We start from the raw sequence: 288,358 nt of genomic DNA, 5'->3' as shown, positions 1-288,358 counted from the left end.
GCCTTGTCTTGGGCTCAGTAGCACGTCTCCAGTTACTCACTGATTACATTGAAACTATGTTACTTTATGAAAACTTTACTTAAGAGTAAAAATCGCATTGCATTACTTTATTTACTAACAAATTACTTACAATGAAGCTGCAAACCGCTAAAACTGGCGTTAAATGCCATTTCAAAGCATGTTAATGACTTCCGTTAAATGTCATTCTTTCCTGACGTATATTGGTATAAGGAAAAAAGATATAGAAGAGATCAACTATTTCCAATTCGAGAAACTTAAATTATAGGACTCTGATGGAGCCAAATTCACATTTTAATTAATTTCAGTTTAATATGGACTTCAAACATGTAGAACAGTGCTCCACAGTTGGAAATCACACGTCCGACTCAGCAATCCTACACTTAGTAAAGAAACACAGAATCCAACTCTGTGGAACACAAGTTCCAATTATCTGATTTAGCGAAGACTGCTTACAGCGGTTCTTCTCGCCGAAAAACACACAACTGTCTTACTAGGTTCCATAACTTCACTGTAGTGGTAATTTCGTGAAGAAGCAAGGTTTGTGTATTGCAAAATATAGTAGTGGTGTTAGCTTCCAGTTCCGCAGGTTCCTAACGTAAACTGGCCATGCAGCAGTTCAGGTTCCTCGTAGTCCAACACCAAGCTGATACCAACAGCTCATTCACTTGATTTTGGAATCACTGAAATAAAATCAAATGTCCTCCCAACGTGAGAGGTTTCACTTCGTTCCTATGTTAGACCGCTTGTTTCCTATATGCCAGCACAATATGGCAAAATGCGGCAAGCAACCGATTCAAAGATAGCTGTTTAGCTCTGTTAAGAGGGTTTCTCTAAATGAGGACTTCAGTTTCTTCTAAAAAGACTCAAAAAATTACAATCATTAGTGTCATGTACAAGAAAAACTCATGGTCCAGATAGCAAGAGGTTTAAAAGCGAAGTCCTCACGGTGTGACCTAGATCAGACTTTTCATCTGATAGCACTGCCTAAGACATAGCACACGTAGTCTTTTTGTTGCTTGGATCCTTTCGCCTTGGGAGAATTTTTGGGAATAATTAGGGGCAAAGTCAGAAGAGGGATGGTTAATTTTTTATAAAAGGGTGAAAATGGCGGTGCCTACAAACTTAGACGAGTTGTCAAAACGACCTGCGTCCTGCTTTCGAACCTCGCCGTTGCTTCAATTTTGAATAAAAATCATCAGCAATGGCGGACGGAGACTTCCAGCATAAGAAGTCCCCCTCGTTTTCCCAACGGCCTTCTCAAGGAGTGTGGAGGAGCGGACAGAGGTTCATGGCACTCCCTTGCCCTTGGGATCGGAAACCGCCCTTAAAAGGTGGAGGAATCATCAATGATGAACGTATGATACTGCAGAAGACAGTGGAGACAACTGCATGAAAGTCTCATAATATGTCCCCACCCCATTTGGCATGCAATTTAAAGAATGTGTAATGATGATCTTTCCAATGGCAAAAGATTCCGGACTAATTTCCGTGTCGGATCTCCTGGAGCGGACTGCCATGAAGAAAGAACTGAATAAGCAAAGAAATGGTAACGTTATGCTAATCGAGGGGTGGAATGTGAGAACATTGAATAAGGTAGGAAAAAGCTAGAAAATCCTAAATGAAAAGTGCTAAGGATTAATCTAGGTACAGTGGGGGTCAGACAAGGATTACTGGTCAGACGAGTATAGGCTAATAGCAACAGCAGCAGAAAATGTTATATCTGGAGTAGAACTCGTTATGAATTGAAAAGTGGGGCAGAGAGTGACTTACTGTGATCAGTGCTGGCAGAGGTTGAAGAGATAGATGATGTACATGAGCCTCTTAAACCAGTTCCTCAGTACGCAAAGAGAGATGAAAATCTATTATTCAGGGGGGACTGGAATGAGGTTGTACGGAAGGGAGAAGAAGAAAGATGGTTCAAATGGTTCAAACGACTCTCAGCTCTATGGGACTTAACATCTAGAACTTAGAATTACTTAAACCTAAGTAACCTAGGGACATCACACACACCAATGCCCGAGGCAGCATCATACCCTGCAACCGCAGCGGTCGCGCGGTTCCGGATTGAAGCGTCTAGAACCGCTCGGCCACGCTAGCCAGCGTAGAAGAAAGAGTTACAGGTGAATATGTACTTGGTAGTTGGAACAAGACGAGGAAAACTATTTAAGATCGGCAATAAATATCATTTAGTAATAACAAATACCCTATTCAAGAATCACAATAGGAGGTATCCTTAGAAAAGTCTGGGAGATACCGGAAGATTCCTGTTAGATTACGTCATAGTCAGGCAGTGATTCCGAAATTAGATATTGGATAGTAAAGCGTGGTCAGGAACAGATACAGACTCAGATTACAATTCAGTAATGATGAACAGTAAGATAAAATTTAAGAGAGTAGCCAGGAAAAGTAATTGCCCAAAATAATTGGATACGAAGTACTAAGGAATGAAAACCTACACATGCAGCTCTATACTGCGATAATACATACTCAGTAGGCAATGAAATTGAAGATAAATGGACATTCATAAAAAGGTCATCCAAGAAAATTGGAAAGAAAAACGCAGATACAAGTAAGATAACTGCGAAGAAGTCATGAGTAACAGAATAGATACTTCAGTTGAACGACGATAAAAGGGAGTACAAAAATGTGCAGAAAAATTGAGGAATACAAATCACTTAAAGGTAAACAGGAAGTGCATGAAAGCAAAGACGAAATGGCTTCATAAAAAGCAGGTGGAAAGAGTACAATGAAGGCCACTATGAGGGGAAGAACTTGCCTAATGTCTTGATAGAAGAAGAAACAGCTATCGACAGGGAAGAGACAGAGGCTCCAATATTGGAACCAGAATTTAAAAGAGCTTTGGATGACTTCAAATAGGGCAGAAGTGATAGATATAATCGCATCGGAATTTCAAAAATCGCTGAAGGAAGTGGTAACAAAACGACTATAACAATGGTGCATAGATTCTACATGGCTGGTAATACACTATCAGCCACACAATGCCGGAAATACTAAGAGCCGACAAGTGCTAGAATTATCACATAGTCACCTGAAGAGCTCCAAGTTGCTGGCAAGTGTTATGTACAGAAGAATGGAAAATAAAATTAAGGATCCGGTAGATAACGATTATTTTGGCTTTAGGAAAGGAAAAGGCGCCAGGGAGGCAGTTCTGACGTTGTGGCTGATAATGGACCAGGACTGAAGAAAAATCGACAGGAATAAAACCTTCGACGATGTCAAATGGTGTAGTATGTTCGACAGTCTGTCAGAAACAGGGGTAAGCTGTAAGTTATGGTGGGTAATATACAGCACCACTGATTCTCTAGCCGGAACTGCACAAATATTTGTTGTTTTTTTGTTTTTATTTAATCGGATTTTTTGTGAACTGTAGGAGTAGGCTTCCGTGGCCGTTGTCACTGTCAATAAATTTCTTCTGGGCTGTTGACCGCATTGCCAATACACAGTATAAAACTGTCCAATGTTTCGGCCACTATTGCAAGTGGCCATCCTCAGAGCTTTTTGAGGAGCTGACGTTGGACAGTTTTATATACTGACAATGCGGTCAACAGCCGATAAGAACTTTATTGACGAATTTTTATGTTGTTCACAAATTGTAATACCTTCTCAACTTTTCACGCTAAATAAGCCCATATAACCATGGCCTTTTCCGAATGTACTTTTGACCAAAATGCGATTCTGGAAGCTGGGTTGCAATGTTTGTATAAATATGCCTTTTACGTTTTGTGTAGATATTTCTACAGGATCTTTCATCCACAAACAAATATTTCTTTATATCTAACCGAGAGCTGAAATACCAGTTTTCACAAATTTAGCTTTAAATCTTTTTTAGTATCAAGAAATATTTTCTTAAAAATTTTGATCCTTATTGTTCTCCTTGCCTGCCCGGTTAGCCGTGCGGTCTAACGCACTGCATTCCGGGCGGGAAGGCGTGCCGGTCCACCGCAACAATCCGCCCGTCCGATTAATGTCGAGGTCCGGTGTGCCGACCAGTCTGAGGATGGTTTTGAAGGGAGTTTTCCATCTGCCTCGGCGAATGCGGGCTGGTTCCCCTTACTCTGCCTCAGTTACACTATGTCGGCGATTGCTGCGCAAACACTTTCTCCACGTAAGCTTTCACCATAATTACTCTATGGCGCAAACATTGAGGTTACATTCGTCTGGTGTGAGATGTTCCAGGGCGGTCCACTGGGTGCCGAACCGCACAATAACTCTGGGTTCAGTGTGGCGCGGCAGTGGGGTGAGTGGATAGCTGTAGCCTGTTGTGGCGTTGTGTACCACTGTGGGCTTCGGCGGGGACGAAGCATTTCCGTCGTTTCTAGGTCCCCAGTTCTATACAATACAATACAATTGCTCTCCTTTAGGCGTCGAATCTCCAGTAGTTCTGTAGTAATTATTTATTTCCAAAAAACCTTTCACCCACTATTTAACCCCCTTAGCGGCTTAATTTCCATAATGCTCAAGAATGTATTTTTTATGTTCTGACTAAAAAATCTAATACCAGTTTTCGTAGTTCTAGCTTCAGAATGTTCTTAATAGCGACATACTTTCAAAATCCTTTCACCCACAGTTTCATCCCCATAGGAACGGAATTTCGGAAAACCCCTTCTTGAACGATGCCTATAGTATAAGATCTGCACACTCTCCTTAGCGGATTAGCCTGAGAGGTCATGAGTAAGTGAATCAGTCTGACCCTATTTCACAGCATTAGGGGTCTAATTTCAAAAAACAGTGAAACACGTATTTTTTCATCTCATACCGAGAAGCCAAACAGCAGTTTTTAAAGATTTAGCTGTAAAAATGCTTTCAAAACGAAACTATTTCATGAAACCTTTCACCCTCGATTTCATCCCCTTCGGAGTAGAATTCCCAGAAACAGTAACATGCGTATGTTTTGTTTCTAACAGGGATGCCAAATACAAAATTTTAATAGGATTCAAAAATGCTTACTCAAAGAAATATTTTTACAACAAATTTCAGCCCCCTTTCAACCATAGCGATTAAATTTCCAAAAACAGTCCAACACCTATTTTTATAATTTCTGAGAAGCCAAATTCAATTTCTCTTAGATTTGGCTTTAAAAATGCTATCATAACAAAACATTTACATAAAAAATCTCAGCCAAAATTCATCCCTAAGGGTCCAGCTTCCAATAGCACTGAAGCATGTACTTTTTTATTTGTAACCGAGAAACCAAATACCAATGTTCATAGATGTAGCTTTAAATATACTTTAGCAGTTCTTTAGTAATCAAATGTTTTATAAAAGCTTTCACTTACTTTTTCACCTCACAGGGTTACATTTCCAAAAATACTGAAACACGGATTTCTTCATTTCCGACCGAGAAACGATATACTAGCTTCGAAACTGCCTAATATCGATATTAAAAAAAAGGAAAACTTCATCCCCTGCTTCTCCCCTTAAGTTTGGAATTTCGAAAGTCCCTTCTTAAGCAAAGCCTACAGGTTGAGACCCACACCTTCTCCAAATTTAAAGTTTCCATGCTTAGCGGTTTGGGCTGTGTGATGATGAGTCGTTCGGTCATTCAAGACAATGTCTTTTATATATATAGAAGAAGAAGGAGACGTAGAGGAACCAAGAGGGAATATAAAGAGTGGAGGATGAAGAACGAAGTGGTTGGTTTAAAAAGGTTATAAGACAGGGATGAAATCTTTCGTTCCTACGGTTCAGTCTATACATCGAAGTAGCAATGACTGATACAATAAAGAGGTTAAAGAGTTGGACAAAAATACAGGGTGAAAGGGCATCAATGAAAAAACTCGTACATGACATCGCTACCCGGAGCGAAAGTGAAGGAATAATTACATGATCCGACTAATGAAATGAATAGTCTAATGAGTGTGGAATATGGTTTGAGAGTGAATCAAAGAACGGAGCAAGTAGAGAGAACAGCGAGGAACTTAGCATTAGAAAGGAGATTCGGAAGAAGATGAAGCTAATGAATTGTGCTATCTAGGCAGCAGAATAACCCATGATGGACAGTGCAAGGGTGGTATAAAAAGCAGACTAGCACTGTCGTAAAGGGCATTCCTGGTAAAAAGAAGTTTGAAAATATCATACATAGGTCATAATTCGTGGAAGAAATTTCTGAGAATGTACGTTTGGAGCACAGCAGCATATGGCATTGAGACATGGGCTGTAAGAAAACCGTAGCAGAAGAAAATCGAAGCATTTGAGATGTGGTGCTACAGAAGAATATTGAAAGTTAGGACTGATAAGGAAAGGAATGATTAGGTTCAGCACATAATGGGAAATGAGGGGAAGGGATTACATGGAAAACACTGACAAGAAGAAAGGATAATAGGACATTTGTTAAGACATCAGGAAGTAGCTTACTTTCTACTAAAAAGAGCCGTAGACGAAGAAGCTGTAGAGGAAGACAGAGGTTGGAATACATCCAGCAAATAATTGAGGACGTAATTTTCAGTTGCTACCCTGAGATGAAAAGGTTGACACAGTAGAGAAACTCAAGGCGGGCAGCATAAAACCAATCAGAAGACTGTTGACATATCTGTATCACGTAAATTTAGGTAAACAGGTGGAGACTGTTTTTCCTGTTTTACTTCCACCTAGCATTAGAATCTATATCCACAAAAATGTATACAATACAATGAATGCTTTAAATGCTACAGTTGTCGTTGCCCTCCTGAAGTAGTAACTCTTACAATGAATCAATATTTGTAGAAACAGCAGGATTCAAATGCGGTATTTGCAGATTAGAAATTTACCGACTAAACTACTACAACATTCCAGCAACAATCTGCGGTTGTTACTGAATTGTATGATGTTGACTGTGAAGTTAAACCTTTGCTTAAACGCATACAACAGCTGGAGATACGTATCACGTATAACGACGTGAATCTAATTTTGACTTATAAGTACGATACATCGATAGCATTCGAAGCAGAACAGTATTTGACAAAAACATTACGCCGCCGGTCAACCTTTGTTGCGGCTAGAATCTAACCGATGAACTATGTTGCAAAGATGACCATAATCAGATCTCTGTGACTGTCAATATGGAGAACGCGACCACACCGTAGCGTGCGGAAGTTGGTAGAGGAAACGTTATCATTTGCTAGATCCATCTAAAGCCATGACTGCTAATGGTTTTTCAGTAAATGACGCAAAGACGGACCCTAAAGTCTACTCACTATACTGCATTTCGCATGTGTACAAAAATAGGTGTACAAAAATTATTCCTTCCGGTGTTACAACCTCGTGACAGAACTCCCCCAATATTGCGATCGCGATATGTGGCTACGCTCCTCCCGTTTTAATTGATATAATTCTTTTCAATGTTGTTCTCCGAGTTTGCATGGTGAGAGACAATGGTGTTGTGAGTGAAAGGACCGTAGTGTGCCTTCGATGGAAATGCAGACGGGTGATCAGACTCCGTATTTTATGAAAGGATCTGTGAACAACTAAAGCTGATTGAAAGTGATGAGTGGATCTTAATATTTCCTATCCCCAGTCTCATAAAATTAGGCCACAGGGATGGTAAAGTTAATAATACCTAACTGCCTATGGAGCATGGAGCATGTGGCGTGATGCATATCATTTACCACCATGGTTAAAATACGTGTGCCCTTACGAAGGGAAAGAAACAGATAACGCAAACTTCTCCAAAGACAGGAAGCGATAATGTACTGCGCGATTTTGAATGTGCCGTTAGAGGCCATATACAGGTAGCATTCCAGGACTTAATCACCACGAAGTGAAAACATGGTGGAAGTAGAGGTATAAGGAAACTTGATAAACAGATGAAGCGATATCACACAGTAATCAAATTTGTTTTCATAAAAAAATGTATCCTGTCTGATGCAGATATAAAAATAAAAGTATGAATAAGCGTGTAAATCTGCTATTCAGTACGTTATGCACCTCCAGATTTATTACTGGTCAGTGCTTTTATTGCTTCCATAACTCTTTTATTGATAAAGGTTCTTTAAACAGAAATCACTGTCATTACTACTCTCTTTATGGCTTTTCATGGCTTTTCTAGTGTAGTAACTGAGTATTTCCAAAGGAGACATTTATGCAGGCTACTATGGTACTGAATCAAGGATATGAGATCGCGTAAAATGCATGTCATCGCGTATCATACCTTGTTAAGATTTCTCTACTGAATTTCCTTCTGGTAGTTTGCAGAACGAATAAAGAATACAGAAAACTGCAGCATATCCCAAAGAGACAAAACCGTCATCTGAAGATTCCAGCACGTCAGAAGCTGAGGGTGTTACCGCTCAGCCAATAAGAAACTGCTGCAGCAAACTTTCTCTCATTACTACTTTGGTGCCTAAGATAGATTTCTCGGAACGTGAAAAAAGAATACTGTAATACTTAAGTGCGATTCAAACAATGAATTTTAGTTACTCAGTGCCATGTCTTAAATGAGAACTGACCGGAATATTTTATGAATATGACAAGAGAGTATCGAGTGAACGCAGACTGATAGTTTAGCACGCACCTGGAAGTAAGCGGAAGGTCAGACCGTTGCAAAACATTTCCTGCAATGTTGTCAGTTTCAATAAACAGTTATTTTCATGTCTAAACTACTGGAGTTGCTCTGAGAGTCCCACGTACTGTAAAGTTGGAGCAGGCCAGTGAGTTTGTAATTCTGGCTGAGATAGGAAAGGAGGTGAAACAGTTGTTGAACAGAATAAATACTGGAAAAGATACTATACTCGTATGACGATTATTTTCGAAAGTATGTTAAGGGTTGTGAAATGTAGTTGAATTAATTTAGTTGATACTGCGGGAATTACAGTCCGAAATACTACACTAAAAATAGCGAATGGGTTTTGTTATTTGGTGGCAAAACAACTGACGATAATCAAATGTAGAGATTATATAAAAGGCAGACCGGCAATTGCAAAAAATTCATTCTTGTAAAAGAAAAGTTTGTTAACAGATACATACATTTAAGTGATAGAAATTATTTCCTGGATGAGTTTGTCAGGCGTGTGACCTTGAATGGCAGTGAAACGTGGGTGATAAGTAGGTCAGACAAGAAAACTGGAGAATTTCAAATGTGGTGCTACAGAAGGTTATTTAAAATTAGGTGGTGGTGGTTGTTGGGATGTTTAAGGGGGACTAAACAGCTAAGGTCATCAGTCCCCCTAAAATTAGGTGAGTATATAACTAATGGCGATCTGAGGAAAAAGTAATTTTTAGTAGAACTAGCCTAAAAGAAACGACCAATTGATATGACATCCTGAGGAATCAAGGAATAATCAGTTTCGTCATGGAAGTAAGTAAGTGGGGGGGGGGGGGGCGGTGGAGATAAAAGTGGTAGACAGTGAACAAATGCTTGAACATAGTAAGCAGGTTCAAACGGATGCACGCTGCGGTACTTAGCAGTGATGAAGAGGCTTGCAAATGATAGACTAGCGTGCAGTGCTACGTCAAGCAAGTCTTCGGACTGAAGGCCTTGACGGTAATAACGACAACACATCAATGTGAAACAATTACATGAATAATAGGGCAGCGGGCCAATGGTACTGTAAAATCGTTCCTCCCAGAAGGTACAGTCTTTAGGAACTGAGTAAATGAATATTTTAAACACTGAATTTAACAGTTTAAGGGCTTTTATTATATACCTGCAGAGAAAATGTTATTCTGCAGAGTAAAGACACCCATGTATATAGATAAGCAACTTGACTGTTGATGTCATTTATTCTCTGGGTCTCGCGCACATTGACCGAATGGAAACTTGGAAATTTGTGGTAAGGTCTTAAGGTACCAAACCGCTGAGGTCATCGGTCACTACACACTATTTAATGTAACTAATTTACGCTAAGGACGACACACACACCCATGCCCGCGGGAGGACTCGAAACTCGAACAGGGGTAGCCACGCGGACGGTGACAAGACGCCCCAGACCGCGCGTCTACCCCGCGCAAACCGAACGTCTTCCCTCTACATCTACATGACGACTCTGCAATTCCCATTTATGTGTCTGGCAGAGGGTTCATAAAATCACATTCAGTCCATATCTCTGCCGTTCAAGTATAGAACAGCATGCTAGGAGAAAGAATATTTGAATCTTTAGGTTCAAGCTGTGGTTTCTCTTAATTTATATCTACGAACATTTCCCCTATGGTAGGTCGTCATCAGCAACATATTTTGCACATTAGGAGGAGAAAGCTGGTTATTGAAATTTCGCAAAAAGATCTCGTGGGTAAGAAAAACACTTTTGTTTTAATGATTTTCATCTGAACTCGCGCTTCATACCAGGGACACTCTCTCCCTAGTTCGCGATAGTACAAAACGAGCTCCCTTCTATAAGAGTCTTCGATGTACTCCATCTTTCTAATTTGTTAAAGACCCACTATCGAGCAGAAATTCTCCAGAAGAAGATGGACAAGCGCAACGTCGTCAGTCTCTTTAGTAGACTTATTGCATCTTCTGAGTGGTTTGCCAATCAGATGCAGTCTTTTCTTGGCTTTCCACACAACATAACCTATATGACAGTTCCAATTTACGTTGCTCGTAATTGTGGAGATAACATATTTAGTAGAAGAAGGTTGTATACATGGAAGAAGCCTGGAGATACTGACAGGTTTCAAGTACATTATATAATGGTCAGGCAGAGATTTAAGAACCAGGTTTAAAATTGTAAGACATTTCCAAGGGCAGATGTGGACTCTGACCACAATCTATTGGTTATGAACTGTAGATTAAAACTAAAAAAACTACAAAAAGGTGGGAATTTGAGAAGATAGGACCTGGATAAACTGACAGAGCCAGAGGTTGTAGAGAGTTTCAGGGAGAGCATTAGGGAACGATTGACAAGAATGGGAGAAAGAAATACAATAGAATAACAATGGGTAGCTTTTGAGATGAAATGGTGAAGGCAGCAGAGAATCAAATAAGTAAAAATATGAGGGCAAATAGAAATGCTTGGCTAACTGAAGAGATAGTGAATGAAATTGATGAAAGGAGATAATACAAAAATCAGTAAATGAAGCAGGCAAAATGGAATACAAACGTCTCAAAAATGAGATCGACAGGAAGTGCAAAATAGCTAGGCATGGATGGCTAGAGGACAAATGTAAGGATGTGGAGGCGTATATCATTAGGGGTAAGATAGTTACTACCTACAGGAAAATTAAAGAGACCTTTGGAGAAAAGAGAACCACTTGCATGGATATCAAGAGCTCAGATGGAAACCCAGCTCTAAGCAAAGAAGGGAAAGCAGAAAGGGGGAAGGAGTCTATACAAGGGCGATGTACTTCAGGGTGATATTATGGAAATGAAAGAGGACGTAGATGAAGATTAAATGGGAGATATGGTACTGCGTGAGGTGTTTGACAGAGCACTGAAAGACCTAAGACGGAACAAGGCCCCGAGAGTAGACAGTATTCCATTAGAACTACTGATAGCCTTGGGATAAACAGCCCTGACAAAACTCAACCATCTGGTGAGCAAGATGCATGCGTCAGACGAAATACCATCAGACTTCAGAAACAATATAATAATTCGAATCCCGAAGAAAGCACGGGTTGCCAGATGTGAAAATTACCGAACTATCAGTATAATAAGCTACGGCTGCAAAATACTAACACGAATTGTTTAGAGACGAATGGAAAAACTGGTAGAAGCCGACCTCGGGGAAGATCAGTTTGGAAAACGAACCTACTTTTCTAGCATTTGTACACTTAGATAAACATTTTTGACAATGTTGACTGGAATACTCTGTTTCAAATTCTAAAGGCGGCAGGGGTAAAATACGGGGAGCGAAACGCTATTTACAATTTGTGCAGAAACCAGATGGCAGCTATAAGAGTCGAGGGGCATGAAGGAAAGCAGTGGTTGGGAAGGGAGTGAGACGGGGTTTTAGCCTATCCCCGATGTAATTCAATCTGTATATTGAGCAAGCAGTAAAGGAAAGAAAAGAAAAATTCGGAGTAGGTATTAAAATCCATGGAGGAGAAATAAAAACTTTGAGGTTCGCCTATGACATTGTAGTTCTGTCAGAGACAGCAAAGGACCTGGAAGAGCAGCTCAACGCAAGGCAAAGTGTCTTGAAAGGAGGGTATAAGATGAACGTCAAGAACAGCAAAACGAGGATAATGGAATGTAGTCGAATTAAATCGGGCGATGCTCAGGGGATTAGATTAGGAAATGAGACTCTTAAAGTATTAAAGGAGTTTTGCTATTTGGGGAGCAAAATAACTCATGAAGGTCGAAGTAGAGAGGATATAAAATGTAGAATGGCAATGGCAAGGAAATTGTTTCCGAAGAAGAGAAATTTTTTGACATCTAGATTTAACTGTCAGGAAGTCGTTTCTGAAAGTATTAGTATGGAATGTAGCCGTGTATGGAAGTGAAACATGGACGAAAGTAGTTTAGACAAAAAGAGGATAGAAGTTTCCGAAATGCGGTGTTACAGAAGAATGCTGAAGGTTAGATAGGTAGATCACATAACTAATGAGGAGGTATTGAACAGAATTGGAGAGAAGAGAAATTTGTGGCACAACCAGACTAGAAGATGGGATCGGTTGGTAGGACATATTCTGAGGCATCAAGGGATCACCAACATAGTAATGGAGGGCAGCGTGGAGGGTAAAAATCGCAGAGGGAGACCAAGAGATGAATACACTAAGCAGATTGAGAAGGATGTAGGTTGCAGTAGGTACTGGGAGATGAAGAAGCTAGCACAGCATAGAGTAGCATGGAGAGCTGCGTCAAACCAGCCTCAGGACTTAAGACTACAACAACAACAACAACAACAACACGTATTTAGTCGAACAGACAGCCTTTATATTTGAGTGATTTATTGTATAGACGAAATTTATTGGTTCCTTTTAGTACTCATGTGGATGACCGCATACACGCCATTATCTAAGAATAACTTATCACTTTTTGTTTTGCACCATGACACGCCACGATTCCTTTCTTGTGCTACCTTTTCATCTCAGAGTAACATTTGCAACCTGTGTCCTCAATTACTTGCTGGACGTATTCCAGTCTGCATTCCTCTACAGTTTTTACCCTCTATAGTCATACTATACAGATATCATATCAAAATCATTTTGCAACTAGTTTGATTTTTCGATGTCTTCACTAGACGGAAAATGATAGCACCGTGTGCAAACAATGTAAGGATGCTGATCACATTGGGAAAAACTGTTTTCAGAGGACCAGTAACACTTCCTTGGGGAATGCGGGATATCAATTTCGTTTTCCTCCCTGACTTATCTTCAGCTGCTACAAACTCTGACGTTTTTGGTAGAAAATCACGACTCCAGTTGCATAACTGAGACCGTAGTCCGTGGCACTTAATCATATTAGAAACCGTTTGTGAGAAGTGGTATCAAAAGCCTTATGAAAATATAGATATGTGGAATCAATTTGTGATTTTCTTTGGATAGCACTTATTACTTCATCTAAATAAAGAGATAGTCGTATTTCACAACAAAGATACTTTCTGAATCTGTGTTGACTGTGAGTCAATACATCGTTTCTTTGATATAATTCATGATATTCGATCAAACGAAGACTGAAAGCCTGGCAGGATAGACCTACCACAAAATACACTATTATAAAATAAGTGCAGTCGCTCTTCCGATAACCAGTCGTATGAACGCTGCATAAAGCAGTTCTCCGAAGGTTAAATTAATGTCTTTCGCTATACTTCCCACCTTTCTTGTATTGTCAGGAATTTATTACTAAACACAGTAGATGAAGAAGATACTGCTTCATAGCTTGTACATGAAATTTTTGTCATCGCTTCCAATGGACATATGGCATCGAACATGCAGCGAATAAGCTCTTCATTCCATAACCAGCTATTACTGTAACGTTTTAACATGCATCTGAAAAGAGTTGAGCTTCACGGCTATTAGAGTGAATACCTCTGCATATATGTGAATAACATGCCTGCTCTCATGCGACAGAATACTGGGTGAATTTAATTGCTGTAATACGATAAACAAATTAAAATTAGTGATACCAACGATGTACTACTCTACGTACCAGCCCACTAATTACACTTAGACTGTTGCCATATGTTCTGTTAGTTTTAAACGGCGAATTTAGGTATTATAACTGAGTATAATTAAATTGTTAATAGATGGCATATGACAGAACAGGTCAATTTGTATTACGATTAAGCTACTGCTGCATAAGACGCCTACCTAAAAAAACTCTTCTCCAATTAATTTTTGTTGTAAGTTGCTGTAGAGGACGAGATCGATGTTCCTGCCTACAGTTTAGACTGTTAGCCCAGTCTCTGAAATGGGAATAAAGTCAGTGGGAAATTTGTGTAGCTACATTGCACACTTCTGACGCTCGAGCATGATATTTTGCCTTGGTTTCTCTTAGTGCTTACTCAAACTATAGATTGTATAACATCGAGGGGAGGCAACAATCTTTCTCACTGTCTTCTCAAGTACTGCATCTCTTTCATGCCTTCCGATTCTTATCACCACAGTCTGGTTTGTGTACAATTTGTAGTCAACTGTTAGTTTCCTCTGATTTGCCCTTCTATCTTCAGAATCTCAAAGAGTGGAAACTAGTCAACATGGTCAAAAATATTTACTAAATCTGCAAAGCCTTCCATGCGAGAGCCAAGTTTCACACTCCCCAGACGCCAGTGGAGAATCATCATCCGAACATGACAAGGGAACTGCGGATATCTAAGCACAAATGGGGATGGGGAACATCTCTAGATTGTGACTGTGGAGCTGCTCTGCCAACAAAACATCACATTGTTGGTGAATGCCCGAAACGAGCCTTCGGGGGATCAATAAATGATATCCACCATGCATCACCTGAAGGCCTTAACTGGATCAACAGATTGGGTTATAAATCTAAGAACTTGTGTAATGTGCACATAATTTATTATAATACTTTGGTCATTTGCTTCTGTACCTGTATTTGTCTTGTCATATCTTACACTGTGTACTCCCAAAATTACGTATTTCATCCAAGTTCTGTATCATCATATGATATATAAATAAATAAATAATCCTGTATACATAGGTTTGCCTTTCTTTAATCTGTCTTCTAAGATAAATCGCCGGGTTAAGATAGCTTCAGGTGTTCGTACATTTCTCCCGAAACGAAACTCATCTCCGAGACCGACTTCTACACATACCCCATTTCTTCAGTAAATTAGCCCGCATCTCGTGGTCGTGCCGTAGCGTTCTCGCTTCCCACGCCCGGGTTCCCGGGTCAGGGATTTTCTCTGCCTCGTGATGGCTGGGTGTTGTGTGATGTCCTTAGGTTAGTTAGGTTCAAGTACTAAGTTCTAGGGGACTAATGACCTAAGATGTTAAGTCCAATAGCTCTGAGAGCCATTTCAGTAAATTACAGTTATCTGCATTTTGTAATCATTATTTATTGAATGGGTTGTAACTACACGTAAATTATTCCCATATCAATATTCCGATAGACCCAAATGACGGCTATGAGGAGTAACAACTGAAGATAATTAGTCGAAAAGTCGAAAAATGGCTGTTAAATGAATATGTCAATTACGAGTACACTTAATCAGGAAGAAAACGATTGTATTAAGCAGGTCTACGTGAAAAATATCTCATTCTCTTAATTCGTATTATAGTTGGCTGTAGTGAACGAGAACGGTATTCCTGCCTAGAGTTTAGACTGTTAGCCTGGCTACTGAAATGGGAATAAAACTCAGTGGGAAACTAGTGTAGCTACTTCGCACTCTGCCGGCCGAAGTGGCCGAGCGGTTCTAGGCGCTACCGTGTGTAATCGCGCGACCGCTACGTCCGCAGGTTTGAATCCTGCCTCGGGCATGGATGTGTGTGATGTACTTAGGTTAGTCAGGTTTAAGTAGTTCTAAGTTCTAGGGGACTGATGACCTCAGAAGTTAAGTCCCACAGTGCCCCGAGCCATTTGAACCTGCTTCGCACTCTCCTGGCCCTCGACGACTATCAGATTAAATTAGGGCTGGCCTGCTCCCTACTCTCCAGTACGTGGGATGCTCAGAGCCACACCAGCAGTTTGGATACGGAAACTACTGTCGGATGGAACTGACAAAATTACAGGAAAAGTTAGGCAGTCTGTGAGCCTCCGTTTACTAGCGGGTGCGCGATAAACCAACCGTCTACATTTACCCGATACTTTCTTGTCACATTGATGAAATATTCCGGTTGCTTCCCATTTAAGACCCGACAGCGGGTTGTTACAACTAATTGTTGAAATCCAGGACGGATGTTCGATGTCTACGTGCGACAGCATTCTTTTTCACGTCCCGAGCAATCCATCTCAGGCACTATAGAAGTAACGAAAGAAGGTTTGCTGTAAGAGTATTTTGTTGGCTGTGCTATTGACGTGGTCGGCAGGGTGTGCTGCGCCCTCATGTTACGACAACGACATAGCGTGGTCGAAAGGAAATGTCCTACAATTTATTGCAATGCGGTCTGGTGTCATATACCACCCCCTCCCCCCCATCCAACTTACCAAGCGGCGGAGTTGACGTAATGATTTTCTTATGTGGATTGTAAGTAGCCGCCGCATTCACATCTGCATAACACCCATCTCACGACAAAGCTGTTGTGCAAGACCTGCTACATGCGTCATACGGACATCCACCGACCAGTCTGTGAGGCGGCAAAGGAAGTGTGCCAACTCCTCTGCTGTCTATTGGCCTTCATGCAACGCACCTCACCTCATGCGATTTCAATGACGTCCTTGCTTTTCCCGGAGAACATTAGGTACCTGAACAAGAAGAGAAATACAGTACGCTGGCTGAAGGGCCTTGCCGTGCACTACATATTAAGCACTTTGGGACATTATGTTAGTGATTATAGAACATTCCTGGAGAGCCACGATTCGATACTGATGCGAACTGGCAACCTACCACAAAAATATGCACATTATTAGATGCAGGTTTTTAACAGCTTTCTGGTGATCCGTTGACGACCGGCATGAACGGTATACAAGGTGTTACAAAAAGGTACTGCCAAAGTTTCAGGAAACATTCCTCACACACAAATAAAGCAAAGATGTTATGTGGACAAGTGTCCGTAAACGCTTAACTTCCATGTTAGAGCTCATTTTAGTTTCGTCAGTATGTACTGCACTTCATCGAATCACCGCCAGTTGGCCCAATTGAAGGAAGGTAATGTTGACTTCGGTGCTTGTGTTGACATGCAACTCATTGCTCTACAGTACTAGCATCAAGCACATCAGTACGTGGATTCAACAGGTTAGTGTTCATCACGAACGTGGTTTTGCAGTCAGTGCAATGTTTACAAATGCGGAGTTGGCAGATGCCCATTTGATACGCGGTACGTTTGTATAGAGACAGATTTCCAGAACGAAGGTGTCCCGACAGGAAGACGTTCGAAGCAATTGATCGGCGTCAGGCATTGTTGGTGATGTCTTGATTGGGCCCCATGTTCTTCCACCTACGCTCAATGGAGCACGTTATCATGATTTCATACGGGACACTCTACCTGTGCTGCTACAACATGTGCCTTGACAAGTGAGACACAACATGTGGTTCATGCACGATGGAGCTCCTGCACATTTCACTCGAAGTGTTCGTACGCTTCTCAACAACAGATTTGGTGACCGATGGATTGGTAGAGGTGGGCCAATTCCTTGGCCTCCAAGCTCCCCTGACCTCAACCGTCTTGACTTTCATTTATGCGGGTATTTGAAAGCTCTTGCCTACGCAACCCCGATACCAAATGTAGAGACTCTGCGTACCCGTATTGTGGACGTCTGTGACACAATACGCCATTCTCCAGGGCTGCATCAGCGCATCAGGGATTCCATGCGACGGAGGGTGGATGCATGTATCCTCGCTAAAGGAGGAAATTTTGAACATTTCCTTTAACAAAGTGTATGAAGTCACTCTGGTACGTTCTGTTGCTGTGTGTTTCCATTCCATGATTAATGTAATTTGAAGAGAAGCAATAAAATGAGCTCTGACATGGGAAGCAAGCGTTTCCGGACACATGTCCACATAACGTATTTTCTTTCTTTGTGTGTGAGGAATGTTTCCTGAAAGTTTGGCCGTACCTTTTTGTAACACCCTGTACAGATCTGACGTCAAATCGATAGAATTGTGAAAAGTCATGAGGGAATAGGTACATATTTCCCATTGACGCTGCATTGACTTGCGATCGGTAATCAGACGACTCCCATCTCATGTGTGAAGAAACTTGAAACACTCCTGTAAAGTAGCTTTCATTTATGCTATCGCCCATGTCTCATTTTGGGTGTAAAATCGAGACTTCAGGGTCCTAACTGAATTAGCGGTAAGAGCTTGTGATGCGCTGCAGCTCCTGTGTACACATTTGATCGACTGATGTGCTGTTTACAGAGTTAGTTACAGAATGACTTGTAATTTTCACATGTCGGACGCTGCTGCTATGTGTTTATCTGTTTCCTTGTAGGATGTATCCCGAGCCACTATCATTTTATGTAGGCTTTATGCTGACGCTGTATAATTTCTGAATCATGATCAGATGTGAACAGTGGACATTATATGGCTCCGCAAAACTATATTGCATTCGTATCATGCAAAAAAAAAAAAAAATTGATAAGATAGTTCAGCGTAGGGAATGTATGAAGAAGGATGTATGTGTGTTAGGCTGGAAAGATATTCAATCTAACATTACAGCCCGTTTTTAAGTGCAGAACATTGTAGTCTCAGGAGTGTGTGTTTATGTTCTCTATCTTACCAATACCTTCCAGGTACAGATCGTAGACTATAGAACAATAAATTAGAGTTAATAGTTTCGTTGATTTAGCTTAAGATGTGTCCGACTCAATTCGTCTCGAACACCATCGCATATAAAAATATGTCTTTTCTTGTTCTTCTTAACTGTATTTTATTACATTATGGCACTTCTAAATCAGTTACTATACATCGATAAAGAGTGCTAAGCTCCTCCACATTGTCACATCTCGAGAAATCTCGTGCACTTGGGTCGGTTGGGACTTGGAAAGCTATATTAATTTACGAGACGTGGAGTGTAACGCTCTTATTCTGATCGCTTGGAGATTAATTCTCTAATGGTGTTGCAGGGTAGGTTGGTCAATGACTGTGTGAGGTTGGTCTTTTACCCTAAGACGGGGAGAATGCTCTGTGACCCTCATACGCTGAGAGATAGATCGTATATTAAACACTATGCTCGAGGTGATAGAAATATGTAGAGTGCTGTCTCGTATACTTGGATGATTTATGTGTTCGAGAATTAACTGTGAATGAGCGTACTGAGTAGTCATCTATCCATGATCGCAATGATACTCACAAAGTAGAAAAGGGATGGCTCAGCTATGATACTGAAACTGTGGAAACATGCTGTCACATAAAACTTCGTGGCAGATTAAAACTGTGTGCCGGACCGAGACTCGAACTTGGGACCTTTGCCTTTCGCGGGCAAGTGCTCCTCGAACACAGTTCTAATCTGCCAGGAAGTTTCATATCAGCGCACACCCCGCTGTAGAGTGAAAATTTCATTCTAGAAACATCCCCCAGGCTGTGGCTAAGCTATGTCTCCGCAATATCCTTTCCTTCAGGAGTGCTAGTTCTGCAAGGTTCGCATGAGAGCTTCTGTAAAGTTTGAAAGGTAGGAGACGAGGTACTGGCAGAATTAAAGCTGTGAGGAAGGGGCGTGAGTCGTGCTTGGGCAGCTCAGTTTGTAGAGCACTTGCCCGCGATCGGCAAAAGTCTACAGTTCGAGTGTCGGTCGGGCACACAGTTTTAATCTGCCAGGAAGTTTCATACCAGAGCACACTCCGCCGTAGAGGGAAAATTTCATTCAAGAATGCTGTCATTTCATTGGCTGTTGCTGAACTTAGTGTAAAATTGTTCACACTATCAAGTCTGTGGCTTAATATTACATTACATCGACGGTGTCTTTTCCATCACATCTGCGCATTGGTTACCACATAATTATTCAGTTACATAACTTGTTTAAGTTGGGGGAGCATTTTGTGGGTGGGAGACAACTTCTAGGGGTTGCTAGCAGCTAAACAGTGATCGCTTACATCCGCGCAAAACCACGAATAATTCGAAATGGAACGCCGAGTCATTATCTATTGGCACGGTGACATATGGACTTAAATGTAGAGGTCATGAATGACTTCAGATTGTTGTTTGAAAACTCTCGACAACGCTGCAAAACTCTTCTAGTTTCCTTATGTTGTGTGTTTTATTTAAAAATGATTCAGTGTTATGCTCTCAGCGGCAAGAATATGATTTACATTGTTTGATGTCTAGTTTTCTGTGAGAGGTCGTGGATCAGAGCGTCGTAATGTCGGGTTTAGAATCTGACACAGACCTCGAAGTCGTGTAAGGTGTCAGGCAAATCCAACACCTTCCATGAAAACCCTGACATGATAAGCAAATCCACTAGTATGTCACTTAGCTCCGAATAAATCGTGACATTAAATTAACCAAAGTAATACAAGTAACGAGTAAGCAAATGGAATGCCACAGACTAACACAAGAATGCCTAAATGCCTGTCGTACCTTCCCACCGTGTGGCAGACGCAGTTCCGAGGGGAGAAACGAGGACAGAAGCCGAGAGCAGAACCGTGTTAAGCTAGAAGGCCCTACGATAAGGGACGGACTGGAGACCCACGTAGCCAGCCTTCCTCTAAGTCTACCACCTGCACGTTTTAGCGTGAGACTTTTTCTCGTCCCTGTTACGTCAAGGACCACCCCCCAGCCCACGTTAAAAGCTAGAGCCCTCCAGAAAAACAGTATAGATCTTACGATAACACAAAAAGGGCCACTACCACCCTCAAGTTTTAGCGTGAGACTTTTTCGCGTCTCAGGTACGTCAAGGACCACCCCCCAGCCCATGCTAAAAGATAGAGCCCTCCAGAAGAACCAAATAGATCTTACGATAACGCTAAAAGGACCACACCAGCTGCAGGTTTTAGCGTGAGACTTTTTAGCGTCTCTGTTGCATTGCAAACTTTAAAAACATTGCCCCACCACGAAAAGTATAACGTTTCTCATCGGATAGACAGAATTTTTGTAGGCAGAGCTTAAGGTTATCATTGAGACCCTGATTGGTCAGATCAAAACACAGCCAGATAGTTTTTTAAACCAACTTCGGTAAATTGTAGTAACGAGAAGTTAGGAGAGAGTTAGTTCCGAGACGGCGAGCTGGATGGCTGGTGGGCCGGCCGCTGTCGCCCTGACGCTGCCTAAACACCGACAAGGTAATGAACGCACGCGATGCCGCATTTTTGAGCGCATAAGGCTTTTTGCGTAATACTTGTGTCGATCGTTAATTAAAACTCATGGTGTTCACATTTGCCACTTGAAGTAAAAATCTGAAACGCGATAATTTTTCTGTTATATAGTTATTGAGAAGCCACATCAGCCACTGTAATTTAGGACAAGTTAGATAACTAATTCAAGATAATTGAGGGTCTCTGTAGACCATTTTGATAGTTTTCTCTTTTGTGAAACTTAAATTAAACCTAGGTTATAGATGTGATATTGCATAGGTCATCCTTCGATCGATTGTAGAACTTGGAAACCCATTCAGGGAATATTCGTTCACATTTTTGTTGAACGCAGTTGGTTTTTACCATCATGTATTAAAACATTTCCTTTTATCAATAGTGCAATTTATAAACGATGTTTTGTGAGTAGAATAAAATTTCCAATGGTAAACTTAACTGCTTTTTCGACGTTATTTTACCAGCTAACTAAAAATAGGAAAGCCTTGAACCCTTTCCACTAAATTTAGTTAGCATTAAGATTCTTTTACCGGGAGTGCAGTGGAGCTGACGCTGAGATCATTTAGTATTTGGCTATATCATCGCTAGTCTCACTGAACTCTTCTGAATTCTACATGTCATGTGTGGTCTGGCGTCTCCTTAGCAGCAACAGATCCCATGTTCAAACTAGTCAATTCCCTAAAAAACACGCTCAGAGCGTCGTTGCGCGAAAGTGGTAGGGAGACACGATATAGAACAAACAGACACCATCATGAATGTTTAGAGTCGTGGCAGAAAACGAAATATTTGGTAATGTACAAAAGCGTGTTAGAAAAGAGTGTTTGAAACAGGATCATACGATAATTCATTTAGAGTATAGGTGATCAAAGTTTAAAGTGGTCTATGCGGTGTTTTTATGTTTAATACGATCGTCTGCACATAGGCAGCAGCGGTTAGATATGTCGGACTTGGTGAACCATTAAGAATGCCAAGGTGGCTGCAGGCTACGCTATTCTGCAGAAGTATTGCAAAATGTCTTTCTTCGAGCTGGAGGTCCACCGTAACTATACGTCACTGCGCCCGCGTTGACGCCTAGGTGACATGTAAATAGGATGAGCTTTTATAGTTCGTAATTTTTCTATGTTGGGGTGGGTATAGAATAACGAAGATAGCATCTTGGGAATCTCTGGTACTTGTATCTAGTTTGGGTACGCACCACATTGCGCCCATTTCCACCAAATGCTCAAAACACGGTCCTGTTGCAGTAACTCAGCTAGATCTGTTTCTAAAAGTGTTGCAGAATGTGTTGGAGATGGCAACTAACAGTTGTAGAAAGCTGTAGAAATGGGTGAGTTTGGAGGATGTACAGGGTATGATTAAACGGAGGTTGTAATTTTACTGTAGCAGACGGATTCGAGGAAGCTGGCTAGTTTAGAGATATGCGAGTGCGTGAAAATGATTTACTTGTGGGGTGTGAGCCCATGCAAGTATGTGTTTGAATGGTAATTTCTAATATATAGCGTAAGGCTAGAGGTCTGACAAGTTCCTGTAATTTTTCTTCTTAGGACCTCAGTGAGCACATCATCTACTACTAGTGTCTGTCATCGCATGTAACTCAGCAGATATATCGCGGAGTGTCTGATATGGTCTCGAGACAGAATGCGTTGCAAAAAGTAATGAATTAAGCAGTTGCGTGTGGTGTGATGGAGTCGCAAATAGCGTTTGCATACGACTATCCTTAGCCAAACGAGTTTCAAAGTTCATTGAGTTTATCGCGAGGTTGCATCGTTGGCTCTTAATATACACATTTCTACGATCACTGTCACGGTATTTGTCAGGAAAACACCACCTCATTCAGAGGTAATGTCGTACCTCGGTTCGCAAAGTGGTTATACTTGAGTATACCTGTAGAACGATGAGCGCTTGTGAGAATAACACGCAGTAGTTGTTGGAATCAGGAATTTTCTCTTTAACATGTGCTCGATTACGTCTATGACACGGTGGTATGACTCGCAGGAAGAACGTAAGAGACGTGCTCACCCATCGTTGATTGTCGATTAGTATTATTTGGTGTCATACGCATACAGTTATTGAGTAGGTAAATTATTTTAGGTACTAGTGCTGGGTGTGTGATATGTTCTCATTTGAGCATGAGCTTTATAAAGTTTATCTGTTTGTGTGAAGGAAATGTCTATGTGCTGTTGTAGGAAGGGTATGTATTTCACTTGCGGTACTCTGATAGAGGAGGGAAGAGTATGTCTAGCTGTAATGAAAGTAAAGCCTTTTCCAGAGCCACTGCCGACAAGAGGATGTATTACCGATACTTCGCTCATTCACGAATTGAGAGCGCGATCGTAACATTTAATTTAAGTATGTGTCCAAGTATAAAAGGTCTGTGGTGGTATTGATTCGCCTTCCCATGTTAATGGTAGCAGTCTTCCGAATACAGAGGCCTGGTGGGGTGTAGAAATGTGTCATATTTAACTTTACTATCTTCTAGACGACCGAATAGCGAACTAATACTTAATATGTGCTGGGTGGCTTTCGTGATCAGGTGTTACTTTGAGATGACGGTACGTTTGCAGTGGAGCGTTATTCCCTCCCATGTAAATTGTTCGGTCGACTGCTTCTGTACATTTGGTGCCTTTATTTATTGGAGGGAATATCGGTTGTGGTGTGTGTTGGACTCACGTTTGCCTGTTCCCTAGGCCTGAGAAAGACCTTAGTTGGCTTGTAAATTATAGGGGGGACTTAGAATATGGTACATCACCGACAATGGTATCCAAGAGTGCTAATATCATTTTATGTATGTTTGTTTGTAGTTTTGAGCTGTCTAGAGCAGGTTCCACTTAGGTAAAGTTTAGGGTTTGTAAAGAAATAATTCCCAGGCTATATCTACTGCATTATGTTGCGTAAGTGATCGGTAGGATGCTGCTTGGTGCTTGATATCGAGAAGTACAGCTAAAATGGTATAATATTATGGTGAAAATATGGTTGTTCTTTTAATAGAGAGGTATGAAGAAGTCTGTAGAAATTCGAGCAAGAAAGCGTTTGTGCCGGGGGAAAAAAGCCTATATTTCACATCAGTTCTGAGAGAGTGACTTCGGTTCGCTGATGTAAAGGGAAGGATTTGGTATGGTATGGGATATGAATTGCATGTTTACTAGATCGAGACAGTACTCAGTGATATATTGCATGGCTGGAGATCGGTTTGGCGCTCCAATATTCATATGAGTATGGTATGTATTTGATGACCTGTAGACAACTTTGCGATGTTTAGTTGTCGGTGCAAAATGGATATTAGTGAAAAATGGTTTATTACCACTGAGTGTAGCGTTTGTAGAAAGAAAGAACCGGTTGGAGGTGTATAGACTGAGGGAACTGTCGGTGCAATTTAGTAATCTTTGCAAAATAACGACAGAAAGCTCCAGAAAGAAAATGCTCGATTGACTGTGGTGGGATATAGGAGCAGTGAGAACACTTGCGTATGTTGAGGGCAGGAAGGCTATCACGCTATGTCCAGGAGGAAGACTGGATTCAACAATATTTAGAAAACAGCTTCTGTTAGGGCAGGAATTTGGTGCATACAAGCTGAGACAATAAGAAATCTAGCGTTAGCTATTTATGGGGGTGGGGGACTATGTAATTTAGTACATTTGGTTATTATTTTAGATAGCAATATCACTTGAGTATAAGATTCCTAACGTTGCTAGAAGCGTTTGCGATGGTATGTAGCTAACCGTGGTGAAGCTTGAGTCAAACGTGACGTATGGTCCATTAGAATCGCTAAGGAGAAAGCGGGTTCTGCTATTGTGGAAGGGAATTCTGCAGCGTCTTCGGCGGACCGCTGTTAGAGGGAGCGTAGTGTTGAATCCCCCATGTGCGCGGCTCTGCTCGGATTGCACGCTATGTAAATAAGTCTCTGGTCATTAAAGGCGCCTACTTATAACTTTGGCCTGCGATTGGGTGCAGTTCGCGGTTGCGTTCCTGCCCGATCACGTCAGCACGTGTGTGTAGGTCAACACGTACTTAGATAGGAATTTCTTAGGTGTTACGTATGAACAGGGGTGCCGCTACCTCATGTATGCGGAAGCCGAACAGGGGCTATGTGCGGTTTGACATCTGAGGGATACGTCACTTACCGCTACTTCTGTGTACTCTAATGGACAGGGGGCGCTGTACAGTGCTTGTGCGCGTTTTCTGCTTTATTCCGGGGGCGGGTCTGTAAGCCATGATATGCGCTATTTGGACAGTTTACTATTACTTGGCCTGTCTACACATCACTGTGCTGTATTTAGGAGCAGTTTGCTATTGTGTACTGAACTTACAAATTGGTTGCGTGTCTGTGTACTGTGCAACATGATCTCAGGCGCATCAGGGTGGATGTTTTGTATGAGTGTGATAGATATAGTCTATCCTTATATAAGTTGTTTCAAAATAAATAGAGTGCTGTCAATCCTTACTCTCCCCAGCAGCCCAGGGCAGGCAGAGTCGTTTTGCCACCATTTTCTCTAACCATCTTGGTTTACATCACAGAAAGGACGACGGCTTCCTCTGCTGGTGGTACTATTAGACCTCGTGGAGAACACACTGTTTGCCGCCATCGTGGATAACTGTACTTGTGTCATCAGTTGGTGTCACTGTGGCATCCTCTGATGGTGAGGAAATATACTACGCAAGTTGGGGTCTGGAGCTCGTGGTGAACCCACTAGGTGGTGCCATCTTAGATTACTGTACTTGCGTCAGTGCAGCATCCTCTAGTGGCATCGATATGAAGTGTCATTTGGGCTATGGGCTCAGTGGCGAATACATTGGGTGGTGGTGCTGCCTCGAATTGTTTAAATAAAGGCTGGTGTATGATTTTGACAGTTGAAAATTAGCAAGCACAGTTCTTTACATGGATTATTATTATTATTATTATTATTATTATTATTATTATTATTTAAGAGTTTTTTGGCTATCTGGATGTAAAAGCTCTGCATTGTTTATGATTGGTTCGCATGTCTATAGGTAGTGCAATGTGTTATTTTTGGCAGTTTACAATTAGCAAGTGTGTGTGTAGAGCTTTATATATGAGTTATGCACGAGTAGTTTGCAGGTTTGTATGCTGTGGGGAATGTCAGAGTGCGTGATGTGTGATACGTATACTCCATCCCTAAATAAATTGCTCCCAAATAAATAAAGTACACTCCTTCCTCTCTCCATCAGCCTAGTGCAGGCTGAGTACATGTGCCACCCACTCCTCGGAACAGGTGGCGGTCTGGAAACTTAGGTTAGTGGTGGTGGTGTTCTTCCTTTGCAGCAATTTTCTTACCTTGGTAGCAAAAACGCAAGTGAGCTTTGTTTAGTAGCAGATTTCATACTTGTCGCCAGAGCCTAGGAGAAAGTGGCGGTCGGGTGAATGACATTAGTACAAGTGTCCTTTCTTCCCTCCCCCCCCCCCCCCCCCCCCAATTTTCTTAGGTTGGTAGCAAAAGCGCAAGTGACCTTTCTTTACTGCCAGATTTCAAACTTGGCGATGGTTCCTTGGAAGCGGTGGCGGTCTGTTCTTTGAAACGTAGTTGAAACTAAGTAGTAGAAAGTGTAGTGAACATCTTTTCATACGTATATGAAATTGTTAATTGAATTATTTAATATGAGTAAAATTTAAATGCAATTAAGTACTTAGGTTAGATGCGCAATATGGGTGTTAGCATATTTACAGAAGACGGTGATGGCGGCCGAGGGTGTGTGACGTAAGCCGTCTGACGCCCAAGGGCCGTTGGCGCGGCGTGCGTCCAGTTACAACGTGCACACGAGAGAGAGAGCAGACGATATTGTGTCATCACACGATGTTACGGTAGCGTCCTCTGGTGGTCACGATATGAACTAAGCCACTTGAGCTCAGGAGCTCGTGGTGGAGACATGGAGTGCAGCCATCTTGAATAACGGTACTTGCGTCATGATTTGACATCAGGAGAGCGCCCTCTGGTAGCACCAATATGAACAAAGCCAGTTGGAGTCCAGACCCAGTGGAGAACACATCTGCTTGAAATTGGTTAAATGATAAAGACAAGTCCGTTTTTCCCGCCATTATCGAAGGTGTGAGGCATTATCATGTAGGAATTTGAACTTCCGGCCATTTCCTGTGGGGTGAGGGGTTAAGTTAGTGAAGGTAGCACAATTGACCTTCTTCCCGCGAAAATTCAAATTTACCTCCAAAATCTGCCATCTTGGATGACGTCACAGTAGCGCTCTCTGATGGCGACGAAATCAAGTAAGCCAGTTGAGCTCTATAGCTCGTGGCAAACACCCCTGCTTGCAACTGATTACATAATAAAGCAAGTTCTTTTTCCCTGCCATTTTTCTTGGTGTGACACATTATCCTTTTGAAATTTGAACTTCCCGCCATTTTTCTCGATGAGGGGAGCGGGGCTCTTTCCTGCCAAAATTCATACTTCAAAATCCGCCCTATTGAATGACGTAACGGCCGCCATATTGGATGACCACACCACCTCCATCTTGGCTGACATCATCGCCGCCAACTTGGATAAAGGTACTTTGGGGTAGAAGCGGTGTAGCCCCAATACTATCAACTTCTCCTTCTCTAGAATGCATCATCAGTCAACCATTAAATCGTACCTCATTATAGCTCCATCTCAATCGATCACCCTTACACTCTCCGTTATCCTTTAATGCAGATGTAAGTAAGTTTAGAGGCGGATGGTTGTCTGTCTTCCTGAAAAGCATCAAATACTGTAGTCAACTGACGTGCATCACTGGTACCTCAGTAGACATACAGTATAATGCTGCAACGACGGAGGAAAATTGACTGCCTCCCTAAATCCCTTCATTTCAATGTCAGTGTTTTCTAGGATTCCTCTTGCTGCCACATACTTGTTCCAATTTACAAATTGTTGGGCGCGACCCAGAAGATACACAAGTACTTCCTCAATTTAACTGCATTTCGTTGTATATTCGGTTAATTTATACCTATTTTCTCCTCAATTTCGGCAATTCTATCGATTTTATGTAAGATCTACCCATGCGATCATGACACAGCCTCTCGTTCGGTATTCTAAAATTGCTTGTAAATGTTGTGCAGCTGCCAGCACCTAGCCCAAATGCACTGATCGGGAGATGTAATACAGCACTGTACTCCTCTGTATCCAGTCACGTCCACATTTGGAAAGCGTTTGCTTTGTTTTGTGTATGTCTGTGTATACACATACCTCATGGAAGGCTCCCAGGACCCACAGTAGACCCTATTTAGCGTTCGAATGTGGATCAACCATGCATTATATTCACAGCTATTTTGAGATGCACGTTAAGTATTTCTGGGACAGTATGCATTTTTGGTGGCGAGAACGTTTACATATGTTGAAAGCAGGAAGGGTAACACACAATGGACGGGCTACCACGTTATTCTGCTCTATTTTCGTAAACAGGTTCTGTTCGGGCAAGAATTTCCGTGTATACAAGCTAAGACATTATGAAAACTCCTACAAAAGTGCATGATAAGTATTTATGGGACACTATGCAATTTGCAAGAGGTTACCTGTACATCGATTGGTGTCAGACTGAAGCAGCAATCGTAATATTTAATTGTAGTTACACTGGTAAATGTGTTAGTCTATTTTAATATTTTTGTGACTCTTGTATTATTTGATGATCTGTAGATAACTTTTGCAGTGTTTAATTGTCAGTGGAATTTAGCGATCTGTGCAAAATAATTTTACCTCCGAAAGTCTTGTCTGCTGAAAACAATGGCGAAAGGATCGCTTGGAAGAATGCACCCTGTGCTATTCTGGGAAGAATTGGAACATCTCTCTTGGTGATGGACTATACCACAGCTATGCATCATCGCCTATGGGACCAGCCTTGGATTTTTGTGATGTCAGTATAACACTCCAAGAATTCTAACTGTATACACAAAAATAGACCTAACTTTCACCTGCAGCGGTGCGTGAGAGCGACAGCTCTCGCTGGTTTGCCTCTGGCAGTGGCTCGTGGAGGCAGCTGCGGCGGCGGCGTCGGGTGTCGGGTGTCGAGTGGGGGGATGTGTTTCTTATTAGCAATCTTTTGTTTAAACTATATTCCATCAATTTAACCAACCAATACGATGCTGCGAATTAAAAAAAAACTACCCCAAATGTGTGAAGAATATCGATTTAATTAATTTGCAGAATTTTTTTATATCAACGTAGTGTTAGCGGTACGGTACTTAATTGGGGGAGGGGAGCATGAGTGGGGGACATGGAGCAGAAGAGCAGTTTATGTTCAAAACATTAAATTGATTTGAATAATTTTTATGTAAAATGCAGTACAATAGTTTAAGTGCGTGGGTGACAAAGAAGAACGCACCAGAAATGGCGTTGAAAAGCATGTAAAATTCGAAATGTGTACCAGAAAATAGTGAGAGGACATAACTAATTACTTAATATCGTATCAATGGCGGTACAATAGTTTAAGTGCAGTGACGTGGAAAACCACTTAACAGAAGAATAGGGTAGGTGCCAACAAAGGGCCAAGACACCCAGGTTATGAAACATGTTTGCTCCATGTAATTGCTTCTTGCAAGATCTAGAGGCTTCCAAACAGGAGAGAATGATGAGCAAGAGAAATCCAGTCCCCACAAACTGAATTTCTTATAAATAAACAATATACCCTTCCCATATATTCCACACAAAGTATAAACTCTTTAAACAATATTCCATACACTACAATCGAAAACCCTCCAAATGATCGATCAACTGAGTCTTTTTGCTTTCAGTTCCTAGAAAGAGGTGGCAGTCATATGGCTTAGATTAGTGGAGGTGCTCTTTTTTCCCACCATTTGCTTAGGTTTGTAGAGGTTGCATTATCCTGATTCAGTTTGAACTTCCTGCCAGGGGGGCATGGCTTAGGAGCATGGCACTTTGCCACCAGAGAGGATAATTAAATGATGAATTTAATTAAGTATTCAATGTGACCCATCTTCCTACCATTTTCTTTTGTAAGTAGAGGTTACATTGTCCTGATGAAATATGAACTTTCCCATCAAAGGGCGTGGCTGGGAGGGGGGGGGGGAGCTTGGCCTTTTCCCACCAGAGGTGAATTAATTGATAAATTTAATTAAGTAGTCAAACAAATTGGTAAGAGTGTGAGGGGGCCTATTGCAAAAACTCAGACCTGAAAGTGTACCTGTAGCAGCGAGGGGGAGGGGGTTTGGGTGGGGGAGGGGGTTTGGGTGGGGGAGGAGGTGGGGGGAGCAATACGTTAAGTACTTATCCATCAAAAGGAAATGGGGGTGACATGAAAAAGCACTTAACAGAACAAAAGGTTAACTCAGACCTGGAGGTATAACTGTACCAGTGAGGGGGGGGGGGGGGGGGTTGGGGATGGGGGAGGTGGCACAGGAACAATAGGTTAAGTGCAGTGACATGGAATGCCACTAAAGACCAACAGGTTAAGTATCTGTCAATCAAAGGGAAACAATAGGTCTGCCCTGAGTACACACCTGCCACTGATGTTGGTAACACGCACTAACAAAATGATGTGACACCGGCCTAGCTCCTCTACTTTCCTTCGTTACAAAACGTTCACTGAAAACATTTTTGCAAATCCATTATTCGACCATCCAAATTTTTGCAGATAAGCATTATTATTAATGTGATTCCTCTGTTGCCCCCGGAGTATTTGTTGCTCGAACAGTCCACGGGTATACTGCCGGTTCATAGTGTCCCACGGGCACAATATTTCGGAGATCAGACATCTCGCCATCGTCAGGTGCCCTGACGAACTGAGCTCCCGAGGGCGGGCGGCCGATTTAAATCCTCTCCCCCAGCAGGCCGCTCTCTTCGCCGTCCGCGCCTTCACGCTGGCGGTAGAGAAGACATGGGCGTCGGATTCTGTCGTAGTGTCGATGTGCTTGCTACATCCATCCTGGTCGTCAGTTCGTACTTCTGTCTGAGAGTCTTCTTAATTACTTTCAATGTCGGGTCCCAAGCCTTGCTGAGATTGTAGCCGCAATCTCGTTTGGTAAGATGTTCCCTGGTGCGCATTTCGATAGCCTCCCTTACAACGCTGTTCCAATATTTAGAGATCTGAGCCAGGATCTAAGTACGCTATCAATCCATCTCGTGTATCTCAGACAAACAGTGCTCTGGTACCGCCGACTTATTTGGATATTTCAGTCTCGGCAACGATCTTCGGTGGTGCGTGCTATTTGTCAGATATAACTCTTCCCACACTCACAGGGAATTTGGTATATGCCAGCCTTCCTCAAACCGAGGTCGTCTTTCACACTTCCCAGTAATGCCCGTGTTTTATTGGGAGAGCAGAAGACCGTTTGAACTCGGTGTTTCTTTAATATAAGGCCGATTTTTCTCGATAGTACGCCATTGTACGGAATAAAAGCAGTGGCTCCCTCTTCATCCGTGACTTCATCCGTCTCCACAGGTTGGGCTGTGGTGTTGGAACGGAGAGTGCGTCTAGTCTACCAGTCCGAGTACCCGTTTTTCGGAACACAGTTTTGAGGTGTTCCAATTCCTGGGGCAGATTCTCTGCGTCTGAGATGATGCGCGCCCTGTGTACTAGTGTTTTTAGTACTCCATTCCTCTGAGAAGGGTGGCAGCAGCTGTCTGCATGCCGGAACAGGTCCTGTACACACCATGGCTCAGGATACTATCAGCTCTTCTCTCGACGATGACGTCCATGAATGGCAACTTCCTTCTGCTTCGGTCTCCATAGTGAATTTGATGTTTGGATGTATGTAGTTTAGGTGTGTAAGGATATCCAGGAGCTTGTCCCTACCATGGGGCCTGATGACGAACGTGTCATCGACATAACGGAAGAAACAAGTAGGTTTCCATATTGGAGGACGTCAAGGCTTCCTCCTCCAAGTACTCCATATACAAATTCGCGACCACCGGCGAGATTGGGCTGCCCATTGCGGCTCCATCCGTTTGTTCATAGTATTCCCCATTAAACAGGAAATAGGTTGAGGTCAAGACATTGCCTAAAGGTTCGGTGGTCTTCTCGTCAAATTTCTGCCCAATAAGGGGAAAGAAATACAGTAGAAGAAGAATGGAATAGTGAAGGAAGCAGAGGATCAAGTAGGTAAAAAGGCGAGGGCTAATAGAAATCCTAGGGTGAGAGAAGAAATATTGAATTTAATTGACGAAAGGAGAAAATATAAAAATGCAGTAAATGAAGCAGGCAAAAAGGCATACAAACGTCTCAAAAATGAGATCGACAGGAAGTGCAAAATGGCTAAGCAGGCATGGCTACAGGACAAATGTAAGGATGTAGAGGCTTATCTCACTAGGGGTAAAATAGATGCTGCCTACAGGAAAATTAAAGAGCCCGTTGGAGAAAAGAGAACGACTTGCATGAATATCAAGAGCTCAGATGGAAACCCAGTTCTAAGCAAAGAAGGGAAAGCAGAAAGGTGGAAGGAGTACATAGAGGGTCTATACAAGGACGATGTACTTGAGGACAATATTATGGAAATGGAAGAGGATGTAGATCAAGATGAAATGGGAGATATGATACTGCGTAAAGAGTTTGACAGAGTACTGAAAGACCTGAGTCGAAACAAGGGCCCGGGAGTAGTCAACATTCCCTTAGAACTACTGACAGCCTTTGGAGAGTCAGTCATGACAAAACTGTATGAGACAGGAAAATACCCTCAGAATTCAAGAAGAATATAATAATTCCAATCCCAAAGAAAGCAGGCGTTGACAGACATTAAAATTACCGAACTATCAGTTTAATGAGTCACGGCTGCAAAAGACTAACGCGAATTTTTTGCAGACGAATGGAAAAACTGGTAGGAGCCGACCTTGGGGAGGATCAGTATGGATTCCGTAGAAATATGAGAACATGTGAGGCAATACTGACCCTACGACTTATTTTAGAAGCTAGATTAAGAAAAGCCAAACCTACGTTCACGATAAAGGATGACAGCCAAAAACCGTTGCAGTATAAAAATTTATTAAAATTCTTTACCAAGGTTTCGGTACATATGAATATACCGTCATCAGAAGTAAAAAATTAAAATTACATCATGCAATCGAGATTAATAAATTTATATGTACCGAAACCTTGGTAAAGAATTTTAATAAATTTTTATCCTGCAACTGTTTTTGGCTGTCATCCTTTATCGTGAAGAATTTCGACAGTTGCTGTTGCAACCATGTTTAAAATCTTCAAACCTACGTTTCTAGCACTTGTAGACTTAGAGAAAGCTTTTGAAATGTTGACTGGAATACTCTTTTAAATTCTGAAGGTGGCAAGAGTAAAATACAGGGAGCAAAAGGCTATTTACAATTTGTACAGAAACCAGATGGCAGTTATAAGAGTCGAGGGACATGAAAGGGAAGCAGTGGTTGGGAAAGGAGTGAGGCGGGGTTGTAGCCTCTCCCCTATGTTGTTCAATCTGTATATTGAGCAAGCAGTAAAGGAAACAAAAGAAAAATTCGGAGTAGGTATTAAAATCCATGGAGAAGAAATAAAAACTTTAAGGTTCACCGATGATAATGTAATTCTGTCAGAGACAGCAAAGGACTTGGAAGAGCAGTTGAACGGGATGGACAGTGTCTTGAAAGAAGGGTATAAGATGAACATCAACAAAATCAAAACGAGGGTAATGGAATGTAGTCGAATTAAGTCGGGTGATGCTGAGGGAATTAGATTAGGAAATGAGACAGTTAAACTAGTAAAGGCCTTTCGCTATTTGGCGACCAAATAACTGATGATGATCGAAGTAGAGAGGATATAAAATGTAGACTGGCAATGGGAAGGAAAGCGTTTCTGAAGAAGAGAAATTTGTTAACATCGAGTATAGATTTAAGTGTCAGGAAGTCGTTTCTGAAAGTATATGTATGGAGTGTAGCCATGTACGGGAGTGAAACATGGATGATAAATAGTTTGGACAAGAAGAGAATAGAAACTTTCGAAATGTGTTACTAGAGAGTATGCTGAAGATTAGATGGGTTGATCACATAACTAATGAGCAGGTCCTGAGAAGGGGAGTTTGTGGCACAACTTGGATAGAAGAAGGGATCGGTTGGTGGTACATGTTCTGAGGCATCAAGGGATCACAAATTTAGTACTGGAGGGCATCGTGGAGGGTAAAAATCATAGAGGGAGACCAAGAGATGAATACACTAAGCAGATTCAGAAGGATGTAAGTTGCAGTAGGTACTGGGAGATGAAGAAGCTCGCACAGGATAGAGTAGCGTGGAGAGCTGCATGAAACCAGTATCACGACTAAAGACCACAACAACAACATGTATTATCATCAGTTGTTTAAAAATGCTATACAATTTTTTGTTTATAATCTCTATCAGTATTGATGTCATTAGTTTAAAACTGCTGAGAGTTACTTTTTCCGCCATAAAAGTAGCAGTACGACTACTGGCTATCGACAGTCTGGGCCCCATGTTTTGTGCTTACATGAGGTGCATGAATGGATAAACAGTCCGTTATGTATTCTGCTTAGTTTCTTATATATTTCATGGAAAATTCAGCAACTGTGTTTCAGCTCTGCAACTGCTTCCAATAGTTTGTGTTCTATATCACATCCGAGCCTGTCATGGTGACCAACAGGGCCGAATCGAAAACATTTTTCCACGCAAACGACGTATCATTATGTGTCCTTTTCAATTTTCCACATAAGCAACATATCATTTGCCCCCTCTTTCTTCCTTCCCACAGACTTTAATCGCTTTTCCTTGGGTTCTTGGTAAGACCATGAAAAGTAAATGAGAATCTAGTGATGGCGCAGATACTTTTTGGTCTTTTAAAGCAACTGCTACAGAGACATTATTCTGTAGCAGAAACGAATGCTAAATGTAAAATGAAGCAAAAGTTAATTCCAGTCCAAGGTAATTCATGAGATGTTTAAAAACTTCCACTCAAAACACCAAAGAACTAGACCTATTATATTCTTACAGCCTCAATAACAATGTGCTATATATTAAACCAATGGCGAAGAATTAAAATAGAAATCTTTTGTGCCGTTTAATGGAAATGTTTATTCTATGATTTAAAAAGTTCTTCACGTTTCATGGGGAAAATGGGACATAAATACAAATGACATCGTGTAACTTTAAATTTACTTGATTGATAAACGTAAAATACTGTTCATTCATGAATGTTATATGTCACATTTAAAAAATCTCATCAGTAAACTGTAACATGTTACGTGCTGCACTGGTATTGCATTTCTTGTTCAGGCAGGGTTCGGGTAAAATTTGAGTTCAATTAAATGGGCAATTAATTGGAAGCTTTACATTACAAATATATTTATATTCAGTAGTACAATATCTTACACTCAGGTCAGTAGTGAATAGTAATCACATTCGTCATTGACGCCGTTCCTCACAAACGACTTCAAATCAGATTGATTATCTATAGAGTATCGTCTCATTTGTGTGACTGGATTCGTTATTTACTGTCAGGAAAGTGACAGTTCTATAAATTGATGGAAAGCGATCGAGTATAAGAGAAGTGGTATGTGGCGTTCCCCATAGAGGTGTTACACGGTTTTTACCGTTCCCAATCTATGTTATCGATTAGAGACAACCTGACCAGCCCTCTTTGACCGTTTGCAGATGAAGCTGTCTTTTTACCGGCTAGTAAGGTCATCTTCAGATCCAAAGTAAGAGTTAAATGATTTAGAAAAGGTTTGTGCATGGTGCGAAAAGTGACAATTGACCCTCAATAATGAAACGTTTGGTGTCACCCACATCAGTACTGAAAGGAATCGGTTAAATTTCGATTATGCGATAAATCATACAAATATAAAGGCTGTCAATTGATCTATGTTCCTAGATATTACAATTACGGACAACTTAAATTGGAACGATCTCATAGATAATGTTGAGAAGAAGGTAAAAGGGAGACTTCATTTTACTGGCAGAACCCTCAGAAGATGCAATAGGCCTATAGAAAGGCTGCCTATATTACGGTTGTCCGCCCTCTGCTTGAGTATTGCTGTGCAACATAGGACCCTTGCCAGATTGGATTAACGCAGGTTATCGAAAAAGTTCAGACAAGATCAGTTCGTTTTGTATTGTCTTCAAATAGGGAAGAGAGTGTAACGGATATGATACGCGATTTGTGGTAGGAGTAAGTGCCATGAGATCTTTTTGATAAATTTTAGTCTACAACTTTCTCCTCGGAATGCAAAAACGTTTTGTTGACACCTACCTTCATTGGGAGAAATGCTCGTTTCCTAAAATAATAGAAATCAGAGCTCACCTGCTGGAAGTGTTCATTTGTCCCCGTGGTGTTAGAGGTTGGAGCGGTGGAAACGTAGTGTTAATGTTGTTCGGTGGACCCTGTGCCATGCACCTAAGTGTGACTTGCGTAGTAGCCATGTAGACATAGATGTAGATCACATTAATGGATAGGTTTAGGTTTACTTTTATTGGCCTTACCAAGAGCCCTAGGAATGATTATGACCCATGTTTACTAGAACGTCTTTTCTTGTACCAGTGAGTTTCATCTACTAATTATGATAAACATTGTACACAGATATTTTATGTGTTCGCCTCTGAAGCCCCTCTCAGCTTGGCGCTCCAAGCTGCTGCTTGTGTCTCTTTCCCCTTAAACCGGTCCTGCACGGAGGTCTCCACCAGGAAATCTCCTCAAATAGTTCGGTGTCACTTGCAGACCGCTTCAAGGAATTGGCCAGGCTGTGAGCTACTGCACAGCAATGAACATATTAGCTTAATGGGTGTATTGGTTTTCCTGATCGAAGTAATATGACTAACAAATTCTCATTAATTCTAACCACTTCAGTGAGCGCGGCTAATTTTTTTTTTAAGTTACAGGGCGACCCATACTGCACTGAAAATGAGCCCTCACTATCAGTCTGGGTGTCACAGAGTCGCCCGTGGAACCGTAGGTCGGCAGTGTACAGAAGCTGAGGAGGCTGGAGCAGCCGTGACCTCGCCACGTGCCGAAGGGCCGAGGATAGCCGAGGCGGCTGGAGGCTGCTCCCCCTCCCCCCCCCCCCTCCCCAAAACTGGCCGCGCCTTGGAACAGGCAGGACAAAAACATGCAAAATGAATCCGCTCTGCTGAAAGTGAAGTTATGAAATATTAAACAGATAGTTCGGCAAGAGTGCTGCTGTTAACGTGAACGATAGAAACAGTACAAGCCAAATGGCCATCTACATAGCCTGTACTGGAGAATGCACAAAACGATTATGGGATGTACCTTCTTCATGAGATAATTACTTATTTTAGGCAAAGTTATCATCTTAATAGCGTCTGCTGAGAAGAGTGAATGCTACCTTGTACTGCTATTTTCCAGTTACATGTGCTCAACCATCTAGCAGGTATTATTAACATTGGGTGTATCCAATTGTTTCGAAAATGCTTTGAGACGTACGAAACTGTATGTTACACACACACACACACACACACACACACACACACCAAACCGCCCACGCGTGCTCGCACACAAGAATACACAGCGGTGCGCGAACGCAACCGCTTACAGACAGAAGTAGATATCCACAAGGATTTGACCACGTTACAGGCACGTTATTCAGGCACTAGAATGACTTTGCATTTGCTACACGAAAGGAGCTTACACTACCTTCTTCATCGCTGCTGTTCAGACGCAAGGCTCACGAGAAGAGACGGTATCGAGTAGCGTGATGCATAGTCTAAGCTTGCAAGGTTTTCTCTTATGAGCCATGTCACTGTGTACGTTGTTTCGGTACATTCAATATTTCAGTGATGTTGATCAGTTGATTCTTCCGATCTCTACATCTTAAGCGACTGTCCTACGAAATGATGCAACATTTTAAACTTCGATTGTAGTGGTTACATTTTGTATTTAGCTTCTCTTTTCTTTCCTTAAGAATCCTCTAACATATTCTCGCATTTCTTATTTCCTCTAGATACTATGCAATTGGTAATATTTTCAAAATAATTTGTGTTACTTCATTTACAGCCTGATTCAGCCTTCGATGCAATAATGTCTACACCAGTTTGTCAATAGAACACTGGAATTAGTTTTAAATAATAGTTCAATAGAATACCACTGTTCGAGAAGTAATTTGTGGGTCATACGTTTGTGATGTATGCATTTGTGCTATACGCAGGGCCTGATAACAAGGGTGTGTTGTGTAGGGTTTTGTTTTTATGAATTACAGCACCGTACTGTTGCTGCAGTCTAAAAGCTTAATTTGATCGCGTAAAATACGTGCAAACTTAGTAGACGGGCAGCAAGTTGAGAAAAGGCGCAGTTCTATTTGTCATTGGTTAATGAACCAGTTAACCTTCTTTAGCGAACTTGCAGAAGACCTTACACATTCTCGCTGCTAAAACCATCCGAAGAGTTACTGGAGTTTAAGTAGTAGTTTTAATAACGTAAGATACCCTACTCCGACCAAGTGTTTAGAAACGATTTGTAGCATTTTTTTTTTAATTTGATGGATTACACTTAACATGTGTATAATTTGTACCACATGGGATCACACCATACAATCCAAGACAGTAGTATCTGTACCCCTCCCTGTAGCTTTAGATCCATGAGTAGCTAACTTAATAACACGAGAACGATGATTTTTACGACGGCACTGTTGTATAACACTTTCTCGGAGCTTACGACGACTTCAGCCAGTGTCTTCGTCAAGTGAAAGTGACTGTCGAAGGTGTTGCTGTGGTGGCCTTACTATATCAGAACGGTTCCTTATTGGTCGATAGTTACGTCATGCTGTCTCAGATGGTGTCAATGTCTGCGATGTTGGCTCCACTGCTCCCACTGTAACGTACACATTGCGACGAATAGCTATGGCTCTTCTCTGCATTGGCAACTTGTTTCCATGGACCGCTAAGATTATATCCGCCGTCACTGTTGAATGTTTTCTCACACAGTCTTATTTCTATAGCCTTTTAATTATGGATTTCCAGAATGTGATAGCCTGGGACAAATCATTTGTTTCATCAAACAGTATTTTGTGTTTATGAGGCTGCCCTCAACAACTGCAGTTTTCTCCAGTTCTCGATTTTTAATATGCCGTTGATGCTCTACACATCGGTCGGAACTGGTGTGGATGGACTGATCGATGTAATTGCTTACGCACTCATCCAGAATGCTGTAAATCCCACGAATCCTGAGGTGGAGGTTGCCCTTAACAGGGCTTAGTGCCTGATCTCTCTTCTTAGGAGGTCGGAAAATACAAATGATAACTCTTCCTACCAGGACCTCCCTATTTTGCTGCATGTAACTCCGCAAAGGGGAAGGAATGCAGTCAGTGGCTAATTAGACGAAAGTGTACCTCTTTCCTGTTTCCTTTTCTTACAGAAATCTGACTTGATATCATGTGACTCACAGCCGTTCTTTCGGAGCACTTATTTCGGATGGTTAATTTTGGAATGGAATTGATCCTCTTCAGATTTATATTTGTGTCCCAGAGTTTTCACCATCCACTTGAAATCGAGAAGCTTTAAATACTCTGTTACATAGAGAAAGAAGCGTTTCTCATGAGAACCACTTGCATTTCGAAAATCAGTCATCTGTATAGCATTACACCGTACGAAATATTTTGTGCAATGTCATACTTATGGTCCTGCTCAGTATACATTTAGTATTAGTATGTGTCGTATATTGATATTCATGACATGCTCCACACATAATTTAAGTAACGACAAATGTACTGTGGTCGTGGTCGCTCAAACAATTTTAATCGTTACCTTTGGGGATGGTTCATGACTGAAACCGGCTGATATTTGGGTTATGATGGTAAAACATGCATTTTATACGTTACTTGAGGGCTGTTGATAGTCAGGTCCCAAAACGTCTTTAAATTGTGAAAAGCGCTGAACCGCTTTTTCGGATCCTGCCTCGGGCATGGATGTGTGTGATGTCCTTAGGTGAATTACGTTTAAGTAGTTCTACGTTCTAGGGGACTGATGACCTTAGAAGTTAAGTCCCATAGTGCTCAGAGCCATTTGAACTATTTTGAGAAGCGTTAGTAGGAAAAACAATGTCAACACCAGTAACCGCTAAATGCAAATAGGAAGGCTTTAACCATCGGAAAGCATTTCTTGTAGAAAGTAACGCTGGAAAAATGGATTCGCGGACGTTATGCTGCTTGTCGGACTGTTTAAGAAGCAAGGAACATAAATTTCTGGTGGACACAAGTGCGTACTTGTCAGTCATCGGTTTTAATCTCGTAGGCAGGACGAGACTGGGACCTCCGCGTTGTGAATAGCGTAGAGTCAGTGATGATAATGTAGAGTCGTTGGGCACGACAATTCTTAGTTTCAATGTCGGAAGCAGAGATTTTTCTGAGGATGTGGAAGTGTTACCATACGTGGGTTAAGTGTATTCAGCAGTCATGGGTTGGATTTGTCGATAAACGCCATTCCAAAATCTATCTTTCCCAGTATACAGTAGGACTCAGTGGGGCTTTGTTTCGATTGGTGGCGGGGGTGGGGGTGGGGGTGGGGTAGAAATTACAGTTGGGGGGCATGAGGTATAGCTGCAAGCGAGGCAATGAAGGTGTTTCCGATTTTTACTGCGAACACGTACGAGAATGCTTAACATTGCTTCTCATGATAATATATCACCAGGCACTGAGAAGTCCGTGTGGGTTTCCGTTGATACCGATCTACCACGTGAAGTATTATATTTGGTAGCTCGACTTAGGGAAAATGAATATTAGAGAAAATCCTTTGTTTCGTGTACAGAAGTGCATCATACGTAAGTAATATTAAAGGTGTATTTATTGTTCCTGTTACCTTGAATAACTTCGGCATTCACATGGTTAGTCTGTCGAAGGGCTTAATAAGTGTCACGTTATGGGATTAGATGAAGAACTTATTGATAGGTTGCCCGGTAACCAGAGCCGCAAACAAATCGTCGCTGCAGCAGTGGTACATAAGCAAATGGGTCACTTGCAATCAGTGGTCAGCATGCAATGGAAGCTGTGGTACAACGACTTGAGGGTTTATACTAAGATGAAGGGTCCATTACCAGGAACACCAGTTACGCAGCGCAGTATACCTGCAGGTAAAAAAGCGATGATTTAGAGAAGTTCGTACCTTATACCGAAACACCTTCAAATTATTATAGATCAGCTGTTAGTGTAAGGCATAAATGAATGCAGTGACAGTCCATGAGCGCAAATGTTGTCATCGTCCCAAAAAAGTCATGAGGTGGTACTAAAAAGTATAGATTTTGTTACGATTATCACTTCCTGAACGCAGTATTACGGAAACGTTAGACAATGTAAGGCAGTGACCGCACTTTACAACAATGGATCTATGAAGTGGGTATCACAGGCTGAAGTTAGTCCCAGAAGATTTCATAAATATCGCTTTCACGGTCCCGTGTTTCTGGGTCATCGTTCTACTAACTGGTTTGATGCGGCCCACCACGAAATCCTACACCAAACTTGTCATCTCGGATAAGCAATTACAACTTACATCCTCAGCTATTTCCTGACTGTATTCCAGTCTCTGTCTTCATGTATGATTTTACATTCTGCTTCTCCCTCTAGTATCGTGGAAATTATTCCCTGAATCAAAAGGTATTCCATCATTCTGTCCCTTTTCCTGTCTTCCACACACCCCAATCTTCGCCGGTTCTGCGGAGAACCTTTCCATTCCTCACGTCACCATTATACGTAATTTTCAACATTATCTCTAACACCACATCTCAAACACTTCGATTCTCTTATGTTCCGTTTTTCCCACTTACCATATTTCTTTAATATACAGGATACATTCGTGGTCCAGGGGCATCGTATTTGATTAGTAAGCAAACGTTCTCGATCTCGGCTATGAACCCCACCACCGCATAAATTTTGAATAATAAGTATCATTGCTCGCTTAAGACTTCCGATATAAGAAATCTTCATTCGCCAAAACGCCTTGTCAAAGAGGCGGAAGAGAGGACAGAGGGTCAAGGCACTCTCTTTCTCTTTGGGTGGGAAACTGTCTATAAAAGCGATGATCAACGGCATGAAGATGAAAAAAGCAATGGAAACCACTGCATTAAGGACGCGTATGGTATATCTACAGGACATGTGGCCTGTAGTAGAAAGACTGTCATGATGATCTATCGATTGGCAAAAGATTCTGAAATAGCCTCCATACGGATCTCTGGGAGAGGACTGCCAAGGAGGAGGTGAGCGTGAGGAAAAGTTTGGTAACGAGCGACAGGGTAACGTCCTACGAGTCGAGGTGTGGAATATCCGAAAAAAGTGAAAAACAAAGGTTCAATCGAGATATAGCGAGGGTCTGAAATGGAAAGTAGACAAGGATTTGTATCTAATGAGTATGGCGTATTGTGAGAAGCAGCAGAAAATGGTGCAAAGGGATGAGGATTCGCTACGAAGAGAAACGTAGGGACGAGAGTGTGTTACTGTGAATAGATCATAATCAGAATCCACAGCAAACACCGACAACGATAGTCCAGGTATATATACAGACGTCGTAAGGTGAAGATGAAGAGATAGAGAAAGTATATGGAGGCATTGAACGGTTAATACAGTACGTAAAAGGAGATGAAAATCTAATTCTAAGTAGCTAACTACGAATAACCATGCGTAAGAAATACTTTGATGTATGAAAGTAGGAAGTACAAAAATGTTCATCGAAATTCAGAAACACGGAAGTATAAGTCACTTACGATTAAAAGAAACAGGAAGCACAGGGGAGCTAAGACGCAGTGTGGCGATCAGAGGGAAGTTTGTGGGTATGGCGAATGCCCGGTGAAAGACATCTGCCAACAGTAAAATTCGGAGCGGTGGTGTTATGGTGTGGTCTATATTTCATGGACGGGACTTTCACTCGTAGTTGTTTCGCGTGGCACTATCACAGCACAGGCCTACATTGATGTTTTAAGCAGCCTCTTGTTTCCGACTGTTGAAGAGCAATTCGGGGATGGTGACTGCATCTTTCAACACGATCAAGCACCTGTTCATAATGCACGGCCTGTGGCGGATTGGTTTCACGACAATATCATCCCTGTAATGGACTGACCTGCACAGAGTCCTGACCTGAATTCTATGGAACACCTTTCGGATGCTTTGGAACGCCGACTTCGTGCGAGGCCTCACCAGCCGACATCGATACCTTTCCACTCCATGAAGAATGGATTGCAATATCCCAAGAAACCTTCCAGCAACTAAATTAACATATGCCTGCGAGAGTGAAAGCTGTCATCAAGGTTAAGGGTGGGCCAACACCATGCTGAATTGCAGCATTACCGATGCAGAGCGCCACGAACTTGTAAGTCATATGCAACCAGGTATTCTGATTGGAGAGGACGCGCCCCTCTCACCCTCTTGCCCCAGGGCATAAGCGCCCTTGTTATCAACATAACAAATGTTGTGACGTAAAAGGAAAAATCGTTAGCCTACATTGACGAATGATTAATATGCAAGCTTTCATACAGATTTCACTTACTTGGAGGAAGCTTACGATTTATAACGAACAACATGCTACAAGCTGATACAAACCATCTGGAGCAGAATCTGATCAAAAGTCGCTTTAACTCATACTTGTCTAGTTACTAGTGGAAAGACAAACATGTTTGATGCAGAACACAACTGAAGTACACGTAGAGACGTGAAACAGTCTAGTGATATTACTACTGAGATTTTTTTTACAAGAAGCGGGAGCGAAAGTAACAAATTAACGCAGTATTGTGAACTCTGAACTTCAGAGTTGTCTGGGAACTGGATGTAACATTCATTTAAACGTTTGTAGGAGGTAACTGCTAGAAGATAAACAACTAACAGCTAGTTCTATGGCAGGAACTAGGTGCTCCACCGGCTTTCAGGTGACACTCTCAGGAAGATATACGGAGGTTCACCGAAGGTGTAACTAGAACAAAAATCTGAGCTATGTAGGTGAAACAAACATTGCAGTATGAGTAACTGTTAGTACTGCTACGAGACATATTACGGAAAATTTTCATCAACAGTTCTAACTGCTCTCGAAGAGGGGAACATTTTGAGCACGTAGAAAGTAGATAATTTATTTGAATTTCTCACTAACAACAGAATGAAGGAACTAGATTTGTATTCGTGTAGCTCGCGGAGTTACTAGTAAAACTTCAATATTTTATGAAGCTTCCAGTCACCTCATAGCACAATCTTCCCATAAGATCTCGAATTCGAGCTGGCGACAGGTGTTATGTTTCTCAATACTGTATTTTCATGTATCCGAATGTTGCTGCCCTGACTGTTCGTGTTTCGATTACTAGATCCTGGGCTACATACGCTCACGAGAATGAAAGGAAATACTTCAGGGCTCATAACCAATGAAATTTTCGTGCTGAGACCCGTGTTAGAATGGAGTTATTTCATAATGTGTTAGTTGTAGAGGCAGTCATTGTTAATGGACTACTAATGGACAAGTACTGGAAGTATTTAATGTACTAAAGAGGTATGTCACGTGTTTGAAATATAAAGCGGTAGTGTTGCTAGAAACGATGAGCGAAGACAGTACATGTGGGACCACGAACACTTCCTGTTATGATAAAATAATAACATATTTGGACAACGAGAACGTTTTTAATAGAGGAAATACATACGTTAAGGTACTGAATCTCAGTTTTGTACTTACGAGAGCTTGCTGTAAATTAACGTCTCCAAATTTTTATATGAAAACTCTTCAATCTTTTTAAATAAAATGAAGGCAAATGTTCGGAGTTCGAGTCTCGATCACGCACACAGTTTTAATCTGCTAGGAAGTTTCACATCAGCGCACACTCCACTGAGGAGAGAAAATCTCATTCTGAAAACATATCCCAGGCTGTGGCTAAGCCATGTTTCCGCAGTATCCTTTCTTCAAGGTGTGCTAGTTCTGCAAGATTCGCAGGAGAGCTTTTGTGAAGTCTCGGAGGTTGGAGACGAGATACTGGCAGAATTAAAGCTGTGAGACAGGGTGTGGGGCTTGCTTGGGTAGCTCTGATGGTAGAGCACTTGCCCGAAAAAGGCAAAGGTCCCAAGTTCGAGTCCCGGTCCAGCACACAGTTTTAAGCTGCCTGGAAGATTCATATCCTCCCACACTTCGCTCATTTTGAAAACAAACGTTATTAATATTCTACACCTTCATTCATATTTGAAACTATCTGCCATCTACAAACTGTAGCACGTTACTTTGTGTAACATAAATATGAGTGTGTATGAGAAACAGCGTGCTGTAGTCGAGTTCCGGGTTCGAAGCATTCGTCCACACATGATCACCGTGTCCTTCAGCATGACAATGCCAGACCACACACGACCGCTGCGACATCTTCAACAATCCGGGCCTTGGGTTCACTGTCATCAATCGTCTTCCGTACAGTTTCGACTTGATCCCATCCGATTTTTATCTGTTTTCAGAACTTAAAGTACACCTACGACAACTTAACTTTGATAATGGTGGAGCTGTGCGAGCACAGGTGAGGCTGTGTGAAACATTCTAAAGTGACGATCTCAATAAATTGGTGTCTTTTTGGGAGAAACACGCTGCTTGGATGACTTCGTTGAGAAGTAAATATGTGTATTTGAGGGCTAAAGTTATAGAACTTCGACAGCGATTATTTTATTTAAAAATCTTAAGTAGTTTCCACATAAAAATTGGGAGTCATTACTCTTCAGCACGCTCTCGTACATTCCAAAAGAAGAGCTGAAACTAGTGCCTTGTAAGATTTGCAGCAAGTACAGCCTACGCTAAGTCACGTAGGTCCAAAACAAATGTTATATGCCAGATACATAATACGATAAATGCACAATGGTGGTGCAATGTTTCGTGGCAATTTAAAAAAAAATGCAAGAGAAACAGAAGGGTAGAGAAAGAGAGAAATAGACGATACACTATGTGGTATTGTAAAAAGAGGGACGTCCTTGAAAACAGTGTTCTCACATCTGGCTTTTGCACAGACGCTCCGATAACCGGTTGGAGTTGGAAACAGTTGCAGATTGCACATACTGTTTTTTGATGGTGCACTGTACGTTTACGTTATACAATCTCGTTTCTGTTATTCGATGTTCAGCAATTTTCGGGGCCATCATTTAGGTGAGTCCAACGGAATAAATATCCCATGTATTCCTAAATAAAGTTTTCAGTTTTTCCAGTGGTATGAGACCGTCGAAATGGCTCTACGGAACGTCATGCTATTTGGACGACCTGATCCAGCTGGAAATCCGACATTTTTGTGTTAGTTCAATTCTATAGGAAAGAATACGAGATCATATGCTGCGTATTACTTTATTCTTACTATGTAGATCAGTCACATGTTATAACTGTGGCAGTGTAGAGACTTCAATATGCGTGTTGCATATCACTTGCGTTACGTGGCTGTATTGTTATTACGTATACTGAGGTTAATAGAAATAACCTCGTCAACAAGTCCTTGGAATATTAACAGATATCTCTACGCAGCACAATAAAGCATGTGCCAGAATTTCAGATAATGCTATGAAGCACAATAAAGCATTAACCGGAATATTTTACACAATAAGTAATAAGTGTTTCGGACACACGACGTTATTGTGTTTGTGTATCTTAAGGCATATTTGTGGATACCTGTAAAAATATGAACTCCTAGAAATAACGGATTGAATGAATTCAATTTTAGAGGATAGGTGGAGCCAGTGATGGAGGTCATCGAGTTATGTCGTGCGCATGCTCCCAACAAGACTACTTGCTTGACCAAACAGGCAATTGTTACTCCAAGTTCAGTCAGTAAATATGTGTCCTAAGATGTGATCCTTTGATAGCAAGTGCCTGTATTTATCTACGTTATATTTAAAAAAATATATTTAATTCTGAATACAGCACTAAAATAGTGATGCAATAATAACGAGTGAATTGAAATCTGGGAACGATGACAACTACTTAATAATATGGAACATTTAAACATTCGAAAACTCAATGTATTGCCAAATCTGTTGCGATGCTTTGTTCGTAAGGGTAACTCAGTTTTGACTTCCATAAGAGGTTAGGTGAACTGGTCTAAAATTTTTCATCTTCGTCCGTTCTACATCTTCATCAAAACTCTGCGAACCACTGTGCAGTGGATGGCACAATATACGTGTCTTTTTCTGAAGATCTCGGAAAATAGACCGAAGTTGTAAGTTAACCACAGCAATGGATTGGAAACATTGGCGATTCGTCCTCACGTTTAAATGAAGTTCAGATGGGAAGTAGAGAAGTATGTATACAAAAACGGCTAGCTGTATTGTCTAGGATAAGAGAAGTACAGTCAGATAACACAAAAATTGGGTCACATGAAAGCAAAGAAGAGCATATAATGAAGACAGAGAATAGCAGTAGATATATGTTGAAGGAAAAGCGTAAATTTTCCGTGAATTCCATAACGTACCATTGGGTGGTTATCAATGCATCGTGAGAACATATAATCAAAATAGAGGATACCGAACATTGTCCAGTACGAAGGAGTATAAAGTACGATAACTCAAAAACAAGAATGCCCATGGTTATAACAGCAACACCAGAAGGGGTGCTTGATGGTATGATAGTAATGTCGTCGGTCCTATGGCGGTAAAATATAGAAATAGTAAAGACATACCAACATTCCAAAATGCTCTAACAATCTAACAAAGTTCGTTGTGTCAGAACCGATAGCCAAGAAGCATGCAGACGTCATCCTCGAAAATTGACACTCAGCACGGTGAACTTCACTGTCGCCTAGTTTGGACGTATAGTATAGTGGCTCGTGTCCTGAGATTTCGTACACCCTCAGTAATACTCAGTGACAATGGTAGAAACTTTTTTAATAATACGACAAAGAGAGAGTGCAGATTATTAATGATTTGTAGACTCTATTCCTCCAGTTACCATCCCCAGTAACTGTGCATTGGAAACATTACACCGAACTATAGCCGATTTATTTAAACACTATATCAATAGGGTCAGTCATACAGGGATGAGTGGCATTGATTCTCTTTATATGTGAATAATGCCACACCCCACAGTGCCATAAATTATACACGACAGTACTTGTCTTTCGATAGAGCATGTAACATACCGAACGTATTGCAAACAAATCCCACAGATGTTACTTATAATTACCATGATTATGCGCCCGCATCAAAAGAGAAAATGCGATAATTTTGTTACTCCCAAGAATTAATCCATGTATCGAAGAGTCGTTAAACATTTATACATTAGAATATGGCATTATGAGGGAATAACAGGGCACAACATACAGTAAGTACCAACGAGAATGAAAAGGTAAGTCAAAGCTAAGACACTCTGATGCCTAACGATTAAAGTATGGATGCATTTTAAGAGCTGATCACTCAAATGACAATGTAAATAGAAAACGAGCAAAGTAGAGGAAATTACGAGAGGAAGAAGAGTGGTTGTTGTTGTTGTCTTCAGTCCTGAGACTGGTTTGATGCAGCTCTCAATACTACTCTATCCTGTGCAAGCTTCTTCATCTTCCAGTACCTACTTCTTCTAGTCAAGTTGTGCCACAAGCACCTCTTCTCCCCAATTCTATTCAATACCTCCTCATTAGTTATGTGATCTACCCATCTAATCTTCAGCATTCATCTGTAGCACCTCATTTTGACAGCTTCTACTCTCTTCTTGTCTAAATTATTTATCGTCCACGTTTCACTTCCATACATGGCTACACTCCATTCAAATACTTTCAGAAACGGCTTCCTGACATTTAAATCTGTACACGATGTTAACAAATTTTTCTTCTTCAGAAACGCTTTCCTTACCATTGCCAGTCTACATTTTATATCCTCTCTACTTCGACCATCAGTTATTCTGCTTCCAAAATAGCAAAACACCTTTACTACTTTAAGTGTCTCATTTCCTAATCTAATTTCCTCATTATCACCCGACTTAATCTGACTACATTCCATAATCCTCGTTTTACTTTTGTTCATGTTCATCTTATATCCTCCTATCAAGACACTGTCAATTCCGTTGAACTGCTCTTTCAAGTCCTTTCCTGTCTCTGACAGAATTACAATGTCATCGGCGAACCTCAAAGTTGTTATTTGTTCTCCGTGGATTTTAATACCTACTCCGAACTTTTCTTTTGTTTCCTTTACTGCTTGCTCTATATACAGATTGAATAACATTGGGACAGGATACAACCATGTCTCACTCCTTCCCTTCCACACCCCCCGACTTTTATAACTGCCATCTGCCTTTTGTACAAATTGTAAATAGCCTTTCTCTCCCTGTATTTTACCCCTGCCACCTTCAGAATTTGAGAGATAGTATTCCAGTCAACATTGTCAAAAGCTTTCTCTAAGTCTACAAATGCTAGAAACGTAGGTTTGCCTTTCCTTAATCTTTCTTCTAAGATATGCCGTAGCGTCAGAGTTGCCTCACGTCTTCCAACACTTCTACGGAATCCAAACTGATCTTCCCCGATGTCTGCTTCTGTCAGTTATCCATTCGTCTGTATAGAATTCGCGTTAGTATTTTGCAGCTGTGACTTATTAAACTGATAGTTCGGTAATTTTAACACCTGTGAACACCTGCTTTCTTTGGGATTGGAACTATTATATTTTTCTTGAAGTCAGATATAATTTCGCCTGTCTCATACATCTTGCTTACCAGATGGTAGAGTTTCGTCAGGACTGGCTCTTCCAAGGCTGTCAGTAGTTCTAATGGAATGTTGTCTACTCCGTGGACCTTGTTTCGCCTCAGGTCTTTCAGTGCTCTGTCAAACTCTTCACGCACTATCATATCTCCCATTTCATCTTCATCTACTTCCTCTTCCATTTCCATAATTTTGCCTTCAAGTACATCGCCCTTGTATAGACCCTCTATATACTCCTTCCACCTTTCTGGTTCCCTTCTTTGCTTAGAACTGGTTTCCATTAAAGCTCTTGATATTCATGCAAGTGGTTCGCCTTTCTCCAAAGGTCTCTTTAATTTTCCTGTAGGCAGTACCCCTAGTGAGATAAGCCTCTACATCCTTACATTTGTCCTCTAGCCATTCCTGCTTAGCCATTTTACACTTCCAGTCGATCTCAATTTTGAGATGTTTGTATTCCTTTTTGTCTTCTTCATTTACTGCATTCTTATATTTCCCCTTTCATCAATTAAATTCAATATTTCTTCTGTTACACAAGGGTTCCTACTAGCCCTCGCCTTTTTGCCTGTTTGATCCTCTGCTGCCATCACTATTTCATCCCTCAAAGGTACCCAATCTTATTCTACTGTATTTCTTTCCCCCAATCCTTTTAATTGTTCCCTTTTGCTCTCCCGGAAACTCTGTACAACCTCTGGTTTAGTCAGTTTATCCAGGTCCCATCTTCTTAAATTCCCACCTTTTTGCAGTTTCTTCAGTATTAATCTACAGTTCATAACCAATAGGTTGTGGGCAGATTCCACACCTGCCCCTGGAAATGTTTTACTACTGAAAACCTGGTTCCTAAATGTCTATCCTACCATTATAAAATCTATCTGATACCTTCTAGTATCTCCAGGGTTCTTCCATGTATACAACCTTCTTTCATGATTTTTGAACCAAGTGTTAGCTATGATTAAGTTATGCTCTGCGCAGAATTCTACCAGGTGGCTTCCTCTTTCATTTCTTAGCCACTATCCATATTCTCCTACTACGTTTCCTTCTCTCCTTTTTCCTACTACCGAATTGCAGTCACCCATGATTATTAAATTTTCGTCACCCTTCACTATCTGAATAATTTCTTTTATTTCATCATACATTTCTTCAGTTTCTTCGTCATCGGCAAAGCTAGTTGGCATATAAACTTGTAATACTGTAGTAGGCGTGGTCTTCGTGTCTATCTTGGCCACAATAATAATAAGGAGGAGTACACAATATTATTAGAAAAAGGCAATGAGTGTAATTTGTATCTTTTTAAAATAAATCTATAGACAGTACTCAGATTTGAAGTACTGAGTGAGGCTCTGGAAAACGAACACAAAAGTAATATTTCAGAATGAACCCTCAGACATTTGGCAACCCTTCAAAATATGTACCTGACAAATGCAAGGTCCCGAGTTCCTGTTGACATGCCTTCTATAACTTTTACGTATCACCAGTTATTCTGTATTTACAAAGCCAGTCTTTAAAGCGTAAAGCTGATCTTTCTCCAACTATCTCAGCAGGTGAAGGATGAGACACATGAAGAATTAGTTTAATAAATTATTGCATAATGATTAAGTAACTGAATGGTTCTTATTGAATTATTCATACAGCGATAACTGTACCGTTATTGTTATTGTATGAAACGGTTTTGAAAATTGCAGTAATAAATCTTTTCTCCTTTATGTTTGTTAAACGCCACGGCTGATTTTTCTCAGGGCGCTATCACCAACAATAGCATACATTTTCTAATGTGATGACATCAGTTCTATTCACGGTGGGTTAAAAATCCTTTTTGAATATTACACGATAATACATCTAAACAATTTTTAATTAATTTCCTCTGTGGGGCTTGATGTTCCAGAATAGCTGCCTATGTACAATGGCAGCGTAAGAATTCATTGATATTTTTGTTATTAAAAATTGTACCTCTGGCCTACTATGAATTGAAAAATATTGCAGGACGCCGTTTTCAAATTATTAAAATTATTCCTTCTACACTTTTAGCATTAAATGACTGTTGGAAGAACTCATATAATTTTAGTCATTAATGACGTCGCTACAATAATGAGCCTACACAGAACTGGGTAACATTTAATTATTACCTAGTGACTCATATACAGGATAGGTACTCGCTACTCACAAATACACGCACTACAATTATCTATATTTCTACTACAAATAATTGTATCTGTTACAGACTGTGAACAATTAACGTCCGTCAGCGATAACAGCAGAATCGATAATACAATGAAACTAAAAACACTCATTTTTCCTCTGCAAAAGAACCAGATAATGATGTTTGTAGCTTTGATAGCGCAGAAAACGCTACGCCATTGTTAAGACTTTGTAATGTATTTTTCCTATTTTTTATCTTAGACAGTGCTATAAAATGACCTAAACCAAGAGAAAATGCATAATTTAATACGTACATGGGAATGTACAAAAATAGCGTTAGATGGGTGGATGGGATGTACAACAAAAACGTATTACATGTCTTACCATATTATCAACGAGACAGCAGCTGAGTACTTATTACTATCTTCTGCAGACATAAGATGCGCCAAAGTTGTGCGCTGACACAAGCATAAGATTATATAATTCAAGAGAACGACTGAAGGTAATCGAATAACATTGTAAATGAAAAGTCATTCTATAAATGTGTTAATATGTTCAGAAAGGTAAGTTCTGATGGAAACTAACTGGAGCAGACGGTTCAGATTATTAGCCTACAGGAGGTGGAAGGATGTAGGCCACTTTCAATGGACCACATTCCATTAAAAAGTCCATGAATAGAACAGTATAGATCACTCATTAAAATTTCTTTCATTATTACTATGTTTAGACTACTGATATATCATCTCAAAAAAAGTTTCTTTTATACGTTCTAAACCTTTTGATATCAGCTGGTATTAATAACCGAAACGTTTTAATAAAGAAAGAAATTTATTTTGCTATCTAGATGGTTTATTCAAAAAATAAAAAGAATATATTGTATTGGGTAGGAGCCCAGCAAGGCATCCCCGTTATAACAGTTACTTGGTTCAAATGGCTCTGAGCACTATGGGACAACTTCTGAGGTCATCAGTCCCCTAGAACCTAGAAGTACTTAAGCCTAACTAATCTAAGGACATCACACACATCCATGCCCGAGGCAGGATTGGAACCTGCGACCGTAGCAGTCGCGCGGTACCTGGGCTGAAGCGCCTAGAACCGCTAGGCCACTGCTTCCGCCTATAACAGTTACTGAGTAAAGGAAGTAATTCCGACTCAAATGATGTGAAGAAGTATAGTACTTAAGAAGACATAAGTCGGTAAGTACTGACATAGGAGCATACTAAAGGAAAATCTTATCAGAATTGATTAAAGTAATAATAATTGTATAAAGACGTAAAGATATGTATTATAAAGGAAAAGTAAGTACATTGACGAAACTATTCAACACAAAGCAAAAATGTAAGGGACGATCAAAAAGTGTCAGTTTCAGGCCCTAGCTACAGTGCATGTGACACTTAGTTCCTCGCCAGTGAGAATATGTAAGTACGGACATGGAAGCATGCGTTTAGGGTGGCATCCATGTCTTCTCAGCTTGTGTGCAGTAAATGTGAAACATAAACTGTGGGGAACTTATTATCAAATGCATCCGAACCAGACCAACGTACTGTTTTTCTTTTTTTGCCTGCCGAAAAACTTGCACTGTTAGACTTCCATCACAGAATGGAGAATGTGTATGGGGAAGCATGACTATCGGAAATCACAACCGTGAAACAATGCGCCAAATCCCGTGGTGGTCGCTATTCGACTCAAGTTGTAAATGTCGTAATTCAGAAATTACGCTATCTTGATTGGGATAGGCTTGAACAGCTGCCCTATAGTCCTGGTCCCTCCCCATATGATGCCTTCGGTCCCTTAAAAATGGATTTCAAACGTTGTCGATTCCTGTCATACGAGAACGTGCAGCAGGCAGTTGCGGACTTCTTCATGCAACAGAAGACGATGTTTTACTGAATGCGTAGCTTCAACATGATGCTTTCGCTAGATGATAGCTACAAGGCTTACCGATTCTGGACTGTACGGACCACGAACGGAAATTTTTTGATCGCCCCTTGTGCTTTGATGACTTTCCTGTTGAGATACGAGTTTGTGAAACAGGCTCTCTATGTATGTAGTGAATTATGTATTAGTCGAATAGGAAGCAGTTTAATCGAACGTAATTAGGCAGGGTGGGAACTAAACACCAAATGAACGATGCTGGCAACGCAAACTAATCTTTCAGACGCAATTTAGGATGCTCACATTCAACAGAACGTGCACCCTAATGAGTTAAAGACTAAAGAAACATGTGCATTGCGTAGCAACGATTAAAATAAGAGATATCATAACACCATGTTTTAACCCGTTGATGGAAACTGGTAGTGCGTATGAACCAAACTATGTGTTTTGAGAAAGGAGAGCATAAAAATATGCTAATGGGGTAAGGTATTTACAGGATCAGCAGTAGGGAAAATTGTGAAAATGGTTCAGCAGCAAGGGATTCAAAGATCACCTGGGCAAACTCATCAGGTAAGTCTCATGTAAATACACTCCTGGAAATTGAAATAAGAACACCGTGAATTCATTGTCCCAGGAAGGGGAAACTTTATTGACACATTCCTGGGGTCAGATACATCACATGATCACACTGACAGAACCACAGGCACATAGACACAGGCAACAGAGCATGCACAATGCCGGCACTAGTACAGTGTATATCCACCTTTCGCAGCAATGCATGCTGCTATTCTCCCATGGAGACGATCGTAGAGATGCTGGATATAGTCCTGTGGAACGGCTTGTCATGCCATTTCCACCTGGCGCCTCAGTTGGACCAGCGTTCGTGCTGGACGTGCAGACCGCGTGAGACGACGCTTCATCCAGTCCCAAACATGCTCAATGGGGGACAGATCCGGAGATCTTGCTGGCCAGGGTAGTTGACTTACACCTTCTAGAGCACGTTGGGTGGCAGGGGATACATGCGGACGTGCATTGTCCTGTTGGAACAGCAAGTTTCCTTGCCGGTCTAGTAATGGTAGAACGATGGGTTCGATGATGGTTTGGATTTACCGTGCACTATTCAGTGTCCCCTCGACGATCAGCAGAGGTGTACGGCCAGTGCAGGAGATCGCTCCCCACACCATGATGCCGGGTGTTGGCCCTCTGTGCCTCGGTCGTATGCAGTCCTGATTGTGGCGCTCACCTGCACGGCGCCAAACACGCATACGACCATCATTGGCACCAAGGCAGAAGCGACTCTCATCGCTGAAGACGACACGTCTCCATTCGTCACCCCATTCACGCCTGTCGGGACACCACTGGAGGCGGGCTGCACGATGTTGGGGCGTGAGCGGAAGACGGCCTAACGGTGTGCGGGACCGTAGCCCAGCTTCATGGAGACGGTTGCGAATGGTCCTCGCCGATACCCCAGGAGCAACAGTGTCCCTAATTTGCTGGGAAGTGGCGGTGCGGTCCCCTACGGCACTGCGTAGGATCCTACGGTCTTGGCGTGCATCCGTGCGTCGCTGCGGTCCGGTCCCAGGTCGACGGGCACGTGCCCCTCCCGCCGACCACTGGCGAAAACATCGATGTACTGTGGAGACCTCACGCCCCACGTGTTGAGCAATTCGGCGGTACGTCCACCCGGCCTCCCGCATGCCCACTATACGCCCTCGCTCAAAGTCCGTCAACTGCACATACGGTTCACGTGCACGCTGTCGCGGCATGCTACCAGTGTTAAAGACTGCGATGGAGCTCCGTATGCCACGGCAAACTGGCTGACACTGACGGCGGCGGTGCACAAATGCTGCGCAGCTAGCGCCATTCGACGGCCAACACCGCAGTTCCTGGTGTGTCCGCTGTGCCATGCGTGTGATCATTGCTTGTACAGCCCTCTCGCAGTGTCCGGAGCAAGTATGGTGGGTCTGACACACCGGTGTCAATGTGTTCTTTTTTCCATTTCCCGGAGTGTATATTGGTCAGTAACACACATGAATTTCCATATAGGGTAACGGTACAATACTTTCTATTAAGGATAATTATTTATCATTAACTAATACATTTCTGTTACACGTAATAACATTGAATTATTTACCTTACAAGAGATAGATGACAGAGAGCTGAATCCATAATAGAAAAGAAAATCGTCGAGGGAAGAATCTCATGATTCTAACGGCAATGCACCATCACCTGAAATGCACAACAGCTGCCTCCTGTCAGAAATAGTGCTTCTGTGAGGAGTGGGAAGCTGGAAATTGCCGGAAGGTGGAAGCCAGTTTCTGTGCGTTATTATTAATATAACCAGTAAATATATATGTCAGAAGGACAACAGCGTGACAGACAGAATGAAGGAAGTAATTATAGACCAAATTAACAGGGGTGGCAGTGTGCCAAGCAAACCATGGAATGCAATCGGTGTATACAGTACCACATAGAAAGCAGTTTGTATGTATATATGTGTCCAGGGTCTTCTCAAAAAGTGCTTGGTCGATTTCAACCAAATTGGCACAGAAATAGCAAACGTGATGAGTATCAGCGCTGTTGGATTTGAAACCTCTTAGATCCAGTATGAGCAGATACGTGGACCAAAAGTGCTCTTCCCTGACATGCCACATAGGCTGCAATGCATGTTAGTAGTTTTATGTGGAAATAGTACTGTCCTACCTTATCGATGAGCTTTGCTTTAAAGCCTATGCATCAGGGGGGAGGAGCAGTTTTCAAGCATCTGATGTGCAGGTTGCCCTACACAGAGGGTGTGTCATGTGGGAATAGTATCAGCCTGCTGGTGGAGGGGATGGAAAGGGAGATAAGATGGATAGAAAAGTATGGGAAAGGAGGGGTGGGAGAGAGTGTGTGGGAGGAGACAAATAGGGTGAGCGGGCAGGTGGGCGGGGACAGTGAGAAGAGTCTGTAGGAGACTGATAGAGACTGAGATCCAGAAGGGGTGGAACAAAGAGACAGGGAGGAAGACATCAGGGAGAGAGAGGGAAGGTTCAGAGTGACAGGGAAAGAGAGGAAGGAGAATATGGAAAGTGTGTGTATGTGAGTGTGTGTGTGTGTGAGTGTGTGTGTGTGTGTGTGAGAGAGAGAGAGATAGAGAGGAAGATATGATCAGAGAGAGTGGTGGAGGAGATGGGTAAAGATTGGTGGGACATGGAGATGGACAAATAGAGGATGGAGTTTGAGGTGGACAGTGACACAGAGGTATGGGATGAAAGGAGGACATGGACAGAGACAGGAGGAGGACGAGATGTGTGCAAGAGACATGTCCAATACTAGCTAGTAAAGCTGCAATGAACTTTCATCAAGATACTTTAGAATTAATAAGAAGGGAATTTAAAACTTCGTAGTGAATTTAACGACTGATATGTCAAGTACAAGGAGAAAAATCAATAAAACACACTCCTTTTTGGACAAAGTAACTCCCGAATATTAATCTAATGTGTACAAATAAAACCAAGGTAATATGAAACAGTTATTAGCAAAAATTAACATTCAATAATAAAAGCAATTCGGAAAGAGAATTTGGTCTTCATAGAGGGACTTCTTGAGAACTGTTATTGTCTTTGAAAATTAACTGTTTTGCAGAATAAATTAAGAGGGGGGGGGGGTATGTGCATTACTTATAGTGAATTTATAACGAATATATCGTAACACGGTGTAAAGTGGTGCATGATCTACAACGTGGGTCGAGGATAAAAGTGGCATCTATGTGACATGTTACAGCGTTTTAGCCGGCTTAGGTAACCGAGCGGTTCTAGGCGCTACAGACTGGAACCGCGGGACCGCTACGGTCGCAGGTTCGAATCCTGCCTCGGGCATGCAAGTGTGTGATGTCCTTAGGTTAGTTAGGTTTAAATAGTTCAAAGTTCTAGGGGACTGATGACCACAGCAGTTGAGTCCCGTAGTGCTCAGAGTCATTTGAACAGCGTCTCAGCCCACCTGAATTCAGCGTTCTCAGTTGTTACTGGCTGAAACAAGTTGGAACAAAAATTATTTTTGCTGTGACACGTTGTGGTAAGGTTTTGCTGTGGAGGCAACAATGTGTACTAAAATATTGAGGGTCAGTGATTATATAGTGAACTATTTTTATCAGAGCATTATACAGAGGTCTCGCCTATGTATGGCCAGGCGCATTTCCTCGGGTGATTCGAAACATATTTGGAATTTATTTATCGCGTTGTGTCACCCCAAACAAAAGTACTCATCAGGTTCTCCATGTGACGCCAGTATTGACGGAATGTGTTTTTCCCGTTGCAAACAAAATCATTTTAAAGTGGAATTTTAGGTTCCATTCGATGGAGCGGTCCCAGGTTAATGTAGTTACATATTTCCTTTATCAATAAGTACTAATAGGACAGCAAAAGTCGAAGTATAACCAGTACTCTGGCAGCAGCAGCACCTCGCTGGCCCGCCTGACTGCTACCCCTAAGCATACAGCGCTGCTAACAAAGGGAACATTCCCAAGAGTCAGTAAGCAATCTTGATGTAAATTGACGGATCCTTAGATGGGGCAATATAAAGCAATACGTATTACTTTGTTTGAGCGTAATTTTATTTTTAAGGTGTAAAACTCACTACGAAAGGTAATTTGGCATATTAGGGTCGTAGGGAATATCTGCTTAACGACGATATACAAAAATTTTTCTCATATAAATGTTGATATCTAATTAAAGTACTTGAAAACTGTACAATCGAATTTTGTAATGATTTTAGATTTTGCAAAATACCTCATCATCATTAACTAATTTTGTAAAATGCAAACTTATGTTATAGAAAAAGAAAGTAAACTTTCAAGCTACATACATCCATGTGTAATAAATCTGGTTTCTGAAATGCCGTTCTTTTAAAATAAACTGTACACAGTGTGTTGTCAAAGCGTTTTCAACATACCTAATTGAAACACATAAACATTCAATGTTTTTCTAGTTAATTATTTTACTTACATTAGTTTTTCATTTTAAAGTATTATTTTGCGTTTCACTGACAAATTTTTTGTTTTCTTCTTTACTTTATTGTTTCACATACGTGTGTTCTGTTAATTGAAATAAAAAGTAAACCAACATTGGGATAGAAAATTTTTATAGTAATTATAATTGGTAAATAAATACTTAAAAAATAACGTTTTACTGCACCACACATATACAATGAACGACATTTCTTAACATAATATGCACGACAAAGAACACAATATAGAACAAAATGCTGTAGAATTTCAATTATCGCGGGTGACCCTCTAAATATTCAGATTTGTATCAGGCGCTTTTGAGTACATTGATAAGCCTTATCGAAAATAATTGACAATGTACTGTAACTGCAACATAATTATATTGTTTCTCAAGTAGAGTTTGACATCATTATCATTCAACAAACTACATTTCAAAATCATCTTAAAAAGTTCTTCCAACATCGAAGGCCTATATATCTCAAAACCGTACCTGCGCCGTCGAGCTGTTTGAATCAGAATGGGAACAAGTTCCTTGACCCCGGGTTGTTGTTGTTGTTGTCTTCAGTCCTGAGACTGGTTTGATGCAGCTCTCCATGCTACTCTATCCTGTGCAAGCTGCTTCATCTCCCAGTACCTACTGCAACCTACATCCTTCTGAATCTGCTTAGTGTACTCATCTCTCGGTCTCCCTCTACGATTTTTACCCTCCACGCTGCCCTCCAATGCTAAATTTGTGATCCCTTGATGCCTCAAAACATGTCCTACCAACCGGGTATGATGACCAAAACGGTTTTTTCACACTGATCTGCCGCCCCTTTACGGTTTTGAAAGGATTTAATGATGAATTTAGACCGACAGTTCGAGTATTCCTTTCTGAAGTCCTTGTGGTTGCATCGAAATCAAGTAAACAAGCGTCTGACAAGATCAAAAGATATTTGAAGGATGTTTTCTTTGACAGTGAGGGAGAAAAATCTGTATTATTGTTAGATTCTTCGGGTTGTCAATTCAGTATAGCATTGTAGTGCCTCTCTTATACTACGTTCACTGAATTCAACATTTCATCAGTAAACCGATCCATACTGTTGTGTATCGTTGTTAAAGTCAACTAATTTTGAAGGAAAGAAGCATAGCCGAGCAATACTGAATGTAACCACGAGGGGAACAGTAGTGTGTACGTTACTGTCGTCAGCAACAAATACCGTGAGTGAAGGGAACATGTATGTTTACAAACACGACACGCCACGAATAACGTTAGCATTTGCACTGTTATGTAGGTGCAATGTAGATAATTAGCGTTATAACGAGTCATGGGTTCTTTGTATCAACAGGCTCGGAAAAATTTTTTCAAAATTCTCCAAATTTTTAGGAAGAATTCAAGTTCTCGTATACAGGGTGTTACAAAAAAGTACGGCCAAACTTTCGGGAAACATTCCTCACACACACAAAAAAAAAAATTGTTATGTGGAAATGTGTCCGGAAACGCTTACTTTCCATGTTAGAGTTCATTATATTACTTCTCTTCAAATCACATTAATCATGGAATGGTAACACACAGCAACAGAACGTACCAGCGTGACTTCAAAACACTTTGTTACAGGAAATGTTCAAAATGTCCTCCGTTAGCGAGGATACATGCATCCACCCTTGTTGCGTGGAATCCCTGATGCGTTGATGCAGCCCTGGAGAATGGCGTATTGTGTCACAGCCGTCCGCAATACGAGCACGAAGAGTCTCTACATTTGGTACCGGGGTGGCGTAGACAAGAGGTTTCAAATGCCCCCATAAATGAATGTCAAGAGGGTTGAGGACAGGAGAGCGTGGAGGCCATGGAATTGGTCCTGCTCTATCTATCCATCAGTCACCAAATCTGTTCTTGAGAAGCGTACGAACACTTCGACTGAAATGTGCAGGAGCTCCATCGTGCATGAACGACTTATTGTGTCGTACTTGTAAAGGCACATGTTCTAGCATCACAGGTAGAGTATCCCGTATGAAATCATGATAATGTGTTCCATTGAGCGTAGGTGGAAGAACATGGGGCCGAATCACGACATCACCAACAATGCCTGCCCAAACTTTCACAGAAAATCTGTGTTGATGACGTGATTGCACAATTACTTTCGGATTCTCGTCAGCCCGCACATGTTAAATGTGAAAATTTACAATTTGATCACGTTGAAATGAAGCCTCATCCGTAAAGAGAACATTTGCACTGAAATGAGGATTGACAAATTGTTGGATATTGTTGGATGAACCATTCGCAGAAGTGTACCCGTGGAGGCCAATCAGCTGCTGATAGTGCCTGCACACGCTGTACATGGTACGGAAACAACTGGTTCTCCCGTAGCACTCACTCTCTATACAGTGGCGTGGTCAACGTTACCTTGTACAGCAGCAACTTCTCTTACGTTGAAATTAGGGTTATCGTCAACTGCACGAAGAATTGCCTCGTCCATTGCAGGTGTACTCGTCGTTCGATGTCTTCCCCAGTCGCGAGTCATAGGCTGGAATGTTCCGTGCTTCCTAAGACGCCGATCAATTGCTTCGAACGTCTTCCCGTCAGGACACCATCGTTCTGGAAATCTGTCTCGACACAAACGTACCGCACCACGGCTATTGCACCACGCTAATCCATACATAAAATGGACATCTGCCAACTCCGCATTTGTAAACGTTGCACTGACTGCGAAACCACGTTCGTGATGAACACTAACCTGTTGATGCCACGTAGTGATGTGCTTGATGCTAGTACTGTAGAGCAATGAGTCGCATGTCAACACAAGCACCTTCCTTGAAATGGGTCAACTGGCGGTGAATCGAGGAAGTACAGTACATACTGAAGAAACTAAAATGAGCTCTAACATGGAAGTTAAGCGTTTCCGGATACTTGTCCACATAACATCTTTTCTTTATTTGTGTGTGAGGAATGTTTCCTGAAAGTTTGGCCGTACCTTTTTGTAACACCCTGTATACTTCGTGTGCCGCCGGCGCTTTTCCCCTTTCAGTTTCAGTAGTGAATGGTGGCCGGAAGAACGTCTCTTCATAATACCCGTAGCTCGAATCCCTTTAGTTTTAGTTTTACGATGTTTGTACGAGACGTATACGTTGATGCACAACACATCACTTGTAGTGTCTACTTCGGAGTTGGATCATGCCTCCGAGATGCTTTCGCGCTTAGTAAACGAACCCGTGACTGTAACTCTGCTCTTCTTTGGATCTGCTCAATTTCCTCTATTACTGCTCTCTGGTAAGGGTCCGAAACTGGGTGGCAACACTTCACTTACTCGGGATTTTTCGAATGATTCTCAGTCTAGTATCTGCTCCCATACAGTTACTTTTGTCTACTTGATTCAAATTTATTGTCCCTTGACATATTATTCAGGTATTTTGTTGATGTGAATATTTTCATTTATAGTTCGGAAATCAAATAGGTATTTCCGCCTATTTTTGCACAATATGTTACATTTGTTAATGTTGTGAGTAAACTACTAATCCCTGCAAGACTTATAGAATTTTCGACATTCTCCACTATGTTATTGGTTATTCATCTTGTGAACAGTTATGTTCCTACAGTAGTAGCTCGCAGTTGCCTGGCTCTCTATACAACATGACATATTTCTGTGACGATTGATGTGATATGTTCTTTCTGGCAGAAACTCTCACGTCCAATGACAAATCTTGACTGCTATTCCATGCGTGTTTTATTCATTAAGGGACAATGCGGAAATGTATAGAACGTCTTCTGGCTGGAAAGCACGGAGCAGGACAATAAATTGGGTCACGTGCACCAACAAAGTGATCTTGGTTTCACACGATATGAGGTTTTCATATTGATTACCACAGTATAAAATGTTGGTCTCCAAATTCCAAATTTTTAAAACTGATGCATGCATTTGTCCGACGACTTTTCGTGAAAGGGGAACAACATCTCACTTTTTCAATCATCTGGAACTCTTCAGAGTTCTAGTAAGCACTGAACAGGGGAGGGAAGCTGCCCCTAGATTTTTTTCTTTTGAGCCATCAGTCCTCTAAATGGTTTGATGCGAACCTTCCACTAATTCCTCTCCTGCGCCCACTGACAACGACCACAACTTGTTGGATGTATTCCATTCTCCGTCCTCCTCTATAGTTTTTACCCTCTGCAGCTCCCTCTAGTATCATGAAAGTTATAACCTGTAGTCTCAACAGGTGTCCTGTAATCTTGTACCTTCTATATTTATTTATTTATTTACACTTCAAGTTCCGTAGGAACAAATTGAGGAGCAAATCTCCTAGGGCACGGAACTTATCAGCACATGAAATTACAACTTAAAACTAATAACAGATAAAAATAAATTTTCATGAACCCGAAAAAAGTCAAGAAGTTAAATTAAACGAAATCCACAGTACAACAAGAAAGAGCCTAATATTTCCTCATGGGTCACTCCTTCTATTCTGTGAAGGAAGTCCTCGACGGAATAGAAGGAATGCCGCATGAGGAAACTCTTCAGTTTCTACTAGAAAGCGCTGCGAGTACTGCTGAGATTTTTTATTTCTAGTGGTAGCTTAGTGAAATTGGATGCAGCAGTATACTGCACACATTTTTGCACTAGAGTTAAGGAACTCCGATCCAAATGCAGTTTTGTTTTCTGCCGAGTATTAACTGAGTGAAGGCTGCTTTTCTTACCAATAAGCTATTATTTTAACAGGAAATGATAGTAAAGAATATGTATATTGAGTGGCGAACGTCAAAATACCCAGACTCGTGAACAGGGGTGGACATGAGGTTCGTGAACTTACACCACTTATTGCCAGAACCATCCGTTCCTGAGCCAAAAGTATTCTTTTAGAATGGGTCGAGTTACCCCAAAATATAATACCATACAACATATGCGAATGAAAATAAGCAAAGTAGACTAATTTTCTTTACGAACGATCACTCACTTCATATACCGTTCGAATAATAAAAATGACAGTATGAAGTCTTTGAACAAGATCTTTAACGTCGGCTTTCCACGACAGTATACTATCTATCTGAACACGTAGAAATTTGAACTGTTCAGTTTCACTAACCATATGCCCATTATTAAAACGACAGCTTTTGTTAAACAGGGCGTTAGAAACTTTAAAAACTGAGTTTTACTGTGATTTTTCGTTAGTTTATTTTCTACAAGCCATGAACTTTTGTTGGCTACTCAAACCTAGCTAATGTAGCGCACGACATCCCTTACTGCCAAGCTAGAGTCATCAGCAAACAGAAATATTTTAGAGTTACTCGTGATACTAGAGGGCATTTCGGCCCTAACACTAATATCTGGGGCACCCCCACTTGACCGTACCCCACTCAGACCCCACATCACAGCCATTCTGAACACTGTGAATAATGGTCTTTTGCTGTCTGTTGTTAAAGTAAGAGGTAAATCATTTGTGAGCTACTCTCCGTAATCCGTAATGGTCCAACATCAAGAGTAATATTTTGTGATCAACACAATCAGACGCCTTAGTAAAATCAAAAGATATGCCTAGCGTTCGAAAGCTTTGGTTGAAACTATCTAGTACCTCACAGATAAAAGAGAATATAGCATTTTCAGTTATTAAACGACTACTATAGACAAACTGTACATTTGATGGCAAATCATGTGATTTTACATTCCTTGCATATACAGCCTTTTCAATAACTTTAGCAAACACTGATGGCATAGGAATAGGTCTAAACTTGTCTGTTTTATCCCTTTCTCCTTTTTTATAATGCGGCCTTATTACTGAGTAATTTAATCTTTCAGGAAACTAACCATTCCTAAGGGAAAAATTACAAAAATTTCTAAATATAGGGCTACCAGTACTTTAATATTCTGCTACACACTCCATCATAACCGTGAGAGTCTATAGGCTTTAGTGATTTAATTATTTACTCAATCTCCCCTCTTCCTCTTGTCTGTATCACAGAGGATGATGTGAGATATCAATCTCGTATATGCATTTGCTAAGAGTGTTATATGAGTCCCTGCAGGAACAAAATTTTTATTTAATTCATCAGCGATGATCAGAAAATCATTGTTAAAATACCGCAGATATATCTGAAATAAATAACAGAAATTTTTTACTATGAACTGACTTCATATCGTCGACCTTGTGCTGTTGACCAGACACTTCCTTCACAACTCACTGTATGGTTTTAATTTTATCCTGTGAATTAGCTATTCTATTAGCGTACCACATACTCTTTGCTTTCCTATGACAGATTTAAGCACTTTACAGTATTGCTTGTTATGCGCTACTGTAACTTGATTGTCACTACTTCTAACATTTTGATATAATTCCCACTTTGTTCTACATGATATCCTTATGCCATTTGTCAGTCACCCGGGCTACCTTTTACTGTTAGTACCCCGTTTTGAACGTTCTAATGGAAAGCAATTCTCAAAGAGCATGAGAAATGTATTAAGGAAAGCATTAATTTGGCATGAATGTTCTCAGCACTATAAACATCCTGTCACTCTTGTCCTTGACGAGATTTAAAAAACTGTTTGTAGCTGTTGGATTATGTTCCCTACACAGTTTCTAATTATACGTGAGATTTGTTTGAGTACAAAAGCCTTACAGTGTTAAAATTTGTGCATCATGGTCTGAAAAGCCATTTACCCTTTTACTAACAGAATGCCTATCTAGTAATCAAGAATGAATAAAAATATTGTCTATGGCAGTGGTACTGTTCCCCTGAACGCTAGCTGGAAAAACACAGTTTGCATCAGATCATATGAATTTACGAGATCTGTGAACACCATTTTTCTAGCAACTTCATACATAAAATGTATACTGAAGTCACCACATATAACAAATTTCTGGTCCTACCTATGAAGTGAATCAAGAATCCTCTCTAGATTGAGCAGAAATGCTCTGAAGTCAGAGTTAGGAGATCTATAAACAACAACAATTAGAAATTTAGTTTCACTAAATTCAACTGTCTCTGCAACATTCAAGTATCTGTTCAGTGCAATACTGTGATACGTTTATGGTCTCAAATTAAATACTGTTTTTCACGTACATGGCCACTTCACCACCCTACAAGAACCCCTTGGAAAACAGCCAGCTGATCTGTATCCCGGTAGAGGAAGTCCCTGAATTATCAAATCATTTAAGAGGTGCTTTGATATGCCAAAAATTTCAGGGTCAAAATCAATAAGCAGTTCACTAACATTATCTCTAGTACCTCTGCCGGCCGGGGTGGCCCAGCGGTTCTAGGCGCTACAGTCTGGAACCGCGCGACCGCTACGGTCGCAGGTTCGAATTCTGCCTCGGGCATGGATGTGTATGATATTCTTAGGTTAGATAGGTTTAAGTAGTTCTAAGTTATAGGGGACTGACGACCTCAGAAGCAAAGTCCCATAGTGCTCAGAGCCATTTGAACCACTTCAAATACCTCTTACGTTTTGATGAAATATTCTAATTCCTTCTCTACTTGGAAACCAGATCGGGTTGACGGAGGAGATAGAAAGGAACGAAAGAAGAGCGGCGTGTTTCGTCACAGTGTTATTTGGTAACCGTAATAGCGTTACGGAGATGTTTAGCACACTCAAGTGGCAGACTCTGCAAGAGAGGCGCTCTGCATCGCGGTGTAGCCCGCTCGCCAGGTCTCGAGAGGGTGCGTTTCTGGATGAGGTACCGAATATATTGCTTCCCCCTACTTATACCTCCTGTGGAGATCACGAATGTAAAATCAGAGATGTGAGAGCGCACACGGAGGCTTTCAGACAGTCGTTCTTCCCGCGAACCATACGCGACTGGAACAGGAAAGGGAGGTAATGATAGTGGCACGTAAAGTGCCCTCCGCCACACACCGTTGTGTGGCTTGCGGAGTATAAATGTAGATGTAGATGTAGATGTAGGTGTAGAAACATCATGTTCTCTGTAGGTGATTCCTGAGTTAATGGGACTTTCTTCAACCAGGTATACCTATCAGTTGACTTCAAGCTAAAAAAGGTGCAGCTCTAACACCAACTACTACAGGAATTTTTCCATCAGTGATCCCACCACCAACCACTACACTGTCAGCTATAAGCTTCGCCAGCCTCCCCTTCCCATTCCTGTTGAGGTGCGGGCCATGACTAGTAAAACCCGAACTACTAGTGAACTCAGCTGGCACTTCTGAACTGTGACCCATGCCTTCTGCCATCAGTGCCTTGTCCAGCCCCATGTTAATGCGCCTAACAGCCGCATTAAGGTGCTCCCGATCATGACGCTGAAACAGCTTCACGAAATGAACATTAATGCCACCATTTTGAGTAGCTTCTTTACTAGGTCACCACTTATTCCCCGTCCCTATCAAGATTGTTCCCTGCTCCACCCACTATCACTAACTGACCCTCCATTGTAAAATTCCTACATAACTCCTCAGTGCTGTCACTCACCTGAGCCAACCATGCACTAGGCTTCACAATTGTGGTTACCTGGTACTCATTCTCCAACACTTCCTACAACTGCTTGCCCATATCTCTACCGTGCCAACTACCTAGCAACAGAAAACTCTTCGTTCTGTTAGAGTTTACATCTGACCTAGGCCTCGTAACGGTTGAGGACTGCTGCATGTTCCCTACCTCTACAGCTACAAGAGGCTCCTTTCCACTGAAAACTCTTCAGTAGGTCGAACCTATTGCATATATGCAAAGTATAACTGCCTGAATACCTCCTCTTCCTAGCTACCATTTTGCAAACTGCCAGTTTCCATTCCCCAGCACCCATCACCCTCCTCAACCTATCTAATTCCTCCTTTGCGAGTTGTACCTGCACAGATTTTACACTCATGCCCCTCTATAAACTTATTTCTTGTACAGATTGCATTCCCAGCAGAGCATCGCGCTAGAATGCCCACTGGCTTCCCCACTCCACCCCCCCCCCCCCCCCCCCGAATGAAAATACTTTCAACAAATCCCATACCGTAAACCACTAACCACAAACCTAAGACAGAGTCCACACTTCTAACTCATGGTAAAATTTTACAGTTACTGAAAAAAACTATACGTCTACGTTACTTAAGTTCAGTTACACCAATAGAACTGTTTGTAGAACTAACAGTAGTGGTCTCGAGATTCTCTCTCTACTAAGAAAGAAACTGCTAATAAACCATAACCAATACCAGTACCGACAAAACTTCACAAAATTATTAGCTAAACCCCAAAATTTAAGCGGTCGCTGGAGCACTCAACGAACTTAAAACACTGAATGAATATTTTACTGAAATAAGTCACTAGAAAGAAAAAGAAACGTCTGCTGAAAACTAAAGCACAAAATTTACTAAAGTACTTCAACCCACAGAAAACACAGCTAGCGAACGTCTCCAAAAGTTTATTAAATCGTTATTTCGCCACAAACAGGACGAAACACCGCTGAAAACTATTAAATTTAGTAACTGTTTAACAGTGCACAAATAACATCGTGAGTACTCAATTATAAACTGTGCAGCCGCAACTGAATGCCGCAAAAAATAAATACACTACTGATGCGTGAGGCTTGAACGAACGACGTAAGCACACTCACGAATCACTGCTTGTCAGTGGTTTCCGTACGTCCCTTGCTTCGCCGATTCTGTAGACAGTCTACTCATTCCTTACCTTATTTTCAACGTGCTTCTTTAGTGCCACTTCTCAAATACTTCGAATCTCTTCTGTTCCCTTATTTCCACAGTCAATGTTTCACTACTATACGATACTGTGCTCCAAATGCACAGTCTCAAAAATTTCTTCCGCAATTTAAGGTCTATGTTTGACACTAGTAGATTTCTATTATCCAGGAATGCCCTTTTTGACTATGCAAGTCCGCTTTTTACCTCCTCCTTGCTCCTTCTACCGTGGATTCTTTTTTGCATAGGTAAATGAGTTTCTTAACTTCGTGATCCTCAATTTAGGTATTAAGTTTCTTGCTATTCTTATTTCTGCTAAATATTACTACCTTAGTCTTTATCCGGTTAGCGCTCAATCCATTTTCTGAACGCATTAGACTGTCCATTCAACTGAACAGATCCTGTAATTCTTTTTCATCGTCACGGAGGATAGTAATGTCGTCTGTGAATCTTATCATTGACATCCTTTTACAACGAATTTCAATCCTACCGTTCAAACTTTCTTTTATTTCCGTCATTTGATCTTAGATGTACGGATTGAACAGTAAGGTCGAAAGACTGCATCACTGACTCGTAGCACTTCATTCTTCGTCTCCCTATCTTATTGTGACGTCTTGGTTTGTGTGCATAATGCATGTTTCCCATCTTTTTCAATAGCTTGTCCGCATTTTTATCGAGATTTCGAACATCATGCGCCATTTTACATTTTCAAGCAGACAAATACTATACCATATCTTGATTTTTTTTCTGTATTCCGTTAATAGCCACGTCAGAACTGCTTTTTTGATGCCTTTACCAATCCTGAAACCAAACTGATTCTCATGTAGCAGATCCTCAATTTTCTTTTCCATTCTTTCCACTGCCCTCGAAAATAAAATATCACAATGTTAACTTCATAAACGTAACAGTCTTCCTGTCCAGCGGTAGGCAGAACTCTCACCTCAGTGTCAGTCTCATGAGAGTCAGAGAAGAAGTAGATATCGACTATTAATGTGCGTACCCGAGAACGATTTGTCTTTGATTCGCTACTTCCCGCTACTCTGCTTGCGACGTAAAATGAAAAACAGCGGCCTAGAATTGAGTAAGAAGTTTTGAGTCAACACTTTGGAAAACAGGTCTTACGAGTAATTGTTACGGAATAAAACTATAGTTCTCCCATTCTTACGTAAAACGTGCATCATAACTAATGGTGAAATCTCACTTGGCCAGATATGCACACTAATAGACTGGAAAACGTAGTAAACGCGGACCCACAAATGAGCCGTTCTCTTGATAGTAGCGAATGTGTCGTTGCGAACGACCACTGACTTTAATATGAAACATTGTCGTACGTAGTACAAATGTATTTCAAATGAAAGCTTTTGAATGATGTCCCCATCTGACTGCGCTCACAACTCATTCGTGTCCTACATTAAACACAAAGGCAATACTCTCTCGGTATGTTCCACGTTGCAATTTACTGTACTATCGTACCTGTTGAAGTAGGTGTTTCACATATAGTCGTCACATACGGCAGCAATATTGCAATCGTTTCTGCGTGAGTTACGTATTTTCTCATACATCATCCGATCATATCGTTATACACATCAATTCGGAGATGACCTATTAAAGAAAAATACCCATGATTCAGGGCAGTTGATTTTTGAGGTCCCGTTTGACCAATCGGTCTCGGGCCTTATTGTTAATATTATATGTCGCCTTACACACAGCATGCATGAGAAACGGTACACACGTGTATTTATCTTAAATTAGATGGTAAATAAGCACAATATTTCCATCTGAACTACGTTTTTATTTTACATTGAAGTCAATAGCGGTACGTAACCACACATTGGGAAGTTAATCACGAACGGCTCTTTTCCGGACCGATGTTTACCGGAACGCTATTGTTTCTATTACTGTGTATCACTCTTCAGTGTTATATACGATATAACTAGCAATTCACTGAAGTTCCAAGATCTTACGTCAGGGATTTTACATTTGTGGCTTAAAAATGGTATCATTTATACTACAGTATTTTCCTTTACCTATTCTATCATAGTGTAATTTGTTTAAAAAATGTAACTTAGCTTCACTGATTTTCATTACTGACATCCACTTATTGCACATGTACTTAGTGCTAGAATAACACTGTTAAATTATACAGTAACTGCTACAAATAGTGCACAGAACATTAATGCTTTAGAGTCAGTTATGAGAAACCTCTTGCTCTTCTCATGATAATTAATTAACCAAATAATTCCCCTATACAATACCAGCTTCGTAGGATAATTTCAAAGAAAATCCCATCGTAATATTTGCATATTCTGCAAACTAGATATTCAGTTACAAACTATCAAGTGAGATGAAGCATTGTAAAATTCACTGGGTCACATTCGTTTAAGGAATGGTTGGAGTTAACGCCAATTTTCCAATTTTCTTAGTAAACGCAAATGCCGGAGGGTTTCCTTTGAAGAGACCAGCGCTGGATCGTTACGAAATCTTTCAGGAGCCACTGTGAGTAATGACTTCATCGGCGAAGTGCCATAAAACCCTAAGCCTTTGAATTTCGGAACAAGCCCTCCAGCAGATGGTCAGTGCGTGCCAGAAAAAGAGGCACGTTCCAAGACTCAAGGCGTTCCGGTGTCTCGTCCCTGCCACGTGCTGCCCCCCGAAGCGCATAAACATGCTGTCCCGGTCGGACGCTGCAGAAATTCGAGGTCACTTGCCGTCGAGGCGGCTGTGGAAAGTTGTGTGGGTAGCGTGAAACACAGAAAGACTGTGGCAAATGTGCCAAGAGGCTCCACGTGCGTGGTCGTTTGCCTTGGCGCAGCTACACATAAGGTGTTCGGGCGCAAAGTGTAGCGGAGCTGGCTGCGCTTACACGCAATGTTAGGGTGTTTCCGGTTTCGTGGAACTGACTCTGCAGCAAAACATGGGCACGGCCCTGAAGGACCTATGCCTGCCTCAGGGCATTAGAGTTTATCAAGACACTAAACTCTTTTATCACTGCAGAAGAGCGCGCCATGTCGCCATATTTCAGTGTAACCTGTTTAATGTCTCCCGTTTACCACACTGCTCAAGCGACGTTTAAGTTGCATTTTTCAAACATGGAGCTACAATTTTTGTAGGTACATCTTCATCTACGTCTACATTTACATGATTACTCAGCATTTAAGTGCGTTGCAGAGGGTTCATAGAAACACCTTTAGACTACTTCTCTACCGTTCCACTCTCGAACAGGGCACAGGAAAATCGAACACTTAAATCTTTCCATGCGAGCTTTGATTTGTCTTATGTTATTGTGATGATCATTTATCCCTATATTGGTGGACTCCAACAACATTGGCGATTGAAATTTCAATGGAATGTCCTGGAGCAACGAAACCTGTTAGTGTGTTACTGGCTCTTATGTCAATTCGTGTACCACAAATGTGGCACTCACTCCGTTATTTCGCGACAATACAAAACGTGCTGCCCTTCTTTGAACTTTTTCCATGTCCTCCGTCAATCCTGTCTGATACGGATCTCAAAGCAATACTCCAGAAGGAGGTGGGCAAGGGTAACGTAAGAAATCTTTTTAATAAATCTGTTACATTTCCTAGCATTTCTGGTAATAAATCACAGTAACTGATTTTCTTTCCCCACAACATTATCTATGTGATCGTTCTAATTCAAGTTATTCACAACTGTAGCCTTTAAGTATTTAGTTAAGTATACAGCCTTTAGATTTGTGTGATCTGTTGTTTAACTGACATTTAGCATATTCTGTTTAGAGCCCATGTGGATGACTTCACACTTTTCATGATTTGGAGCCAACTGTCACTTTTTGTACCGTACGGATTTCTTGGCTAAATCATTGTACAGTTAGATTTCATCATTCAGTAACATTATATGACGGTAGACGGCAGCATCCTCTGCAGAAATCTAATGTGACTAGATTCTCTCCTAAATCGTTTATGTAGGACTTATAACACTTCCTTGGGGAACGCCAGATATTACTTTTGTTCACCCGACGACTTTCCATCAGTTATCATCAACTGTGGCCTATACTCCAGGAAATCACGGATTCAGCCCCACGACTGGGACGACAAACCACAGGTACGCAATTTGATTAGAGGTCTCTTGTGAGAAACGGTGTCAGAGGCCTTCTATAAATTTAAGAATAGGAATCATGGAATCGACTTGATGTCCCCTGTCAACTGCACTTCTTACTTTGTGAGAACGAAGAGCTGTCCGTGATTCACAAGAAAGAGATTTCCTCAATCCGTTTCGGCTGTTTGTCAATAAATCGCTTTCTTTGAGGTGATTCACAATGTTCGAGCACAGTATATAATCCAAACTCCTACAGCAAATATTACTCCTTTTTAATTTCTCGGGTATTAGTGTGTTCTGCGCAACTTTCCAGTATCTGGGTAGGGAACTTTCTATGAGCGAGCTGTTGTATATGATTGCTAAGGAATGAAGCTGTATTATCAGAACACTTTGAAACGAAACTGTCTGGTATACAATATGGTCTGAATATCTTCCATTTGTTAACTGTGTTCAGCGGCTTCGCTACACCAAGGATATCTCTTTCTAACTTACTCATGTTAACAGTTGTTCTTGACTCGAATTCCGGGTTCTTTTGTGAAGGAATTTCGGAAAACCGTGTTTAGCTTGATGCTGTCATCAAGAACATTTACTATTCTTCTCGCACATTGAAGGCATTAACTGCGCCTTGTCACTGGTGCACTTTACATACGAGCAGAATCTCTTTTGTTTTTCGGCCAAATTTTGAGACATAGTTTCGTTGTGGAAATCATTAAAAGCATCTCACATTGAAGATCGTGCTAACTTTCGAGCTTTTGTAGAACTTCGAAATAGGTAGCATAGGTAAATTGCCAGTCCTCGTATGGCATCTGAATGCACTTAGCTTCACTCCTTCCTCCAATGAAGAATAGCTGGCTGTTTGAGAAAGAGCCAGAGCCTGTGAAGAGCCGCCATAGTCGCTGAACGCTTAGGCACGAGGGCTGCGAGCCAGTTAATGGTTCACTCATCACACGGACATTGAGCCCAACATCCCTGAGCAGTGTCTTCTTAGACTACTTCCTAAAGTATTTTGATACGCTAGTCTACTTAATTGTAGATAAACTGTTTACGCTATGTACTAAAAATCTGTGTTTTTATAGCAACATGTGTAATGTGTCAACGCTTACAGTAAAAATTTTGGAAATCTGTGGTAAGGTCTTTTGGGATAAGGTCTTGTGGGATCAAACTGCTGAGGTCATCGGAACCTAAGCTTACTCACTACTTAATCTTACTTAAACCAAATTACACTATGGACAACACACACATCCATGCCCGAGGGAGGACTCGAACCTCCTACGGGGGGAGCTGCTGGGACGGTGACAAATTGCCCTAGACCGCGCGGCTACACCGGACGCGTACAATAACTGGCCACTATCATTAGATGACATATGTGTCTGTGCTGTGATCTATGTTTAATATTTCTATACATTGGTATCTACATGTTCTGCATTGTGTATTATGTTCTCTGTGTCGGTGCTAGAGGGGTATATAGTACTGGAGTCGTCAGCTGAACTAACCCTGTCACTCTTTGACCTATACTATTGAGGCAATAAATTTTTTTTATGTAGATTATGTGTTTTGTCTTGGAGATGTTGTCTGTAAATTCATTTGAATTTCCCCATTTCTGTGAGTCCTTGAGTGTGTTGTAGTGTTCCTGTAACCTCCACAGCTCAGCACCATTTGTTCCAGGGATCCACGTTCATCGCATTGGCAGTTGCTGTCCGCAGGAAGTGAGAAGCGTCGTAGGTGCACTGGATATGAGCTAAGACCCTCCGTAAATGAGTCATGTACCGGCCAGGATTTGCATAATTCGTCTGTTACCGTTCTCTGATGTTCTGGAAAAAGGTGTACACCCTACTGCCTTCAGCAATTTGGTCCCATTCCCTTTGCTAGACATTCAACCAGCAAGCGTTTAGTTGAGATTGGTGTTCAATGTCTTCAAGTGGTTTTATCTTGGACTTAACCCAGTGGTGTATAACCCAACATCTGATCGTTAGGTCGGTCAGGAAGATGCCCAACACCACACACAGTGCCTCTGCTAAGACAGGGCGGAATGACGTGACAACCTCACTATTGTCCTGTTGGCCATTACTGAAGCCTTTGTGCACATACACTTGCTGCACACCACCGATTCACAGAGAGCACAGTGGCATGCTCTGATGTAAGTCATTAGTAGTCGGTACTACGTGTGTTTATGTTGTGGAGTATATCCTCTGCTTTACCGGCAGTTCTGCACGTGATGCGGGAAACTTTGTTTTTCGTCAATGTATACCCCCATGTTTCGTCTGACTCTTTCCGTTTTAATGTTTATGTTCAGTATTTTAAGCGATGGGTGTCGGTGTAATGTGCCTTTCAGTAATATATATGCTACCTTGTGTGCTGCGATAGTCAGTTTACTTGTTTTGCACCAATTTTTCGTTGGTTTTGCTGTATAATCAGGACTGGTTGTCTGCAGATACCACTACTAACAGGTCATTTTTCTTGTGCCAGGGTCTCCGTCTACGAGATGCAGGAGGGGTTTGACTGCAGTGTCCCAAAAGATGGTTCCGCGAATCGAGTCCTTGGGGGCATCCCTTTGTAATCTTTTTGATTACTTTCCGTTTTCCGGCCTCTCAATCTGCGACTCTTGTTACTCGTTTTTGTGCAATAATTGAGGTAAATATTGTGGAGGGATGTGGGTACCTGAAACTGATGGAATCGAGCAAAGATGCAGGCTGTCAAAGAACCTCAAACGCACCTGAATGTCGATGAAGACAACTATAGCATACTTGAGTGAACTCTACAACCTTAAAGACTGTATTTATTGCATCGTCAATTGATTTTGCTGATCCAAAAACATACTGTTGGGGTCTAAGGCCGTAGCGTTGTTCCTGTTGGCAGATACATAGCAGCCGTTCCTGCACCTTAGCTATGGTGTTCATGAAGCATATAGCAGTGTATAAATTAAGTTCTGATGGGTCTTTGTTTGACGATACCAGTATTGGCTATTTTCCATGATTCGTGCACCCTACCCAGCCGCAAGTGTCATGTAATGGTTCTGTCAGGTAAGGAGTTATGAGGGGTGCTATCTGTTGTAATGTTTCTACATGGATGTTGTCTGGGCTGAGAACTTTCTTTTTCTTAAGCATTGCAGTTGACAAAGCAGCCTTCTCCCGTGCAAATGAACATGTAGTGTTTTTCCTTAAATATTCTCTATATCGTACCTCTCTTAGTTTTAATTGAAGTATTGTGTCCGACGTGGAGATCATCATCGGCGAGAGGTTTATTTAGTATAAATTGTGCTGTTTTTCTCCACACATTTGTTGTGGTACTATCGTCCTCCGTTAACGTGTATAAAACTAAGGGAGATTTTACCTTTTTTTTATTATTTGAATGTATCGGCTTTCGGTTCGCGCTTATGAAGCTGTGGTGAACCGCCTGACACCACACTTTCTAGGTGGTAGCCTTTAAATCGGCCGCGGTCCGGTAGTATACGTCCGACCCGCGTGTCGCCACTATCAATGATTGCAGACCGTGGCCGCCACACGGCCGGTCTGGAGAGACTTCCTAGCACTCGCCCCAGTTGTACAGCCGTCTTTGCTAGCGATGGTTCACTGACTTCTACGCCCTCATTTGCCGAGACGATAGTTAGCATAGCCTTCAGCTACGTTAATTGCTACGACCTAGCAAGGCACCATTATCTGTTGCTATTGATGCTGTGAATCATGTACCATAAACAGCGACGTTCTCCATTAATTGATTAAAGTTAAGTATTCCACCAGCTACGTCCGTTTTTCTCAATTCTAATTCCCTTGTCATGTTCCAGACCTCACGCCAGCCTGCGTGAGCTAAAACGCGTGCATTTCGGCCTCCTTTAAGGAACACGGTTGGCTCTCCTGCCAACCACAACAGAAGCCATCTGGAAAGAGGATAGGACATTACGCTTGAGTCGACTATCATGACAGTAATGACGATTCAGATGTAAGGACAATACAACACCGAATCTCAAAGAGGAGAAAACTTCTTTTCCGGCCGTGAATCAAACTCGTACCCCTTCGGTTAACGATCTAAAGAACTGACACCGTAGCTACACAGGCGGACGTTTTATCTTTTCCGCCATTATTTGTAAGGTTGTGAATAGGTATCAGTTTGTAATTGCATTGTTTTGTGTTCCTCCAGTACTTTCTTGTATCCTGCAGTTTGTTACTGAATAAGTCTTTCGCGTCTTTTTAGTGCTGTAGTTTGATTTGTCTGTCTTTGGCTGAAAGTGCCCTCTCGTACAGTATCCTGTGTTTTTCTTGTGTCATGTCTCGGTCTCGTTAGTTCAATGCCCAGGAGGCTGTAGGCCTATGTCTGTTTGTTACACATGGTACAGCAACATGCTCGCTGTCTGTTGTATCTCGTCAGCCGCGGTGGTCTAGCAGTTCTAGGCGCGCAGTCCGGAACTACGCGACTGCTACGGTCGCAGGTCCGAATCCTGCCTCGGGCATGGATGTGTGTGATGTCCTTAGGTTAGTTAGGTTTCAGTAGTTATAAGTTCTAGGGGACTGATAACCACAGTAGTTAAGTCCCATAGTGCTAAGAGCCATTTTTTTTGTTGTATCTCGATTAGTTTATGTGCCCTGCAGTCACTGATGCCAGCACTGTCTATGTTTAGCTTCTATTGTACGTGGGTCACTAATTTATTCCAATTAACTTTACTGACAACAAGGCGATCGTGTGTGAAGTGGTCAGTTCTGTTCTGTAGGGTATCTATGATTTTATTTATTCGTATGGCTTACATGGTCATTTTACAGTCGTATTGGAGGACTTCATACATAAAAGGTTAAATACACACAAAAATACAGGTAATATAAACAAGCAAGCAACCAATCCACGGAAAATGTTATAACTGTATGTTTAGGTCTCTTAACTACTCTACAGCTCTTTACGTCACGAAACGCAGGAAATTTTCGTAGGGTACACTCTCATAGTTTGCACACTAATGCCACAGATACGTGCCAGGACATCTCTAGACCATATTCATTCAAACAGGCACCACATCTTCCATTACCTGTACCAAATCGATGAGTGAAACGCTTTTGGAACTATCTTGTTGTTGCTGCTTCTCCCATCTTACTGATGTTCGTAGCTGCAATAATATACAATACAGGCAGCCATCGAAGTGATTATGGATTTAGTGGTGCCAATCATCATTCTCTTTGCTTGCTGCATTTAGACGTCAAGTACGGGGGCACATATGTACTATTGTTCGCAACTGGGGCATAGTATTGTGCCATGACGTAAACTAATGCCAATGAAGCAGTACGAAGAGTATCTGCATTTCCATCCCATCCTGACCCTGCCAGTTGTCAGACCATATAAATTCTGGAGTTCAGCTTTTTTGCTATGTTTTCTGAGTATCTCTTAAAGGTAAGAGCCCGTTCTAAAATGAGGTCAAAGTATTTTTGGTATGGGTTATATTCCACGCGGACGACTTTGAAGACTAGATTTAATTTGCGATTTTCTTCGTTGTTATTAATATGGTATGCATTTATCTCCGCTTTAGATGGATTTAGCTTCAATCCCCAGTTCTTGAAACAGTCACTCATTATGTATAAATCTGTGGTCAAAGATCCTTCACGCACTTCCATGTTTCTTGGTTGATAAGACAATACTAGGTCAATAGTAAAATGTATCTTCTCAGCGCTAGTGTTGAGTGTATCGGTGGTATAAAGATTAAAAAGGCTTGGTGATAAAACGGAGCTTTGCAGTATCATTGGCCATTCGCCATCTATTGCCTTTTTCTCCCAGGAATCGGCCGGCCGTAGTGGCCGAGCGGTTCAAGGCGCTACAGCTTGGAACTGCGCGAATGCAACAGTCGTAGGTTCGAATCCCGCCTCGGGCATGGATGTGTGTGGTGTCCTTAAGTTAGTTAGGTTTAAGTAGTTCTAGGTTCTAGGGGACTGATGACCTTAGAACTTAAATCCCATAGTGCTCAGAGCCATTTCAACCATTTTTTTCCGAGGAATGCTTGAGATTGTCTGTTGCTGAACATGCTATCCTTTAAATTAACCAACTGTTTACATGGTAGGGTTTCTGCAAATTTAAGTAGCAGGCCATGGCACGATATGGTGTCAAATGTGGTCGTAAGATCAACAAATGCTACTGCAGTCTCTAACTTGCTTTAGTGCCCAGCTTCGATGAAAGAAGTTAGTGCCCATACCTGATCGCAGTAAATGCGTTTTTTTTCGAAAACTGACTGATGTCGTCAGTTACTCTGTCAGTTAATGGTTGAATTCGGTTTAGCAACATTCCTCCTAGTAGTTTATAAATTACACTAAGTAGCGATGTGGTTCTGTAATGTGATGCTTCGCTGCCATTTTTACCTGGTTTTTGTCAGATATTATCTTTGCACCCCTAAACTTTCTTGGCAATTTTCTAGTGATCAATATCATATTATATAGCTGTAGCAGCCACTGCTTAGTTTTCGGACCGGTGTTTTTCAGGAACTCGGGATGCATTTCGTCGAAACCAGCCATCGTCTGTGATAATGATATTGTCGCTGGTTGGGGTACGTGGTATGACAGTCCAGGTGATGCTCGTGCCAATGTTTGTGGCATTGGCTAACGTGATGTCGATTTTGCTCATTCCGCCAGCATATCCTATATATGAGTGTGCTTGCGTTTGTGTGCGTGTGTGTTTGTTTGTGTGTATGGTGGATGTCAATTAGTTAACACTATGAAATTTTTTCCAGTACGGCCTTATTAACTATTTATCCTCTGTCATCGCCGGCCGTGGTGGCCGAACGGTTCTGGGCGCTTCAGTCCGGAACCGCGCTGCTGCTACGGTCGCAGGCTCGAATCCTGCCTCGGGATGGTTGTATGTGATGTTCTTAGGTTAGTTAGGCTTAAGTAGTTGAAAGTGTAGGCGACTGATAATCTCAGATAAGTCCCATAGTGCTCAGAGCCATTCCTCTGTCATCAGGTCTGCAGTCGAGAGCGTTGATCTGTTGTTGATGTATGCTATTGTTAATCATTTCTTATTTCTGGCTCACATAACTACAATTCTGTCACTTCTGTGAATGGTTTAGCGATCTTCATCTGCATGCCTGCAGAAACAGTCCACGGAGTTCGAGCAAACCTGTTGGCAAATTTTGAACATGATCATTCGGTCCGTCTACTCCGTCGTACCCTTGCGGTGGGATTGACGGATCAATAGTCGGAGCTAAATTTGAAACACGTCTCTACTCTCCAGCCTGATTAATTTCAACTTGTTTTTCAGAGTTTCATATTCCCTTATGATTGTTGTTCTTTTTGTTGCGGCGTTGTGACTGTGCTGGTTTCTCACCATGCCTTCGCCTCCAGAGTCGATTAGTTCATCAGTGCAATAGTCAACAATATGTCAGTGACGAACGGAATTACATTTTTCTCCGCAACTGAATTTTCATCTCACGTTTGCTTTTTGCGCGGTTGTTTTTCATCATACGTCTTGTTGCCCCTGAAATTCAGCATACAGTTCCTTACTTTTTCTTGTATGTCACACGCTTGTTCGACACATGTATCACTAAACCTTCTGGTGAGTTTAATGTCTACATGCGCTTTGACGCTTTTTTTCTTATACGCTGTTGTTAGGTCACTGGAGAAAATTTTAGTCACTTGATGTTCAGAAACTGAACTTTATTTATGAGCATCTTCAGAATATCAAAGGAGGTTGTTGACAGAATTTCGCTCTAAATATATTGATGCACGATGCTTACAACAACCACCATTGTCCTACCTTAACAAGAGATCTTGTCGAGAACCTGAAAAAATTCTGGTTCCGCGTAAAGTCGCTAAGTGGGTCTAAGGATTATATCCAACTCTCGTTGACCAGTCTGGTGCGTCAGTAGAAATTAAAGCCGAAGCTTTAAATTTCGCTTTTAAGAAACATACCGTCATTAGAATATCGCACATATTACACTATGGGAAACATAATAATAAGCATTGGTGGTGTAGAGGTGAAAGCAAAAATTCGCCAGGTCCTATTGGCACCCCAATTCGATTTTGCAAAGAGCGTTCGAATATAGCATTAGTGGGTGCTGTTTGGCAATTACGTCGATCAGATATCTAGGCATAACGTTGCAAAGGAATTTGAAACGGAATGAGAATGTAAGGAGTATAGTAGGAAAGGCGATTTGTCAGATTCGCTTCATTGGGAGAAGAAAAATAGGTGAAGTTTGACAAGAGTAGGGTATTTACAGGTCCTAAAATCTGGCAGTTTTAAGGAACGAATTAAATATTACTATTCCCGACAGAATTATAATTGAGAGATTAACCTGCGGCATGTAACACAGTTAAAACTACCACCTATCAAGGTACTCTGCAGGCTTTTCCCTAACAAATAAACTATCTCTTTCTTATAAAACCGGGAACGATCCAAAGTGCGTCTGGTACCGGACGATGCGTAAAGGAGAATTAAGGGCAGGAGAAGAAAAATACATCTTATTTATGTACCGTCATCAACAACTTCAATCCCTTCGACGGGGATGTCCTCCATAAAAAAAATAGTCCTCGTGGAACATTTGAGATCCACGTTCACCACATTCAGAGAAGTATGACCTCTCTTCTGCCAAGATCGATCAAATGCTGCTATAATGTCTGTATTATCAGACAAGGCTACTGCTTTTTCTGCTGCTCTTTTCATTGAATGTTCACTTACAACACGTAGAGTATTATGTATTAACTTAGCGTGTCTGTCAAACTTCGGGACCAGCCAGTGTGGCCGAGCGGTTCTAGGCGCTTGTCTGGAACCGTGCGACGGCTACGGTCGCAGGTTCGAATCCTGCCTGGGGCATGGATGTGTGTGATGCCCTTAGGTTAGTTAGGTTTAAGTAGTTCTAAGTTCTAGAAGACTGATGACCTCACACGTTAAGACCCATAGTGCTCAGAGCCATTTTCAAACCTCAGTGGAGATGGAGGTAAATCCATCACTGTACAAAAAGTGTGGGAAGCTCTCCTTCCCATTCCAATAAGCCGCATTGCATAACGAAGCTGATGATTTACATTGTAATGTCGACTATCGGTTACTGGCGATGTCATAGTATCACTGTGCATCTTACACGAGTTACAGGCACGCACTAACCGACTTGAAAGACCCTTGCTTACTGAAATGACATCAGAAAAGTCAATACCATCTTCACAAGTGCAGTACTTCCATTTGACAGCGCTCTTCAAAAGTCTTGACAGCATATTTAGGTTCAAAATAACATTTCCGCCATTATTGCTTCTCACAATACTACTAGACTTGTTCTTATTGCATTCAGAAAGCGAAAGTTAGCGTCTAGAAGCACTGCCTGTAGACACAGTTTTTCCGGACGAATTCTGAAGCAACTGATGTGTATTTTTCGGTTGTGTTTGGAACTGGTTGCAGAGAAACTTTCGTTTGGGGCTGAATTTCTTTGCTCTCTGCATTTATAGCACAGTAAAAGCACAGACACAGGAAGAAAAAGACACCCAATAACTACAAAACCACTCGTGTGAAATTCCGAACTCATATACTCTCAGACCTTTGTTTTCATTCGAACCATAGCCTTCTAGACATGCCTTTGGTTCCTGGAGTCATTGCCTTCTATAATGCACCTGTGTTAACGATCTGTCGCCCCTGTGCAACAACACGTTCAACCTGAATTTTAGAAGAACGGAAAATGATAATGCCCCTAAAATATCTATCTATTTATATCCGAATCCCGCTCGAGCTACTGCCGGGTCTGGGTGTTGACGAGTCCTCTCCATTTGGCTCGATCCTCCCAGCACTTTTCTTCCTCCACTTGCTGCCATGTCGCACCTCTCCTTTCTACAGATATTCTCACTCCCATTTTCCACCGTGTTCTTGGGCGCCCTCTAGGTCTTTTCCCATCCATCTGTAGTTCTTCCATAATTTTCGGGAGTCTCTGCCCATGCATCCTCTTAACATGCCCATACCACCTTAATCTCTTTCTTTCAATTTCTTCTCTCATACTTTCTTGTTTAAGGTCCTTTCTAATATCTACCTTCCTTACTCTGTCCATTCTTGTTTTTCCCTTAACTGCTCTGAGAAATTTCATTTCCCCTGCTTGCAGCCGGCAGCGGTGGCCGTGCGGCTCTGGCGCTGCAGTCCGGAACCGCGGGGCTGCGACGGTCGCAGGTTAGAATCCTGCCTCAGGCATGGGTGTGTGTGATGTCCTTAGGATAGTTAGATTTAAGTAGTTCTAAGTTCTAGGGGACTTATGACCTAAGATGTTGAGTCCCATAGTGCTCAGAGCCATTTGAACCATTTGAAACCCTGCTTGCAGTCTGCTCCAGTCCCTTTCTGTAATTGTCCCTGTTTCTAATTGTCCATGTTTCTCCACCATAGGTGACAGTAGGAATGTAATAATTCTCATACATAAAGAGTTTTGGTCTTTCTGAAACTTCATTATTCCAAATCAGGTGTTTTACTGTTTGGTAGAAATTGCCTCCCTTCTGTAACCTTCTATTAATTTCGTTAGTTATTCTTCCATCCCTAGATATTTCACTCCCTTAATAAGTGAAACTGTTTACCACTTTGAGAGGTTCTCCGTTCAAGGTAATATTTTTTGATCCCTTTCTCTCTTCCAAATACCATTAATTCACTCTTATCTTTATTTATTTTTAATCCATACCATTTCATTATCTCCTTCCACTCATCAAGCTGTAACTGTACATCTATCTCTTTATCACTCAATATTACCATATTTTCTGCAAAAATCATATTTTTGTCATTTTCTTTTACTATCTCTTTAAATGCCGTATTCATTCTCTCCATCACAACATTAAAAAGTGCAGGAGATAGAATACTTCCTTACTTAAGTCCTTGTCTTATTTCGAAGTATTCAGAGTTCCCCAATGGTGTCATGTTCTACAATTGTGTCCTCTGTACATTGTCTTTATAACATTTATGTATCCATCTTCTATGTCTATCTTCTTCATTTCTTCCCAGAGTCTCTCCCTGTCAACTGACTCATATGCCTTCTCTATGTTTATAAAAACCATTATCACCCTTTTGTTACACTCCTAACTTTTTTCCATCAGTTGGCGGATAGAAAATATCAGGTCGATCGTGCTTCTTCCTTTCCTAAACCCATCCTGTTCTTCACTCAGCTCCTTTTCTACCTTTTCGCTTATTCGATTTAGTAAAATTCTTTCAAAAATTTTGGCTGTAGGACTCATAAGGATTATTGCTCTGTAGTGTTTTATTGCCTTTCTTGAAGATGGGATCAATGTCCCCTGTTCTCCAGTCGTCAGGTATTGTTCTATTTCTCCATACGCTTGATAGTACTCTATACAGCCACCGCATTCCCACTGGACCTGCTGCTCTTATCATGTCCACTGATACTTCATCAGGTCCTGGGGCTTTCACCCCATTCATCTTCTTCACAGATTTTTCTATTTCTTCCCGTGTAATTTGTCCTAATTCTGCTGTTTCCTCGTGTAACTGACCCTCAGCGTTTAACAGCTTCTTAAAATGTTCTTTCCAGAGGTCTTTTATATTAAATGGATCTTCAATAATGGTACCGTCCGCTGTTTCCAGCTTCATTGGTACTGCAGAAGCCCTCCTTTTATTTTATAGAACATTTTCTTATTGCTCTTCACATCTTCTTCAAGTTCTTTTGTAAACTCTTCCCAAGCCTTTTTCTTTGCTGTTTCCACTATTTCTTTGCACTTATTCTTTTCCTCTATATATCTTTTATGGTATTCGTCATTTTAAGTTTTCCAACACTTTCTGCATGCTCCATTTTTCGTCTAATTGTGGTATCATCCCACCAACTTGTCTTGTCGATGCTGTGATGTTCTGTTACTCCATTTATGTGGTCTGTCCAAGAACGTAGTGGTCTTCCGAGCTTAGGCCTATACGGGTGGTTTGCATTCACAAACCTTCTTTGGCCACCGATGATGTGGCATTCTCATTATATGCCCGTGCGATTTTAATTATTTTATTTCAATTCTATCTATCACTGTATCATTGGCCTTCATTCTAGCTCTTACTTCATCATTAGTTTTCCTTTCAATTCTTGATAATCTGGCACTCCTACGCAAATAATCCATTCCCACAGTCTTCTTCTGAGATCCGCATTTCAGATCCATAGTCCTAATCCATAGCATAGCACTGATTCAACCATTATCTTACCTACTCTTTTCTTATTGTTGTTGGAAATATTCTTAGCCAGCCAAAGAGAATTCATACACCCTAATACTCTTCTGCTTTCCTGTATTCTAAATTTTATGGCCCAACCCATTTTATGAATATGTGCCCCAAGATATTTAAATTTCTCTACTGCTTTGTCCTATACGTGTACGTCATATTTAGCATCACTATTCACCACCAGATACTCTGTTTTCGTTAAAATCATCTGCAGTTCTCATCTGTGGTATTCCTGATATAATCGTCGTATCATGCACTGAAGGGTCATAATCCTCTTGTGCTATAAAAGCTTGATCGTCAGCAAAAACTAATGAAAATATCTGTACATCGATGGCAGTGATTCTCATTCGTCTGCAGCTGTTCTTCCAATTTCGGAGAGCCACTTCTACATACAAGTTGAACAAGATGGCTGACATACTGCAAATTTGTCGCATACCCTTAGTGACATTAATAGCTTCTGATAAATTTTAACCTCGTTTAATCTGTACCACAATTTTCTCTGTACATTTAAATAATAATTTCTAAAAAGCGATCATCAAAACCTATATTTTTCACAGCTTCCCACAGATTAGATCTAGGGAGTGTATCGTAAGATTTTGGTAAATCTACAAAGGCAATTTGTAGCTCCTTCCCTATTGTTATAAATTTCCCCATTATTTGTTGTAAAATAAATAGGTTATCTGTACATGATCTATTCTGCCTAAACCCACTCTGCTTTTCTCCAATACGGTGGCCACCATTTTGTCTAATTTTTCCAAACATTATCTTGCCAAATAAGCGACTCATTGTACAGTCGACACTAATGCCTCTACAGCAGTTTGTGTCTTTTTTATTCCCTTTCTTGGAAATACAAACCTTGTATGACTCTTTCCATTCTGAGGAAATTTCAGTCCTTTTACAAAAGTTGTTATCAGGCAGGTAATTCAAGAATTAAGCTGTAAAATTACTTCAACAAAAGCAATCTAGCAATGCAGCGCTGTAACTCTTTATGTGACACGCAGAAATGACTTCTAACAAAAAATCGTACAAATATCTTTTTCTATAGGGACAAAAATCTGTCTCATTTACAATCTGGTTTCAGAAAGGTTTAACAAAAATTAAGATTGTTTACGCGAGATAGCTCACACACGAAAGTAAAATTTATATTTTCTGACTTGGTTGAAGCTCCTCCGACGAAGTTTTCGACACTGACTATCCTCTTCTTATTTATACTTCTATATAAAGGCAAATCGTTGTTTAACGTGCTTATCAGAACTCCCGGAAGATACTTGACCGATACACTTGAGATTTTTCACTATGCTCTAAAAACATACCAACGATCGAGGAAACGTTGATAACAAAAACCTCCAAAACTTCGTGACCGATTTACTTCAGTTTATTACATGCTGTCCTAACAAACGCCAGGACAGACATAGGCTATACAGTTTAATATTTAAATAGTTTTAACCACGACAGCAGGGTATTCAAACCATTAGACAAATAGTTTCTCCCATATACACTCCTGGAAATGGAAAAAAGAACACATTGACACCGGTGTGTCAGACCCACCATACTTGCTCTGGACACTGCGAGAGGGCTATACAAGCAATGATCACACGCACGGCACAGCGGACACACCAGGAACCGCGGTGTTGGCCGTCGAATGGCGCTAGCTGCGCAGCATTTGTGCACCGCCGCCGTCAGTGTCAGCCAGTTTGCCGTGGCATACGGAGCTCCATCGCAGTCTTTAACACTGGTAGCGTGCCGCGACAGCGCGGACGTGAACCGTATGTGCAGTTGACGGACTTTGAGCGAGGGCGTATAGTGGACATCCGGGAGGCCGGGTGGACGTACCGCCGAATTGCTCAACACGTCGGGCGTGAAGTCTCCACAGTACATCGATGTTGTCGCCAGTGGTCGGCGGAAGGTGCACGTGCCCGTCGACCTGGGACCGGACCGCAGTGACGCACAGATGCACGCCAAGACCGTAGGATCCTTCGCAGTGCCGTAGGGGATCGCACCGCCACTTCCCAGCAAATTAGGGACACTGTTGCTCCTGGGGTATCGGCGAGGACCATTCGCAACCGTCTCCATGAAGCTGGGCTACGGTCCCGCACACCGTTAGGCCATCTTCCGCTCACGTCCCAACATCGTGCAGCCCGCCTCCAGTGGTGTCGCGACAGGCATGAATGGAGGGACGAATGGAGACGTGTCGTCTTAAGCGATGAGAGTCGCTTCTGCCTTGGTGCCAATGATGGTCGTATGCGTGTTTGGCGCCGTGCAGGTGAGCGCCACAATCAGGACTGCATACGACCGAGGCACACAGGGCCAACACCTGGCATCATGGTGTGGGGAGCGATCTCCTACACTGGCCGTATACCTCTGGTGATCGTCGAGGGGACACTGAATAGTGCACGGTACATCCAAACTGTCATCGAACCCACCGTTCTACCATTCCTAGACCGGCAAGGGAACTTGCTGTTCCAACAGGACAATGCACTCCCGCATGTATCCCGTGCCACCCAACGTGCTCTAGAAGGTGTAAGTCAACTACCCTGGCCAGCAAGATCTCCGGATCTGTCCCCCATTTAGCATGTTTGGGACTGGATGAAGCGTTGTCTCACGCGGTCTGCACGTCCAGCACGAACGCTGGTCCAACTGAGACGCCAGGTGGAAATGGCATGGCAAGCCATTCCACAGGACTACATCCAGCATCTCTACGATCGTCTCCATGGGAGAATAGCAGCCTGCATTGTTGCGAAAGGTGGATATACACTGTACTAGTGCCGACATTGTGCATGCTCTGTTGCCTGTGTCTATGTGCCTGTGATTCTGTCAGTGTCATCATGTGATGTATCTGACCCCAGGAATGTCTCAATAAAGTTTCCCCTTCCTGGGACAATGAATTCACGGTGTTCTTATTTCAATTTCCAGGAGTGTATATCTACCCCCTAGGTACAATTTTAAACAAAATTTGTGTATAATACAATGTGCTGTTCTGTTTTCTACCTTACCGATTTTATAGAAGACAGGATGGTTGTATTTAAGGATTATGAGATTATTAATAAAATACTATTTGCGGAAGCTGAACCGTGCGAAACTTTCTAATACTGCCAATTTATAGATTAAAACTAACCGAAATTCTGTCGCTGAAGCTACTCTCTCCGGCAACTGCAGAGGTTTACCCCATACCCTATAAAATAATTGTCCCATCCATACAACCATTCATTTCAAACAGCTTCATTTCCCAATCGAGGTTTCGTTTGCAATAACAATATACAAGGCCCATGGTCAGAGAGATTGGAGAAAAGGAGATGGACACAGAGTGGAGGAGGAAATGATCCTAGAGAAGGGGAAGTACGAGAAGTACATAGAAAGGAGATGAGAAGAGACAGAGAGAAGAGGAGACAGAGAGAGGGCAGAAGATGGAGATCGCCAAACATAAACGGGGAGGAGGTGGGGAGGGGGAGGGAAGGAATTTAGGATGCTTCTCCAATCCCCATACATATCTAGCAATTGCGAAGCATTGCAGCGTTTGTTAGTTCTTTTATACGTAGTATTTCCAGTGCGCTTGACAAAGAAAATACATGCTTTGTAAGTACTTGTACACAGCATACAATAATACGAAAAATGTTTTTAAAATGGTCCTAGTCTAAGGGAAACATCTCAAAGTAATGCACACGAACTGTCTGAAGTGAATCGCTATGTGGCTAACAACACCTAGCTAAGAAAAGGGCGAGGGGAAGATTTCAAAAAGTACTGTGGCTTATAAAGTGCAAATTAGTGAGCTGTATTCATCCAGTATTTGAGAATTAGAATTCTTAGTGACTTGCTTTGCGACCTGTAACAAAGATTACTCATAATTTCAAATCTTTACCAAAAAATTTTCTCTGTGGAAACTTCGGCAAAATTGTGAAAGAAAAAAAGTTTATCACTTATAACATTTTCGCTGTTCGTGCAGTAAAGCTGCCGCAACAGGTATGACGTTTCAGTTTATTACCTATTTTCTCATAACTGCTTTAAGACAGTATTCCCATATAGAGTTGAATGTACCTATAAAATTATATCACAGAATGACACATAGTTCAGGATACACGCTCTCATAAACACTGAAACGTGTAAAAAACTACCGCATCAGCTTAACATTTCAGTTTATTACTTCCCTGCTAGCAATAAAATGATTGTATTCTGAAAAGATAATGGATCAATTTTCTAGATTTTCTATTTAAGGCTAGGATGGTTTAAGCTGATTTTATGATGATACCAATAACGATGATTGTGGTGATGATGAGAAAGTTCTCTACCACGCTTACACAAAGCATATATGAAAAAACGTATACGACCTACAATTGTCAGAATGCTGCGTAAAGTAGCTGTGGTTTTCGAATAATAAGAATGTTTGGTAACGTCGTTATGTGATTGATTGTTCAGCATATTTAGACGAATCAGATTAAAACTGATGTCAATCTAGCACCTTGAAGACATGGAGAGAGCCTGTAAATCATAGTGGAAAGGAATGACCGTATTAAATTTATAAAGAAAGGTGGTTATCGAAAGGGACTTCTTAATAGTTACAAGGAACTAGCATAGTTCCACAGAATAAGACTGTCTAAACTGTGTACTTAAGAATGGTGAAATGAACTGTTACGTATGTGACAATGTCTAGGGGTCGGGTTAAAATTGGAGCAGTGTGAGTTGGATAATAACGTACGTTTAACACGTCACTCGATAATATTTTGAAAGAGTCACATTTTTAATCCTCATTGGTATAGAATTCTTTTAAAACGTAAAGATGGTAATGAAATTAAATTCATGTGCGTCTTGAATATCCACTGATTTCAATGAGCTGAAACTGTTTTATACAATGATTTCTGAGGAGGTAATATTCTGGTTTCGTGTCAACGTCTGTAACGCTGTTGATGCTGGACGTTCAAACGGTGCTATCTCTACCAGTGGCATTTTTGGCAACTGATAACCTGTATCGTAGGCAAATTCGTACAGAGACTTGACAAAATATATGGAAATATCAAAAAACAACACATTACCATGCATGTTACGCAGGAGGAAGAGCATTGGAGTTCAAACCCGCTATTAGTCGTCTCAGATTAGATAGATATAGGTGCTGCTGGGTTTTTTAGGGGATCTTATACCATTATACCTGAGAAACAGAGACGGAGGTGGATACCGATCACACGCGCTACTCTCCAAATGCGTTCCCAAAGTCTCAGATGACCAAGGGAGATGCAACAATTTATCCTCGTCCTCCCGGATAATGCGAGCTATATGGACATGGCCGTTGTCGTCTTGTAACACAGAGTAGCCTTTGGGGACAAACAGTGTAGCTTGCGATGGACCTGATCTGGCAAAATGGTCACATAGTCTTTGGCAGTTAAGCGACCATGCAGATCACCCACGTGATCCAAGGAAGACTACCATGATGTGGCTGCTCTGATCAACACCGAACTGTGCCCAAAATTTTGAAAAAGTCCCTAACAAGACTCATATGACAATATAACATCCTTCTATTGCTCCAAAACCCAGTTTTCATGGTTTCGCCACCACATTTTTCTGTTACTGGAGTTTGCATTACTGATAAGCCGTTTCGGGATTCCAGTTCGCCCTGCAATTCCCTGCTTGTGGAGGTCCATTCGTGTTGTTTTAGCACTGACGGGATTCACAACTGTGACATTAACTTTTGCAGTGATATTTTCAACTGTCGCCTTCCCACTTTTCTTCACAGTCCTCATTAATGGCAGTCTGTCACGATCACACAATACACACTTTCGTCCGAAATGTGATTTAGCGGATGCTTTTCCCGTTTTACCTGTGTGCGGTGCAAATTTTCAATATGGTGCCTTTTGAAACACAAAACTGCTGCTACTTTGGTTACCGTAGCACTCACAGTACTAGCACCAGTGTTATACCATATTCGTATTCACTTAGGTACACATAAAACCCTTCACAGCTGCTCAGAACACCGTTCCGACCAAGACTGACTCTTGTAAAGAACTGAAGAAATTGCATATCTGTCGTTTGTGGTCGAAAACAGCAGCGTAACTGAACTTCTGAGGTCATCAGTGCCCTAGAACTCGGAACTTATTAAACCTAACTAACCTAAGGACATCACACACATCCATGCCTGAGGCAGGATTCGAACCTGCGACCGTAGCGGTCGCGCGATTCCAGACTGTAGCGCCTAGAAGCGCTCGGCCACCTCGACCGGCAGCAGCGTAACCTGCAGGAGTCGCTAGCATCTGGATTTATTTTCTAGTGTGGATTTCTGTTGGTGTTCCCATACTTTTGTCCAACCTCTGTACAACTGTATGACTTGACGGCGACTGTCGTTAAGATGATTGGAGGAAGAAGCTTTGTAAAGTTTCCTATTGGAGTGAGGAGGATAATGTGGGAGACGGGCGTAGGATCATTGTAGGAAAGACACGAGTTTAATTGGAAGAGGATATTTACAGCTCCAGAACCATTTCTGATTTGTTAATGTATATGTTGTTTGACGCAGTTCGCAAGAAAGGTGGCGCAAGTGTTCAATATGAAGTACGTCGGAATATATAAATTATTGACCCTATACGTTATTGAGAATGTGGAGCCGTGTGGGAAGTATCAGTTTGGAAGAGGGTATGAGGGCTCCTCTAAAGGAAATTCGTTTTCCAGAACAGTGGAAATGAAGTTATCTTTTTTTCTATTATACCAACAGCACATAAATTGTTGGTGCAGACACACTGGTCTATGCTGTACGCTTCGATGAGTATTTGTAAAGGGATTTATTACAAATAATGTAGATGGACAGGAATAGAAGTTTTGGCACTGTTCAAGGACACCAAAGCGGAGCGTACTTTTGCTCGGAACACACTTTGAACCCATGTTTGATACACTGGTGAGCCAAAGAAGCTGGTATACCTGCCTAACATCGTATGGGGCCCCAGTGAGCACACAGAAGTGCGGAAACACGACGTTGTATGGACTCGACTAATGTCTGAAGTAGTGCTGGAGGGAACTGAACGCTGCAGGGCTGGCGATACATCCGTAAGAGTATGAGGGGTGAGCACTTCTTCTGAACAGCACATTGCAAGGCATCCCAGATATGCTCAATAATATTAATGTCTGGAGAGTTTGGAGCCCCACGGAACTTTAAAGAGTGTTCCTTGAGCCACTCTGTAGCGATTCCCGGAGTGTGGATTGTCGCAGTGTCCTATTGAAGTTCCTCAAGTCCATCAGAATTCACAAAGGACATGAATGGATGCAGGTGGTTAGACAGGATGCTTACGTACGTGTTTACCTGTCAGAGTCGCATTTAGACGTAACAGGATCCTATATCACTCCAGCTGCATACTGCACTACAGAAGCTCCACGAGCATGAACAGTCCCCTTCTGACATGCAGGGTCCGTTGGTCCATGAGGTTGTCTCCATACCCGTACACGTCCATCCGCTCATCCGCTCGATATAATTTGAGGAGAGACTCGTCCGACCAGGCAACATGGTTGCAGTCATCAACAGTCCAATGTAGGTGTTGACGGGACCAGGCGAGGCATAAAGCTTTGTGTCGTACAGTCCTCACGAGCGTGCGGATGGGCCTTCGGCTCCGAAAATCTGTATTGATGATGTTTCGTTGAATGGTTCGCACGCTGGCTCTCATTGGTGGCTCAGCATTAAAATCTGCAGCAATTTGCGGAATGGTTGCTGTCCTGCCACGTTGAACTATTCTCTGCAGTCGTCGCTATTCTCGTTCTTGCAGGATCTTTCTCCGGCCGCAGCGATGTCGGAAATTTGTTGTTTTACCGGATTCCTGATATTCACTTTACTTTCGTGAAATGGCGTATGGAAAACTCCCCACGTCATCGCTGCCTCGGAGATGTTGTGTCCTTTCGCTCTTGCGACGACTGTAACACCACGTTAAAACTCACTTCGATCTTGATAACCTGTCGTTGCAGCAGCAGTAACCTATCTAACAACTGCGCCAGACACTTGTTGTCCTATACAGGCGTTGTCGACCGCAGCTCAGTACTCAACCTGTGTACATATCTCTGTAAAGTATGCCTTTACAAGTTTCTTTGGCACCTCTATAATGAGTGGACTACGCCGCTACCAACGGACACACAGAACAGCAAATTCTATGGACCAAACGACTATGCGACACACTCGAACAGACAAACAATATCGAGGAAAAGCCGTCCAGGCACATGTGACTCTGTGATGAGGTGGTAAACTACCAACCATCGCACTAGTTGCTAGAGGTGAAACTTCACTTAGCCACAGCGTCATTATGTCAGCGGCTTCTAAAAGTCTCTTGCACTCTTTACTTACACAATACGTTAGACCCACTTTCAAATAAAAGTGTTGATCTAATCTGCGGGTAATGTAGCGTCATAGTGCCAGGAACCGCATCAGGGGATACACAGTAGACTACAGACAGCTGAAGCTCTTCGCTGAGATGATTATAGTGTGGCTGACCATTTCAGCACTCGACATTGACTTATAGTTTTTGTGAAGAGAGTTCACCAAAACATGTTTTTATCCACATTATTTGCACACTAGCAAACATTCAAAGAGAAATGGTGTAATCGTAGAGCAATTTACAGTTCATATTCGAAGAGAAATAGCATAAATTTAATGCAATACTTACAGTGTGAGGTAGCACATTTGCACATGAAAGCTGGCTGTCATTGGTCCTTTTTCCTAAAATTCAATTCTTTGAAATTACAAACTATTTACCTAAAGTGAACATCACACCATTCTATTCCCTTTAGAGATTAATTATTTAGCCCACACATCCTGATTCCATTCCATTTTGTTGTACAAGCTTTTCTCTATAACATCTAACTTCCTTGAATATCCAACACGCCCAAAATCCAAATCCTACCACATTCCACCAAATATTGTCACTGTGGTAATGGAAAAAGAAGACTTCCCCATTAGGTAGGAGCAGAGTGAACGGTATAGTGTTTAAAAGTAAATATTCATGTCCATCATCGTCTGTGATCCATGATTACTCTGACTCAGATTTTTGATCTGTGTAACTGTCCACTCAGTGTACACATATCATATCAATATAGGCCACTAGCGTACCACAACACTCAATTCTCCCATTTCAGTTGAAAGCGCACCACTGTTTGAAGTAACAAGTTTACAATAAATATTTGGCGTAAGATGGCAGATAACAACTGTTCAGACTTCGTTGAATATCCAACAGTCTCCTTCAGCAAAGTCAAAACTTCAATGCAGTCTGGATCTTTGGAAATTCATGACTAGCTCGTTGATAGAATTCACATAACACCTCTCAAGTCCATACTGCCCAATTTGTATTCTCATGTCATTTTCGTTAAATTTCGGATCATCAAGTACGTAGATAGGCTGCTTTTGCGTCGTAGTTCTAAAGTTCCTTTTAAGCACCATGATGTTTCCGTAAGTATGAAGCTTTTTGCTACTGCGGAACTCGATCACATTAATTTCCTTGACGGCAGTTTACCTAAGAAGGTTTTGCTCCTTTATGGTGATGTGAGGGGTATACCACGAGAGCGCTGGTCCACTCAATGCAATGCAATGTAATAGCGGAATGCATTCGGTGGAGATCGTAGTCCAACATATAATTCCTTCCCATCATGTCTAAACATGTCAATGGTTACCACATACTTCTAAATACTAGTGGGCAAGTGAGAACAAGCTTTCTATGGAATGAAAAAGGCCACCTTTGATCTAACTGACAATGACGGGTATTTGTATATGCACTATGTGACCAAAAGTACCCGGACACCTGACAGAAAGCGACTTACAAATTTGTGGCGCCACCCATCGGTAATGCTGGAATTCAGTATGGCGTTGGCCCACCCTTAGCCATAATGACAGCCTCCACTCTCGCAAGCATACGTTCAATCAGGTACTGAAAGGTTTCTTGGAGAATGGCAGCGCATTCTTCACGGAGTGCTGCACTGACGAGGGGTATCTATGTCGGTTGGTGAGACCTAGCACGAAGTCAACATTCCAAAACATTTCAAAGATGTTCCGTAGGATTCAGGCCAGGACTCTGTGCAAGCCAGTCCATCACAGGGATGTTACTGTTGGGTAACCGCTGCACCACAAGCCATGCATTATGAACAGGTGATCGATCGTGTTGAAAGATGAAATCCCCATCCACAAATTGCTCTTCAACAGTGGGAAGCTAGAAGGTGCTTAAGGGGACATGCTCGTGAAAATGACCAAAAATTTTAAAAACGTTTACTTGGTCTATAGAAATGTGCCTTTCATGCTGATTTCAAAAATGAAGATATTATGGGGCCTTTGATTGTGGCACCATACACAGTCATTAACCCAGCTCCAGAGAGATAGGGTGCCCTTCCCAATTCCTCCACTGGGGTAATTCCTGTCTGGCGCGTCGACGTCACGGGGGTGGGCATCCTACACTTCGGTAGGCCAGAGTGCTAGGATGGCTGAGTTCAAACAGGGACCCAATCGCGTGGGGTATAACACAGAACCCATGCCCAGGGTTATGGGTGAAGACCCTAATGGCAGCAACGGCGGAGAAAGAAGACTTCGGAACGGCGTAGCTGACAGATGAGGCAACCCTCCTTTTTGGGGATTAAATGAGAAGCGATCCACTATCTTGTGGTGGAGGAGAATCTCCAAAGGCTAAGGGAGACAACCACAACCGAAAATCCTTTCTAGCGTTAGGCCTAGCAAGCCAGTAAGAAAGTCTTCGTATATTGCTTTCAAAACACAGACGAGCCTCGGTACGAACCACTCAGGAGTGACCCTACTGCTTCTTCAAGTACTGGTGCAAATGATGGGAGACCTGATGATATTCATCAGTACAAGAAGATGAATTCAACTGGACTAAAAATTAACCTAAATATTGGCACCCTTAATATATTAACCCTCAATGGAAAAGTGGAAGAAATGACAGATGTACTATCAGAGAGGAAGTTGGGTATATTGGGATTAAGCGAAACAAAGTGGAAGGGAAAAGGTGAGACAAATTTGAGAGGAGGAGGAAAACTGTACTGGAGTGGGAATAACAGGTCTGGAAGAAATGGTGTGGCTGTGATGGTGAATTAGAATGTACAAAGCTGTAATGAAAATGTGAGATATATATCAGACAGTATCATAACTTTAAACCTGAGATTCCAAAAAGATACACTAAAAGTGTATCCTGAAGTGGGATGTAGCGAAGAAGAGAAGATGAACATTGAAAATGTGTTAGAAAACCATATAGATAGAGCTAATATAGTGATGGGAGATTTTAATAAACAGGTAGGCAAAGACAGAAAGGGATTTCAGCAAATATTGGGATGTTTTGGATATGGAGGCAGAAATGAAGAAGGGGAAAGACTCCTGGATTTGTGCCTGAGGAATAGAATGAAAATAGCCAAAAGCTGGTTTATGAAGAGAGAAAGTCATGTTATCACCAGATAGAGTTGGGATGGAAGAACCAAGGTGTAATTTATTATATTCTAGTAGAAAGGGAATGGGGAGAGAAAGTAACAAATGTGAAGGTAATTCTAAGAGTGAGTGCAGATGGACACCATAGATTACTGGTGGGACAATGGAAAATGAATCAATGTGTGAAAAATAGAAAACAGGAGAAAGTGCTGAGGATATGGGATTGGAAACTGAAGGAGAGTGAATGTGCTGAGAAGTGCAGAAAATTAATCACACAAAAATTTCCAAAAGAACTTTTCTGTGATGTAGAAAATGATTCGAGTTTATTCAAAGACACTTTAGTCGAAGCAGCACAAAACGTATGTGGCAGAACATCTAGAAAGGAAAAAATGCCACATCATCGGTGGCCAAAGAAGGTTTGTGAATGGAAACCACCCGCATAGGCCTAAGCGCGGAAGACCACTACGTTCTTGGACAGACCACATAAATGGAGTAACAGAACAACACAGCATCGACAAGGATGACGTGCTGGGTAAAGAGGATTGGAGGAGGATAACAGGAATAGAAGATGTTGTTATTAATTAATCTTCGTATTGATTAATCCTGTAATAACAATAATAAATTCTTGAATTAGCAATCAGATGCACCTACATTATTAGTATATTAATTAGTTATTGTTGAATTAGCTGAATAGTGATTTTATGGACTTTTGCGGGGTCTCATTCAGTTCTTGGAAAGGTAGCAAAAACAGACGATTATGGGCGTAACTTATGAGAGCAACGTTCAGTATATTACTGGAACTTTTGAGTCAACTAATACAAGCGGTTGACAAAAAGATGCAGTAACAGAATTAGTCTGGAACACAGAATCGCAATTATGAACATTGTCCGAGTACTTCATCAGACAGATACTTTTCCGACAAAACGGGAAGTTTCCGAAAACGTGACTCAGTAAAATACCACAAACCAAGTAGCTTAGAAAAAGATTTTTGAAACTCTGCCGAAGGCTTCCGAGTCGCCTGAGCAGATAACTAAAGACATAACCGATCATAACCCATCTAACAGCCCGCCACTGAATCGTTGCTACAACCACAGTATGCGGTGTGTGCTGCATTAAACCACACATCAGTGCTTGTGGTAGGGAATCTGACTAAGCACAAACAGTTCCAAACCCTCTCGCCAGGCATGAAAAGTATTTATTCCTTGATATTTGTTTGGGCATTCCGAGGTGATATACAGTATCATGTTTGAGGAATGATAACAGAAAACATGTTTCGTTAGTAGGTGTGCCCACGGTGAGCTGCACTTTGCGTCATGGAGTCAGTGAAGTATTGCCGCACTTACGAATAATCTAAATGAGCTTTTCTTAGGAAATACCATTCCACAGATATACAATAATGCCCTAGATTGAAGTATTTAATCGAGCAATCCTGTTGGAAGGACATCCGCAACTGAGCATTATAGCAGAGGTAGAAAATACCGCTTCTGTTGTAAATTTTTATTTTCACACGACCGGTTTCGGACTGTTATAAGCCCATCCACAGGTTGGGCTTATTAACAGTCCGAAACCGGTAGTGTGAAAATAAAGTAATTTACAACTGAAGCTGTATTTCTCATAGGCAGCACACAGTGCCTGGTACACGCGGCGCTCGGGGACCACAGCATAGCTACAGCACCTCAGGATCCACTTATAACAGGTCGAAATCGGTAGTTTGAAAATAAAGTAATTTACAACTAAAGGGGTATTTTCAACTTCTGTTTAATCGAGAATAATTCAACTCCCGACAGGGCAGCCTAACACGTTACTTCCAGAAGGAGAGTAGTGAGACATGTTACTGAGAAGAGCCAATGTCACGTTATGTTATTCTGCAAACCTTTAAGACAAAATTACCTAGCGACGTTAGGGAAATGATGATCCATGTATCTGAAACAAAGTTACAGCAGTTTATATTGGTCCTCGATGGTATGGGCCTGAGAATATTTTAGTGTTTTTTGTGAATATATGGGTGTGTAGATTCGTTGTAGCGTTATGTCAGTAACTAGAAGCAGTTAATTCCATAAATTATCTGGGGGTAGGCATTAGGAGTGATTTGAAATGGAATGACCACATAAAATTAATCGTCGGTAAAGCAGATGCTTGACTAAAATTCATTGAATCCTAAGGAAATGGAGTCCGAAAACAAAGGAAGTAGGTTACAGTACACTCGCTGGTCCAATGCTTGATTACTGCTCAACGGTGTGGGATACGTACCAGATAGGGTAGATAGAAGAGATAGAGAAGATCCAACGGAGAGCAGAGCACTTTGTTACAGTATCATTTAGTAATCGCGAAAGCGATACGAAGATGATAGATAAACTCCAGTGGAAGACTCTGCAGGAGAGACGCTCAGTAGCTCGGCACGGGCTTTTGTTGAAATTTCGAGGACGTACAGTCGTGCTCAAAATTATACGAACGACCTGAATTGCATTTCGCCTGATTGGTATGCAACCCACATAATGCAGGTGACAAGCAGGTCCTCTACTCACTCCTTGGTACAGTCGTTTAACTATTGAAAATGGCTCCAACAAGTCACCCCTAGAAAACTCGGCTCTGTAACGCAATAACTAAAAATGTAAAGTAATACCACGGTACTATAAATATCAGGGAACACCTTATCACAGATATGACTGTCCTTAAGGCTTGTAAGCTCACATTTGTTGCAATAAATGACAAACCTGAAATGTTACCACTCTCATTATTACGTCAGATAGGTAATGAACCTAGTACGTTCGTTGTATTCATGATTTCTTCTTGAAAGTAACATACCGTACTTATTCTTTAACACGAATTTACATTAAAAATTTAAGTTATTCACGAGCAGCTATTTGAAAATATGTATGAACTTCAAATGACAGGACGAACCGTCTCGTTCTGCATATGGAATCAAACCCAGGTCATGCAGACTAATATTTCGTGACTGACGGAATCTAACAGTCATTCCTGACTAGGCATACAGATAGTGATATACCTCGGTTTTATACAGTATCAGTTAGCAAACATCAACTTTAAATTACATAACGTAAACATTCTGACGGACGTGAATTCCTATCCAGCATCTATTGTACCTGTTAAAGAACTGCGAGAGATGTTAAATATTGCTTCTTCACGGGTAACTAACTTACTTGAAATGCCGTGAGGTAATGCTTTTTGTTAGCAGCGCATCGAAGCCAGAACCTAATCGGATTGTTATCGAAGCACAATCAACTGTGACATATCGGATTTTCTCGGCAGTAGCTAGATGTTTTAACTGAAATGACGGGACGAAACATTAATTTTTTGCTTCCCAGGACTCCAACCCAGAACCTATTCTTGTTATATTCTAGAGAAAACGAACGTTAAATGTGGGTTTGTTACATCAGCAGCAACATGTGAGCATTTCTGAACTAGAAATAAAATGAAGAGTTCAGTGCTGACAGGGAATCGAACCGCACACATGCCGTTGTTAACTACACACAAAGAGACGTCAGATACCGAATTTTTCTCCACCAGCAGAACGGAAAAAAGTCCTTGAACTTACAGTGATCTCTCAAATAGTCCTGTGTGTCACTGGGAGTCACTGGGAGTCAGTACTGAAAACGAATGGAAATGCATTAACAGATAAAATTATTAGCCAACAGCAGACAGGTGTTCTCATGCTAGAGCTTGATAACTTCAGTGCCAGGCCAGCATTCGAACCCATTCACGCGCAATAGGTGGAGATGATGAAGAATCTGCAGTTTTGAACAAACAACAAATTGTAGTCGAGCTGTATTGTCATGAATGGATCAAATTCCACGTTAAGGGCGGTCGGAGTTGCATTCAATGTTCAGAACCAATTTAATCGGCATACCGAAGCTCAAATAAAAGATGGAATAACGCTCCTGCGACACAACATAGCGTTTGTTTCGTCACTAGAAATAAATAACTACTGTAAAAAAGGTTACTAGTGAAGGAGTACCCACATTTCGCCACTCCTGACTTTATTGTGGTTCAACCTTACGTCTACTTGGTAGAGAAGGAATATCGTGTTTAATGTAAATTTGCAACCACAATGCCATTATACTTTCTTCACTTGGCGTAGCCACAAGAGATTAGAATCTGTCTCTCCCTATTAAAAATCATCGGCAGAAGTTGGAATCGAGCCCAGACCATCATCATACGATCCTATCACAAATCCAACAGACCACCAACGCCTCTGCTGTTTTTCTATCATAACACTGTTGCGTCACACTCGATAAGAATTGTGACACACAGGACCCTGTAGTGGTTTGCAACATGCTCAGTACATTCTATTACTAGGTTGACCGAATCGCCTTGAACTAGCTGCCTCGGCTACCCAGTGCATACATTCAACTCTATTTTGTAATCACTGAAATAAAATCACTTAACTGCCACCTACACAGAACTTCCAACAGTGTAGGATGCAGAAATGTAAATAGGAAGTGTTCCTTTCCAGTTGAGCAACTCTATTGCGCTATCTGTTTGTTGAAAACGTCCTGTAGTGCAAAAGAAAAGCTCAAAATGTCTGTTTCTCAGAAGTCTAGATCCGGCCATATGGATTATATCACAGCACTGCGGAATGCGGAGGTTCTGGAAGAACTGTTGTCGACGTCTGGTGGCGCTTTAGCTAGATGACAGCTAGTAGCGTCACGTTAAGTGTCGCGCCTCGTTGATAAGACGTCGTCGCGAGTTCTATTGCATTCGCTGCTACATTTTTTACAACGCAATTCCGCTGTCTGCTGAAGTTACCAATTTAGTGGAACTTTGAACATAATTACCTTCACTTGTCAATGCAAAATAGCCGCATGTGGAAAAAGGGCTAACTTCTGCGACATTTTGTTCTTATCAGGTTTAATAGACGGCCAGGCAGCAGATGCATCTCGAAGCTTTTGTATTATGTACGAGGACAGCGAATCATCCCAAAATAGTCAGGAACATATTTTCTACATTAGCTGTCGTCTGGTAGTGGCATTTTATTCTTCTTCAAACCTTGTATGACAGCGTCAGACTGTCATAGATAACATCAGGGAATTCGCATATACTGTACCATTGGTGATCAATCTCTCTCTCCTGTTTAGTATTGTTTTAACAACACTAAAAGAAACCTTACGAAAATTGTGCACTGCATTATAAGAAATGAAACAAAACTATCCACGACAATCTTACATAACCTTACGGCGAAAGTGTCTTTGATAAAACTAAGTATCTGTACACAATCTTGTATCTATGGCACGAATTAGCAAAATACTACTCACTCAGATTTCGACTGGGTCTCTGTTTAATTGGTGTGCTGTGTCATACTCAACAGGTATGCAAATGTAGCATTTCATAAATAAATTCCTAGAGACACAAAATTTTCTTGTCGACAGCGGAATGAGGCGTTATCTGTTGTGCAGCATTGTAAGTTTTTCACCATTGCACTATGAGCTGAAAGTATTTTCTTGCGGTTTCCTTATCGATGTTTGATCTGACTGCTTGTAGCTCTGTCAGAGAAGGGATAAAAACGTTACATTTAACGAGAATAGAACCGCGAACAATAACAGACTTTTTCTCAGAGGTCAGCACGTCACCACAGAGCTAGCAAAGAGGTATGTAGTGTGCATTCCTCTTACGAGGCCAGTAGTGGCTAGAACTCGTGAACCGCTATTTAAAGGACGCGTTTAGTTGCGATTTGCACATGCAACTACTTTACTGGGCTGAAATCTGTAAATTTACAATCTTCTGTTACATCTCACGCGATAATAACTCAGATTATTAAATGGAAATGACAGGAAAAATCAAGTGAACTTTGAGGCTTAATTCCTTGCGCATCAGGAAGTAACTCGTCGATCACAGAGTTGCCAAATATAACGTACCCTGTTGCAAAATCTCAGTTACAGTACGAACCGACGTGATCCTATAGCGAGCTGGGAAGTGACCATAACTGGCCTCTCAAAGACAAGATTGCTACGGCCTGCAATACGTAATGCTTCTGCTTCGCATTTCTGTAACCAGGTTTATGGACTGGAGCGTAGTTACTAAAAATACTCAGAACTGACTGCAAACTAAGCATCATAAATCAGTAACTCTCATAGATGTTTTTATATATCTTTTTTTAAATGTACTCAAAACTAAGAAACTCATTCACGGGCTTTTTCGTGCCTCGCCGATGGTCAAGCACACTAAAGAAATTAAAAAAGTGTATGTGGCTGTGTGTGTGTGTATGAGAGAGAGAGACAGAAAGAAATAAAGATAAAAAAGAATGAGGGAGACAGTAAAAAAAGATTGTAAGGAAATTGAATACCAGTATGTATAGAAATCTTTCATTAAAATAACTCTTTCCGCATCATTACTATATGTCGTATTTATGATCTATGGAACAATTATTAAGCTCATCTAATCTAATCATATCATGTTGGTGACTATCCGTGAAGAGTCATGAATTATCGAAATTTTCGGCAATATCAGTAACCAAATCTAAAGTTGAAAATAAAAGACGACTGTTTTTGTAATAACCCCGGACTCCTATCAAGACCCTTTCATCCCTGTTAATTAACCACGAAAGATGTCTGATATACCTCCATTCAGAAGTAACAAAGTGTGTATACATGTAAAGATGAAGTGCATGATTGGAAGTTCTGTGACAGAGGTACGAACCCAACCCGTAATCGGATTGTTAACTAAGAAAATCAAATGTTAAGCATGACCTTCGCCTATGTCATTTCCTAAAGCAAACCGGATCTGTCCAGTTGGGAATGAAGGAACGTGATGTTTAATGCGGATTCTGGATTATAACTTCTTTCTCGGGGTTACCAGAGGTATAGTAAATCTGTTTGTGCCTCTTAAAAGTAAATGCCTGAACCCACGCATTGCACTTGTTATAGTTCGTTCCACCAGACTATTGTGGCCACATTTCCCAGCCCCAGGAGTATGCTGTAACTGATGATGTTCTTAGCATTCAAAATTAATCATGGCGGAAAAAATGCGAGTCCATTAAATGGTTAAGTAGAAGCAAGCTTCTGACTCGGAGATTATGCTATTCTCACGATAACAGGATATAAAGACTCTTCTAGGCATCATAGCCTCGATGTGAAGCCATTTTGAAATTTTCACTAATTCAGGAAATTTCTTAGTTCGAGAAAATCCACTGTGAAGTGTGAAGTTGCCGGATAAATCGATTGTTACCGTCATTATTACTATCATTTTCTTCATACCGCTGCTGGAACACATGTGCTTGAAGATCATTTAAGGCGTTTTGGTCATTATAGAGGTAGTTGCGCATGAACAGATTCTTTACCTGTCTACTGAATCCTTTTCATGTTAATATCAAACATAAGCAATTACTTGTAATTACATTAAAACTAAAGTAATTGATGAAGAAGTTACTTGATAACAAAAACGGGCTGCCTTACTTCATTTACGCGCGCCAAACCAAAAGCCAAGGGATCTTATTGCTTTCCGATATACGTCGCTGTCAGTTCTTCCATATGACTTGGTCGACGTGCCCTGTTTCAAATTGTGTATGACTGAGAATGTTTTAGAAAATCAATTGTTTTCCTTTGTAGTAAACAAAAAGATTTTCATTCTAAGCTATCCAAGTTCAAAATTTTGATATTTTAGTTCAAATTTAATATTCGCTTCTATAATATAGGGAAGTATTTCACAGTTGCAAAAGCCGCAACCGACTCATTGTCCTTATACTTAGTCGCTGGCCATAAATTCTAGCCCATAGTGACACCAGTTTAAGTATCCTAATGTAGCAAGGACTGTTTCCTAGTGCTATTTCTCACTGGAAAATATGCAGTTCGCTCATTGGGCTGCATTAGTATACTGTAACACTAATTTCTGTGTGTATGAAATCCATACTAATTGTGTAATTTAGTGGCGCTCTCCCTGCCACTTCTGTTTACAACATGCTTGACCTAAACGGGCCCTTTATCATTACAGGCCCTGGGCGGTGGAACATCACACTGACAACAGTAATGTGCTTATACCGACAACCTCACTGTTCATTTTACCTTATTTTGTAATTATTTAAATAAAACAATATGACCTTCCAGTGTGAGACATTTCGTCTCCCTTCTCCTCGTGTGAAATTTGTCAGTAAGCTTTTTGCCTTCCAACCAGCGAAATGCAGCAGAGTACGGCCGGTTTAACGCCATTAAGACGATTTCTTTAAACATTGGCGTAGCTGAAGGAATTTAGTTTCACACACACTTATAAGAGGGTAATCCCAAAAGTAAGGTCTCCTGAGGGACACGCATATGCCAACGCAAGCACATATGAGAGATCCTCAATTTTAATGCTAAGCACAGACCACAGTAGTAGCTGCATTGTGGCAAAGTGACAAAGAGGAAGAGAACGAATACGAAGGTCTCAGGTTCAATCCCTCATTAGGCCCACGATTTATATGTGGCATTTTACACTCATTTCCCGTCAGGCAGTGTTTGTTAATGTGAAAAATGACGATTAGCACTGTGGTCCGAAAGCCACGTTAAACTGTAAGTTCCCCTATTAACTGGCTAGGTAAGTCAACTCAAAGATCGGAGGAAAGCAACGGCATACCACCTCCAACAAGAGCGTGCCTATTAAAGCACCGTGGTGTTCAAACCACTCTTCCGACTGATTACTGCTTTAATTTCTATCGGTTCCAAAGTTAACATTTTTGTGCTTTCATGCTGTAGCTTTGATACCAGTAAACGTAAGTAACCGGCTGAACACTGTCACCGTTAGAGTTGTCAAGGTGCTAGACGACGATGCTGTCGACCCCAGTTACACTCATGGTCATGGCTATGTTTCTGTCGTATACCTCCATGTGATATATCTTTATATACTTGGTACGCATCCAAATTGATATCTGATAGAGCTATATTTAGCAACATGAGTCAGACATGTTATCCGTGCAATATGTCGGAAAACATGTCAGTGCAGCGATATTTCGTTTGTGTGATGCGCATGGTGCAGGAAATATTTGTGTTTTGCTTGCTTCTGTGATAGGTTTCACCCCACTGAATGCAAGCAAGCTCACGAATAGACTGTCAATAACTGGAATTACGCAAAAATACACTTAAAAGTGGTATTTTTGCATTATGTGTCCTAATGAAAATAGTAGTAAACAGGTAATATGCCTACTTGCATATTATTCGCGCTTCTCGATTCTTTCCTCAAAAAATAAAAATAAAAAGAGGGAGACAGAGAGAGAAAATAGAAATTTATTTCAAATATCAGCTCGGTGACGCCATGTTCGTCTCTTGAAGTAAAGCAAGGATAATTGATAGGTAATATCTCGTGGTACTAGCGATATGTATGGCTAAAGGGTTCTTTATTTTCTCTCTGCAAACAACCAGAACAGAATTCAGTAACAAAGTGGTAAGAACAGCTGTGCAGTGGCCCAATTAAACACTCAGCTTTTCTTAGTTATTTTGTTAATCGTCTGTAATGCAGTAACATCCTTGATTACTGATTTGTTATTTCTGCCATTTTTATTGTTATTCGTCACCTCACAACAGCTTGCCTAGCACTCATTGCTGCCAATGCATGTAACGAATGGATCAGGATGAAGGGAATATGGGATGTTTTGTCACGGAGAATACACACATTTATTTCGGCGTCTTGTGTTCAGGGTAATATGAAAATCTAGATAAAAGAAGACGACAACGGGATGCCGGTGATGCAGGCAATAACACCTAACTATTTCTGTCGACTTAATACCATGACGACAGACAAATTGACGTCTCACTGTATTTTGATTGTAATTCGTTAGCCTTCTTCCGACTTCGTGGGAGCAGGCATAACATTTTGCTTTTTGAACATCGAACAATAACACACAAAGATAGTAGATGGAAGGATACAAAGAAACAATCAGACTCATGGGTGTGGATCCAGTTCATCACTAGAAGACTTAAAAAGAGGAAAACATTAAGAAAGCAATGAATTCCCTGGTTAGTATACATTATTTGTATAGATCCGGAGATGAAAAAGCGCAGATCTGCACAATGCCCGAATCTGAATTTTAGTTTCTGTCTTAACGGGCATAATTTTCAGTTCATACTCTTCCGAGTTTTCGAATGAATTGATTATTACGTGGTACCGAATAATTAGTTAACTGTTTCTTATAGCTTCCATTTACACAAACATTTTTCTACATTCTCGTGCAATTCATGAAATTCTACTTGTATGATCACAAGACTGCACATAGATGCAATAGATTTCGAGGTGCAAAGTGTTTGTTATCTCACTATTTGTGACAGGTGGGCAAAGTTGATTTCCAAAGACTTTTTATTGTACTGAAATATTTTTTGTCACAAAGTAACAAGGTAAGTGTTTTATTCCTATATATTTTTTGGTCGACTGTAATCGTGATGGAAGTTTGCACATCTGAATGTTTGATACAACTGGTAGGAGAAAATACTGCATATTAACCAAACCCCGCGCCTCCTCTCTGTACCCTCCTATGACACGAGTACGGGATTCTTCTGTCATAACGCTACAGAGCTGTTCCTAGCACAGCTGAGAATTGGCAACATTGTCACAAACATTTGGCAGCACTGTGACATTGCAATCACTTCCGTATATGGTACTGAATTGACTCGCTCAAGTTCGCATCTCGTGGTCGTGCGGTAGTGTTCTTGCTTCCCACGCCCTGGTTCCCGGGTTCGATTCCCGGCGAGGTCAGGGATTTTCTCTGCCTCGTGATGACTGGTTGTTGAGTGTTGTACTTATGTTAGTTAGGTTTAAGTAGTTCGAAGTTCTAGGGGACTGATGACCACAGATGTTAAGTCCCATAGTGCTCAAAGCCATTTGAACCATTTTTGACTCGCTAAATTTACTTCATATTCGCTTTCCATTTGAATGACTCGTCCTATATAATCCTCGTGTAATCTAAGAGTCTGAGACAGAAAAGTAATTTGCTATTTTTCATATAAGTGACAACTTTTATCATCTTACATGTTGCATTACGAGGCTGAGTGAACAACACCATGATAAGAGTGGCGTGCTGGCAGCAAGGTGTCTGTCGCCCCTTGGTACCGCCCCTGTCTCGTGTCGCAGCGGCTCAAGGAGTCGCCAGTTCTAACCGTGGTCGGGGCGAGCGAGTGTGAGGTTTTTTTTTCTGATTTATTTTATGGGGCTGCGAATTTGCAGAAAAATTCTGTAACAAAATCAGGAGAAAACCTTTACGCATCAAATCCTCTTGGCAGATCGACACAGTATTTTGTATTACAGCATATTGATAATTTTTACTTATGGACCGTCTGACAGCAACTGAATAAAACATAATTTTAGTGCCATACGCATTTCGCCTTCATTTCTGGCAAGGCATCATAAATAACCTGGGATGTGTACATATGTTTCCTATTTAATTTACATTTTTGTCACTCTATCTATAGGTTGTAAACAGTTCTGGTGGTTGGTATTTCCTATTAAGTAGTAATGTTTTGAACTGTACTTACAGGTTGACTGGACAGTTTCTTACATATTACGCTCCTGTTGCATTTTCGGTGTTGTTCATCTTCTTATGATTGCCAATTTGCGTTTTTTCCCACATTCCACAGCACTATGAACTGGAAGCTTGTTTAAATGCAATGTTTTGGTTTCTGTCAAATTTTTTTTACCGAAGATCGAATGTTATTGCCAAACATTCGAGTGTAATTATTGAAGTATCTGTGATCTGTTGTGTATGCATTTGAATGTGTGTGTGTGTGTGTGTGTGTGTGTGTGTGTGTGTGTGTGTGGGTGGGTGGGTGGGTGTCCAGAAGGTGATGGGGGCAGAGTTTTTCTGTATTATCTTATCATTTCCTTTTTTAAGTGTAGTAGGGAGCCTGTGCTGATGTGTGTTTGTTCATTTATCACGTGTTTGTCTTCTGCTATGGCTTTCTGGATGTGTAATTTTTCTTGTATTTGTATAAGATGTTTGTCATGGTTGCTTATTCTCATTATTTTCATTTCTTGTTCCAAGTTGTAGGATGATGGTTATGGTGTTTAAAACGTTTTGCAAATACGGAATGGTTTGTTTCATACTTCCAACATCTGATATTTTCTTTGTTTCAGACGGTCCATAAGTAAAAATTATCAGTATACCGTACTATTACACGGAACTGAGGAAAACAGGACTAAAAAAGTTGAAGATGACAGTAAGTTGTGTTAATGGCCATAGATCTCGCCTTTCTGACTGCCAAGCTTCTTCAAACATCTCTGAAGAAATTCAAATCGACTGTCAACGATAAGAAATTCAATATTGTTCTTCACTTCCGACTCACATGCCAGGGTGATAAGTACAATGGAAAGGAACCTCTTGGTTACCACAGGGGATCTATGATAAATTTCCACAGGAGAAATTAGGAACTCCCTGCAGACATTTGCTAACAGGCGGCTCTAGAAACTTACTTTATCTCTGGGTAGCTTCAAATATGGGCAATTTTGTCGTCTTAAATCCAATTGAATATTTTAAATATCACATCTGAACAGCGTTCAGTTCTCCATTATTTAATGTATGGAGCTCAAAACAAGCAAATTGCCTTAGTAGCTACAGAGCAGGTTCTGAAAGGTATTGACATAATGTTTCGCATCCATTTACCATTTGGAATCAAACAAAGAAACCAAACACATTAGGTTTCACTTACTCTCTGTGCCTTGACTAACACATATGAATCAATGGCAAAAATAAATTATTTGAAGAATCTCCTGTGAAAGGTAAAAGAACAGGATGTGAAGCTTTAATTATAGTGCACTGGATCAGACACAATGAAATTAATTCCATGCCACATTGATGTATAGCATACTAGACTATCAGTCTCTCTCTCTCTCTCTCTCTCTTTCTCCTCTCTCTCTCTCTCTCTCTCTCTCTCTCTCTCTCTCTCTCTCTCTATATATATATATATATATATATATATATATATATATATATATATATACTACTGGAAATTGAAATAAGAACACCGTGAATTCATTGTCCCAGGAAGGGGAAACTTTATTGACACATTCCTGGGGTCAGATACATCACATGATCACACTGACAGAACCACAGGCACATAGACACAGGCAACAGAGCATGCACAATGTCGGCACTAGTACAGTGTATATCCACCTTTCGCAGCAATGCAGGCTGCTATTCTCCCATGGAAACGATCGTAGAGATGCTGGATGTAGTCCTGTGGAACGGCTTGCCATGCCATTTCCACCTGGCGCCTCAGTTGTACCAGCGTTCGTGCTGGACGTGCAGACCGCGTGAGACAACGCTTCATCCAGTCCCAAACATGCTCAATGGGGGACAGATCCGGAGATCTTGCTGGCCAGGGTAGTTGACTTACACCTTCTAGAGCACGTTGGGTGGCACGGGATACATGCGGACGTGCATTGTCCTGTTGGAACAGCAAGTTCCCTTGCCGGTCTAGGAATGGTAGAACGATGGGTTCGATGACGGTTTGGATGTACCGTGCACTATTCAGTGTCCCCTCGACGATCAGCAGAGGTGTACGGCCAGTGCAGGCGGGCTGCACGATGTTGGGGCGTTAGCGGAAGACGGCCTAACGGTGTGCGGGACCGTAGCCCAGTTTCATGGAGACGGTTGCGAATGGTCAACGCCGATATCCCAGGAGCAACAGTGTCCCTAATTTGCTGGGAAATGGCGGTGCGGTCCACTACGGCACTGCGTAGGATCCTACGGTCTTGGCGTGCATTCGTGCGTCGCTGCGGTCCGGTCCCAGGTCGACGGGCACGTGCACCTTCCGTCGACCACTGGCGACAACATCGATGTACTGTGGAGACCTCATGCCCCACGTGTTGAGCAATTCGGCGGTTCGTCCACCCGGCCTCTCGCATGCCCACTATACGCCCTCGCTCAAAGTCCGTCAAGTGCACATACGGTTCACGTCCACGCTGTCGTGGCATGCTACCAGTGTTAAAGACTGCGATGGAGCTCCGTATGCCACGGAAAACTGGCTGACACTGACGGCGGCGATGCACAAATGCTGCGCAGCTAGCGCCATTCGACGGCCAACACCGCGGTTCCTGGTGTGTCCGCTGTGCCGTGCGTGATATATATATATATATATATATATATATATATATATATATATATATATATATATATATACGCCCTCTCGCAGTGTCCGGAGCAAGTATGGTGGGTCTGACACACCGGTGTCAATGTGTTCTTTTTTCCATTTCCAGGAGTGTATATATATATATATATATATATATATATATATATATATATATATATATATATATATCACACGCGCACACACTTTTTATTTGTTTGGTGTGCTCGACCATCGTCGAGGCACGAAAACGTCCGTGAATGAGTTTCTTAGTTTTGAGTACATTTACGAAAGAAATATAAAAACATCTATGGGTTTTACTGATTTATGATGCCTAGTTTGCAGTCAGTTCTGGATATTATTAGTAACTACGCTTCAGTCCATAAACCTGGTTACAGAAATGCGAAGCAGACGCATTACGTATTCCAGGCCGTAGCAGTCTTGTCTTTGAGAGGCCAGCTATGGTTGCTTCCCAGTTCGCTATAGGATCACATCGGTTTGGTACTGTAACCGAGATTAGGCAACAAGGCAAGGTACATTTGGCAACTCTGTGATCGACGAGTTTCTTCCTGGTGTGCACGGAATTAAGCCTCAAAGTTCACTTGACTTTTTCCTGTCCTTTCTATTTAATAATCTGAGTTATTATCCCTTGAGGTGTAACAAAAGATTGTAAATTTACAGATTTCAGCCCAGTAAAGTCGTAGCATATGGAAACTGCAACGAAACTCGTCCTTTAAATAGCGGTTCACGAGTTCTAGCCACTACTGGCCTCGTAAGAGGAATGCACACCACATACCTCTTTGCTAGCTCTGTGGTGACGTGCTGACCTCTTAGAAAGCGTCTGTTATTGTTCGCGGTTCTATTCTCGTTGAATGTAACGTTTTTATCCCTTCTCTGACAGAGCTACAAGCAGTCAGATCAAACATAGATAAGGATACCGCAAGAAAATACTTTCAGCTCATAGTGCAATGGTGAAAAACTTACAATGCTGCACAACAGGTAACGCCTCATTCCGCTGTTGACAAGCAAATTTGGTGTCTCTAGGAATACATAACTTGATTTATCAAATGCTACATTTGCATACCTGTTGAGTATGACACAGCACACCAGTTAAACAGAGACCCACTCGAATTCTAAGTGAGTAGAATTTTACTAATTCGTGCCGATAGATACACGCTTGTGTACAGATACTCAGTTTTATCAAAAAGACTTTCGCCGTATGGTTATGTAAGGTTATCGTGGGTAGTTTTGTTTCATTTCTTATAATGCAGTGCACAATTTTCGTAAGATTTCCCTTGTTGTTGTAGTTGTCTTCAGTCCTGAGACTGGTTTGATGCAGCCCTCCATGCTACTCTGTCTTGTGCAAGCCTCTCCATCTCCCAGTACTTACTGCAACCAACATCCTTCTGAATCTGCTTAATGTATTCATCTCTTGGCCTCCCTCTACGATTTTTACCCTCCACGCTGCCCTCCAATGCTAAATTTATGATCCCTTGATGCCTCAGAACATGTCCTACGAACCGGTCACTTCTTCTTGAGAAGTTGTGCCACAAATTTCTCTTCTCGCCAATTGTATTCAGAACTTCCTCATTAGTAATGTGATCTACCCATCTAATCTTCAGCGTTCATCTGTAGCACCACATTTCGAAAGCATCTATTCTCTTCTTGTCCAGACTATTTATCGTCCATGTTTCACTTCCATTCATGGCTACACTCCATACAAATACTTTCAGAAACGACTTCCTGACACATAAATCTATATTCGATGTTAACAAATTTCTCTTCTTCAGAAGCGCTTTCCTTGCCATTGCTAGTCTACATTTTATATCCTCTCTACTTCGACCATCATCAGTGACTTTGCTCCCCAAATAGCATTCGGCATTTTGCTTTTGTTGATGTTCATCTTATATCCTCCTTTCAAGACACTGTCTATTCCTTTTAGCTGCTCTTCCAAGTACTTTGCTGTCTCTGACAGAATTACAATGTCATTGACGACGGTTTCTCTTAGTGTTGTTAAAACAATACTAAACAGGAGAGAAAAAATGACCATCAACGATATATGCGAATTCCCTGATGTTATCTTTGACAGTCTGAGAATGCACATGCAGTTTATTGATTACATGCATGTAGGAAAAACTTATTCCGAGTTAAAGCTGTCATACAAGGTTTGAAGAAGAATAAAATGGCCACTACCAGATGACAGCTAATGTAGAAAATATGTTTCTGACTATTTTAGGATGATGCGCTCTCATACATAATCTGCTGCCTGGCCGTCTATTAAACCTGAAAAGAACAAAATGTCGCAGAAGTTAGACCTTTTTCCACATGCGGCTATTTTGCGTTGAGATGTGAAGGGAATTATGTTCAAAGTTCCATTAAATTTGTAACTTCAGCAGACAACGAATGCAACAGAGCTCGCGACGACGTCTTATCAACGGTGCGCGACACTTAACATGATGCTACTAGCTGTCATCTAGCTAAAGTGCCTCCCGAAGTCGATAACAGTTCTTCCAGAACTTCCGCATTCCGCAGTGCTGTGATATATTCCATATGGCCGGATCTAGACTTCTGAGAAACAGACATTTTGAGCTTTTCTTTTGTACTACAGAACGTTTTCAACAAACAGATAGCGCAATAGAGTTGCTCAACTGGAAAGGAACACTTCCTATTTACATTTCTGCTTCCTACACTGTTGGAAGTTCTGTGTAGGTGGCATTTACGTGATTTTTTTTTAGTGATTACAAAATAGAGTTGAATGTATGCACTGGGTAGCCGAGGTAGCTAGTTCAAAGCGATTCGGTCAGCCTAGTAAAATAATGTACTGAACATGTTGCAAACCACTACAGGGTCCTGTGTGTCAGAATTCTTATCGAGTGTGACGCAACAGTGTTAAGAGAGAAAAACAGCAGAGGCGTTGGTGGTCTGTTGGATTGGTGATAGGATCGTATGATGATGGTCTGGGCTCGATTCCAACTTCTGCCGATGATTTTTAATAGGGAGAGACAGATTCTAATCTCTTCTGGCTACGCCAAGTGAAGAAAGTATAATGTCATTGTGGTCTGAAATTTACATTAACCACGATATTCCTTCTCTACCTAGTAGACGTAAGGTTGAACCACAATAAAGTCAGGAGTGGCGAAATGTGGGTACTCCTTCACTAGTAACCTTTTTTACAGTAGTTATTTATTTCTAGTGACGAAACAAACGCTATGTTGTGTCGCAGGAGCGTTATTCCATCTTTTATTTGAGCTTCGGTATGCCGATTAAATTGGTTCTGAACATTGAATGCAACTCCGACCGCCCTTAACGTGGAATTTGATCCATTCATGACAATACAGCTCGACTACAATTTGTTGTTTGTTCAAAACTGCAGATTCTTCATCATCTCCACCTATTGCGCGTGAATGGGTTCGAATGCTGGCCTGGCACTGAAGTTATCAAGCTCTAGCATGAGAACACCTGTCTGCTGTTGGCTAATAATTTTATCTGTTAATGCATTTCCATTCGTTTTCAGTACTAACGATATATGACGGTTTTGACTCCCAGTGACACACAGGACTATTTGAGAGATCACTGTAAGTTCAAGGACTTTTTTCCGTTCTGCTGGTGGAGAAAAATTCGGTATCTGACGTCTCTTTGTGTGTAGTCAACAACGGTGTGTGGGGGGTTCGATTCCCTGTCAGCACTGAACTCTTCTTCATATTATTTCTAGTTCAAAAATGCTCACATGTCGCTGCTGACGTAACAGACCCTTATTTAACGTTCGTTTTCTCTAGTATATAAGAACAATAGGTTCCGGGTTGGAGTCCTGGGAAGCAAAAAATTAATGTTTCGTCTCGTCATTTCAGTTAAAACATCTAGCTACTGCCGAGAAAATCCGATATGTCACAGTTGATTGTGCTTCGATAACAATCCGATTAGGTTCCGGCTTCGAAGCCCTGTCCAACAACCTCATGGCATTTCAAGTAAGTTAGTTATCCGTGAAGAAGCAATATTTAACATCTCTCGTAGTTCGTTAACAGGTACAATAGACGCTGGGTAGGAATTCACGTCCGTTAAAAATGTTTACGTTATGTAATTTGAAGTGGGTAGTAGCTAACTGATACTGTATAAAACCGAGGTATACCGCTACCTGCATACCTAGTCAGGAATGACTGTTAGATTCCGTCAGTCACGAAATATTAGTCTGCATGACCTGGGTTTGAATCCATATGCAGAACGAGACGGTTCGTCCTGTCATTTGAAGTTCATACATATTCTCTACTAGCTGCTCGTGAATAGCTTAAATTTATAATGTCATTTCGTGTTAAATAACAAGTATGGTATATTAATTTGAAGAAGAAATAATGAATACGACGAACTTACTATGTGCATTACTTATCTGACGTAATTATGAGAGTGGTAACATTGCAGGTTTGTCATTTATTGCAATAAATGTGAGCTTACAAGCCTTAAGGACAGTCATATCTGTGATAAGGTGTTCCGTGATATTTGTAGTATCGTGGTATTACTTTACAATTTGGGTTATTGCGTTACAGAGCCCAAGTATCTAGGGGACTTGTTGGAGCCATTTTCAATAGTCAAACGACTGTACCATGAGGGAGCAGAAGTCCTGCTAGAAAGCTCGTTATGAGGGTTGTATGCGAATCAGGCGAAATGCAATTCGGGTCGTTCGGATACTTTTGAGCACGACTGTACCTTCACCGAGTAGTCATGCAGATATTGCTCCCTGCTTCGTACATCTCGCGAAGATACGATGAGGATAAAGTCAGTGAGATTAGAGCCCACACAGAGGCATACTGAAAACCTTGCTTTCCTGAACAATTCGAGAATGGAAAAGAAGGGAGAGCCGATTGAAGTACTCAAGGTACCCTTCGCCACACACCGTCAGATTGCTTGCGGCGTATGGATGTAGATGTTGATGTAGTGTGGTTTCCTTTACATGTGTGTATCGTGTCTGTTTACGAGTCGCTGAATAATAGGTGTGAGTACACTTGGGTTGTTAATAACGCATCGTAAAATCACATTTGGCTATCCACAACATATTCAGTACATTTTCATTCCACGGGCATGAAATTCTGTCCTTGATATTGTTTAGCATCTCTGTATTCAATTGAAAGGTAAATAAATCCCTTTGGAATGTCCGTATACACTTAAAATAAACTAGGAACAGGTCGATGGAAAGAATCTTAATCGTTTCTTTTTAAAAGTATCTCAGGGTTGTAATGGAATGTTTTTTAACATAAATAACGATTTGTAATTTCTTGTGTTCACGTGGAGAAATACCGTTTGCGTGGTACGCTTACTATTAATTCAATCTCGTCATTTGAACAAAAGATAGCCTTAAAACGGGAACCACAAGAATCCGTTCTGATATTGATACTATTCTTTGCATAACGTATTAAATTAACTTGATTTTAGTCTCCTTATTCAAGACGGTAATTGTAATCCATCTGCTTTTCGCTTTATGCCATGCAATATTAGAGTAATTTGAAAAAGAATCTGCCACCTGCAAATTACAGCTCGCACTGGACTGCACGTTATCAATCTCTGAAAAACTTACAATTAATTTTTCATAAATGTAAGGAAGCTAATGCTACTGAAATAACTAGCGTGGTCAGCAAAAATAGCATATATTTACCATAAATAGATTACAAGACTCTTACGTTTTAAACCCGTTTTTATCTATGAAGATTCGAACCAGGGTAAAAAGATTATTAAAATCGATTTCTGTGGTTTCCAGTATTCTCAGCATCTTTGCTATAAAACATGGATAATGAAGAATTATCGATACTTTTCTTCGTACACATCATATTGAGATAATATTTTACGTACTCCTTTCAATAAAGAACAACAGTTCGTTTTATTACATAAACATTTCATATCAACCATAAACAAATGCTTCACTTTGTCAGAGGACCAGCTGGGAGTGGTGGCAGAGAGGTTTTAGGAGCTACAGTCTGGAACCGCGTGAGCGCTACGGTCGTAGGTTTGAATCCTGCCTCGGGAATGGATGTGTGTGATGTCCTTAGGTTAGTTATTTTTAATTAGTTCTAAGTTCTAGGGTCTGATGACCTCCGACCTTATGTCCCATAGTGCTCAGAGCCATTTTTAACCAGAGGACCAGTGCAATGTCGATGCAAACGCTACAACAGGTCAGTCAGTAAATCTGCTGGCTGCTGCTAGTATATTTAAATGACATTGTTTCAACTGACCAGGAGATTATCGTGTGGGCTGTCATGAACGTCAGCAAAATTTTTTTGGTGAGCAAAGCAACAGCCGTTATTATTACAACAATAATGATCAGATTAAGTGAAACTAGCAAAGAGATAGGATCACAGGTAAAATTCTCTTAACATAGCGGCAAATAAATCCAAACACTGACACAACGCCCAGCAGGAAGGGCTGATTAATCAGAACTGGTGGTTTTAGCCTTCTGTGATTAAGAAAATTTTCACAGGTACTAATCAACTGACGGAAGTTAGACAAGAAAGCAAAGCACGACCACAACCAGCTCCAGCGCTGACATGTCAGTCATGGAGTCCAGTTGGGACTGTGGCAGAGTGGTAAATCTTCTTATGTACTGTGATGGTGTGGACACTATATAGGAGCTATGCTCCTGTATCAATAAGTGCAGTAATCACTGTTAGATTGTTCCACAGTGCATCATCAATGCATGGACAACGAAGCTCCCTGTCCCACGCACAGGCTTAGCTGTAAATGTAGTGCCCACAATTTTATTTAAAGAAATTTGTGAACGGTAGTGAGTTCCGACTTTACTCATCAATAACTGTAGAATCCTGAGAGCAGTTGGTACCAGGTAACAAAACGTAAACATGCAGACCAATCTAGATGTGAAGATAGGTAATGAAGTGATAGCATGAATGTTTCCAGTTGTAGATAGCGTAGTGAAGGACTGAATTACTGGCATTTAATCCCTTAGGGAAAAGGATGCAAACCTCGACTCATCTTTAAGAAAGTCCTATTTTGTAATAGATACTACTCAGGTTTTACTATAGTTACTGGTGAAGTCCATGGAAAATACTGTCAGGAAGTTACAGTAAAGTCGGTAACTAGCGAGACGCATTAGATAAACAGATAGCACACTGAAGTTTCTGCGGTTCCTTGAATAACACAATGGAGCTTCAGCCCTTATTTGCATAAGGGAATGCATTCAATCAAAGTTCCAGAATTATTGTCTTTCAAAGGAAAAAAACGCCCTGAATCGTTAAGTATGTTACACAGAGAGACTGGTGTGTTTGAGAAGAAACCTGGAGCTATACATACACTCCTGGAAATGGAAAAAAGAACACATTGACACCGGTGTGTCAGACCCACCATACTTGCTCCGGACACTGCGAGAGGGCTGTACAAGCAATGACCACACGCACGGCACAGCGAACACACCAGGAACCGCGGTGTTGGCCGTCGAATGGCGCTAGCTGCGCAGCATTTGTCAGTGTCAGCCAGTTTGCCGTGGCATACGGAGATCCATCGCAGTCTTTAACACTGGTAGCATGCCGCGACAGCGTGGACGTGAACCGTATGTGCACTTGACGGACTTTGAGCGAGGGCGTATAGTGGGCATGCGGGAGGCCGGATGGACGTACCGCCGAATCGCTCAACACATGGGGCGTGAGGTCTCCACAGTACATCGATGTGGTCGCCAGTGGTCGGCGGATGGTGCACGTGCCCGTCGACCTGGGACCGGACCGCAGCGACGCACGGATGCTCGCCAAGACCGTAGGATCCTACGCAGTGCCGTAGTGGACCGCACCGCCACTTCCCAGCAAATTAGGGACACTGTTGCTCCTGGGGTATCGGCGAGGACCATTCGCAACCGTCTCCATGTAGCTGGGCTACGGTCCCGCACACCGTTAGGCCGTCTTCCGCTCACGCCTCAATATCGTGCAGCCCGCCTCCAGTGGTGTCGCGACATGCGTGAATGGAGGGACGAATGGAGACGTGTCGTCTTCAGCGATGAGAGTCGCTTCTGCCTTGGTGCCAATGATGGTCGTATGCGTGTTTGGCGCCGTGCAGGTGAGCGCCACAATCAGGACTGCATACGACCGAGGCACACAGGGCCAACACCCGGCATCATGGTGTGGGGAGCGATCTGCTACACTGGCCGTACACCTCTGATGATCGTCGAGGGGACACTGAATAGTGCACGGTACATCCAAACCGTCATCGAACCCATCGTTCTACCATTCCTAGACCGGCAAGGGAACTTGCTGTTCCAACAGGACAATGCACGTCCGCATGTATCCCGTGCCACCCAACGTGCTCTAGAAGGTGTAAGTCAACTACCCTGGCCAGCAAGATCTCCGGATCTGTCCCCCATTGAGCATGTTTGGGACTGGATGAAGCGTTGTCTCACGCGGTCTGCACGTCCAGCACGAACGCTGGTACAACTGAGGCGCCAGGTGGAAATGGCATGGCAAGCCGTTCCACAGGACTACATCCAGCATCTCTACGATCGTTTCCATGGGAGAATAGCAGCCTGCATTGCTGCGAAAGGTGGATATACACTGTACTAGTGCCGACATTGTGCATGCTCTGTTGCCTGTGTCTATGTGCCTGTGGTTCTGTCAGTGTGATCATGTGATGTATCTGACCCCAGGAATGTGTCAATAACGTTTCCCCTTCCTATGACAATGAATTCACGATGTTCTTATTTCAATTTCCAGGAGTGTAGATACGTAAAAGGTCTAGCTGTCGAACACAAAAAAGATTCTGCCACAGCTCGTATTACGTTGTATGGTGGAAATGACCTGTGGAGAGAGAGAGAGAGAGAGAGAGATAGAGAGAGAGAGAGAGAGAGAGAGACGGAGTGATTACGAAAATGTTTCAGTTTGACATTCTGTAGTCCGCATTTTATGGAGGTTAAAACAGGTCTAAATATACTACTACTTTTGTATGCAGGAACAGTCAATTAAATTATTCTGCCTATCATAACTAGACCTGAAATGCTGATGAATTATCCCCAGAGTTCCATGGGGAAAACATCTAACATGTATTAATCTCCAGGCTAGGTGGCAAGGTATTGGCAGGCTTCCTGGGAATTGAATAACGTAGATATACTGTGTTTATACGTGGCAGGAGAAGCTACTAACTGCAGAAGTTGCGTTTTGGTCTTATTGTGAGCTTTGGTACATTTATAGGAGCATAAATGTGCAATAGACCTGATATACTACATCAGTTGACATTGTCTGTAGTGATTTGCTGATAGCAACACAATGTGATCACATCATATTGATCTGATAGAGGAGATATTTGAAAAATTCTTGCAGTCTGAAATGACAGCCAATCTGCACAAATCATAGTTCAGATACGAGCATATTACGTCCCTGGGACATCTCTTTACATCTGATTGTATACTGCTCAACAAAACGAATACAAAGTAAGATAGCAAACTTCCTCGTTTATCATAAGGGAAGGAGTGGAAAGGTGTCATCAGTCTTGAAGCTCGTTCCAGGCTTGTTGTTAAACATAGGAAACACTTTTAAATCTTCTGAAAACAAATGTGCTGTCGCACTGGTCACAGGATTGTGAACTGACGTTTGCAAATATCGTGTACACACTTGTAAATTTTGAGATGAAACTGATATTCACTTTTCGGTGTATTGATTGATGCATCCTGTGTTGGCTTGGCTTTGTGAGTCGGATCCTGTCTGACTGCGAGAGGGATTCTTCATTCCCTGATTCAGAAGCACTCACCTTCACGTGGAATACATAAAAAGTATACTGTGATCGCCAGGACCCAAGCTCCTTCTGTTGGAAACTACTATATGCAGACAAAGTAGATATTACTATAATTATAGATGAAAAAGAATACATAGAGAAACACAAGATTTTCTGAAAGTCAACAACATCACAAAACTGACCAATGACTCAACAGCAAAGTTCTAGAAAAACATTCAACAGATAATGAAAAACATCAAAAATACGTTCTCAAAAGGCCAGTTAAATAGGATGAGACAAAAAAATCCAAAATTGTGTATCAAAGGTTCACAAGGATAATATCACAATAAGGCCTGTCATTAACTTCCGAAATGCTTCATCTTACCACCTAGCCCAACAGGCACATACACTGTACACTTTTGATAACAACAGGCACCTTGAAATATCAAAGGAATTAATCGACAGAATCAGGAATATACACATACCAGACACAGCAACCCTCATATCATTTGACATCATATCAATGTACACTTGTATTCCAATAAATGAAACCATCAACATCATCACACAAAGATTAAAACAACAAGGAAGCACACCAGACACACACATCAATTAAATAACAACCGTACTGAAGACCATAACATCACAAAATTATGTTGTGTTCAACAAAGAATTTTGCTCTCAACATGAAGGACTGCCAATGGGATCACTAATTAGTGGCCTCCTAGCTAAAATGAGCAATCTGGAGAACATGGTCTTCAGAGACATAATAAAACAAAAAAGCTAGAAAGTTATATACTGATACCATTATATTGTTGACATAATATGCGTGATTGGTAAACCACATACACACATAGAACAGCTACATAATGAAATAAACACACCCAAAAATTAGCTCCACATTAGAAACAGAAACTAACTACACACTACATTTTCTAGATCTCACCATACATATAACAAACAACACACACAACTTCACAATATTAAGCAAACTGTCAACGACAAGCACCTCCATTCACAACCTATCAAAACACCCATTTGACACATAAGGAAGCAGCATGTTCCATATATTAAACACAACACACATGAACGAACAGAACTAAAAACAAGAACTAAACACAATAAAACAGATAGCAGTAGAAAATGGTTATGATACCCATATGGTAGACAAGTTAAATAAAAAAATATGTAAACAGTACAAAAATGAATATACCATACACACACATACACACACACAAATCCGCATCCAACACTGAACAACAGAAAACACAAACGATGACTACACACAAGACACAACAGAACAACAACACACGCAAAACGAAATCGCACAAACTCACCTACAATAACAAGATTGTTCACAGAATAGGCAACATATTAAAGGAAGAGGGACTCCAAATACGATGCAGGACAGAGAATACAACATAGAAAATGATCAGAACACAAGAAACGCCCACGGACAATTTTAACAGATCAGGAACTCACTTGCAACACTTGCCAGTCAGTGTTCACAGGACAAACATGCTGAAACTTCAAAACCAGATATTCAGAACATCTCAGAGCTTTGAAAACCAACAGCTCTCATAGCACATTTGCTGACCCCCTTATAGTCCACAATTACCACTCGATTACAATAGAAACAGGCTTATGAAAGCTAAACTTCAGCCACAGCCTATACAGCAAACTGACTCCTGAGGAAAACACCCACATAAAGAAGACAATAACAGAAGGAAAACAGGTTATAAATGAATACACTACACTCTGCAAGGGGACACCATTCAACACATTAAAGGAAATTTACAAATGAGAGAACACAAACACATAAAGTCTACACCCCCCCCCCCCCCGCCCACACACACACACACACACACACACACACACACACACACACACAAACTTAATACGTTACACTCTACAAAGTCTCACCATTTCACACACAAAAGGGACACTATGTAAAAAGCTACACAAACAGCTGAGAAGCGTACAGAAAATACACACACACACAAAGATAAAATGTAAATAAAATTCAAATTTAGCGCGAAACTATCTGGCTACCAAACGAATTCTGACTGGGCTGGGTTACACAGCAACTACCATTACCACCATTACACTGTGTTTTAGTGAAGTGCAAAGTGGTTTTATGACTTTATTTGTGAAATGATGCTGAGAATAAAAAGGGCTTGCTGCACGAAAACATTAGTAAAAACGAATATAGACGCAAATATCGCTACAAACTAAATTGTGTTTAGAGCATAGGTTAGTCCCAGCAAAATCTGTCGTCAACATCGATTAGTTGCAGGCAAGCTACCTGCAATAAATAATACACAGGTGGTCCTGAAAAATCATGCACACCAAGTGTAAAAGTATTAACAAAAAGAAACGGAACTATTTTTGAGCTAAACAACCACATAATTTTGTAATCATTTGGTAAAAAATGTTCCACATTACAGACTGATGATGGCACAGTGGTGCTGATACGTGTTTGGGTACTTGAAAAACCAGTGTTTTGCATAACAGGCAGACCTCACATCTTACAATTCTGTAGTTTTTTACGTAAGCTGCCTGTCATTCTGCATGACTAGTGTGTCCCACTTCAGACGTTCTCCCCACAGAAAAACAAACTGAGCAAATCCCCAGGAAAGTAAACCAGAGCTTCAGCTTCAGGCAGTCAGGTGAACAAATTGCAGCTAATAATTACGACTCTACAAGTTATCATCTAATTAGCTAACGGTAAATGATAATGGTACAAAATGGAGGTCAGTAATTCAGTATCCTGTAATTAATCAGCGCATCTCTACCTATGAAAATTGTTAGCCAAACTGGTATTTCAGAAAGTACTTGCTACGATACTCTTATATAAACTACGCCATCGTAAATAAAATTTTCCTGTCCTGTCGAAGAAATCTACTTCTTTCCAGGTGGCTATGTAAGACTGTACTCAGTTTCCGAAGTATTTGGCAGATACAGCTCGCCGCAGCTGTATTTCCTAGCAAACGACGTTTCAATATTAATTGTTCAGCTTTTTAGTTTCACCAATACTCTTCTTACTGAGGTCAAATGTATTCAAGCATACTATAAACAGCAAATCTACTAGTACACTACTATCGCCCGCCGCTGTGGCCGAGCCGTTCTAGGCCCCTCAGTCTGGAACCGAGCTGCTGCTACGGTCGCAGGTTCGAATCCTGCTGCGGGCATCGATGTGTGTGATGTCCTTAGGTTACTTAGGTTTAAGTAGTTCTAAGTCTAGGTGACTGATGACCTCAGAAGTTAGGTGCCATAGTGCTTAGACCTATCTGAAAAATTTGATCACTACGATCGAGCACGCTCCGGAATGCTGTTCCTTTCATATTGATATCGATTCGCACAGTAGGAAGTGTGGCAGCGCACGTAATGCTAAAGTGCACTTGAACAACAGACAATAGCAAAGACAATAGCTGGTGAATTTGGTAGTGTTTCACAGATTCACTGCAAGGTTCTTCTGAGATATTTCAATAAGTCTTGTAAATTAAATTTAACAGGATGAATGATGCAGGAGGTATCTCAATACCAATGGTCCGCGACACGTGGATTAAAACCTAAACAGACAATGTTAATAATTCACAAGTCATAAACCCACCACTTTGTTTTACTTCCGACCTATCCATTCTGTATGCACATTCTATATCTATTTGAAATTTGATTGCAGTACTGCTCCAGACGGGTGAAATCACTACTAGAGTAAAGTAGCCAAGTAGTTGTTCAACTGGTGATAATTTACTTGTGACTAGCCGCCCCAGCTTCGTAGCGTTAGCACTAAGTGTTTCGGTGAAACGATTTGTTTATAATGTATAGTGACACACACAGGCATTCAGCGTGATTCAGTCTGTCTATTAGAAAAAACCAGAATTATAATCCCTACAGTATTTAAGAAGATTAATCTTCGTCTAAAGACAGAAAAAAAGCGGAGGGAGACTTTACAATATGGTGGAATATGGTCAAGCTTCACTGCTCTCAACAGTTTCGGCTTTGTTATTCTACTGAATCACCTATCAGATACCGTCTCCTCTGTATCTCTTATTATTGCCATGAAATGTCACTCGAAATGCCAACTAAATACCTAATAGAGAGCAACGCTTATGTTACGTATGCCAGGAATAAGATATATGCAGGGAAGTCAAGGCGAAAAAGCTGCAGGAAATATGTGGAGAGATCGAGGGAGACATGAACGTCGAACCTTATAACTTTTGGGATAAATATCCACACAATTCCGAGAACAGCAGGAGCAGCTAAGAGAGAGAATTGTACCACAGTCAGTTTAAAAGCTCATACACCCACGCTCCTGACAAGAATATTATCCAGAAGAGTTGTGGAGTAGACTGACGATCTCTTAAAGAACATTTAATTTGTTTTAGGAAATATGAAGGCCCAAGAGAAGCACTTCTGTTATGCTAGTGGCTTATAATGGAAGAAAAATCAAGAAACGTTCAGAGGAATTGACGAACTAGATCAAGAATTCGACGATGTAAATTCTAAATTGGTGTAGGATCTTCGAATGTCTAAGGAGTTGCGGTACGTTATAGTGAACAACGTCTAATGTACAATATATACGAGCAGCAAGAGAGACTAATAAGACTAGGCAACCAAGAACTATATCCTCGGAGTGGAAAGAGCGTAAGACGGATTGCTAAACCTACACATCGAAAAAGCAAGGCCGGAAGTAACGTAAGTTTCAAGAGCGGGTTTAGAATCCAGGGTGGCAAGATATCTATGACAAGATTTGGTGATGACAGTGCTATGTACAGTGTAAGAGAAGAAAAACTGAAGATACTGTGGCGTGGAATGAACAGTCTAATGGGTATCTAATATAGACTGAAAAGTAATCTGAAAGGAAATGAGCATAATGAGATGAGGCAGAAATGATAACGAAATGAACTCAGTCACGAAGTAAACGATGTTATGGAATTCATGTGCCTTGGAAGCCAAGTATTAAATGGTAAACGAAAGAAGAAGGGCTTAAAAGCTGATCGCCTGGCAGACAAGGCATTCATGTCCAAAAGAGTGTAACAGGATTAAACATAGAACTTAATTTGAGGAAGTAATTGTTCATAATGTTCATTTGGAGTATGCTATTATATGGTAGTGCTTCGTGAGTTGTGAAAAAGCCGGAACTGAATAAAACCGAAGCGTTTGAAATTTGGTGTCATGAAAGAATGTTGAAAATAAGGTAGACTGATAAGATAAGGAATGAGGAGATTCTCTACAGAATAAACGAAGAGAGGAACACGTGTAAATCACTGTGAAGAACGGATTAGGTAACAGAACACATGTTAAGACACGAGGGCATAACTTCTATGTTAATAGAGCGATTTGCAAAGCCCAATAGAATGTAAAGGATAGGCAAAATACGTTCACTCAAATTTCGGGCTTGCAGCCGGTCGTCGTTCAATACCTCGCACGATATTCACTTCAGGCTAAACACTGTTGGCAGTGGCGGGTTTGTTGCTGTTGGAAGTAGTTTAACTTGTCGCGAAATTGAAGTAGATACTTCCTGTGAGTTATTATAGGGAGAGGTTATTGTTGGTAACCGGAATAAAATAACAATAGGATCCTTTTACCGACCACCCAGTTCAGATGACACAATTGCTGAAAGGTTCAAAGATCACTTGAGCTTCATTTCAAACACGCACCCGACTCATACAATAATAGTTGGTGGTGACTTTAATTTATCCTCGATATGTTGGCGAAAATACATGTTTAATTCCGGAGGTACGCATAAAATGTCATCCGATATTGTGCTAAACGTATTCTCTGAAAATTATTTCGAGCAGTTAGTTCGTGAGCCCATGCGAATAGTAAACGGTCGTGAAAACACACTTGACCTCTTAGCAACAAATAATCCTGATTTAATAACGAGTATACAGGGATGAGTCAACACAGGGTTGTCGTAGCGAGACTGAATATTGTAAACCCCAAATCCTTCAGAAATAAGCAAAAAAATTACCTATTCAAAAAAATCGATAAAATTTACTTGACGCCTTCCTGAGACACTATCTCCACTCATTTCAAATTAATAATATAAGTGTAGAGCAGATGTGGCTTAAATTGAAAAAATAGTGTCGGCAGCAATTGAGAGACTTATACCAAATAAATTAACAAACGACGGAGCTGATCCTCCTCGGTACACAAAACGGGTTAGAACACTGTTGCAGAAACAACGGAACAAACATCCAAAATTTTACCAGACGCAAAATTCCCAACATTGGCGTTCTTTTACAGAAGCTCGAAATCTAACGCTGACTTCAATGACGGATGCTTATAACAGTTTCCACAACGAAACTTTGTATCGAATCCTGGCAGAAAATCCAAAGAGATTCAGGTCGTATGTGAAGTATGTTAGCGGAAAAAAACAATCATTGCCTTCTCTGTGCGATTGCAAGGGAGATACTATCGAAGAGCCATCGCAGAGTTACAAAACACAGCCTTCCGAAATGCCTTCAAAAGAGGAGATGAAGTAAATATTCCAGAAATGGAATCGAGAACAGCTGCCAATATCAGTAACGCAGTGGTAAATATCATCGGAGTAGTGAATGAACTTAAATCCCTTAATAAAAGCAAGTTCAGGTCCAGACTGTATACCAATTAGGTTCCTTTCGGAGTATGCTGATGCTTTAGCTCCATACTTAATAATCATATACAACAGTTCGCTCGACGAAAGATCTGTACCCAAACCTGGAAAGTTGCACAGGTCACACCACTATTCAAGAAAGGTATTAAGAGTAATCCACTAAATTACAGGCCCATATCGTTAACGTCGATATGCAGCAGGATTTTGGAGCATATATTGTGTTCAAACATTATAAATTACGTCGAAGGAAACTGTCCATTGACACACAGTCAACATAGGTTTAGAAAACATCGTTCCTCTGAAACACAGCTAGCTCTTTATTCACATGAAGTGTTGAGTGCTATTGGCCAGGAATTTCAGATCGATTCCGTATTTCTGGATCTCCGGAAGGCTTTTGACACTGTACCATATAAGCGGCATGTAGTGAAATTTCGTGCTTGTGGAATATAGTCTCAGTTATGTGACTGGATTCCCGATTTCCTGTCAGAGAGGTCACAGTTCGTAGTAATTGACCGAATGTCATCGAGTAAAACAGAAGTGATTTCCGACGTTCCTTATCTATATAAACGATTTGGGAGAAAAACTGAGCATCCGTCTTAGGCTGTTTGCAGATGACGCTGTCGTTTGTCGACTAATAGTCATCAGAAGATCACAACAAAATGCAAAACGATTTAGAAAAGATATCAGAATGGTGCGCAAATTGGCAGTTGACCCTAAATAATGAAAAGTGTGAGGTCAACCACATGAATGTTAAAAGGAATTCGTTAGTCATCGGTTACATTAAAATTCAGGCTAATCTAAAAGCTAATCTATTGCGAAATAGGGGTGAGAGTGTCTCAGAAATGACATAGAATTTGGGCTGGACATCATTAAAAGAAGGGCGTTTTTCGTTGCGACGGAATCTTCATACGAAATTCCAGTCACAAACTTTCTCCTCCGAATGCGAAAATATTTTGTTGACACCGACCTACATAGGGAGAAACGATAACCACGGTAAAATAAGGGAAATCAGAGCTCGCACGAAAAGATACAGGTGTTCGTTCCTTCCACGAGCTATAAGGGATTGGAATAATAGAGAACTGAGAAGGTGGTTCGATAACTTTCTGCCAAGCACTTAAATGTGATTTGCAGAGTATCCCTGTAGATGTAGATGTAGATGGAATACATCCAGCAAATAGTTGAGGAGATAGGGCGCACGGGCTATAATTAGATGAAGAGGTTTGAACACGAGAGGAATTCGTAGTGGTTAGCACCAAACCAGTAAGACGATTAAAGGCCATATATAAATAATGTGTTAATAAAGTGTCGAATAGGTTCAAACGTAGTAGTACTCACTGAAAAAAGAGTTGTATCAACACGCGTTTATCCAGCAACGCAAAAGAATGGGCTCCGCCAGGCTTGGATGCGGATGTTAGCACAGTGAAATGTTTTGGCAGTGTATTATGACGTGTTACTCACAGTACTCTACTTACCATTAAGTGATGTGCAGTCAATTGTGCGGTTCGAGCCATGATGTAGGCTACTTCAGTTTTCTTCCTGTTGGTGTCCGTTATTATACAGCATTGTCAAACCTGCGAATCTATCATTGTGTTTTACCATCTTTAAACGCGGATTCACTTAGGGTTTACAGTTATTTGGCCTGCTCGTTCACTAGACCTCAATCACCTAGACGTCTGTCGAAGGTGACGCATAAAAGAACTGTCTACGCCACGCTCATCAACGATATGCGCCACTACAGCGTCGCGTCTTCATTACGTGCCAGCAGATACGGCTGCAACTGAGTATATTTCAAAGGGTGCGTCATTTCTTACACCAGAGAGCAGAAGATTACATTGTATGTATGGACGACACCTTCAGATCTCCTGTAAACAAAACAAATACACGTTTTGCACTCACTGTCTAGGGAAACTTCAGGCCAAACAACAATGAACACATAAGTGAACCCGCGTTTAAAAATGGTAAAATACCACTATACATTCCCAGGGTTGACAGTACTATAATGCTTCACACAATGTATATGAATACTATTCAAATTATTCAGGAAAATCACTTAAAACCTAAGCTAGGGTGACCAGTTTGGTTTTTTGAAAGCTACCGCTCTAGTCCCTGCTATTTCAACTACGATGACGACAAATGGTGTAACGGGTTATCTTACTGCACCACTTACACCACTGCATATCACAATTAATGTTATTACTTTTGTGGTTACTACTGGAATTGACATGAGGTTTTTCTAGTGATAATGATTTTTATGGCTCAGACCATGGTCATTACAGTTAGAGAAAAATGTTTCCTGGTGTTTATTTTCAACTATAATAAAGTGAAAAGCAAGAAGAAGCTGCCTCCATTTGTATCTTAGTTGGTGAGCAGCTGTCAGTACAGTTATTCGCTCCAGGAAACCCGTTAGCTACATGCTAGATGTTACGTACTTTTTCAGGGCATTTCTGCTGCCTACATCCTTTACCTATGGGAGGCATCAAACGAACAACATTAGGACACATATTATGGTGCATAGACAGTCATTTTTCAATCACCTTCCTCGAACTGCGTAATTAATACTGGTAAAAATTTCTAAGGACTTGAGTTATTTGATAGATTTTTAATTCGGAGAAAAGATGTGAATCAATGTAGCTGCGTACGCATTAGTTATAATCTTATCGCAGATTTGTTACTCCATCTCCCACTTTCTCTTCTCCCTACCTCATCTTCCCAGCACCGCCACCACCCTCCTACGAGGCCAACATCTCTGCCCTACTCATACTGTCCCGCTCTCCGTCCATTTGCCAATCCTCCGCTCTCTGTGTCTGTTTGCTCCACCTCCCTCTGCCATTCTGTTCTGCCATTCTGTTCCTTCTGTCTCTGTCCATCAAATGGTGAAAATCTCTCTGTCCATTTTCTGCACCCCCTCGCTCTGCCAGTCCTCCCTCCTTTTCCACCACCTCATCCAACTATCTCCTCCCCTCCTCTCTGTTTATTACCTCCTCTTTCCTTTCCATGTTCATCTCCAACTCCACCTGTCTCTCACTCTCCTGCCCATTTCTGCCCCTTCCCCCTCTCTATTACTTTTTCCCTTCCCCTCCCTATGACCATCACCTCCTCCCCTATATCTGTGTTCATCTCCTTCTTGACCCTCTCTTTCTGATTCCGTCTCTCCACATTATCGCCATCATCCTACATGTTACCCACACAGTATTTCTTTCCAGGTAATACCTTCATAATATGTATACTGACTTCGTGCTAAATCGAGCCAAGGGTTAGAAGGAGCTATATATCTGCGACTTAGCTCACACACACACACACACGTGTCACATGTGTTCCACATGTCTGCTATACTAAACGGCCATCTCGGAACCGCGGGAAAAGTACCCAGACACTTTTTCAGGTAGCTTATCTAGCAGCTTCCCGAGTAAAACTAATTTTTATTTTGAATTCTTCGCGCAGTGACAAACGGATTTAAAAAATTTCAAATTCAGTCATAATCTACTCATTAAGACGTATAATGTTACATTCAAAGTTTAACGCAATAAAACAAGTAATAAAATTATGAAATAAAACCCGAGGGATCGTAACTGACAGTGAGCAATTCTGTTCGTCCCGTAACTGAAAACGTGTGCACTCAACTACTTCCGCGCTAAGTTTACATATATTTTCAAACCGTTTCGAAACTTCTTTTTATCGCAGATACCCCTCCGCAAAATAATGAAATGAAGGAAGTTTAATATATATATATATATATATATATATATATATATATATATATATATATATAGAGAGAGAGAGAGAGAGAGAGAGAGAGAGAGAGAGCGAGAGCGAGAGAGAGATTGGAAAACTCTTTCAAGTTCTAAAGGTGGAAGGGGTAAAATACAGGGAGCGAAAGGCTATTTACAATTTGTACAGAAACCAGATGGCAGTTATAAGAGTCGAGGGACATGAAAGGGAAGCAGTGGTTGGGAAGGGAGTGAGACAGGGGTGTAGCCTCTCACCGATGTTATTCAATCTGTATATTGAGCAAGCAGTAAAGGAAACAAAAGAAAAATTCGGAGTAGGTATTAAAATTCATGGAGAAGAAATAAAAACTTTGAGGTTCGCCAATTACATTGTAATTCTGTCAGAGACAGTAAAGGACTTGGAAGAGCAGTTGAATGGAATAGACAGTGTCTTGAGAGGAGTATATAAGATGAACATCAACAAATGCAAAACGAGGATAATGGAATATAGTCGAATTAAGTCGGGTGATGCTGAGGGAATTAGATTAGGAAATGAGACACTTAATGTAGTAAAGGAGTTTTGCTATTTGGGGAGCAAAATAACTGATGATGGTCGAAGTAGAGAGGATATGAAATGTAGACCGGCAATGGCAAGGAAAGCGTTTCTGAAGAAGAAAAAATTGTTAACATCGAGTATAGATTTAGGTGTCAGGAAGTCTTTTCTGAAAGTATATGTATGGAGTGTAGTCATGTATGGAAGTGAAACATGGACGATAAATAGTTTGGACAAGAAGAGAATAGAAGCTTTCGAAATGTGGTGCTACAGAAGAGTGCTGAAGATTAGATGGGTAGATCGCATAACTAATGAGGAAGTATTGAATAGGATTGTGGAGAAGAGAAGTTTGTGGCACAACGTGACCAGAGGAAGGGATCGGTTGGTAGGACATGTTCTGAGGCATCAAGGGATCACCAACTTAGTATTGGAGGGCCACGTGGAGTGTAAAAATCGTAGAGGGAAACCAAGAGATGAATACTCCAAACAGTTTTAGAAGGATGTAGGTTGCAGTGGGTTGTGGTAGATAAAGAGGCTTGCACAGGATAGAGTAGCATAGAGAGCTGCATCAAACTAGTCTCAGAACTGAAGACCACAACGGCTAGAGCTGAATATTAATGGTGCCTGTGATATTAATGGAGAAACCCCCTTCGATTGACTCAGATGTATTTGATGAAATTCGTACAGCAGGAACTGTGTCTTTGTGCCGAAGTCACTTGTGCTCCCGCATGCCTTGTATGCAGATATGGCCACCATTGAGGATAAGTTAGACATGCTACTTTTATACAGCAAACGGTGATACGAGTTCTATTGACAATGAACCTGGCTTCAACCAGAGGAGTGTCATTCGCATCTTGCATAGAGATGAGCTCCACCCCCATCATTTGTCACCAAACGACGCACTCGGATTTGGTGAATTAGTAAGTCGTATAAAATTCGTTTTGGATTCGACATTACGATAATAGATGATGTGCTCTTTATCGACGAAGCAGCGTTTACGAACCAGAGTAATGTAAATTTACCTAAGATGCAGTATAGTGTACATGGAAATCCACGCTCGTTTGTCAGGTACAACAACAAAAAACTGTAAAATTATGGTGTGGTATCGTAGGAAATTCCTTTTCGTGACCTTACTCATCCCAGTTACGTTATATGAAAATACGTATGCACACTTCCTCGCGAGCATTGTATCTGCTTGGCTAGAAGAGATACCACTGAATAAGAGACGGTGTATGTGGTTCCTACACGACAGTTGCCCTGCTCACTCATTCCATGTTGCAACGCAAGTACTGACTGAAAACTTTCCTGGCCATTGGACAGAACGTATTTCTGCAGCACAATGGCTGTCTCTTTATTTGAGTCCACTTATTTTCTTTCTATGGGGAACAGTGAAAGATGTACTCTGTCGTGAAGCCCTACAGCATGCAACGACATATCATCAATTGTACTTTCATCTATTCATCTATCTCCCGGACAGCCAATGGAAATGAGCATTGCAGCTGATGGTAAGCAATATGATCACGTACTTAAATGAAGTGTAAGACTACGTTTAATTAATAAATGTTTTTATTTTGTGTTTGACATGTCGTCAGTTGCTTAGAAGAAGCTGTTAATTGATTGAAAGTGTGATCCTCCTAGTTAAGTACAAGTAAAGTACTATATTTTGCAAAATCTAAAACAGTTAATACAATAGTTCACTTATTCCTTTGTAATGGAGTGTTGTAGTTGTTGGCATAAACATCTGTGAGCCTACACACATTTGAAACTGTCTGTCTAGGCCTCATCTGACGTGCTAGGAGCTAGCAGATGTCATAGTTCCAAATACAAATTACATAGCTGACCCTCTATCCATATCGTATAGGAAAATAATGAGGCTTTACCTTAGTACCGTATGCCTTCCTCGCTGCGTATAACGAGGTAGCCTCGCATGAGAAACCTTCTTCTTGTTGTTTATATTGTAATTGCTCTGACTCCACCCACATTGCTTTCGGATTCATTGGCGAACAGTTTAATCTTCATCATCAAAACGCATTACATCATTGTACTCGTCTTTCCAAGTGTTTCCGGATGACAGTAAAACCTGTATATAAATTGTGTGTATAAAATCATACTCCCTTCAATACCGCGGCCAATACGAATGTTAAGACACTTTATCACACAACAAAGTACATGCCTCTTACGGTACCATTACTTGCCGAAAACATTATTCCCAGACCTGGAACCAGTCACAAAATAAAAGGGGGGATACGTCTTACACGATCGCAACCAAGAACAGAGAGGAGGGGCAAGCAGATGTCTGAATCAGGTAGCGAAGTGGTCATTACAGTGGATGTGGCCACAGCTAAACCCCTGAGCATTTTATTTGAAGTATCAGCAACGTTATTGAAACTTCAGGTAGATTAAAGCTGTATGCCGGACTGGTCCGGCACACAGTTTTAATATGCCAGGTATTTTCATATCAGCGCACACTCCGCTGCAGAGTGACAATTTCATTCTAGCAACATTATTGTCTGGGGCGGCTCTGAGATCTGATTGTGTCCTAAAATACCTGACACCTGTCCCGGTTGCAGTTACGATTTTGTGGAGCCTTTAACAGGCAGATACCTGAACACGTTAAAGTTTAGGATTTTGATCATGTCGCAATTAGCGAAATGATGATGAGCAAAGTGAATTTTCCTGGAACTCGACGCCGCAGTTTTGTCCATAGGTAAGATCGTATTGGGCTATAGATCGATTTCTGGTATTAGACCGCTGCTGTTGTTTAATCTCTGCCTTCTTGCACCCAATGCTTCAGGTACAACATAGCAGGGGAAGTAATGATTGGGCAACATCCTTAAAATTAGCCCTAGTGTGGAGCTAGAATTTGTTTTGGAGTGACAGTAAGTTTAGTGAATTCAGGTTGGTTAGAGCTGACACTGTTTCCCAGAGTGAGAGTCTCGCAGCAGATGCTGTAAAATTGCTTCAACAACTAATTTTAGCTGATAGGCTCGTGTAACAGCAAACGTTTCAGAAGAGAAAGGGGAGTTTCTTAGTACGTGGCCTCCCTTTGGTGACAATCAATAATTTTAGGCCATCTTTTTCTCAGAGAGCTCGGAGGAGCGTAGTTTTCAATTTTCTCTGGGATGGGACATGAAGCTCCAGAGAGGAGAGTTCGGGAAGCGAGGCAGCAACGACTCATCGTTGTCACGCGAATCTGTGCGAATTCTCGTTCGGTAACTGTGGCGCCGAATTCAACCTCTGCATCGACCGCGGCACCATTTGTGGCCCGAGTGAGGTGACGCAGTGGCTAGGACACTGGACTCGCATTCGGGAGGACGACGGTTCAATCCCGTATCTGGCCATCGTGATTAAGGTTTTCGGTGATTTCCTTAAATCGTTCCAGGCAAATGGCGGGATGGTTCCTTTGAAATGGAGCAGCCGACTTCCTTCCCCGTCCTTCGCTAATCCGATGAGACAGACGACCTCGCTGTCTGGTCTCTTCCCCAAAACAATTCAACCCAACCTTTTGTGGCGCAGAATACGTCTGCGGCAGCTGAGGCTGGAGTTCGGTTTGCTAAATTCCGGTATAAAAGCAAGGAGAGATGCTGGTGATGCTGCTGGAATAAGCACAACTTCAATTAGACTCGGGGGGGATCTCGTTTTAAAAGTCACTCTTTCAGATTGTGGCCTAGCGAAGGTTCTGTTACTAGTGTTCCTGCATGTATATTCCTAATACTACCTGTACGATGCAGTTACCGTATTCGAAGTAACGGTGACTTCTTGTGCTACAGTGACCTTGACAATTAGTTACCAGACTGTGTACTCTCCCTTCCTCCGGACTTTGCTGCTCAGTTGCCAGCAAGTGTGTACCATTAGTGAGGTCATGTTAGGATTTAGTCATCTCCAGTGTATGAGTGAGTTAATTATTACAGCGTTGTATTGCACGGTTCTTCATGTGGAACACTTTGTAATAAATTACTGCCATCGTAACCTTTCATTCACTCCAGATGAACTCCTCGATTTCACTTAGCATTATGTACTTCAATTAGAACCGCACTTTCAACTCACTTGTTAGGACCATCCCCTCTCCTCCATTTTCCTTGTACACAGTTCAACAAATAGATCTGAGTCGTAGGTGGCTACCTTCCTAACGAAAGGATTTACTCGTCTGATATCAATGGCACCATATATGTTTAGATCTAGCAAGTGTCTTCTGTCTACTTCCCCCCCCCACCCCTCCCCCCCACACACACACACTCTCACTCGAGCACGCAGAAGTTCCGCAAAACGACGTGGCAAGGATTCGACTAATATCTGAAGTATATGAAGATGGTGTCTGTTCCTTCGGACAAATCCGGAAGAACGGATACCATAGGTGACCATGCACTTCTCTTAGAATGAAATGATAATTAAATCAAGACCCTAAGCTGTCAACAGGCGTTGATATACATCAGCGGGGACAGTTGAAAATGTGTGCTCCCACCGGGACTCCAGCCAGGGATCTCCAACTTACATGGCAGACGCTCTATCCATCTGAGCTACATAGGGCACAGAGGATAATGCAGCTGCAGGGATTTATCCCTTGCACGCTCCCAGTGAGACCCACATTCCCAACTTAATGTCCACACACTACATTCGTAGTGCCCCTGCTCTTTATTCTCACTACTCGCGGTAGACAATCTTACCGAGTCCCGTAAGAGTTCAGGCAATGCGTGTGCATCCAGCACAGAAAAAGGTCAATGACCAGTTAGCCTTAACTATATGAAGATGGTATCTGTTCTTTCGGACATGTCCGGAAGAACAGACACCATCTTCATATGCTTCAGATATTAGTCGAGTCCTTGCCACGTCATTTTCCGGAACTTCTGCGCGCACGAGAGAGGAAGTGAAAGAGTGGGAGAGGGGGCGACGGAGAAGAGAGAAGACATTTGCTAGGGCCAAACATATATGGTTCAGCCTATTAACATGTGTTTATATTCGAAATTATGGGTTCTCGGATCGATGTTCAAGGAAATGATTTTTCTTGTTTCGAACACGTTACCACATTCCTTCTTCACAATGAATTCCATGTGTTCCTCAAATGGTTCAAATGGCTCTGAGCGCTATGGGACTTAACATCTATGGTCATCAGTTCCCTAGAACTTAGAAATACTTAAACCTAACTAACCTAAGTACATCACACAGCACCCAGTCATCACGAGGCAGAGCAAGTGTTCCTCTCTTTGTTGATTCTGCGGAGAACCTACTCATTCTTCATGTTATCAGTCGGCCTAATTTTCAACATTCGTCTGTGGCACCACATTCTAAAGGCTTCGTTCCGATTCAATTGCTGTTTTCCACATTACATGATTTACTACCGCACAATAGTGTACACCAAATGCGCAGTCGGAAAAATTACTTCCTCACATTAAGGTCTATGTTTAATCCTGTTACACTGTTTGGGCCATGAATGCCTTGTCTGCCACGCGAGTCAGTTATTAAGCCGTTATTCTTTAGTCTACCGCCTATTACTTTGCTTCCAAGACACAAGAATTCCATAACTTAGTTTACTTCGAGAATCATTTCATTTCGTTATCATTTCTGCCACATTACGCTCATGTTCTTTCGGTTTACTTTTAGTCTGTATTATATACCCATTAGACTGTTCATTCCAGGCCACAGTTTTTCTTCTCTTAAACTGTACGTAGTACTGTAATCACCATATCTTGTTATAGATATCTTGCCACCCTGAATTCTAATCCCGCTCTTCAAACTTCTTTTAATTTCCTACCTTGCCTCTGCAACATATAGGTTTAGCAGTCCGTCTTACGCCCTTTTTACCGGAGTATTTAGCTCTTGGTCGTCTAGTCTTATTAGGCCCCCTTTGTTCTCGTATGTACTGCGCATTAGACGTCGTTCCAGGAATTATAGTAAGCTAATTCCTCTAAGAATTTAGAACATCCTGCACCATTTTAGACTTCACAACGTCGACCGCTTTATCTAGCTCCGCAATTCATCTGAACGTTTCTTGATTTTGTTTCCATTATCAACCACTAGGTCAGAAGTGTTTCTCTTGGGCCTTCACTTTTCCTTAAGCTAGACTAATCGTCATCTAAGAGATCATCAGTGTATACCAAGACTCTTCTGCATAATATTCTTGTCAGCAGCCTGGGTGTATGAGCTTTTAAACTGACTGTGCTTCACTTCTCTCTCTTATCTGCTCTTGCTGTTTACGGAATTGTGCGAATATTTTTCCCGAAAGTTTTATGGTTCGACATTCAGATCTTCCTCCATTTCTCCATATATTTCCCGTACTTTTCCGCCTTATCTTCTCTGCATTTCCTACCTATCTGATTCCTGGCATATGTAACATGTGCATTGTTCTCTGTTCAGTATTTAGTTGGCGTATCGAGTGTCATCTCGTGGCAATAATGACACCTAGAAAGGAGACGGTATCTGATGGAAGAATCAGTAGAATAATAGAGCCGAAACTCTTGACAACAATGAAGCTTGACCATAGTCCATCATATTGTAAAGTCTCCCTCCGCGTATTTTCTGTCTGTACCTGAAGGTTAATCTTCGTAAATACTGTAGGGATTATAGTACTGTTTTTTTTTTTAATAGAGAGACTGAATCACACAGAATGCCTGTGTGTGACACTATACATTATAAACAAGTCGTCCGACCGAAATACCTAGTGCTAACGCTACAAAGCTGGAGCGGCTCGTCACAAGTAAATTATCACCAGTTGAACCACTAGTTGGCTACTTTACTCTAGTAGTGATTTCACCCGTCTGGAACAGTGCTGCTATCAAATTTCAAATATATACAAAATGTGCTAACATAATAGATAGGTCGGAACTAAAACAAAGTGGCGGGTTTGTGAATTGTAAATTATTACCATTGTCTGTTTAAGTTTTAATCCTCCTTTCGCGGACCATTGGGGTTGATATACCTCCTGCAGCATTCACACTGTCAAAGCTAATCTGCGAGACTTGGTGAAAATTTTCAGAAGAACCTTGTATTAAAGCTGTGAAACACTACCCAGTTTAGCAACTATTGTGTTTGCTGCCATGAATCCTGTTGTTCAGAATTGCCGTCAACTAGATCGACATAAATGAGGGTGAGAGTAATTTCACCCATGTTAATTTTCTTATATCCAAATTAAAATTCTGTGGAAAATTTCGGAACAATTTCGAGTCAAACTGATTCCTTCCCCACAATGCCCATCACCTCCGTTATGGGACAGCTAAAAAGAGAATGGAATCTGACTTCAAGAAGAAATCGGCTTGGAATGTAAAATCTGATGACAAACTCAACAGTCTTGCTTTTGTAAACCATACAGCAATTTTTTTCAGAGAACATCTCTACAGCAATTGATCAAATAAACCCGTTAATAGAGACTACAGAGAAGGCTGGATTGCAAATTTCCTTCTAGAGGCCAGAATTCGTAAAGAACATCACAAATATTCCAAAATTCCTACGCATAAGAATTATTAGACCCAAAAGGATCATTAAATTTAAGTGTTTAAAAAAAATAATGCAGGAAAACGTTGCAGATAAAGATGAAAATAAAAAAATAATTGTCAGATAAATTGATATTGCCTACCTCCATAACTGAGTGGTCATTGTAAACGGCTTTCACGCGGACGACCCTACTTCGATTCCCGATGTTGCCAAGGACTTTCCCTCGGTGAGAGGACTGGTACGGGGTGCACTCAGTCTCGTGTTACCGACTGAGGAGGTACTTGACCGACCTGCAGGGGTTCCACGGTCCGGGAAGTTTGCAAAACATCCGAGGGAGCGGTGGTGCGACCTAATGCTTCTCCATGCCGCATTCAGCCTCATCCGCACGATGGTCAGCAGATATCCCCTGGGCCTTCAGGGCCTGGTGAGACGCTCAGTGCTAATCAGTTGTCGAAATACATTACAACAGATAATCACTTCTATTAAATACAGAAATCCAACACCACAACAGTGTACAAAACTTAAGTAGGCCTACCTTTGTGTTTGGTCCTGAGCAAAATGTCGAGAGATTGGGAAATCGTAGGAAAGGAGAGTTCTGAATGAAATTTCGATTATGAGTAAGTAATATCTTACTCCATGGTTATTAGCTTTAATGTAGACTCAAATGTAATATGTTTTCAATGTTTTTATAGCAATGATTCGATTTTTCTTATTTTCGTTCTCCTATGTTTCGCAGTGTCTCAGTGTCGGCTTTGTTATTAACGTAGTTAAGGAATGGCCGGATGCCCTTCCTGCCACCAACTCGTAACCCATGGGACCGAATAGGTGTACCCAACAGTCTGTACGTAGTGCTAGTTATGTGAAAGACAGTGAACTTCTCTAAATGTCTGCCAATCATGTAACAAAGGAAGAATTTGTAACTAGTGCGGTATTTACGTAGCAGTATGTGGAGAACCACCTATAAACCACATTCAGGTTGGCACATACCGACCTTTGTCGTTAATACGCTGGAAGGTCATGATCCGTGCGTGACGCAACTCCCCTCCCGGAAGTGGTGCCTCACCTCGAACGGCTGCCTGTCGGCAGGAGGAGGGGTGGGGGGGGGGGGGAGGCGGCAGATGGTCCACAAAAGAATCTCTTCAAATATGCGATGAGTTTTTTTTTATTTTTATGTAAATTTATGTTTTGTCGAGGTTCATGCAAATTTTGTTTAATCTAAATCCACTAAAGAGCATTTTCGTCTGATAGGTAATAATTTATCTCTCTAACATTTGAGTCTGTAGTGGAAGGATATCCAGGACGAACACAGCGGGTTATTAATGGAGACATAGGTGGCATTTTATGGAGTAGAACATACAGAAGATACTGGCGAGGGCCAAAAATATATGGTGTCTTTCAAATTAATCGAGTAATCCCATTCGATGTGCAGATCGCCGCCTGCGATTGGGATATATTTAATGAACTATGTACAGGAAAAAGTATAATCACAGGGGATTGAATCAATAAGTGAGTCGAGGGTGTACTTCTAACTGAAGTAAATAGTGCTAAGTGAAATCAAGGGGTGCATCTTGAGCGAAAGAGATGTTACTATGAATATATTTTTTACAATGTATTCTACATGAGGAGCATCGCATTACAATGACGTAATAATCAGCTGCTCACACACTGGAGACGACTAAACTTTAACATGAACTCCGCACAAATACACACTTGCTAGGAATTGAGTGCCAAAGTGCGTCGGAAGGCAATAACATATTGTGGTCACACATAAAGTCACTCAAGGAAAAGAAGTCATCGGTACTTCGAAAACTGTAACTGCATCTTACAGGTAGTATTAGGAACATACATGCAGGAACACTAATAACAAAGCCTTGGCTAGGCCATCATCTGCCAGAGTGAGTTTTAAAGCGAGATGCTCTAGAGTCTAATTGAAACTGCGCCTATTCCAACATGATCACTAGAATCTCTCCCACTTTGCTGCCGGAATTTAGCAAACCGAGCTGCAAATTCCGCCACTTCAGACGGAATCCGCTCCACAGAAGGTGCCAAGGCCATGCAGATGATGGTTCTGCGCCACCGATCCCGACAGGGAGTTCGTACAGATTCACGTCCCGACGAGGAGTCGTTACTGCCTCGCGTCCCGAACTCTCCCCTCCAAGAGAAGATTTAAAACGACGCTACTCTCAACTTTATGCGAGAAAAGATGGCAAAAGTTACTGAATGCCACGAATGGAAGGCCACGCAGCAAAATATTCCCATTTCTCTTCTGAAAAGTTTGTTCTTATACGATTCAATCACCTAAAATTTGGATTTGTACAATTTTACAGCTTCTACTGCGAGACTCCCAACCTGGGAAACAGTGTCAGCTGTAGCCAACAGGAAATCACTAAAGCTACTCTCCCTCCAAACAAAAACGCTTGAAAAGTCGAGAACAGTGCTGTAATGCTTGTTGAAGATGAGGATGAAACTCTTCGCCAATAGATCCGAAAGCAATATGGCCGGAGTCAGAGCTATTGCAATGTAAATATCACGAAGCAGAGTTTTCATGCTAGGATCCCTCGTTATATGCAGCGAGAAAGGCATATCTTACCAAGACATAACTTCATTATTTTCCTATACGACATAGATACAGGGTCAACTATGAATTCTGTATATGGTATTAAGGCACCTGCTTTCTCCTAGCGCATCAGATTAGATCTAGACAAACAGTTTCAAATGTGTGTAAACTTACAGGTGTTTATGGCAACTACAGTTTTGCTCAAATGGTTCAAATGGCTCTGAGCACTATGGGACTTAACATCTGTGGTCATTAGTCCCCTATAACTTAGAACTACTTAGACCTAACTAACCTAAGGACATCACACACATCCATGCCCGCGGCATGATTTGAACCTGCGACCGTAGCGGCCACGCGGTTGCAGACTGAAGCGCCTAGAAACGCTCGGCCACACCGGCCGGCAACTACAGTTTCTCAGGCAATTTTCCTTTCCAGTCCTACACGTTGCTGCTTACTCGTCAAAGACGAAACCAAAACGTCGGTCATCCACAATTCATAGCGACAAACAAACCGTTACGAACGAGTAAGTGAACTACTGTACTGCTGTATTAACTCTTTTAGACTTAAAGAAAAAAAGGCTGCTTGAGCTGTCTTTAGCGGGAGAGATATATTTTCGTCTTACTCTAAACCACCTGCTGTCGGAGAACTGCGTCTGTACTACTATTCGAAACCGTAACTAGGCGGAATACACTTTAATAGATTAACAGCTTACTCATAGTGACTGACGACGTGTCACTCATAAAGAAAATCATTTATTAATGGAATGTAGTGCTACACATCACTTAAGCATGTGAGTATATCGTTATCCAAGACGAAGCTTAAGAGATGAAAATGTAATTGATGATATACCGTGGCATGCTGTGGGGCTTCATAACAGACTGCGTCTTTCAGTGTCGTCATAGAAAGAAAGTAAGAGGAGTCAGATCAAGGGACAGCCATTGTACTGCGGCATTCCGTTTTATCTGTTGCCCAGGAAGGTTTTCATTCAGTTTTTGCGTTGCAACACGGAACGAGTGAGCCGGGGAGCTCTTGTGTTCGAATCACATACGCAGCCGCATATCCAGTGATATCCCTTCTAGACGAACAGACAGAATGTTCGTGAGAAAGTGTGTACATGTATTTCCATTTGACATACCTGTGGGAAGTAAGGTTCCCAGAAGTAATTTCCTAAGATGCCACAACGTACGTCTACAGTTAGAGGTTTTTGTTGTTGTACCTGTCGGAGCCAGTGTGGATTTCCAGTTACCAGTTATGTTATGTAAATTTACATTACCGTTGTTCTTAAATGTTGCTTCTTCGATAGAGAGCACATCTTGGATAATTGTAGTGTCGCCTCCAAAACACTGTAGAGCAAAATATCAAAACTTCTATACGACTTTCACAATCGGCTTCTCCGAGTGTGTGGTATAGTGACAGATGATGATGGTGGAATTCATGTCGATTCAAGATGCGAATGACACTCCTCTGATTGAGTTCTGGCTTATTCTCAATACGTTTCGTGTTACCATTTGCCGTATAAAAGTAGCATGCGGAACTTTTCGTCATTGGTGGTCTTGTTTGCATACAAGGTATGCTGAAGCAGAAACGACCTGCCCATAGAAGACACATTTCCTGCTACTTCTGCAGTGCAGACAACGAAACAGTCGTCGATACATCGACATAGCCTGAAATGAGCGTGTTTACAACGCGATGGTTGATTCCTGCGGACTTCTTTTTCAAGTTTAGAATATTTGCCGGATCATTTTCAAAAGTGTTTCTATCTCAAAATGAAAAAGAATTTTATCACAGCACTCGTCATCTAAAGCGCTTTCGGATGCCGTTAGAAAATGTCATGGTATTATTTTAAAGATATATGCTTCACTATCTCTGGCGATACAATATCCAAAACTACTTATTACATATCAAAACGTATACTTCTTTCAGTACTATCGTATACCACAGAGCTCGTTTCGATATCTGGAACCAGTCACGAAATAAAACGGATGTTTGCATTTTAGGTGACTATAGATGGTGTATCAGCTATACCTTGCATCTCAAATATGATGGAAATATAATTATTGAAGTGCTGTTATCACAGTTTAGATTGATAGTCAAGGTCTTGCATTGCTAGCCGACCATCAGATTATAATAATACATAGAATGTATATTTTTTGTGGAAACATACACACTTTTTTATGTTTAACAATGCCTAAGAACTATAAAAAACTAAAAGTATGGTAAACAGAATGTCTGTGGTGTTTGTTGCAGCAGTCAAGTGCATGTCGTTTACGAGCTACCTGGTTAAATAGCTGTGGCAGCACACTCTAAAGAACAGCACGAGAGCATACACTGTGCAGATTCTCACCAGAACAATTGACTATCACTGGTTGTATTCAAAATGACCACCAGCAGCGAAAATATACACCTCCAGTATGATTTGGAACGTCTGCTACACACGTGCCAGCATTTCAGTGGAGATGTCGGAGCAGACTACAGTAATACGTCGTTGCATATCATTGGGTGTAGTTGTTACGTCCTTGTAGGCAGCGCCCTTCACCTTTCCCCACAGAAAAAAGGCTACAGGCGTCAAATTCGAGGAAAGGGTAGACCAATGTACAGGTCTTCTCGAATCCAACGATATGGCAACAGTTCGTTAAGACATACTTTAATATATCGTGTACCATTGGCTGGACAACCATAATGGTGGTACCAAATGTTCCCCCTAGTGTCCACAGGAACGTCTTCTAGGATCTGTGGAAGATATCTGTTAGGAGGCTGGGATACATGTGCGTCTACGAAATACTGGCCTATGAGCTGATGATTCACTATTCCCTAAAAGAAACTACAGGGACTCTGACGTTAAACATGACGAAGCTAACGGGAATTGTAAAGAGATTAATAGTGCATGTTTCGGCGGTTTACCTGGCCACGATTGTAAATGTTGCTTCATCACTAAACAAGATACTTGATACATTTGGAACAACCCGTCTTAATGCCCATGTACAGAAGTTAATTGTACTTCTTGGTCGAGAGATGTGTGATAAGGATGGAACCTGTCGATGGAGAATGCGCAGGACACTTGCCTGACTCATACCACTTCCTCGTGCTATTGCGCGGGAGCTAAATTGCGGATCAACTGCAATAGCAGCAGAAAGAACATTGATTTTCCCCTCATCTATGGTCACTTGTTTCCTTCTGTTACGTCGTCTAGGCATTACACTACCACTTTCACGTAAATGGTTGAAGAGGATGTTATATAAGTGCCGAGATGGTTGGCGTATATGCAAGTTGAATAGCGCTAACGAATGTCGGTATGGACACTTTTAAAAATACGGTGTCTCTTAAACAACTCGCACTAGAATCCTGCAACGAACACTATTGACATTCTAATTTAGACAATTCTTAAAATTACATTTGTGACTTTGATGAAAGGCGTATGTAACGTAAGTCTCTGTAATTCTTCACTGTACAGAATCTTACTTCACCTAAAACGTATGTAAGGAAAGAAGAGGAATCGAGCTTAAATGAGCTGTTCAACGTGATTTGACATCCAAGAAAGTATTTATCAGGAACTCACGTTCGACACCCATTTTCAACGGTCCCCAAATCATACAAATGCGACGTAGATCCCATTAAATTATTCATAATCAGAGCTTACACTGTTGTCAACTACAAGAAGCTAAGCTATTCTTCTTTGACAGGTGCTGTGGTTCAATCACTCATCTCTGTCTAATATAATCAGAGCATTATCTCTTCATAACGTAGTTCTTATGGTGTTCTACATTTATGAAATCCCTTTAATTGCAGTAATAGTGTCACAATTTTATTTTAAGTCATATGTCTTAACTCGTATCCCATAGTAAGGTGCATTTTTTTAAGTGCTATCACGACATGAAGAACTGTAACTGGAAATAATATTAACTCATAAACGTAAGGAAGCAGTTAAATAATAGGGGTTCACTTAATTTTGGTTATTTATGTATGGGTCAACAGCCACAGTACATTCCTTAAAAGGAGTCAATTTCCTGCATCGACATTTCTTTTATTTTTAAATAAACACGTTGCTCCATCATAGAGGAATTAGCTAATTTCACCGCTTATGCATTATCAGACTACCACACCACTTGTATTGTTACTCTTATAGCTTGTTATAATACACACGAGTGTGATGCGATGTGCTACCTACGAAATAAAGGGTTTCTTTCGAAATAAGATTAAAGAAAAACCCTAGGAGGAAACGACTTGTTTTAGGGTAGTCCTTTCTCTTCAGCCTTGTGGAAGAAGAAACTTCAGTGACAACAATATACCAGATGAAGCCAAGTAGTAAGAAGCAATTCAAGAAATAATTAATGGGAATATTAATATAGCTCTAATAGTTGGAAGAAAGAGCGAGTCACATCTGTTTACAACAAGTGTAACAAAAGTGATCCACAAAACTACCGTCCAATATTTTTGACATCGATTTGTTGTAGAATCTTAATCAAACTTTCTGAAGGGTTACTAGGTGTCTAGAACTGAACCAACCAGGATGTATTTCGAAGACATCGATTACACGAAACCCAATTCGCACTTTTCTCATATGACATACTGAAGCTGTACGCTTAACACAAGTACGATCGTATGGAGTATCAAGTAAAATTTGTGACTGGAGAAAGGATTTTTTTGTTATGGAGGACGCAGCCTGTTGCATTGAATGCAGAGTCATGGAGAGAAGTAGAAATAATTTCGGAATTGCTTCAGTTATATGTATTGATACCCATGATTTTCATGCTGTACGAGGGGCGTTTGAAAAGTTCGTTCAAAGTCTGAGAGATGGCATCACCGGCGCTTATCGAGGTCATTTTTAGTTAGTAGCAGCTTTGCAAAGAAATTACACAAGGTTCAACCATATTGGTCTATTTATTTGTGTTAGGCACTCGTGTGAATCAAAGAAGTCGACTGATTGAAAAAAATGGGCAACAATGAATTTCGTGTGGTGATTAAACATTACTTTATGAAAGGCAAAACGCCTCATGAGAGTAAAGAGGAGGTTGATAAACATTACGGTGACTCTGAACCTTCGATTAGAACAGTTTATAAGTGGTTTCAAAATTTTCGGAGTGGCCATTTGGGGACAAGATGGTGAATGTTCTGGACGCCCTGTGGAGGTTACGACTCCAGAAATCATTGATAAAATCCATGATATGATCATGGATGAAAGAAGAGTTAATTTGCGTGAGATTTCTAGTGCTGTGGGCATCTCGGATGAACGGGTAAATAATATTTTGCATAAACATTTGGACATGAGAAAGCTATTCGCATGATGGTTTCCGCGGTTGCTCACACTTGACTAAAAACGGAATCGTATGAAATGTTGCAAGGATTGTTTGCAGCTGTTCAGGAAGAATTCGCAGCTCGTTTCGTCACTTTGTATGAAACATGGATACATTACTATACTCCTGAGGCCAAACAACAATCTAAACGATGGGTTACCAAGGGAGAACCTGCAACAAAAAAGGCGAAAGCCATTCCTTTGGCCGGAAAGGTTAAGGCGACTGTCTTTTGGAATTCGTAAAGGATAATCCTCATCTACTATCTGGAAAAGGGTGAAACTATTGCAGGTGCATATTATTTATCGTTATTGGACCGTTTGAAAACCGAGCTGAAAGAAAAACGCAGGCGATTGGACCGCACAAAAGTCCTTCTCCGTCACAACAATTCACCAGTACACATCTCAGCAGTTGTGGTCGCAAAATGAATGGAAACAGGATTCCAACTAATTTCACATCCCCCATATTGTCCAGACGTGGCTCCATCGGACTACTATTTGTTCCCCAACTTGAAGAAATGGCTGGCGGGACAAATATTTTATTCAAACGAAGAGGTGATTGCAGCAACTAATAGCTATTTTGCAGACTTGGACAATTCCTATTATTCCGAAGGGATCAACAAATTAGAACAGCGTTGGAAGGTATTAGTCTAAAAGGAGACTATTTCGAAAAATAAAAAAAAGGTTTACCTCAAACACGTAAGTAGTTTTTTTTGCACGGACTTTTAAAACGCTCCTCGTATGCTAATGACATTGCGGATCATATTAACTGATATGAAACGGATCATATTAACAGTAACCTTATGATTTTCGCAGATAGTTTAGTTCTTTGTAATCAATTAATCTAAGGAAAAATACACCACCAATAGTCATTCAGTTCTAGATACCATATCAAAGTGGTGCAAAGATTTTCAGTTTGCTTTAAAAGTTAAGAAATAAGTACGCTGTTCACAAAGCGTAGTACCTCTTGACCACAATAGCAATGGGTCACAGTTAGAATGGGCTAACTCATACAAATACCTAGGTTTAACGCTTCCTAGGGACTGAAACTGAACGATGACATGGGCTGAATTGTAGGTAAAGCAGGTGACAGACATCGATTTATTGGTAGAATACTAGGGAAACGAAATCAGTCTGCAAAAGATATTGGTTACATATCACTCGTGCCATATAAGCAATATGCAACGGGATAAACCCCAAGTAACTTGTCCAATTGGACATAACCTCTAACGTGCACTTCACAGTGGTCTGTGAAGTGTAAATATAGATGCAGAAAAAGGTAATATTGGAAGAAGTCAAGAGAGCCCATACCGGGGCAAACGGGGGCCGCGCTCCATCCGCTTCTCTGCCTCCCATGGAAAGAAAAAATATAGCGCAACCAGATGACTCAAAAGACTGTATTACACAGGTTTCTAAGAGGGTTGTAACTGGAACATTTTTGTCGCTACTTACAAGTCCTAGTCGCCAACCGTCTTCCAAAACATTAAAATTAATTCGTATCCCCCATAGTGCCCATCCCCCCTCCCCTCCTACAAATTATTATATGGGATCTCTTGGAAGGAATGTTGATGTGTTTCACTTTAGAAGAGGAGAAGTAAATCAACCGACTCAAACCCAATCTGTCTAATAGTTCTGTCTACACTCCGGATCTAAATGCTACAAAATCATATCTATAATGGTTTCAAAGAGCTGTTTCATGATCGTAAGGAATTGCTGATTTTGTATTGATCATAGTGTAGATAAAATAGCAATTGCTAGCTTAATCCGCATATGACCGTCCGTTATGCACTTTAGTAATTTTATGAAGCTTTTCAGATGCACAGTGCGTGTAGGTACGCACTGTGGGTAGGTACTGCATTTAGTCTAATGTGTAGCAAAGTACACGAAGTTGCTAAATATGGTACAATTTTAAGACAGTTTGAATTAGATCTTGAAGAAGTCCTGGTTTACTGTTGTCTTGCGATGGAAGCTTCTTTCTTTACACTTAATTGTTTAATCTTAAAGATTTTTACACTGGTCATACAAGTTGGGGAGGGGGGGGGGGGGTGAACAGGGGGGCGACGAAGGTGATGTCAAGCAAATGGGAAAAATTGGGTTAGATTTTTTCTTATAAAGCACAGAAATTAGGTATCAGAAAGAAAGCCGACAATAACGCGCAATAACAAGGCTCTTGGGTTCAGTAGCGAAAACATGGAAAAATCTCCTGACCTTTTGGAAGATGTATTACACTTGTAGTTTAAAAGTAGAATACGTTTTTTCGGGTCTAATGCGTTCTTCTAATTTTGTTAAGTGATACTTCCACTACTTTAGGAGGTCCGATTGTGGCAACTGTCTTTCAGTTTGGCAATTTGCAACGATTTTGAAAAAAAAACATAATAACTTTTTTAACAGTAAAATGCAAATGACGCAAACATTACAAAATACATGTTCCAGCCCTATAATCTAAATTTTTTGCTATTTCCTATTTTTTAATTAAAACATAATGTGGGCCGGTTACGGTAACCTTTCGCTATTATAACTTTTTAAATAGCCTCGTATTGGATTGAATGCGTTGTAGTTGCGTTCTGTAGATATTTATTACAAATAATTTTAAAGTAAAAGTGTATCAAAAACAGCCAATGCGTAGAACATTAATTGTATGTTCCTCATCTTTATTTATTATTCTTGTTGCTCTATAGTTAATTTCTATTATATAGCATGAGAACCAGAGTAAGTATAGGTGTACCCACTGCGTTAACCACGGAGTCACCTGTCGGCAGGTGCTGAAACGAAGTGAACCATTTGCCCCGGAGTTAGGTCCACCATCGTCCGCCTGATGTCGCCACGCGTATAGACGGGCGTGACTTTCTTACGTAACCAGCAGGGAAACGCGTGCTTTCAGACGGTGAGCATGAGGATAACGAGCTGGCGGCTACCGGCGCCTACCGGCTTGGCTGCCTCTACGGCGCCGGAGAGGACAGTGCGCGACGAGTGAGTAATTAGCGACTGCTGCATTTCAGGCAGGGCTCTGCATTCGCATTTGAGATGCTCACTAACTGAAAATTCTCCAGTTGTAACGCTAAGGCCTTTTATATCATGTTGCTTCTTCAGACGACATACTAGGGAATATGGTTTACGGTTATGCTCAATTAACTTCTTCACCAGCTTTCTACGTCAGTATGGGGAGAGACGGTGAATACGGAGTAGTAATTCGGAATACGGAGAAAACTGATGATACAACGTAGAATAAAAGGTCGATATCAGAATTTTCGAAATTTTGATTTTGACTTCACGTCGGTTTGATGTTCGCTCAAAGTCCAGGCTGTTCCTTTCAAAGAGACTGCGTCTTATTCTGTCAGCCAATGTCTCCGCATGCAGGGAGTCCGTAGACGGAGTGTACCAAAACACCGCCCACAAATCTTCAGAGGTGATTGTATGGATCAAAACAAGAAAAAAAACCTGGTAAATGTGGGCTCTAAAGTGCATACCTTAACAGCTATGAGCGTTGTTTCATCTTCACTGCTGTGAAGCACATCTGCCGAACGAGTGCTCTTGGCTATTGAGGTCTGCCTTTTAGAGAATGTTTACTCGATATATTTTTCTTTTGTTGCTTCCTACCACCCCCTCACAAAATAAAGAAAACGAAGTGCTTGCGTAGGTACGCATTTGGCGCACATGTTGACTAGCATGTTTTCTTGGCTTGTTTCGCGCTACTACCTAAAAAAGTTTGTCAGTGTTTTTCTAGTTCTACCTTTATAACAATTTCAATATAAATGGGTCTCTTAACTGCAGTCTTTCTATCTTTTATGGTCATCACTCTGGTTTGATGCGGCCCGCCACAAACTCCTCCCTGTGCTAACCTGTTCATCTCAGAGTAGCACTTGCAACCTAAGTCCTAAATTAATTGTTGGATATATCCCAGTCTCTGTGTTCCTCTACAGTTTTTGCCCTCTACAGCTCCCTTTATCACACTGGCAGTCATTGCCTCATGTCGTAGCACATGTTCTATCATCCTGTCCCTTTTCCTTTTCGATGTCTTCACATTTTTTCCTGCAGCCATTTCGTCTTAGCTTCCCTACAGTTCCTATTTATTTCATTCCTCAGCGACTTGTATTTCTGTATTTCTGAGTTTTCGAGGAACTTTTTGTACTTCCAACTTTCATCAATCAACTGAAGTATTTCGTCTGTTACCGAAGGTTTCTTCGCAACTGTACTGCCTACTTATTGCTGTTTCTATAGCCTTAAAGAACGTCAAGCGTATCGCGTCATTCCTTAGTACTTCTGTATAGCTTATTGATTCTTCATGACTAATATCTTAAATTTCAGACCACTCTTAATCACTGCTATAGTGTGGTCTGAGTCTGTACGCCTGGTTACGCCTTAGTATCAACTCGAAAATTCATACAGCTGCATTCTTGTCTTATTTATTCGTTTTTCAAGCAGGATTTAAATTAAATATAGTTAATGACTACAAGTGAGAGCAAAAAGTGCCTGCTGTTCATGTTAGTAGTGGTAGAAGACGTCTGTTGAGAAAATGAAATAAAACAATTTATTGTCTTATGTGAATCTTGGTCTAAATTCTGTTAGAAATGTAAGACAAACATTTTTCACTCTATTAGGATAAATAACTCTCTGTTTTAATATAACGTACACTTTCGACTGTCAAATAGGAAAGTGAGTGAAAAGTTCTCCAAATGCTGTTCAGAAAACATTTTATTGGTATTATTACATCTAAAAGCTTCAAAGACAGGTCATCTTTATTGAATGGTATACTCTGGCAGCACACAGTCGTCAGAATGTTTTAACGTTGCCTCCTGAAGTTTCAAGAAAATGTATTTCAGCCCCAGGGGCTGCAGCGTCAATCATATGAAGAGGCCTTTCAGACCTCTCAATGTTAAGTATCTTAGTTGCTTTCTAACCAGCCAGAGAATTATGAGACAGTGAAATTACTGTTCAGTTCTATGAAAAAATCATCCCTTTCGTGTCTCCAAGACTCTTATCTGAAACGGCCTTTGGTGTTATTTTTTCTGCGTCTTACTATGTATCGTGGAAATTAATGAATATATTGTTAAATACATTTCGTTTGCATACTAATTCTAATAAACTGTACTGTCACTTCTTACTTCTTACTTTTTCTATCTTTTGTAACACACACATTAGCTCTTCGATGTTTATACATCTCTTGCACGACCTCATTAATTTTCGTCACTTACAATCACACCTTCTTCACTTCACGTCTGTACATCTAGTCCTTCAGTCGTTCAAACCTTCATTTTCATATATTCGAAGTCCAGAAAATCTCCCGGCATCCCTATTTTTCATACTGCCCCTCTACATTTCATTCAGTTGTCTGTTTCTCCGATTTTTCATAGATATTTATGTATCTGGGCATAACATACACTCAACAGGAAATGTACACGTACAGTATTTTACATATTACTTTACATAATACATACATATAAACATTCTAGGAATAACAAAATTTTAAAAATTAAAATATAAAAATTGATAGAAATAATGATACACCACGAAGGAATTGTCCGAATGGGACAGAAATCGGTAGGTGTGATGTACATGTTACATGTGCAGACAGACAAATGATTACAATTTCAGAAAAATTGTATGATTTGTTCAAGAGAAGAGCTTCACAAATTTAATAATTCAGTACGGTTTGGTCAACTCCTGGCTCTTATGCAATCAGTTATTTGAACTGACATTGATTGATACACTTGTTAGATGTCATTGTGAGGGATTTCGTGCCAAATCCTGTCGAACTGGAGCTTTAGCCCGTCGAAATCCCGAGCAGGTGGGGTATCCCTACCCACAATTCTCCAAATATTCTTATTTGGGGAGAGATCCGGCCATCTCCCTGGCCAAAGTAAGATATGGCAAGCACAAAGGAAAATGAATCTCTCGCTACGTGCAGCTGGGCATTATCTTGCTGAAATGGAAGCCCAGTATGGCTTGCCAAAAGATAACAAAACGGGGCGTAGAATGTCGTGGACGTACCGCTGTGTTGTAAGGGGATCGGAGAGACAACCAAAGGGATCCTGCTATGGAAAGGGCTCATTTCGAAAGGGTGGCGGGGCACACCACTGAAGACAACTTTACTGCAGTCAGTGAGGTTACAGGGCAAAGACGTCTCTGGAGATGGGCCGAACAGCAGTAGGATACCAACTTGACCGTCGCCACCATGCTGCCCCACAATCACGAGTGACGGTCTGAGGTGACATTTGCTTTCATACAAGGACCCCTTGGGTTTTTATCCTCGGCGCCTACCAGCACAACCGTACGTCGACGATATTCTACGCGTCGTTCTATTGCCCTTAATGGTAAGCCATTCTGGACTTACACTTCAGCAAGGTAATGCCCACTCACACACGGTGTCTGAGTTTCTGTTGCTTTTCTTAGTGTTTGTCAAACCCTGCCTTGGCCAGAAAGGTCACTAGGTTTCTTCCCCATTGGGAACGTTTCTAAGATAATAGGCAGGGCCGGCAACAAGCTCGGGATTATCAGACCTAACGTGTCAATTGGACAGTATGTGGCACGATATCCCTCAGGCACCAACACCTCTACCAGTCAGTGTCATTCCACATTACTGCTCCCATGTGAGCACGAGGTGGACCGACGCTTTACTGATTTGTTCATTTTGTGAAGCTCTTTCTCTTGAGTAAATCATCAGATTTTTATGAAATTATGGTCATGTTTCTTCCTGGACATGTACATGATATCTAACGATCACTGTCCCGCTCCTGCGTCTTTTTTCACTTAGAATGTATTTCATAGATGGCAACAATGAACTAGAAAAAAGCTATAAGTAATTAAAGGGCATTTCTTCATAATGATACGATCGAAAGGGAAATGTTTATAATTCTCTAGTAACCCCAGAAACTGCTAGTTACCTTGATGATCATTAATAAATATTTCTCTCTGGTGAGAAACCTTCTGAGCATTTACGTTGTAACCGCAATGGTGTTTTCAGAATGTCACATTGACAAGGGTATGGCATGCTTCATACTGAAAATAAGAGTGGCTGAAGATTTACTTCAATAAAAATTTAAGGAAGTGTGAAAATAAGAACGCAGTCACTGTTTAATAAACACAACAATAATTTATTATGTACCGATATCAAAAATTACGGAGCCTTTTATTAAAATCCGCAGTCTAATAGACGATGTAAATGCATTAAAACTGTCTACTGGGTGGCTCTTTAATTTATGCTACAACTAGAACAGCATGAAACACAGTTCAGTGCAGTAAATATCGTTTCAGTGATTAACATCATACTACAGCTACACGAGTAGATCAAGGAAAGGATACAAATAGAACAGACGACTGCAACTCCATAGAGTAGCAGAACATGTGACTTGGGGGGAAGGGGAGGGATGGGAAGGATATGATGGACATTATCCTTTTCAATGAAACCATCCTGACATTTTACCTTCAGAAATTTATGGAAAGCACAAAAAATGAAATCTGGTTGGACAAAAGGCCATTTATACAAATGTCTGCTAGTGCTGACCACTGGGCAACCTCGCTGCGTCGTGACTGCAGAAGTGCCGCCGATGTGAATGATTAAGGCATTGGGAATTAATGTTTCACGATGAAATGCTGACCACTTGATATGATAGTTCAATAGATAAATTGTGTACTTTGTGCCAGATAAGTAATCTTTTTTCTAAATGTGTTTTACCAAATGAGATGCCAATATTCGACTGAATTTATAATATCACTCTTCATACTTTATGATAATCGTTTGTAGAACTTGGGGAATAATTGTGATAGAATTGTCATTGGTAGTACTGTATCGACCAAGAAAAGTATGCCTATCATTTGGTTAGTCACATTTCGTACACTCGTCATAATACCTGAAAGACTTCATCAGCAAAAGAAGTCTCCTAGTATGAAATGTCGACTTCGTAACTTTATGTTTTAGTAGCATCAGATGTGTATACACTTGGGAAGTGGATAACTGGAAGACTGTAAAAGTAAAACTATCAGTGTTACATGCTGAGGTACTGGTAGTTCAATATCAAATGGATAGTAAAGTAGAAGGAGCAGAGTCAAGTGTATGTAGTACAGGTCCCTCGGCAAGAATTTGGATATTAGGCAACGAAAGAACGGAAATAACTGGAAGACACCATCTACGCTGTCAAAAGTCTAACGATTAATTGCAAGAAAAAATGAACTACTCTGCTTAAAAAATTCGCTCCTTTGCATTCGTGCACATTTTAGTCGCAACTTTCTAAATTTTAGTTAACACGTTTTTAACTTATAATAAGGTCAACAAGTGTTGCACCTCTCCAGTCTCATTTACACTTTATTTTTTAACAGTAGAAGTACCTCTCCAAAGTGTGGCAAGTAACGACGATGTTCATCAACGATTGTTCTACTGTGGTACGAAGCTATTTTGACACCGGCGAAATAAGGTAAGTGAATTTCGCAGGTTTTCCTTCGAAAACAATTCGATGAAAGAAAACATAATAGCATTTTCTAATTTATCAAAAGAAAACACTGCTCAGAAGAAGCAGGGGAACATACAAATCAACGTCAAGAATCTGTTTTGGTACACGCGGTACCTCTGATCTTATTGCATGACTTGAGATATTTGCTGGCATTATATGCAACAATTAAAATCATCTGTTAGCCGTGTCAAGCATTACGGTGTAAGGTGACCCCCGAGAAGGAAGTGAGTACAGATGTACCAGAATTTTCTAGTGTGGCACACAGATGGTGGTTGCAATTTGTAGTCGTTGTATTCAACCAAGTACATGCAATGCGACATCTTAACACAATGCAAATTCAAGGGTCGTTCCCATTTGATTAAAGGATGGCCTTTCCTTACGTTGCTGCAGATGCCAATGTCCCTCCATCGGTCATCCGTAGGTTTTTACATGCTACAGGAACACAGGTCAGTACACAAGGTGAGTTGGACAAGGTCGGCGACAAATATAACCCCTCTTTGCGTTGGGGAGTTTCATGGATATCGCCAGAGCAGTACTAGACGATCTCAGAAGGGCTACTGGAATCGCTGTGTCCGATCAGACTGTAATGGACAGCTTCCGAGAAAGGAAAGTATGACCCAGACGTCCTGTTCGAGTACCTCGCTTGCCACATCTTGCAGCTCACTGTCAGCTCTGCTGTGGCAACTGGCAAATTCTTCACTGGCGAAAAGTATTATTCACAGACGAGTCCACATACCCTCTGGGAAAGATAATGGTTGTGCTCGTGTGTGGCGACCCGGTGAGCAGTACCTCAGAACTCCGAAATGTTGTCCAGAAATCGGCAGATCTCGCAGGTTCTGTGACGATGTGGAGAGGCTTCAGTGTTGACAGCCATACAGATCTTGTCGTTCTCCGTGGTAAGCTTGCCGCAAGGCAGTTTATCTAAGAGGTCCTGTTAGGCCATGTGGTCGGTTCTGCATTCGATAGACGCTCCGAACTCCTTCTTATGCAGGGGACCACCTGGAGCGTGTCAGCAGGGATGTCTTGCGAAGTTTGGACATTAAAGCAATGGAAAGGCCGGGGACGATTCCAAACCTAAACCTCATCGTGGAAATGTGGAACAGGCTTGACACATGGTAGTAATCCTGCTCCACCACAAATTCGCCAAGAACTCTCATGAGCTTTCATTGAAGAATGGAAACGGATGTCACAGAGTGACGTCCGTAGACTTAGCTGGGGTCACAGCAGCACCGATACGGGTGAATTCCGCCGCCTGCCGGTATCTGACGAAGATGGCCGATCTTTTCAAATCAGTAAGCGACTACTTGTGTGGACACACTGTAGCCGAAAGTGCAGATTTCGGACGACAGTCGGTGAAATTCTAATTAGTTTGTTTTCTGCAGTAGAGTCGACCGATGTCCCGACTCACAAAATATTGACTGCGAGAAACGGATAAGTAAAGCTGTGAGTACTGCGCATGAGTCGTGCTTTGGTAGCTCAGATGGTAGAGCACTTGCCCGCGAAAGGCAAAGGTCCCGAGTTCGAGTCTCGGTCGGGCACACAGTTTTAATCTGCCAGGAAGTTTCATATCAGCGCACACTCCGCTGCAGAGTGAAAATCTCATTCTGGAAACGTCCCCCAGGCTGTGGCTAAGCCATGTCTCCGCAGTATCCTTTCTTTCAGGAGTGCTAGTTCTGCAAGTTTCGCAGAAGAGCTTCTGTAAAGTTTGGAAGGTAGGAGACGGATACTGGCAGAAGTAAGGCTGTGAGTACCGGACGTGAGTCGTGCTTCGGTAGCTCAGTTGGTAGAGCACTTGCCTGCGAAAGGCAAAGGTCCCGAGTTCGAGTCTCGGTCGGGCACACAGTTTTAATCTGCCAGGAAGTTTCATATCAGCGCACACTCCGCTGCAGAGTGAAAATCTCATTCTGGAAACGTCCCCCAGGCTGTGGCTAAGCCATGTCTCCGCAGTATCCTTTCTTTCAGGAGTGCTAGTTCTGCAAGTTTCGCAGAAGAGCTTCTGTAAAGTTTGGAAGGTAGGAGACGGATACTGGCAGAAGTAAGGCTGTGAGTACCGGACGTGAGTCGTGCTTCGGTAGCTCAGTTGGTAGAGCACTTGCCCGCGAAAGGCAAAGGTCCCGAGTTCGAGTCTCGGTCGGGCACACAGTTTTAATCTGCCAGGAAGTTTCATATCAGCGCACACTCCGCTGCAGAGTGAAAATCTCATTCTGGAAACGTCCCCCAGGCTGTGGCTAAGCCATGTCTCCGCAGTATCCTTTCTTTCAGGAGTGCTAGTTCTGCAAGTTTCGCAGAAGAGCTTCTGTAAAGTTTGGAAGGTAGGAGACGGATACTGGCAAAAGTAAGGCTGTGAGTACCGGACGTGAGTCGTGCTTCGGTAGCTCAGTTGGTAGAGCACTTGCCCGCGAAAGGCAAAGGTCCCGAGTTCGAGTCTCGGTCGGGCACACAGTTTTAATCTGCCAGGAAGTTTCATATCAGCGCACACTCCGCTGCAGAGTGAAAATCTCATTCTGGAAACGTCCCCCAGGCTGTGGCTAAGCCATGTCTCCGCAGTATCCTTTCTTTCAGGAGTGCTAGTTCTGCAAGTTTCGCAGAAGAGCTTCTGTAAAGTTTGGAAGGTAGGGGACGGATACTGGCAGAAGTAAGGCTGTGAGTACCGGACGTGAGTCGTGCTTCGGTAGCTCAGTTGGTAGAGCACTTGCCCGCGAAAGGCAAAGGTCCCGAGTTCGAGTCTCGGTCGGGCACACAGTTTTAATCTGCCAGGAAGTTTCATATCAGCGCACACTCCGCTGCAGAGTGAAAATCTCATTCTGGAAACGTCCCCCAGGCTGTGGCTAAGCCATGTCTCCGCAGTATCCTTTCTTTCAGGAGTGCTAGTTCTGCAAGTTTCGCAGAAGAGCTTCTGTAAAGTTTGGAAGGTAGGAGACGGATACTGGCAGAAGTAAGGCTGTGAGTACCGGACGTGAGTCGTGCTTCGGTAGCTCAGTTGGTAGAGCACTTGCCCGCGAAAGGCAAAGGTCCCGAGTTCGAGTCTCGGTCGGGCACACAGTTTTAATCTGCCAGGAAGTTTCAGTATCGTACGTTGTCTTAACATTAGGGTGTACAGATATGCCAAGTATCAATTAAAAAACCATCTGGCTGCGAAATCCCTGGTCTACCAGGACAGAGAGGATGGAGTTATATTTGTAGAAAGGGGGCCAAAATAAGTTACTGTCGGTTGCAATCAACATATAAACTTTATTTCTTAAAACAATCATACAAGCAAGAATCAAAACCTCTCAACGTTTTAACGAAAGACCTCCTTTCATTAATCGAAAATCCAAAGCACAAGGCTCAAACAAGGAATAGAGGTACATGAGTTCTCCCTGATGTTTCACCCCTTTACAAAAGTTTTTTTTTATCTTCAATATAAATAGTCTGAAAACCTTGGCTTAAACTATTCCCATAGAACTCGGCTGAAGGCCTCACATTAATCAAGAACAGTGTTATGGCTTAAGGCCGAGACAAATATTTTCAATGTTTAATGTAAGTAGGCTGAAAACTTGGCTGAAGGCTGCATAGCCTCAAAACAATTTAATGGCTTAAGGCCTACGATAAAGAGCTTCCTATTTGAAAAGGCTGAAGGCCTTATCTCAAAAAATTTCATGTAAAACTCATATTAAAGATTAACAATCTTATGAGTTAATGGCAAGACAAGGTTTTTGATTTTTTTAATTTAAGAGAGATTAAAAGTTTGCTGAAGATCACACAACATGCAGAAACCAATTTTTCGGCTTAAGGCCTGAAGAGAAGAGCTTCTAAATTTCAACTGAAATAGGCTAAAGACTCTAGCCTAAAATGCTACACATAAAACTCTGCTGAAGGCCACATACGAAACCCAAACAATGTCACTGGTTAAAGCCCAGACAAAAAAAAATAAATTTTTAATTTAAGCTGGAAAATTCGGCTAAAGGCCGCATACAAACTGAAAAATATTTCTTAGAGCTTAAGGCCTAGACAAAATTTTTAAACTTTTGATTTGAAAGGCTGAAAACTCGGCTGTAGGTCATATACCAACTTCTAAAGTATTTATGGCTTAAGGCTTAGGAACAAGCAATATTCAATTATAATTTTGAAAGGCTGAAACTGGGCTGAAGGCCACATACCAAACAAGAAACAACCTTTTTTTCCGACTTAAGCCTAAGAAGGAAAGCCTTGCAATTTTAAGAAGCTAAAACTAGGCTGAAGGCCACACAGAGTACTTAAGACTAAAAAGGAAATCACTATGTAAAACACAAGGAGCGGCGCTCAGAAGGTTCCAAGAATCGGCCTGGAAAGGTAACACTAACGCACATTTAGGTGAGACAGGCTGCCAGACCAACCTCTTAATCGGAAGGCAACCCAACCGAAAGGCAGCCGACGAACTAACCAACAAGATCAGCTCTGCTCCACCCGACCAGCAAAACGACAAGATGCGAATAGCACAACATTCTGGATACTGGTGTCAAATGCAGCCAAGTCAGAATAAACGCCCAAAACTAACAATAATACCTCAGCCATCGAACCACATGCCCTGATGGACAGCATCAACACAACGAGGAAAATACACTACCGAAAACTATGTCAACGACCACGGAAGGTCACCGAAACGTCAACAGCCACAAGCAGAAGATACCGCTGGCACACTTCATTAATGAAGTAATGAATGAAATTAAGTTACACGACACAGGAAGATGGCTGAAATTCTAGCCGACTTCAGTGCACACACATTGTCGCTCGCGAGAATCTCCCAGAAAACAGCAACCAAGATCAAAAGAAGAGATGTGATAGCAATTGCGGCTTGATAGTTGGTTAAGTGAGCATTCAACCCTACTGTCCCGGATCGGGGGGCGACAAACTACGTAACCCCCACAAGGAGCACCCCACAACTCAAATAACGCGTGCACGCCGTCAGCGGCTCCAGCCTGATCAAGCGCCACGGAGACTTCTTTGCTGCTCTGCCCCAACTGACCAACTGTCACACACACCACAGCCAGAAAATATATCCGCCACACCAAAGATAGTACAGCAGTACTAGTATCGATACACGCTGCTGCTGTCACTCACGGAGAGAAGACAACAATGTTTTGACGGTAACCAAAGCAGAAATACGACACCACTGGATTGCAACCAATGATAAAAAAAAAACACAAGGCATGATGGGAGCCAGCCACGGCTCAGGGTCCTATAAACACAAACTAGTAAAAAACCATACAGCTTTTTGTTATGAACTTTTTTATTTCAGTGGTGTAACGAAGAGTGCACAAATGGTATGCGCCAAGTTTCGATTTACTATCTGCTCTGTTAACAATCGGGATATCACAATAGCCTAGTAACCTTTAATTATAGAGCAAACTTTCCTTTTGATTACTCCTCTAGTACCAAAAAGGAACAGAATACTGGGGACGAAATTGGAAACGTCATTTTGGAATATGAACTGAACCCGAAGACTTGTCTGAACACTCAAGTGCTGTACTACACACGATCCTAATAAAGGCGCTATGCCGATGCCGTCTTCCCACTTTTGAACTAGCTTAGCCAGCGTGGAAAAGTGGACATGAAATTTATCATAAGCTCTGGAAAACAGCGTGACTATGTATTAATCACAACAGTAAATCATTTACGGTCCTTAAAGGAGCATTAATTACCAGAAAAAATTTCTAGCATTGTTTCGGGATCGAAACCTGGAACTTACAAATATGATAATGGTACATGGTTATTGATTTCCAGTGTACGAATGTTCTGTTGTTTCAGAATCAGACATTACATGAGTTTTCCCTGGTTTCAGTTCACTTTTAGAACTATATGCTGTAATTGGACGCCATGGGCATCAGTACGGCAGCATGACGCTGTGGGTATTCCTTAACTGTATACTGCCAGAAAGACAACGTTGTCTTAGTAGGTAGTAGACAACCAGGAAGACCAACAATTTTGATATTTGTTTGTCCCAGACGTCATGTGTGTTTTCAGCGCAACTATAATCCGTTGTCAATGTGAAACGTATTGTGAACATTATTTTATATACAGATATATATTCGTGATGATGTCGATGTACTGTCTTCTAAAATATTTTCGTCAACATTTACAAAAGGAAAGCCAAAACGGGAGCGGTTTTCTCTCATGGCATTTGTACTTTATTACTTCATTATTACTAAAATTTCTCGTAACTCTCTATTGCTACCACTGCTACTTTTATTGTCGTTACGTTGTTGTTCTGAAATAAATGAACATGTTTGTGTAATCTGTGCCTTTGATGCCACTTAAAACTTAATTACGAATATGAGAATATTAGGTAGGTCTAACTGTATAAGAGAAATTAATAGTATTTCTAATAACATAATTTTGGAGACAGATCTGCCAAATGGAAAACTGAGTCAAACAATCTTTACCATAAAGCAGGTCCAAATCTCAAAATTAAGGAAAATGAACACTCATGCATAACTAATACAATCTGCCATTTTGTTTTTAACCAACCTTCTGTTATCAATAAATCACATGTTTTAATTTATTTAGTTGCTTGCTTAAAAAAGACGGTTTATAATAGAAATGATTCAGCGTTTAAATAAGGTATCGACTTTCGATTACTGAAGCAATTTTTCTTTTGTTGACGTTTCAATCTTAATCTGTTGTGCAGTTGTGTGCCACTTTCATTTTGCTTCTAATGTTTTCTATTAGGCAATAATAAACAGAGAGTAGTAATTTCATATAGAAAACACTATTGTAAATTGAAGCTGTTCACATATAATACGACAAAAAGGAACAAATTAAATAGCCTTCCAGAAGAAGTGACAGTTTTAGGCTCAGAAAACTAAAATTATGCAGTGCGTGATAAATTTGAAAGTGAGAATCGTTTATTAATTTATACAGATGTAACAATCGAAGACGAGGATGCACATTTCATATTCACTTCACTCTACGGTATTGTTTTCATTTCGCCTAATAGCAATAACCGTAAAAATAGAGAAGCCAGTAGTATTAACAATTTTCATCAAAGTAATTAAAATTATAATCATTTTGCAGGAACGAAATTATTTCTGAAGCACCAGCGAATCCAGACTAAACGAACTTAGCATGCTACAGCAACATGGAATTTCTGAAGGATAATGTGCAAAATCCTAGACATTTTTTGTCATCATATTAATTGTTAAGAAGCATTTATGTAAGTATTATTAATGTTTAAGAATGCCTGTTTCTTGTGATATCAATTATAAATTTTCAATAACTGTACACTAGATATCAAAGTGCATTAAGGTGATAGTAAGATGTGAGCGCTGAAGGGTTTTTGAAAGCTGTTCCATATACTAATATACTTATGTACATGAATTCATATAACAGACTAACTAAGATGCAAAATCTGTCATTGTTTTGATTCTACGATGAGTTGCAGATGAGATAATGTGTTGAGCGAATTAAATCATAAATAAAATTATGATCTATTTGCTTCATTGGTGTGGGTTGATTCACTATAATTTACAAATACCGCTGTTCCAACACAGCGAGGAATGAGAACAGCGTAATTTAAATGTATTACGTTTCAGTACAGATTATCAGATGAGTAATGACTTATTAACGAATTTGAATTTGTAATTATAGAAATGCATCAGCACTGTCATGGCAAAAGATGAAATATTTTTATAGAGCGTAATTATGCAGTAATATACATTTAATAACAGACAGAAATTGACATTGCCTTAACTGAATTACTTAGTTCAAGAGTATTATCATATCCTGTTTTTGCATGTGTTCTTTTTAACAGAAATAGAATGTCTATAGAAGAGAATATAACTAGAGATTCTGTGACATCACATGTACGAAATTTCTCATCTGAAAGTATAAATGGAGAATGAAGCACATGAACTGCCAGTCTTTGGGTAAATACAGTGTTGCATTAGATTATTCATTATATAAACTGCTGTTTCGAATGGTGTGTGTGTTAGTGTGTGTGTGTGTGTGTGTGTGTGTATTTTTAGCACATTGATGGAGTTACTATAAAATATGGGTTTTTCTGTACAGCTCTATGTTTTGAAACCAAAAAATTTCGAAAATATATATTAGGATTATCCATATATAATTGTGGACATCAATCCAAGCATCTGTTCTTCCTCACTTCATGGAAGTGGACACAGCATGCAGTAAACAAAATTCTAATTCTTTCATAGTGTTCTTCAATATAGTGACAGAAAGTGCAGGAAGAATAATCCTCAATCCTCAGCCATGGGAAATCCATCCACTAAAACTGTGGTAGCATTATGTATAACCAACATTATGGCGAGGATGTAATTATTCAGAGTAGTTTCTCGAAAGTAATGACATGTGCACATTACAACATGGATAAACCTATCAGTACGAAATGATTAATGTTGCTTTCCATATGTGGTACAAGTGATTCAACTGAGAGGCATCTGATATATCTAGTGACCTGTTAAAAGTTCACTCCCTGTGCATGCTGACTAGTTCCGTAATTCTAGATAAGATACTGTATGTACAACTGCTGTTTGGAAGGGGAAGCATCCCTTGTCAGGCTGTGGCTGTAAGTGATATAGTAAAATATTAAGACTTTTCTAAATGTACGTAGATTCACATAGACGTAATTATTCTTTTGTTTCTGTTTATTGTTTCCACTGCAAGATGACTGTAAACATATATGTGCATTAATTACAGTTATCTTTTGTGGCGCTAAATAAATTTTCTTACAACCAGATCATCAACTATTAAGGCCGCAAAAACCACATTATTCCAGTTTTACCACTTCAATGTACACAAACGGTTTCATGGCGCACCCACCGTCAAGGAGGCGGCTCCCTTGTGACTCAAAGCAGGCTGCCCTGTTGCGTTGTCGAACAGTGGACCCCATATTGCGTTATGGGTTGTCATATCAGGTGTCACAACCTCTTGGTCCTACTGAGATAAAAATCATTTAATTAATAAATGGATGAGTACTTAGAAAATCAAGACGATGTTTATTAACATTCTCACCCACCTTCACATGTTCTGTTGCAACTGACTTCCACTCTGGCATATTTTCTGATCAAATACAGTCGATGTGCTACAGGTCCATGCACAAGTAAGGTGACTGCTCACAGTAGTGCTCTAGTGGATCGATGCTATTACTGAACTATGTGTAGCACTAAGTTTATAGTCCATGGTGTTGGCAAACTACAGTCTTTATGATAGGAAGGATACTGTGATTTACAAAGTATCATAGTATATAATTCACATGTATTGCCAGGTAATGCAAATCGAAACATCAAGAAACTGCAGAGAAACATTACTGAACTAAACCTTTTCTGTTTACAGGGTTTCTCCGAATATAGTTTTGGAAATTACTATTGCAGTTTCCTTTATCCTACATTTTTGAGATATGTTCCTTGCATGTTCTGTTCACCATGATTGATAATTTACCACAAACACATTACTGGTTGCTATTTTCTGCGAAATTGTCTTGAAATTTTTCAATGTAAAACCTGACTTGTTTCTTTAATTACATTATGATGATAATTTTAACATAATAAGAAATTTCTTCATTGCAGGAACTTGAAATTTCTTCCAATTTCGGTTATCGCTCCTTCATTCAATTTGATTTTGACATTATATTTCAACACACTGCAAGTTTCCTGTTGATATTGTGTTGTATAATATTCTACTGATAAAATCCAATGACTTACACTATATACTGCAAACATGTGAGTAACAGATTATTTTAACAAATATTTGAAGAACAATAGCAGAGAATCTGCCTATTACCTACAAAAATTAGAATCTTAGTTTAATAAATGCAGTAAACTGGTTATAAGGACAAAACTGAATTTTCGAATCCATCAGTTTTGAGAGCTTGGTACAGTTTTTCAAACAGCAAAAGCACTAGATGGATTTTAAGCTAATCCTGGAGAATCTTAATCTGTTACCTTCCTCTTCTTAGATCAACATGTCTTCAGCTACAAGCTCTTTAGATGTTAAGTATTACCAGAGTCGCACCTCAGTGAGACAAGGCGATTCTGCTCCCTTGTTGCCAGGAGGATCTTAATGTTTGATGCATAATAATCGGAAATTTAATTTAATCTGACTTTATTTGCATCTGGATTCAACGTCTTGTTCTTAGGTTACCAATGCATGTGGTAAGTTATATGTGCACATAAAGTTTTCACTTTATTACTTTTGGAGATTCTACGTCATACGTTATGACATATTTTGTCTGCTGCACTATTTGCATATTTCAGCTTTACTACTGGATGTAATCTGTACATATAATCAGTTATCCTTTCATGTAACTGAACCTCACGGATACTAATCAAACTGAAATGTGATATGGGAAGGGCTTTATTCGGATGCTTACATGTTACCGATGTTTTACGTTTGATATTTTGTTTTGTCTTGACATCTTTTGGCACAGCCGGATGAGACGAGGCCGAATATCGGTAAACTGCAGGCTTAAAATGTCAATCAGGTTTCGGCAAATGAACGTATAATGGCGACCTGCAAAACAAAACAAAACATGGGAGTTTGCTTTCTCCTGTGAGACTTATTACAAACACGCATCTCGTGTAATGCTTGAAACTTGAGCGTCTTGTGACTACACTACCTACTGATCCATTAACAGGGACTTTCAGAGTATCATCTTGTTTGTGGGATGGCTTTGGTTGGTTTGACTCTTCGCAAATTGGTGAGAAACGGCTCTTTGCAATAAGAGTAGGCGGTCATTCCTTTCTTCGAACCGTCGCTGTAGTGTGGTCTTGACAGAGACAAAGAAAACAGCGAATTCTCCAGCTTAGGATCTGCAGGTGCTCCGGAACTTCTTCAATTCTTACAGTCTTGTGTCCAACAACGCTATGTTGGCTAAAACTGCAGAAAGGCTTCACGATACGTGTGGTCTTGTGTTTTGAATGACCTTGATTGGAGTTAACGCTGAGAGTGGCTGCGGCAGGGGTTGATATGCCTTAATTTCCAGATGTGTTAGTGAATGGCGTGTCCGTAGATATTTATTATGAGCAGTGAGTGCACAGTTGGCTTCTTCCCTTAAAAATTTCTTTAAGCATAGTACATCTCCTTCCGACAGTTTCTTCCTGTTCACGCGGATTATCCAACGCTGGTAAATATCTGCGAAAAAAGTGCGTAAGGCTTCTGGGTGGAAACTTTGACATAGGCATTTATATAGTCACCCCAGGATTTCAGAGTTTGGCTGTATTTATTGCATTCTATGAATGTCACATTATGAATTTCAGAAGATTCAACTGGAAAGGGTCGCAGTTATCTGGAGTTCTAAGTAGTATATTTCGGCCTGACTTTGCGGTTGCGGTCTCCGTACCTTGCCTGAAGAATTCGCTTTGTGTCTCCGTAAGCAGAATCAGTCACTGGTATGCCATTGGCCACCTGTTTGGGCTAACTCACGAGATTTTCTCTTAGGAATATATGTTTATTACCAGTAGCCACGGAAGTATTCTATCGACACAGCTTTCAAATTGTTCGCCAAATATGGGCCATGTCTTAATTTCTCAAGATAGTGGTTCGAGTTTAGGAGACGGCAGATTAACGGACGCAGCTATATGAACCACAGACGATTCAGGATTTTTTAAAATTGAATGTGTTTCGTCTTGATGAGATATTCGTCGGAAACAACGAAGTCGGTGTTGCACTCCTCGTCCGAGAGGTGATTGTGAACAGCTTCGTCAAGCTCTGAGAGAAGTGATAGCTTTTCTTCCTAGCGTTCCCTGCGGTATTTAATGTAATGTACTAGTTTGTCATCTGACAACTCCTCAACCAAGGATACTAGACGCGTGACGCGACTTCTGGGACGAGATAGTAATCTTCTAAAACCTTGAATTCCTTAAAGATGTATACTTGTTCTTAGCTTCCAAACAATACGCTACGCGAGCTGTCAAAGCGTTTCAACTGTTTGACCTTAGTAAAGATTGACTACGTGAAACAAATTGCTATGTCGAGAGATGCCAGAGGCTACCGTGTGCGAAAATTGACGACAAATTTTACATTAAACACGTACAACGATATGATCTTTCTCGGCTGGATAATGCACTTTCTAAAGCTTAAGTAATGGCAACAGCAGGTTCAGTGGATCGTGATTATTTCCCCCTCAACCGTAAGTGCAGTTGCATCATACATTTTCAATGTTGTAGCAGCTCCGTCAGCAACAAGAAGGGGGGGGGGGGGAGTGTATCGTCCAATAACAGCCCGCGAGTTTCAAGTTCCCGTTTTTCGGCACCAAAAAATGTCACCGCCGAGTTCAGAAAATAAAGAAGTACAAATCATCAGTAAACTGAATATTTATTTACATAATAACTATAACAACAAGACAGCCAATTATATTATATAAACATAGCTACAAAGATGATGTGCTGAAGACAAAGGTGTACAGCGTTTCTGATCTTTCATACATTTATCTCAATGTCACTGATGTTGTTCGACGGACATGTAAGTCGATGGAATTGAGAAACTGTTGCAGTAAATATGTTTTCATACGTTTCTTAGGTTATAGACCTCATGGCATTCCATTTTTCGAAATTTCTTCTGTTTACATTCATGTAACTGTTATCAGTATACCATGATAATCAATTTACCAAAGTGCCAGTTTAGAGAACAGAGCTTCTCCCATCGCTGTCACTGGAATTACCTTTGTCAATACTTAATCGACTCAAAACTTTGGTTGTAACTTAACCCAAAGAATGAACAGGCATCATGGTATCACAGTGGCACATGGTGATTGAATTGTCTTTCTGGTTAACAGCATCAGAAGAAATTTTATTGCATCATTACAGTTACAAACCTGCGCGGGAAAAGAATCCAACAAACTGTAATTTACAGCCCAACAGAAACATTTTATTTCATCCCCGTAGTGTCGCAGCTTGGCTAGAGGCAAAGAACAGGCAGGAACTGGCAGAATCCTGCGCTACAGTTGGGCTGGAGATTTCATTGGCCCTCTCCTTGGGTACGTCTAGCTCTCTTTGGGACTGACCCTGCCCTAGGTTCGCTACGGCGCGTACTACACTCTCTCGGGAGGACCTTGGGCAATGGTATCTCCAGATCACTGCTGCCACCAATTTTAACTCCGAACGCTAAAGAATAGTCTGTAGTAAAACAAATGAATCTTGTAGGTGACAGTTATCCCGAATTAGATTAAAGTAAAACATAGAAACAAATGTGTAAGCCATTTTTGTCCACAGTTGTTAGGATAATCTATCATGACAGGACAGAATGTGTCTTACCTGCAAGGTAAGATAATTTGAGAGTGACATTTATTCTCTGAATAATATAACGCTAGTAATGAAAATAAATATAACAAAACAATAATTAAAAATTAAAAAATTCAATTTTATATATCGCGTTAACCGTTTTTTGCAAATGATGGAAAGTTAATCATACTAAATTTGGCTGTTACACTATGCAACATGATATTTAATATTTGCATAATTTTCGCTGTTCCTGAAATTCGATTTATGCTGATTTCAAATCCGTCACTATTTTCTTTCTATCAGATAAAGTTCTCTTCTGAAATCAAATAAACCCGCTTTACATTTAAACCTAAGTTCCATATAGAAAAATTTGACTATAGGTAAGGACTTTCATTGTAGTTAGATTCAATTGGAGGTCACACTTCTCATCCCAAACTTGTTGTTATGCAGTAAGTTTTGGTTCATTTTTGACATGACGTAGTTGTGTGAGGTTAAATTTTTGCTGTTGAATTTCGTTTTGCAGTATGTTAGAACTGAGTTCCCTTAAGTATTTGAATAGCTTAACTGTATTTTGTCATACGTATAGTAGCTTCGAAATTGCTAAGAAAAGACAAGCCACTACCAGATTGGTGTAAGATGTGTACTAATAATACTTTGATGTAAGACTTAGAGACCAAATCAAAAGCTTGACACTGCGCAGGTTAAGATGTACAGCGTCTGTCGAAGGACTCTGACTGTGAAGAAATGAGAAGAGGAAACCAACGACTTTTTCGGTTACCCTGGTTCGAAGAAATCTTGTATATAATTATTATTTAGATATGGTTAACATTAAAGGTAAAAAGGAAACAAAATAAAAACAGTATAAAATATTCGAACGTTTCTTCGGCCTTACGACCTGCTACGCATAATGAAGAAAGAAAGAAATATTTACCTGTTCTAATTCCACATATCACTTTTCAAGATTTATAACAGAGAACAGCTTAGATGACGATTATAAGATGAAACAAAATTTTGCATCAGAATTATAGCAGCAAAACTATTGAAAGTGTTCAATCTTGAATTTAATCTGACAAAAGAAGCCACCAAATTGCCTCGGTTAGGGATGAAAGCAAACCATCTTCTACTATGCGGAGTATCATTTTCATTTTCTTGGTACCGGAACAGAAAGAAGGAACTTACGTAATCCTTTAAGAAAAGAATGCCGTATGGTTTTTTCTGCGATACTGCGGGTTTACTGAATCTCTTTGACGTCACTTACAACCCAAGTCAGAGGAGGTTGGCTATAGACTCTTCTAAACGTAGCCTAAAAAATGTTCTGTTCCATAGAATGTCATTGAAATTAACACTGCTTCAAAGTCGACAAGATTTTATGCAATCATACCGCCACGATAGACTCTGAGGACACATGTGCTTATCCATAACAGAAATTTGTTTGTCTTAGTACCTGTTGACTATTTGATACACCGTAAGGAGACGTATGAAAACTTCAAACATCTGCTAAATAACAGTTTTAGACAGTATGTAGGGATTTGAAAGTCTTTTGACAAGCTACATGGTCACAAATACGGCTGCTCGGTAATAGCCATGTTTCATTAAGTGTGAGTGGAATAGCAGAGCTAAATACAAGCATTGGAAGGTAACCAACTGGCCCAAAAAGAAAACTCTCCAACAGGTCTTTCGAAATGTGATATTGTTAACTCCTCTTCACATCAAGCTGGGATTAATTAAACAGCTTACTAAAGTACTTCCAAGTATGGTAATTGTTTCCTGCGCTTTGTAACACTATTTCCAAAAGTATATTTTGATAATGTGAAAGGATGGATCGTTGAAAGGGGGGGGGGGGGGGGGGGAGTGGTGGCACGCAGAGCAGATTCGAAAGTTATTGAAGGATAAGTTGTGTGAAAGGACAATGAATCCCGTGATAAGCAAGCTTGGGTTTCTGTTAAGCAGTAATGGTCGATTACGTGGGCAACTACAAACATCCTAATTATAAAAACATGGTTAGAACAACGCCAGTCAGTATAATGAAATTAGACTGTTACATAACTGTGACGCTTCTTTTTCTACACCGACATACTGATTGTTTCCCTGCAAACTTTGATGTTAGGAAAGAACTAGTAGAAACTAGTTCACTGATAATGACACGTGGCACTAGTAGAGGGACACAATCAAGGAAGAGATGTTTCGCCTCATTTCTAGATGAACTTGGTACAGCGAAACCAGCAAAGGAAAATTAAATTTTTCTTATGTAACAATTAACAGTGTTTTTAAGTGAATATATACCACTGTCTAAAGCAGTGTCTAACGTGATTCTGTACAAGATTAAAAAATAAATAATTTATTTTCAGTTAAAGTTAAAGAAATGCCTATTAGAGAAATAATATGATTTCACCTAAAACGTCAGATGTGATTAGAATAAATATCTGTCTTGGTACCGAAAATCCAAAACCAGATTTTAAATCAGAATGAATAATACTTTAAATAGTACCTGGCAGTCATGAAACATCGTTCCTAACGTTTTAACATGCATCATAGCGCTACTTAATTTCATTGCACTTAAAATGAGAGCGAAATATGTGACTTATGAATCGTTTTTCATTTTATAATTATTGTGTCTTATTTCTGAGGCAGAAATGAAGAGTCAACGCTTTGCATGGACGAGAACAGAAAACTGGCTAAAAAGAGTGCATCTGACTGGTGTACGAAACAGTCTCCTAGTAATGTGTCCTGATTCAGCTCCATCTTCCCTCTCTTAGCCACCATGGCACGTTTTACTCAATATTAGGAGGTAGGTATACATAATTCTTTCTACAACTTTAAGTTTTAACAGTGTCATATAGTGAATTAATCGATCACTAGATCATAAATAGAAAAAAATATGTAAGTCCCAAACTTAGGGTAAATGTACTCATGTGCGCATTCCCAAAAAGAGTGCAGTCTATGTTCCTGACAGTTGGCGATAGGGATTAGTTTTGCATTTCTGTAGTTGTGTTCAGAGTGGTAGCACAAACACATCCTAGATTTTGTGTGAACAAATTCCGTATTCATGAATTAAAAATAATTAAGAATCACTGTCGAGAATTTTTTATATAATTCTAGTAATCTATTGTAAAACTTGTTTGCAGATTACACAAGCAACAGTCTTTAATTTTTAAATGCATTCAGAAAGGTTGCCTTTCAGTCTACCATACTGCATCCCAACATATGGAAAATTGATGTGTACTGCAGTCTGTTGACTTTGCTTTCGTATAATTCTGCTACTCTATTGTAAAACTTATTCACAGAATACACGAGCAACAGTTTTAAATTCTTGAATGCATTTTGAAAGGTTGGCTTTTGTCTACCATGCTGCATTCCCATATTTTACAAATGTGATGTGTGCTACTGTCTGTTGACTTAGCTTGGAATAATTGTTAACGCAGAAAAAAGGCGCTCAAACAAAGAACGCAAACAGAGAAAGAAAACGAAATTTTGGAGCTGCTCTTGGGATGAAGGTGTATACTTGAAGGACGTTTTCTTGGCGCTGTCCTGCTAAACGTCCAATATAAAAATAAATATGCTTGACCATTCCTAATATGGGCTGCGTTTTCTGTTAGGGCGGTGTACAAAAGTCACTCGGACATTAATTGGACTATTTCCATATATTTTCACCAGAACAGGACATTTAGCATTAACACTTGCAGTTACCTTTGGAAAACGAACTAGGAATACATGGATCCTAGAGTCTACAATACATATAATAATTTTTATTCCAAGAAAGATCGCGAAGTTCGTAAGCTCAAATGGTAATGTTTTGTTTGTGAAGGTTGTGTCACCAAAAAGAGGAGAAAGAGTCTCAGTTGTCTGTGTAATAAAACCATTCCATTTTTTCAGAGAACCAACCACAATCTTTCCATGAATGAGGATGAAGCCTGAGCTCTTCAAAGATACTCACAGAACTTGTCTCCCGATGGCCTCAGACAATGGTTTCACAAGCTATGACCCGTTAGTCAAAAGTGCTCCTGCGAAAATAGGAAACCAACTATGAATGACCCAGTCCACTTGATACCCTACAATCACATACCACATTGCAGTTTTCAAACTGATCAGCATGGAACTTTGACATCCGTAGCACAACCCGCCAGTCCTGAACTTCAGCCCGTGGATCATGGTTTCTTTGAACCACTGAATACTGCATACGCAGGTGAAGGTGAGAGGCCCAGTGGCCGACTGTAAGAGGACCTTCAGTGGTGATCCAGGTAAAAAATCTCCATGTGTGGGAAGTGAGAACACAGAACAACAGTGGTGAGTGCAGAAACCCTGAGTTTATCGAAGGCTAAATAAACAATAAAGAGGAGGCGACAAGCCTTCCGATTAGAGCTCCTGACATCCTTTTCAAGTACTTAATGTATTTTGGAGATAAATACCAACAGATAATAAGAAATACCCGCTGGAACAAAGATAAAATCAACCCGCAGAGGCATCCTTTTCGAGATCGAATACTACTACTTCTCCTGAAGAGACAGCAGATAGGTTGCCTATTTTGTGTCCATGATATGAAGAGGAGCGTCAATTTTCGAGGACTGGATCCAGTTCGTTAAGTATGGGACGAAGAATGGTCTTTATGTAAGGATAGTATTTAGTTCGCTTGTAACGTTTCCTAAATGCGTACTTCTTGTATTTGTTTTGCGTACCCTTAAGCGCAGGTGAAAAAAGAATTCGCATTACCCATCTTTTTGAATTTTCAGATGTTAAATGAAAGTGTTCCCTCTCTACAGCTGTTGCTTCTTAAACATGTAGGTATTGTGTTATTCAAAATGGACAGAAAATGATTTTATTTTCGTATGTATAATAACACGGTTATCTGAGGTTATTCATTTAAATGTGTAAGTGTAGGTATATTTCCTCTGTGTATTTACTTTAGTGTAGATATTTATTGATTTGTTTCTTCTCGGTTGTGAGTCTCGTATTTTGGTTCTATCATTTTATGCAAAACTTTATATACATTTTAGTTCAAGAATCAATATGAGGACCGATGACCGAGGCTGTCTGGTCCTTTTAATCCCACAAACCAAGCATCAAGAATCAATATGGTCCACCTTCCCGTAGAAAGACTATGGTGATTGTTTTAAAGTCTTCAGGGCGATGTGTAACGGTTTGGTGTTGCTAAAACTTAACTCTTGTTATTAAAACACACAAAAAACATGAAATTATAATTGTGCCACAATTGCATCCATTACCTAAACATCTGTTTTATGCACCTTTAGCGTGTACAAGTGGGTTACTTGAATAAGAGTTGTGTAAATTGAATAGTCAAGTTTAGGTAATACAATGCAAAATTATCTAAGAGTGTCACTCCCTCGGAAACATTATATCATTGTTCGTGCAAGGCTGTGAACCTAGCCCCAGATGCCGAGAATGGCGCAGTAGTAAAGCAATCTAACCTCAGGGCAAAGATTTCTGAGATAAAGACGTTAAAACCTAGGCAAAATGTAACGAATTGCTTGGATGCTTGGAAGTAACAGAGTTGACTTTTGAATTAGAATATTGACTCCCAATCTTACACTTTTTTGTACAAAAGTTCGTTAAAATTAGGCCTTATATGCTGAATTTGTGCAGTAATAAGGTGTTTGTCGTCTGTTGCCTGATAAACTGAATGCATAGAGGTTATGTGCAGAAAGCAATAACTTACCATGGCGAAGTCGTCTTTGCCAGCGTTAAACTGAAAACTGAATCATAGATGCATTATGTATATTGCAGCATGTGTAGTGTAGCCCTTGTACAAACTGCGGTATAAGTGACTGGAGCACCTTTTATATGAACCACAGAGTTAAGAGAGAGACAGTGGAATATTTGGACAAAGGAAATGTACAGTAAACGTTTATTAAACACAATTTAGTGAGGTATAAAAGGTATAAGATAAATTTCCAAAGCAACAACATATGCTGTAACTAGTATCATGTATGAATGAATCTGATATAGTAAGTCAACTGTTATGGATCACGACAAACATGAGATTAGAAGAATCTGTACAGTCATATAGGCAACAATAATCCGATATCACCACAGTTTGAGGAATCTTAAAATCGTACTCCATAGAAATCTCCATTGGAAGCGACACTATGATACAATGATTTATAAACCAATTATTGATTCCTTCACACAACTGCAAAAACTCCAATAACATTCATGAACTAATCATTTACATTTCTCATTGAATTTCCACATTTTAACAGAAGACCAGAACCGTTTCAGAACTCTCAACTTGAAGACGCACTAATAGATACACATTGAGATGGACACAGAAGAGGAGTAGTACATAAAACGAAATATGAAGTGATACTGTCACATCAACGATATATAAGTCTCGTAGGTCCTCTTGAAGCTTAATATGGTGTCCTAACTTCATATGACATGCAGAAATTCATTGTTACAAGTTAATCATACTAAACCTTTGATAGTAGAATAAGCGACAATACCCATCACATTACATAGTCTGGACCCACACAACAATGAAAAAATGTGGCAAACTGTAACTAACTGACAAAATGCTAAAAACAGGACAATAATCTCATCCTGCAGCTAAGTAAATCATTAATCATACTATCAAATCGAAGAAAAACTTCAAACACGAATTTCATTCAAAGCACTATTTTATCTACAGATGTGTTATCCTTATGATCTCGATAAATTTCGTTTTCAAATTTATTATCATCGGCCTTTAGAAATAGGAAGCCCAAAAATGAATGTTCCTTTGTCATACTACTTTATTACTAATCTGTTACCAAAACTAATATTAAGTATATGTTCCTAGCTTTGCTTCATTTATTTTCATTATTTCGTTGTACTGAAATATTTGAATATTAGATGTGTAGTCTGTATTTTTGATGTCTGTATACTTGATGCTAGTTGAAGTACAAAATTAGTGAGTGTAATTTCTAGTACTTCCGGTCACACAGCTTTGAAGACAGATCTATCTGTTCCAAGACACTGTCAAACAATGTTTATCATAAGGCAGACCCAATCCCAATGATAAGAAAATAAATCTACCATATATACTTAATGCTTGGTACCTTTTTATTTATAACCAACTTTCTGTTACCTTGAAAGTAATTGTTTTAATTAATTTAGTTACTTCTTTATAGAAAACCGTTTCCTTAACAGAAGTGACTATGCATGTAAATGAGTGACGTAGCTACTAGTGCTGAATATAATTCTGTTATGTCTATAGTTTGATCTAACATTAATTTTCAACTATGTGCCAGTTCTCTAGTTCTATGCAAATTTGTTACTTCCCTCCCCCCCCCCCATAAAAAATCCATTTTACTTTTATTTGTTCAAGTCTTTTAAGGTTGTTTGTATTTGTTGCGCACTGTATTTTAATTTTTCTCCTAATGATTTCAATTGGGCAACAAGGAGATGAAAGTGGTTATTTGATGTAGTAGTTACTAGCATACACTGTAGGTGTTTACTTACAGTATGACAAAAAGTGTCAGTTAAACAGCTTTAGGGAAGATACGATTAATTTTAAAAACCTGAAACTAAACAGTGGGTCATAAATACGAAATACAGAATCGTAGCCTTTAGTTTATGTGGCTGAACTTTCAAAGATGACAGTGTACACTTGATAGTGAACTTTATTTTCCTGTACTGTACTGCCTGTTCTGTATTTACCTAGTAACAGTAATTCCAGCGATAGACTAGCCACTGCTCTAAAACCAGTTGCGGCAAAATCATCAAAATGTTATATTCATCTGGCAATAATGAAATAGTTACTAAAGCACCAATGTATCCAGGCTAAATGCAGGGAGTATGCTACAACATTATGGAATTTCTGAAGGGAAAGGAGCAAAATACTATATTATATTTGAACAACACATTAATCCGCAGAAGCTTTTATGTAAGTAGGTCTACTCATCATCATCATCTCAGCCTTTCCCCACGTCATGTGGGGTCAGCGTTGCTTTACTGAATCCTTCTCTTCCATAAATGCCTATCCAGTGCTTCTTCTCGGAGCCATCCTTTCTCCTGTAGGTCCCCTTCTACCTTGTCTTTCCACCTCAGTTCCTCTTTTCCTTGAGCCTTCGATTTCTAGGCCTTCAAATCTTCTCCCCTAGTAGTACTCCCCTTTTCTCTGCACTTGTACATACCATCTTAGCCTGTTTTTCTTGTATTTTCTTCCTATGGGCCTTAGTTTCACTGTTCCCCTGACGTACTCATTCCTTACTCTATTCTTTCGTATAACCTCACTCATCCACTTTAACATTCTCGTTTCTGTCACTTCCATCTTTTTCTCTTGGGCTTTTGTAATTGGCCACGTTCCTGCGCTATACAGCATCGCACGCCTCACCACAGACATTCAAAGCTCTCCTTTCATTCTGGAGCTAACATTCCTATAACGCAGTACTCCGCTATGTTTCCTCCAGTTCATCCATCTACTACTTATCTTTTGTTGTATTTCGGCCTCCAGTCCTCCATCACTTTGCATGTAAGAGCGTAGATATTTAAATTTCTTGACCTGCATCAGTTGTTCTCCTTGCAGTTTAATATATAGACCTTTGGCATCCTTTGTACACGTACACTCTATTTTTACCCTGCAAATTCTCATTCCTCTTTCCTCTAGAGCTTTTCTCCACTGTTCAAGCTTTTCTTGAAGTGTCTCCAGAGTGGGTACACAGATTACAACATAATTGGTAAGCACTGTGGTCCAAGGTGCCTCTTTTCTCACATCTATGACTAGTACATCCATGACAAGGTCAAAGAGGTATGTGTTGAGAGCAGATCTCTGATGTAGTCCTACTCTCACTGGAAATGTCTTTTTTGCGACTGCACTGTTCCTGACTTGTATCATTGCACTTTCATACATGTCTTCTACTACCCTGATATATTTCTCTGAAAGGAATTTACTTCTCACACATTTCCATATCTCTTGCCTCAGCACTCTGCCATATGCCTTCTCAAGATCGATAAAGGCTGTATGGTGTTTGGCTTGTACTTCTCTATGGCTCTTTATCAGTTGCTTTAGTGCAAATATTGCGCCTGTTTTTCCTCTTGCCGACATAAATCCATTCTGTTCTTCACATACTTCAGTTTCTAGATCCAACCTTTTCTCAATTATTCTTTCCCAGAACTTCATTGTGTAGGACATCAGTTTTACCCCTTTGTAATTGCCTTTTCCCCTCATATATGGGGGCAGCATGCTGCTTCTCCGCATATGCGTCATTTTTTCTCCTTTCGAGATCTTCTGCATAAGATACCACAGAATATCAGGTCCCTGCTCTCCCCGACTTTTCCATGCTTCTATTGGGATTCGGTCTGTCCTTACGGCCTTCCCATTTTTCATTTTCTTCTTAGCGTATTCGACCTCTTCCCTACTTATACTTTGGGTCATTCATTTATATCTCCATCCTCGTACTTCTCTCATACATTTTCCTCATTCAATAGCCTTTCAAAGCACTCCCACCACCTATTCAGGATTTTCTCAAGGCCGTGTAATACTATACCTGCTTCATCCTTTGTCTGCCTCATTGATGTTGCGTCCTTCGTCACCTTATCTCTTGCTTTAGCAATCCGTAGGAGTTTCCTACCGTCCTTTCTTATTTCCAGCTCTTCATGCCCCTCTTCTATTGCTCAGCGTTTGCTTTTGCCACTGTTCTTTTTGCCATATCTTTTTGTCATCTCTTTTTGCCGTCTTGTAGGCCTCCCTATTCTTCTGTCTTCCTATAAATTGCTGTTAACATTTAATAGCACCTGTTGCTTGCAACAAAGGTTGTAACTTGTCAAAAATTGTCAGTAAAGTGTGAAAGGACAGTTATATGTGGGCAGTAAAAGGCTTTTGAAATCCAGTCTGATACAGTAATACACTTATACAGATGAATTGACTTGGTAGTCTAAGTAGTGCTTGCAACTCTATATTAACTAATCTTATATCCTTTTGGTTTCACAATGAGTAACAGATACTGAGTTGATGTTTTGGCTTTAATATTTGGTAAATAAAATTGCGTTATAATTGCTTTATGAGTGTAGAATGGTTTACTGGGTATACCAAATGCTGCTATTAAAACACAATGAAGAATGTCAACAGCAGTACCATTTGAGGAGAAATTCTCAAATGAGTTGTAATTTACTAATGAATTAGGATTAGTTTTTCTAGAAAAAACATCAGCACAATCGTGGAGTGTAAGTCATGAAGTAGGAATGAGAAATTAACTGAGAATTGATCGCTGGAAGTACCAAATCATTTTTCATAACCTGACTTACAAAGAGGAAAAAAATTGAAAAATGAGAAAAACCATTAATATTCTTGAATTGTGTTAGCATATTAACAACATACTTTTTAAAGAGGGACTGACGTAAAAGTAAGATCCAGAACCTGAAAATTCCTTTTAGCACACACTTAGCAATATTAATGCACTTGCAGTAACATGTATTACCGACTTCATGACCACCAGAAAGAAAAAGCGTTAAAAAAAACGCAGATTCAGTTCATTGGTGACTTGTACTATCAACATATATTTTAAAGAGTTTTTGGTGTGTAAATACGGCCCTGAACCTCTAAATGTTGAATACAACTTTCATTGGGGAAAGAGAAAGCTGCTCATGCGTCTTACATTTGTTAAGTTTAATTGAAAAATGTACAAAAAACATGTAATCTGACAGAAGAATTCATTTCAAAAATTAAATCCTTTTTTTCTGCATTATAAAATATAAAGTAACTGACTAGTTTACAAATTTTTCGAGAGGTGGATATCAAGTTCCTCGCCCCCCCCCCCTCTTTCCCACCCCACCACAACCTTTCATATTGCGAGGGTTAATTTATGATATTTATATCGAGACTGTGTTGGAAGATAGATATAGATACAAGAAGTGTTGTGACTGGAAGCAGTACAATAAATTTAACAGCAGGGGGAAAATGTTGCCTTCAGTGAAGTTTTCTACCTCCATAAATGTTCAATTTCGTTTCCTTAGCATATGATATCTTAATAGAGATTTATATTTCTACTGCAATTACTTAGACAAGAACTTAAGCAGAGATTCTATGACACATATCTATCATCTGAAAGCATAGAAGGACAAATGAGGGACATGTAATATGAGTCCTTGAGTAAGTAGCTACAGTAACATCTCATATTCAGTCCATTTCTGAATTTCTTTTCCTACTTTTTACACAAAGATGATCGATTTTTAGAATGAAACTGGCTAAAAAATAAAGGTTTGATACACGCTGTAGCTCTATGGTCTTAAATCATGAAACTGAGAAAATATATTTCGTGCAAACTGGGAATACCAACCCAAGTAGCTAATTTTCTTCTCATGGAAGTGGATACATCAAGAAGTAAATAAATTTCAAATACTGTAACAATGTTCTTCAACGTACTGACTGAAAGTGCAGGAGGAGTAATCCCGAGTCTTCGGCCATGGGGAATCCAGCCTTCATAACTGATAGCATTATTAATAACTCACATTATGGCAGAGATGGAATTGTTTAGCATTCTTACTCATAATAAAAGACATGTTCTCATTACAACCTGGACAAGCTTATCAGCACAAAAATTTAAAGTATCAGAAAATCTTATACGTTTTCTGGGCTTGTGTTTTGTCTTAAGAACTGTTAAAAATTCACTCACTTTAGATGCTTAGTTATTTGACAATTATCGATGACATACTGTAGGTGTACCTGTTATTTTGTGACAGCAATTGATGTAGTGAAATATAAAATCTGTTCGAAATATTGATTCACAATGGTGTAATTGGTACTATGGTGTTGATTATCATTTCCACCGCAACATGACCGCTAAAACACACGCACATTTATTGTAGTTTTCTTTTGTGGCACTAAGTAAATATTTATTTTTCGTGGAACCACACTGCTGAGCCCTTATAAATCAGAAACAGATGGCTTAATACGATTTCGTAGCACACCCAGCATCAAAGACACCGGAGTAGAATTCTCGGGTTTAGCTGTGAAAATACCATGCTTCTGGCGTAAAATTGAGATAATGATTATTGCATGTGGAATTTCAGTTCTTTATCGTACGTACAAGCAATGGAATGACGACATGTCATATTGTGGGATCAGTGAATAGCGAAACATTTCAGCTATTTCCGGGTTTCATGTCCAAACCATTATCAGCTCCCTGTATCACAGACTTAAAAACACATCTTATCTAAGAATTTGAATACTTATTAACACGTAATGTTTGAAAATTGCTGACTGAAGATATATCCAAACAATCTCATGGTGAAACCTAATTAGGATTTACCTAAAGTTAATGTGCAACACACCATTGCAACAACAGAACATCCAGTGAATTCACAAGCGAGACTCCCCATTACCAGAAAAATCCGCACAAGTGAAACTTGAATATCAGGATGATTAATCCTGAAATACATAGTCGTTATAAAAGCGGCTGGTTCAGTCATATCCACCTCGTTCCAAAGAAAGAAACTTGGCGTCTTTGTGAGGACTATAGGTCTTTAAAGGGTGTCACAGCAGCAGACCGCTAATGCACTACCACATTTACAAGATTTTTTGCTGCCATCTCTCCAACAGAAATATATTTTCAGAAAGGAATCTTATTCGAGGTTGTCACTACATTCCTGCCGCGACAGAAGAGGTGCCTAAAATTGCTGTAATTACGCCACTTGGACTTGTCGAATTTTTTTAGTAATAATTTGGTCCCCGGAATGCAACACAAAAATTTCACCTATTTATTAATGGCGTTTGGAATGATTTGCCTTTTTATTCGTTTTGAGATGACTTTCTCGTGCCTTTAGCATCCGACGAAGTACACACACCGCAAAAATATGCTCGTCATTTGCTGGACAAGTTAACGTGAGAAAGTGGCAATAATCAAAGGCTTAAATCGTTGTAAAACAGTATTAGAAATTTGCCTTTTTTACTGACTGGATAAGTTTACTCGCTGGACAGAGGCAGTACCTCTGAAGGACATATCTGCAGGAAGTGTTGTTAGCACTATTCTAATATTGTGGATTGCCGATTTTCGAGTCCCAGAAATCGTCACCACCGAGGGAGGACGGCACTTTGATTTTCAGTTGTTCGAACACCTCAGGAAGGACATAGGTACACAACATATCAAATTCATTGGATATAATCTGGCATCGAAAGGTAAAGTCGAATGGTAGGATCTTTAAATCAAGACAGCATTAAGTGCTCGACTATCGAATGACTTGTTCCAGAATTTCCAACAATTTTAATCATCCTTCATGCTTATGTAATTCCTAAATACAATACCGTCACTACATAAATTACTTATTGGATGACGACTAGACTCCCAACTGATTTTTTTCATGGCCGGCCGAAGGGCCGTGCGATTCTAGGCGCTGCAGTCTGGAACCGCGAGACCGCTCCGGTCGCATGTTCGAATCGTGCCTCGGGCATGGATGTGTGTGATGTCCTTAGGTTAGTTAGGTTTAACTAGTTCTAAGTTCTAAGGGACTAATGACCTCAGAAGTTGAGTCCCATGGTGCTCAGAGTCATTTGAACCATTTCATTTCTTTCATGGAACACAAGTGGCGTGAGACATTTTAACTTTCATTTTTAAGAAAGAGCGGCACATGAATGACGTCAGTTATATCAATAAATGACCTCTTCATATCTGCCATGCAGTAACATCTGCCTTGATCTATCCTGAACTCATCACCTCTTCATATCTGCCCATAAAGCACCATTCAATGGTGAAACCTTTCCAAGGATGGACCACATCTGGTACATCTACGCTCTGAAGAACACTTTGTTAATGAAACGCCCCATAGGCAGAAGATCCCGGCAGATACAGACTTGAGCCAGCCATCCTGTAAAAGAATATGCATCCAAGATCACCAACGGCAAATTGAAGTACAAAACTAGCTCCAGTAATAGAATCTCCAAAGTGCGTCAATCAATCTCATGGGTACACATTCTCCTTGTGCAACGCACTTCTAAGATATATACCACAGCATCATCGCTGAGGCAGGAGTAGCAAGTTACCCTAATTTGACGCACTGAAATATGAACTCTGTAGTGCTGATGCACAACGGAATAAATAGTCATATTTATGTAAATCTTTCCCACTGCACCATGCCTGTGCAAAATATATGTGCTTCAGATATAGTTTTGTTTTGTGTTGCTAAATCAACAGTTATTTTAACTACAACCACGAAAATGTCCGTTGACATTGATTCATTTTCTAAACCATATTGTTTATAGCGGAAGGAATATAATGATGTACTGTAAGATACCACGATAACACACAGATGTATCCTACAAATCGTCAGCTAGTCTCCAAAGTGCCTGCTGCCGTCGTCAAGGCTGCTATAAAATTGCTCCTAACATGGAGCAGTGCATCTAGAAGGCAACAGCTGACTCTAGTATTTAAAACGTATTGATGATATCACTGCACTCTCTTCAAATAGTTCATATGGCTCTGAGCACTATGGGACCTAATATCTGAGGTCATCAGTCTCCTAGAATTTAGAACTACTTAAATCTAACTAACCTAAGTACATCACACATATCCATGCCCGAGACAGGATTCGAACCTGCGACCATAGCGGTCGCGTGGTTCCAGACTGAAGCCCCTAGAACCGTTCGCACACACCGGCCGGACTGCACTCTGTGTAGCGCTAATTGTAGTATATAACTCACATTCATCGCCTAGTATTGCAAATCAAAACATTAAATAACTGCAAAAGAAAAAACGAGCTGCAAATAAATCTTGTGAGCTGCCAGAACTTCTCAGAGTATCACTTGGAAAATTGTGATAGTGAAACACCCATTTCTGGGTGCACATGTAGCCATTACTGTTTTATTTGTACTGTATTTTTTAAGTTATATGTCTCTCCGATTGATAACTGGTTCCGATTACATTTCTGCTGGCTATTTTTCCGCAAAATTATGTTCAAATCTTTCAAGATGAGGTTATGCTTCTTTCCTTAATTACATGAACATGGTAGTTTTTACATCATTAGATTGAATGAGCTTCAAATTTTTCTAATTTCTCTTTTAATTGTTTTCCTCAGTTTAACTCTGATGTTTTATAATACTTAAATACACCTTACTAATCCTGTGGACTTTTCTTGTTGCATACTACATTGACAAAATCTAGTGATTTGAAGTGTATAATTGCAATATATGATTGTTAGATTATTTCAACAAATATGTGAAGAACGATAGTGGACGCTTTGTCTGTTACATAGCAATACCAGCGGAGAAACGCAATGTTGCCTACTTCTTTATTTACAGCTGTGTATCCACGTCCATACCACGCAGCTTCTGTCATTTTCCTCAATGTTTATAATGGCGTATCTCTCGAACTATGTGTTCTACAATGATATAATTTTATAGGGACATTCTGTGGGATGTGTGGATACTATCTGAAAAGTATATTGCGAATGAAATTAGTAGCAACAAAGTAATAATTTTAAGCGACATTCACAATGTATCAGTGCTTCACACTTCTCACTGTGTACGACGTTATATCTCCTGAACTATGTGTCGTACAAGGATACATACATCAGCATATATCGACACTGTCTGCAAAAATCTTTGCGAAAAAGTTAGTAACAAAGATGTAATAAAGTTAAATCTAATGCATGATGTGGCATTTTTTTCTCGGATTTCATTGTTTATCACATCATATCTCCGAACTCTGTATATTACAACGATATAAATTTGCACATCGATTCATCAGTATACTTGCGTACTGTCTATGAACTGTGTCGTCCATTCAATTAGTAGTAAAAAGTTAATAACTTATGTTGCCATGCCTCATGCGGTACTTTTACTACATGAACAGCGAAAAAATAGTACTTGATGAACATTTTCTCTTTCATTATTTATAGGGATTGTCAGTGAAGGTTTCCAATTTCTCAAGCCGCTAAGTGCTCTCATTCTCAGATACTATATGAATAAAGTCAGGGATTCACGCGTCACGAGTTACACTGCTTTTTCATCCTACCTCCCTCACCTTTCACAGGTAGGTGGTAGCTACCCCCACAGTGACTGTTGCCTAACATTAAGGTATATGTGTGTCAAGTTTGGTTGAATTCGGTCCAGTGTTTGGACGAGATGTGGAAAATACACACACAAATACATTATGTATGGAATACGATTACTCCTCCTTTACGTTTGGGCATTGTTAAAAATGTAAATCAAATCAACGTTTTACTAACAAATACATTAAGTCATTTTACACACTTTTCACACTTTATTTTCGGTTTATATTCAGTCACTCTGTCACTTTCTCTGCTCATACTTCAATGTTTGGTTCTATTCACACACTGCACTACTTTTTTAGTTCCTCCCTTCACTAATGATAAGTAACTTACGTTCGAACCCATGATGGGTCTTCCTTTGTATATCTCACCAATGGGTAACCCCACCAGTGTCGAGTTCCGGAACATACCAGAATGGTTTCCGACGGCCCGCAGTGAACCAGAACATTAAAAAAATCGAGAGTGGTCAGGAATATTTCACAATAGTCTAGGACGTTCCAGGCTCTGTCCAAACATTCTGGATCTTCTCAAATGTTCCACACTATTCCACAACATTTCACTACTTCCAGGATCATTGTGGAAAATTCGGGAACATTCTGGAATGTTTTGGAATGCTCTCGAATACTCTGTATTATTGTATAATGCTCTCAAATACTCTATAATATTCTACAGTGCTGTCTAGAATGTTCTGGAACGTTTTAAAAATTTCTAACCCAGCATGAAAATCACATTCTTCAAGTAAAAACGGGAACCTTCTTCATGATTGGGGATAGAGGGCTAACACACCACATCACTCCCTTTATCGTATAGGGACCCGTTCCCGAGATTTAGTGGCACGCACATTGTACACTTACGTTTACAATACCTATTGATTTGGATTTAATTTTGTAAATCGTATTTTATATAGAGATTTGTATAGTTATATTTTGTAAGCAAGTTGTTAACAACAGCATACCTTGAAAACTTAATGATTGGTGGATTACCTGCTTATTTTAAGAACGATGTCCCATGAACAGCTTGGTATGATTAAAGTCAGTTACTGCAGTTCTGATAATTATTTTATAACGGAGTACTTCAGACTGCATAATATGGTCTTGTTTAACGCTTTTTCAGAGAATAAAAGTAATAGATGCATTTTAAGCTAAACTTGAAGAGACTTACTCCGTTATCTCAATTTTCTTTGGTTCAATATGTCTTCAGGTATGTCTATTAAAATACTAGCTCAATCAGCTTTCAGTGAAGGAACGCTTTTCTGCTGCTATGTTGTCAGGAGGATCTTAACGCTTATGACTACGAAAAATCAAAATTAATGTCACTCTACTTGTATTCGGATTCAACTTTTTACTGACAGGTTGCTAGCGCAATTCGTTGGTTTTGTCTATACACAAACGTTAAACTTTATTATTTTTGGAGTGCCTACATCGGGGTTTCTGAGACCTATCTTCTCTGATCCACTATTTACATATTTTTTCTTCATATCTGGACGTAATTTATTCATTTAAGATAATCATTTTCAGTCGTCCTTCCATGCAAGGTAACCTGAAGGGTACAAACGAAAATAAATGACTATATGGGAATGGCTATATGGAGATGCTTGTATGTTAACAAAGTTTTATTTCAACAAGGTGTTTCATATGACACACCAGTCTGCTACATTCTCAGAAGCTAGAACAGATATCATCTCTCTATTAATCACTGTCTTAGTTCAACGGAAACATGAGAAACAGGCCATCTGTGGAACAAAGAAATTGTTGTAGTACATATACTGCCAACTTTTCCTAAGTTAAAGATCTCAGGCCAATCCATTTCTCTGAAACATCACATCTGTGTTACACTCATGTAACTGTTGCTTACATCCTGTGACATGCAGTTGTATCAAAGAACCAGTATTGATAACATTACGTGTTAAATCTCTGGCAAGACACACAACCTTTTTCAGGACATATTCGACTCAAAACTTTTCTTTCTAACTTGATTCTATGAATGCATAATCATCGTTATATCAAAGTGACACTTACTGATTGAACATTTATATGGCGCACTTCCATTCCTGCTCATAAAGGCACTCATACTCTAGTACATCTTCATAGATTAGTAAACACGATAACATGGGACAAACAGGTGGATTGTTCAGAAAGCCAGTCATAACATACTGAAAAGCTCTCTTGTGTAGATGAAAATAAAAAATTGTAGACAACATGCTGTAATAAAAAATAAATAAAGTAGTGCAATCTTTAGATCAGCCAAATTTCTTCTACTATGATTGAGAAATGTGCCACAAATATTAATATCTCAAAACAGCTTATACCTGAATACTTGCATCCGAGGCGTTTACCAAATTTCTTAAGTGGTTCTTTTAGTTTTTATGCTTCTAAAATAGCTGCCAAGGAGCGCAGGGAAGATTAAATCCTTTTTTGATAACACTTTTATACAATTGTCATATTTATTAATATATCTGACCTGTAATACACCTTGTGAAAGGTGAAATTCTTCCACATTTCAGTTTTAACACTCTTCCAGTTACTCACATGCCAATCACTTTCTCTGTCGCATTAACTGTTCAGCTCTTCTTCATTGGCTTCCTAACTAATTACCCTCACATACGAAAAACCTACCTTCACTTCATGCCTGTGGTATGAGTGCATTACAACCCATCTAGATCTCCATGTAAACTGTATTCCTGTGGACACCGAGCGAGGTGGAGCAGTGGTTGGCACACTAGATTCGCCTTCGGGAGGACGACGGTTCAAACCTGGGGCTGGCCATCTTGATTTATGTTTTCTGTGATTTCCCTAAATCGCTTGAGGCAAATGCAAGGAGACCTCCTTTGGTTAGGCACGGCTGCTTCCTTCACCATCCTTCCCTATTCCGATGGGACCGCTGACTTCGCTATTTGGTCCCCTTTCCCCAAGTCAACCAACTACCCAACCTGTGGATAAAATATTCAGTAATTCAGTTTCATTGAGGTCACAATTAATTCGACAAAAGGAAAACCTTTCAGTGGTAGCATATTTGTAGGTCGTTCCTAGCTGTATATGAAATGTCATCTACATGTTCAACAGGAAACAACCGTCCCCAAGTGATTATCAACACCCTTTCTGATAATCACATCACATTTCAGTCACTTTTAGTTAGGATTTCTTTCATTAACTGTTCTGCTGAATTATTAACTTTTTAATATTCCTCTGTCATATACTGTTTTAGTCCTGAGTTGCCATTACTTCAGTGGTCCCATTCTGCCTCTCTGTAGACATAATACTATTCCCAAATGACAGTCACATATTTACGAAAGAAATATTTACAAAACAGTATTACAGCAGCAGAAGTGATTACTTAATACCTAAGAAAATTATTGTAAATTCCATTGCCAACAATTAATTATAATTATTATTTGATGGTTTGTATCGCTATAATTACTTTAATATGCATTGTGTGATGCTTTACACGGAAGGAACTACAAAAAGGATAAAGCTTTTGGTGTAGACTAGTATATAATGACCCTGGATAAAACACATAAAGTAAATGTTAAAATGAAAAAAATTCCCAGGATTGTAGCTACTACTAGGAAGAAAAGAGGTGAAAGCTACCAATCTCTGAACGCTGTCAACAGTTCATAAACCTCAAAATTGCAACTCTATGTTTTCTTCATATATGGTGTAGTTTTGTACCTCCAGCTGAGACGATTGCTTGAGCCCTGTTTCTATCGACATAATCCTCCATGTAATTTTGGTCCATCTATTACGATTGTGCTCCAGAAGTGATTTGAAAAGTCTTGCAGTTTCCTCGCACATACTTATTTTACTATTGAAAATAAGAATGTTTGTTCATGAGCGTCATCGACCTTCCTATTATCACACACACACTCAGACACACACACTAGTAAGACCACGTTGTAACTAAACTAGATAGAACTAGTTTTCACTAAATTTATTTAGGGGCTACTATTAAAGTTAAGAGAAATTACGTGTTGATTGAAAAAAAAGCATTTTTTGTATTGTGCAATGCAATATTTATTGAGAATATTGCTCATACATCCAAAGACATTCCAGATAGTGAAAACAAGAAAAATTTTGATTCATTGCTTAATAAATTAGTAGCCTCAATCAGAGACGATAGAGAGGGTTAAAATTCGAGTCGCCATATAAGTATGCTGTTGAGGAATAAAGCTACCATACCACTTTCTTTCATGTGCTGAAGAGGTTATCTAATGTAGGGGACATTTCATTCGAGACACCTTGTCTGTCTTGAGGATGTCATAACATGTCAAAACTACCGTTGCAGTAGAGACCGTTAAAAGGAAGTAGAGTGATGTGCCTTAACAGATATTATTCTATGGCCGGTCACTCTATTTTTGTGTTTACAAACGTCGGCAAGGGGACTTACCCCGCTGCTCTATAGAAAGAGACGAGGGCGCCAGCTCGTTGTGTTTGACAGGTGTGTTGACATCGGGACTCGGTGGAAGGGATGTCAGCTTACTTTACTCCTCCGGGACCGAAATAACTAGAGGATTAATCCGCTTTGATACACAGTAATTTAGTTCATCTTACTCATGGTACCGTTTCTTTGAAACGCCCCTATTATTACTTGATAACTAAGTCATTTGTGCGAGGCCCCAGTGCCTACTTGTATTTTCATAAATCGTCTCTTCTGTCATGCTTGACATCTCCGGTGAGACTCTTTCATGCACACTGCGGAACTGTTTCAAGCAACATGGGGCGGTAATGATCGTCTTGACAGTGATCTCTAAGTTTAGTTCAGCGCTAATCATCTCTCTGCAGTGCTCAGAAATACAAAACAGAGACCATTAAAATAAGAGAAGGTTCAGTAAAAACAGCGTAGGAATGTCCAGGGGTGTACGGACTACTTCGAATTAGGATGAATCGAAGTTACTATCACGCAGTTGCTCACTTTTTTCATATATTCGGCTTCTGAAGCAAAGGACCCTGTAGCTTTGTCGATTTATTCCCCACATGATGACAAGATTGTTTCGACTGGATTGCAGAAGGTTTAGGTTGGAAGCCCATTCACATTATCCACACAGTTCCGATCTCTCCCCAGATGATTTCTATATTTTTGGAGGCCTCGAGAACGACATTCATGACGGCCAGATTGCTTCGTATGAAGAGATACACGTCCGGGTACAGTGATGATTCCACAGGCAGCTGCAAATATATTTACTTGAAGGCATCCACCATATTGTCTCATAGTAAGATATATTTATTAATATTTATTTTGACTATGTTCGAAAAAATGCACAGTTAGTTACTTTTCTTACGTTTCAGGGAGTCTCACATATTTTATAGGTCTGAAGGCGGTTGTTACTGACAGAAACGAATTATCTAATACATTAAAAAAGTGTCTTCATCCGAATCGCAATAAGATGTGTAAATAATACCTCGATCACTGTGCTCACTTTTGCCTCGACTATGTCGCAAAATGCGATAGAAAAAGGATTTGTAGTATGTAGGAGAGAATTATTTCCTTCAGAACTTCGACTTTTAATATTGTCTCGGAAGCTACTGTGCGATGGCAAGAGTTCGCAATACCCACTGACGTCAAGATTCACTTCACACCGAGAGCTAAGGCGGCTCAATTTCCAATGTAGTCCAGGAACCAAATCAATGGAGACGTCCAAGCAGTGGTCAATCTTTAACAGACGGCCGAGGAAGGCCTACATAATCTTAGAGAAAATTTGTGACTAGAATTCAATGAAAACATCTTGGCCAGAGGCAAGGAATAGCCAAAAACTTGCAGTAGCCAGCAATCAAATCATGCTATGCCTCCCATTGGACTTCTTGAGAGCGGTTCCAATTTTTATTTTTTATTTTTTTCTGTCGAAGACGCCACTGGTGGAGTGAGACAACGAAGGAAGAGAAGTTTCCCTCGATGTCAAAAGGAACTTGATGCAGCGAAGTCAGCGAAGGGAAATTAAATTTTCGTACATTTGTTGTGTTTTTGTAATAACTATTAGCATTTAGAAGGGAACTATAGCTTTGTCTATTCTAAAGAGTTTCTATATAAAGTTACAAAATGAATAATTTGGTTTTAAAGCAGTTAAGATTGTCTTTCAGAAAAAGAAAAATGTGATTTCAATTAAAAGTTAGATGCGATTTGATAAAAAATCTCACGTGATAAAGAAGTCTCAATATAGGATTTGACATCGGAGTAAAAAATACTTTAAATATCACCTGACATTAAAAATATCTCCAAAAGTTTTCGAATTCAGTTTAGTGTTGTTCATTATCATTTTTATTTAAGGCGATAACGTAATCTGTAAATTCTCAAATCTTTGTTAACCTTTCTATCATTTCAAAATTTATGTGTTGTTTTTATGGTGCAGAACTGACGAAACAGTGGACGCCTTGCATTAAGAAGTGTGAAAAACTGTCTAAAGGGAGAGCATCATTCTCTGATTGGTCTCACAGTAATATTCCCTGATCTGGGTCTGGCTTCCTTGTCTGTAGCGTTAGCAAGGATGCAATGTGTCCACAACATGAGCAGGTTGGTATATATAATTCGTTTTACTAATCTGCATTTTACACTGTCTAATGTAGTGTCTCAGTTCATAAATAGTTCATAACTCGAAGAAGTCCTATATTTAACTATGTATTTACTTTGGTTTAGATATTTACTGTTTCATTGCCTCTAATATGTTATTTTCATCTTTTGGTTTTCTTCTTTTATGTAGCCCGTGATACATGTTTAAGTTCAATAAGGATTATCGGCAATTTTTCTGTAGCGAGACTGTGGTCGTTATTCCTACTTTCTTCAATGCGATACTTAATGTATGGTGCTGCTAATATTTAGATCTTACTATTAAAACACTCCAAGGATGAATTTATGATAGTGATATAAGTGTATCTGTTACCTGAACACTTTTCCTTAATACACCTTCAGCATGCACAAGTAGGTTTCTCTAACTACAGTTGTGTAAATTATTAGATAACAGGAAGCAAAAGTGTCTAAGATTGTGACTTCTTCTGAAGCTGTAAATAAGTGTTGGTGCAAGGCTGTGACTCCGGTGTCTGCCTTAAAAAATAGCCCCAGACACTAAATACGACCCTGTAATTACGCAATCTCACTTCAGGGATACAGTTTCGGTGATGATATTACTGAAACATAGGCAAAGCGCTACGAACTGGGTGGTTACTCTAAAGTAACCCGTTGAGTTTTCACTTGGAACACTGACGGGAAACTTTACACTATAGTGGCTAAAAGTGCTTTAAAACTGGGTCTTATAGGCTCAATTTGTGCAGGAGTAATGTCTTTGTCATCTGTTAACTGATAACCGGAAATTACAAACGTTGTGTAGTAATAGCAGTAATTTTCAGTGACACAGTCTCTGCCACCTTTAACGTGGAAAGTGTATGATTGATGCCTTCCGTTAATTGCAGCAAAGTTCTTATGAAATATAAACGCAAGTGCTGTAAGATTATGCAGATTGCCACCGATGAATTTTCCGTATAAGTTGATGGAGCACGTTCTGTCTGAATCAAATTTCAAAGACCCAAACATGGAATTAAGGAACAATTTATAGACCTTGTGAACAACGTAAAGGCGTAAAATAATAAATTTATAAATTAAAAACGTATATATGATCCAGTATAATATGTGTACAAATCCAAGACACTAATTCTGCCGTTATGGATCACGACAAACATCGGATTAGATTATCTGACATACCCTCGGAACAGCATGATACAAAAGTACACAAGAACAAAATTTGCGAACTAGCCTACCAAGTGAACGAATCAGTTTGTAAGTAACTTGAAACAGCACATGTTCACTGCAGTAATGGCTAACGATCATAACGTGCTATGATGAGATCGAAAGTCAGAACAAAAGCACAAAATTTTCCACATTAAGTCCTAACGTAAAATGGAACGTCAAAACGACACGATTTTACTTATCTTCATCACTCTGTTCCCAATCAGCTGCCAGCACCTTGCTGCAGTCTTATCTCTACACTGAAAGCGGCTGGTCAGATGTATTCACATCAGATACAGAAGACAAGCGTCTCAATAACTTCTGTTGCCCAGACAGAAAAGAGATGTTCACACTTAAAATTGCATGGGAAATTGAACTAGAACATACACCCTCGGCACTCTTATTGGCCGGTGCAGGATCTGGCGCTCCCACGAGAGTTACCTACCCTCTTGAAGGTTCGCAGAAGAACTTCTGTGAACTTTAGAAGGTAGGAGACGAGGTACTGGCAGAATTGAAGTTGTGAGGACGAGTCGTGAGTCGTGATTGGGTAGCTCAGAAGGTAGAATACTTGCCCGCGATAGGTAAGGTCCATAGTTCGAGTCTCAGTTCGGCACACATTTGTGCAATGTTTGAAATTCCTACGTGATAAACAAGATGAACTATACCCTGTACAAACAATGGTTCAAATGGCTCTGAGCACTATGGGACTCAACTTTTGAGATCATCAGTCCGCTAGAACTTAGAACTACTCAAACCTAACTAACCTAATGACATCACACATCCATGTCCGAGGCAGGATTCGAACCTGCGACCGCAGCGGTCTCGCGGATCCAGACTGTAGCGCCTAGATCCGTATATCCTGTACACCAGACATAAAAACAAAAGAAATACAATTATTTACGAGATCTAATATCAAACACACCATGCTTTCACTGTACACAGAGCGCATACAGATATTATGAGAGGTAGAGGTCCTTTAGATAAATCAGTCACTTTAAGAAAGACAGACTCAAAATCAATAACAAAATGTTCAGATCTCCTGGCCATGTAACCTTGTTTCTGTGTAATAACACATACCCCTCTTCAAAATGTAGAGCTATCACATTGTAAAACAAATGGATATGTTAAGTAAAATCGTATTTTAAATTAAACTGACTTGTTAACTGGTACTCGTAATTGCTAAAAACGGAGTACTTTTGTTACATGCAGTTGCACAATGTACAAAGCAAACAAAAAGACAACTAACCTCTAAATTACAAATGTTGTGATCCAAGGTTAATGCTAAGTGAAGGGGAAAAAAAGAAAACATTTGTCACAGGCCATACCCAAAACATTGCAGTAACTGAGAAGAAGACGAAACAGTAAAAGTGTCAGTGGCGCGCTTTCAGAGGGGACACAGGAGGACTTCGCTACACAATGGTATTTCTTAACGCTAGATGTTGGTTATGCTGTGGAATTTTGAGATGTAGGGGGCTATGGGATAATGATTTTTGGTGGTGGAAAATAGGGTTGGCAACAGCTGCTTGAGGACCCATGATCACTCAGCCTCAATTGGGCCGGAATGCAATCTGTGTTACACTGCTTATGCAGTCGTGCGACAGCATATTGGGATTTGCATTGACCTCACATTAAGCCTCCTGAATATGCAAAATGCAACGCGTCTTTCATGGCAAGCCAGTGCGCAGCATTGCACCTGCCAGCAGACGCATTCACGTGTGATAGGAATGTGTGTCCTCTGTGACTTTCACGTCTGTTGACGCGACTTAGAATAAACCCACCTGATCGCCAGATTAGCTACTGGTCCTTCGGATATCCTTTATACATGACACATCTCCTGCCCTCACACTCATCATGTATTTCAGTCTTCTGTAATAAGTCGACTCGCGAACATTCTCGGGTCTGTCTTATGTTAACTAGTCAACTAGTCCACGCCTTCGCTCTCTTTCTCCTACGCTTTAGAAACGAAAGAAATGCAAGTAGCAGAATGCCTTTTCAACTTTTAATACTCAGACAATGTTTCTTGGAAAGTAATTTCGATGGATGAAATTACACTTACTATTATGACTTTAGTTCTAAGTTTGTATTTCCTTTTAAACTTTTCGTCGCTGTTAATTTGAGTAAAGCTTATTAAATAATAAACTCCTTATATACTAACAGTTAATGTCACAGGAAAACGTTGACACCGCAGATAAAGCCTAGGCAAAGGCAGACATTCTTTCAAGGACAAGAAAAGTACACAGAAAATGGTGATAAATCAGATATGCATGTATCATTTGCAATCAGCACAATAAGACAGTACGTTTAAATGTTCGCATAGTAATGAGTCCATGATTATTGATGGGTGGCACACAATGACCACTTATTTGTACCACAAGATTTATGTTAATATTGCTTCAGGACAGTTTCATTCCGAAAAAGTTATCATTAACCTTCAACTATTTTTATTATGCAAGCAAAAATTACTCTCAGAACACCTACTAAAGGAATCAATATCATCCAAATTTTATGTAGAGTGCTCTGGTACTAAACTATGTAATTTAACTGGAATACGACCTTGAAAGAAACAATCTTTCTTTCTTTTTTTTTTTTTGTGTGTGTGTGTGTGTGTGTGTGTGTGTGTGTGTGTGTGCATGTGAATGTGTTGGTGTGGCGTGTACCTACATGACTTCTATGAAGTTCACACTTAAGCGCCCGGCAGAAATTTCCTAGCACCATTTTCACACTATTTCTCTGTAGCTATTTTCGCATTGGAAAGAGAAAGTAGGAGACTGAAATTTCGTGAAAAGATCTCGCCACACTTAATTTTAGTGAATGCCACCCACGTTTCGTATCATTTCCGTGACACTGTCTCCCTATTTCGAGATAATACCGAATGGCTATCACATAACTAATGAGGAGGTATTGGATAGAATTGGGGAAAAGAGAAGTTTGTGGCACAACTTGAGCAGAAGAAGGGATCGATTGGTTGGACATGTACTGAGGCATCAGGGATTACCAATTTGGTACTGGAGAGCAGCGTGGAGGGTAAAAATCGCAGAGGGAGACCAAGAGATGAAAACACTAAGCAGATTCAGAAGGATGAAGGCTGCAGTAGGTACTGGGAGATGAGGAAACTTGCACAGGATAGAGTAGCATGGAGAGCTGCACCAAACCATTCTCAGGACTGAAGACCACAACAACAACAACAACAACAACAACCAAAAGAGCTGACTTTCTTTTAACCTTTTCGGTTTCCACCCACAGGCCTATCTGGTAAGGATCCCACTCTGCATAGCAGTAATGAAGCAGACGAAGGACGGCTGTCTCATTAGTAGACCTGTTGCATCTTCCACGTGTTGTGCCAATAAAATGCAGTCTCAGGTTTTTCTTCCCCACGTCATGCCTATTTAAGTTGTTCGTTATTATGATTCCTAGATATTTAGTATACATTAGGTTAGACATTAGCCTTTAGATTTGTGTGATGAATTGAATAACCGAAATTTCACGGATTCCTTTTTAGTACTCGTAGAAGACATCACACTTTTCGTTATTTAGTGCCAGTTTCTATTTCTTGCAACATACATACATCTTGTGTAAATCGTTTTGCAACTTGATGCGATTCTCTGGTGACTTTACTGGACGTTAAAGGACAGCGTCGTCTGCAAATAATTTAAGCGATTGTCTCCCTAAGTGTTTATATAGATTAGGAACTGCAGAGGGTCTTTAACACTTCGTTGGCAAACTTCACATGTCACTTCTGTTTTACTCGATGACTTCCCCTAAATTACTAAGAACTGTAACCTTTCTGACAGGAAATCACGCTTTCAGTTGCATACCATAGGCACAAAATGTGGTTATAAGCCTTTTGTGAGGGACTGTATCAAAACACTTTTGTAAATATAGAAGAAGGCAATAACTTTGAGATCCCTGATCATAGCACTCATTACATCACATTTCACAGAAAGTGTGACAGAGTGTCAACTGAGTGTCAGCAGACAGTTTTCCTGGAGGCAATTCATAATGTTAGCACACGGTACATTTTCTTTAGTCCTACTGCGATACCACGTCAATGAAATTGGTCCATATTTCTCCGTATGACTCCTGCTTCCTTTCATGAGTATTGTTGTGACCTGTGGAACTTTCCGTTCTTTAGGTACATCTATTTTGTCGCGCGAGTGGTTGTAAGCCATTGCTAGGTACCGAGCTATTAGATCTGAAAAGAATCTAATTGGTATAGTGTCTGAACGGCGAGGACTTTTCTTTAGTAAGCGATTTAAGCTTCTATGCAACTTCGAGGATTTCTTCTAATTAGTTACTTATCCTGACTGTAGTTCTTGATTCTAACTCTGAAACACTTACTTCGTCTTCTTTGCTGAAGGAATTTCAGAAAAATATATTTGATAACTCCGCTTTAGTGGCCCTGTTACCGGTCACATAACCTTCGCTATTGACTGTGTCTTGCTGCTGGTGAACTGGTGTACTTCACATACTTCTCAAATGTTTTTGGATTTTCTGCCACTTTTAAAATTAACTCGTTTTCAAGATACCCCGTAAATTTCGAGCTTCTGAAAATCTTCTCCAATTTCGGGGTTTTTAAGTTCTTTTATGTTTGGCATGCTTTGTTCTCTGTTCCTGCAACGGTGTTCTGAACTGTTTTGTATACCTTGAGGGTTCAGTTCCATGTATTATTAATTTATTTGGTACAAATCTCTCCTGTGCCGTCCATACTATTTCCATGAATTCAAGCCATGTCTGGTTAATACTCTTGTAGTTACTTTGGAAAGAACTGAGACTGTCTCTTAACGAAGGGAGCCAGTGAATTTTATCTGATTTTTATATAGAAATGTCTTATGTTTATTTTTGGTCGGGTTAGATGTTACGATATTTAGTATCGCTACTAGGTCCTTGTCAGTAATCCTTGTGTCCGTCATACCGCGCTCCTGAACTAACTGATCAAACTGGTTCTCGGAGAAAACATTTAGTATGATTTCGGACGATGATTTATGCCTATCACCGTCCTTAAATATGTATTTTAGCCAACATATCGGAGGTAGAAGTCACCACCAAATCTAATTATATGAGTGGGGTGACTATTTGAAATGCCTCCTTACTCTGTGCTCACTGGTAACACACGGCGTCCTGTACTCGTCCACTGCCGCCCTCGGGGTCACTAAGTTACAACACCTGATGATGGGCGTATGAGAGCTGGAAACCGATTGTGTTCTAAATAAAAGAGCTTTACAACTGTAGCGGTATTTTAAACCTTTGGTATAATGCTCAGTTGCGGGTTTTCCACCGACGAGATTGTTTGTTGTTTGAAACGAGACTGAAGCCTCCCTTTAATTTTTGAGCAACGTATCGCATGAGTCGGGAGGTATGTAAAAGGAACCAATTATTAATTTATTCAAGTTGCTAACCATAAACTCCACTCATACTACTTCACAGAAACTATCTATTTTAACTTCTGTACAAGATAGGCTACTTCTAACAGACCTACTTTTCCCAACCTATGTGGTACAATCTTGCCATGGTGGATGGGGTCATCTAAATCGTACAACAACTGTTGCCTGCCGAACTCGTGCTCTAACTCGCATTGAACACTACGGATGGAGTAATGTGCAACTCAAACCACAATCGTCGTATTGCAATTCATCCGTCATTTTTAGGCGACTTCACTTGCGTTAAGACTCTTAGAGTGCCATCTGTTGGTAAATTTTTCGTTATCTAAGCAGAGTGTTTCATAATTCTAGGTACATACTTGTATAGGTTTGCAGAGGGGACTAACTAGACGAAATTTTACATGGGGAACAATATCCGAAAACGTTATCCAACGACGATATTTATTCAAAGCTATAGTCGCAGACGCATGTGAATTTATGTATATGCAGAGGAGTTTCGTTACGATGTTACATACTTTCGAGAACGATAAGAATAAATGTATGAATTTGAGGTATGAGTTCTTCTTACCAGAAAGGAACGAGTCGAAAGTTATATGCGAAAACCGTTCTAATACTTCCGACAGTGGAATACATGTACTGGTACTGTTTTAGCTATGATTTTTGAATGGGCAACTTTTAGAGGTGTTATCAGGGACCAACCCAAAAAGCTCAGGTAAACAGGGGCTCTAAAACGCATAGCTAAAGAGCTATGATCACTTATTCAACAGAAAAGATGTCTTTCACGGTAGCGGAGATGAACAAGTGGTGGTAGCATGGACAAAAACAAGAAAAGTATTTCGTATACATGGGACCTAAAATGCGTACATTAAGAGTTATGAGCACTTTTTCATTAAAGGAGACATGTGTCACAGTAGTAAAGATGAACAAGTGCTCGTAGCTCCTTAGGTATGCATTTTAGAGACCATGTTTACTGGACCGTTTTTCTTGTTTTGGTCCATACTACCATCTCTGAAAGTTATCTGCCCTACAATCTCAGTAACAACGGTACCAGTGTATGTACTCCACTGTCACGGGTGTCAGAACAGTTTTAGCTAATAACTCTCGACTCGTTATTTTCAAGCATGTGGACAATTACCTCAGTTTGATACATTTATCCTTTTCCAGCATCTAGGAAGCTTGTCACACCAGCACTGAATCACCCTGTGTAGATATACATTTACAGGCGCCTTTAACTTTGACGCTCTCTAGTGTCGTTGGATGAAGTTTACGAACAAGTGTTCCTGCGTAAAACTTGATCTATTAATTCCCCACTAAACCTCTAGAAGGGTGTACGTAAGTTTTGAAACCCCCTGTATATATCCGTTCAATAACATTTTACCCTGCGTCAATAGTATGAATTTCAAGTCTGACGACATTTTGAGCAGTAGTTACTTATTTACAGCGTCCTGGAAAGTGGATCTTAAATTATGGACACCCTGTATGTACAGTGCGATTTCAGCGGCCTCTACCTATCGGTTTCATGCAATCTACAATGCCTGATGAACCACCGATGGAAGTTTTTTATTCTAATTCCAAACTATTTGGTCGTAGAGAAAAATCAACAGGGCCTTTTTGTAGCTGATTTAATATAGATATAGTCATTACTGGGATATGTTTCATTGGAGGCCATGGTTTTCAAGTTACTCAAGAAAAACAGGCTTGAATCTTACTTTTGTGCGTTATTCATGGTTAATATGAAAACTGCAGCCTATAGCAAACATTTACCCCAGTGCTAAATTTAATTAAATTAAATATCCTAGAGAAGGGTCCTATTTTATTCTTTATGTGTGATTAATAGTTTGAGCGCAGTGATAGGGAGAATATGGAAGTCTAGTTCTTGGTAGCTGAAGACATTGCAGGTTTAATAATACTGATAAGTAGGGGCAGCAGAATCACAAAAATCGACGTCAAAGCACCGGAATTGTTTTCCCATTTAACAAGAAGGAAAAAATCTAGTAAACATGTGCCCTAATATGCATAACTTACAAGCTATGAACACATCTTCAGCTTCAATAAGTCTAAAATGCATAATTTCAGAGATATGAGCACTTGTTCAATAGAAAAGAAAATGTTTTTCATGCAGAGAAGATCAACAAGTGCTCATGCATTTTAGAGCCCATTTTAACAAGGTACTTGAATAATGTTTTGGTCCTTACTTTCTCTTCCCAAAATCTGAAAATCAAAGAGCTTGCGTTAAAAGAGATATGTTTCACTGGATTAAAGTAAGATAATTACTTAAAGCTCATAAAATATGCATTTTATAGAGCCTATGTTGGATAATATGAAGATGAAATGGGAGATACGATACTGCGTGAAGAGTTTGACAGAGCACTGAAAGACCTGAGTCGAAACAAGGCCCCGGGAGTAGGCAACATTCCATTAGAACTATTGACGGCCTTGGAAGAGCCAGTCCTGACAAAACTCTACCATTTGGTGAGCAAGATGTACGAGGCAGGCGAAATACCCTCAGACTTCAAGAAGAATATAATAATTCCAAACCCAAAGAAAGCAGGTGTTGGCAGATGTGAAAATTACCGAACTTTCAGTTTAATAACCCACAGCTGCAAAATACTAACGCGAACTCTTTACAGACGAATGGAAAATCTGGTAGAAGCCGACCTCGGTGAAGATCAGTTTGTATTCCGTAGAAATGTTGGAACACGTGAGGCAATACTGACCTTACGACTTATCTTAGAAGAAAGATTAAGAAAAGGCAAATCTACATATCTAGCATTTGTAGACTTAGAGAAAGCTTTTGACAATGTTGACTGGAATACTCTCTTTGAAATTCTAAAGGTGGCAGGGGTAAAATACAGGGAGCGAAAGGCTATTTACAATTTGTACAGAAACCAGATGGCAGATATAACAGTCGACGGCCGTGAAAGGGAAGCAGTGGTTGGGAAGGGAGTGAGACAGGTTTGTAGCCTATCCCCAATGTTATTCAATCTGTATACTGAGCAAGAAGTAAAGGAAACAAAAGAAAACTTTGGAGTAGGTATTAAAATCCAGGAAGAAGAAATAAAAACTTTAAGGTTTGCCGGTGACATTGTAATTGTGTCAGAGACAGCAAAGGACTTGGAAGAGCAGTTGAACGGAATGGACGGTGTCTTGAAAGGAGGATATAAATGAACATCAACAAAAGTAAAACGAGGATAATGGAATGTAGAAGAATTAAGTCTGGTGATGCCGAGAGAATTAGATTAGGAAATGAGATACATAAAGTAGTAATGGAGTTTTGCTATTTTCGGAGCAAAATAACTGATGATGGTCGAAGTAGAGAGGATATAATATGTAGACTGGCAATTGCAAGGAAAGCCTTTCTGAAGCAGAGATATTTGTTAATATCGAATATAGATTTAAGTGTCAGGAAGTCGTTTATGAAAGTATTTGTATGGAGTGTAGCCATGTATGGATGTGAAACATGGACAATAAATAGTTTGGACAAGAAGAGAATAGAAGCTTTCGAAATGTGGTACTACAGAAGAATGTTGAAGATTAGGTGGGTAGATCAAGTAACTAATGAGGAGGTATTGAACAGGATTGGGGAGAAGAGAAGTTTGTGGCACAACTTGACTAGAAGAAGAGATTGGTTGGTAGGACATGTCCTGAGACATTAAGGGATTACAAATTTAGCATTGGAGGGCAGCGTGGAGGTTAAAAATCATAGAGGGAGACCAATACATGAATACACTAAGCAGATTCAGAAGGATGTAGGTTGCAGTAGGTACTGGGAGATGAAGGAGCTTGAACAGGATAGATTTGCATGGAGAACTGCATAAAATCAGTCTCAGTACTGAAGACCACAACAACAACAATAACAACATGTCTACTTTGCTTTTTTTCTTTTTGTTACAGAAAAATCAATCATGAAGTTTTACTATCTATTTTTGTAGCACCTTGTATAGACTGGATGGTGCAGTTGCTTCTTCTGATCCATTTTATGCAACCCACACTATATCTGTATCAAAACGGTGTCCAACTATATAATCTGTGTAAATGCCCTCCCAGAGGTTATGGAGACTGTTATCTATAATTCTGTAAAACACATCTGATGACTGGCCATGATTTACATAGCATTCTTGGACCAAGTTATACCTTACTTACACCACACTTATCCAGATATCTCAACATTTTCATTATGTAATTAATGGTGCAGTCATAGATGTTTGGGAAGTCCTGTAAGTTAAACCATTTGCATTATTTAATCTTCCTTAAATGGTTAATAAAAGTTGCTTCACTATCAGAAACATCGTAGTTAACAGGAGATATCAAAATGTGAAGTGTGGAAGTAACAGCTTACCGGTACATAAACCACTGAAGACATAAATATACAGGGCTATACAGCTGCTCCTACCGATGTCGTTTTGTGCAACCGCACAAGACAGAACAATTTGTGCTGGTCATTTCGCTCTGGACATGTGAAGCACATTGTCGAAATGCAGCAGAATAACTAGTAAAGTAGACGAAGTGATCCGAAATCTATTCTACACAATTTTTAATAATACTGCTTTAGCTCATTACCGCTGCGAATAATGAATTAATCTTTTCATTGGGTTATATACAGAGATCTGCTACTTCCACACTTCCCATTTTGTCATCTTCTGTTACTTTCGTTGTTTCTGATGGCGAAACACACTTTACAAGGCTGACTTCAACGCGCTAATTAAACAAGGAAAGAGTGAGGACACTTGGATATGTATAGTAGAGCTAAGATATATTTAGTCCAAAAATACTGTATAACTCACGATAGATCTTCATTTGAATTTTCTTCAGATGATTTGGTTTGCTAAAGTTGCCCAAACCCGTGAGAGATAACGTAATGTCGTTTATTTGTCTCTCCCCTGTCTGGATAGCGCTCCTGATGTAAACGTAGTGTAGGTTGCATAAAACGGACTCTTTATACACTCCTGGAAATGGAAAAAAGAACACATTGACACCGGTGTGTCAGACCCACCATACTTGCTCCGGACACTGCGAGAGGGCTTTACAAGCAATGATCACACGCACGGCACAGCGGACACACCAGGAATCGCGGTGTTGGCCGTCGAATGGCGCTAGCTGCGCAGCATTTGTGCACCGCCGCCGTCAGTGTCAGCCAGTTTGCCGTGGCATACGGAGCTCCATCGCAGTCTTTAACACTGGTAGCATGCCGCGACAGCGTGGACGTGAACCGTATGTGCAGTTGACGGACTTTGAGCGAGGGCGTATAGTGGGCATGCGGGAGGCCGGGTGGACGTACCGCCGAATTGCTCAACACGTGGGGCGTGAGGTCTCCACAGTACATCGATGTTGTCGCCAGTGGTCGGCGGAAGGTGCACGTGCCCGTCGACCTGGGACCGGACCGCAGCGACGCACAGATGCACGCCAAGACCGTAGGATTCTACGCAGTGCCATAGGGGACCGCACCGCCACTTCCCAGCAAATTAGGGACACTGTTGCTCCTGGGGTATCGGCGAGGACCATTCGCAACCGTCTCCAAGAAAGCTGGGCTACGGTCCCGCACACCGTTAGGCCGTCTTCCGCTCACGCCCCAACATCGTGCAGCCCGCCTCCAGTGGTGTCGCGACAGGCGTGAATGGAGGGACGAATGGAGACGTGTCGTCTTCAGCGACGAGAGTCGCTTCTGCCTTGGTGCCAATGATGGTCGTATGCGTGTTTGGCGCCGTGCAGGTGAGCGCCACAATCAGGACTGCATACGACCGAGGCACACGGGGCCAACACCCGGCATCATGGTGTGGGGAGCGATCTCCTACACTGGCCGTACACCTATGGTGATCGTCGAAGGGACACTGAATACTGCACGGTACATCCAAACCGTCATCGAACCCATCGTTCTACCATTCCTAGACCAGCAAGGGAACTTCCTGTTCCAACAGGACAATGCACGTCCGTATGTATCCCGTGCCACCCAACGTGCTCTAGAAAGTGTAAGTCAACTACCCTAGCCAGCAAGATCTCCGGATCTGTCCCCCCATTGAGCATGTTTGGGACTGGATGAAGCGTCGTCTCACGCGGTGTGCACGTCCAGCACGAACGCTGGTCCAACTGAGGCGCCAGGTGGAAATGGCATGGCAAGCCGTTCCACAGGACTACATCCAGCATCTCTACGATCGTCTCCATGGGAGAATAGCAGCCTGCATTGCTGCGAAAGGTGGATATACACTGTACTAGTGCCGACATTGTGCATGCTCTGTTGCCTGTGTCTATGTGCCTGTGGTTCTGTCAGTGTGATCATGTGATGTATCTGACCCCAGGAATGTGTCAATAAAGTTTCCCCTTCCTGGGACAATGAATTCACGGTGTTCATTTTTCAATTTCCAGGAGTGTATATAGGATGATACAGCTGCCCCTACTGATAAGTCTTATGCGATCTACGGTGCCTTTAAAAAGCGCATACGAGGTTTTGAAGTTCTCTTGCTTGCTAGGTGCAAGCTATTATTGCCACAGAGGAAATGAATAGAACCTTTCTGTAGGAAATTTAATGTAGTTAAATTTTGTACTGGGATACGTTTCCCGACCACAGTTTCCGACATATTCAAGAAGATCGTGTTATAAATAACTTTTGTAAGTTTTCATTTTTTGTGTAGGACTGATAGCTTTCAATTAGCAAATGAGAGAATATGCAAAAATGTTGCGCGTGATATTTGAAGGCAATGCACATTGCTTGAAACCTATAAGTAGAGACAGCTGAATGACCTCGTGTATCCTGGGTGTATTTCGTAGCAGTCGTCAGGAGTAATTTATCTTGTGTTTTGGCAGATATTTGCAATTTTGTCTTTGCACTGTGCAGCTGGAGTCGGCTTCAATAATTGCTACTCATCACGTCTTTCACGCGAAGCCCAGTGCCAGTACAAAGCGTCACATTGTTTCCCATAACAAAATAATAATTTTTAAATTCGAATTTTACGTCCACATTCAATAGAGAGCTCCCGAATTAGTTTGGTTTGATATTCATTTTAACGACGTGTACTAACAGGAACTGTAAAACACAAATAACAACTGTCAAGTTGTGACTCTTTAGCGCTGCATGCTTTTCGGTAGCAGTCAACGTGGGCCAAGACAGTGTTGTCACTGCTAATGTACTCGTTATTCTTCTAGTTCAACTATCTTTGTACATGCATATAGATAAAATTAATATTGCGCTAAGCTAATATGGGACCGCTCTATGAAAAGGGCATGTAAAATTTCGTTGTAAAATTCATTTTCTTTGCAACGGGAAACAAACCGACGCTTTCCGTCGACGCTAGATGTTACATGAAAGACATGATGAGCATTATTTGTTTCTGCTGACACCAGATACCATAAGAAAAATTTAAATTGCCAATATCTGCTGAACACCAACGAAAATGTAGCTGATCATCCCTAGGAGAGATACCCTTCGTGTATTACTTTAGTATTGCAAATTTGATTGTACATTACAACAAGTTTGGCTGTCTCAATGTCTGGCTAGAAACAGCGATTACCGTCATCCAGGAACTACGGCGTGGATGGAATGGATTTCTGTTCTCATTGCGACACATGATATCAGTGAGTCACTTGCCTCTCACCACCGGGATGCTTGATTTTGGTGAGTCCTCATGAATCACATCGTTGCGGTGCTGGATTTCGGTGAGTTCCCTATTCTCGCACCATTGGAGTGCTTTATTTCAATGAGTATCCATGGCATGTGCTGCCGTAATTGACACATTATTGATATTTCTCCGTGTTACAACGGTTATGGTTAGTATTCAGCCTTTAGCCGTGTTGCGGACAGTGGGAAAGATGATTACGAAAATCAAACGTTACAATGGTTTGGAGACTTGCCACAATGAACCCCGTAGGGAACAGAAGACTACCTTACCACACAAGTGACTTATTTGCCAAAACTGTCAGTGCCTAGCTTTCTTACAAGTCATGTAGAAATATATTTGCAACATCAAGTAACTTTTGAACGTAAGTACCAACAGTTAGAACATAAAAGTTATATTTACATCATACGCGAAATGTAGTATCTAAAGTATCGGTCATTATTTGCAAAAAGGAGCATACTTAAACTTTGTCGATTATAAAGCCATCAACCACGAGTGGAAAACAATGGATCGAGGAAACAGTACGTACTGTTTGGTGTAGGAATACACAAGAAAAACTGGGGGTTCCCCTTTTGAAAATCCCTCCAAACAGGAGGGGTGATTAGGTGGTTGCCAGTTGTTGCCCAGCCAGATGTCTCCTTTACTAATATTAACTTTTCACCTAGCACATTTTTATCCTACGATGTGTCGTTTTCGAGATATTTAGTTCTCTCGAGTTAAAACAAACACTCTTATATATTGGATGTTAGGGGGATAAGTGCAGATACAGTCTGATCATTGATACCTTTATATCTACCCACTTTAGAGGTTAGTTGTTTTTCGCTGAATTTAACAGTATTCCGCCGGGATCGTCACGTAATGTCCTACCTGATGTTGTCTGCAGTGTCGTAACTACACAATTAAGTGGACTACACCAGTCAGTATAGACTAATCAATTTGCGTCTACGTGCCAATGCTTCAACACCTGAAATTCCGCTCAGAGACATATAAGCATTAATGGCATGCTCTTCTCTCATATACTCAGAAGCAGTAATCGTCTCAACAACATAACGCTCCCAAAGGCTACAATTATAAATCTCCAAAAATACTAAATACTGCTGCAATGTTCTTCAGTACGCTGTCCTGAGTCATCAATGTAAACCAGCATAAAAGACAATGAATATTTTCGCAGTCCAAAATTTTTGGGAAGTTCTGAAAGATGCTGAGGAACGTAGAACGAGAGAGCTATTCAGACAGGGTCTTTTAAAAATGGAGCCTATTCCCCGTTTTGTACGCCTATTGGAGCATTTTCCTGTTGATTCCCTTCTTTTCCCTACCACAGCAGGGCACCTCACTCACATGAAAAATTTTGATAGTTTGCTTACGTGAAATTGTAACAGCTTGAGACTAATCTTACACATTTGATGGGATTTTCGGTGCACAATTAGTTTACGTGTGCTTCAGTAGGACAACATGGGGTTCACAGTTTCCTTTTGATGCTAACGGAGACACATTGAAAAATCGGCACCTTAGACATATATAGCAAAAATATGTAGTAAGAATAACTCCCACACTTTTTTATAGCCGTCTTGGAGTCCGAAGATTTGTTTTGGTACCCAAAAACTATGTTTTAGCTGCTATATAAATAATGGATGAAGATTTTTGAATGTGGTAAAATGGAACTTCTTTATAAATCCCTATACAATGTAACGTTAAAGTACGATCATCATGCTGAGGATACTTTTATTGGGATTTCGCTACAAACCGGATTTTACGTGGGTATTTTACTTGTACAGATGAGGTAAAACTGAACCTCTGCGTTAGGAAATGAATCAAAATATCAATAACTTTTAAAAGAATATCCGCGATTGGGATCTAAGGAATATAACGTAAAAATGTCAACAATCCGTGTTCTTACGAAAATGTGGTAAAAATGCTATTTTGCGGGATGTCTAAAGAACCTCCTGGAATTTAGTTTACTTTCATTACTTCCTGTAATTCCTGACGTGTCAGCAGATACCTCCTTATATTGTAGTAATGATTTTCAGGACTCATCAACTTATTATTATGTATTTTGTCAACTATATTACTCTCATTGCCCTTGTTACCTACATCTGTGCAATTTTCCCATATGAAATGCAATAAGAACCAATCGCTCTACTCTACATTCCTAAGTAGGAGGAAGTGTGTAACACTCACAGTTTTACCCTGCACTCTAGGACAGTGACACACACATGATCCTTCTGTTGGGTCCTCAGTCCAAAGGCTACCCAAAACACTTGACTGTACCATATATATCAGTTTGGCAACAGCTTGCACGTGTAATGAGATCCTTTGTTTGATACTGTTGTCTACTGTTTAATAATTTCTACGTGAGTTGCTTGCGTCATCTAAGTAAACTGTTGTCATATAAGGTGTGCTAGTCACATCTTGCCTGTCGTCTAATGTATACCTTACTCTTGATCGGCTATCACTATCTGTCTACATTAATTCTCACAGATTATTCCCAATTTTTTATAACATTAAATACTTTGTAGGTTTTTGTGTAATATCATTCGCTTCTACTCATAACTACAGTATTTTGCAGCTCAAAAATTTCCCATTCACTGCCCTTGCCGTTAAATAGTGTTATCCAGTAATCTATATTAGTCGTAATCTATGTACTTTACATAAAAAGCTTTAAGTTTGAAGAATTTTACGAAAATACGCCTTACATGACCAAAAGTCATTCCTGCATGCTCTCAACACCGTTGTGCCTTTCTAAAATATTGGAAATATTCAACGTTTCACCAGGTCGCGACTATATGCATCGACCGTGGACATCCAGGGTAATGCAGAACCAAGGTTCATCGCTGAACACAGTGCAACAAAGTTGGCCTGCAGCCCATCCTTGCAGGTCACAGCAGCAGTCCACATACAGCTGTTTAAGTACTGATGTTAATGTCAAGTTATGCATGGGTTGGTAATTCGTTATCCCAGCTGCTGCTTGTGTCCGACCATTGATGCATGGTAACACAATTTGCAGGGAGTCCACTTCATGTTGTTAGATAGCCATGTGCAGATGAGAAGGGGTGCCTAATGAACAATACAGTAGTTCTCTCTTGTGGTGGTTAGACGCTATTGACTGGAATCTTTTTGGCAAGTATACCTGTCCTCACATTCCCATGCAGTCCAGCATGGGGCCCGCGTCACTTCTGAACGCCCCATAAGTCTGAATACTGCGTGATATGACCAGGCAGGCAACTGGAGATTCAGCATGCAGCTTCTTTAATCTCGTCAGCTGCCACTAATGCTGTTTCCTGTAAGTATTAGTATGTGGCATTCCACGTCCTTCACATAGGTCACTCTACGTCTAACGCTGTTCATGTTCCTCACATATACTACCAGGCACGGTGGCAACACAGGTGGACTCCAGTGGCTGTTCTGCTTGTCACAGGTAAATGCATGCCAAAACATTTGCTTACCAACTGATGATGAGTACACATACTAAGTTACATTGTCATCGTATCATGCTTTCTGGTTTCTTCACGTTTCTTCTTTGAATATTCCAACACAATGGCTTCTGTTGTTCGGCAATATCCTTTTCGAAATTGGAATTCAGAGAAAGAGTCCTACTGAAAACATCTGATTACTATTCATGATGTAGTGAGCCTTAACCGATATAACTGTACATATTTGAACTAATATTTACATACTGCAAGTACACATACAAAACGACCATTTACTTTAGATAAGGGTCCATAAAAGTCAGTGCTGATAACACCCCAAACACTCTTTGGTGCAACTGAGCACATTTTATGTCTACAGCTGGGAATCTTTCTTTTAAAACTTTGACATGTTGCTCAAATTATTACATTTGCAGTTACTAGTCTACCTGTAGTCCTACAATAAAAAAACTGTTTCGGTGGGTTAATTTTTTTAAAATTCCAATGTGAGCATACTTTACCCATCGTCAGATTATGTAATTCATAAGCATTAACCCATCCTTTCTTTATTTTATCAAGTTTGAAACTCTAGTTTAGCCAGAATCTTCTCTAATCTCCATGCAGCATACGTATAGTCAATACCTCCTAGATAGAAGTGTGTTGATCTCTCTCCATATCGGTGTATACAATGTACATTTCCTTGGAGTTTTTTCACAGCAAATAACCGGTTTCTTAATGACCTATGAATAACCCTCTTTTCAGCCATCTTACTTGTTTCTGTTACAGCTGCTTCCTTTACTGTAAATGGCGTTGAATACCGTTTCTCAAAGAACAGATTTAATTTTTGATTTTTATTTACATTCACACAGTTCTTTAATTCCTGTCTTGTCAGAAGAGACTACCATGTATTGTATGAATAATGTTGGAGCTCCATTTACTCAAGAATAGGTAGTACATCATTATGAAAGTTTCTTATTTACATTAATGGCAGTATCCTTGTTACTTACTTCTGTACTACTTTTCTTGTTCCTGTCTCTGAATATCTAGACACTTTAGCTTTGCACATATTTTTACATTAATTTCATCTGTCTCTTTCATAAGAGCCTGATTATGAAAATGAACCCTAACTTCTAGACCGAAATTAGGTTTTCCTAATTTTTTGTCTTCAAAACTGAATATTATTTTTTGTTCCCTAAGCAATCTAGCCACGAGGTTAAATAAGTTTTTAAGATGAAACGAGTGAGGAGAGAAAGGCAAGAACATTTTTCCTTCACATGTATGCCTTTTTTATTTCTCAATTTCCTTATTTACAGCACTGGAACCATTCGGAGTAATGTACACTGTTTAATTGTGAAGATTCAGCAGACTGATGATTATATTATAAATTATTGCTCTAATAATGCTTGCGTGAGCAGTAAAGGTATAGGACACTTCTGAGGAAGCCTACAAATGTCAGTGTTAGGAAGAAGCAGAAAGTACTGCACCTACACAGCAGCCATGCACGAGGTGCAGGACCTAATTCATGGGAAAGTTTAGGGTAGCATAGCGCACCGCCAGCATTTTCAAACCAATTGCAAGGCTAGCTGAAGTGATTGTGGACTTATGGTGTTTATGTAAGTATTTTTCAAAAGAGAACTATGTAGTGACAGTGGTTGGGGTGGGAAACAATTTCGACCAGTCTGAGGTATATGATGTAGATGGTGATCTACACAAGATAGCTTCCCTGGCTAATAACACCAGTTTACAATTTGTAGAGCTGTTGATGCATTATGATCACCTACACCATAATAGAGCTGTTAGGGGGATTAATATGGTGTCACAGAAGGCACAGAAGGCAGCTGATTTAAAGCCTATTGCTCTGGTGCCTATTTCGACTATCAATTGATGGGATTTCACTAGGCATTGTCTGCACCTGAACAGAGTCTGGAAAGGGAAGACTGCTACAGCTGAGGATGGGTCTTGGACTCTGCAAGATAAAACTCCTTTTGTCATGTGTAAGAGAAGTAGGTCATTTTTATGAGGAATCCACAACAGATTCCCATTCCTGCAGAGTATTTCCATCAACCTGAAACAAAAATGGAAAAAAAATCATCCACCATATTGAGTCTATCACAGCAAATGACTCACATGCTTCATATCATAAAGAAAAAGAAATCATTGGAAAATAAATTAGGATGTTTCATAGACTTAATAACCCATCAGAACATGCAAACAATAAAAACTAAAATTTACCACTTTTAAGTTGAGCAAAAATCTTTAGACTGCACGTAGTTTGTGTCACAGACGACTGGAGTAAAAACATAAAAATCGAACATGTAGTGTTATTATTGAATGTGTGTATTTTGTTTGTGTATTTAGCAGTGGTAAAGACACCTTTTCAGTATACTAACAGAAGCTGCAGATATAGTCTCAAATAGGAAAGTCAACATAGTTTTGTGAAGAGATACAAACATCAACACAAAGAACAAAAATGAAGCTCATAGCATCTTCTTAATACCCATTGTAGATTTGGAATGTCCCAATTACTCAATAGTGGAACAAGGGTTAGCACAAGGACTGCAGAAATAATTGGCCATGTGGCCATAGATATGGGGAGGGTAAAATGTAATGCAGCCATAAATTATGTAGTACTATCAGAACAAGTCTGCTTATTAATAATAGTAAAATCGTGTATGGTAAAATTCTCTAACTGCAGGCTTACAGAAGGCATTTATCAGAAATAATATTACAAGGTTTTTTTCATAAGACCTAGAAAACCAAACCTGGGATGATGTACATGAGGCAACTGATGTGAATGTCAAATTCTCTAAATCCTCTGTTTCGTCGAAATTGAGCCTACAAAAGACATTTCCAAAAATTCCCACATCACTATCAATAAAATATATAACAGTGAGATTTAAAAAGAGCTACCAAACTCTTGTACACCCCAGTTCCATGAAAAAGAATCATAATGAGTGTGAGTTCTTAACTTCCTGTGACAGACACAAGAAGATTTATAGGAAAGTGTTGATTGTAGTAAAAGTCATTTAATGCCAAAATTACATCCAAAGCAGAGAATAAAAGAAAAGCAATCAGAGATGTCATGGAAAAGGAAACAGGGAGAAACAAACAAAGACATAATAACATAATAATAAGGGAGGAGTATAAAATAATGCATGATCCACACCACCTAGAAAGCTATGTGAATGAACATTTCTCAAGTATTGCAGAATTCACAAATTACAATGATGTTACTACCAAACACACAGCATGAAGTCAGTAAAAGTGCTCAAAAACTACAAAACAAAAATTTAGTAGGCCCAGAAAGTCCAAATTGGTGGAAGTACAGAATCAGCCATAGTAAAATTCACAAGACAGGTACTTCATGCTTTTCACAAAGATGAATGTGCCACAGGCATATTTTTGTGTCTTTCTCCGGCTTTTGATACTGTTGACCATTAGATTCTACTAAGAAAGCTAGAAGCAGTAAGAATATGAAGGGTACCTAATGACAGGATCCTATCATAATTACAATTACACAAAATCAAATGAAAAGTTATAAGTAGATATTCACAAAGTACCATGATGTTACTACCAACCACAAAGCATGAAGTCAGTAAAAGTGCTCAAAAACTACAAAACAATAACTCAGTAGGCTCAGAAAGTCCAAATTGGTAGAAGTACAGAATCAGCCATAGTATAATTCACAAGATTGGTACTTCATGCTTTTCACAAAGATGAATGTGCCACAGGCATATTTTTGTGTCTTTCTCAGGCTTTTGATACTGTTGACCATTAGATTTTACTAAGAAACCTAGAAGCAGTAAGAATATGAAGGGTACCTAATGACAGGATCCTATCATACCTAGTAGATAGGGGACAAAGCGCAGAGATGACATATAATTCTAATATGTCTAAACTTTTAGTAAAGCTTCTCACGACAAAAATACATTAATGTAGGAGTTTTTCAGGGTAATAATATAGTACAAAACTTATTCCAGGTATTCCTCAATGACATATTCAGTAAATTTAGTCCTAAGGGAAGCTATCTTTATTTATCACAGTAACGTTTTAGTTACCAAGATTGTATGAGAACTCATTGAAGAGAAAGCAAACAAAACCTACAAGGAAGTTTACAACTGGTAAAAAAAAGCAATAAGGTGACACTGAGCAGAAAGAAACTAGTGCAAATTAATTTAAGTTTGAGAGGGCAAGTGATACTGTTAAATTAAAAGTAGGTGGTTCCTCTATAGATTGTGAAACCTATACGAAATTTATAGGAATAAATACTGATTCCTATTTAAAGTGGTGTGAACACATCTGACAAAACCAATATCAAAAAGTTATGCCACCTTATGTCAACTATATACTTATGTAGTCGTAAAAGACCCTGTTCTGTGGTGTACGAGGCGATCACCGGACCAAAAGTTAGAAAATGTAAAACTGGGGGGGGGGGGGGGGGGGGGACGGGGGATGCGTGCCTATCTCCATAAAGTGGGACATTCTCCCCCCATTCATAAAATAAGTGACTGCGTTCTCGTGGGTCACTGTTGCTTCAAAGGGCTCTATAGGACCTCATCAAAAATGCTAAAGAGCCAAGCAGATAAATACAAAAGCACACGGGTTTATAAACTACGAAGCGGTGATTGCGAAGGGTTCTGTGTCGGAAACAGGAAGGTCGCTTTCAACACGTTTTCGAGAACACACAAATGCACACAACAATACTGCACTTGGAGACCATATGAGGGCGTCTAAACGTAAAGTGTTGGATATACGCCGAGACATGGAGATGTAGCATAAAGTCCCCAAAGCAAAAAAGCTTGAGATTCTAGAAAACATTTAAATTTACAGAAACAAAAAAATATATCCTAACTTATTGCTTAATGATCAACTCTAATCTGAAATTCCTTAGTATTTTTGACGAGATCCTATAGAGTTTTTTGAAGCAACTGTGATCCATGAGAACGCAGTCACCTCTTTTGTGAATGTGGGGACAATGTCCCATTTTATGGCGATAGGCACGCTCGCTCCCCAGTTTTACGTTTTCTTGGTTTTGTTCCGATGATCGCCGCGTACTCCACAGATCAGGGTCTTTAACGACTACGTAAGTATATAGTCGACATAATGTGGCATAGCTTTTTGATATTGGTTTTGTTCGGTGACTGTGGTTCAATTACATGAGGCTGACACATAGTTGTACTTCTTATATTAAGTGGTTTTTAAGACCGAAACCCATAGGCTCATACGTAATGTGTATTTTATTGCTAAGTTGTTTAATGTAAGACCAGACGGATATGCATTTGTGTAACCATGCAGCGTTCTTAAAATTTTTATAAGACTTTTTAATAGGTCTTATATATGACCAGACAGATGTGCACTTGTGTAATTCGGCAGTCTCAGAAAATCTGCATTTCTTTTCGGTATGTTTATGTAACCAGGCCGATGTGCATTTGATATGACCGGAAAAATCTGCCCTCACACGGAAGGTGTGTTTTATTGTTATTTTTATATATGACCAGACGGGGTATGCACTGTGTAATCCTGTAATGTTCTTAAAATTTGTATATACTCTCGGTAGACTTTATATATCACCAGAATGAGGTGCTGTGTATAATTCTGCAGATCCCATAAAATATCTATGTATCTTCGTATTGTTTTACGTATCGGCCCAGACAGATGTACAGTTTTGTAATTCCGCAGTTCTCATGAAATTCGCATATGCTTTTCGACATGTCGTATTTGTGAGCAGGCAGATGTGCAGTTGTGTAGGTCTGCAGCTTTCTTAAGTTTTTTGTATGTTTACGTGATACAGTATTCTCTAGAATTATGAACAAGCCCTAATGAGGTAGTGCTACCACACACGCAGAGCCTGTTATGATGCGAACTGAGCCTGTTATGATGCGAACTGTGACATTCATTGGCACCTGTCCTGCTACCGCCATCTCGCGACGCGTCCTGTAGTATACAGCTTGCACATGTATGTGATGGAGACACTTATCATTTATAATGTCATCTCTCTTAGACGCCTAATTGCTACTTACGACAATTTTGTAAAGCTTGCGTGTTATAGTCAACTATTGATGTCACCACTGTTTGCCTTGAGATTGTAACCTGTATGTGTTCTGAGGTATGTTACTAAATTTGTATGTCTACGTGTTATATACTCTTTTCTGTCCTCCCTAGATCCGATGACGGCGGCTTTAGTGTTGCCGAAACCGGTATTCATGGAATAAAAAGAATTCCTGCGACCTCGGATTCCAGTTTATTGTTTTACACGATTCTAGATCGCTCCCACATCAGCAAAATGTGCTCCCTACAGAATATTGTCAGCATGCTACGCTCTTAGAAACATGTCATAAGCGTGTAACAGCCAGTATCTCATGCCCACACACGTTTTACTAAGAACACTTAATTCTTAACTATGACATTATTTAATGCGGAACATAGACGTAAATGCGAACACAATTTTCAAACTGCAGAAAGGGGTCGTCAGGAATAAATGGTAGTCGAGCTGACTGTAAAGATCTCGTCAAAATAGTGGATCATCAATTTCACCTACTCAGGGCATTGAGTGCATTTGCCAATCAATTGTAGACACAAAAAATAACAACGGTATGCATCAGTACCAAGCACTACCAAATGTGATTCAAAATACTGCAGATAGGAATGGTGTTCTTCCGGGGCTTCTATACTGAGTTCTGCTGAGGGCAGAAAGGTATGGCCAAATGTTTCGAATAGAAATTGTTCTAGGAACCATTTGTAAATCTGCAGAAGTTATGTCTTAATGTCATTATTTTAGAGCACACGATCAATGTAAGAACATTACACACTTCCCCCTCCTTAGGCAATTGGAGCAAATAGGTTGGTTCTTATGAATTTGATATGGTCTATGCTGGAAATTAAGGTTGGTTGATGCAGCCCATCACGAAATCACGAATTCTTCTCCTGTGCCAACTTCATCATCTCAGAGTAGCACTTGCAACCTATGTCCTCAATTATTTGTTGAATATATTCCAATCTGTGTTCTCGTCTACAGTTTTTGCTCTCTGCAGCTCCCTTTAGTGCCGTGGAAGTCTTTCTCTCATGTCTTAACAGATGTCCTTTCATCGTGACCATTATCCTTGTCACTGCTTCCAAAATATTCCTTTCCTCTCCGATTCTGCGGAGAACCTCTAATTCCTTACATTATAAGTCCTAATTTTCGTCATTCGTTTGTAGCACCTCATCTCAAATGCTTCGATTATGTTCTGTTCCGCTTTTCCCGCAGTCCACGTTTCACTATCGTACAATACTGCGCTGAAAAACTAAATTCTCAAAAATTTCTTCCTCAAACTGAGGCCATATACAGGGTGTTTCAAAATGGTACGGCCAAACTTTCAGGAAACATTCCTCACACACAAATAAAGAAAAGATGTTACGTGGACATGTGTCCCGAAACGCTTAATTTCCATGTTAGAGCTCATTTTAGTTTCGTCAGTATGTACTGTACTTTCTCGATTCACCGCCAGTTGGCCTAATTGAAGGAAGGTAATGTTGACATCGGTGCTTGTGTTGACATACGAGTCATTGTTCTACAGTACTAGCATCAAGCACATCAGTACGTAGCATCAACAGGTTAGTGTTCATCACGAACGTGGTTTTGCAGTCAGTGACATGTTTGCAAATGCGGAGTTGGCAGATGCCCATTTGATGTATGGATTAGCACGGGGCAATAGCCGTAGCGCGGTACGTTTGTATCGAGACAGATTTCCAGAACGAAGGTGACCCGACAGGAAGACGTTCTAAGCCATTGATCGGCGTCTTAGGGAGCACGGAACGTTCCAGCCTATGACTTGCGACTGGGGAAGACCTAGAACGACGAGGACACCTGCAATCGACGAGGCAATTCTTCGTGCAGTTGACGAAAACCTTAATGTCAGCGTTAGAGAAGTTGCTGCTGTACAAGGTAACGTTGACCCCGGCACTGTATGGAGAGTGTTACGGGAGAACCAGTTGTTTCCGTCCATGTACAGCGTGTGCAGGCACTATCAGCAGCTGATTGTCCTCCACGGGTACACTTCTGCGAATGGTTCATCCAACAATGTGTCAATCCTCATTTCAGTGCAAATGATCTCTTTACCGAAGAGGCTTCATTCCAACGTGATCAAATTGTAAATTTTCACAATCAACATGTGTGAGCTGGCGAGAACCCGCGCGCAATTGTGCAATCACATCATGAGCACACATTTCTATGAACGTTTGGGCAGGCATTGTTAGTGATGTCTAGATTGCGCCCCGTGTTCTTCCACTTACGCTCAATGGAGCACGTTATCATGATTTCATACGGGATACTCTACCTGTGCTGCTAGAACATGTGCCTTTACTAGTACGACACAACATGTGGTTCATGCACGATGGAGCTCCTGCACATTTCAGTCGAAGTGTTCGTAAGCTTCTCAACAACAGATTCGGTGACCGATGGATTGGTAGAGGCGGACCAATTTCATTGCCTCCACGCTCTCCTGACCTCAACCCTCTTCACTTTCATTTATGGGGCCATTTGAAGCTCTTGTCTTCGTGCTCGTATTGTGGACGCCATTCTCCAGGGCTGCATCGGCGCATCAGGGATTCCATGCGATGGAGGGTGTATCCTCGCTTACGGAGGACATTTTGAATATTTCCTGAAAGTGTTTGAAGTCATGCTGGTACGTTCTGTTGCTGTGTGTTTCCATTCCATGATTAATTTGATTTGAAGACGAGTAATAAAATGAGCTCTAACATAGAAAGTAAGCGTTTCCGGACACATGTCCACATAACATATTTTCTTTATTTGTGTGTGAGGAATGTTTCGTGAAAGTTTGGCCGTACCTTTTGGTAACACCCTGTATGATACAGTATTCTTCTCTTGGCCAGGAATGCACTTTATGACATTAATAGTCTACTTTTCATGTCCTGCGTGCTCCGTTTGTCATAGTTTACTTTGCCGCTTAGGTACCAGAATCCCTTAAATTCATCTACTCCGAGACCATTAGCCTTAATATTAAGTTTCTCACTGTTCTCATTTCTGCTGCTTCTCATTACTTTAGCCTGTTTTCGCTTTACTCTCAATCTATGTTATCCACCCCTTCGGCCTTATTTGACATAAAATCCTTCAAAGGCCTTTGAAATTCTAATTCTCGAGCCACTATTTTTTCTGTATCGACTCTTGCTTCTTCTATCGCATTAGACGAATCTCCCAGCTTGTAAAGTCATTAGATGTACTCTTTTCACCTACCCACTCTCTCATTTGTATGCAGCACTGAAGTTCCCGTTGCACTTTTAAGGTTACCATCCTTGTTTTTAATTTCACTGAAGGTTGATTTGACTTTTCTGTACTCTGAGTTTGTCCTTCCGACAATCATTTCTTTCTCGATTGCTTCACATTTTTCTTGCAATCATTTCACCTTATATTCCCTGCACGTTCTATTTATTTCATTCTTACGTGAGCTGTATTTCTGTATTCCTGAATTTCCCAGAACATTTTTGTATTTCTTTCTTTTATCGATCAACTGAAGTAGTTCTTCTGTTACCTATGGTTTCTTCGCAACTACCTACTTTGTACCAATGTTTTTGTTTTAAACTTCTGTGATTGGCCTCTTTATAGATGTTCATTCCTCTTCAACTGTACTGCCTACTGAGTTAATCGTTATTGCTGTATCTATAGTCTTAGAGAACATCAAGCGTATCTCGTCATGCTTTACTACTTCTGTATTCCACTTGCTTGCGTATTGATTCTTCTTGATCATTCTCTTCAGCTTGAGCCTACTCTTCTTCACTAATTAATTGTCATCGGAGTCTACATCTGCTCCTGGGTACGCCTTACAATCCAGTATCTGAGTTCGGAATCTCTTTCTCAACATGACGTAATCTACCTGAAAACTTTCCGTATCACTCGGCTTGTTCAAAATGTACCTTTTCCTCCTCTTGTGATTCTTGAACAGAGCCGCCGCTATTATTAGGCAAAATTTATTACTGAATATTAGTTCTTCCCCTTCGCATTCTTTGTCCCAAACCCTTATTCTCCTCTAACCTTTTGTTCTACCCCGTCCCCTACAACTGCTTTCCAGTCCTTCATGACTATTAGATTTTCATCTGCCTTTACCTAGTGTATTAACCTTTCAATATAGTCATATACTTTCTCTCCTTCTCCATCTTCAGCCGGTACACGAGGACTTTCGTTTCCGGTGTTGGGCTGCTATCTATTCTGATAAGAACAACCTTATGACTGAAATGTTCACAGTAATACACTCTCTGCTATACCTTTCTATTCATAACAAATCCTACTCCCGTTATATCATTTTCTGATGTTGGTATTACCGTATATTTGTCTGACCACAAATACTTGTCTTCTTTCCATTTCACTGAACTGTCTCCTACAGTATCTAGATTGGACCTTTGCATTTTTCAGACTTTCAAACTTCTTACATTCCACGCCCCGACTCGTAGAACGTTATCCTTTTGTTGACTGTTCAATCTTTTTCTCGTAATCACTTTCCTTTACTAGCCCCTCCCCCCCCCCCCCCTCCGTAAATCCGAATGGGGGCTATTCTGTAATCTTTTGCCAATGGGAAGATCATTATGACACTTTTTCAAATACAGGCCACATGTCCTGTGGATACACGTTATGTGTCTTTAGTGCAGTGGCTTCCATTGCCTTCTACATCCCCATGCCATTGATCATTGCTGATTCTGCCACTTTTAGATGCTTACAGAGGCATTATTAGTTCGTAGTCGGTTGGTTAGGGACGCCAGAAACGGTCATTTTCCATTTCCACATACTAATTTAATTGGCGAATTTCAACATGGCTTGCGCAGCAAACTGCTGAATTTTTTACTATACGTTCCTACGATTTTGATCTCGAACAACCACCCAAATTTTCTTCTTAACTTCACCCGTTATCTTTACCATCTTTCCCTTCCAAAACGGCGCCATTAATTTTGAAATAGCTTTGTAAGGTGAAAACAAATTTTACAAGGTGACGTAGCATGAAGAAATATCCTGTAGCTGCGTCTATTAACATCAGAAGTGTAATGGAACCCTATGAAGCGCAAGCAAAATTTGTGTCCACGTAAAATTTGATCTGACGTGTAACATTGGTTTTGCGCTATGTCAGTCTCACATAAGCAAATTGTTAAAATTTTTCTGGCCCATAAAATACTTTACATATGAGTAGCGTTCCATGCTGTGGCAAGACGAAGAAGAAAGTTGGTAGAAAAATGCTCCATTTGGGGCCCAAAAGTGGCAGTATCGACCTGGTGAAAAGATTCTGACTGAAACGTGAGGTTCCAGCCGCCTCTTTCTACTTTTCTCAGCACTTTTATAAACGTTCCAAAAATGTTGTCATATGAACGTATTATTTCTTTTTTAGGTGAGAAAAAGAAAACAGTGGAAAGATACAGAAAAGTAATTATTACCAGAAGGCAGTGGACAGTGCCTGTAGTATCGAAAGAGCGAAGGAAACAATGTCAGTGTGAAAGAAAGAGAGAGACACAGTGGCAGTGGAACACAGTTGACAGTGATAGAAGAGTGCTAGGAAAAGAATAAGGAACCAGTGAGAGTGGGAGAGGCACGAAGGAGGAACTAGAAGCGGGAGAGAACCAGTGATAATGAGAGATGGAGTCTGAGACGTTAACTATGAGGAAGCGAGAGATAGTGACAGAAGAGACAGCAGCAGTGGGCCAGAATGGGTGTAATTGTTACTAGGAGTAAGAAACAACAAGAGGGAGACAATGTCGGTGCAAGGAGACAGTAGCACTAGGACAAAACGAAGAAGGTTGTGATTGTGACGAGACAGGGACAAAAACACACAAAGAGAGGATGACAGCCAGTTTGGCGGCATGAGTGTTTCAGAACTGGTAAGTGGCAGTTGTTGGGTATGAGCGACGTACATCAGTTGACAAAGGGGTGTGAGAAAGTTACAGTTAAGGGAGCTTGCGGGTATGAGAGTTGAGTTACAAGTTTTAAAAAAAGGTATCTTCGCATGCCAAAATTTTCCAGAATGTTTGTAAGGTGCTGAGGGAGGTATAACGGGGCAACTGGTACCACATTTCTCACAGTCTTTTAAACAGGAGTGCATTCGACTTTTTGTGCTGCGATAGGAAAATTTTTCTGCTGATTGATCACACACCTCTGTCGATGACCATGGAACAAGATACTGACTAATCTTACATTTACTTTTTTTTTGTAGATGGGAGCCCCTCTCCGCCCACAGCGGCATGATGGCCAACGCAAAAGGTCTGCTGCCATCTCCGAATAAGGGGCAGTTTTCACTAGTGAGGTGTCGCAGGATGTGGGTACTGCGATGTTTTCGTACGTCTGGTTAAGGTTAATCATTAATACGCGCTCATCTGGAGATAGATTGGGTTGAAGTCTAACGAAGGGTAGAGGTTTGAAGGGCAGAGGAAAAGAGTGCAAAGGCAAGAGCCAAGGGAAAAAACATCTGCGATAGATAGGTTGGGTGGTAAGAGTAGTAGCGGATGTCTTGCTGCCTGCGATAGGTCGTGCAAGGGCAGGTTTTGTTAGTACTGAGTACCATGCATGTCGACACCTTTGACATTGTGTGGTGCTGTTGCTCGGCGGCAGCCGCTGGTTGCCGGTGTTGAACTCTCTATCAGCGTCAGCAACCTGCAACAGTTACGTTTATCATCGTTTTGGGTCCGATAGGTCATATATCGGATGCACAGTGTAGGGTGACGCTGGTGAATTGTTTGTGCGTCAGTGGGCGAGCTCGTCGGCTTCCCTGCTGTGACCTGTTGGTCGGCTCTAATAGCAGCTGGTAATTTCGTCAGCGTTGCTGATATGCAGGGGCTTGCCGACGTTTGTCGCCTGTTGGTGCAAGTTAGCTTGCCATAGGTGGCTATGCCCTAGACAGTAGTGTCTTTTTTGGCCACTTGTGCTTCCACCTATGGTTGTGATCATAAGGATGAAAGGATTGTTCGAGTGTCTCGAGTTCCTGTATAGTTATGTGGTGTGTTTTTGGAATACGTCCTTGAGAGCTTCAAGGCGGTATCCTTGGTGAAGGTCCACTGTGCGTGTCCAGCGTGGAGCTTTGCTAATGATTAGTGGCATTTTGTTCTGAATGATCTGCAGGCGGCGCAGTCGTCTAGGGGCTGCATATCCCCAGACGGGCGCTGCGTACTTCATCAGAGGTCTAATCAGTGTCATGTATATGGACCTCGACACCCTCCTATTCTGTGTGCTTTCCCTGTTGAGAGTTGTTTGAGCCTCGCGTGCGCTCTGTTGGCAACGTATTCGATGTGTTCCCCCAATGTAAGTTTCCGATCCAGCCAGACACCAAGATATCTGACTTTCTCACGGAAACGTATTGGGCGTGAATGTAGTGTTATATGTCTACTGTGTTGATGTTTGCGCAGTAGTTTCGGTCTGTGCGTAAACAGAACTGCTTCGCATTTGTCGAAGTTTACCTTAAAAGGCCATCGCTCGGCAGTTCTGAGTGCTGTCTGTGTTCATGAATTAATGTTCGATGGTCTCTAATCTTACGCTAGGAAGGCTGTGGAAGGCTGTGTCATCCGCGTAGATGGCTAACGTCGTGTTTTGTGTTGCTGGGAAGTCGTTAATGTACTGGTTGGACAAGATTAACAAGAACGAATTACGCGAAACTACCGAGGAATAAAACTATGCCATAAATTTCTAAGGAGATTAAAGAAGGCAGAGTAGGTGTTTCATAACAAATGTAATATATACAAATAATAGTAGTAGTAGCAGCAGTAGTAACAATGGTAGTAAAACATTTGTCATTCCACGTAACACTTACACACTTCCTTCATTCCTACATTCTTCATTTATGAAAAATTTTACCCCTGCAGCTGTGTAATGTGCAGTACTAACACCTAATCTTCTTTCTGTTCTGATGCCATTCGTTACAGAGAGATAATGCGTAAGGTGTTATGAAATTATGTGTGGAAAGGGTTCAGTGAATGGGTGTGAGAAACAACTGAACATTGTAGCATTAGCCTTTCACATTATTGAAAAACTTATTTGTAAATCTCTATTGTACACTAGGAGTAAACCGAATGAGGTAGCCCTATTTTAATCAGGGTTGTTTTGTCCTCGGCGGGATTGAGGCTCCAGTCATTATCCAGCTATCATGATTTAGATCTTTCATGGTTTCCCTTTATTCAGTCAAGAAAATTCCAAGGTGCCTCCTGCTACAACGTCGCAGCTGCCCACCTGCCATATCTTTCTCATGCAAGACATTTGAGTATTAAATAGGTGCATATGTGATTTCATGTTTGTTGTTCTCCGATTCTAATACCAAGACAAGTCCAATATCCTTGCAAAGGATATCTAGTACTACTGCTAACGACCTTTCTTGGTCAACAATTTCGACAGCTAATATCATGGGCATATTTCTTGCCTCACTGGTCCACTGGTCTAGTGCTTCCTATGGCACCCCAGTTGTTTTCCACATTTTCTATTACTACTGACCCAACTGTTTATTCATTGTTGTGGGTGTCTGTTATTTTGTTGTTTTCTTGTTTAATAACTTTAATTACTGCTACATCTGTCATTATATTTTATCCTTTCCACCTCATGCTGTACACAGTTTCTTAAATCTCAATCCCTTTTCATCCTACCATAACAGGCCCAGCCATCTTTTCTGTCATTACCAAGTATGTCTAAATGTTTCAGACAGCTTAAAATATCGCTAAGCTCGTCCAAAAGTACGAATTACTATATATGTCTACAGTTACATTTATATACATAATCTGCAACCCATCATACAATGCACAGGGGGAAGGGTGGGTGCCCTTGTAACGTTCTTTAATAATATAAATTATTAGTGCATGTAAATATATATGAAATGCCTAATGTTTGTCTTACAGAAATTTGCTATGTAATGTGTTGTTGAGCAAATGGTGTGTTTAATCAGTTTTACTGTAATCCAACGAAAAATGAAACAAATTAATCTGGAAATACCCATAATGAAATCAGTCCCTCTGAAATTTACTCAGTCTCGTGAGCACCGTTTTCTATTGCCCTGTGCAGTAAACTGATAAAATTCCGTATGCAAATAAACAATGAAATACATTTTTCTTAGCTTTTGTGTCACAACAGATGTCTTGGTATTCTATTCTCTCCACAATAGGCATACAAAATACTCAATCTTGGCTCAGTGAAGTGCAGTTCTGGCCATAAAAATAGGAGCATACAAATAATATCAGTCGATTAGTTGATAAATGAATGACGTTGCAAATGTTCAGGAATAATTGGAAAATATTGCCTCAGCAATGTGCAATGCTGCCCGCATTAAAACTGTTACAGACATTAATGCTTTTCTGATTCTGGAACATTAAATGTTTTCTGACTGACTGAAAAATCACTTGCCTTAAAAATATTCATTGTATTTAAATAAACAGGATGTGGAAGAGGAAGTGGTATTCATAAGGGGATTTGCTAAGACCGAATGGTTTAGTTTGAAACTTGTATTTAAATTAAAGTATCTCCTTCACAAAACTTGATATAAAACATTTTAAACTAACCTCAAAATCAGTGAGCTTTTCAACTGTTCTATAATCCTCTCTTACTCACATAGTTAACAATGCTTGGCTAGCCACATGATAAAAAGTCTTACATCGTTTCCAAAATTTAAGTTCTCTGTATCAGGATTACAATACATAGAAGATGTTATAAATCGGGTATACCTAATCAACCTATACATTAAATCTGATGGCAAATACTTTGTTCCTACATTCAAGGATCAGACCTGTGAATCTACCGAAATCCACATTGCTTTGCTGTACACTTGTAATTGTTTCCTAATAAATCTAGCTAAATGTCTATGTAAGTTCTAAATAAGCCTATACTGAGTGTTGCAACACGACAACTTCTCAAAAATGTGGGAACAGTGAAACGTAAAGATGCAATATCGTAATAAAACCGTGAACTGGACTAAGCCACAGTCCTTTACATTATGACATGTTAATTCTATACAGTACAATGAGAAGTGTGGCAACAGACTACCTGTCAGTGTAATAAATCTCAAGATATGTGGCATTAGTATGTCTCTGAGTATATTAATACTAGCACACATACTAAATAAACAGGACAAAGATTTAAGCAAACAAAGCATGATAATATTATTGGTAATGGATAATCCTTCGTAATCTAAAGTGGCTTATACACTTTTCATATTGCATATAGCAGCGGTTAGACATTAGAAAAATATCTAGATGGCTGAAAGCTCGTTTTACATAGTAAACATCATGACCAAATATTTAAGAAGAAGGAAGTAAGAAATACTCATGATAAGGCTGCATGTGGTGTACGTACACTGCTGGCCATTAAAATTGTTGCACCACGAAGATGACGTGCTACAGACGCGAAATTTGACAGACAGGAAGAAGATGCTGTGACATGCAAATGATTAAATTTTCAGAGCATTCATACAAGGTTGGCGCCGTTGGCGACACCTACAAGGTGCTGACATGAGGAAAGTTTCAAACCCATTTCTCATACACAAATAGCAGTTGACCGGCGTTGCCTGGTGAAACGTAGTTGTGATGCCTCGTGTAAGGAGGAGAAATGCAGTCCATCACGTTTCCGACTTCGATAAAGATCGGATTATAGCCTATCGCGATTGCAGTATATCGTATCGCGACATTGCTGCTCGCGTTGGTCGAGATGCAAAGACTGTTAGCAGAATATGGAATCATTGGGTTCAGGAGGGTAATAAGGAATGCCGTGCTGGATCTCAACGGCCTGGTGTCACTAGCAATCGAGATGACAGGCTTCTTATTCACATGGCTGTAACAGATGGTGCAGCCACGTCTCGATCCCTGAGTCAACAGATTGGGACGTTTGCAAGACAACAACCATCTGCACGAACAGTCTGACGACGTTTGCTGCAGCATGGACTATCAGCTCGGAAACCTTGGCTGCGGTTATCACTGACGCTTCATCACAGACAGGAGCGCCTGCGATGGTGTACTAAACGACGAACCTGTGTGCACGAATGGCAAAACGTCATTTTTTCGGATGAATTCAGATTCTGTTTACAACGTCATGATAGTCGCATCCGTGTTTGGTGACATCGCGGTGAACGTACATTGGAAGTGTGTATTTGACATCGCCATACTGCCGTATCACCCGGCGTGATAGTATGGGGTGCCATTGGTTACATGTCTCGTTCACCTCTTGTTCGTATTGACGGCACTTTGAACAGTGGACGTTACATTTCAGTTGTGTTACGACCCGTGGCTCTGCACTTCATTCGATCCCTGCGAAACCCTACATTTCAGGAGGATAATGTACGACGGCATGTTGCAGGTCCTGTACGGGTCTTTCTGAATACAGAAGATGTTCCACTGCTGCCCATTCTCCAGATCTCTCGCCAATTGATAACGACTGGTCAATGGTGGCCAAGCAACTGACTCGTTACAATGCGCCAGTCACTACACTTGATGAACTGTGATATCGTGATGAAGCTGCAAGGGCAGCTGTGCCTGTACACGTCATCCAAGCTCTGTTTGACTCAATGCCCAGGCGTGTCAAGGCTGTTATTACGGCCAGACGTGGTTGTCGTGGGTACTGATTTCTCAGGAACTACGCACCTATTGCGTGAAAATGTAGTCACTTGTCAGTTCTAGTATAACATATTTGTCCAATGAATACCTGTTTATCATCTTCATTTCTTCCTGGCGTAGCAATTTTAATGACCAGTAGTGTATTAATGGAAGGTCGTAGGTTGGTTACAGATTACCATTATAGTTAAAATTTAAAGTTCCTAGTTCTCAATGGCCGTCTAACAAATGCTCACACAAACTCCTCATAAAAAGCCATTAGCATTAGAATGCTGGCTCTCCGAGGCTTTGTTTATTAAATATTATGACATAATTACTTGAGAAAACCTGAAATGATCGGGTCTTCAAGTGCCCTGGCACACCAAAATCTTAGTATCTAAAACAATTGAATAGAAAGTATCGATCAGAGGTGCAAGTTGCTTTCCTGCTTACATACACTCTGATCTAAGTAGCTATAAAATGTTACAGATATATTTGTATCTCAAATTGGCAAAGTCTTACGAAGAAATAATTGGTGACCTTTGTAACCAAATGTGATCATATTCTTTGGGGTTCACAGTGACCTGGTTTTACGTGAAATAAATGCTGACCTTAATTGCCAATGTGGTAAAACATCTTTCTGGTTCAAGGTGGCCTAGTTTTAAAAATCAAATCTGACTTGTCATGTGATATGTAATGTCTTAATCATACCACACTTGCACACCATATCTTAAATACCATAAAAGAGGAAGCGGGATGGAATCATGGCTGGTAGTCACAATTTATAATTAAGATGGTTTATTGACATTACCCTTTTAAAATATTGACAATTACAAAGTGTGGACGAGCCACTAGATAACACTTTGCAAATACAGTTAGAAACCCAGTGTACTCAGTACTGTAACCAACAATTCCAAATCAAGAAAATAGGGTTACTGACAACTTGAGAACTTCAAACTCCCATATAGGATATTCCTCAAAATAGATATTATGAAACAATAACAGGTAAAGGGAGACTTAACCCTTGAACACTAGTGCCAAGCTAAGATTCCATTACAGAACATGATAGAATTACTTAAATAAAAAAATACTACAGGGACACTGATATGTCAAAAAATGTTTACGTGCTCCGACGTATTAATAAAAATAATTACTAGAAAAAGCTGCACAAGAAACTTAGCAGATGCTACGCACTTTAAGGTTTAGCCAGCTGCCAGTCTCTAATATTTAAGAGAAGTTCATAAATAAACAGTTTATATACAAGCTTAACCTGCCTTGAGGGGAGGAAGATAAATAACTTTGGAACGGGATACGTAAATAACTCCGGTAGTGTACACGTTCTTAAACACTGCCATGCCTCCTAGACCTCGGATGACATTTCTTTCCCTGCCAAGACGTTGTCACAATCAATGGTCTTAGCGCGAATCAAAAAGACATTCCAATAACTCTGAAACATAGAAACACTCGGCCCAACGTTTGAGTCACATGGAAAATTATATTAATATAGTGCAGGCTTCAAAAACAGCAACATAAAATCATTTGATTGCGGGAGTCAAAGCACTAGCAAAATTTCTAAAAAAGTTTTCAAATAACGACCACTATTTAACTAGGCCAGCTAAACTCTTCCATGCCATCTTAAAGTTCGACTATGGAAATCTCATCATAATGATAGGTTCAGCAAAACGCCCAACAAATTTCACTCCACAATGCGTAACGGTCATCACGCTCGTTCGGCAGCAGTTGACACTCGTCTCCCCGCGAAGGTCACGAGATCTCGAGGGCTACCCGTCGAAGGCTAACAACCAACTCGCTTCCCCTGCGAAGCCGCAAGATAGGACACCCGAAAACCAGATATAGCTTACCTCAGTTACAATCTATCTCCTTGATGCATGAACAAAATAAGACTGGTGTCAGGTCGCCACGGCTCAGCATGGCTTTCTACACGAATAAAGTGCATAAATAGCAATTTTTTTAAAACTATAGCTCTGTATGGCTTCTACGAGCATACATTAGACAAATAGAATCATGGAGTGAAGACACAACAGTTATAAGTTGTGTAGCACCCTCGAGGCTTCATATATTAAATGAACTACAGATTAAACTTCACTTTGAATAATTTGTGTTATCAAAGCCGCTCTCAGCCTGTGTAGAACAACTGTACGGGGTCGGTAAATCGGAATCTGTATGTTTGCCTATAGCAAATAAACAGTGAATTGATTATAAAATATTCTCTTCCCCTTGCGTAGTCTCTTGCGATAACAACTTGGAACTGCCTGTGGTACCATCCTGACGGGCATTCCCATTGGACAGAACTGACCGATCGCAGATAATATAAACCTGATCACAAAAAATTAGATCGGCATATATACTAGTCTTCTGAATAAGCTTCTTACGACGTTGCTGTCGTGTCTTACGCTTTTCTGTACTGGTGCTGAAAGTATTGCTCCGAGCGGTCTCACAAAATTTATCTGAAATATCGGAAATGTTGCTTGAGATTGTCAGGTCAGCTGTGCCAGAAGATAATCTTTTTATGAAAGCTGGTTTCAATTGTAGAACTCTAACGAAATCGGAGTGAATATGCTCTTCGTTAGGATTACAAGTGGGCTGTTGAAATAAATTGGAACTGTGATGAGCATCATTCTTACGGGCTGTTACATCAGATTGTCTGGCTTATCGTCGATAAGAAAACTCTGTTTGCAACCGTACATAAATTCTTGACTTGCACAAAGTTGCTGTGCTCTATTTTATGTAGTAATGGACATCGTCTTCTTGTAGCTGTTAATTTTTGGTTCTGACTGTAGGTTCTCATGATTATATGTATCTGATTAGAAGGAGATAAACGGAATGATGATACAATGCGTGGTTTCACAGGAACCCGTAGCAATAGTAGATCGAACTCAAGTGTTGTTAGAAAAATTTTGCTTCTCAGAATGGGCTGCTAAGTATGTTAGTGGGCTGTGAGCGGTATACGTACTTTGCTTTTGCACAGTATTAGTTGCACAATCCAAGGATTCAATGTGAGGGAAATAGTCTTGTCCTTCTTCAACTTTAGCGTAGTGACACTGTGACAGTGTAATATTTCTGGTATCCGTCACGGAAGGAAACGAACTTTGTTATTTTTTGAGATTGAATGTGGTGGCTGATGTTTGATTGTTCGCATCATTAATCTGAGGAAAATAAAAGTTGTTTGTTGTGGTTTCATTTTGCTGTGTGAATCTCGTCTGCAAATCGATTGGTGAGAAAATTAGGACATACGTCGATTGAAGCAGAATTGTTTGCACACCGTGTAGCGGGAAGCTGTGGTGTGAACGGAAGGTTTTTATGACATAGAGGGGCGTTGTGTGTACCATTTTTGGCTTGACAGAAAACTACTTTACTGTTAGTGTCATAACGCTTAATATGGAGCTTCACTATTAACGGTATCAGAGTGCGTGGATGGTTCAACGGAGTGCATCACTCCAGACGGTATTGTCGTCAGTATCAGAGAAATGTAATGAAATTTCTGACGTGGGGAAACTTAGCTCTCTTATCCGATTTTGTAGGTACAATGGGTTTATTGATGTTTCCTAAGATGTTGAAGGTGCTGTTGCTGACGGTAGCGTTTGGGGGGAAAAACTGACAATTTCATTCCGCCTAGGAGAGTTCATGGTTAATTTGTCAGTCAAATTTTGATAGGTTTCGCTACATTGATGTCTTATAGCACTGATGTCATCTCTCAAAGCATTGGTACTCTCAAGACATTACCTGGCTATAGCTTCGATTTTAACGCAATAACGTTTTCATTGACCTTAATATCTGTAACTACCTGTTTAAAACGGATATCAGTCGTTTCTGTGTATGATTTAAGCTCGTCACGTAGGCTGGAAAATTGTTCTTCATTTTTAGTAAATCGTTCATGGGACTGAGTGCTGGTGTCAATTGTATTTCTCGTATTTCTTGTTGTATGATAGAAAAGTGTTCATCATTTTTATTAAACGTTTCACTAAACTGAGTAAACTGTTTTTGCATGGAATTTTGAAGCGTCGCTTCTGTATTCCTTTCAAGTGATGCATCGGGTGGTACTTGTGTTTTGTGGTGTGGAGACAGCATCTACAACCATGGATGTCTCGTTTATTGCAAAATCTGCATAACTACCGTTTGCGGAGTCTGACGGATTTTTAAAAACAGATTGAGTGCTTTGCATTATTCATTCCTCTGACATACCATTGGCATTTTAATTCATTGTAAAGTAGGTAACTCACAGACCTCTTTCAGTAAACAATCAAGCTTTGAATTGTGCACGTCAGCCATGCACAGATCAGCGGCGTCCGCAGTATCGAAATCTACCGCTTGATTAGTAGTCAAATTAGTGGGTGAAATTATAGTGTCAGGAAACTATACATTGCTTTTGCAAACGGAACTCACGTTTTCTGTGATGTTTTGCAACTGTTGCGCCGCAGAGTGGTCACTATCATTCTCAACACTGTTGTCAAACATCGGAGAATCGCCCATTTCGGTATCTTTAATTGTGAGATTACTCGCCGGAACCTTAACACTTCTGCGCGGCATCGTAAATGAAATGACATTCTTGTACAATCTTTAAGCCTCTCACATATCTGGGAGAGTATTTTGTATGTTTATACCTTTATTAACAGTTTGCAGTGGCACACCATGAAAAACGATAGACGGAAATGTAAGTGTACGGAAAACGCCCATTACCCTTCATCCTTAGTTCACACGATATCATGTGAGAAAATGGCAAGCTGAGTTTCACAAGAGCGATACTTTCTAAATCTGTAATGATTCGTGGACAGAAGTTTTACCGTCTCAAGGATATTTATTATATTCGAACTGAGAATATGCTTGAGAACTCTGCAGCAAACAAATGTTAGGGGTATTGATCTGTAATTGCGCGATTCCGTTCTTTTACCCTTATTTTATGCACGAGTCAACTGCGTTTCAGTCCAGTCGCTTGAGACTTTGCCCTGGGCGAGAGATTCTCGATACATGCAAACTAAGGTTTGGTTTGGTTGTACGGGGAAGGAGACCTGACAGCGTGGTCATCGGTCTCATCGGATTAGGGAAGGATGGGGAAGGAAGTCGGCCGTGCCCATTCAGAGGAACCATCCCGGCATTTGCCTGGAGTGATTTAGGGAAATCACGGAAAACCTAAATCAGGATGGCCGGACGCGGGATTGAACCGTCGTCCTCCCGAATGCGAGTCCAGTGTAGCAAACTAAGGAGCTACGGAAGGTGCCAATGCCTAAGACAGTTCTTTGTGACCCGGAATTGAATTTTATCATGACCTGGCGACTTCTTTGTTCCGCATTGTTTCAGTAGTTTCTCAACGCAAGGAAAGCCAATTTGTACGATCTCCAAACGGTAGTCTGTGCATTGGTCAAACAATGTATGTCTGTACGAACTTCCAGCGTGAATTATTCCTTAAAAGTGTTTTTTTAAATCTTCGGTTTTCCTTTTGCTGGCCTCTACTGCCATACCAAACTAGTCGACGGGTGCGAGTATACAGCGTGAAAAGTATTTAAACCGACAAACTCAGGGAGGTGGTAGGGAACATCAAAACAAATATTTTTCCCTAATGTAATTTTTTCCTATGAAAATTATTTAAACCGGTGGAGGACGTATTACGCTTTTCAGATGTTAGAGGCTGTATTACGATCTTCAGTTGTTGGAGGATGTATTAGGCTCTTCAGTTGCAGGCAACGCCTGTCAACCAGTGTAGTAGTGCATTGTCTCTTTTTACTAAGGGAGTGATACACCTGGAGTGAGTACACTGATATGGTTGGTGCGTACTACTACCGTGAGACCGGATCACTTAGTGTATTACCTGGACAGAAACGCAGTCGAACGATAGGAACGCTGCAATATGAGTAAGCTGTCTTGCAGCATGTGGAGCGGGATCCTTCAATCAGCAATCGTGCAATTGCACGTAATATGGGGACGAATCAGACGAATATAAGAACAGTCTTTCAAGAGCAATTGTTACGTCCATTTCACTTACAGAGTGTCCACAACCTGGAACTAGTTGATTATCCATCCAGAGCGTAGTTTTCGCAGTGGTACCGGGAACAGTATGAAATGCATCCTACATTTCCATCCTCTATGTTGTTTACCGATGAAGCAACGTTCGAGCGTGATGGAGTCTTCAACATGCACAATTCGCATGTTTGGAGTGAGGTTAACCCACATGCCAAAGTAACTAGCGCTCATAAAGTGCGGTTCCTCGATAATGTGAGGGTGGGTGATGCTGGGGACTGTTCAGTTGGGCCGTATCTGCTACCTAGGCCATTAAATGGCAGGCACTATTCGAATATTCTTGCCAGAGCATTGCCAGAATTGCTGGAAGGCGTCCTACCACCTACAAGACAACGCATGTCGTTCCAACATGACGGGGCGCCGGCACATTTCAGTCGTCGTGTGCGTCAATTTCTGTACCGATGGTTCCCACAAACGTGGATTGGCATAGGTAGCTCTGTACCATGGCCTGCTCGATTCCCAGATATGTCCCCTCTGGACTTTTTTTTGTGTGGGGAGAGATGCGCACCTTGTTTACGAAACTCCTGTTCCATCAGAAGAGGATCTGGTTGCCCGGATAGTAGCAGCAGAAGGAACAGTTCAGATACTCCTGGGGTTTCTGCCCGTGTCAGACAGAGCATGATCCGATGATGTAACCTCTGTTTACGTGTCAATGGAGGCATTTTTGAAAATCTGCTGCAATTTGAATTGGGTTGTGTTAATGTGTTGTCTTTTGGTCATAAAAATGGAAAAGTATTTGTTGGTTTAATTAATTTGCCGCCAGAGAAACCTTTTTCTACCGGTTTAAATACTCCTCATAGGAAAAAATGAGATGAGGGAAAAATATTTGTTTTGATGTCCCCTACAACCTTCCAGAGTTTGTCGGTTTCAATACTTCTCACCCTGGAGAAGTGATTTTACTTTGGAGCAAAACTTTCTCGTCTTGTGGGCAACAATTTCACCAAGAAAGAGTTGCTTCTCACATTGCTATCTTTACTGAGACAATGGTAACTTTTACTTGTCGACATTCCTACTCCAATTTTTGCGCAGAGAATGCAACTGTGTTTTTTCAGTGTTTGCGATATTTGTTATACAACTCGGTGGTCTTTCCCGTCTTTACTCTACTACCTCGGCACTTCCTTCCCTCATCAAGACCGTGTTGAGGGTTCCACCTAGAAAACGTTGCCTTCCATGGGAACGGAAATGACATCGTCCGTTCTCCCACGTCACTTCGTGCGCACGTGTTATTAAATCTCAAATACGGGTAATAGAATCGACAAAAAAACTTGCTCCTTCAAAACTCAAATAAAGGTTCACCAATGCTCCTTTTTCTTTTGCTCGCACTACTTGTGTCTCTGTTTCTCTTTTATAGCCCCTGTCTCTTACTGAACATAGATATCTCCTCTGTATTTGGCTTCATCCATCTCTCTTTCCCTTTCGCTGTCAGTCTCTCTCTCTCTCTCTCGTCTCTCTTGCTAACCCATTCGTATGTCAACTCACTCTTTCTCCCTCATTGGAATTGCCTCCTCTCTCTTCCACCGTAACCGTCTCTCTGATACTCTCTTTCAGTGCAAGAAGCACGAATGTGTTCGTTACCAAAACTTTCGGTTAAGCAGGCCGAATGTGGATTTAAGCAGCTGGTTCCTCACTTTTCTGTCAGTCTTTTAACGAGGAACATATTCACCTTTCATGTGCACCGACAAGAGCATTCCCTGCTGGTTCCCTTCTATTCCCTGCTACAGCAGCTCGTGATGCTTATATAAAAGGAATTTCATAGTTCAATAACATTTTGATTGTTTATTTATATATTGCTAAGCATTTATATATTTCGAAAAGTAAAAACTAGGGTTAAGTACGCATAATACAAGTTTAACCCAAAATCATCTGCCTTAAATTTTTTCTCAATACTTTGCTTATCGATCACAATTGATCGGTGACTTCTGGCTTATGATTTGTATCATAAGAGAGTAAAAATGTTGGAACTATTTTATTAACTTTCCAATCTTCAGTTTTAAATAATTTTCGGAATTATTTCATGTTCTTTTCAGACATGTTAAGATCTTTTTAATACATTTTTGTCACAGAATTACTACTTCGTGCATATTTCCTTAAGACTGAAGCGCCCATTATACGGAGACAGCCCATCATATTGTTCTATTACTGAAAAAGTTTGCCTAAAAACATAGTTTTATGACCTCAGGGTCTTTGCGATGATCGTTGAACTTATTCCATGTGTTAACAACATCGGTTGAAACTGACTGAATATATATATTCATAGTTTACGTGCATAAGTACGGTAACTTTGAATTTGTTTATTTCGGTAGCTGATAATGATATTGAAAAACGTTTCAGGGTTCCTCGAAAACATCATCATCATAAAAAGTGCCATGAACAGAGATTAGCGATAATCCGCACAATTGTTACTTTTTCTCACCAAAAATCATGATTATTTGAGTGCATCATGATAACGGATACAGATTTCAAGAATGGGAAAATGATGTTCCTAAGTGAATCTCTAAGGAATGTACTGTTAATATCTGACCTATTTTCTATTGTTAGTTGCTTATATAATTGCGGCCCAGTGCAAAACCGGATAAAACAGGTATTTGAAGTGTTCTGCATTAGTACGGTAAATTTCAATCTCTGGTGGATCTCTGTAACTGATGATGAAATCGAAAAAAAGGAATGTGTTGAAGTTGCACGAGACTATTATCTTATGAAAATATGCAAAAAATTTCAAGGAACTGAAATAATAACTACAACGTGGCCATCCCCATACATGGTACTTTTCATACACAAAAATCGTGGTTTTCCGCCATTTCCAACGAACCGCCCATAAAAAATTCGTGCTTTTATAATCCGCCTAAGGTCCTCCATAAACCATTATTAATGGAAAAGAAGAGATTTCATCAATTTGCCTAGGCTGAAGGAAACGTGTAATGTTTAAATTTTGACCTTGTGTTACAGGACAGTGAACCGCATGTGGACCCTCTTCTTATGTGTTTGAAGCTGAGTCAGAACATTCACATTTTATCTGCCACCAGAAATGACGTGTATTAATTTACCTCAAAGATAGCTTGGTCGCCGTTAATTACCTTCTGTATGTGGAGATCCTCCAAACCAGTATCTCCGTATAATCGTTTGTAATAACACTGGAAGGAAAAGCGATATCCACTTTCATTACGAAATGATGTCAATAGTTCTTCATTGATTGTACTGCATTTGTTCCATTGTGAGCAGACATCACGATTTCTTCATAACACGGAGTAGACACAATATAAACTAAATGCAACATACACACTGAAGGCTCAACAAGAAGTAAGTGACATTTCAATTTTTGAGCTTCCTTTGCTCTTCGCTGTTTCCATTATTGGGGAGACTGTCTCCTTAACAAACATTAATAGGCCCACCAACAGCAGGTAACGACGTTTACTCAAACCACACACCTCTCCGTTCAACTTTGCACAAACTTGCAACTAATATAATCAACCGAATACTACTTTACTATTTTGTCACGATCACCCACCGTTGTCATAAATATAGAGTCGTTTGTCTACACGGCATGGAACACTACAAGAGTTACTGTTTGCCTGTTATTCCGATAGAAATACCAATAGCTGCTAGGCCAAGAGATATAGAAAACTCATGACCCCTTATTCCTGTGATCAATAGAACCTATGACCCTTTGAAAGATATATTTTTGTGAGTGGTTTTTGGAGCCTGCTGGTACAGTACACTGTCGTGCATGGAGCGATGGAGCATATCCTATGTACAACGTCCATAAGAAGCAGATGAGTATCTTATGCTGCCCAGTTGTGTATTTGTTCCACTTATTATTGCCTTCTACTTTCTGTCCATATCCTCCTCTCCCATCTCTGTACAATTCTTTCTCTCCCGCCTCTCTGGCCACCTCCTCCTCCACCACCACTCTCTGTCCATCCTCACGTGCCCTGCTATCTTTTCGTCTGATACTCCCCACTCTGTCTGTCCTTCTACTGCACCCTCACTGTCCAACACTTTCTCCCCCTGACTCTCTGTGCACCATCTCCTCTTTCCTATCTCTGTTCATTTCTCCATCCAAGTCTTTCTGTCCATGTCCTCCTCTCTCATTCCTGCACGTGTCACCTCCTTCTCCATCTCCAACATTATTTCCCTTTCCCCAACTGAAGGTTGCTGGTTCTTATCACACTGTATTTAGTTCCCCACCGACTTTGCTTAAAATTGGTACACAGGTTTAAAGGAGCTTACTACCTCATAGCTTAGCCCACATATGGACATTCCACGTATATTTAACTTATTTCACACAAATTGGTACACATATTTCAACTGCATCGAAGTTCACCCTACAATTTCGTTTTCACATATCTCAAAGTTTCTGATGTCAATTTCCTCCTTTATGTGTTGCATAACGACACATTTTTGCTCGTGCACTCTGTGGTATATGTGATCATTACTTACACATTGCCTTGCGAATAGAGTTATTAGTAAAGGAGTAACAAATTAAAAGGTGATGCATAATCTAAGTATTTTACTACATGAAGAGCATTAAACTTTTTCATTAATTTTTTTGGATGGGGGAAGGGTGGGGGCTGGCGGGAGGTGAGAGTGTAAAGTTGATTACAAGTCACCAATTGACCTCGTTATCAGTTGCTAGATAAATACAATCTGGTTGTTTACGTCTTATGAGCTACACTACTTTTTCATCTCCAACGCCACCATCTTGACTGCAGGTGGTTCTTTCCCCAACACTGATTCTTTCCAGACTGCAGATGATATGCTTACCGAATTTGGTTGAAATTGGTCCATTGTTTTAGGATGAGAAGTGCAACTTACATACGTTCATAGATAAATACCCTCTTGTAATATATAAGTGTTGATTCAACCATAGAGGTAAAGTACATGTGGCAGCATTTGTGAATGAATTTGCAATGAGCAAGCTTGTGAAAACTCGAGTATGATACATGGAGGGATCTGTTCTACAAAGGAGATCATTACAGGGCAAGAAAATATCAGATTAGATTATATGCACCCCTCCTGAACATCAGGCCACTGAAGTATGCAAGAATATATTTATAAATTTTTATGGTTTAATCTTGTAAGTGAGAGAAGATGTTTGTAGGTCAGTTCAAATCAAGGATGTTGAACTCAGAAATGGGACTTGGTTAAAATGTTTTCTGGTGAGATGAAAAGCGAGAACAGAGGCACTAGTCTGAATATCAGAATGCAACGCAAAAGGGACTATGTCAGTCAACATTTTATACTGTTGGAACAAAGATGTTATGAGCAACATCGTCTTAGCATTTGTCAGATTCACTGGTGTCATTACATCTACAAAACTGTTGTCATTCCTGGTGACAAAAGAGTAAAATTTTAATGAAATTATCATTAACATGCTGCAAATTCCCGAAAATACATGGATCAAGAGACAGCCACATGGTAGTATATTGTCTGATGAGTGAATTCCCTGTAAAGACGTACACACAGAGCACAGTTCTGAACAAAAAAACTTCGAAAAGCCTCAAACTTCAGAACGGCAAGAAAATGTTTCTAATTGATTTAATCATTCTGGTGAGAGCACAAATTATTTTTCGCAATGTGTGAGGCATCTTGTCTGCGTAACACATTTTGTTCGTTCATCAGTTAACCTCATGGCACAAATCAAAACTTCGTCAGGGGCATTAAACTACGAAGTGCTGCCATCGGTATCAACATTGCTGTGACTGATTTCCTGTTCAAGGCTGCTAATCTATCGTCCAGTTACTTTAAATCAAATGGTTCAAATGGCTCTAAGCACTATGGACTTAACATCTGAGGTCATCAACCCCCTAGACTTAGACTACGTAAACCTAACTAACCTAAGGACATCACAGACAACCATGCCCAATGCAGGATTCGACCGTAGCAACAGCGCAGTTCCGGACTGAAGCGCCTAGAACCGCTCGGCCACAGCGGCCGACCGTTTCCATAAATGTGTGCTGTTGATTAATGGTCATCTGTCACAGTTGAGAGTTGAAGAGAAAGGTATTCTTCCGAATTGGGCAACTGAGCAGAGTGTGTAACAGCAGGATTTTGTATCCTAGTCACAGTTACAGATAGCTCTTCTACCTGTTTAGTAACGGTAGTTAACTGTTCTGGGTATCTGTCTTTTTCGCCTTCAGCGATGTACACTGTTATTAAAGGCTTTGAATCTGTGTTTCAAACTTACTATTCTGCTTTTTTAACTGTGAAGTTTCGGCCGTTTGATTGTGTTTCACTCTTAACTTTGGATTATTCATTACAGGGTTGAACTCCTAAAGTACATCTTCCTTAATATGTTTAGTTTCCTCACTTTGACTGGCAAAACGTTCCTGTCTAATGTTTTTATTATTCTGTTTTAGATTGCTGTCCAGTCTCCTGTCACGTTCTTCAAATATACTTGTCCAGTCTTCTGTCACATTCTTCGAATTGTCTATCCAGTTCTTCATTCTTCTCTGATAATAGCTTCAGAATAATTTGCAAAAGGTCACTCCTCCCATCTTTGACATTACCATAGGAAAGAGTAGACTTGCTCAGTTTGGTCAATAGTTGTGGATGGAAAGCTCGAATCTTTAATTAAAAAACCTGACTGTTGTGAAATATTACATTACACAAACTTAGTAGGTAAAGCGGAATCCCCAACTGCACTTTCTAGTTCGATGTGCGATACTGATCAATCCTGTCAGATACTGTCGTGTCTGTCTCAGTTACCCATGAACCATGGACCTTGCCGTTGGTGGGGAGGCTTGCGTGATTCAGCGATACAGATGGCCGTACCGTAGGTGCAACCACAACGGAGGGGTATCTGTTGAGAGGCCAGACAAACGTGTGGTTCCTGAAGAGGGGCAGCAGCCTTTTCAGTAGTTGCAGGGGCAACAGTCTGGATGATTGACTGATCTGGCCTTGCAACATTAACCAAAACGGCCTTGCTGTGCTGGTACTGCGAACGGCTGAAAGCAAGGGGAAACTACAGCCGTAATTTTTCCCGAGGACATGCAGCTTTACTGTATGATTAAATGATGATGGCATCCTCTTGGGTAAAATATTCCGGAGGTAAAATAGTCCCCCATTCGGATCTCCGGGCGGGGGCTACTCAGGAGGATGTCGTTATCAGGAGAAAGAAAACTGGCGTTCTACGGATCGGAGCGTGGAATGTCAGATCTCTTAATCGGGCAGGTAGGTTAGAAAATTTAAAAAGGGAAATGGATAGGTTAAAGTTAGATATAGTGGGAATTAGTGAAGTTCGGTGGCAGGAGGAACAAGACTTCTGGTCAGGTGACTACAGGGTTATAAACACAAAATCAAATAGGGGTAATGCAGGAGTAGGTTTAATAATGAATAGGAAAATAGGAATGCGGGTAAGCTACTACAAACAGCATAGTGAACGCATTATTGTGGCCAAAATAGATACGAAGCCTACTCCTACTACAGTAGTACAAGTTTATATGCCAACTAGCTCTGCAGATGATGAAGAAATTGAAGAAATGTACGATGAAATAAAAGAAATTATTCAGATAGTGAAGGGAGACGAAAATTTAATAGTAATGGGTGACTGGAATTCGAGTGTAGGAAAAGGGAGAGAAGGAAACATAGTAGGTGAATATGGATTGGGGCTAAGAAATGAAAGAGGAAGCCGCCTAGTAGAATTTTGCACAGAGCACAACTTAATCATAGCTAACACTTGGTTTAAGAATCATGAAAGAAGGTTGTATACGTGGAAGAACCCTGGAGATACTAAAAGGTATCAGATAGATTATATAATGGTAAGACAGAGATTTAGGAACCAGGTTTTAAGTTGTAAGACATTTCCAGGGGCAGATGTGGACTCTGACCACAATCTATTAGTTATGACCTGTAGATTAAAACTGAAGAAACTGCAAAAATGTGGGAAATTAAGGAGATGGGACCTGGATAAACTGAAAGAACCAGAGGTTGTACAGAGTTTCAGGGAGAGCATAAGGGAACAATTGACAGGAATAGGGGAAAGAAATGCAGTAGAAGAAGAATGGGTAGCACTGAGGGATGTAGTAGTGAAGGCAGCAGAGGATAAAGTAGGTACAAAGACGAGGGCTGCTAGAAATCCTTGGGTGACAGAAGAAATGTTGAATTTAATTGATGAAAGGAGAAAATATAAAAATGCAGTAAATGAAGCAGGCAAAAAGGAATACAAACGTCTCAAAAATGAGATCGACAGGAAGTGCAAAATGGCTAAACAGGGATGGCTAGAGGACAAATGTAAGGATGTAGAAGCTTATCTCACTAGGGGTAAGATAGATACTGCCTACAGGAAAATTAAAGAGACCTTTGGAGAGAAGAGAACCACGTGTATGAATATCAAGAGCTCAGATGGCAGCCCAGTTCTAAGCAAAGAAGGGAAGGCAGAAAGGTGGAAGGAGTATATAGAAGGTTTATACAAGGGCGATGTACTTGAGGACAATATTATGGAAATGGAAGAGGATGTAGATCAAGACGAAATGGGTGATACGATACTGCGTGAAGAGTTTGACAGAGCACTGAAAGACCTGAGTCGAAACAAGGCCCCCGGAGTAGACAACATTCCATTAGAACTACTGACGGTCTTGGGACAACCAGTCCTGACAAAACTCTACCAGCTGGTGAGCAAGATGTATGAGACAGGCGAAATACCCTCAGACTTCAAGAAGAATATAATAATTCCAATCCCAAAGAAAGCAGGTGCTCACAGATGTGAAAATTACCGAACTATCAGTTTAATAAGCCATGGCTGCAAAATACTAACGCGAATTCTTTACAGACGAATGGAAAAACTGGTAGATGCAGACCTCGGGGAGGATCAGTTTGGATTCCGTCGAAATGTTGGAACACGTGAGGCAATACTGACCTTACGACTTATCTTAGAAGAAAGATTAAGAAAAGGCAAACCTACGTTTCTAGCATTTGTAGACTTAGAGAAAGCTTTTGACAATGTTGACTGGAATACTCTTTTTCAAATTCTAAAGGTGGCAGGGGTAAAATACAGGGAGCGAAAGGCTATTTATAATTTGTACAGAAACCAGATGGCAGTCATAAGAGTCGAGGGGCATGAAAGGGAAGCAGTGGTTGGGAAAGGAGTGAGACAGGGTTGTAGCCTCTCCCCGATGTTATTCAATCTGTATATTGAGCAAGCAATAAAGGAAACAAAAGAAAAATTTGGAGTAGGTATTAAAATTCATGGAGACGAAGTAAAAACTTTGAGGTTCGCCGATGACATTGTAATTCGGTCAGAGACGGCAAAGGACTTGGAAGAGCAGTTGAACGGAATGGACAGTGTCTTGAAAGCAGGATATAAGATGAACATTAACAAAAGCAAAACGAGGATAATGGAATGTAGTCAAATTAAATCGGGTGATGCTGAGGGAATTAGATTAGGAAATGAGACACTTAAAGTAGTAAAGGAGTTTTGCTATTTAGGAAGTAAAATAACTGATGATGGTCGAAGTAGAGAGGATATAAAATGTAGACTGGCAATGGCAAGGAAAGCGTTTCTGAAGAAGAGAAATTTGTTAACATCGAATATAGATTTATGTATCATGAAGTCGTTTCTGAAAGTATTTGTTTGGAGTGTAGCCATGTATGGAAGTGAAACATGGACGATAACTAGTTTGGACAAGAAGAGAATAGAAGCTTTCGAAATGTGGTGCTACAGAAGTATACTGAAGATAAGGTGGATAGAGCACGTAACTAATGGGGAGGTATTGAATAGGATTGGGGAGAAGAGAAGTCTGTGGCACAACTTGACTAGAAGAAGGGATCGGTTGGTAAGACATGTTTTGAGGCATCAAGGGATCACAAATTTAGCATTGGAGGGCAGCGTGGAGGGTAAAAATCGTAGAGGGAGACCGAGAGATGAGTACACTAAGCAGATTCAGAAAGATGTAGGTTGCAGTAGGTACTGGGAGATGAAGCAGCTTGCACAGGATAGAGTAGCATGGAGAGCTGCATCAAACCAGTCTCAGGACTGAAGACAACAACAACAACAACAGTTAGACCTTCCCCATTCTCTGTCGATAGAATTACCAAAAGTTACATCAGTTGCAGCTCTAGCATTTGATCTTGGTCTGGTAGTTTTAATCACTTTAATGGAAGTACAGAACACAATAAACAAAGGAGAAATCTATTACACAAAAAAATGAACACTACATGGACAGCAACTACAATCAGTTCTTACAAATGTCAATGAAAGTAGAAATATTTAAATTACCACTGACAGAATTCACTGAATAAATGCAAATCCTAACTTCCAATGATATCACTTTGCATTGAGATACATACACTTCCGTAAATGACACAAAGTAGCATGTACCATGAAAATCACTGTTTGCCTAACCACATAACACTTCAAAATTAAGTAAACGAGAAAAATACTGATTGGGAGTATATCAGGAAGATCGAAGATCATTGAGAAAATCACTTATTGTATGCATAATATAATACTACAGATTACAAAATGAAAGAGGTTGAAAAATGGCCCACCCAGTTTCCAATAAAGATTAATTACCCTTGATCTAGGTTACGATATCTGTAAAAATACCTTCTTCAGAAATAGTGGGCCTTGTTACATCAATAGAAATATCAAATAATCTTTATTTGCAAAAGGTTGGCCGATTTTTCAACCTTTTCAGATCTACACAATTTATTCCTCTCAGCCATGCTTTCACTACAATCTGTAAAATACATGTCGTAAATCGGTATTCAAAATCGCAAGAAACCAAAAATTTCTTTTCCTGCACGAGCAGAATTTTTCTATTTTACAGAACATTTATCTATATTGTTGTCTCGTAATAAATATGTGAACCAAACTCTCTTGCTGTAATGGCGTATAGTGTATAATTACTTCAATTGTTGTTTCACAAAGTGAAAGTCTATAACTGAAATTTTAATAAGCATATGGCAGCAAAATTAAACTTTTCCTGACTACATCAGTTAGCAAACTACCACATAATTAAGCATCGTAGCAGAAAAGTTCGACAGATGGAAGTTTATTTTTATATTTCCAAACCAGTGTTTGTGTAAGCTTGGATTCTAAAAAATGTATAAAACTTATTTTGATATGGGAAAACGTAAATCTCAGTGCAGGACAATAGAACAGTGTTAAAATTTATTGCTGAACTGATAATATGGGGGCTCACGCTACATGACGAGGAATCCAGATCATCTGGTACATCGAAAAGTTTGTCTAAGACAAAGCATTCCGTTACAAATGCAATTACATGTTCCATCTGACTGGAAAATAAAATTATTCAGATTATAATATTGGCCCTGAATGCTGTTAGTCTTTGTCTATATCTTGAAAGCAATCACTGTACCAAGTCTGTTATTATAATTACAGAGCAAATTAACATAAAAATTAACGCATCTGACTTTCTGACAAAATGCTGGAAAATTCACAAGATAGCATTTTACTGAAATCTTCTACTGATATGATATTATTTTTGCAAATACACTCTGACAGTCACTGTGCCTTACAATGAACATGTACCTTGAGGATAATTAAATTCATTAGTCTACCCCGCGGTGGTCTCGCGGTTCTAGGCGCGCAGTCCGGAACCGCGGGACTGCTACGGTCGCAGGTTCGAATCCTGCTTCGGGCATGGATGTGTGTGATGTCCTTAGGTTTAAGTAGTTCTAAGTTCTAGGGGACTGATGACCACAGCAGTTGAGTCCCATAGTGCTCAGAGCCATTTGAGCCATTAGTCTACCGATGTGCGTGGGACACTCGTCTGTTCTGCAACCTGTACTATTAAGATAATGGGGAGACAGTGAAAACCCAAACTTCATTTTACCATAATTGCGATGTGCAGTGTGAGACGGTATCTCACCAATTTTCGCAAGATGCTTCTCAGTATACGACTCAGTCGTGCAATGCGAGTATACAATCATGAAAGTAAACAATAAAAAATAAGGAACTAAACTTAATGAGTAGTAAATTAGAACAAATACCCTAGGTGTAACTATGTTTAATTAAGACATGGCAACAATATACATTTTCATAACGTTCACACTCCTACACAAGTTAGCAAAATATTTCTTAATAACTTTCCAGTTTATAATTACTTTTCCTGAAACTTGTTTCAGCTGTAAAACAAAACCATATGTAGCGTTGCAACATATGTACTGCAGAGATCAGCCATAAAGTACAGAAGAAAAACTGAATTAATTTTAAAAATTGCCCTTTTGATATTCTTTTATTGATGTCATCTCGTTTTCCTTCTTCAAAACATATCAGCACAAAATCGTTATTAAATAATGCTGCCTCCACTGCAAAGCATGCCAGCTTCCATCCTTTTCAAACCAAGTACATTGTTAGATTGCCAGACTGTCCAACACAAATTTTCTGCTACTAAGAAGTAACCTTTCTGACCAACGTGAGTGGTCTCAAGAACAGGCTTACAAAGAGTATGATTGATTACATCCACCTTACAGATGTCGAGTACATTTATTAATTCACAGCTTCATTCCTGTCTATTGCAGAAACTACCTTCAGAATTGTCATGGAAAATAAAACAAGTTCTTTGAAGCTAACTATCAGCTGCTTAGCTCGCACACGCCATTTTCATTCATATTTTATTCAATTTCACCATACAATTTCGCTTTCATGCAGCTCAAGGTTATTACGTCACATCTCCTGAACTATGCGTCGTACAATGGACAATTTTGCAGTTTCATTCAATGGTACATATGAGCACTCCCTGTGAAATGTTTTTCAAATAGAGTTAGTAACAAAAGAGTAATAAATTAAATCATCGTGCTTCACTCGGGGTTTTTTACTGCAAAAACTGCGAAAAGCAGTAAGTGAGACACATTTTTCCTTTCATAATTTGTAGGGGTTGTTAACAATAACAAAATTCGTGAAGGTATGAAATTATGTTTAAAGTCTGTTGCAAGTCCTCAGATGGTGTTTGAATAAAAACTGGGAATTTCGTGCTAGAACTTCACTTCTTTTTCACCCACACCCCATCCCTCTGATAGGTATGTGGTTGTTTTTAGCTCACAGTCAGGTGTATGCGAATCAAGACAAGAGTTGGAACATATTTGCACACACGTACATACATTCATTTTTGTAATATGTGTGGTTGTAACGATTCGGTCACGGAGGTAACGTACAGTTGGTGGGATTTGTGGCTAAATTTGCAAAGGGCATGGGTGTGATAGCTCCAGTATAATATGTAGCCAAACCTGATATATAAAGTAACCCATCATGGATCAAAAAAAAGTGGGACTAGATCGTTTGACAGTCCTTCTAAACATCACAGCACCGGAATAGGCAAGAATAAATTTCACAGAATTTTGAGAAATGAGCTTGCAAGTGTGAGAATCTGTTCGTAGGTCACTTGAAATTAATGATGGTTAACTCAGAAATGGCTTCTAGTTATTACGTTTGCTCATAAAGTTGAAAAGCTAAAACAGAGGCACAATCCCGATTATTTGAATCCTTCGCAAAACTGACATAATTTTCTTTCGCAGTTGCTAGTAAAGTAAGTACATCACGCTGAAGAGTGCTAGTCGAATACACCCTAAAAAATACACGGTATATTAGTCTAAATTATTTCTTTTCCGGTGCGCCTCCCAGGGTGAGTAAGTTTCCTGAAGTCTGCATCACGCACCCAATCGAAAATACATGTGCATTGCTCTGATTGGCTGGCATCGCCCAAGGCTGAGTTTTTTCCCGCAAATGATACTTGCTTGCGAGATGTTCCGCTCCACTGGACAGTGTCCGCTGATGATTGATCGCCTCTGAGTTGAAGATGTACTTACACGTAGCAAGTGGATGCATAATTTATAAGAGGCGCTCACAATAAAACTGCTGTCTTTCTCCACTTCAGTATGCCAGCCATTCCGCTTGATTATATGGTGTCTCCATATCGAAGTGGGCTGTGTCACATAACGCCGGATTTCAGAACGTTGTTCGATTGCTACGTACTAGTTAGGACCTGACGTTCCCATACTAGGACAGCAAGGTTGCAGAATCGAAACTATGTGCAAGAGACACCAAGTTCTTTTAACGCTTGGTTACCAAGTAGCGCCCTCTGCATTGAACAATATTAACCTTTGTGATGCTCTTAAGACCACACTCGAGCACTCATGAAACTCAAACATACCCAGTAAACAACAATTTTAGTGGCCTTTGGTCCAGGTGTACATTCATGTACTTACTGTGTGGCGCAAATAATGACGTACTGAAAAATTCATGGGTGCCTAAAACAATTATGTCAACATGTAGTGTGATGTTTTGCAGAATGTACGTTACAAATACTTGTATCCTATCCCACATGTTGCATGCATTTAACAGAAAATCGCTCAGAAGATCAAACTGGACTAGCAGGCTATATTCTGTTTATGGAAGACGCAAGAACAGAATAATGGGATGAAGACGTTCCAGTATACCTATTCGCTGGATCTGTGATCTGGAGTAGACAGTGGTCAGTGACAGAATTACCCTGCAGGCACCCTTAAAATAATAAAAAAAGACCCTTATGTGAAAAGTGAGAAAAGCTTATGACCTTAATTTAGATAAAGATTTCACTCCGTCTAGAACATGTTTGAGTTGTCAGTCTTCTGACATGTTTGAGCGACCTGCCACAAATTCCCGTTCTGTGCCAACCTTTTCATCTCAGAGGAACTTTAGCTGCATGTATTCCAATCTTCCGCCGTTTCTACCTTCTACAGGTTCCTTCATTACCACAGAAGTTGCTCCCACATGTCTTAAGAGACGTCCTTTCACCCAATACCTTCTGCTTGGTGGTGGCAAGTTCCTGTGGGACCAAACTGCAAGCTTATACAACACCTAACTAACTTAAACTAACTTATGCTAAGGACAACACAGACATCCATGCCCGAGTGAAGACGTCGAACCTCCGATGGGAGGAGCCGCTCGAACCGTGGCAAGGCGCCTGAGGCAGCGCGTCTACCTTGCACGGCGCCTTTTTCATTCCCGTGTGTTCCACATATTCCTTTTCTCGTCGACTCTGTGGAGAAACCCCCAATTCCTAACCTTATCAGTCCTCACAATTTCCAACATTCAGTGTAACACCACGTCCTAAATACTTTGATCTCCTTCTGTTCCAGATTTTTCTCTATCCATGTCTCACTAACATACAATGCTATGCTCCAAACGTACACTCTCAGAAATTTCTTCCTCAAATTAAGGCCCATGTTTGATAGCAGTAGACTTTCCTCGTCCAGGATGCCCTTTTTACCACAGTTAGTCTGCTTTTGATATCCTTGTTGTTCCTACTGCCTCGGTAGCAGAATTCTTTATCTTCATTTACTTTATGATCCCCAGTCTCAACGTAAAGTTCCTCGACTTTATCTTTTCGCTACTCCTCATTACTTTTGTCTTTCTTGGATTTACTCTCAAGCCCTATTCTGTACCCATTAGACAGTGCATGGCACTCAGCAGGCCCTGTATCCTTTTTCACTTTGACTGAGGATAGCAATGTTGTTAGAGAATCTGGTCATTGATATCCTATCGGCTTGAATTTTAATTCCACTCTTAAAGCTATCTTTCACTTCCGTCACTTCTTTTTCAATGCATCGATTCAACATTGGACGTGTGTCTTACATCATTTTTAATCCGAACACTTCGTTCTTCGTCTCCCACTCTTATTGTTCCCACTTGGTTCGTGTAGATATTATAAGCTACCCGCCTTTCCCTACAGCTTATTCCTACTTTTCCCAGAATTTAGAACACCTTGCACCATTTTACATTGTCTAACACTTTTTCAGGTCTACAAATTCTATGAATGTGTCTTGATTTTTCTTCAGTCTTGCTTCCATTATTAACTGTAACGTCAGAACTGCCTCTGGTGCCTTCACCTTTCCTGAAGTCAAACTGGTCGTCATCTATGAGATCATAAGTTTTCTCGTCCATTCGTCTGTTATTATTCCTGTCAGCAACTTGGATGCATCAACTGTTAAGTTGATTGCGCGATATCTCTCTCACGTACTCGCTCTTGCAATCTTTGAAACTGTGTGGACGTTTTTTCGCTAAAGTCTGATGGTATATCGCCAATCTACAACATTCTACACACCAGCGTCAATAATGGTATTGTTGTCACTTCCCTACTGATCTTAGAAATTACGATGGGATGTCATCCATTCCTTGTGCCTTATTAGACTTTAAATTCTCCAAATATCTTTTAAATTCTAACTCTATGACTCGGTCTTCTATCTCTTCCTGTCGACTCCGGTTTCTACTTCTGTCGCTTCATCAGGCAAGTCCTCCCCGTTATAGCGATATTCAGTGTACTCTTTGCGTCTATCCAATTTTACCTCAGCAATTAACAGTGAAATTCCCATTCTACTCTTAAAGTTATACCCCTTGCTTTGAATCCCACCGAAGATCATTTTGACTTGCCTGTAAGTATAGTTACTCCCTCTGGCACTCAATTCTTTTGCGATTCTTCGCATCTTCCTTGCAGCCATTTCGCCTTAGTATTTATATAAGTCCTAAGTTACTTTTATATCTGTATTCCTGAATTACTCTAACCTTTTTTTTTTACTTCTTCCTTTTGTTGATGAGCTGAAGTATTTCCTCTGTTACATATGTTTCCTTGCTGTTACCTTCCTTGTACCTGTATTTTTCATTCCGGCTTATGAGATTGCTCTTTTTAGACACGTCCATTTCTCTTCAACTGAACTGCTTACTGAGCTTTTCAGTTAGTATTTATAATCTCAGAGAACTTCAAACATATCTCTTCATTCCTTAGTACTTCCGTTTCCCACTTATCTCCACTTCGATTTTTCTTGACTCGTCTCTTACATTTTAGCTTACTCATCATTACTGAAGTGTTATCTGAGTCTATATCTGCCCCTGGACACGGCTTACAATCCAGTATCAGATTTCGGAATCTCTTCTGCCTGACCATGAGTTATCTAACTCACATCTTCCCGTATTTCTCTGCCTTTTCTAAGCATACCTCCACCTCTAATGATTCTTGAACAGAATATTCTCTGTTACTAGCTGAAATTTATTGCGGAACTTAATTCGTCATTCTGCTCTTTTATTCCTAGTACCAAGTTCATACCTTCCCGTATACCTTTCTTCTGTTCCTTCTCCTACAACCGCATTCCAGTCCCCTATGACTGTTAGATTTTCACCTCCTTCTTCGTACTGCATTACCCGTTCAATATCCGCATATAGTTTCTCTATCTCTTGATCTTCTGGATATGACGTCGGCATTTATACCTGAACTATTGTTGTACATGTTGGTTTGCTGTCGATTCTGATAAAACAACACTGTCAATCAACTGTTCACAGTAACTAACCCTCTGTTCAACCTTTGTATTCATAACGAATCCCACTCGCCATATAGCAATTGCTGCTACTACTGATGTTACGCTGTACTCTGACTAGATATAAATCCGTGTCGTCTTTCCACTTCACTTCAGCGACACCCGCAGCATCTAGATTCAGCCTTAGTATTTCCCTTCTCCGGTTTTCTAGCTTGATTATCTCGTTCAAACATTTGACATTCCAGCCGTCACCCCCCCCCCCCCCCCCTTCCTTATGGAACTCATTCTTTGGTCGGTTATTCAGTCTTTTCTCATGGGCACCTCCCCCTTTGCAGTCCCTTCCCATAGACGTGATTGGGGGATTATTATGGAATCTTTCGCCAATGGAGAGATCATGATGACCATTTTAGTTACAGGCTACACTTCTTTTCGTTACACATTGTGTGTCTTTAATGCAGTGTGGTTCCCACTGCCTTCTGCATCCTCATGTTGCTGATCACTGCTGATATATCCACATTTTAGCAGCAGTTTCCCACTCCAAGGACATAAATATGCTTTGAACATCCGTCCACTCACTCACTCCCTTTGACAAGACTATTGGCACAATGGGGGATGTTCCTGGCCGCCACTTCTTATTGCTTTCATTGAAAATTTGAGCGGCACCGAGGACGTTCCAATTGTTAATCAAAGACACTATTTCTAGACCACTGGTGTAGTGGCGTAACACATGGGGAGGGGGTGGGGGCGGAGGCAGTGGAGCAGATGCGCTTGGCACAAAACTTTTTAGCGACTCAAAGAAATTGTAGAATAAAATTTTTCTCGTATAATAAAATGCGATATTTTAGGACTTTCATGGAATCCCTGTCATAACTGATTACCTACGTTAATATATTTTTCACAGTTATTATTATATCTGTTCCGCCGTAGGAGTGAGGTTGGTCCTCACCTTCAAAAATTATTTTTTCAGTTATTTAATGTTTTTTCAAAGCTTGTCTCATTATTAATGTTTATAAGGAAGGAATATTTTGCCCAGAGTAGGACAAGACCATAAACAGAAAAGAAACTGTCTGAAGTCTTGACAGATTTATTGTGAAAATGAATGATAGCTCCTGGTCTGTAACTACACCAGAATTTACATTTTTGTGTAATCCTGGGCACATACGTTCTTTTCTCCCTACAGTAGAAGAAGAGATAACATTGCCCAAAAATGCATCACAGTCTGCGCAGAAAATCAGTTTCTTAGAGCAGACTGATTTGAGTTTTCACTGACATTTGTTGTTGGAGAATGAAAGTGAGAAATTGAAAGGTGAACTTGATAATAGAGCGACATGTTAACTACAGAATTTTTTTTAAACATATAGTACTGGTGAACCATTTCGAAAGGATTTCCTTTACTTGAATATAGAAAACGGCGAGAGGATTTTAAAGACAAAGTTGTTGTATTCTCTTGCGAAATGTGATATATACTGTTTTCTTTGAATGCAAAACACTGTAGAAGTTCCTTTGTACAGCCACATGGTTCCCAAACAGGCAAACAAATGGACCCCAGAGTATTAGATCCTGGAGGCTGGCCGTGTGGCATCGCCCGCTCTGCCTGTGAGTGGACATGTGGCTGCTCCTTCAGCAAGGTCCGAGCAGGCACACGGGGGGAGGGGTTTATTAGTTATTGGGAGCTCCAACGTTAGGCGGGTGATGGAGCCCCTTAGGGAAATAGCGGAAAGGTCGGGGAAGAAGGCCAGTGTTCACTCTGTCTGCTTGCCGGGGGGTCTCATCCGAGATGTGGAGGAGGCCCTACCGGCGGCGATAGAGAGCACTGGGTGCACCCGACTGCAAATTGTTGCTCATGTCGGCACCAATGACTCTTGCCGTCTGGGTTCAGAGGTCATCCTCAGTTCGTACAGGCGGTTGGCGGAGTTGGTGAAGATGGAAAGCCTCGCTCGCGGGGTGGAATCAGAGCTAACTATTTGTAGTATCGTTCCGAGAACCGATCGCGGTCCTCTGGTTTGGAGTCGAGTGGAAGGCTTAAACCAGAGGCTCAGACGATTCTGCGGACCTCCGCTATCGGGTGGAGAAATGTAGGGTCCCCCTGAATAGGTCAGGCGTGCACTACACGCCGGAAGCGGCTACGAGGGTAGCGGAGTACGTGTGGAGTGCACATAGGGTTTTTTTAGGTTAGAGAATTCCCTCCCTAGGCCCGACAAGACGCCTCCTGAGACGCGGCAAGGCAGGAGTAGGCAAAATGCAACAAGGAATAACAATATTAATGTGCTAATAGTAAACTGCAGAAGCGTCTATAGAAAGGTCCCAGAACTGCTCTCATTAATAAACGGTCACAACGCCCATATAGTACTAGGAACAGAAAGTTGGCTGAAACCAGACGTAAACAGTAATGAAATCCTAAACTCTGATTGGAATGTATACCGCAGAGATAGGCTGGACAGTGAAGGGGGAGGCGTGTTTATAGCGATAAGAAGTGCAATAGTATCGAAGGAAATTGACGGAGATTCGAATTGTGAAATGATTTGGGTGAAGGTCACGGTTAAAGCAGGCTCAGACATGGTAATTGGATGTCTCTATAGGCCCCCGGGCTCAGCAGCTGTTGTGGCTCAGCACCTGAAGAATAATTTGAAAAATATTTCGAGTAGATTTCCCCACCATGTTATAGTTCTGGGTGGAGATTTTAATTTGCCGGATATAGACTGGGAGACTCAAACGTTCATAACTGGTGGCAGGGACAAAGAATCCAGTGAAATATTTTTAAGTGCTTTATCTGAAAACTACCTTGAGCAGTTAAACAGAAAACCGACTCGTGGCGATAATATATTAGACCTTCTGGTGACAAACAGACCCGAACTATTTGAATCAGTTAATGCAGAACAGGGAATCAGCGATCATAAAGCGGTTACTGCGTCGATGATTTCAGCCGTAAATAGAAATATTAAAAAAGGTAGGAAGATTTTTCTGTTTAGCAAAAGTGACAAAAAGCAGATTACAGAGTACCTGACGGCTCAACACAAAAGTTTTGTCTCAAGTGCAGATAGTGTTGAGGATCAGTGGACAAAGTTCAAAACCATGGTACAATATGCGTTAGATGAGTATGTGCCAAGCAAGATCGTAAGAGATGGAAAAGAGCCACCGTGGTACAACAACCGAGTTAGAAAACTGCTGCGGAAGCAAAGGGAACTTCACAGCAAACATAAACATAGCCAAAGCCTTGCAGACAAACAAAAATTACGCGAAGCGAAATGTAGTGTGAGGAGGGCTATGCGGGAGGCTTTCAATGAATTCGAAAGTAACGTTCTATGTACTGACTTGGCAGAAAATCCTAAGAAATTTTGGTCCTATGTCAAAGCGGTAGGTGGATCAAAACAAAATGTCCAGACACTCTGTGACCAAAATGGTACTGAAACAGAGGATGACAGACTAAAGGCCGAATTACTAAATGTCTTCTTCCAAAGCTGTTTCACAGAGGAAGACTGCACTGTGCTTCCTTCTCTAGATTGTCGCACAGTTGACAAAATGGTAGATATCGAAGTAGACGACAGAGGGATAGAGAAACAATTAAAATCGCTCAAAAGAGGAAAGGCCGCTGGTCCTGATGGGATACCAGTTCGATTTTACACAGAGTACGCGAAGGAACTTGCCCCCCTTCTTGCAGCGGTGTACCGTAGGTCTCTAGAAGAGCGAAGCGTTCCAAAGGATTGGAAAAGGGCATAGGTCATCCCCGTTCTCAAGAAGGGACGTCGAACAGATGTGCAGAACTATAGACCTATATCTCTAACGTCGATCAGTTGTGGAATTTTGGAACACGTATTATGTTCGAGTATAATGTCTTTTCTGGAGACTAGAAATTCTCTGTAGGAATCAGCATGGGTTTCGAAGAAGACGATCGTGTGAAACCCAGCTCGCGCTATTCGTCCACGAGACTCAGAGGGCCTTAGACACGGGTTCACAGGTGGATGCCGTGTTTCTTGACTTCCGCAAGGCGTTTGACACAGTTCCCCATAGTCGTTTAATGAACAAAGTAAGAGCATACGGACTATCAGATCAATTGTGTGATTGGATTGAGGAGTTCCTAGATAACAGAACGCAGCACGTCATTCTCAATGGAGAGAAGTCTTCCGAAGTAAGAGTGATTTCAGGTGTGCCGCAGGGGAGTGTCATAGGACCGTTGCTATTCACAATATACATAAATGACCTGGTGGATGACATCGGAAGTTCACTGAGGCTTTTTGCAGATGATGCTGTGGTGTATCGAGAGATTGCAACAATGGAAAATTGTACTGAAATGCAGGAGGTTCTGCAGCGAATTGACGCATGGTGCACGGAATGGCAATTGAATCTCAATGTAGCGAAGTGTAATGTGATGCGAATACATAGAAAGATAGGTCCCTTATCATTTAGCTACAAAATAGCAGGTCAGCAACTGGAAGCAGTTAATTCCATAAGTTATCTGGGAGTACGCATTAGGAGTGATTTAAAATGGAATGATCATATAAAGTTGATCGTCGGTAAAGCAGATGCCAGACTGAGATTCATTGGAAGAATCCTAAGGAAATGCAATCCGACAACAAAGGAAGTAGGTTACAGTACGCTTGTTCGCCCAATGCTTGAATACTGCTCAGCAGTGTGGGATCCGCACCAGGTAGGGTTGATAGAAGAGATAGAGAAGATCCAACGGAGAGCAGCGCGCTTCGTTACAGGATCATTTAGTAATTGCGAAAGCGTTACGGAGATGATAGATAAACTCCAGTGGAAGACTCTGCAGGAGAGACGCTCAGTAGCTCGGTACGGGCTTTTGTTGAAGTTTCGAGAACATACCTTCACCGAAGAGTCAAGCAGTATATTGCTCCCTCCTACGTATATCTCGCGAAGAGACCATGAGGATAAAATCAGAGAGATTAGAGCCCACACAGAAGCATACCGACAATCCTTCTTTCCACGTACAATACGAGACTGGAATAGAAGGGAGAACCGATAGAGGTACTCAGGGTACCCTCCGCCACACACCGTCAGGTGGCTTGCGGAGTACGGATGTAGATGTAGATGTAGAAATATTGTTATCATTTAGAAGCACGTGAAAATTGGGAAGAGCCTGATATATGTCTACAGACATTTGAAGCAATCGGTGATGCTGTTCAATTAGAACATCATAAATCGGTTTTGGAAATGGAGGTCTGTAGTTACATGATCTCTTGGTTGTGTATTGTATTTAGCCAGACAATTGTTATCCATGTGTGGTCACTCGTAACATCTTTGTGACAGCGATAACTGTGGAAATATTGTCGAAACTTTCAAGATGCTTGCCAAATACATGCTAGTAGAGAATCATCTTTACGAAATTCAGCCAGTAGGTGACTATCTAATGTCTTATTTTTCTCCACAAAGCCAAAATAAATTCGTCATGTCAGAATAGAAATATTTAATAATGTTTCTAAAGTTAACTATTTCTCTATCGTGCTTTATAATACGCCAGATATATAACAGACCGACAAAATGTTTTAAGTATTTCGTTATGTACATACTGAAGGTTCAGAAGTCAGAGTAGGGGAATCTTTATTGACTTCTTTACACTACATCGGAAATCAGCTACTGGAATTACAGAATATATTTGTAGCCAGTTTCGTGGAGTTGGTCTCATGCTGGTGTACTTCTGTGTATAAGGACACGGTAATACTGCGACATGAAATGGGCAGTTGGTGGTGTTCAGAGTCATATTATACTTATATACCCAAAAGCAATGTAACAATCACTCATTTAAGCGTCCTGGAGTACATTCAGCTATTGTTGGAACCAAATCGCTGACTTTTTTGGCATGTAGAAACTGTGTAAAAATTTTCTCAAGCTATACACGTTATTCGGATTTTCGTAAATAACATATAATGAGAGACGATCATGTTTCACAGGGCAGTGTTAGAGGATGAATCTGTACATGTACGTACTGAGCAATCTGAAGTGTAATTGAACTTTTGGAAGTCTTGAGGGACAGATCAAGAGAAACCACAAAAACCGAAAGATATGGGGGCGTTTGTTGGTTTGCGTGATGATCTATCCTTTCTTTGGATTCCTTTATTTTTGGAGCATAGAACTTACTGAAGTGAATGACACTCAGATATATCTACAGCAAAAAGGACTAGGGATAGATCAGTGTGTTCAGAAGCTTAAAGAAATGACTCCATTTTGTGAAGAAAAGCGTGATTCTTTAGTCACACAACATGGAGATATGGAGGATATTTGATATTTCAACAGAAAGAATATTTAGAAGAAGAATAAATTATGTTTGGTGAGAAAAGTATTGACTTTCGCTTAAATTTAATACAGGAACCTCTTTGGATGTACCTTGTGGCAGTAAATAAGTGAATATTAGAATTAAAAGAAACTACATTACAGGTACTTCATCAGCTATTTTTCTTCCTTCAAATTCAAATATTACTTTATGCAGAAAAGTATTAATTAAATTTTCGAAACTTTCAGCATTTATGTGACAGCTTATTTAGAATTAAATATTTCAGCTATGTTCCTGAGGTACATGTCTTAGATGTTCAACCGGAACAGAACTTTTTTGCATAGAAAGGTTTATCATTACTAAGATGACTAATAAAGTGGAAGACACAAGATAATTAAATTAATAGTGTTGTGATGCCAAGAACATTCCTGACAAGCTCTACATCAGATATTACTTGTGAGAGAGTTTTACAAAATCAAAGCTAAGAAAGACGAATAAGATACTGACTATGAGCCAGGATATGGTAAATGAACTTACAATTTTATCAACTGAAAGAAAAATACTAATATCATTTAACGATGTGACTGAACAATTTGCAAGGATAGAAACCAGATTTTAAAGAAATGCAATTGATTCACTGAAATGTCTAATGGGTAAGGTTTCCTGTTCCCCTACTTTACTGTACTTCTATTGATTCCTGTACACTGGTATAGTTTCGAAATAAGTGTTAATGACTTTAGAGAAGTAATTTGGTCTTAAAATTATAATTGTAGGATTAGAAAATCAATTATTTAAAACTTCAGTTTATAACAGCTTATGAAGGAGAGCAATGTTTCAATTCTATTCAGGCAGTCGAAAGCTACAGTGCAATACTGAGTACAGTGCCCATTATTTTTGAGAATCTTATTAACTGTATTAAATTAGGCGCTCATAATGCACTCTTCACAAACCATTAATATATGATCTCACTACTGAATTTATTATAAAGACAATCAACAAAACATACCATTTTGTTACATTATGAGACTTTGCCAAGACCTTTGCTTTTGTTTTGTCGAAGTCTACATGGGCAATAAAAATATCACAGATTAGATGACATTCCTATAACCAAATATCACACACGCGCAACGCACTGAAGAAACAGAACTAAACTGATGATGGCGAATTACAATATCTAGAATTCCACAAGGTTTGATATTGCATATGTTTCTGTTCCCATTCCATTAAAATTGATGTTGAAAATACTTCAAAGGGCTGCCATACAATTATAACTTAGGCTGACAACAAAAGTGTGCGTAATAATGGCCATATTCAACCATAACAAAGACGGTCCGGCATTAAGACAACATGTATAGAACTTTTTCACAGCTAGAAGTTGAGTTTTACTTACGCAAATATATATGCTGCACGATATGAAGCAAAGAAAATTATTTGCAAGTATGAGAAACTGACAGACTTTCTTACAATTAAACAAACACCATCTGAAACATTTGTCATAATGGGGTGTGCTTCTACATCAAAAATCAGTTGAAAATATGCTTCTATCAGAAAAGGTTGAGCAGAAGATGTAGAAATGATTCGCTAACAGACACTATCACTTTGTCTTTAGTACCGGAACTTGTTCTTGATTTAGTTTAAAATATTAAACTATCTGTTTTTAGAAGTACAAGACGAAACAGGGATTTCCATGAAAATTGAGGAGAAACTTAAAAATTATTCACTATAGCCCCTTCTTTACAAACTTTCTGTTGATGTAATTTAACGAATGATGATTGTAGTTATTCTTCGACATCTGACGAAAATTCCATTCTCTATAGATATTTATTCTCAAATAAATTTTTATGTATGTAATTGGGCTCTGATGAATACTAAGCTTTCATTCAGACATGAATATTGACTATGTAGTGAAACTTTTCGAGCTACCACCCATTTGATATTAATGGATTCTTTACTAAGTTTCCATACTAAATTTAGCACAAATGTTATATAATACTCTAACCCTATCGATAGCAATGCATTTTGCATAATGGATAATATTTTATGCCCAACACAAAAGAAAATAAAGAAAGAAACACGTTTTGTTGATTTTGTTAACTTTTATTAAACCTAGAATAACAAGGTGCGGCTAAAATTAACCCAGTCCATTTGTTATCCTATGTTGCTACTACTGGCTTCTCGCATGGGAGATATTGTTTATCATTCCATTCAGTATTATTCTTCAAGTTGAGGCGGCTATTATCGCTCAGGTTTTATTCTCCATAATCCTTTACAGGTAAACTGTGAAATTTATCCACAGGGGTAAAAGAAAATCATTCTCTCTTGTTATTTACGTGAATTTTCTTCTTATTTTTACCACAAAGGTGGTATTTTGTTTGCAGACATATAAAATGTCTTCTGACAAGATATTAAGAACTCCAGAGGAAATATTATTTATTTCCCATTGTTTAACAGAGTTAAACTGTGTCCTTCAGTCATGAAATCCTTTGCGAACTTTCTTGAATACGAAACGCTCTCAAGCTTGTTTGTGGTCTTGTGGTTGTAGGATCATTTCTTAATATGGTTGTGCGTGTGTGTGTGTGTGTCCTATAGTTGTTGTTTATGATGCTGTTGTTGTTGTCTTTCAATTGTTGTGAATGGTGCAATGGACATAACTTTTTTATCTTTGGCATAAGAAACTGAGCATATTTTGATGTACTAAATTATGTATAAAGTTAAGTTACTTGGACTCTGTAACTTTAAACGTGTGTTTTGCTCTGGTTCAGCATCTTTCTGCCGTGATTATTGTGAAATGTGTATATGCATACCCCCACATCACGAAAACAGTTTTTTATTTATAATTAATGAAGGTATGGAAGAGCAGAATTCACTTGCATTGTTTCATTTGTAATAATACAGTAGGTGTATCAACAGTTGATTTATGATAATGTCTTCTATGCATTACCTAAGATTCTGACTGTATTAGATAGTATTTTATATCAGACTAATTCTCTTATTTCAACAGTTATTACTCTACTTTATCCCAAAATGAAAACCAACATGGAAACTCTTTTCGTTACAATGTTGTTTACGCGTTTTGATAAAGCATTTGCTGGTGATCAATACTTTGTAGTTTAATAAGCGGTGTGAATAATGATCTCATTCGTTTTTCTAAAGACATAAATGTAATGCCTGACTATCACCATGCAACCAAGATACAGTGGGCACAATGTATTTGATGCTTCAACAATTAAATTATTCTAGACAACTTATTTATAATATATACGCTGTCAGCACAGTAACTTATCATCTTAATATACGCCAAGAAGTTGAAAGAGTTAGGATAATCGCAGGACAGTTTGCTCTAAGCCAGTAATAATTTTGGACAGTTGCGATATGAACAAAACCGTTCTATTTATCTACTGAGGCTATTACTGCGGATGTCCGTTTATGTATAGTTATGGTGAATATTATCAGTCAGAAACTCCCGCCACACGATGCTATTCTCTAGTTGGTCTATGCCGGTATTTTCCTCTTCTAATCCGTTGTTGTTACTGTTAATTAAATTATGTGCAGCTCAAAACTAGCCGTCCTCTTCAGATGTGGCCCAGATAATCCGAGAGACTGGATAGCTCTGTTACAAAGCATCGTTGTTCCTTTGCGGTAGTTTGAAGCACTCCACGTTTACGTTATTAGTACACGAAAATGTTTATCTAGGTTGATAGAGCGTTAAAGAAAACCAAGAACATCTTTCTTGTCCATTCGTTAATGTAACATTAGAAGCACATGACAAAATTGTTTCCATTGAAACATTCACTATGAAAAAACAAGACATAATCCTGGCAGGTGGATCACTAATAAAGGGGAGGAATTACCAGCCAACCCGTCAGGTGCTAAAAACCATGTAGATTGCGTGTATACGCATACACACAGACCCACACACACACACACACAAATGCTTACGAAGATGATGTTTACTGGTTAAGCATTCCATATTAACGAAAAGAATACTATTACAAAAATGAGAAAATGAGATAGTGAAACGGTGGAATTGTTGGGGCTGGCTGACCTTTGCCAAAAAATGGGAAAAACGTCAGCCACTCCTATCCCTGCTAAATTCTACACAAAAATTATTTTATGGAATACCTCACGAAGTTGTCAAATATTTGTTACACACGCCCATTCGTAATTTGAAATATGTAGCATTCCCACAGGTAATTATAAGGCTGCCCTCGTTTGAGCAAATAAAATGTATGCTATTGTCAGTGGAACATTACAAGCATTGCAATCCGGTCGGTCTTGTCGCTTCAGGAGAAACCAATGTCTCAGGAGAATGTGTCTGACATGAACGCTTGTTGATAACAACATACTTCCGTGACTCCTTGGAATTATTCTACAGTCATACTGTTTCTTTCATCAACCACAGAGTGTTGTCTGCCAATTTTAGTTAATTCTCCTCCCAGAGATGTAGGATCCGTTTCCTCCACAGCGAGGTCAAGCATGTGGAGGGATAATGGACTAAGCCACTGTAGGTATTGTGAAGGCCTTGTTGTATGTTGCATTCGCAGATTCGTCTCCCCAGATCATACGTGCTCTGGTATACAGCGGTAAAACCCGTCCTTCATTACGTTTGGGAGGTGAATGGGTGTGTCCTGCATGTTGTGGGGTGTTTACTGTGCTGGAAGCAAGTTGGCGATAGTTTTCATGATTTTAGTGCCTCAGAGCAGACGAGCATTTCGTAGCTCAAGGTACGCCTTATCTGCTCCAGTACACTCAAACCTGCATCAAGCGCTACACTGCGCAAAGTGAACTCATTTAGTAAGAGTACATTGAGGACATGATTAAAGCAAACGACAGTGCTGCTCACGTTTGCCCCTTCTTTAGACCATATAATTTATGATATGGAGTCGCAATGCTATTTGTAAATATTATGATATGTGGGTCATATTAAAGGGTATTGTATCCTTTAGTCTGTTAATTGTATAGTGACTGTTTGTTTCGACGGCAACAAGAGGGCGTGACAATTCTAACACTTGTGAAGTTAGGATGCTTCATGCACACAAAGTGCGATTATCTCTGCTTTCGCACTAAATGCAAATAAATTCCTCGCTCATAGTTAATTCTGAAAGCCAGTGTCATGGATAAGCCAGCCTAGACCACACAAAAGCCTTATGTGCTCTGTTGGATCTCTAGGACATCGTGCAATCAGAATTTTCAGTTTGGTAGGCACGAGATCTTTTTTGTCAAAAACGAGGCGTAGAAACCACACCGAACCTCAGATGCACACAACGATGTCTCATATAAGCAATGCATTAGGGCTAAACGTGCGTTGTGAGACAACTACATCTTCACAGCTTTCTTTACCGGATTCTCTAATCTCATGAATATAAATTGCAACGAACGTGTTGCTGTTGCTGGCTTAGAGGGTGAGCAGAACATAGCACTTGTGTTCACAAATAATGAACAATGTACTGGTTTATTTATCGTGGATATAATTCTGTTAATAGCAACACATCAGGCTGGCACTCAGCTCTCTTCTGGAACATCGTTCTCCCGCTCAAACAAGTCTGACGCGATCTCCCCATCTCGACATCTATAATAACGCTGTAAAAGGAACGAAAATAGAAGGATGGGTAGCCCGTCCCAGAAGCCGAGTTGATGGAGCAGTCTGGGGATGTTAGGTATACAATTGATGTCAGTAACCTTCGATAGAGGGGAAATATTCCTATGAGGTTTTGAAGCAAATTAACTTTATAAAAACAGGCAGATCACTAATCTTTGCCAAAAACAAACAAAGTACCCAAAACACAGCTCTTTGGAATACCTTAATTAATATGTTATACAATAGATGTACTAATCTACACAGGTAACTTGCGTATGGTTTACTAAATATGATATCTGTGTCTTCAGTAGCACAAAAGCTCAGTCTACCGTGTAACATCACAATAAGTGATCTGAGAATGAACTCTGAGGAGGGAACACTTGAGAACATGTTTTCCTGAAACCTACAATATCAATAGTTGATAGTTTTTCACAAAATAGTATTGTGTTCCATTAAGCATTTCTAGATTTTAACAACAAAGAATTAACCAATTTTAAATGATACAACCGAACACTTTGCATAAATGCTGAACTGGTCTGAAGTTCAGTAACCGCCCTTTCATAATCAAAAAATTATCCAGGGAAAGATTCCTCAGAGACAAGCTTAATTATGCAATATCTAAAATGGTATGCAATGTAATTCATCATCTTACTGTGTAAGACGTAAGAGATGTCGTATACGAGGGCTATTCATCCAGTTACCTGCGGCGAAGGTTGGTTTGAGTAGCAGGACCCAGAATTCAACGACTGCAGAAATTCAAAGCTAGTCAAACGCTATCAATGGTGTCTTAATGTGGCTGGGAATTACGAGGAAAAATAAATTTCAGTACCTACTTCCACGGTGCTGTAAAAAATTCCATAAATTTATTTACATTCAAAATGATACAAAAGTAAGTGGAAGTATCAGTTTTATTCCATATACTCCTTTTCAGTGTAGTAACGTATTAAGTATTTCAGATGTATATCTACACTATCTGAGGTGCAAAAAAGGTAAAATTCGGAGAAATACATTGAAGCGCCAAGGAAACTGCTACAAGCATGCGTATTCAAATACATAGATTTGTAAACAGGCAGAATATGGCACTGCCGTCGGCAACACCTATGCAAGACAAGTCTCTGGCGCAGCTTTTAGATCGGTTACTGCTGCTACAATGGCAGGTTATCAAGATCGCACGAGCGATGTGACACAGCATCTCCGAGGTAGCAATAAAGTGAGGATTTTCCCGTGCGACCATTTCACGAATGTGCCGAGAATATCAGAAATCCGGTAAAACATCACATCTCGGACATTACTGCGGCCGGAAAAGATCCTGTAAGAACGGGACCAACGACGACTGAAGAGAATCGTTCAGTGTGACCGAAGTGGAACCCATTCGCTAACTGCTGCAGATTTTAATTATTGGCCATCAACAACTGTCAGTATCCGATACATTCTACGAAACATAATAGATATGGAGTTTTGAAGCCGAAGACCCACTGGTGTATCATTGAGGACTGCACGACACAAAGCTTAACGCCTCGCCGGGGCCCGTCAACACCGACATTGTACTTGAAACATGTTGCTGGATCGGACGAGTCTCGTTTCAAATTGTATCGAGCGGATAGACCTGTACGGGTATGGAGACAACCTCATGAATCCATAGACGTCGCATGTTAGCGATGGAGGCTCTGTAATGGTGTGGGGAGAGTGCAGTTGAAAAGATATGGGACCCCTGATACGACTAAATTTGACTATGACAGCTGACTCGTAGGGAAGCATCCAGTCTGATCACCTGCATCCATTCGTGACCACTGTGCATGCCGACGGACTTGGGAGATTCCAGCAGATCAACGCGACAACCCACAAGTCCAGAATTACTACAGAGAGCCTCCAGGAACACTCTCCTGAGTTTAAATATTGCGCTGGCTACCAAACTCCCCAGCCATGAACATTATTGAGCATATCTGATACCTTGGAACATGCTGTTCAGAAGAGATCTCCACCTCCTCGGAAGGTTTTATGGACAGTGCTACTTCCGCGATTAGTCTAATCCATGCCACATCGTGTAGTGACAAAGCTCTGTACTCGCGGGGGCCCTACACGATATTAGGCAGCTCTATCAATTTCTTTGGTTCTTCAGTTATGTACATCAATATTAATTGAGGACTTTCAATAATTTTGTACTAGATGTTGTGAGGAATGGAAATCAGGCTTGATGATTTAAAAAATCATTGAATCACTTATTTATTTATCTATTGAACATTTTTCAGTTTTATGCATTTTTGCGAACATCTTAGTATAACAGAGTCTCTGTGTTTATTTGCCTTCAGTAAGGCATTCTTGTTACTCGTACTGCATTTAACATAAGCTACTTTGACATATTTACGCAAAAAACGTTCAGTGACTTAGAAAATAAAACTTTGCCATCCGATAAGACAAAAAATTGTAAGACTTTTTTGTCAGTGTCTGTATGCGGATCGAAATCAGCAGTTCAGTCGCCCAGTTAGCTTGCTGATGTTGTTGTCATCAGTCCGAAGACCGATTCGATAAAGCTCTCTACGCTGGTCTGCCCAATGCGGCCCTCTTCATCCTTTCATATCATATTTCAACCTGCGTACTTAGTCTCCCTCTACAACGTTTCCCCCTCACATTTCCTTCCATGACGAAACTAACGATTCATTGATGCCATAGCATGTCTCCTATCAACCGAAACTCATCTTTCAGGCAAGTTGTGCCACGCACTTTTTTTTATTCGATTCTTTCTTCTTTGATTCAGTACCACATCATTAGTTAGTCTGCATACCCACCTAATTTTCTACATTCTTCTGTATTACTACTTTTCAAGAGCTTCCTCTCTCTACTTGTTGCAACTGCTTGCCGTCCACGATTTTCAAGGCTACACTCCACACAATTATCTTCAAAAAATACTTCCTAACATTTCACGTTATAGGCGATTTTGTTGTTGTGCAGCACCTGCTGTGATTGGTGTGGCCATATTAAGGCTGCCGCCAACGGTCTGACGCAACAGGTGGTCTGGAAGCAGGTCAGACAGGTTCCTACGAAGCGGTCTTACGCAAGCAAACGATGCTGATGCCGTGCATACTGCTATCTAGGTTTCGTGGTACTTGGCACACATTTTGGCCCCAGCGGTGAAGCCAGAGCCGTAACATCGTTGATAGAGCGGAAAGGCAGAAGCTACTGAGTCGTTGGTGACCTGAGACCTTCGCAGCTAAGGTGTGGGTCTGTCACGTAATGGAAACGAAGCCTTACCGAAACAGTGACAAGCCAAGCGTATATAAACACTAACCATTTTAAATGCACAGTATCAGTCACCATCGGCAGCGGACTATGAGAGAATGTGCCAATCATCGTCGTGATAGGGGCCATCTAACTGGAGGCCGTGGATGCTGCATTCGCCAAACTGCGGGTCTTCCTGCTGAACATTCGCTCAGATACCGCTGGGATTCGAGCTTGGGCCTTCCAATGGGATGTTCACCTACTAGCTGACTTGCATCAGCTACAAGTGCTTAACGTGGGAGACCCTGTTTCGTGTCTGAGTCTACCTAGCCGCATTGTACGGACAAATCTATTCCAACTGATCAGCTCTAAGTGGGCACATTCCACTACTGGCAACCGCTATTGCTGTTGCTCCATCTCTGCATGCTTGAGTGTCTCTCTCACTGAGTCAGGCTTCCGCCCAGACAACAGGACCTAATTTTCGCCGCGCGGACTGGCCACGCGGTCTTGGGAGTCATATCGCGGATTGCGAGGCCCCTCCCACCGGAGGTTCGAGTCCTCCCTCGGGCACGGGTGTGTGTGTTGTCCTTAGTATAACTAAGTTTAAGTTAGTTTAAGTAATGCGTAAGAGTAGGGACCGATGACCTCAGCAGTTTGGTCCTTTAGGAATTCACACACATTTAAGCATTTGAACTTCTAAGTTTCAGGGTCCGTTTTTGGGACTCGCCTTGATGCTGATGAGCTGCTACACCGCCGTAGGGCTGACAACGTCACCCCGCTTCAGCAGCCGCCCACTGGACGGAGCCGACGTCGTATGCTGCCCATGAGAGGAAGCCACTTGATGATCTCAGGAAGCACACTCCACCAAGTGAGACCAGCCTGCGTCTTGGGGTCACTCACCAATGCCTCACAATACTGCTATTGTTGTATGTTTTACTCGGAATAAACATATCTATTTAATTCTTGTTTCCATGGTCGTATGTCTGATATCCACCTGGTTCTACCCACTGCCTGACTGCAACCTCGCGCAGGATAGACAGGTGACCATCGCCCTTATCACATCAACAGGTACACCATCCAGCATAGGAATCATTCACAAACACCCCCCCCCCCCCTAACTTAATTTTCTCGGAAACATTTTTCTTGCTATTGTGTCTACATTTTATATCGTCTCTATTTTTGCCACAGTCACTTATTCTTGTGACCAAACAGCAAGCAGCAATGGCTGGTTTTGGTGTCTCATTTTCTGACCTAATTCTATCAGTATCACCTGGTTCCATTATACTTGTTTTATTTTTATTGATATTCGACTAGCAACTTCTCTTTAAGAAACTTTCCATTCTCTTAAATTGATCAAAAATGTTCTTTGCTGACTCTGAAAGAATTAGAATGTCATTTGCAACTTGCAAAGTTTTTTCTTATTCTCCCTAAACTCTAATGCCCTTTCCAAATTTCTTCTAAGTTTTTTAACAGCCTGCTCAGTGTTCAGACTGAATGTGATTGGCGATAGGCTGAGATCCCCTGTCTTACGCATTTCCTAAGTACTGCATCCTTTTCATCTCATCGACCCTTATAACTTGAGTTTGGTTTCTGTACAAGTTGAGAATACCATTTCGCTCTCTCTATCTCACCCCCGAAAAGTTCAGAAAGTTCGTACACTGTATCCAGCCAATACTGTCAAAAACACCTAAATCGCAAATAATTTAAACGCAGGTAATTTCTCTTCGGTCCTTCTTCTAAGACAAATCGTAATGTCAGTATGAGCTCGCTCGTTTGTACGTTTCTCTCGAAGCATAGCTGATCCTCCCTGTAAATCTTCTTCTGTAGTTAATTGTGTTAGTCTTCTATCAACAATGACTTATTAAACCTATTTTTCAGTAATACGCTCACCTGTCAGCACCCGACTTCTTTGGAAAAGTAATTGGTTTAGTCTCCTTAAAGGCTGAGGATGTTTTTCATCTCCGATATGGCCGACTTTCCATAGTATCTCTGGACGTCTGCAGAAATGCTTCCTGCTCCAGATCACTTGTTCTGATTTGAGTCTTTCACAGCTCTAACATCATCTTATTGACGTAGGACATCTCACATCTTAATCTTCACTTAATCCGTCTTCCGTTTCAATATTATTGTCTTTATGTTCTTTCCCCCTTTATACCCATTGTATCTTTACCTTCTTTGCTTAGTACGGCATTAACATCTGAACTCTTAGCACAGACAAAAGTATTTTTCTTTACTCTAAAGGTCTCTTTAACTTTTCTATAAGCTTCCTCCTCAGGCATGGGTGTGTGTGCGTGTGTTGTTCTCAGCGTAAGTTTGTTTAAGTTAGATTAAGTGGTGTGTAAGCCTAGGCACCGGTGACAGCAGCAGTATGGTCCCATAAGAACTTACGAGAAAATTCCAGTTTCCATTTTTATGTATTATTCAGTGGACAACGTAGGAACCTCCAAGCAGTTTTGGGAAGACTTTGCTATTCTCTTTCTCAACAATTCAAAGTCAGAAGACTAGGGAAATGCGAGAAGGCCTGCGGATGGTAGATTGTTGTTGTAGGGACAGGCTGCTCATCCCAAACACTAATAAATGTAAGGTATTGCATGTAAATAGACGAAGACATCTCTTACTGTTCGAATACACTATTTCTGATAAATCGCTAAAAACACTAACAACCATAAAATTTCACTAAAGTAAGAGTAACTACACGGAGTGAAGTAAAGTGAAATGAGCACTTGAAATTAACTGACGACAATCTGAGATTCTGAAAGAAATGTAATTCATCCACGATACAACTGACTCACGCGACATTTGAAAGACCCCGACTGTTAACAGCCCAGGACAAGAAGATCAAACGAAGAGCTACTCGTTTCGTCATGCAATCGTTTAGTAAACGCGAGGGCGTGCGAGGTCTTAGAAAAGTGGCGTTGTACGTGTAGTACAGAGAAGTTTCGAGAGCGTGCAATCCAAGAAGAGTGGGGAAAAATACCCTTTTCTCTGACATAAACCTCGTAAAATGGACACCACCAAAGAATCAGAAAATTTACAGCTCATAGGGAGGTGATCATCAGGAAAAGATGGAACACTTAACGAAAGATAACGTTCTAAGTGGAGCAGCCTATAACGTCACAAGTTTGAACGTTGTAAATTAGCTACGAAGTCTGAAAAGGGAAATGCGTAGTGACAGTTAATAATTCGTACATGGAAAGTACAAGCCAAAGTAGCTAATAATCTCCAATAAACAGGGATCAGCAAATCAACTGTTAATTCGATATGGGAACGTACTGTAAACACCCCTGCATAAAGTGGTATTTACGTTATTATCTCAAGGTTTCGGATGGACTATCTTTTTATGTACGCACGCGAAACTACTTCTCCTTCACCCTCCGTGCACTGTGCCATACCGGCTTCACGAAAGTGAGGGCACCATGTACAGAAGTTACACCAGTGAAGATTAAGCTGAAATGCATTTAATGTATGGCAAAGCGAATGACAGTGCCATTGAAGCTGCACTATCTATGAAGCCCGACAGGCGTACACTTAACTGGTTACATGAGCGCATTAGAGTATCCGGGAGTTTCGCGCACCATGTACGGGAAGGTGGACCCAGATACTTAAAACCCGATGTTTAGGAAAGGGTGTTACGTATTGTACACGAACGTCCGAATACTTCAACAAAGAGGTTTTGCTACACAATAGCGTGTCCTCAGTCATAACAGTGTGTGACGGATTTTAACATCGGCAACTATTCGATCCATTTCATCTCAAACGATTGCAAGCCCTCAACAATTCTGACTTCCCTCCAAGAGAGAATTTCTGACAATGCGTGCGACAACAGTGTTGCTCAATTTGTTTCTGCATCCCCTGTTTGTAAGAAGCGTTCTGTTGACGGATGAGGCTGGATTTATCAGTGACGGTATTTTTAACTACCATGACTGTAAAATTTTCGCCGATGTCACTCCCAATGCTACACACGCATCAGGACATCAAAAGCGTTATTAACTGTCTGGGTAGCAATGCTCGGAGACCGCATAGTAGGACCACACTTCCTACGACAGAGACTAACCGGACCACAGCACATGCAGTTTCTACGAAATTTACTTCCAGATGTACATAACGATATTCCATTGAAATAGCAGATGCACATGTGGTTCACTGACGACAGTGTTCAAGTACATTTTCATTCACGAGTCCGCCGGGTTCTATCTCGGACATATGGTCAGCACTGGATAGGTAGAGGAGAGCCAGCAGCATGGCGTCGTGGTCTACGCTACCGAGGTCAACTCCCTCGAGAAATTACGCTTGTGGATTGAAGCAGCGTACCAGCATTTACAGATTTCTCCAGGATTGGCCGAGAGGATTCTCAATTCATTTCAGAGACGAGCTGAATATTGCATTCAGACGCATGGACAATATTTCAAACACCTGCTTTAAGGTTTAGGGATGCCATGTGTTCCTAGACACTGATAAACCGTAACAGAAAATGTTTTGTATCTCGACAACGGTTTATTTGTGGATCCTTGTCTATTGGAGCTTTTTAGATCTTTATGGCCCGGACTTCACATGTATGAATTATTAATCAACATTTCACTTCACCCTATACATAAGTGGCCAAGATGGATACGAAGACCACGCCTACCACAGTAGTACAAGTTTAAATGCCAACTAGATCCGCAGATGACGAAGATATTGATGAATTGTATGATGAGATAAAAGAAATTATTCAGATAGTGAAAGGCGACGAAAATTTAATAGTCATCGGTGACTGGAATTCGAGAGTAGGAAAATAAAGAGAAGGAAACGTAGTAGCTGAATATGGAATGGGGGTAAGGAATGAAAGAGAAAGCCGCCAGTTAGAATTTTGCATAGTGCATAACTTAATCAGAGATAACGCTTGGTTCAAGAATAATGACAGAAGGTTGTATATGTGGAAGAAGCCTGTAGACTGTAAGGTCTCAGATAGATTATATTATGGTAAGACAGAAATTCAGGAACCAGGTTTTAAATTGTAAGACATTTCAAGAGGCAGATGTGGGCTCTGACCACAAACTATTGGTTATGAACTGTAGAGTAAAACTGAAGAAACTGCAAAAAGGTGGTAATTTAAGGGGATGGGACGTGGATAAACTGTCTAAACCAGAGGTTCTAGAGAGTTTCAGGGAGAGCATTAGGGAACGATTGACAATAATGGGGGAAAGAAATACAGTAGAAGAAGAATGGCTGGCTTTGGGGGATGAAACATTGAAGGCAGCAGAGGATCAAGTAGGTAAAAAAGACGAGGGCCAATAGAAGTCCTTGGGTAACAGAAGAGATATTGAATTTAACTGATGAAAAGAGAAAATACAAAAACGCACTAAATGAAGCAGACAAAAAGGAATACAAACGTCACAAGAATGAGATCGACAGGAAGTGCAAAATGGCTAAGCAAGGATGCCTAGAGGACAAATGTAAGGATGTAGAGGCGCATATCACTAGGGGTATGATAGATACTGCATACAGGAAAATCATAGAGACCTTTGGAGAAAAGGGAACCACTTTCACGAATATCAAGAGCTCAGATGGAAACCCAGTTCTAAGCAAAGAAGGGAAAGCAGAAAGATGGAAGAAATATAAAGAGGGTCTATACAAGGGCGATGTTCTTGAGGACAATGTTATGGAAAAGGAAGAGAATGTAGATGAAGATGAAACAGGAGATATGATACCGCATAAACACTTTGACAGAGCACTGAAAGACCTAAATCAAAACAAGGACCCGGGAGTAGACAACATTCCATTAGAACTATTGACAGCCTTCGGAGAGCCAGGCCTAACAAAACCCTACCAACTAATGAGCAAGATGTATGAGACTTCACGAAGAATATAACAGTTCAAATTCCAAAGAAAGCAGGTGTTGATAGATGTGAAAATTACCGAACGATCAGTTTAATAGGTCACGGCTGCAAAATACTAACACGCATTCTTTACAGACGAATGGAAAAACTGACGGAGCAGACATCGGGGAAGATGAGTTTGGATTCCGTAGAAATGTTGGAACACGTGAGGCAACTCTGACGCTACGACGTATCTTAGAAGAAAGATTAAGGAAAGGCAAACCTACGTTTCTAGCATTAGTAGACTTAGAGAAAGCTTTTGACAATTTTGACTGGATTACTATCTCTCAAATTCTGAAGATGGCAGGGGTAAAACACAGGGAGTGAAAGGCTTTTTACAATTTGTGCAGAAAGCAAATGGCACTTATAAGAAACGAGGGGCATGAAAGGAAAGCAGTGGTTGGGAAGGGAGTGAGACAGGATTTTAGCCTATCCCAGATGTTATTCAAACTGTATATTGAGCAAGCAGTAAAGGAAACAAAAGAAAAATTCGGAGTAGGAATTAAAGTCCATGGAGAAGAAATAAAAATTTTGAAGTTCGCCGATGATATTGTAATTCAGTCCGAGACAGCAAAGGTCTGAGAAGAGAAGCTGAACAGAATGGACAGTGTCTTGAAAGGAGGGTATAAGATAAACATCAACAAAAGGAAAATGAGGATAATGGAATGTAGTCGAATTAAATCGGGTGACGTTGCGGGAATTAGATTAGGAAACCAGACGCTTAAAGTAGTAAATGTGTTTTGGTATATGGGAACAAAATAACTGATGATGGTCGAAGTAATGATGATATAAAATGTAGACTGGCAATGGCAAGGAAAGCGTCTCTGAAGAAGAGGAATTTGTTAACATCGAGCATAGATTTTAGTGTCAGGAAGTCGTTTCCAAAAGTATTTGTATGGAGTGTAGCCATGTATGGAAGTGAAACGTGGACGATAAATAGTTTACACAAGAAAGGAATAGAAGCTTTCGAAATATGGTGCGACAGAAGAATGTTGAAGATTAGATGGGTAGATCACATAAGTAATGAGGAAGTACTGAATAGAATTGGAGAGAAGAGAAATTTGTGGCACAACTTGACTATAAGAAGGGATCGGTTGGTAGGGCATATTTTGAGGCATCAAGGGATCACCAATTTAGTATTGGAGGGCAGCGTGGAGGGTAAAAATCGTAGAGGGAAATCAAGAGATGAATACACTAAACAGATTCAGAAGGATGTAGGTTGCAGTAGGTACTGGGAGATGAAGAAGGTAGCACAGGATATAGTAGCATGGAGAGCTGCATCAAACCAGTCTCTGGACTGAAGACAACAATAACAACACAGTGAAACGAAACGAAAAGAAGAAAAGGACCTCTCGTCAGATGAGTATAGGGTAATGCCAACAGATGCAGAAAATGATATAACGGGAGTAGGTTACGTTACGAAGAAGAAAATGGGCTGAGATTGAGGCAGTATGAAAAGTTCATTGCCAGGGTTGTTTTCATCAGATTCGACTGCAAACTAACACCGCCATCGGTAATTCATGAACACATGGCGACATCACAGGGATAGGAAGAATGGATAGAAAAAGAGTATGTCGATAATGAACGGGTAATTCGTATGTAAATGGAGATGAAAGTCTAATAATAATGTGGGATTGGAACGCAGTTGTAGGGGATATAACATAGCAAGGGTCACGAGAGAATATGGTGTAGGCAGTAGGAGTGAGAGACTTAAAAGGCTAACTGTGTTGGCAATGAATTTCGTACGGTAATAACAAATACTCTGTTGAAGAATCACAAGAGGAGGTGGTACACTTCGGAAAGATCCTGAGACACTGGAAGATACCAGTTTCATTACACCATGGTCAGATATAGATTCCGAAATCAGATATTGTGTTGTATGTGGTACACAGGAGCAAATTTAGTCTCAAATTATAATTTAGTAATGATGAAGAGTAAACCTAACTGTAAGAGAATCTTATGGACGTGGGATACTGTAATACTGATGAATGATAAGATGCGTTTGAATTTGCTAAGTTTAAGGATATTTCGATAAGGAATTTCACAGTGAGCAGTGCAAATCAAAAGGACCATAAATATTCAGAAAGGGCAGTCGCAGGTGTTGGACAGTCAAACATAGATAAAAGGAAGATAACTCCGAAGAAAGTTTCATTTACAGAGTAAGCACCTCAATTGATAGACCAAAGGAGGAAGCACCAAAATATTCAGGGAAAGAAAGACAGGAATACAGCTAAATAAATCACTTAGTAATGGTTCAAGTAAGAAGTGCTGGTCAGCGAAGGTGAAACTGTTGGGAATATGTGAAGAAATCGAAAAATAATTGATTGATCGTCGGGAGGAATGACTCAGCGTAGAGAAACCACGAAACAGCCTTCGGTGATATAAGAGAGGACTACTGCTATGAAATGTAGGCCTTAATTTGCGATAGAAATTTCTGAGGATCCATATTTGGAGCACAGACTTTGTGATGGTTAATCATGGACATTAGGATGACCGGAACAAAAGAGAATCGAAGGATTTGAGATATTGTGCTACAGATGAGTGTTGCAGATTAGGTGGCCTCATAAGGTATGAATTCAAGAGGTTTCCCATACAATCTAAGAAGAAAGGAACATACCGAAAATGATGACAAGATGAAAGGACACGAAGGAAGGACATCTGTTAAGACATGGTACTAAGGGAACAGTAGGGGTAAAATCTGTAGAGGAAGACAGAGATTTTAATACATCCAGCACACTGTTGAGTGCCGCTCAGAAATGAAAAGGCTGACACAAGAGATTAATTCGTCGCGGGACGCACCAAACGAGTCAGAAGACTGATCATTTAACAAAATATATCACTAAAATAAAATAATAAAGTGGGATGTACATCGTCGGTCGTTCTTCATTCCCTGCGTTCGGGAAAGTGAGGGGGGAAATGAGTAATACAGGAAGTACCCTCCACTGCACGTCGTCTGGTAACTTGGGAGAAAACAGATGGAAATAGCAATTAGGAATGTTTTTGCAAATAAAGATAAAAACTGCTATGTTATTTTATTGGACATTTCTGATAATAACGTGAATAATGAAACGTTTCTAGAGTGTAAAAGCATTTGTAACTGTGAGCCAGCTTAATCTGAGCTGGTAAGTCTAGAATCGCGTCTCTTGTATTTACATTTTGCAGGAAATAAAGTACCTGAACCTGGGGTATGTTGCATTAATGGCTTACAATACACCCAGCGAATAACACAATCAATAAGCACTTTTGTCTATTACAGTAACTTATTTCTGAGCAGTAATTAGTTTTTTACTTCAAACGGTGGCCATCTTGTACAGGATCGTTGAAACACCCAATGCAACAGCCATATGAAATAAAATAAAATGTGTCTCAAGTCCAAATAAGTCCACAAAACTCAACATGCCCAACGATTCCGTAATAAAAAGAAAATGATCTCGTTATTTCTATGCATTAACATGCAGCTACTTTCAGAAAAACGGTATAGATTGAAGAATTGGAAGAAATAATTACTGACATCTTGGACGAAGAAACTAGAGCTGGGACACATGGCTTCAATTCTGAAAGATTGTTACTCTGTAGGTAATCTTAGGACTATAATGCTAAATCATACCCAATATTTTCACGGACAACAATTTGAAGTTGCTCGATAAATCTGTAGCTGTGTCTTTTTGTATACCTCCCATATTTTTATATTATCGTCTAGTCACTATACAGAAGATCACGTCTCTGCCTTGTTTTACCTCGTTGAATCCAGAATGTCCTACCAACTGCCATTTGATTTTTGTAACTATTTCATAATGTATGTGGTTGTTTTCATGTCACTCTGAGTAACGCCCAATATAGGTGTATCAGCTTATCGGTGACGAACCCTCAGGTTCTTTTTTTCACGTTAAAGTGGAGTGTACCTTTTAAAGCGCACCAACTGTAAACTTCCAATTTTAGAAATACCGAAATGAAATGTTTGGAAAGCCATTTAAGACAATCAGTAACGGTTATGCAGCCACGATAGCACCTTCGTCGACCACATCTAGCTCCCCGTGCACTGTTCGCAGGTACGCGGCAGAGGGCACGTTCAAATCTTCGGCAAGCGCTGCCTGGCAGGCTCAATCTTCTTCCATCGCTCTCTCTCTCTCCGATGGGGGGAGGGGGGTGGCGTCATGCGTACGCTCCACAATAGGACGCTTAACTCACATGACCTCCTTGTCTGGAGCTACGAACGGCCGGCAAGTCATTTCAAGCAGCCATACTTAGAGTTGTGCCCCATATTCTGTAAACTTTGAGAATAAGACCAAGCGTAGTATGGCAGACTGCAGCGAGGAGATTACATTGATGCAGCCTGATGCTGCTAAGCGTAATTACTAGCCAATGACTACCAGGACTGATCACCATTCTAGGCGACTTAATTCTATCAAAAACATTACTCTCATTTCATATATCTCAGCAGGACACAGGTACCTACTGCACCTCCAATTTATATACTTCCCTACTTTTAAGTGTAAATATTGTAAATAAACTTAACAATGAGTTACCTATTACTTTCTTGTAGACGTCTGATTGTGTTTATTAACCACCTCAACTACAGATGCAACAAACGTACACTAGCGTTTAAGCGTGGCAGTTGTCAGAAGTTCCTAACTCTTTTCATATAATATTTCTGTGGATGGGACACTGACGACCAAAAAATTGCATCACCCAAATATAATTAATGAAGAGAAATGAAATTTCTGGAATACATTTGGCTAGGTACCATACTTAAGTGATTAAAATTACAAGATCGCAGGTTAATGTAAGCGCGAATTAAGCCATTAGATATGTGAAATGGTGGTACATCAACAAGTGGCGAAACTTCCAGGATCTTGAATGCAAGTACGCAAATGTGTATGTTTTGTGTTGTACAGGTTCCAGATGTCTGTTTGTGGGATGGAGTTCCATGCGTGTGGCACTTGATTGCTCAGTACAGGAACAGTTAACCCGAGTTGTGAATGACGCTGCAGTTACAGTCAAATGATGTCCCACATGTTTTCGATTGGAGACAGATATGGCCACGGTGACATATCGACACTCTGTACAGCACGTTGCATTACTACAGCGGTATGTGAGCGAACGTTAATCTGTTGGTTAACATCCAGTGCAATGCTGTTTGATAAACACGACATGGTTCAAATGGCTCTGAGCAATATGAGACTTAACTTCTGTGGTCATCAGTCCCCTAGAACTTAGAACTACTTAAACCTAACTAACCTAAGGACTTCACACACATCCATGCCCGAGGCAGGATTCGAACCTGCGACCGTAGCAGTCCCGTAGTTCCGGACTGCGGGCCTAGAACCACTAGACCACCGCGGCCGGTTCACACGACATACAAAGCTGTTCATGAATAGCAGCAACATTGTTCTAATCACCAGGTTTGCTTTCAACTTTGCACTCAAGTGAGTGGGATAAGCAAGAGAGTGCTCCTGTGGCCATATCAAACCGCACCCAAACCATAACACCAGGTGTACGTCCAATGTGTCTAGCGTGGAGACAGGTTCACTGCAGGCCCTCAACTAGTCTCCTTCTATCTAACGAATGTGGCACCGAGACGGAACCAGTTTTCATCAGAGAACACAGCACACCTGTAGCCTTAACTCCACTGATTTCACGCTTGACACCACTGAAATGGGAAATGACGGCGGTTTGGGATCAGTGAAAGCACGCTGCAGGGCGTCTAGCTCGGAGCTATCCTTGAAATAACAAATTTCTGACCGTTTGTTGTGTGCTGTGGTCTCAACTGCTGCTCATATTGCTGCCGCAAATGCAGTGCGACCCTCCAGATCCATATACCGAACACGATTATGATCCCTGCCGGTAGTACCACTTGACCGTCCAGAGCACGGTGATCTTGCGAACGTAAATTCTTCACCACCGCTGCCAGTAATCACGTACAGTGGCTACATTCCTGTCAAGACCTTCTGCAACATCGAAGAAAGAACATCTAGCTTCTCGTAGTCCTATTACGCGATCTCGTTTAAACTCAGAGAGGTGTTAATGATGCCGTCTTTGTCACCTTAAGGGCAATCCCCTCAAACCTGAACTCACAACATCTGTCCTCAAAGGAAACTAAGGCTCACAACCATTACAGTGTGAGTTCACTGCAAAACCGATTTGCATCCTCCATCTGCTACTAGCGCCACTCTTATGCAACTGGCGTGAAATTTGAACAGGAAACATCTTTGAGATGTAGATAGAAACCTATCATTTCTTGTTTATGTCGCACAACTCCTTCTTGGTGTTGTGATTTTTTTCTGTTAGTGTGTTTTACAGCATTCTTAATTTACGTACTCAATGGAAACTTCTGCAGAGCTGTCACTCACTGTATATATTCTCTTTCAGAGCCAACAATTGACTTTTTTTGCTCATTCCTTTTGGCAGCGTGACGAAAGCACAACACTAGTAAACAGCTACTACTGGAGCTGAGAGTGCCAGTGGCATTTCTTCTTCAATGCACAAGAGGAATGGACAGAGTACTGCCTGCAAGTCAAGCAGCATTTCCAAGTATACAACACATCAGGTGAATGATGATGCATCTTCATATTTTCATGGATGAAACTGCGTATTTTTAGGCTGTATTGGGAGAGGTGGTATAAGGATAGCGTCTTTGATGACTAACTAAAACGTCCTCGGTTCCTGTTGTGAACCCCGCACCGCTTAAATCTTGCATAAAAATCATCAGCAACAGCGGCCGAAGACTTGCGGCACGAGAAGACACATCTATTCAGCCAACGGCCTTGTCGAACATGGCGGAGGAGAGGAAAGAGGTTCAGTGCACTCTCTTGCCATGTGGGAAAAGGCACCTAAAGTTGGAAGTATCAGCAACAATAAACGGGATGACCGTGCAGAAGGCAATGAAGACCACTACATTATACACACAAAATGTGTATCCAAAGGACATCTTTGGAAAAGTGTTATGATGATCTCGGCATTGGCAAAAGATTCCAGAATAGCCGCCATTGTGTAACCAACGAAAGAATAACATCCTGCGAACCGGGGTGTGGAATGTCAGAAGCTTGAAATTGGTAGGGAAGCTAGAAGAACTAAAAAGGAAAATGGTAAGACTCAGTCTAAATATAGTGTGCTAGTCAAGGAAGTGAAATGTCAAGACGACAAGTATTTCTGGTCATATGAGTATAGGGTAATATCAGCAACAGGAGAAGATGGTATTACAGAAGAGCAATTCGTTATGAGTAGGATGGTAGGACAGAGATTGAGTTTCTTTCAACAGTTCAATGACAGCGTTGTTCTCATCAGAATTGACAGCAAACCAACGCCGGCAACGGTATTCAGGTGTACATGCCGACGTCGCAGTCGGAAAATGAAGAGGTATCAGTATGTAAATTAGGATGAAAATCCGATAGTGATATCAGATGGGAATGCGGTTGTAGGGGATGGAGAAGAAGAAAGGGTCACAGGAGAATATGGGCTTTGTACTAGGAATGAGAGAGGAAAAAAGTAATTTAGTTCAGCAATAATGTTCAGCTGGTAGCAGCGAAAACTCTGCTCAAGAGTCACAACAAGAGGAGATATACGAGAAAAAGAACGGGAGACACGCGAGGATTTAAGTTAGATTACATAGTGGCCAGGCACAGATACCGAAATCAGATACTGGGTTGTAAAGCGTGCCCACTAGCTGATACAGACTTAGATCGCAATTTAGTAGTGATGAAGAGTAGCTTAACTTTAAGAGAGTAGACAGGAAAAATTAATGCCCAAAAAAGTGCGACACAGAAGTACTAAGGAATGAGGAGAAACACTTGAGTTTCTCTGAGGCTATTGACAGTGCCATATGGAATAGCTCAGTAGGTCATTCGAAGAGGGATGGATAACACTAAAAACAGCAGTCATAGAAACTGCAAAAGGAAACATAGATATAAGTCAAGAAACCCTGCGTAACACAAGAAATACTCGAGTTGATCGGTGAAAAAAGGAACTACAGAAATGTTGAGAGTAATTCAGGAATACAGACATACAAGTTACTTAGCAATGAAAGAAACAGGAAGTGCTGGGAGGCTGAAGCGAAATGGCTGCGGAAAACGTGAAGAAATCGAAAATGAATTGATTGCTGACTCAGCATGTAGGAAAGCAAGGGTGGTAACATTAAGAATGCAGTTGTAATTCCACTGTTAAATGCAGAAGAAGGAGAACATAATTAGAAACAGTTCACTGAAGGCCTCTATGATGGGGAAGACATGTCTGACGGCGTGACAGGAGAAGAAACAATAGTCGATATAGAAGTAATAGGGGATCCACTGCTAGCATCACAATTTAAAAGAGCTTTGGAAGAGTTCAGATAGAGAAAGGCAGAAGGGATTGACAAAATTCCGTCAAAATTTCTAGTATCGTGGAGGGAAGTGGAAACAAAACAGCTATTCACGTCAGAGTGTAGAATTTGCAAGTCTGGCGATATACCATGTGACTTCCGGAAAAACATAATTCACGCAATTCATACTTCCAAGTTATTGACAATAATAATATAGGGGAGAATAGAACAGTAAACTGAAGATCTGTTGCATGACGATCAGTTTTGCGTTGGGGAAGGTAAAGGCACCAGAGAGGCAGTTCTGACATTGCGGTCGATAATGAAAGCTAGGGTGAAGAAAAATCAAGACACGCTCATAGGATTTGTCAACCTGGAAGAAACGTTCGACATTGTAAAATGGTGCAAGACGTCCGAAATTCTGAGAAAAATAGGGATAAGTTACAAGTAGAGTAAAGTCGGAGGAAAGGAACAAAGTGCTCGAACTAAAAAGTGTTTAAGATAAAAATGCAGTCTTTTGCCCGTGCAGTTCAATCTATACATCGAAGAAGCAATGGCGGAAATAAAAGGAAGTTTCAAGGGTGGATTTAAAATTCAAGGTGAAAGAATATCAATGATAAGATTTGTGGATGACGTTGTTATCCTCAGTGAAACTAAAGACGAAATACACGATCTACCGAACGGAATGAAGTGTCTAATGAGTATAGAACAAGAACTGAGAATAAATCAAAGAAAGGGGCAAGTAATGAGAAGCAGAAGACAGAAGAACAGTGACAAAGTTAAATTCAAGATTGGTGACTGCGAAGCAGATTAAATCAAGGAATTCTGCTACCTAGGCAACAAAGTAACCAATGACGGTCAGAGCAAGGAGGACATAAAGTGAAGACTATCACAGGCAATATAGGCATTTACGATGGAAAGAAGTCTACTAGTTTCAAACGTAGGCCTTACTTTGAGGAAGTAATTTCTGAGAATCTACATTCGGAGCACAGCGTTGTATGGTAATGAAACATGGATTGCGGGAAAACCAGAAAAGAACAGGATCGAAGCATTTGAGATGTAGTGTTATAGAAGAACGTTAAAAATTGTGTGGACTGATAAGGTAAGGAATGAGAACGTTCTCCACAGAAACGGAGGGGAAAGGAATAGATGGAACAGACTGAGACGAAGAAGATATAGGATGGCAGAATGTCGGCCGATGTGGCCGTGCGGCTCTAGGCTCTTCAGTCTGGGACCGCATGACCGCTACGGTCGCAGGTTTGAATCCTGCCTCGGGCATGGATGTGTCTGATGTCCTTAGGTTAGTTAGGTTTAAGTAGTTCTAAGATCTAGGGGACTGATGACCTCAGAAGTTACGTCCCATAGTGCTCAGAGCCATTTTGATGGTAGAACATATATTAAGACGTCACGGAATAACATCCATGTTATCAGAGGTAGCTCTAGAGGGTAAAAACTCCAGAAGACAAACATTGGAGTACACCCAACAAAGAGTTGCGTAGGTTGAAAGTTCTGTTCTAAGAGGAAGAGTTTGGCTGACGAGTGGAATTCGTGGCGGGCAGCACCAAACCAGTCGGAAGACTGATAGACTGATGACTCACAACAGGGAGATGTTCCTTAAGTTGGAGCGCCAAACCCAGCCCCTCGAAGAAACGGCTCGGATACTGAACGACTTCTTTGAAGTTCAAATTCATGTACCTGCTACTCGTTTCTGATTTCTTCGAATGCTTTGTCTTAATGACTATTCTTTTGAGGAATAGATCACTGAACTCAACGGAATGACTAGGAACAGTAAATTTAGCTGCTCTTGTGGGACCTCACTTCAAGACGAAATGTTCGCGATGACATTATTCAAACCATTACTAATAACAGAAAAAGACTGAGATTCTACCTCATCACAATCTTGATCTCAATGAGGTGCTTAAAGTAATCAAAGCCCAGAAAGTGCAAGACTTTGGTGAAACTGGCTTTAATCCTTTCCTCTCAATTTTCGTTCACCGTTTGGTTCGAATGCCCTCGTAATATTGGCACTGAAAACGTACTCTGTTACATATAATGGAATTATGTAAGTGGTAAATACAAACCTAACAACAAAACAAGCTATCCGTACTCTGTACCCCTTAATACGTCTTTCATTTTACGCATTTATTTACTTAGGCCACATGTTTCTCAAGCTGTGGTACTTTTTGATGTATTCAGAATTCTTACTGTTGATTGTTTCATTGGATAGTCTCTTCTCGTCATCGAAAGAGGATAGTCTTCCCCTCTTTGTTCTATTTGCGTTCTATACACATCCAACCACAACTATCAGAAATGCCACTCTGTATCACTTGTAACTCAAATCGGATTTCTGGTTGGAAGTAGCATCCAGATACATCAAAATTAGGCAACTAACCTCTGTCGCGGTTTTGTTACTGCTGTCATCACTCAGGTAACAATTGCTTTACGATTACCACGTAAATTTGTAATTTTTTTTGTCATTTTTCCGAACACCGTTCTCGGTGTGAACTAGAAACGTGAAATCAAAACAACAGCGGTATTCGTTGGAAAAACGCGTTTCGTAGTAGTTATGCCGCTTGTCGTTTCTTACCAGAACACTTCAGTACAAGACATACGGCGGTGCAAGCCCCGGCATACGAGTTATAGCAAACTGAAGTTCGTGACGGGCGACGTCCGACATGTGAGTCTATTGCGATATTTACACTGTCGGGGCTGCCCCACCGGTCTAACGCTGTGGAATTAATGGTGCCTGGTGTCGCAATGCTGACCGTGGGTAGCTAGCATCTGCTCCAGTTTCACATGGCACGCGACAACCGCTTCTACTGGCTGCAGTATAAACACAGTTCGAGGCACTCAGCAGCTGACTCGGCTAGTTGAAACTTCCAAAATCGTATGTGGAATGTTATTTAACACATGGCCAAAAAAGCTGCATTCATCGCCGTGTGGTATCCCGACACTGCCGTGGATCAGTGAGCATGCACGACAAACGTAAAGTAAGTTCTATTCCACACAGATCTCCACTTGGGGAAGTGGAATTAAATATGATCTTTCATTTTGAATCAGTACCCCGTTTTCCTGACAGTCCACACAGGAACCGAGGACGAAAGCCACTGAATTATGGAGCAAAATGTTCACTACAGAACTCGCCTCACTCTAACCAGCTCTCCTCTGACAGATGTACTGCTAAACACTTCGTGAGTAATAATTCGGACAAACACAGTCTTCTTCAACTGAGAAGACGTTTTAGAGCACAAACCCTTCATCTTTTCATCCCTTTGCAGATTTGGAGTCAGTCTGAAGCATTTTAGGTAGATAATAGTGCTTCAGTCACAGTGATCAGTAACAATACTTATGAGAAATTCAGAAACTCCAGATTACAAAAAAATTACTCCTGCACTTCATGACCTACAACGGCGAAAACCTGTATCTGCCTGGAACGTGCACTGTATTAGGAGAATATAGAGGAAACTTGTTTCACTGGCACAATAGTTCGGCCACGTTCTAATCTCAGAGATTTTGACATGGTGCTTTTCATTTATTTTGTTTAGATATTGAAGACAGGTGTACGAATTTGATAGTTAACTTTCCCATGTCAGTATTCATCATTCGCCCATTTCTTCAAATCAGAGGTCACCGCACCTCTAGATCCCAAGGAAGGCGAATAGGAAGAACAGGTCTGGTGTCAACTTTAAAGAGTTCAAATGCTGACTGCGCCTTCCCGCTCCAGTTATCGATGAGTTTACGGATTGCCTAGCACGTAGACGATTCTTTTCAAAAATTGGGTTAGGCTAGTCTTATCTTCATCTTCTCCTGAACGAGGAAAAACAATGTATGGTGATTAATATGAACGTCAACTTGTATCAATACCAGTGCTGTCCCTCAGTAGCAACTCTGCTCCTGCGATATTTCAACATTTTCCTGATCATCTGCCGTCGAATGTTCCTTCTCGTTCAGATTATATACATGACATAAACACCGGATATAATGTACTGAATCTCTTTTCCATGTTTTAACTGATACACAACTCAATTGTAATTTATAGAAACGTTCAATTTTCAATACTGAAACTGAATATTTGGTACATGTCACTTTCACTCGCCCCTTGACTAAGCATTTAGAGGCTGTATGGAGATTATTTTCTCATATAAATGTGCGAGAGCTTATAACATCCCAGCTTCCTCAACCAAATTATAACGTCCCAGGACTTTCTGCACCAAATTATAACATTTCAGCTCCTCAACACCAAATTAAAACGTTGCATTAGGAGGTGTCTGCTTCGTGCAAAAGGTCTTGAGTTCATATTGACGACAACAGGTAATTCTTCATTACAGACGTTTATTTACAAACAGAACTGACAGACTTCACAGACTCAACAACTGACTCTCCGAGCTAACCGCACTGCATATCCGAACTGGCAACTGACAACTCCTAGGTGTATTAATATCTTTCCAAACAATGAGAGTCTTTGACAATGTTTTGTTCACAATACGATAGCAATTCACGACTTAAAACTAAATTAGACATTACAGAATTTTAGTACAGATTAAAGTAAGTAAAAGGATCAGTACATATAAATTCTTACAAGCATAATTTCCAAATAGATTTTATAACATTTTTCTACCAGCTTCTGGATAACCTTCACCAGATTTGTACCGATGTTTCCAGAAATATCTTGACATTTGGTTCTGGATATTTCTTGAGTGATCCAGAACAACCATTCACACGCAAAACGATTTAAATCGTGCTTCAAAACGTAAATAAATCTTCCCAGCAATACTTCTTGATACAAATCGTCCTTCGAAACTAGGCCATGAAACAGTTTTCACAAGTTTTCGCATTTTTGCGATCATAATATAGAACTTCTCCATAGAAAGTTCCAGAAGTGTGCATTAAACGCTCATCCACAGACCCTCCCCCTAGCTGGTGAGTTCCCAAAAGTATCTTGTCCATATTATGCATAACAATCCAGCTCAAAACTGACAATTTATACAATTAATCAGAGCTACAGCAAACAGTGAGTCTTTCTTTTACAAAATGAAATATAATTACAAAATTGAATGAAAATAGGTTACTAACACTAATATATATTTACATTAATTCTATTTTTGTTCTTTCTGTGCAAAATGTCCTACTATTGATACAGTACAATATTTAAACGTCACCAAAGTTTCCCTTTACATTTTGCATATCTGTATCGACATCCCCTAAAAGTCTACAGTATCGAATACTTCAATATGTCCCAATATGTCCTGTAATGTTACACAACCCCCCCATCAGCACTTCCACGTGAAACACGGAAGGGTTGATGTCCTTACATTACGAAAAGTTTTACACATATCTTTGGTGTCTTCTTTCTTGAAGACCGGTGATCTTCTTTCTTGAAGGTCGGTGATTTTCTTCCTTAAAGGTCGGTATACCTCAATGCCACACACTGTATTTCAGTCTCATCTTCACAGTCCGTATGGTTTCCATATACACTGCAGGCTATCACAGGCTGCAATAGCACAGTCCGCTATGAATATACAGCATACAGTGGTCAAACCCAGTTAAACATTAGCAAAAGCATTTAATAGTCAGTGGACCGGTTTTTAAGGACACAGAAATCTGAATTCTCTAAAGTCTAATTACTCAAGAAAATTTACTCTAAATAATTTCTTAAAGCTAAGAGAGGATAGACTGACAGATGGAGAAAATTGATTATACAGGATCACAGAATAAGTGTAAGATGCAATGCCAGAATATGGGTTTGCAGACTGGAAAATCAATGAAATCACTAATTGGATGTGGTGGTTTGCTATTATACTGTATTTCATAAGGCGAAAACCCTGTTGAGGAATGCAGTAGGCTGTTCACAACATCTTCGAATTTCTCAACATAGTCAATCCAACTAGCATGGTCAGTATTGCAGTAGGTTCTAAAGAATCGCCCAATTTCCCTCATGTATCTCTCCGAAGGGTTTCCTGACGGATGATAAGTTGAAATAAGAATGTGACTTATATTTTCATCTTCAACAAAAGCTTTCCATACTCCAGAAGTAAATTGAGTCCCATTGTCTGATAAGATTTTCTGAGGTTTTACAAACCTGCCAAAATAGTCTCCTTTGATTTTTGAAATAATGCTCTTAATGTTTGCCTTGCGAAGAGGGTATAACTTAATGAATTTTGAAAAAACATCAACCATAACAAAAATGTAGCAATAGCCTCCTCTGGTCTTGGGTAATGGTCCATATAAGTCGTCAGCGACTATCTCGTGTTGTTCTTTTGGTAAGATGTTTTGCATCAATCCTCGACAAGTTTGGTTGGATACTTTTACTCTTTGGCACCTGTCACAACCCGTCAAAATTTTTCTAACCCTCCTGGCTATGTTGTTAAAGTACACATTTTCTTGGATTTTCTGGATACACTTTTGAATCCCACAATGACCAAAACTTTCATGAATGTACTTGATGAGTACATTGATGTACTGTTCAGGCCAACATAATTTCCATACATCGCTATCTACACTGTTTCTCTTGAATAGAATCCCCTTGTAGATTTTGTAATAATCTCCCACATTTTCATGTCCCTTTTCCCCTAAATAACTTTTGACCAGTTTACAGTTCTCATCGTGGTTCTGATTCCGTCGAATGTCATTACAAATGTCTCTGATTTCTTGTTCATTGTCCACCCCTCTTAAATACATAATTTTGAATTCTTTTTCACATTCCCCACTGTCATCTTCAAAGTCACCCCCCACAGGTAGTCTAGATAAAGCATCAGCAACTACATTATCGGCTCCTCTAAGATATTTTATTGAGTAATTAAATTGTTGTAACACGAGTGCCCACCTGGTAATCCTTCCATGATGCAACCTACATTCTTGAATATAAATTAATGCCTTATGGTCTGTGTAGACAACTACCTGGTTTCCCAATAAATAATTTCTGAATTTAGAAAATGCCCATTAAATGGCCAAAAGCTCTTTCTCGGTAACAGTGTATTGCCTCTCATGTTTTTTCAAGGTTCGACTAGCAGAAGCAATAGACCTGTGTTCTATTTTCCCATTTATATTTACTTCTTGGAAAAGGTGAGCACCTAGGCAATAATCACTACTATCTGCCATAATGCAAAAAGGTAAACTTAAATCAGGACGGTACAAAATTTGACTGTTACATAACTGTGTTTTTATTTCTTCAAAAGCAGCTTCACATTCCTGATCCCAAACCCACATTGCGTTTTTCTTCAGAAATCTGTTAAGATATGGAGCATTTAGAGCTCGGGTACTAATGAACTTTCTATAGTAACCGCACATCCCGAAAAATGACTGTAGTTGTTTCTTGGTTTTTGCAATTGGGAATTTTGCAATTGCCTCGAGTTTTTCAGGATCTGGCAAAATACCTTCCTCAGAAATACTGTGCCCCAGAAACTTCAATTTTTTCATACCAAACTTACATTTAGATAATTTAAGTCACATTCCATCTTTCCTTAATCTATTGCAAACCTCCCTCAAAGTATTAACATGTACTTCCCATGTTTCTCCAGTGATCAAAATGTCATCTACATACACAGTTAATTTTGATAAAAGATCTTTTCCCAAAACAAAGTCAAGTGCTCTAATGAATTCGGCTACTGAGACATTCAGCCCAAATGGTACTACACAATACTGGTAACATCTTCCCCCATACAAAAAGGCAGTATACTTTCTGGAATCATTTTCTAATTCTACTTGGTGAAATCCTGATGTGAGATCTAAACTGGTCATGTGTTTCATTCTTTCAAATTTATGAAGTAATTCGTCTATATTCTCGGGATAATCGGTCTCTCTTTCCAGATACTTATTTAGGTGTCTTGAATCTAGTACAAGCCTGACACTGCCATCACATTTTGCAACCACTACCAAAGGAATATTGTATTGGCTCTTACTTCTCTCAATGATGCCCCACTCTTCCATCTTTTTAAGTTCCTTTTCTACATCTTTTCTCTTTGCAATGGGTACACTATAAGGTTTTATAAAGAATGGTTCATGTGGTTTTAATCTGAGTTTACATTGATAATTCTTTACTCTGCCAGGTCTATCATCAAAAACATCACAGTAATTCCACAATAATCTTTCTAACTCTACCTTCTGTTCTTGATTCAAATTATCTGATTCCCGTAATTTTTCTTGAACTATATCCCCATATTCTCCATCATCATAATCCTCAGTAATTTCCTCTACACAATAACCACTGTCTTTAGAAAATGTAACGTCCCTAATTTCAATTCCCTTATCAGCACAGTTTTGAACCGACATGTCAGTACTGGAACATACTCTCGTCTTAGGATCAATAAAGGTAAACAAACTCTTTTCCCAATCAAATGCTGCATTAGCTTTTAATATCCAGTCCATACCCAACAGTACATTCTCATTTAGGTCACTTATTACAAGACATCCTTGAGTAAACTGTACATCATTTATACTGAAGGACAAGAACACCTGTTTATTAACAATTTTGCTCAGTTTGCCGGTAATGCCTCTAATTTTTATTCCAACAACTGGTAATTCAACAAAGTCAGGATCATGCTTAATTATATCTCTTAATTTGCTTGAAATGGCACTAATTGTACTCCCTGTGTCAATCAAACAATACCCTTCCCCACCTGCAGCTTTAATTTTTATGTATGGACTACCAATAGTGGTGTTTTCCCTTTCTTCCTGTTCTTCATACCAAAGATCTTCTGCTATCTCATCATACCTCTGTTCCATATTTAGGTATTCTTTATTATGCAATACTTTCTTCAAACTTCTAGGTCTACTGGAATTTACTGGAATGTCTGGATTACTATTTACCTCACACACATCCTGACTAGTACCCCATTTGATGATTTCATTAGGCTTAAAAGCAGAAACTGGTTCACAAATTTCCCTTAATTTGATCTTAACATCATTGTCATCACTGTAATCTTTAAATTTGTCCCAAACAGATTTCAAAATAATCTCAGATGCATCAGCACAGTCAACCCCCTTGTCTCCTGATGTATTACTAAGCTGAACTGGCGCAATCTGATTCTCTTGTGGAATGTAGTTAGAGTTCCTGGCACAACTATTCTCAACACTATTGCTTATAACATCCTCCTTAACTTCAACATAAACTATTCCATCCAATTCACCATCAAAATCTTCTAGTACATAATCACCATAAGCCTTAACATCAACATTATCATCATCATTGCCAGAGCTTACACTACAAATACTACTAGTATCACCAACATTACTCACAACACCATCTTCACCAACCACATCCACATGAATATCAGGCTTTCCAGAAACTTCTGTACGAACATCATAATGACAACTTACATCTAAAACATCACCACACATAAGTTTGTACAATCCAAAATTATCAAAGTTATCCTTACCTTTCATTTCAGCATTGGGTGCTTCTTCTTGATTGTATAAATTTGCAACTATATCATCTTCTAAGCCTACTTCATCAAAGGTAGCCTGGTTCCTATTAGAGTTGTTTCTAGTATTTTCTCTGATGACATTCCAAAATTTCCTGTCAAATTTAATTTTTTCATTACCTCTATCTACAGATCGATCATAAGCATACTGTCTATACTAGTTAGGTCTCTGATTATAGTGCTGTCTGTTCCGGGTGAAATTAGCCTGATTTTGAAAATTCCTTGCCCCAAACTGACAGACTCCCAGTGGAGCATTTAGTCGTTTAAAGGCCTATGTCTGTCGTTTCCCTGCCTCGGGTTACCTTCTCTCATGTCATTACCCCAGGACCTGTTTCGATTTTCCCATTCTCTGTTTGAATTAAAGTGCTGATCGTTCCTACCAAAATTTCTTCTGTCATTGCTATTATAATTTTCCCTGTTGTTGTTAAAGTTTCTTCGTTCACTATTATTGTTATTATTTCCACGGTTCGGTTCCCACCCTCTATGTGATGAACCTACAAAGTCGTTAAATCTGTTGTTTTGTTCAAAGGCTCTATCAAGTTTGTTCACATATTTCAAGAATTGTTCTATGGACTCGTCTGGACCATATACTAAACCCCATTCTACTCTTTTCGGAAGCCTCCGTTTTAGTGCATCAATTTGAGTTAGCTCATCCAATGGCTTATCCAGATGCACTAATTTTTGCAACTGTTTCTCACAATAGGCTTTCATTGACCCATCAGATTCTCTGTAACTAGGACCATTCAAGAATTCACTTTTGATTCGAGCTTGCTCAGTTTCAGACCAAAATTTGGTTAGAAAACATTTTTCGAAATCTTCAAAGGACATTTCCGCGGAACAATTCTCATTGGCCCACGAAAGCGCCTCACCATCATATAATTTCTTTACAAATTTTATCTTAACACTATCTGTCATTATGGACGTGAACCGCTCCTTGCAGAATTGCATGAAGTCTTTTGGGTGTATATTCTTGTCACCGGGATAAGTTTTAATGGGAAAATTTCCCCATACCCCATTACAACTATTACTAAAACCTTTTTGCAACATAGTTTCTTGTATTTCTACAAATTTTCTGTCTACAGTTTTTTCGACATTACCTACTCTACTACAAAATTCTGTGACCTTTTTGTCAGAATCAGATTTGAAAGATTCCATTTCGCTTTCAAAAAATCGTTTTGTCTGGTCAAATTCATTTCTCAATTGAGAATTTTCCTCATTTACAAAATCAACAACTTTTTTAAGTTTTGACTGGTTATTTGAAATTTCGTTACTTAAATCAGTTTCAAGGACAGAAATTTTGCTCTCAACCGTGTCCACACGACAACTAAGTTCTTTTTGATTTGACTCAAAAGTAATTCGCCATTCATCGAGAACCTGATTAGTGTGAGCAATCTGTTCTGTATTTGAATTTATTTCTGATTTTAAATCACACACAGCCTTCGAAATCGACCTGTCCATCTGTTGTTGTGTCTGTTCAATTTGTTGACGTAATTCGGCACGAGAATCGTCCA

At 40.5% G+C, this 288,358-nt stretch overlaps 1 long non-coding RNA gene across 4 annotated transcripts; it reads left to right on the top strand.

The window, feature by feature from the left end:
- Nucleotides 1-148,624: 148,624 nt before the first annotated feature.
- LOC126272318 (uncharacterized) lies at nucleotides 148,625-264,240 on the top strand. Of its 4 annotated transcripts, none has more exons than XR_007549206.1 (7): nucleotides 148,625-148,722; nucleotides 161,229-161,367; nucleotides 161,965-162,079; nucleotides 163,739-163,891; nucleotides 170,021-170,177; nucleotides 189,705-189,865; nucleotides 263,982-264,240. It is a non-coding gene; the product is annotated as an uncharacterized LOC126272318 (long non-coding RNA). The 4 variants fall into 4 exon arrangements; XR_007549208.1 differs by lacking the exon at nucleotides 163,739-163,891 and adding an exon at nucleotides 154,066-154,160 and having other exon boundaries at nucleotides 148,642-148,722; XR_007549207.1 differs by lacking the exon at nucleotides 163,739-163,891 and having other exon boundaries at nucleotides 148,632-148,722; nucleotides 161,229-161,459.
- The last annotated feature ends 24,118 nt before the right edge of the window (nucleotides 264,241-288,358 follow it).

The sequence above is a fragment of the Schistocerca gregaria genome, chromosome 5, assembly GCF_023897955.1.
Source record: "Schistocerca gregaria isolate iqSchGreg1 chromosome 5, iqSchGreg1.2, whole genome shotgun sequence".
In the NCBI taxonomy this organism is placed as follows: Eukaryota; Metazoa; Arthropoda; class Insecta; order Orthoptera; family Acrididae; genus Schistocerca; species Schistocerca gregaria.
The sequence above is the reverse complement of the archived record's forward strand: the minus strand, read 5'-3'. Positions and strand labels throughout refer to the sequence as shown.